At 46.7% G+C, this 288,358-nt stretch overlaps 2 protein-coding genes across 5 annotated transcripts; one reads left to right on the forward strand and one right to left on the reverse strand.

Moving 5' to 3' along the window:
* The first annotated feature begins 19,237 nt into the window (after positions 1-19,237).
* PSD2 (pleckstrin and Sec7 domain containing 2) lies at positions 19,238-106,227 on the forward strand. 3 transcript variants are annotated; one of them, XM_032197062.1, is made up of 15 exons: positions 19,238-19,307; positions 57,708-58,271; positions 64,873-65,361; positions 66,275-66,469; positions 71,997-72,077; positions 72,640-72,752; positions 75,620-75,680; positions 81,494-81,584; positions 82,645-82,688; positions 86,213-86,403; positions 87,590-87,660; positions 96,278-96,435; positions 98,066-98,210; positions 102,276-102,419; positions 105,229-106,227. In XM_032197062.1, exons 2-15 carry the CDS (start codon positions 57,772-57,774, stop codon positions 105,433-105,435), a joined length of 2,490 nt encoding a protein of 829 aa, XP_032052953.1. In that variant the 5' UTR covers positions 19,238-19,307; positions 57,708-57,771; the 3' UTR covers positions 105,436-106,227. The 3 variants fall into 3 exon arrangements, with proteins under 3 accessions (XP_032052953.1, XP_032052954.1, XP_032052955.1); XM_032197063.1 differs by lacking the exon at positions 19,238-19,307 and adding an exon at positions 39,620-39,836 and having other exon boundaries at positions 75,620-75,678; positions 81,495-81,584; XM_032197064.1 differs by lacking the exons at positions 19,238-19,307; positions 71,997-72,077 and adding an exon at positions 39,620-39,836.
* Positions 106,228-112,613: 6,386 nt separating this feature from the next.
* NRG2 (neuregulin 2) lies at positions 112,614-210,768 on the reverse strand. 2 transcript variants are annotated; one of them, XM_032196746.1, is made up of 11 exons: positions 210,633-210,768; positions 176,839-177,010; positions 163,983-164,101; positions 147,414-147,534; positions 137,088-137,146; positions 124,587-124,610; positions 120,111-120,213; positions 119,041-119,164; positions 117,182-117,309; positions 114,542-114,766; positions 112,614-113,348 (listed from the first exon to the last, which is right to left on the reverse strand). In XM_032196746.1, exons 1-11 carry the CDS (start codon positions 210,649-210,651, stop codon positions 112,691-112,693), a joined length of 1,752 nt encoding a protein of 583 aa, XP_032052637.1. In that variant the 5' UTR covers positions 210,652-210,768; the 3' UTR covers positions 112,614-112,690. The 2 variants fall into 2 exon arrangements, with proteins under 2 accessions (XP_032052637.1, XP_032052638.1); XM_032196747.1 differs by lacking the exon at positions 124,587-124,610.
* Between the last annotated feature and the right edge of the window lie 77,590 nt (positions 210,769-288,358).

A 288,358-nucleotide genomic window follows, 5' to 3' on the forward strand; every position in this document is an offset into this window, starting at 1 on the left:
AAGGTTTCAACTGGGTCTTACATGAGCATCGGGAAGCTATCAGAAGAAAAACCATACCAACAGCCTCACTTACCAGGTAGTCAAGAGTCATGCCATGACTGCAGAAATAAGATGTGCTCAAACACTGAACAAGGGAGGATACAACAGGCAGTGTTAAGCAGATTGTTCCTGGCAGATGTGACAGTAAGACAGGACCATTTGAGTCCTGTTCAGTTCACCTGTGTCTTGGAAGAATCTGCCAAAGCCAAGGGCAGCTGCTAAGCAAGATCTCCAAGCTACCCATGGCAGGGAGAATTTTAATGCTGCTCGTACTAAGGACAGAGGTTCTGCAAATGGCACTACCAAATATTTCAAGAGAGACCAACAGATAAAACTAACTGATTTTTGAAGTTGAGAGATGCAGATATTCCACTTCCTGGGACTGGAAATGACAAAACTCTTTCACTCAGAACACAGAGGAGAGAAGAGTGAGGTGCAGGAGAGGAATTTGCTGTCTGGGGCTGGGCATTCATGTGCAGATAGAAGAAGCAGCTACAGACATGCCCCATTTGCTTATAGTATCACACATCAAAATTTTACCTCCTGCTGGGCCTCCTTGCCCATGGCAAAAGCTGGCAAGGAACTTCTTTGTGCTGTATAATCGAAGCCATGTGCTTGTAGTCATTATTTGGAGATGGGGAAACTGATAAAATGCACATCCTTTCCTACTGATTAGCAGGCACAAGGTTATCTCTGTCCAGAGGTGCTGGTTTGAAGTGGGGGGTCTCCCAGTGATGTTCACAAGTTCAGCAGCTGGTCCAGATCAGCTTCTCTGAGTTGAAAAATTGTTTGAATGGTTCCCTCTGTTCACTCTGAAGTTGCAAAGGTTTCCCCGAAAGTTCAGAAAAGACTTTATTTGTCATTGTCTGCTTTTACTGCAACCTTCTTTAAAACTCTTCAAAATTTGTCATTGACCAAAACCAATCTGTTTCTGAGAAAAGTTAATACTAGTAATTCTGCAGAAAGTGGCAAATGTCAAATTGAAATCAAGCCGCTTCCAGTTTTATTAAAAAGTGTCAATCTTTCTATTGAAATAAGCTCTTAAAAAATATTTTGACCAGCTTCCCTAACTGTGGCTTCAGTTGTGATCTACTTATACCACTGGTGTCCATCAAATGAACAGAGGTGAGAATCAGAGCAGAAATTGCTTGCAAATGAAATCAAGGACAGTTAAGGAATTCCGTACACCCATGCTAAAAACCCTCCCACTGCTAAGGTAGGCTCATTGCTCACGCATTAAACACTGTAGTTTGTGTCTAATTTGGACACCACATTTCCCCTGCTGTGATGAAAAAGTGCCAGTCTTACTCCAGACAGAAAAAAAAAATGGTGCTCAGCAGAGCTGCCAGGCCCCCTCTCACCACAGGAGCAATGCCATGCTCTAGAGCAGTCATGGTCTCAGCAGCTGGTGTCATCTCGGGCTGAGATCCCAGCCGGCTCAGAAGCATAATGGTGAGCTAGACAGAGGCAGGAGGAGGCATTTCTTTATGTGCTGAGGAATCAGACTAGCTTTATTTCACCTTAAGGCAAGAAGTTATTTCCCTAGAGCACAGGCCAGTGTGATTAACCCACAAGGTCTGAATAGTGGCGGATGAGATAACGAGAGGCAATGGCTACAGGTAGAATATTCAGATCAGACATAAGAAAAAATTTCTTCCCCGGGGGGCAGTGCTGTCCTGGGACAGGTCACAGGGATGTGTGGTCACCACCCCTGGTGGTTTTCCCAAAGCCACATCTGACTGACAATTCTGCTATTCTAAGCCGGGGCTGGACCAGAGTCCTCCCAAGAGACCAGCTCTCTTGCAGGTTGTGCCTCAGGTCTCAGCCTGGCAGACTGTGCCATTATATGTTTCACTGAGCTCAGGAGTAGCATCCTTTGCTCAGGGCTCCTGTGAGCAGGCAGACCTTAGAAAAACACTGAGCTGTTTATGTGCAATGTTTTTTATTTGGAGGGGGGGCAGGAGGTGAATATATAGGAGGCTGGAAGAAATTCATAGCCTACAACCTCTGTCCTCATAAAAGTTTTGAGGAATACCTTTCTTCCCAGGTACACTGAGGTGACCAGAGCTGGATGAGCTATGAGAAGACAGCCCAGATCCCCCAGGCAGTTAAGCCTCCCTTGGCTCAGGGGAGCTCAGGGCCTAGGAGTGGAGCTGGACCCCTCGCCTCAGACCTCAGCCCCAGCTCAGGCTCCCACACCAGCTGATTGGATTGTGCTCTGCCTTCCAACAAGGACAAATGAGGTGAAATTCAGAGAAGACCAACAGGAATGATTATGGGGGTGGAAGTAATGGCTGAGGAGGAAAGATTTTGAAATTTAAAGATGGATGGCCAGGCTACAAGCCTACATATGCAGACATTATCATCAGTCATTAAGCAATACAATGCTTCAGAGCTGGGGCAGGCTCATGATTCAAGACAGCCTGCTCTCCAAGTGCTGTAGCCCACAGGAGCAGCACAGGGCCAGGCAGAAGGAGCCAGTTCATGCATGTGAGTATGAACATTTTTTTCCCCTCAATACGATTGTTCTTAAGGTGAAATTCTGCTGGGCACTAGGCAGAGCCACAGGGGCACCACAGAAAGGGAACCTCAGGCTCAGCATCAGAGACACCATCTAGAAGCTGGAATTGATTTAGCATGGCAACCATCAGGCCAGAGAAAGAGTCAGAGCCCCGTTGCTCAGGACACTGGAGTTAGACCGGACAAAGCACCAGTCAGCAGACAATGGTGAGTAATCCGTCACCGGCGGGCAGACGGACAGAATGCTGTGAGGAAGGCTTTCCCACTGCAGATTCGCAGGAGATGGGCCAGATTTGCCTCCAGTGTAACCATCAGCTCCCCAGTCTCTGCAAGAGGTGGTGTGCAAAGCCCTCCTCACACCTTCACCCAGGGAAGGGCCGGGCTTGGTTAGCAATGTGTTTGCACAAAGTTTGCAAACCATGAATGTCATGCAGCGAGACAGGGAGGGAGCAAGCGAGAGGAGAAAGGAGAGCAATTAATATGCAGCTGGTGCACGGGCTTGAGTGAAAGGAGCCGACGATGACCACCCGGAGCTGACGCTTAGAAACGTACAATAAAAGCTGAACGGATGGCTGAATGCAAGACCTAGCAAATCAAAACAGATGCAATAAGCTGAGGCCAGTGGAACCAGCAGCCAACAATGACAGCAGAGCCCATGGGCTGGGGGGCACGTGGTTGGCACAGAAAGGAGGGGGCCAGAAAGAAGCGCAGATGAGCGCTACCAAGGGAATCAAAAGCTTGCTGTTCTGAAAGACAGAACAAATGGCAAGTGTGCTCCCGCCACACATGGCATCAACAGCAGGAGCTGCATGGTCCTCCGTGTCCCTCCAGGAGCCACCCAGAGGCAGGCTGCTTCCAGGCATCCTCCTCCAGCCCTCCTGCCTTCTTCTGGGGCAGGGTGCTCTTGGGCACACTGTGCTGGAGTGAGCTCAGGGGCTGTGCTCTAGAAAGGGCTCTGCCCCCAAACTCCTCTGTCCCAGCTACCTCCAGCCAGCTGCCCAGCACCTGAGCCCTTCCCATCATGAGGGAGGGAGCTCATTCACCCCTTTCCCAGCACATCTTGTGTTTTGGTCACCTGGAGCAAGGGTTGCAGCTGACTGGAGGTAGCACAGCCTACATCAGCCACCAGCTTGTGGCTCCCACATCCGCTCTTCGGTATGGTGTGACTTGTGTGAAGACGTGGGAAGGAAGGGAAAGGGCTGCCCATGCCCCTAGAGCTGCTGGGGCATTGTGTTGTGGGCTAGCACAGCAGCTGATGCAATGAGCCAGGTGCACTGAAAATGCTTCTACCAAGAGGAGAGCTGATCTTGTAGCTGAGAGCCCAGATACCCAGGCTGGGAGCCTGTGTTAGTGACATGAATCTGTGTGGGACAAGTGTGCACATTAGAAATAGTGAGCGCTTGTGATTCCTATCAAATACCCAGGGTAGCAGGTGTACCTGGTGAAGAATGTCTGTGGTTTTAAATTTGCAGGGGGTGTAAATCAGCATGGGGCTCCTGCAGAACTGTGCTGTTTTGCAGAAGTGAGCATCTGACTCCTAGCCTTGTGCATGGAGGTGCAAAGTCCCCAAGTCATTGGCTTCCTTGTTGCGTGCAAAGGACAGCAAAGCAAAGGCTGTGCATATCTGCACCTACACAGTCTCCAGGAGCAGTAAACCTGCCTTGAACATCTCAGGCCGTTTAAAGAAAGGAAAAAAATAAACTACCTGAAAACTCCCTTTTGACTCCTGGCATCTCATCCATTTGTTTGTGGTCTCCCTTGTGAAAGACCATAAAAGAAATTTTTGCAAAGGGTAGGGTGGTTTTTTGAGATACTTCTTGCTGCTCCCAATACACAGCCCAATTTAGAGCAGTGTTGCTTCATCTCCCCAGCTCCTCACAGTTAACCTGTGGAGCAAGACAGACTCTGCAGTGCTGTAACAACCCATTAGACAGCCAGTCAATCACACAGCAATCACTATAATGGTATGTACACCAGCGGATGCTTCTGCACCAGAGTTGGGCACGGCAGTACACTAGCAGATACCCCCAATATCTAGCAAGGGTTCCTAGAATATGAAAGAGGTAAAAACCAAAATATTCAACCTTATCACTTCTCTGGCTGCCTCTTCTTCCCGCTGGTAGAGACACAGCATCTTGAGGTTGCCATGCCCATTTCAGTGTCCCTTCCAGGTGGTGTGTGGCTCACTGGGCACCCAGTGTCTAAAGCCCTTCACATCAGCTTACCAGGACCCTCTTCATACAAAGCCAAAATCAGACATTGGGAGGTGCTGGGGTGAGGAGAAGGCAGGATTTTCTCTCCCTGTCCTCAGCAGAAACTTTCTTAAACCCTGCTGCTGTTGAGATCCCATGCAGGGAAACCTGTACTGTACAAACTGCCCCTTCCTTTCTTACAGAACCATTCTGCTTCTCTTTCCTCTTCATTTCAGCTGTGTCCTGTCTTTAGCATGTGATGGATGCAGGGAATAACTCTAGCACTATCTCTGGGTTCCAGAGAAGATGCACTGTGTGGCCAATACCTCAAAATCTAGTTGTAAACAGCTTTAGAAAACTGCATTAGGAGACAGTTTTATAACATCTCCAGCCTGAAGCCCTCTGAAGAGGTGTGGCCCACAGGCTTAAGCTCTTCACAGCAAGTCTCAAACCAACTAAAATATAAACATATAAAAGCATACCTCACATACCCACTAAGCCTCCCAAATATTCAAGGTCTTGCACTAAATTAAGCCAAACCATCTCTTAATGCCTTAAGCAGAAGGCTTTACTGGAATGAAGACCTTAGCGTTATCCCTTTTCATGTTCCTGGACATTGTGCAGGGGTAACTGGATAAAGGTTTCTGGACTCTGCCACTCAAAATGATCTAATTGCTTCTTCTGGCCTTAAAACTCATATATCAAAAATACACTGACTCCATAATATGCCAGCAAAGCCTGTATGATAGATTTGGCAACAAGATGTCCAAATCTACAGAAGCTACAGACACCACTACAATGGATCTGTTGGAGAAAGCTTTAATAAAGGACAGGTACGTATATAACAAGGAATATGGTACATACATGCAGACTTCAGTAAGTGATAAATCAGTTGAGAACCCCTTAGTGTTTAGAGACAACCAAGCTACGTTCTAGTCAATCAATCTGTTGCTGAAAATATTATTAATGCCTGGCATATAGATTTATGATGAAGTCTAAATGGATGCAAAATAAATGTTTGCTAGTGGATTTTTTGTTGATTGTGCTAAAATACCATTCATTTGTAAAAAGAAAGCTAAATACAGTCATCATGGTTGTTTATCAGGGAACAGAATCTTCCTTATCTCTTTGTTGTCCACCTTAATGTGCAGAACAGCTGGATTCTCCTGCTTCTTCTTTTGCCTTGAATGCATGCAAATTAAAAACAGATAACAGTACATCCAGCACTGTGGTAGGATGTATGCCATCAACATATCATACCCAACACAATCAGAGATGATGGGCCTTTGTCTGTGTTTGGAATCCAGCATCACAAATTTATCATATAGAACACCACCTCAGTGAGATCACCCCCATGTCTCCATACAAGCATGGGCACATGAAGCCATAAAAAGGATTGTTTATATTCCAGAGCCTTTGTTAAGACCAGGGGATACAGAGTTCAAAAGAAATACAAGGCACTGTCTATCATGGAACATCTATAGAAGGTCAAGATGAAGAAACTCATACAGGCACAGACAATTCTGACATTGCTCATAAGTTTGTGGGTTGATGCTGTTGTGTTATTCTCTTCACAGAGGTGCAGTTCCTAACCTCTTCTCATCCCAGCTCTGCTGATCCTGTCTTCACTTTGCCACCACCAGCTCTTGCCTTCCCCAAGAAGATGTCTGAGCTACTGGTAGAGCCTGGTGTGGTCATCCCACCTCAGCAGTCAATAGAGAGGTCTCCATGTTGTGCAGAAGTCAATCTATGACTTGGGATCTTTGCCAGAAGTCCACAGGAGACTTGTGGGGTCCTACAGGACTCTGGCTCCAGCCTGCTCTGCACCTCCATGGACATATCCATAAGAAGGCATAGATAAAACAAGCACAAAATGATTTACTGGCTCCACAGCAGGAGAAGCTCATGATGGTTTCAAAAGGAAGGCATCTAAACCCTTCCTCCACCATCCAGGACAGACCAGCTCTAGGGCTATTGCTCCAGCACCAGGCTCAAGCTGAGCTGCCGCTCCTTTAGTCCCAAGCCCCACACTGCCTGGGCCAGCCCTCTGCCTGCTCAGCTTCCTTGCTTCCCTTTACAGTTGTTTTTGTTTTCTTTCCACAGCTCGTTTTCTCGGTCATCCATGTCTTTGTGCATCATATATCATGCCTATGTGTCCAGAGGAAAGAAAGATCCCCTCCAACCCAGCAGCCCTGTAACGGATGGACCTTCCCGATTCGCAGCTAGCTGACAGCTTGTGAGAACAACAGCTTGAATTACTGAAAGAACTTTTCCCACTGAGTTAATCTGCAATGGATGTAGGTGACCTTCTAAAGGCATCTATTAATCAAAAAACCCGTGCCCATTCACTGTGCTAGGCTGAGCCCTTTGGGGGAAGGGGGGTACTAATTTCCCTCTGAGATAAATCATAATTTGACAATAATCATCTGCCCTAATCACTCCGATTCTTCCCTTTAATTATTTGTACACACAGCTCTTCCTGCCTGGGAAACACAAAGAACAACATTAAACATGGCCAGAGAGGAGCAAGCGGAGGACAGAGGGGCTGTAAAGCCGTCCCTTGGTGCCACCCCAGCACGATGAAATCCCTGCACTGACCACCCCACGGCACCCCCCCAGCACACCCAAGAGCTAGAGGTAAATGTCCCGTTGGTACCCCTCATATACAGGGATGAAGGAGTGGGCTCTGAAAAGCCAGCAGAGTATGGGAAGGAGGAAGGATCGAGGGGGGCTGTTTTGGGCAGCCTTGCATTGATGTGTTAGGCTGGCCTGGGGCTGGTGAGGTGTCCCTGCCTGGCGATCCTGTGGCGAGGTGGCTCTGGTGAACCCAGTGTGACGAAGGCTCTGGTTCCCAGCATCTCTTTCCAAGCTGGCCATCAAGCTGCTGGGTCACAGAGCTGGGTCTCCTTACAGCCTCCAGCAGCTGGTCCCTTCGCTCAGCCGTGTCGCAGCCGTCACCATCCCCAAGGTACGTAGGCTTCTCTGACGCCCTGCTCCCCACCACAGGCAATGAAGCTGTGTCCTTGGACAGGGTCAAATGACCTTTTTGAAAGGGGACAAATGACCTTTTTGTCAAAATTTGCATCTGTGGTGTGTGAAGGTAAATACCAGTAGTCTGAGGATGTGCTCATGACCATGGCTGAACTGAGGGCAGATAGCTGGGTCTCCTCACAGGTATGTTGGTCCCCTGGGTGCATAATGGTCCTCTGAATGAAAACTGCTCAACAAAACTCCTTTTCATTGGAAAATCAACTTGGGATGAGATGAACAGTGTATGCTTTTTGGAAAATAGGGCTCTGCCTTTTCCTGCTTGGGAATGAATTCCCTGAAGACAAAACCAGCTAGGAAATGCAACACAGTGCCTCATGGGGAGTGAGATTTCTCACTGCACCCATGCCGTTTCCCACTGTGTACAGGCCGGCAAAGTGTGGGTGAACAATCTCTCACCACTAGCCCCTCGGGATACACAGCCTGGAAGGCAGCCAGGCTCCCAAGTGCATCAGCATTACCACAGAAACACGTTTAAGCCACATTTCAGTCTGTGCATAGTGGGGGTTGGGAGGCAGATCTTTATAGGATGTAAACATCTGCACGCTCGCCCCCCCCCAAAAAAAAAAATAAAGAAAAAAAATGGAGGGAGCCCCCACAAGCTTCCCCAGTGCTACCAGGCTGACTTCTAGTAATTCCTGTAGCCCAGGTCAGTAGGATGTCTCGCAAGCTATACCACGGACCTACAGCACCATACGCTGGCCTAGTTTAGCATCTACACAGCAGTGCAGCATGCTTTGCTTCGTCCCCGCTCCCTAAGAAGCAGTGCAGATCAGAGCTGGCCGCCTGGCCAGCTTGGGCAAGCTCCAAGTGGTTGTTGAGGCCACACAGTCGCTGCCTGGCAAGGCCAGAATGGGCATGGGAGCACAGCGGGGCCATGTCAGCACCGCTCGCGTGCAGGGCCCAGGCGAGCAGCGCCTTGGGATGGGACATGTGTGTGAGCACGGAGTATGACTGGGCAGGGCAGGCCTGAGCCCAGCTTGTGCTGCGGGTCTGAGCGGCCACGGTCTCCCTGTACAGCTCCACGTGCCGTTCAGAGGGACCTGCACAGGCTGGAGAGCTGGGCCAAGAGGAAACTGATGAAGTTCGACAAAAGGCAAGCGCAGGGCCCTGCATCTAGGGAGGAATAACCCCAAGCACCAGTACAGGCTGGGGGCTGACCTGCTGGAGAGCAGCTCTGGAGAGAGGGACATGGGGGTCCTGGTGGACAGCAGGCTGACCATGAGTCAGCAGTGTGCCCTTGTGGCCAAGAAGGACAACGGGGTCCTGGGGTACATTTGGAAGAGTGTTGCCAGCAGGTCAAAGGAGGTGATCCTCCCCCTCTACTCAGCCCTGGTGAGGCCACACCTGGAGTGTTGTGTCCAGTTCTGGGCTCCCCAGTACAAGAGGGACATAGAACTATTGCAGCAAGTCCAGAGGAGGGTCACAAAGATGATGAGAGGACTGGAGCACCTGTTGTATGAGGAGAGACTGCTTAGCTTGGAGAAGAGAAGGCTGAGAGGGAATCTGATCAATGCGTATAAATATCTGAAGGGAGGGTGTCAAGACAATAGGGCCATACAGGCACAAACTGAAACACAGAAAGTTCTGGCTGAACGTGAGGAAAAAATTATTTACTATGAGAGTGACAGAGCACTGGAACAGGTTGCCCAGGGAGGCTGTGGAATGTCCCCCGGAGATGCTCAAAACCTGCCTGAACTTGATCCTGTTCAAAGTGTGCTTGGTGACCCTGCTTGGCAGGGGGGTTGGACTAGGTGATCTCCACAGTGATCTTCCAACCTCAGCAATTCTGTGATTCTGTGTGTGAAAGCTCCACTCTGGTTTCAGCAGCCCAAGGGACCGAGGAACCCTGCAGCTGGGAGGCCAGTGGAGGCCAGCTCTGGATCCTGCCCTACCAGTTGTGTTCAGACCTGTTGGGCCCTTTTCCACTCAGCTTGTGATCCTCCCTCAGATGGAAGGGATAAGGTGACCCTGAGCAACTCTGAACATGGCCACATTAACACTGAGCTAGGGAGGAGGAGGATGTTTCCCGAAAATCTAGTCCTCAGGACTCCCTGCTGTGAGAGACTGGTGGTGAGAAGAGCCAAGGACACAGAAAAAAAAAAAAAAAAAAAAGACAATGCAGATGATACAAGCTAACTGCATCACTGAGGAAAATAAGCATAATGACTCACTTGCCTGGTACCTTTGTCTCCTATTTCTCATTATACAGGTCCCTGTAGACTGTCTAGCATTGCCCAGGGAAACACCATGTTTATCTCTGGGCAGTGAGGCATCACTGAGCAAGGGCTTCTTTTAAGAGGCACTGTGCACTGTTACGGTATTTTCTGAGCCATTGGGGATGGCCCAAAGATACTTCATAGTTCCTCTGGAACTACTCTTGTAGCAGGTCCTGGGTGTTTGGAATACCATGTGGTCTTGGCTTGTTTCTGAGTGGATTCTACCATGAGCACAAGGGATGGATGTTTCCTACTGGAAGGTCAAGCAGCTCTAAAGTATGTGCCCCTGTACAGTAATGGGTTCCAAACCAGAAACTACTGCATGCTAATCCAGACATCAGCTTAGATCCTTCCTGTCCCCAAAAGCTGTGGGAGCAGAGGTGGAATTGCAAAGGCCCACCCAGACTTTGCATGTCTGTATTATCATTCCACTACATGCTCCAGCTGCCTTTGCTTTGAGAAAAAGAAATGTCCTCCTATTCTGGATGAAACTCTCCTCCATGTGGGATGTGCCATAAGAGAGAAAATGTTTAATGTCCAGCAAACAGAGAGCTGACCTTGCAGTCTCGCAGCCCCTGCTGTGTCCCTGTACCTGTGGATCCAGTTGCCCACAGAGCTGTGGAGTCACAGCAGAGCATTTGGGGACAGATGTTCCCAAAGCCTGAGGATGGAAGACACCAAATAAAATGCAAGAGGTCAGCAAACACGACGCAAAAATTATCACAGGTGGGTATGAGGGGAGGAGAGACCAAGACAATGCAATTTACGGAGTTCAGGAGAGGGAATTCTCTAGAGGCACTGATCAAGCACTATAAATAACTCCAAGGTAATGACATAAATGAAGGGAGTGAATTATTCACCGCATCTGAAGATGGGAAGGCAAGAGGCAGTGATCTGGATCTAAGGAAGAGAAGTTTGGTCAGGGGAGTGCCTGGGCAGCAGGAACAGCCCAGTGTGGGATGTGCAGAGTCTGCCTATAATCTGTCCTTTGCCAGTCCCACCTCAGTTCTGCTGCTGGAAGGGCTACAGACAACCCATGGCCTGTGTGTTACTCCCTCCTGGGAGGATGTATGTGAAGTTTCCCCTGTGTGATAGCTCTGGCCCACATACTGAACCTGCTGCTTTCCCAGGGTTGCATCTGAGCAGACAAACAATGAAGGGTGGCTGCTTAACCCCACAGGTAAGAACAGAAGGAGATCAGTTTGGCATTTGCGAAAGCCGTCAAGCTGAGCAAGTGAACAGGAGGGATTTAGAAGAAGCTATGGCTTTGGCTTGAAAAGAACAACCAGGGTCTGAAGATGCAGCCCCCTGCAATATCACAGAATCACAGAATGGCTGATGTTGGAAAGGATCCATGGAGCTCGTCTGGTCCAACCCCTGCTCAAGCAGGTCCATCCAGAGATGGTTGCCCAGGATCATGTCTAGACAGCTTTTGGCTATTTCCAAGGAGGGAGACTCTACAACCTCTCTGGGCAATCTGTGCCAGTGCTCAGTCACCTGCACAGTAAAAAAGTGTTTTCATGATGTTAGAGGTTAGAGGGAACCTCCTGTGTTCCAGTTCGTGGTTGTTGCCTCTTGTCCTGGCACTGGGCACCACTGATGTGAGCCTGGTTCAATCCTTTTTGCACCCTCCCTGTAGATATTTGTAGATATTTGTCCTGAACCTTAAAGATAGAGGTTTTTGTGTTTTATGCATGCTGCTAGGGTTATTTTATTTGCTTGTTGACAGGTTTATCTCTGCTAAAGAGTAATGTCCCCTTTGAGATTATGCATATGAAGAGGCCTAGGAAAGTACTGTGCCTCTGCTGCTGATCTTGGCATGGGCTGGGGTTCAGGCCTGCTCCTGTTCCTGGGGGTCCCAGTGTGACCTTACCCTCCTCCCCTCCTCCCATCAGCCTCTAGGATCAAAAGGTGGCAGAGAAACACCGTGTGTGCAGACCTAGCCTTCTGCTTCTGCTCACCTTGTAAGACTCAAGCCTTCCTGCAGGCAAACACTGGCAAAACTCTTACACCCTGACTTACACAGACCTACTTTTTTTCTCACAGGGTGGACAAATAGGAAATAAATGCCCCCATGGATCATGGAGGTCTGTCTAGATCAGGATTGCCTGTCTGAGAGCAGCAGCCTTTCCCTAAGAACATGCAGGGAACTCAGATCTCTCTTCCTGTTTTAATTTTTAAAAATTTTTTAATTTTTAATTTTTATTTGTATTTTTTTAGCAAATGGGCTTGACATTCAAACAGCTGAAAAAGGAAGATATCAACCCCATCCCAGGCTGAAAGCAAAACATTACAGCAGGTACCATTTGGGCACTTCTGGTTCAGCAGACCGGTTGGTATGTTTGGGTATGAAGGGGACCCACTACATTTGCTAGGAGACCCACTTTGATCTCTGGAGCCCTTTCTATTTCACTACAGATGGGTTTGTCCTTATCTGCATCTCCCTTGGTGGGCTCTCTGAGTACCTTATTATATCCAGTGGGCCTGGGAAATATCTATGTGTCCCCCAGAACTGCTTGTGGGGTCAAGGTGGCACTGGGGTAGCCATCAGCCAACGCACTCCTGGCAGAGGCAGATGCTAGAAGGGAAGCAACCTGCTGGGAAACCATGCTCAGCTCTCCTGCCCAGTATGCAGAGCCATGTCATGAGTCAGGATCCGGGATGCCATGTGTACTGGTCTCAGCAACCCCACGCTGGGGAGACAGTCAGGGATACGGCTCCTGCATTGCTCATGAATCACAACCATGTGTGGGAGGTGGTGTGGGCTCGAATGTCTTTTGGAATGGAGAGCTTGCTGGCTCTGCACCCCGCAGAAACCACGGGGACTCATGTTCCCTCTTAGTGTGGACAGGTGCCCACATGTAGGGTGGTCAGCCTGACTGTTGGGAAAGAATAAGGAAAGTGAAATTCATGTGGGAAGAACATTACAGCACTGGCAGCCCCAGGCCATTTCCCCCACAGAAGTCCACATCTCCCATGCAGAAAGACTGGTAAACTCACAGTTGTTGGACACTGTAGTGGCACAGAGCTCTATCACAACAGCAGGAAAGCAATAATCCCTTAGGCTCTCATCAGTTCTGTCCTGCATGGGCAGAGATGCAGCATCTGTCCCAGGCACCAGAGCTGTGTGCAGAAAACAAAGGCGTGGGGCTGGTCCAGTGTGGGGCTTGCAGCCTTACAAGCCAGAGCAAGAGGAAGGGCAAAGGAAACTGACTCTGAAATGCCAAATGACTTGCAGCTGCCTCCAGACTCTCAAGACAAAGCTATAAATCTGCACAGCCCTGCTGTGAAGCGATGGGACACGGTGAAACCACCACACAGCATCACAATGTCCTTGATCTCTGTTTTCTCTTCCATTCCTTCCTTTCATCCTCCCCACCCCTGGAGGTGGATTCAGTCTCCTGGTAGCTATGGTTTCTCAGCCTGCTCAGACACTGTTCTGTCCTGTCTTGCTGTGTTTTATAGCAGACTGGGTCAAGTTGCAGTTGCTAACAGCAGTTGCTGGTGTGGAGGGAGAGCATCCCCAGCCAGAGGACCTGCTTTCTGGCAAGATGTGTTGCATCCAGCAGTGACAGGGGCATACACCACCGCTCCCTTCTGGTGTGTTGTAAGAGGCACCAGCACTATTGACCTGTGCAGGAAATGCAAACTGATGGGCAAAAAGCAAAAAGCCCCTGGGCTCATGATCGGTCATGCGGCCAGCAGAGCTCTGGCACATCCTTTCACGTGGTGGGGAGGGGGTCTGAGGCACTGCATAGCCCACGGCTGCAGTGGACACAGAGCTCTGCCCCGAGGCTGCCTGTGGGTCATAGGATCTGGAGCAGCAGCTCCTGACCCTCCTCTGTTTGCTGGGCTTGAATTCTCCTTGTAAGCTGGGATGAAAAGAGGAATTCTCTTGCTGGCCCAGGAAGGGGGAGCCACACTGACGCCACTTGCTGAAGCAGCCTTGACACCAAGACATCCCCAGGGACATGACCTAGCCCAGCTGCTTGGATGGTTGAAAGTGCCTCTCTTCTGAAGCCTCGGACTGCCCCCCCGCCCACAACAGCAAGCAAGAAGCCAGTCTTAAAGGCCGCCCAAACCACATCCAAGTAAGGCCATTTGCCTGTTCCCATTTGCCTGTGTCCTGGACATCATCTGGCAAAGAGGGAAGAAAACATAGAGAGCATAAAACCATCTTCTTGCTCTCTCCTGATTTAGATCTGCGGAGCATAGGCAAAATCAGCATGTGACCCACAAATAGAAATGCTTTGTGCCACATTTGTCTCCTTTGTGTCCCTGGGCTTGCTGGATTGGGAGCATCGGGAAGAGAAATGTGTTCAGACTGTAACAAATGCCACAGCCTACAAAATGAATCAATTCACCCCCAAACAATTTGCAATGCAAAGGGAGCAGCTCTCCTCATGGTTTACTCCTCCCCATGCACAGACATACACACTCTCATTCCCACATCCCTGCCTTGGGAGGAAAGCAGGTGAGTGCAGGCAGAAGCCTATCCTGCTGCCCCAAACAGCCCCAGCAGCTTTTTGCCTCCTTGCTGATTTAAATTTCTGGCCTGGACACAACCTTGTCAGCCGTGGTGAAGACTGGATACCAGGAAGGGGGTGACCCCAGCACATTGGTAGTACTGCCCAGATATAGCTCCAGTCTCTGTGTCTCCAAAGGTTTCTCTCTCAAGCGTGTTTGGCTAATTAGTAAATGGAGCCTAAACCTTTTGGTCTCCATCGATCTTATCTTTAAACCCTGCAGACAACAATTCCTCAATCGATACCTCATTTAATTGCTGCCACCAGGCTGACAGCTGGGGTTCTGGCTGTGCATGCCTGGCTGTCACATGGCGGGTTGCCAGTGCCACCTTCTAATCCCAGACTGATTTATCCTCATGCAGTTCCTCTCCCCCTGCAGACCCGATTCCCACCCCTTTTCCCCCCAGTGCAGACCTGATCTTGGTGACATCAGCTTTCAAGCAGCATTACATTCAAGCCCCACTGTGTAAAGCACAACGCAGAGATGTCCACTGCAGTCTGTGACTGCTGGTTCTTATTTGCATTTTCCTCTGAAGATCACTTGCTCCACTGTCCCTCTTGCTTCCTGCTGAACACGTCTTGGAAGAATTCACAGCCCAGTTGCAGCAAGCATGGCTGGTCTGACAGAAGTCTTTAAGTTACGTTCTGCAATGTCAAAAGAGTCAGTGCCCAGGGCAGAGTGATTAAGAGGCTGTAGCAGAAAGAAACTTTCAGATCTGCCATAGGAAGGGTCATGTATCCACTGAGTAACTCCAGTAACATTTTGAGCATCGCTTGTTCGTGCAGCTTATAGCTGCTCCACTCCTTGCTGAATCAGAGTCAGTCTTCTCAGTGCAAGAGGAATTGCAGACACATTAAATAAATCAAGGTAAAACCAGGCCCTCAATTGACATTAGCCAATATCCTCACTTTCCACTAAGTAACAAGGACAAGGACCTTGCTGTGCTGGGTGCTGCACAGAGGAGATGTGTCTGGTGGAACACATCTCTTCTCGTGGTCCAACAGAGACATGGAAATCTTCTCAGAGGTGATGATCCTGATATTGTTCAAAGTTTTCACAAATCATTAGGGAACTGGTGCACTAGGAAAGTCAGGGGAATATTCTAGCAGCTTAATGATGATGAATTCAGCTGTGGTGTCAATGGATGCTCTTTCTTTGGTTCTGCTGGACTAACTCAGAAGGCCCTTGGCTGCTGCAAGGTGCTGGTGTCTCCTCCAGCTGACAGAAGGTGGGATACACACATCCCCACACATCTACCCATTCAGTTTGCTCTTCTCCTGTAACAGCTACACAGAGTCTTTCAGTGTGGACAACATCTGACCCAAGGGTCTTAACACTGCGTTCAAACAGTTCCTGTGTAGGCAAAAATGTGCCTTGTCAGGGTGCAATGTTAGGAAAGAGTCTGCCCTGTTTGCAGCCTTGAAGGCCACAGTTTCCCAGTGAGAAAAGGAGGAAGGTGAATGCTTTATAGCTCCATCAGTGAAGTCACTGAAAGCTTCTTAACTCAGTGGGAGTGACGGGCTGAGTATTGTCAGCAACCAGAAATTGTTTCCACTGGCCTCTGTTGCCAGTAGTCCATTGCATTAAGGGCCATTACCTGCTGAAGCTTGCCTGTGCCAGGTCTGCTGTGAGGCTTTTGAGACAAGCTGAGTGTTGCAGGAGTGAAAGAGAGCTGGGACCTAGGGGGAGAGGTAACTGGTGGCAGAAGAGACCCCTGAGAGCAGGACAGGGGTTGGTACCTGTGCAAGCCATGACATGGGAGCACCAACCCTGTAGTCATCCTTTGCTTTGGTGTGAGAGGGTGCCTGACACATGCTCCTTGAAGATCAGCAGTTGGCCCTGAGCATGTCCCAGATGGTTTGATGCCAGGGTGTTTGCACACAGCTCTGCCATTTAATAGGGAGAGAACGCATAGCTGATCCCAGCTGAAGCCATACACTAAAACGCTGACAGACTGTTTGTCAAGACACAAACATTGGCAAATGGCCCTGTTTGCCATATACTTAGAGTCAAGACAGAGAGGGAGGGAACCCAAGAACACTGCTGTCTCTGGCAGCAATTGAGAGTCATCAAAGAGCGGTTCACTGTGTATTTCTAGGAAGGAGGAAGTAACCTTCTCAGAAGATTTGAAACACCTTTTTCCAAATGGGTGGTATTGGGATGGCTGGCTTCTTAAAATGAGGCTGGGGGTGGTGGGGCATCTGGGTACATTGTTCACACAGCACAGACTGAGGGGTGAAGCATACCACCTGTCCAGCCAGAATGGTACCTCTTTGGTCCCTTCAGCCTGGAAGAAGCTTAGGATCAGAATCATAGAATCATTTAGGTTGGAAAAGACATCTAAGATCAAGTCCAACCATTACCCTAGCACTGTTTACCACTAAACCACGTCCCTAAGCACCACATCTACACATCTCTTTTGAATACCTCCAGGGATGGTGACACAACTACTTCCCTGGGCAGCCTTGCTCCAATGCCTCACAACCCTTTCAGTAAAGAGTTTTTTCCTAATATCCAACCTAAACCTCCCCTCGTGCAGTGTGATGCCATTTCCTCGTCCTATCACTTGTTTGAGAGAAGTGACTGACCCCCATCCCACTACAACCTCCTTTGAACTAGCTGTAGAGAGTGACAAGGTCTCCCTTAAGCCTCCTTTTCTCCAGAATAAATAATTCCACTTCCCTCAGCCATCCTCATAAAACTTGAAAGTTTCTAGACCCTTCACCACCCTTGTTGCCCTTCTCTGGACATGCTCCAGCACCTCAATATCCTCCTTGTAGTGAGTGGCCCAAAACTGAACACAGTACTCGAGGTGCAGCCTCACCAGAACCAATTACAGAGAGAAAATCACTTCCCTAGTCCTGCTGGCCACATTGTTTCCGATACAAGTCAGGATGCTGTTGGCCTTCTTGACCTTCTTGGTTCACCTGTGACACACTTGGCTCACCTATGACATATTTGTGCCATAAATTTATGGTGGTGCTGGAAAGGGAAGAATTTCTCCTAAACAGCAGCCATGGCTTCTGGTCTATAGTGCATCCCACAGGGTACCTGGGTTTGCAGCTTTGAAAAGCCAGCTCCCAAGCAGTCCAGGAAGCAAGGCTAGCGAAAGGTTCCTGAAGGCAGAGTGAGAGCTGCTGTTCATAGCAATCAAAGCAAGAAAAATATAAGCATTGCCCCTATGCTGATCTAGAAACCTTCAGTTTGCAAGCAGGTGCGTTTTGTCTCTCATATGATCCCACTAATTTCAGAGAAACTTTTGAACCTAATTGCTAACCAAACTGGGACTCAATTCAACATGATTGACTTCTCCGAACAAGCAGCCCTGTGTTTTTGGCAGCTCTGCCTTGCCAGATGCTGAACACTTCTTAGGGCAATAGGGTGGGCGTGAGGGGTGCCCAGAGAAAGGAAAACAAAGCTCTTGTGGGTGGGGGGCACATAAGAAGAAGGGGCACAAGGAGGGAAGGATCACCGTGGAGTGGACAGTAAGGTAATTTTCATTTACATGGACATCACTCTGGGACAGCCTGATGTTAAAGGAGTTTGTATCTTTAAATTATCAGTCATTACCCCATCGAAATTATCAAAACAGGTGATGGACAGATGGACGGTTGACAATTAGTCCAGCTTGACTTGGGTTCAAGGTTCAACGAAGTGGGGGGGGGGGAACCTCCTTTTGGGGTTTGATCCTCTGCTTCGAGTGCGGGCGGCAAAGACGTTGTGGAGCATCCATCTCACCAAGAGCCGAGCAGGGAGGAAGAGGAGGACGGCTGGGCTGGGCTGGGCTGGGTTCGGCTTGGCTCGGCTCGGTCCCGGCTGGGCGCATCCCTCGGCCGCCCCTGCAGTACCGCCCCGCTCCGCACCGTGTCAGGCGCCCACGGCTGCGGCTCGGCGGCGGCACCCACCGGCACCCGGGCGGCAGCGGCACCCTGTAAAATATCCGTGCCTGTATCACGCAGGGTCTCCCAATTGCCACAGTTTGGTCTATGGAACATGCAGCCAGGTAACTTGTGCTGGGGAATGTCCTGGCAGCTGGGTCCTGCATCCTCGCCGGCCATCCTGCCCACCCACCATCCTCTGCACTGGGCTTCAGGACCCCCTTGACATCCTTGTCCTCATCGTATGGGGGAGGCAGAAGAGGCCGAGTGACTTTTTCCCAACCCAATGCAAACGCCCCAAGCAGCAACTCCAGCAGCAGCTTGGCCACAGCGGTGCTCAGGTCCCCGCACACTTATCCTGCCCTCAGCTTTCCCTGCCCACTTTGTCCCATCCACAGCTTGCAGGTGGCCCTGATGAGAAGAGCATAATGTCTCTGACCTGAACCCCCCCCAAAAAAACTTCTCTCTAGATTAAACTCGTCTCGCTGATGCTGAGCTCTTCCTCCCGGCCTCAGCCCCTTTCTCCCCACTTCACAGCTTTCCATCTCTCAGCAACGCTCCAGCCCAGCAGGAAGATGCTGCGCGCACGGCTCCATCCACCCGCGCGTGGGGCTGTGCCGGGCGGAGGGCAGGGGCTGCCTGGGGGGCCAGGGGCTGCCTGGGGGTTAGGGTCTTCCCCCCCACAGGGGGGTGCGCTGCCTCCTCGTTCCCCATCCCCGGTGCAGCGGGCGCGGTGAGGCCGCCAGGGGGAGGCAAAGGGCGCAGCGGCGGCAAAGTGGCGGCAGCGACCGGGACCGGTGCCGGTGCCGGTGCCGGGTGTCCCGGAGCGGCTCCCCATGGCCGCGCTCCGCCGGGACCCGGCGAGGCGGCGATGCGAAGGAAGGGTGAGTGCACACCCGGGGTGGGGGCGGCGGAGGGGGGTCGGCCCGGAGCCGGGGGGAACGGGGCTCAGCGGGGCTCAGCGGGGGGAGCCCCGGGAGCACCCGCAGGTGCCCCCTTGCCTCGCCCGCAGGTGCCCCGCGGCCCCCGGGGCTGCTCCACGGGACCACGGGAGCGTGGCCGCGGGTGGCGCGGGGTGCGGTGAGCCGTGGTGAGCACAAGGCGAGCTCCCCCTGGCCTGGAGAGCCGCCCAGGAACGAGCACCGGGGGGCGGGGTGTGGGGGGGAGAGCGCTTAGCCAGTGCTCAATCACGGCGTTGCTATCTCAAAGGGCTGCAGGGCTGCTCAGGAAGGACTTGGTGTGCTGGTTTTGGAGGGTTTGAGGCTTGGCAGAGGGCTTTTCAGAAAGGCTTTTTCTGCACGCGGTTTCCCAGCCAGCTGCTTCCTTGCGCCGTGCCTCTCCAACTTTGTTCTGTGTAGCAGAGGAGGCTCAACAGAAGCGTCGTTTCAACAATGATCCAGTGATGTGTAACTCATAACCCGAAGAAGCCAGGTTTCCTATACTTTAGCCAAGCCCACCTTTTTATAAAACAGGCATGGACATCCTGGTGATGTCGGGACAGTGCTCAGGTCTTTGCTGTGGCTCTCAGTCTTTCTCTCCATCCCTGAATAGGACAGAAGAAGTAGGCTTATCCTGCCTTCAGTACTTTCCCACAGAGCAGTGCCCTGCAAGTCAGCTCTGAACGGGACACAGTCTGGCTAATAAACACAAGACATGATTATGAGGGAGCTTGCACTAGGACTGTACTGCTGCTGCCTGGCTGTGCATGCAGCCATGAGCGCCAGAGCTCAGTTGTGCCTCCCTGCAGGGCTCTAAGCAGGATTCCTGTGCTTGGAAATGGGTAAGAGGCATTGAGCTTTTTTAATACCCCGATGTAGATGGAAGGCTAAGAAGCAGAATTAGAAGGATGTGAGCTGGATGACCCTATTCAAATTGATTTGCAGGTCACCTTGCTCCAATAGACAGAAAATGCACCGCGAGGGTTTTGGGCCTTACCAGGTACCTTTGCAAACAAAGTTGGCAAAGTTGCTAGCGTGGGATGCTGTCTCACTGGGACTAGAAGCTCTTGGTTTAAGGAGCTGTCTTCTCATGCTCTTAAATATCTTCAGCCTCCAGATTGTTGTCAGTCCCTTTGTGTTGCTCATTGGTGGAAAGCAGACCTTGCCTCAGGATTAGGCACTATTCGTTGGTTAGAATTTATCACGTCTCCTTTTACCTTTTTGTTGATGTACAGTGGAAGGGATGGAGGACAGGTTCAATGATACCAGAATATCCTATAAATTAGTTGGCTTTTCCAAAATATCTTATTAAAATAAAGTAAAATGTTTTGACATTGTAGAACTAAGTTCTTTCTTGTGGATTTCAGATCATTCTTAGCTAGAAATGCCTTTGCATGGGATGAAAAATGTTATGGAACAAGTAAAATAATGCCTCAAAGCAAGTACTTTTGGTTCTCACTGCCTGTAATGCCTCAAAGCAAGTAATTTTGGTTCTCACTGCCTGGCAAATATTGGCATTGATATGGCAGGAGAAGGGGAGAAATAGTTTCTGAGTCAAGCTTGGGGGAGGAGGCTGCTTTTTGGGGTGGCAGAAGTGACAGGCTGCTTTTTGGGGTGACCTTCAGCAGCCTGCTTGTGTCCAGCTGTGGCAATCTTCTGCATCACTGGGCCATTGCCTTAGCTTAGCTCTGAGCCAGCTGTAGCCTACACCCTGGTGCTGGCAAACTACCTTTCAGTGGCTTGAGGTGAAAGGTGCCTTCCTGTTACCATTGCTGGCCCCTTGACTAGGGCTCAGGCAGCCCTGGGCTGGAGATGGTGGTCTCTTCTGCCCCAGTGCTTCCTGTCATCCTCAGACTTTCACCACCCATCCCCAAAGCATCCTCCTCCTGGGCTGCTGGGAAGAGCAGGGCCTGCCCCTGGGGAGGGGAAGTGAGGATGCTCATAAAGCAGTCTCCATGGCTCAAGATGGACTCAGCCATCAGGTTAGGCCAGAAACACGCAGTTCAGAGTCTGCTGAGGGAAGAAGTCACCCCAGCGTAACCCCCAGGGATGAGACTGGTGAGGGTCTCTGTGGATGTGGACTGCTCAGTAAACAGTGCCAGCTGCTGCATTTGTTCTTGTGGGTCTTGGACTGAATGTTGAATAGCCCGGGGCTCTGTCTGGGTACTGCTGTGTTGTAACACACGGTCCCAGGGGGCCCAGCTGGTCATGCATCCCTGGCTGGACTGCAGGGGAGGCTGCTGCGGCCCACCCCTGGACGGCTGCCCCAGGCTGCTCTCAGATGGCCTGAGTTTAACAAAACAAACTGCACCTGGCAGGGAGAGCCCATTCTGAAGAGGCTCAAAGTTTTCTGTAAAGGAAGGTCCCCCACAGACCGAGGACCTGGATGGTTTCCTGCTGCGTCCTTTGAGAGCAGCAACAAACAGAGAACAGGATTTTGAACTCCATCCTGAGACCTGGTGCTCTGGGTTTCCGTTCCAGCACAGGGTCCTAAGCCAAGAAAACTGCCTGTCCTGCCAAGGGCTAACACAAAGCCCAGCCCGGGAGCAGTCAGCCAGCAGAGTGGCATTAACTCCTCTTTGCAAACAGCAGTGACACCCCTTTGGTGAGCATGCTATCTGTGGCATTCACTTTCTCATTTCTTCTTTAAAGAACCATCACACCTGACATAGCTGCAGCCTTCTGGCTGGCTGTTGGGTTGCAGAGCTCTTGAAGATGCTAACTGAAGCTCGGTGATGATCCTTAATTGCTTCTTTACCATGTCCTCTCTGAGCAGTGCTCTCCAAGTGGGCTGAAAACCTGGCTGGGGGAAGGGCACTGAGACGTGTGGAGCTGAGCAGAGGTAGGTGGGCTTGAGCCAGTGGAGAGAACAGCCTCTTAGCAAAGAGTCTCAAAGAATTAAGCCTGATCTAGCACTTCAGCTGTCAGACACATCGGGAATCTCCTTATGTTTTCTCTCTGGAAATGATGTGGGGATCAAGGAAGAAATTTGTGCAAAACCCTGGCTTTAGCAGATCGGGTAGAAGGGATCAGCTGTCACCACGTGCCAGGGACAGCATAACTGCTTGGAGGAAGTCCCAGACCTGAGGGGCAGCAGGTCAGGGTGGCTTCAGGTACTGTCTTGTTAAAGCTGGTCTTTGTGGTGGAGTCTTCCTCACGGCTTTTGTGTCTGACCTGGCACCAAAGCTGGCAACCAGGGGCAAAAGTCTCCACTTCAGACCTTCAGTACTTTTCTTTCAGGAAGCAAGATGCTTCGTGGGAAGATGTGCAAAGGAGGCTGTTACATTTGGGTGCGTGTATCCCACAAGTTCTTGTGGGCAGGATGCTGCTTCTGGTAGCAGGTGGACTGACTGTCAGCAGCAAGAATGATGGTTATCCCATAGAGAGGGAGAGCTGCTCTGCTTTGGCTGCTCATCCCAGCTGCATCCCAGAACATACTACATGTCCACTCCTTAGCTGTCTGCTGCCTGGTTATGTGTGTGTGGACAAGCTGTCTCCTCTTCATTTGCTTCTCTTGCTGTGGTGACCAGATGTCCTACTCTTTAGTGGTGTCGTCCTACTTTCAAGTAGGTTAATCTATTTTTGCCTAGCCCAGAGTGTTGGGCTGTCCTTTGTTGTGACTTTACTTTTCTACGCGTCCTGTGCCTGGCTTAGGTGGAAGATCTGCGGGTCACAGTCCCAAGCAGTTCATGTGTTTTTCCTTTGGTCTGTGTCCTGGGGGAACCACCTGCGACCTTGCACAGCAATCAGCCTTGTTTGCTGCTGTGGGAGGTGCCAGCACTGTGGGTGCAGGCTTGGGGCTGGTGCCAGATTTCAAGCCTGCCTTCTGAAATACGGCTCACCTTCTGAGGGTCAGGGTGTCCTGGCACTGGCTAGCAGTCGTGTGGCACTGGTTTTTCTTATTTGCATGTCTTATCTTCAAATGCCTGGACTCCTAGGGTCTGGAAGAGCCGTCAGAGCAGAGAAGGATAGGAGGACCTGTACAACCATGAGTGATCTGGGAACACAACTGGAGCTTTGCCCTGTACCTGAAAACTAAAGGCAGGCTAAAGCCTAGACACTGCAGAGAATGAAATTTCAGTTCACAAGCCTTCTTCTGACAAAATATTGTCTTTGGCTTGCCAGCCCCTAGTGTTACTGATCTCCCTGTTACTGTCTGTCTCTTCCTAACTACTTGTTTGTTTACCCTTTGACTTGAGCTAGCAATGACACAATGAGATACGCATTCCTGAAGGAGCTCTGAGCTACCCAAGGAGGACTTCACTGTCCTGGCATGGCTGAAAGGCTGCATTCATGGAAAAAGGCAAGGGAGCTGGGTTCCCCAGCAAGGCAGCTGTACCACTGCAGGGCTGGGAGGGCGAGGCAAGTATTTAGTGTGGAAGCTGAAGGCTGATGAGCTTTGAGTCAGGAATGCAGTTTATTTATGGCCTGCCAAGCAATCTCAGGCAGTCAGTGAGGGTTAAGGCATCTCCTGTCCTGGATTGACAGTAGAGATCCAATTAGCCATGAAAGCCTCTAATTATTTGTCCTGAATTGCTCTGGTTGTAACCAAGGCTCTGCTATCTCCTCTTTTTGTCTGTGTCCCAGCTGGAAATGCCCCAGTGTCCCCGCATCTAGAGCAGCAAGTGTGGTGTTTGAGCAGAGTCAGCACATCCTAATCAGAGCAGACAGGCCCCGTGAGTTAATGAGGGGATGGGCCTGCTTGGTTAACTTTGGGGTTTAACTTTAGTTCTCTAAGTCCTGTCCTGACAGACAAAGGACTGAGGTTATGTGTGGTGCAGATAAGACCCACGTGAGGAATTGCTGTAGTGGGAGAGCTGGGTAGAAGGGCTGCAGACCACGAGGCAGGAAGGGAATGAAAGGATTTGAAAACAGCATCTGTGCAAGGCAGGCATGTTCCTCACCAAGTGCAATGTCTGTGCCCAGACCAGGTCAATTGTTTCCATGTTTCCTTTCTCCTTTTGAGACTACTGCCAAGGAGAAGCCTCAGGGTCTGAAGGTAACAAGCGCTCCCCTCGCTCTCCTGTTCTCTGCTATCCTTTCTTCTGCCAGTTCTCCAGAAATTCACCGTATATCAGTGTGAATATCAAGAGCTTCTCAAACTGCAGTGCTTCAGCCCCCTAGTCCTTCTTGCCGCTTGTCTTTGCCCTGTTCATCAGTGTTGTAGCACAGAGTGAGCAGTTGGCTCTGCTGCTGAGTCTGCAGCCTGTCAAGCCAGCTGAGATGACTGTCTCAGGGAAGTGACCCCAGCTGCCTGGAGGCTGGCTCTCTAGAGCATTGTTTCAGGTTGGCAGCTGAAAGAGAAGTCCTGGGCACTGTGTGAGGTTACAGCACGATACCAGCAAGGCCTGGGGACTTCTTGTTTTCCAGAGGCACTGTATTGCTAGATATATGCATATATCTATATTCCCAGATATGCATGTTAAGATACAGCTGTGGGTTCTCAACTGCAAAACTATTTTAAGGTGAAAATAGTTTTGCAGGGCAGTTATCACATCCTCCTGCTCATTCTGGGGGCTCACTGTGCAAAATAGGAGTCTCAGTTGGCTGCAAGATAAAAATGTGTCATTTGTGCTCCTAGTAACCTTAACTCTGACCTAAAATGACAGCAAATATCTCTCAAACGATGCAGGGGGTCTAGCCTTGGTTTTGAAGCAACATTTTATACAAATAATATTCAACTCCTGTACAAGAAGTCAGATGAGTTCTTCTGCTATTTTTTCCAGGTCACAGGGTCCCACAAAATAGGTTTTATGTTGTTGCCTTGGAACACTGCCTGAAGGCACACTGCACCTTTTCTCACACTGTTTTCTGCGTGTACGGTTCCTGTTTGTGTAGGTGTATGAGGCTGTGTACTTCTCACATCCAGTCCTGAAGCCAGACCCTTATGGCTAGAGGGCAGAACACAGGGACAATCGGCAAGGGTGCCCACCTTGGGGAGAGCTGGACGCTGTCTGCAGGCACCCCTGGTGGCCGTGCTGATGAAATGCTGTGACCTGAGCCTAATACTTCTCTCCAACCTCCAACCAAGGGATGTTCAAGCAGAGACAGGCTCTGTCAGGGAAAGTGGCAGTCCAGCAAGGCTGGGAAGCAGCTGACACATCTTTCAAACCTCTTGGTGTCCTTCCACTGTGGGCCAGAAATGTGCGTGCCAAGACCAGAGAGCTTCCTCCATGCAAATGGGGACAAAAGGGGTGGTCTGTTACATACAAAAACTGTTTCTTTTCTGCTCACTTTGAAAGTGGAGCTATTGAATTTTAAACAGCAAAGACAAAAATCTGCTGAAGAAGCCTCTTCTGTGCTTGCTTGCTGAAATCACGGATCACAGTGGTGGTGGGTTCCAGTAAGATGCCAGAGTTAGCCTTATTAATGACTCTGTTGTTGTTCTGCTCTAGTTTGTTGGTCTTCACTCAGGGAGACTGTTTGTCAAAGTGGCAACTATTTTCCCCAGAGAAGCTTCCCTGTGAGCTCTCCCCATGATCAGCCTGTTCCTTGCTGCATGGCTGGAGTTCATAAAGGTAGCTCTTGTTCCAGCCTTAGGGCAGTGCTGGCCTAATGGACTGACCCAAAGTGCTGTGGGGACTGCCTCTATGGCCACAAAAGCCTGAACTTGCAGGATGGAGGGGGCACAGGCAGGAGGAGACAGAGGCTCTTTGTTTCACTGGAAGCTTGTCCTCTGGCTTTTAAGGGTGCCCAGCCTAGCAGCTTGATCCCTGTAGAGGGTCACCCACATCTCCCTTCACACCAGTTCCATCAAGGTCTCTGCTCTCTCCAGCAGGTCTGGTTTGGCTGGGCTGGGAACGCAGCAGCAGCCTGGCTCACGTTTTCTGCCCAGTACCTTGAGCATCCAGCAAAACAGCTCTGCAGTTGCTTTTTTGTGCATAACTCCTGTTTCTCTTCCCAAGCTCAGAGCATCAGGCCCTCTTGCCTGCATTTGTTCTCCTTGAACCACTTAGATTTAAAATAGAGCAATTATCTCCCTTCAGAAAGGAGCTTATTCTTTCCAATCTAGGGCAGTTTGACAGCACAGCAATCTGTGCAGCTCTCTTTGGGAGCATGATTGTGTTCCCAGTATGGTGTCCACATGGCTGTGCTCATAGGGCAGGGGGGTCACGCCTGTGGCTTAGGATGAGGCTTGGGTCAGGGGCTCAGAGTCCGCGAAGGAACATTTCTAGGGCTAGAAATGGGATGTGTCCAAGGCCAAGTTCTCTGTCCCAGTCTTTTCTTCATAACTGCACATATGCTGAGGGTACAGGCCGCTTGTTGCCAGCAAAGCCAAGACACAAATGATCCCAAGGCTACATTCTCCCAGGGCTTCATGGCCCTCCATGGCCAAGCCTGGCTCTGTGAGGGCTCTCTGCATGGGAAAGCTTAACTTGTGCCTAGACTTATGTGACAAGAAAGACCTTCCGATTATACTTATGCATATATCAACAAGTGATGTATCTGCTGGGCTGGCGGGAGCTTTGAGAAGATTCCACCCATGTGCCTGATGTTGGGACCAGTTTGTGCATAGGTCACTGTTCACAGAGGCTTCTCCAACCTGCTCCTAAAATCCCTGCCTGTGGTCCCTATCTCTTTCACAAGATTGGGAGTTCACTGTAATTTGGGGTATATAATATATCATGTATATATATGTATAATCAGAGAATCACAGAATGACTTGTGTTAGAAGAGACCTTAAAGATCATTTAATTCCAATCCCCCCTGCCATGGGCCTCCACTAGACCAGTTGCCCAGGGCCTCATCCAACCAGGTCTTGAACATCTCCAGGCATGGGGCATCCATCCACAACTTCTCTGGACAACCTGTTCCAGTGCCTCACCACCCTCTGAGAAAAGAATTTCTTCCTAACATCTAAACTAAATCTTTTCTCTTTTAGCTTTAAATCCCTCTTGTTCCATCCCTATCTGCCTGTGTAAAAAGTCTCTTTCCATGTTTTTATAAGCCCCCTTCAAGCACTGAATGGTTGCATTAAGTTGTCCCTAGGGTCTTCTCTTCTCCAGGCTCAACATCCCCAGCTTTCTCAGCCTTTCTTCCTAGGAGAGGTGTTCCAGTCCTCTGATCAAATTCATGGCCCTCTGGAACCACTCTGACAGCCCCACATCCTTCTTGTGCTGGGGGCTCCAGACCTGGATGCAGAACTCCAGGTGGGACTTCACAAGGGCAGAGTAGATGGGGACAATCACCTTCCTCAACCTGCTGGCCACTATGTTGATGCTGCCCAGAGTGCAGTTGCCCTTCTGGGCTGCAAGTGTGCACTGCTGGCTCATGTCAAGCTTTTGATCCGTCAGAACCCCCGGTCCTTCTCTGAAAGGCTGCTCTCCATGCGTTCTCCCAGTCTGTCCTCATGTGTGGGATTGCCCAAGCCCAGGTGCAGCACCTTGCACTTGGCCTTGTGGAACCTCATTATGTTCACATGGCTCCACTTCTCCAGCCAGTCCAGAATAAACAGAAAGGAATTCACAAGGAAAATGAAGCTGTTTTATTCTTTATGTGTCCTTGATGTTCTTCTGATGTCTTGTCTGAGGACAACACTTCTAAGCCTTGAATTTGAATATGTGACTTGTAAAGTCCATCATATTAACTGAGAACAAAGCCACAGAACAGTGAGTGTCCCAAGCAAGCAGACTGGCCATGATGTTAGAGAGGACTGATGCGTTTTTTCCTCTTTGTAATGCCCGGCAGTCTGTGATGTTCAGGTGTTGTGGCTGTGGTTCATGTTCAGCTTCATCTTTGGAGTGACTGCATACAATTTTGTGTACCTGTGCTAAGCCAGCCCATGGCAGTAACCATAGCCTGTGTAGTCCTGTGACATGGTTAGGATGATCAGGAGAACCAGAGAAAAATCTACATAATGTACCCAATGTCACATGGAAAGGGAACATTTATGATTATATCTAGTGTAGTAGAGAAGTTGAGGAAGAGCAAGTTGACTAGAATCATAGAATCATTAAGGCTGGAAAAGACCTCCAAGGTCATCTGATCTAACCATCACCCTACTACCAATGTCACCACAACCTTTCCTTAAACACCCCCAGGCACAGTGACTCTACCACCTCTCTGGGCAACCCATTCCAATGCTCTTTTCTAAGAAAGACTGCTCTTTCTGATAAGAAATGTCTCCTCATTTCCAACCTAAACGTCCCCTAGTGCAACTCAGGGCCTTTTCCTCTAGTCCTATCATTAATTACCTGTGAGAAGAGGCCAACCCCAAGCTCCCCACACCTTCCTTTCAGGTGGTTGCAGGAGCAATGAGGTCTGCTCTGAGCCTTCTCTTCTCCAGACTAAACAACCCCAGTTCCCTTAGCCACTCCTCAAAGGATTTGTGTTCCAGGCCCTTTACCAGCTTCGCAGGACATGTGTTAATAACTGAGAGTATTTAACCAGATACAAGAAGGGTTACTTATCTTTCGGCTGAGCTTTTTGTCCTTTCAATGAAGCTGGAGCTACATCCTACATCGTAGATGTTGGGGACCTACAGAAGAATCCCGATGAGCTCTGAGGTATCATAGAATGCGTCCATAAGGGTTTGACAAACCTTGAGATTGCAAAGCAATTAAAATCCTGGGGAGGAAATTGCAGGGGTCTCCATATTACTTGTGAATCACCAGAGCTTCCCCATCTAATGGATTTGGATGAGGCATGGAAGAAAAAATACTTGAAGTGCAAATTGTGCAATGTAAGAGGTTTTGAACTCCTCCCTTAAAGCATTGTAAAGCACTGTGTTGTTCAAGTCCAACACAACTGGCTATCTCAAGACAAGCTCTGGAGGTCTTCTGGGTTGGACACAAGGCTTCCATGGACACCCTCGCAGTGGATCAGCTTGGGCAGGGTTTAAGACATGGCCCAGCTAAGGAGGAATTTCCTGCAAGAGGCACACAGACCTGGAGGATGGGCTTTGGTTGCTTTGGACTTCCCCCACCCGGGTGACCTGCTTTCCTATCCAGATCATAAGACCCTCAGCTGCTTTCAGGGCACAGCCCGCTGGCTTTGTATACTGTAATTCTCCATTGCTACAGAGCAAATGCAGTGGTACAGATCCAGCCACAGCTTTGCCTGTAGTGCCTGGAGGCAGATTGCTGTTGGTCTCTTACTTGGTGTCTGCCATCTATGACATCTTTGACCAAGGCAAGGGAGTGTTCATAGATTAAACTCCACTGCACTCCTCCTGCACTGGGTAAACTCAGTGATATTATGTAATTGCCATGCAAGAAATTGAGATTTGCAGAGGTGAAGTGAGTTGGTGAAGATTTTTGAGGAAGTCAGAGCTGTGGGGAGGGAGAGGAGAAGAACCCAGAAGCTATGAAGCTGCCATTTTAATTTGCTGCGTTGTACCCTGAGAACATGAGCACTGCTGGGGCTCCCACCCCAGCTGCTGATCTGATGGAGGCTGATGGAGATTTGCAAGCAGAAGCGCTTTAAACAGGGCACAATGTGGATTGAACCTGACATCCCATAGGATTCTCCTTCTCTTGTGCCCTGGTCTACCAATGAGCACCTCTTCCTCTTTGCATATAACACAACCTATTATATAAATATTTAGATACCCTGTTGGGAACATTAATTATAAATAGAGATGAAGCTTTTGAAAGCTGCCTGTAGTTCTGGACACCCAATTTCCATTAATTTTAATGAGAACCAGACATCCAAATCCCATTTGTTGGCTTTGAGTATCTCAGGCAGGAAGCTTCATCTGAGAACCCCACCCACCTTCTCCACACTTTGGAATTTAAGAGTGAGATTTGCAAATACATTACAAATCCTGCAGATCCCTGAGTTGCCCTTGCGCTGTTCCATTGTTCTCTGCTGAGGTTGGTTGGCTGGTAACTTCAGAAGTATTTACAATAAGTTCATTTAATCCACCCTGTTAGTTCTTTTCCTCTGCACCCCCTGTTTTCTCCCAGTGCTTTGAAACGGTGATGCCTGAATGAACCCCCAGCCTGTGTCGTTTTTGACAGAGAAGCTTTGATGCTTGAAAATGACAGCTGTGCAGAGCAGGTCTGAAATGAATGATTGAATTATCTGACTGATTAAAAATGTGCTGTTGCTTGGAAGATCTGACGGCAAATATTCAGTTAGGCAGCTGACATGAAAGCAACAGCGCATGCACGTAGGGTGTTTGTGTGTGTGTGTGCACATTAAAAAAAGCAGCCAGTGAAATGTGACAAACACCCGGAGCTGCCTGCAATGGCAGCTTCTTAAGCTCATCATCCTTTCAAAAGCTCCAAATCTTCTGCATGATACTCAGCAAAAGCTAAAACTCAGTGTGGTTGTGGAGATAATGGTTATTTAGATAGACGTCAGCAGTGGTTTAGGAAATGGAAATTGAGTTAAAAGGTAGTGCAGGCTGGGGAACTACTTAACTGCATCTCAGTTCCATACAGGCTTGTGTCTGGGGAATGAGAAACTCTGCTGTTGAAAACACAGTTCCCATCCTCTGTGCTACAGTTGTCCTCATGGTGTGGAGTGGCCCTGGGGATGCCAGCTCAATGGGAACATTCCCTGTGACAGAGGTTTTTGAAAAACATGAGCTCCAGTGAGAATGTCTGTAAATGGCTGGAAGGATGGAGAAAAGAAGCTTGATCATTGCTGTGCGCCTGATGCCGTCAGTAATAGGAACAACAGATGTGTTGCTGCATGAAGGACAGCAATAGCCTTACCAGACCTATCTCAGCTTCCCAGTCCCATATAGTGAATTGTCCCTTCCTAACACCTCACAGAAATTCAGCTCTGATAGAACGTAAGCAAAATATCTAAAAGTGAAATGAACAACAACAAAAAATAATATGCTTCTTCACAAATGTAACATATTTTGCCAGCTCAACCAGTTGACAAATTCCTGTGAGTTTCACCCAGGGAAAAAATCAAGTTGTAGTTGTAGTTGTAGGTCTTTGTTGCAATGGCCTTGTTCTGATAGTTTACTGAAATAGATTTTTCCTGTTGTTTAACTGCTCTTCATCTTTTCACTTGCAAAAGATTACTATCTTCCTCTGATTCCAAATTTAAAAGAGATGAGACATTAGGCCATAATTAATTGATTGATCGGAAATAATTTAGATTTATTCTCTCAGTCTAGTCACAGTTCTTTGTCCCTTTCTGGTGCCATTAGCTGCAGTGATGTTAGCTGTCTGTAATTGCTTCAGCCATGTGTTTTCATGCTCTCTGTCCCAGTTCCACTGGTCATTTCAGCAAGATTAAGTGCTACAACTTCAGTAGTCCTAAGGGCACACATAGCTCATGTCATGTCATTCACTGGGGTCAGTGAGCCATCTCTCCGTCAGCATCACAAAATGTCCCTCCTATTGAATCCACTTTAGCAACCCAGGAGCACTTAGAGCAGAGAAGATGCTGGGATCCTCCTTGCAAAGGCTCGTGTCAGCAAAAGTACTTCTCATGACCTCCACCAGCTTCATGTCCAATCCTCAAACAAATGAAAGCTTTAAGCAAAACCCTGTTTGAATACGAGCCTCCATTCTGCACCCTGGGCTGCCAGCCCAGCAAGTGAGATGTCTCCAGAGGAGCGAGGGCTGGCTCACTGTGAAGGAAGCTGCAGCTGCTTCCCAGCACCATGTCATTTCCCTCCAGTGGCTTCCCTGCTCTGTAAGCTGAGATGATCCAGTCAGATTGCAGCTCTCCCTGAATGGGCTGCATGCTCAGTGGACTGCTACATCCACAAGGAAGGAAGGGGGGTCTGCCCTGAGGGTCTATGGGGATGTTCTGAAGGCAATTGCAGTGTCTGGGTCCCAGGGCTAGGAGGAGCACCTAGCAGACATGGGCCTGGTAAGTGCCTTCAGTTAAAGAAGTCAGATTGCTCCTCTGAACCATAAATCAGATTTGGCCGTAACAGCACATAAGCTCTGTATAATTGTATGAACAAAGTTTTTGGTAGCACCTTTGTAGGCCTCTGAGCTTGAAATGTGGAGAAGTGGGCAGAAAAGAGATTGTGCTGTCATCCCATACATCAATCATCATACATGCATACATAATTGATGATTAATTGATAATCATCAATTAATCATACATACAAACATCTTTATTATTATTATTATTTATTTATTTTTTATTTTTATTTCCAAAAATAAACTGTGTGTCCTTGGTGGTACTGAGCCACACTGACATGGGCCTGACCCCCCACAGTACCCTGGTCTCTCAGGGCTGATGGGACACAGAGCTGGAGGAGATAAGATGTTCACACGAATGCAAGAACCATGTGGTCTCAAGTACAGAGAGAAAGCCATGATCTCCCTGGCAAATCTCCCATCTGGCTGGTGGAGCCCATACTGCAGATTCCAGTGAGCTCGTGTAGTGCCGCTGTGCAGGGCTTGCTGGGGGTGCAGCAGAGCTTTGCCTCCCTGGCACGTCACTCAGGTGAAGCAGCATGTCAGGGGTACAGCCAGGTAGCAGCAGTGGACCTCACAGGCACCTCTGGTAGGTGCTTTCCGTTTCTTTCCAGATTTACTGACAGGCGTTTTCAGCACCACTAGCCTTTCCTGGGACAATGTCCACATGTCTACATAGTACACAACCAAGGACTGCTATTTCATTCAGTTTCAAGTCAATCTGCCTCAGCATAGGTGTAACCCTCTGGACTGCCACATCAAACTAGAGGGCTGGAGAAGTAGCTTCCCTAAACAGGTTCCTAAGAAAGTGAAAGGAAATCCATGTTTGCAGAACAGCTTTTCAGCTTCAGGGACAGAAGTTGTAGAACCTGAGCTACTGCTAATAGCACAGCCCCAGAGTTTCTATAAATTAGGAGTGATAATTTTCTGTTACCAAAAATATTGCAGTGAATTTGGTGTAACTCTGTATTAGACCTCAGTCCTACATATAAAGGTGAATTGATTACTGAACTTAAAATTAATATTTGCTTAAATGACCTAATTGCATTTGTTACAAGCAGAATGTAATCCTAAATTACAATTCAATTTTCCTAAGTTGAGAACAATTACAAGCAAGAAATGACTGGACAAAAAACTGAAACGGGATAATGTGTTATAAAGAAGGATTGTTAGGAAAAATGTAAAAGATGCTGTCTGCCTCACAGCATGCACTCAATTTTGCAGCTATCAAAGATACTTTTAGCTAAGAATCTTATCACTGTTAAGGAAGACAAAAGAAGCAATAATAATAGTAATAAAAAATAGAAAAAAGAAGGGATTTTGTAACAAAAGCTATGAATTAACTGTTATGCAATGCAGAGAACTAGAAGGCTAATTTAAACAAACACTCAATGAAAATGATGTTTACTAGCATTAAGGACTATAAGACAGTGTGCATGCATGTATATTTCACAGAATCAAAGGATCACAGAATCATCTAGATTGGAAGAGACCTCCAGGATCACCTAGTCCAACCTCTGACCTAACATGAACCAGTCCTCCACTAAACCATATCACTGAGCTCTACATCTAAACGTCTTATAAAGACCTCCAGGGATGGTGACTCAACCACTTCCCTGGGCAGCCCATCCCAATGCCTAACAACCCTTTAGGTAAAGAAGTTCTTTAGGTAAAGAAGTTCTTCCTAATATCCAGCCTAAACAACTGGTGCAACTTTAGCCCATTCCCCCTTGTTCTATTACCAGGTAGGTGGGAGAACAGACCAACCCCCACCTCGCTACAGCCTCATTTAAGGTAGTTATAGAGTATTTACATGTATATATGTCAAGAAGGAATAAATGCTCTGAGCTGTTATTAGATGAAGTGGTAAAACTCTCTGCTCTGATACTGAAAAATAAAGTGTCCAGCCAAAGATTCATAGCATTGGAGGGAAGCATCTGATGGGTTCATATCTTATAGAGGTGATAGAAAGCTTCTTACTTCAGCAGTAACCAGGGAGCATAATAAATGACAAATGGTAAGCTGAAATGTCTGTAGGTATCTAGAACGAGAAAAATTACATTCAGCAGTTTCATGTGGCTGAGAACTCCTTTTAGGGTGCTGAGACTTCATGTATATTTGTAGCCGGGGCTTTTAGGGGAGGTGTATGTGCAACTCAAGTTAGACAAAACAGGGTGACATTTGTTTAGGTGCCATGATGAATGGCAGGGGTGGAGACTCGTTGCACTGGAATGTGATAATAAAACATGGAAGAGATGCTGCAGACCCCCTGTAGACAGAAGAACAGCAGAATACCCAGAGTTTGCTCAGATCAGTAGCTGAGGATGAATTTTTCATACACTAAAGGATAGTGGAACAATAGACCAACATTAGAACAAGTCAGATGCTGAGAGTGGACTGGTCTGTGTGGAGCTGTGTATGCGAGTGAGGGGTTCTCAGGAAGACAAATGCAAATTCATACACCCAGGAACACCACAAGCAGAGGGTGGAGACTCACCTTAAAATTGACATGCAGGAAGGTATAGAGTGAACAGGGAAAGCAGTGTCAATCTTACCTTCAGCCATGGCCTGAAATACCAAGAGTGATGTCTCCCATAATCCAGGCTGGGATTTCCCAAGCAGAAATACCTGCACTGGACAGGGGATCAAAAACTTCCATAGCACACCAAGAATTCTTTTGCTTATGCAAGGGAGGTGACTAGTCCTCACACAGGAGATGCATACTGTGCACAGCATCTGCTCAGGGCTTCCAGAAGGTCACTGGAGAGAGCGTTGGCCATGCTGGGCACTGGGCAGTCTGGTACTCAAGTCTGAGTCCTGCTGTGGCACACGGGAAGTTATCAGGAAGCTCAAGGAACAAACCATGGTGTAGAAAACCAGATTCTGATGGAGAAACAAAAAAGTTTCACTTGAACACATATCCAGGAGGAGATTACAAGGGGAGTTTGTCACTGTCTATGAAGCGTCCTAGGGAAAATACTTGCAGGAGTTGGGTTCCAAGATCAAGTTGGGTTCCATGACCAAAATGTAAGAACTGTTAGTTGGAGGCTGACAGCAGACACTGTTTAGATACAAAGCCTGGGATTTGGACTGGAGTAATTTTCCCCATGAAGTAATTAACTGCTGGACAGTTTGACTCAGGGTGAAGTGGCTGGTGTCTTTCAGGGTTTGGCTGAAAGGGAAGACCTGTGACACTGTGGCTCAGACAACAGCCCACTTTAATGCAGAAATGCAGGATGCAAACTTTCTGACCACATTTTATCTCCAAGGACTCTGCTCCCTTCGTCATCCTCCTTCAGAAGTGGCTGTGGATGTGTGCCATGGCCTCTAATTCTGGCAGTACCTGCTGTAAGTAATAGCACCTGTAAGCCAGGAGGCTTTTTCCTCAAGTGAAGGTGTTTTTTTTCCTGTACATAAGTGGCAGCGTCTTTACTGGAGGACAAATTTTATCTGGGCTTTCCAAACCTCTCAGTCCAAAGAGTTTTCGTCTGGCTGTTAACACAAAGGTTCCTGTCAGTTCCCCCTTTAATTTGCAACCTGGACAAGGTTAACATCTCCCCTCCACCATCTCCTGACCCATCATGATGCCCTGGTCCCACAGTGGCTCTGTGACCCTACCCCCATACAAGATGTGGTGAAGCAGGAACCATTGCGACTGGTGAAGAGGATTTAGCTGTGTGTCATGTTCAACATCTAAAGCTTCAGCTTTGTTTATTTTTTATTTATTTATTTTTCAGCAAAATGTTGCCTGCCTCTGTGGGATCTCTCCAGGTGCACACACTCATGTGCAGTGATGCACATGTATACACACACATGCATACTTTGGGCCCTCTTCTGACAGACTCCTCTCCTGTTCCCTTTCTCCTTTCCATCTTCCTGGACATACAAACCAGTCAGCCCTCCTTCTGCCTCAGACTTCCAGAGGAGCTCTTTTCATGCAGCCTTTTTCTCTCAGTTGTTTTTAAAGCATCAATTCTGTCTGTCCTGCAGCCACCCAGGGTTGAGACTAACAGATCACTTCACTCCCAGCACAAATAGCCACAAACAGACGTTTCCCCACCAGCTCCGGTGCAGAAATGCTGAACCACCATTTCCACATCTCAGCAGGTCTTGCTTAAGCAGCTTCAGGATGGACTTTTCAGGATAGTCATTATCCATAGCAAAGGGTTGGTTTCGAGTGTCAAGAGAAATGCAGACAAGGTCTGGTCCTTCCTCTTCAGAGAACTGTTATTCCCCTCCACATCTCCCAACCTCAATACCTGCAAACAGCAAGGTCCTAGCAGAACTTTCTCCTGGGTCTGATTTCCATCGAAGTGACTTGTACTGAAATTTAATGAGTCCCAGCTGGGAATACAAAGGAATTTCTGAGAAAAACAGCAGTGAGAGGACATGGAAACAAAATCATTACTGGGCACATACAAGTATATTCTTGTTTCATAGAAAAAAGTTAAGGAGAAGGCTGAACAGCATCCATAAGTGTGCCACACTAAGTATCATGAGCTGGGTATTGCTGAAAAACTACTTGTTACAGGGCAGCAAGATTTCAAACTTGGGCGTGAAGCTGCAGTTAAAATGTTTTTTAAGTTGCTAGGTGAAGTCAGTAGACCCTATGGGGTGGTAGGGTAAGTAGACCTGACTTCTCCGCTCTGAGTGAAGGTGGAGCAGAGTCAGGGCTGCAGAGCACCCAGTCTTGCAGAGAGAGCTCAGGTTTATCAGTGGATCCCATAGAGATACAGTCTCAGGATCACAAACTCCCATCTTCTACCAGATGTCTGCTGTCCCATTAGCCTGGCTGGAGTGTTTTCATGATGTGTAGAGTGTTGCTAGTTCACATTCATGCCTGTTGTGTGGTCTGCAGTGTTTAGTTCTAGTACCTGCAGTTCCCTGCTGTCTGGAAGGCTCCCAGACATGTGCTCTCATTTGTCTTGGCCTTGAGGGTTTGCTCATCTGGTGTTGGCGTGGAAGGGAGGTAGCCTCTCCCAGAGGTTGCTTTCCCTTCCCCAAAGAACTCATGTCACAGGTGGCAAAGTGCATCTGCACAGTTCATGTGCACATCCAGGCAGTTAATCAGCATCTCCAAAATTTTTATGGTTTAGGAGTTTTCTTAATTCCAAAAAAAAATGTTATAATATATGCAAGGCATCTAACACAGATCTGCGGACAATCCAGGAAAAATACCAGTACTCTTTTACTGCTTGTAGTATCTAATAAATGATAAGGACAAGCACACTTCCCTGCTCACGGGATGAGAGGAGGTTTCTCCCTGAATCCAGCTGTTGATGTGCTCGTTGCCAGAAGCAGAGTGATTGATAACCCAGTTATTTGGAGCCCTGCTCGTGGATGTATTCTTAGAAACTAGAACCTCATTTTCTTGTGCTGTGGATGTTACTTCCTAGGACTGGCTGTGCAGAAATTGGATTTTGCTACTTGCCTTCAGACACGAACAGTACAGCAGACTGATGAATATTGATCATGCTTTTTTTTTTTTTTCCTTTTTTTCCCCCCCTCTGTTAAAGCACCCTAACCTGATAATTGGTAGATTACAAATACATTAGAATTGATCAGAGAGAGGAGTAGAACAGATTTTTGTAGTACTGTAAAGTGAATCGTGTCTCATACAAAGGAACCCCGAGGGAGGTTCACAGCCCCACACCTGGATTTGTCAGGCTAATGGCTGCCCTTCTCTGTGGCCACAAGATCCATTTCATGCGTCTCTCCAGCACAGTAACCTTCATTCACACTTGCATTTGTTGGACAACTCCTGAGTATAGCTGCAGGGTGGCTCATTACATGGTTCATTACCAATACTATCCCTGGCAAACAACCCCATGTGCTGTGCTGTGGGGTATCCCTTCTGGGAGAATATACAGCCGTGTTCTGCTAAGCTGCTCCAGGACATTATTTCATCTAATGGCTGTGCTTCGGTGTTTGGATGTATTGCCATAGATTGTAATGATATTTTAAATTCAGGATGTTGAGGATTTGTCTGCTTATTCATCTGTGTGCGTCCTCTGGAACAAGCTTTCCAGGTCTAGGGAGCGGTTTTCTTGAGGGAATCATGAAGCCATCAGTAATCTTGGAACGTGCCTTTGGGACTGACATCAAACCCTTCCTCCTTGGCTCAGAGGTCCAACCTGTGGCTGCCCTCTCTCCACACAGATGTGGGAGCCCTTGGTGAGCTGTTAGTGGAGAAGGTGGTGCATGTGCACAGCCATGAGCACTGTGAGGCACAGAGCTGAGGCCCAGCAGGCACTGCACATCTCTGTGAGGCAGGCAGGCAGATGGGGGAGCAAAATGGTTTTCATGGAGCACTAAAATGTGGATGGCCCCAGTGTGAAGGTGTAAACCAGCTCCAGGTCAAGGATCCCAATATCTGGCCACTGGCCCATAATCTCTCTTTGGCTCATGCTATAGCTGCAGGATGTGAGGCTGAGAAGAGGCCTGGCAGTGCAGCGTGCCTGCATGTGTTTATGTTGAGCTGAGAACCCGGCTGAGACCCAGAGACGACTGCCCATCTCTGATCTGAATGCCCATAGAAACCCTTCCTCTCACTGCAGCCATCAAGCAGCCAGGAGGCTTCGCTGGCCTTCATCTGGGTTTGCAAGTTAAGTGAGGGTCACTTACAGGAGGGGAAGCCTTGTGTCCCCATGCCTCTCCACCCCACGCTGCATCACCAGCTGTCATGGTGAGCCAGACACCTCTGCTAGCATATAGACAAAACCACACAAGGGCTGTCAGGAGGGAGACATGCCAACTTTGCCTAAGAAAGTCCCAGTGACTTTCCCGGTGACTTGTGGGCACTTGGTCTGACCCACTACAGGTGGCACTGGAGTGAGCTCAACTCACATGTTCAGCACCACTGCAAAAGTCCAATGGGATGGGATGGGATGGGATGGGATGGGATGGGATGGGATGGGATGGGATGGGATGGGATGGAGCTGCAGCCCAGGAGAGTGTCAGAGCACGGAGCAAGCTGACCTGCAGCATTGAGGTCCGCACCAAGGTGGGTCATCCAGGCATTTCCAGTGCTCTAAGTCTGTGCATGGAAGTACATCAGTTGTTAAAGACAGCACAAGTATTTGGCAGGGTTTCAAGCCCAAACTTCAAGCCTGCCTCAGCCAGAAGGGCAGTGATTTGCTGGCAGGAAACAGACCTGTCCCTCAGCACTTTGCAGGGTGCTTGTGGAGGAAAACCCCAACATGCCTGGGACATTGTTAGCAGCCCTGAGGGGTGAGCGGAGCCTCCCAGCTGGGCAGCAGGTCAGCTCCTGTGGCATGCTCCTCGGGGTCTTTGCCAGCGAGGGCTTTTCTTCCGTCCTTTCACTGGATCCATTCAGCATCACTCCCTGCCTCCTCCCCCTCTCCTGTCCCCTCCCACCCTGCCTGCTGGATCCCGAGCAGTCTCTTGACACCTTGAGGGAAGGCTGGGAGGTGTAACCATTGCCAGCAAGAGAGGAGAGCAGGAGGGAAAGGAGAAGGAAGCCAATAACAGAGAGGTCTAGCAAAGTGGTGGAGGGGGAGGGATGGGGCCACTCCTCCGTCCGTGGGGCTGCAGATTATTTTGCATGGATTGTTGAAGAGAAAAGAGATCTGCGTTTGTGAAGAGACCAAAAAATAAACAGCTCGTTGCTTGGGTAAGTAAGAACAAGAGCTCCCCTGCTCTCATTGTCTGTCATACAGTACATCGATCCCCCATCCTATTTTGCTTAGTTATACAGGTTTTGATTCTTATTAGTATTATTTGATGTATCAGCTGCGTGCTTTGGTTGCTAGAGATCAAATTGCCCTGATGTGTGTGTGTGTGTGTGTGTGCGTGTGCATGTGGAAAGACGCCCATTCTCTGAATATACGTTGACACATTTTTCCAGCTCTCAGTGTGGTATCTCATTTGAGATATTATACTACAGCATGCCGTACACACACACAAATCATGTTTGCTGGTACTGATTTTAAAATCAGTTCATCCACACAATTATTGAAACAGAAAGACTGTTCGGCAGCTGAAAATTAAAGGGGGGCTCTTTAATCACAGTCCTTACTGGTAGGGGGCTACTCTGATTTATCCTGAGCCTGACATGTTCAGTATTATGTTTTGTAACAAAGCTACATTTAAAGATCAATTCGGCAGTGGTTATTGCATCCAAATTACATGGTTGTCATGGAGATGGTACAGAGAAGCTGAAGTGATATGACTGCATCTGGACTGGAGTGGGGCTTCACTGTCGAGTGAGATCCTGCCTTACCTCCTGTGTCTTTTTGTCTGTGCTAGGTTACAATTTATTTTAATCTTGAATGAAACAGTACTATATTAGAGGATTTAGAGGTCGAGCCACTGTGAAGGGGGTGTGTTGGCCCCTTCCAGCTCTGTGTTACTATTGTAATTGTTATATTAGCATTTGTGTCTCCCTGATTTTTTTTCCTGCAAGTCTAGGGAGGAGGAAGACAGAAGGACAGATAGTTTTCAGAGCACAGCTAGGGCTGTGAGTACTTCCTAAAAAGATATCTGTCATTCCCACACCTCCCTGCTAGCTTCCACATCTTGGGGGAAAAAAGGGAAGGTATTCTCTGATTTTAGCCGCATTTATCTTCCATTTTCCTACTGTAACTTTGACAATACAAGGAGCCAATCACCTGCTCATCACTAAATTGGGGGAATGGAATTTGATTTATGTTATCATATTTGTTTCCTTTGCAGCTGATAATGTGAATGTTTTGGCAGTTGAGAAACAAAATCCATAATTTCTGAGACAGAAATTTTCCTGGCCAAGGCTAGCTAGAATACAAAGAGTATATCTGTGGGAAGGGCATGTTATATGTTACAGATGTGTATATCTCTAGTGGCTGGGAGTAAATCACGCTATTGTGCTCATCTTCATTATTTTGGGTGTTAGACTGGCTTTAGTCAATATTTAATCTGAGCTCATTGTGTGCTTGCACAATAAACGTGTAATTTGGAGCTTAACTTTACATCTATAAAATGCTTCGGGAATGCATGTGGCATTGTCTCCATAAATGCAATTTCACCCTTCTCTGTAAGGCCAAGCCTATTGTGGGGATGTAAATATAGTAAAAGACATTGGTGGAAACAAGCCCATCAGAATGGCAGTGTTTCTCTAATTGTATCACTAAACATAAGAGAGAATTAATTACTAGGATAAACAGAGCTGTGTAGCTGCTGGATCAGGGTAATATTTGCATGGAGTTCCAGGCCTGCATTATAGTAGCTACTATTACGGCTTAAATTTTCCCCATGACAGTAGATAATGTTTTTAGCCAGGAGCATAGCATATTATCATTAGATATTTTTGTCCTAAAAATATGCTAAATTCCCATGTCCTTGTCAAATTGTCCATTAAAAGTGCTCCAAAGTGTGTGGTTCAGCTAGGATTTCCCTTGATGTGATTTTTCCTGTACAAAGTCCAAGCAAACAATGGATAAAGTCTGAAAGTGGGCAGCTGAGCCCAGAGGGGATGTTGGAGAGATGGCTGATTCACAAAAGGGATGTTTCTCATTTTGTCTCTTCTATTCCCCCTAAAAGTTCAGTGCAACTGGAGATGTAGTGGGAGGGTTTCCCTGGAGATCTGTGAAGTTGGAAGCCAAGTAGTTCTGAATCAGTACTGAGTTTCCTCCTGTCTCAGCATGCTGTACCTCTTCAGTCCACGTCTTTATTATTCTCTGGGGAAACTGAGGGTTGGTGTGGTCAAAAGTGACTTTGCCAAGGTGACAGTGACAGCAGTGGGCAGAAAAAAGCTGTAGCTCTGCCCACAAGTCCCTTTCTATGAGCACCAGGCCAGATCCATGTCCAGGTGGTGCTGTCCTGTGTGTAGGTGTGGTGGGAAGGTGGCAGTGATGTGGAGCAGTACTAGTTCATGTAGTCTGGGTAGATAGAGTCAGGGTGCTCTTTGCTGAGGCTTCTCATTAGAGCTGCACAGTGGGTGGCAGGAGGGAGTCAAGCAGTTTTACACCAAATTCTGTGGTGTCCAAGACAAGGGCACACTTTTCTGACCTGATCTACAGTGTTACCAGCAAGAAGCCCCTTCTGGTGTCCCCCATTGTACAACTGCCTGCAATCCCATCACATGGATCTTCAAATGGAACTGAAGACAGTTCTTGGGAGGAGGTTTCCCCTTTATTTCTCATTGTGGTTATATCTAGCTCGGAGTGTGAAACCTTAACTGGTGTCTTATCTCTCCACTCTCCTCACTAGTGCTGCTTGCTGCTCATCTCCCACATTGTGATACCCTGTACTGCTCTTACTGCCATCAGCCTATGGCCCCATCCCATCTCTTCCCTCTGTACCATTCTCTGACACTTTTTGTCCCCTTCCTCCATGAATTTTCCCACTGAGGCAGATCCCTCCATCCAGTATTGCCACAGGCTTCAGCCCACGTCATTTTTTGAAGGTGCCATGCCTGCCACAAGGCACATAGCACTGAGTCTGTTAGGCCACCATCCTAAAAGCACAGAAAAGCTATGTCAGGAGTCTGTGAAGTCTGGACTGACTTCACCTGTGGAGTTGTGCTGTGTGGTGTAAGTGCAGTGGTTCTGCCCAAGTGTGGAGTTGCTGCTAGTTGCCAGAAGGAAGTGGGAAGGCCTGCTCCGCTCCGATATCTGTGTGTGGCCCTGAAGACTTGTACATGTTGATGACATTGACAAAAAGATGCTTTCTGGTCTGGGGGAACTATTGCTACTGCCACCAAAGTGCTGGATATGGGTAGAGTTGTTCTTGCTGAGGTAAAAGCCTGTTTGGAGGTTCTGTGTGAGCAGTCACCAAAATGGGTGTTCTGGTGCTGTAAATGGCCACGTCTCTGGAGGATCCACAGTGCTCTGCTGGTTGGAAAAGTCTGTGCTGTAGAGACGTTTCCTTGTTTGAGGAGATGTCTGACATAGCTTTGCCTTTCACCCTTTGCTAAGGGTGAAAATGTCCTCCTCACCTTTCTGGCAGGGAAATGCCTTTCCCGGGCATATGCTGGGACAGGGTCCATGTGAGGGACCTTGTCCAGGCTAGATAGGTTGAAAAGAGCCATATCTTCTGCATGTGAGGCTTATGATGCTCCTCCATAGCAGGTATGGTACAGGAATTAAAGATGAAAGGGATGGGCTCAGTTCTGCTCCCTCCCACATTTCCTCTGTGACCTTGGGGAGGTGGATGGCAGGCTGGGCTCACTGCGGGAGAGGCTTTTGTCAAGCCCGGACAGTCACCACCTCACCCTTCATCCTCACTGCTGTCCCTCCATCTTCCCGCAGGAGCTCCAGGAATTGAGTGGCTGAGATGCTCAGGGAGGTTCTTCTCTGCCATCCACAGTCTGGCTTTCCTGACCCTGCACAGTGCCTAGGTTTGCTTGAGCCCCAGGTAGGGACACTGGTGATTCCTTCTTTAGAGCAAATGCTGCTACTTTCTCTTTGGCCTGGTCACTTTGCATTCTGTGTGTTCCTGACCTGCTCCTTTTCTTCTGCTCTGGGGCTTCCTCTGCTCTTCTCTGCTCACCCCCTGTACTACTCCCTAGTAGAAATGGGACAAACTAGCACTGGAGCTCCCTCACTTGCACTGGACAAGGCCAGGGAACATAAGAAGGTGCAGATAGCCTGAGCAGTCTGGGCTTGAGCCTGGCACTGGGGCTCATGGTTTGGCATCTATCTCTTTACCACCATTGCTCACATTTTCCTTCTTCTTATTCTCATTGCCCCACATCCTTCCCTCATCATTTTTCAGCTCTGTGATATGTGAGCAGGTCTTGGTGGTCCTAGCTGGTGGCTGTGTAGGAGGCAGGACTACAAGAGGCTCAGGACATCTGCTTTAGAGTTGTTTAAAGGAACAGCTGATCTTCACATTCTAGGCAGGAGATGTGTTGGCACTGGGCCTAGGAAGGGAAAGCACACCTGAAAGCAGCTTCCCAGTGCAGTTCTGAGGGAATCCCTACAAACTGACCAGGTTGTCACCTCTGTGGTGCCACCAGCTCAGGAAGGCCTTTCTTCCTCTCCTTCTAAGTCCCCTTCTCTGAGACATCCCAAATGGCTCTGAACAAAGGTAATGTTAGTGGGATGCTTTGTCATGACCAGCTGCCTTGCAACACCTCAGGGAATGGGCAATGTCTCCTTTCAAACAGGATGAGGATGGGATTTGTCGCAATATTTTCTGCCTTCCTCTGCAGCATGGGATGTGGTTTGGTTCCTAGGATCATCACCCAGAGTCTGCTGTGGCAATGTCCACTGTATCTCCTGCTCTTCAGATGGGACAAAACATCACAGAGACCCCCCAGTCACTCCTGGAGCCTGGAACATGTTGTGAGTGACAAGGAGTGCACTGGAGATGGGAGTACTCTGTTACGGATGAAGAATCTTCTGGATTGAGGGGCTCAGCTGGATTTGGTGGCTTAGGTGGTCACTCCCTTCCAGCCATGCAGCTGAGCTCCTCATTTCTCTGTAGCCTTTCTCTGGCTCTGTGATAGAGACCCAAAACCCTCCTCCTCAGCAGACAAAACCTGCTGGTCTGCATTATGAGAATAAACCCCAGCTCTCTCTCTTTTGGGGGAGCTGAAGCATGTTCCTCTGAGCAATCCTGATCAGCGTCAAGCAGAAAAGCTTACAACAGGCTCAGGTGACTGGTACATTTGCAGTTTACCAACCATACTGAAAAGCCCAGAAAAAAAATAATGTGAGATCAACCACCTCTCTTCCTTCACACAATGCCTGCGTGATAGTTGTCTCTTCATTGTTGTATTGACATGAAAAAATACATTTGACCCAAATCTTTTTATTTTCTTTTTAAGTACTTAAAAATTGTAAGATAGTAGGGAAATGCTACAATACCAAAATAAACTGAAGGGGTTTAATTTCTGTTTTTAATGCAATATGTGCTTATATGCTCCAATGTCAAAGCACAAGACTCAGTTCTTGTGACCTTTTTATTTTTAGACCTTACAGATTTTTTAAATCCAGCTCTTCAGTGGTTTCAGCATAAATGCTTCACAAACGTTGGTAGAATGTATCTGACCTATAATTGCAGTTTTCTTCCAGTAAACAAATTTTCCCCCTCAAAAATCACATGATTCTGGGAAACAGCCTCACTGAGATGGAGAGGGAATCCCCAGAGCTACCTTTCTCCCTCCCTCTAGCACCCAAGTGGGTGCTGGATTGTCTGGGGGAAACATCTATGTGCTGCTCTGTACAAAGCAGGACCTGACAACTGTAGAATTCCCTGCTGCAAGGCCTGCTCCCGCAGAAGTGCAGAGATTCATCTCCACTCTGTGTGTGGCCAGTTCATCCTGGCTGGTGTTAGACACATGGAGACACAGAACAAGGGGATGACACTTCACCTGCAGCCTCTCCTTGTTGCATCCTGCAGCAGTGTTGTTTCCCCACTGTGCATCCCAGCAGGTGGATTATGCAGCCTTAGATGAAATCTGCGCTCCCAGTGTGAAGAGCTCACAAAGCACCTTTCCCAGTGCAGAACTGGTTTTGCTGGTGGGGCTCTGTTCTTGCCAGGCTCTGCTTGTACGCTTCAGGAATTTTCTCTGCATTTGATGGCACAGGCAGTGGAAGTGGATGGACCCCAGTATTTTGGGCACTTTCAAGGAACAAAAGCAACCAGGTGATGGACACAGTCTGTCCAGGCAGGACACAGGCTGACAGGGTTGCCACGGTGAAAACAGAGCTGCTTTCTGGACAGAAGGAGATGCATGGTGCAAGGGATTCTGTTAAATTAAAAATATATATTTGTCTTCACTGGTACAATGGAAGCTAGGGGAGCAGTCAAGAGGAAAGTGAAAAAGCTTTATTTAATTAGATTATAAGGCCCCAAAGGCTGAAGAGAGAGAGAGAGAGAGATTATTTTTGTAACTGAGGATGGGGTTTATGCCAGGCGTTGCTTTAATGAGTATTTAGATTTTATCTAATAAGTTAGCAACACCAGGCAAGGTGTTCAAGCCATCCCTTACCAGCCTTGAGCTTACCAAACCAGGAGATGCAGCTGGGAGTCAGCCTTCTTTCGAGAATATTTCATCCTTTGTCCTTTCAAGGTTTGGTATTCTCCTGATATTGTCTGACCAGTAAAGCTCTCTTTTTTACTCAGGTCCCAGGAGACAGCTTTCACCATTGTATAGGTGGGGAAACTGAGGCAGCAAATGTTCACAGGATTGCTTTTCTTCCCAGAAACAAAAAAAAAAATGAGTTTGCTGCAGCAGCTGAGCTGGGCTGAGGGTCCCAATCCTGAAGGCTTGTCTCTGCCCATCTCCTTTGCTGTCCACCCCACTGCTCAGCAGCACTGTGAGCACCTACCTGGATGTTCGCTCCTGGAGCCAGGGGGCTGGGGAATCATGCCACCTGCAGAAGAGCCATTGCTACTGGAAGGCTCTGGTAAGGTGGCCGTCTGAACCCAGAGGGAGCTGGCAAGGCCAGACCTGGCCAGCATAAAAATTCCTTGGAGCTCCTGGAAGGATATGCAACCACGGCCCCCCCACCTGGCCCCCTCATTGTGACCTCAGCAGTAGAAAAGAGAGTTCACAGATGCCTTTTGAAACAGAAAAAAGTCCCACTTGCCTGTTAGCTCTTTTTTTTTTTTTTTTTTTTTTTTTTGGCTCTATCTAATTAGAAGTTGTTAAGGCAGTCAATGAACTGTTTTAATGTGAGCTCATTAGAAGCTCCTGTGTTATGAGTGGTATTTCTGAGGTGCTCAGAAGCACCTGTCTGCAAGGTGTTGAAAGCCTCTACTAATCATATACTAACCCTCTCTAAACTATTTACAAACATGCCTTATCATAAAGCAGGACCCTTGAGCTTGCAGTCCTTCTCCCCTCCATGAAATGGTCTCTGCTGTTGGCCACTCCTGGGCAGCTGCCTCAGGTGGTCAGTGTCCATGGAATTGCAGAATGGTTTGGAGTGGAAGGGACCCTTAAAGCTGATCCAGTCCAGCCCCCTGCCATGTGCAGGGACACCTTCCACTAGATCAGGTTTTCAAAGTCCCATCCAACCAGGCCTTGACCTCTTCCAGAGTTCGGACATCCACAGTTTCTCTGGGCAACCTCATATTGTACTTCACCACCCTCATAGTGAAAAATTTCTTCCTCTTTTTCTGTTGAAAATCACTGTCCCTTGCTCTGTCCCTGCAGGACAGGTCTTTGATCCATGCACAGCTAGGACCTGCCTCTGGCATGGCACCTCACAGTGTGAGGCATGGATACCAGAGTGCACCTAACACCCCACTCCCAAATCATAAGATTTTCTTAAAAGAACAAAAGACTTTTAGCTCAAACTTTTGGGGCTGTACCCTGATGTGGCTTTGAGCTCTAGTAGTTTTCACGCTTCCTCTGCAGTCTTTTAATTTTTCTGTGCAAGAAGGTAGAGAGCTGGGTTTTCAGGTGTGACTTCAGGAAGCTTGGCTTTCCATTGTGCACCTGATGTGAGAGTTGTGATAACATCAAGACATGGCAGCTCTGGTGGGGGTGTTGGATCAGAGCTGCCTCAGGATGAGGTACAGAGTAACAGCCCTAGGTGAGACACAGGAGACTTGGATGTGCAATATCACAGCATAATCACAGCATGATAGCAACACCTAAAATGTAAATGTGTTACTATGACTGCCATCAGACCAACGGAGAAGGGAAGTGGCCAGAAAATTACAGCAGCTACTGGCGGATGTAGGGAATGATCCTGTAGCAGAAACCTGTGCTTTATCACCAAGGTGTTTTTGTAAGCAGAATCTGCTGCTTTCCAAGTAACAGCAAACTTTAAGGAAAGCACCTTAGTGACAGTTTCCCTTTAATTTTGCACACTATGAGAAACAGCTTCCCAGTCTCATATACACAATGTATAGCTTACACCATTGTCTTGGGCTGCACACTCCCACAGCAAGTCTAACTGCCACTTCTCTCATGCCACTATGTCATTGAATCATCTGATGAACCAGGCCAAGTGGTATCAATCTCCTGAACCTTTATTTCATCTTTACAATGTACTTACGTCTGACAGGCCCCTCTGGCCTCCCTGTGCATCAGTGAAGACGCAGTCCAGGATGTAATTCATCAGTTCCCTGATGATGTCCAAACACAATGATATCTAAGGAGCAGGATAAAAGTTCTGAGAACTCCATACTTTAAAAAAGCCCTCAAAGAGGCAAAATGGCCTACTGCAGCCTGGTATAGCAACTCTGCTGCAGCCTTGTCACACGATCTAGTGCAGGACATCTTGCACACTGGTAGACTGGAACAGTCCCTAGATCCAAGAGCAGGTAAAGCTTAAACAGCGCACCATCCTTATGCAGTTAGATCAGCCTGATGGTGCTTTTTGCTCTTATAATTCCCTTGTGGAGAAGAAATGGCCCTGTCTATATAATGCTGCTTTACGTCAGTGTAGGAGCATGCCTGTTGGAGCTATAGTCCTTCAGCACGAAAATCACATTCCTATTGACATGGTTATCCTACATGTCCACTAAGGGCAGGTCAAGTCTTTGCACAGGAGCTACAAAATGTCTCCACCAGGTTTTCAGTACTATTTTCTGAGCAACAACTCATTTTTTCAAAGCAAGTTTTTTTTCTTTTCTTTTTTTTTCTTTTTTTTCCATTCAGTTCAAGGCATCCATGTGTTGGCAAAGACAACAATGCAAACTGGTTCTGCTTTGAGCTGGCTGTAGGAAATAAAAAGAAGACTTGCAGGTTTCCAGGAAGTGGATTTCTTACTCATTGTCTGTTCTGAAAAAGCAGAAGCCTGTCTGAGGAAAGCTGTGAACAGGGGAAGTGTTTGCAGGCTAAATGTGGTAAGCAGTGCTGTGCAGGAGACTTGTCTTCTGAAAGTAGGTGTCTGCAACATAAACATCAGCAGCTGGGATTGTTGTCCCAGGCTGTGGAGATCTAACCAGAGAATGCCAGAGCATGATTTCCTCATTTTAACACAAACATTTAATGTAGATCAGATGCAGTCTTCTGACTCTGAAGAGGGTCTGGGGGCTGAGCTCATCTGGAAATGTCTACATTTGGGTGAGATGAATCCCCTCAAAGTGCATTCCCATGTGTTCAAGCAAGTTCTGGGATAGTCAAGTTCTGACTAGCATCTCCTGTTGCCATGTTAAAGATAATAATAACTTACCACATCCTAATGGAGCAGTGAAATTGTGCTTTACTTTTACTGGCTCCATCCCAGTCTGTAAGTACTAGAAACACATATGTTATTATCTTTTCAATCATTTCATTGACTTTGTGCAACCTGAAGACTGCAGCCTGGAAGACTGAGCTAGAGAGGCAGCAGATTACTGTACAGGTGTGATGGAGCAACCAAATTGTAGGTAGGTCACCAGATCTCCAAATGTTTTTTCCTGGGTGAAAGATCCTGGGAGAAATGAGGGAGGAAGGTCATGCTACCTGCAGAACCTTTGCCAGCTAACAGCACTAGCATAACTCCTCCAACATGGAGGAAAGATCAACTGTCAGTGCATCCTTGGTGCTTTATAGCCAGTAGAAATTTTTCAAAAATTTAGTAATCATCTTTTTTTTCTGTTTGTCTTTTTTTTTTGGGGGGGAGGGGTGGAGGATTTGCCTAACCTACACTTCCTTTGTACAAATGTTCCCTGCAATTTTGAAAGGGAAGGTGAAATTTTTGGTCTAAATGAAAGAGAAAACGGCCTGCTGTAGAAGAACAAGTGAGCTTACGGGTGGAGTACTCACTAGGTAGAGGGCTGAAGTTCATGTCCTAGTTTCAGAGGAGGTGTTTTTTCTAGAACACTGTCCTGTCTGTTCCCTTTTAGTGGCATACTCTCTCTAGTTTGCCTCTCAAATGTCCTGATTTGGCCTTGATGATGTATGAACATCCCTTCACATCAGATCTATTTTTTTTTTTTTTTTTTCCTCAGGCTGCTCTTTGCAAATCCTTTGGGTTAACAGCTTTGTGCCCAAGCTGATTTCAGTGGAAATGCCACATTTCATGCCCTGACTGCCCTACCTAATGCTAGGTAATGAAGTTCCAGCTCTGTTGGCTGTCAAGAAATCTTGGCTGAGTCTATGTTCTCCAGCCAAATGACTACATCTCAGCCTGACTGGGGCAGGAAAAGTGAGTGAAGTTGGTCTTCCTTTCCTTCACAGGCATGAAAGTAGAAAATTCTCACTGGTGTGAGAAGGCTGGGATGGCAATCTGGAGATGAAGGGGTGAGAGGTGACATGATTGAGGTCTTCAAAATCACATAAAAACAAATTGTCAGCCCATGGGAGAAAGAAATGAGGATTTTCACAATGATAATCGTAAAAGTTGTTTATTGTCAATAGTGTTGAAAGGGCAGAGGTCAAAGTACAGGCATAACAGAGGGGAGATGTATTTCAAAAAGAAAACAGAGGCAGAACCATGGCTGTGAACTCTTCATCTCTCTATGGATTTGCCTCCTCAGAGAAACCTTGGTGTATCCCTGCACATACCCTCCATCCAGGGTGATGTGTTGCACCTGTATTTTGTAAAATCGAGAGATGAGTTGGGTCAAAAAAGCACCAAAGGAGTGACCAACAGAATTTTAAGCTCTTATAAAACCCAAGCCAGATGCAAGGAAAACAAATGACCATTGGTATTTCCCTCTAAGAAAAGCAGAAGGGAACTGTAAGAGGCTGTCTATAAGTGAGACAGGGACAAGGCCCAGCTGTAGCTATGTATGTAGATGGTATCTGTGCATCTGCATGGCATGGTTTGCATCAAGGAAAAGGGCCAAGTGGGAAACATCTGCTGGTGCATCTTGCTGAATTCTGCTGAAGAGCTCTTCCCACCATGAAAGCTGCTGCCTAAAACTGGGTTTCACTCACAGAAAGAGGATAGAAGGTGTCTTTCTGAAACCAACATGTTGAGAAATCTGCAGCCACTTTGCAATGGCCTGGGATGGGGTGCCAGGGCACCAAGTGTGCCACAGAGATCTGCATTTCATGGTGGTCAGCAAACAAGGCATGAGGAGGGTGCCTCCTGCCTTTAGGCTGAAAATAATTTGGAAAGAGCTCAAAGAACAAGGCTAAGGGTTCCTCACCTGGCAGTCTGAGCATGTGGCACTGGGGAGGTCCCAAGGGCAGAGCTCCTGAGATGCTCCTTGTTGGTGTGTCTATGCTGTATTCACATGGCACTGACTGAACCCCATCCTGTGGGGTTTATCACAGGTTGAAGGAACTGTTCCCCAGCCTCTGCAGCACCATGAAGCAGAAATTGTTTTCAGGTGATATCTGGCCTGAGTCTGTTCAGGTCCAGGGACTGTTCTGCCTAGAGATGAGGAGGCTCATGGGCGATTTTATCAATGTGTCTAAATACCTGAAGGGAGGGTGCACAGAGGATAGAGCCAGGCTCTTCTCGGTGGTGCCCACTGCCAGGACAAGAGTCAATGGGCACAGAATGAAACAGGAGGTTCCATCTAAACACTGGGAAGCTCTGGCACAGGTTGCCCAGAGAGGTTGTGGAGTCTTCCTCCTTGGGAGGGAGCCAGCTGGACATGGTCTTGGGCACCCAGCTCTGGGTGTCCCTGCTTGAGCAGGGTTGGACCAGAGGACCTCCAGAGGTCCCTTCCGACCCTAACCATTCTGTGATTCTGTGATTTGGAATTGAAAATGGGAGATTGGCAAGGACATGCTGGGTCTTTCCAGGCTGTCAGGAAGCTCTCTGAGCCTTGCTCAGTTAGTTTTGTTCAAAGGCAGAAAGTTAAACCACCCAGGCTTCAGTGTAGCCTCTGAGACTGTGGTCAGGAAGAAACTTCTCCTGCTGCTCTGAGTGACAAAGATCCTGGAGGATCTTTGCCACCTACAAGTAAGAAATTTACATGAGGTATCAGCTGTTTCATGAGACCACATAGACATTTTCTCCTCATGTCTTTTTCTGTGTCCATGGCCCCAGCCATGTCCCAGGACTCTCCTGCTCCACACCTCATGGCACAGCAAAACTTAGAGCCAACCCACGGTCATCCCAGCTCAGCATCCTGCCTCTGGGTGGCGACCAGCAAAACCTTGGGAGGAGTAAAAAGGACTGCAGATAGAGAGCCTCGTGAAATTTAGCAAAGAAATTTAGCAAAGAGATTACTGGAGTAAACCCAGGCATTGTTATGGAGTGGGGGCTGACTGCTTTGGTAGCTGCTCTGCTGAAGACTGCCCTGAAGATCACCGTGTCAGTTGTGTGCCTTTGTGGCAGTGAAGGCCAAGTGCACATGGGGTTGTGTTAGCAGTGCAGCTGGTGGGCTAAGGGAAGAGAGTCTTCCCCTCTGCTCAGGGCTTATGGGACCAAACCTGGATGCCATGTCTGGTTTTGGATCTCCAAGCGCAAAAAAGACATTTACAAACCGAAGCTGGTCTTGGGGATTACATGTGCCTCCAGATGTCAGCTTTGGCGGTACCTGACTGGCAGCACAGACATCTCTTTCCCTTCATGGCAGCTCTCACCACAGTGCACCAGGAGAAAAAACGTGGGCCAGGGCCTAGCCTGCACAGTGTGCTCACAAAACTGACTCATCTCTGTCAGCACCAGGACCTTGGCAAAGGCTCCCTTCACCCCTTCCTGGTCCTGCCACCTCCTTAGGTCTGACAAGGCAATGATCTGGGTGAGGCTTTCTCCTCTAGTTTTGATCTGCCTCCTGCTCTCTCCCTGGACATCCTTGTGATGCCAGGGTGAGGACAAAGCCCTCATGATGGACCTGCTGCCCCATTTCTGCAAAGCCCAAGGAAGCAGGATCCTGAGCACTGAAGCAAACCAAGGGTGTAGCAGAGGGCAGCCCAGCTCAGTGTGAGGGGAAGCTCGTGCTTGAACAAGAAACAGGATTCTTCTTCAAGCCCTCCGTGTCACAGCAGCCAAGCAGTTACACAAACTGAAGCGGGAGCCTTTCCAGTTCCTAAAGCAGGGAGGAAAATTTAAAATAATCATTTCCCACCAGCCATTCAGCTTCAACAAAAGCTGGGAGACTTCCAGAGCCAGTCCCTGAAAGAGCCGCTGTGTGGTTTCCAACCCCTTACAGAATCAGGGCAAGCTTTGCTTCATCGCTGCCCAGCCTCTTTGGGACTGGCACTTTCCTGCAGCGGGTGCCAGCCTGGCTTTGCTGGTCCCATCGCCCCAAAGTAGGCTGAGTACAGATGTCCATCAGTGAGTGAAGACTTCAGCAGTGGGCAATTGCTTCCTGGGAGCCCCATCACACTCCCCACCCATGCAGTCAGGGGCAAACCTTGAAGTAGTGCTGATGGGGTATTTCTGCTGTCCTTTGCCCAACACCAGCCCTGCCCTGGTCTCCTTGTGGTCCAGGGGCCATGCAGGACCCTGAGGCAGAGTGGGCAAGTCGGTGGCTGTGCTGCAGAGCTGTTCTGTGGCACTGGGAACATTACACACACAGGCTGGTGTGGCCAGGAGCTTGATAAATGAAACTAGTAGCTCTCATAACTGCAGTTGTCTTGCTTGTAAATGGCCTACAAGAAAGGGCAGAGAGGCTCTCACCTCTCTCCCATCTTATGGTAGAAGCACTGAGCCCCAGCTCTGGGAAGGAGACAGGGAAGGACTATGTTTAGCACTAGATCATGGATCTCTTGGCTTCTCCTTGCCTTTCCTACAGCAATAATAGCCTCTTTCCAGTATGAATCCATGCCCTACTACTTATGTGGGCCTTAAGGAGCTAATCAGGTCCAAATCGTGGAATTGCATCTTAACAGCTGTTAAAGTGCATGCTTTCAGCAGAGCCACCATAGCCTTTGGAGAGAGCAGTCCCAGACAGAGCATATGCCAGTTCATTCTCTTTTCTTGCTCTTTCTTTTTATGCTAACCTTTGTTACTTTTGCTGGAGGCTGGGAGCAGTGGACACCCATGGGATGCCTGCTCTACCCATGGGACCTAGGAAAGCAGCAGTTACTTGAGGGAATGCCTGAGGCTGCAGAAAGGGGAAGGCTCAGTTGTGAAAATCCACCTGTGCAAGCTCAGATATTACCTTCTAGCCCTTACCTGTACAGCTCTTGACCAGAGCACTTTGCAATGCAGAAACGTGAAGAAACAAGCAGGGACAAGGGGAATGTGCAATAGAAACCATAGTCCAATTCAGTCTCCTGTCTGTCAGGCCATACTGCTTTGGGGAAATGGAAGGGAGACCCAGGGCAGCCCTCTGAGTCCCAGCCCCTGTAAGGTGCTGCAGTGTGTGGCGCTTTCTCAGGGCTGACAGAAAGGCTACCTTTGGTCTCTGTCTAGCACTGAGGGGCAGCTATTTGTTGGGGGCAGGTGTGGTCAGCTCTAACCAGCTCCTCCACTCTTGGTGGTCTTCTGAGTCCAACTGGTGGCATCACAGCATGTCTCCTCTTCCCTTTGCCCATGCACATACGTTACACAAGCAGGAAGGTAGTGGTTCACAGATAAGCCCTACCACATATGGTTGGCTGATGGGTTTGCAGAACAGGAGAGACCTTCTGCAGCTCGTGTGGGACACACTGGCCTGGCTGCGTGCGCAAGGGTGGAAGGAATCAGTAGGTAATTTCAGTACAAGGCATCACCACGGGCAGCTGGGTGAGTCACAGGCTCACATCCCAGCCATTCCTCTGGAGCTTCTGGGAAGCCTCAGCTACCCATAACCTGGGTGTGCTTCAAGTGATTGTCAGCACATACATTAATCTAGTAGCTAGTGAGTTGCTGAGTAATACATAGCTCGGCTTGCCCGCAGACCACAGCTGCACATGACAGCCTCCCTTCATGTGTGTGCAGTGGAGTATGGATCCACACAAGAGACATACCCATCTTGGAGGGGTCAGGAGGCTGTGAGAGGCACTGCTGGCTTTACTCAGACCAGTGTGCTGGAAGCTGCTGGTCTTCCTGTCTGAGCAACAGTCTCTGCATCCTCCCATGGCTTCCTTGGTGCTTCTTCTCCATCAGAAACTCAGGCCAAGGAAAAACATGCCTCAGTGTTTAGCTACTGACTCTTCAGCCCTTCTTCCAGGCTATAAATATCCCGCAGACTTCACAGAGGGTAAAAACAGTAAGCATAATGCAGCAGCTTATGTATAATAACATAAATGTTGATTTATTGATATTAAGAATTGGATCAAAGTTAGGAGGGTAGAATGCACCTCACATTTATAAACGTTTGCCAACATTTCTTCTTAGCTCTGTCTCCTAATCACACTTAGGTTCCTGTTTTCTACTTGCTTATAGCTGTGACAAGTTTTAATTACTAGACTGGAATTTATCTTGGGTGGTATCTAGTTCCTACTGAAGTTATTGGAGCAGTAGCAGGGAGGTGGTGAATTTCAGCCCAAACTCCCTGGTTAGTTTTAAAAATTAGAACTGAAAAAAAAAAAAAAAAAGCTATTCTTTCTATTCAGCTAAGCTGAAAAAAGCATTCTTCAGCTCACATCATGAAAAAGACCTGCAGAGCTTTTCTGGAAAGGTTTCCCCAAAGATTTGAATATTGGTCCTGTGTTGCATGTCTGTATTATACCCCCATTCTGGGAAAGTGCTGAAATTTGGATCATGTTAGGTTTCCAGCATTACTCAAGATTGCAGTGTGGTCATGCTCTGGAGAGTCTTGATAGTTTTGTAAGTAAATTCCTTGAAGATACTGCAATGGCTTGGCTCCACCGGCAGTGCACGTGAAGGAAGTCTGTAGGAAGAAAGAAGTCAGAAGCCCGTTCTAAGGATTACTCCTGCACTCAGCTGTTGCACTGCCATGGCTGAAAACCAGGGAATACCGGTGTGTGCAGAGGGAAGATCATGAGAAGTATTTTGCAAAGAATGAGTCATTCAGCCGTGGTATGGGTCTGGGAAGCAGCCCGATATGGAGCAGCAGCAGGGTGGCAGGAGATCAGTGGGGTTCTCTCTGGCCTGTGCTTCACTTTCTCTGGTCTGTTGGTACAGGCAGGGATCATGCATCTGTCGGAAGAGCCTGGCTGCACCTAGTGTGGTAGGTGGGGATGCTGTGCTCTCTCTGACAGCCGAAGGTGCACATGGATGCACGTGGAGAAGAGGTAAACCTGCCTACATTGCCTCAAAGAGGCACCTGCTCCGTCTCACATCTGTGGCATGTGCAACTCGAGGAGTGTTTTTCTACAAACCTGTCTGACACGGACCTCTGAACTCCGCAGCTCACCCCATCTCCTAGCAGCAGGGAACAGGACACGGGGGGGGGGGCAGATCCTGGGTCCTGCCTGGGACAGGAGGGATTGGGGTTCCCCTTGGGATCTGTCCCACTCAGCCAGCAGCTCAGCACATACCTGCACAGCTATGTCCATGTCCAGGACACATTAAGGTGTTTTGGTCCAAACCCAACACTTCTTTGCTCCTTGCCCAGGTGCAGAGGAACCAGCAGGAGCGGACAGGCTGCTGACACTGCACAGCCTCCACAGGCTGAGGAATGGTAAGGGCAGAGGCACCTCTTGTTACCAAGAACTAGTAGGGCTCTGTACTTGCAAATCAGTTACTGCTAATGAGAGCTGCAGGTCAGCAAGTCAGAGCACTCAGAGCCCATTTTCAATGTCTGAGCACCCTGACACAGCTGATGTGTTATCCCTGGTGTGCAGAGAGGGAAGCTGAGGCAGGGAGTTATGAAGATCTGCTAGAGACAAGAGCTAGGACCAGAACTAGGAGGAGAAGCCAGGATTCCCATCTGCTTGCTGTAACCAATTAGGTATGCTTCCTGATGAGTTGAAGACAGACATTGTTTTAAAACAAAATTGGCTGTTATCACTCCTCAGCCTGAACACCACATAGAAACACCTGCTTCCAGAAAGAGGTCATTTCTCCTGGCACTATGGTCACTGGATTTCAGGTGCAGGGCTTACAATACTTGCATAGCACTGTGGGGCTGTAGCCCATGGCTAAGATCTTATCGAAAAAGCCATTTATGTCACTTGGTGCAATATAGTGCCCTTCCCTTGCCCTACAGATAGAGCATCTCATGGGATATTCAGTAAGGATGCTTTTGCTGGAATTTTAACAGGCAACTGCTTCAGCAGTACCTGTGTGTCTGGAGAAGTGTTACTCTGGCAGGGAAGAAGACACTTAGAAATGAGAAGTCAGCAGGGAGAATCACACAGGTTGGCACATGATGGCTGCTTAAATGTGTTTAAAAAAAAAAATAAATCACACCTTTCTCCTATTTCTGCCAGGCCAAGAAACAGGCCCCAGCTTTTGGTGGGCAGAGAGTGCCGGGGAATAGGACCCCAGTCACCAGCCGGGGAAGAGCAGTAGGGCCACATTCCTGTCCCCAGCTCCTGTTTGGGCTGGGCTGTGTGGGGGCTATTGGGACCTCTGCTCTCTGGAAGGTGGAATGCCTGGCCCTGGTGGCTCAGGATCTCAAGAGCAGATTTTCTTCTCCAGTCTCACTGTGCTGGGTAACAAGCATTTGTCCTTGCAAGCAACACAACCTTCCCTGCATGACTCCTCCCCGCTTTTACACTGAGGGGTCAAAGCAGGGTGGGGGATGAATTTTCCTTCTCTACTCCTGCCACTGCAGATGTGGCACTGGCTGTCACCCTTCTGAGCTGCTATGGACAAGCCAGCATCGTTCAGACATCCCTTCAGGCATGTGTGACGCAGTGTCTTTTCTGTTGTAGGTAGTGCCGCGCCTGAGCTGACCGCGGGGAGAGAGCCTGCAAGCGCCGGGAGAACAAGCGGAATATGAGTGACTTCCCATTGTCTGTGGCATCCTCCAGTGAGCTGCATTCCTCGGGCTCGCAGCCTGCTGTGCAAGCCTGCAGCGATGGGGACGAACAGCTTGGCCAGCCTCCGGAGCCTGCTAGCAGGAAGGCCAGCCCCCTGGATGATGCCGAGCCCGGCCAAGGAGCAGATGGGGTGCGCCGGGGCTCTGGGGACAAACATCTGGCAGCCTCTGCAGGCGACGAGGAGCAGGGATCAGGGGCAGACACCCCGAGCGATAGCGAAGGCTGTGAGGGGCCAGCGCTGGACAACGGCGTGGACGAGGAGCTTGGTGCGGGTGGGGAGGCGGTGAGGCTGCAGCAGCAGGACAGCAGCGTGCCCAGCCCCAGCAGCGTGGATTCCGGGGAGAGGGGATCCCTGGCTCCAGAGGCACGGATCCAGGCCCTTGGCAAGTTGCACTTACATGGCTTCCTGGGCTCCTCAGAAATGCTGAGCAGCAATGAGGCGGAGGATCAGCTCGGGTGAGTGTGAAGCCATCGTAACACTAGCTTGGCATTGCTTCATGTGTGCCGTTTTCCAGATTTCGTTGGTTTGAGTTCCATTCCTTCCTGTGTAACTCACCAGTTAAAAGAGCTGCAGCTGCTCTCATAGCTAACTGTTTTCACTTTTTCTCTCTGGGCTCCTTTCCCTATTGCAAATGCAGAAAAAATGTAATTAGAGAGAGTGGCTGCCCCTGATGCACTAAGGTGAAGGAAAAGGCTTAGAGATCTCAAGTGTGCTGAGGGTGATGACTTTTGGGAGCATCCCGCTTATAAGTTACAGATTTAGCTGCAGCAGTTCAGGCAGAGTTTGCTGAGATAGTTTAGGTATCAAAGCAGGGTAAACGCAATAGCCTGGAGCTGATGGGGAGCCTGGTATGCCCTGAAAGTCCCTGTCAGAATCGCTTGCTCTGGCAGTCCATGGACTAACAGATTAAAACTTTGCATCCAAGGACCATGCTGTTAGTAAGAGAGGGCAAGGCACTGAGCTTTGGTCCCCACTGCACTTGTGGCTGGTGCTACCAGTGCCTGGGTGACACAAGGATAGTTTGATTTCTGCTTTGGCTCATGAGTGTGCAGCAAGGGGAAGGATTGTGCTGCTCCATCTGGGATGTGTGTGCTTTAGGATGCTGGGAGGTGAGCAGGGCAGTTGGGAAGTGCTGTGTATTGCTGTGACACAATGGAAGTGGCCATGTGGGCTCATTGTGTCTCAGCCCAGGTGGCCCCACTAATGCCTCAGAAGCTGCGTGTATGCTTGGAGCCACTGCACCAGGTCTGAATGTCCTGCTGGCTTAGGAGATGGAGCCACCAGCATACAGCATGTTCCCAGCTGCTGAAATGACCAGGCAGAGCAGTGGGGCCTGCTGAAGAGTCCCCTTTGCTTCTGCCTGGAGAAACATCACTGCATCAGCCCATCAGGATCTATTCCTCTCACCAAGGACCAGGCACTCATTGCTGGGGCTCAGCAATCCTCATGAGGTTTAGATACCTCTGGTCAAGGCAGTCTTCACCCATGCATCAGGCAAGGTGTAGAAGAGCTTACACTGACCTTTTTCAGATACACCCCAAATTTGAAGAATTGGCCATCTTCATGTCTGAAGGTCCATGGCAGGTGGTCCTCTCCCAGACGCCGTAGTCTGCGGCTGGACGGGTGGAAACTCAGCAGTGTGAGCCGAGAAATACACCTGTCAGCCTGTTCTCAGTGCCCGAGACAGACCAGCATGTGTCATACCTCCAGTCTGCGTCCTCCATACTGACAGCCTGATTTCATGGCAGAACTTTCCAGGCTGGGGGACACTGACCAGAGACATAACCTCATTGGGAGCCTCTGTAACTGCCTAAACCTCCTTGGGGCTCTTCAGGCTTGGGGACTGAGGGAAAATGACTGGTCACTGGGATGAGGTGAGCTTTTTTCCATGCCATTCCTGGGCAGGGATGCTTCCCTTTGTCACCACAGATCACCCAGCAGGCTGGATTGTAGCCACTCAGGGTTAATAGTCACTGTGAACCTTATGGCCTTGTCTACGTACCTCCTTCCCCAACATGAGAGAGATGCCATGAGCAGAGAAGAACAGCAGAGTAACATGGCCTTCTTTGATAGTCTAGGCTAGCAGTGATGATATTGCAGAGAGAAGGCTGAAGGCTATCAAACAGGACTTTAGAGGACTGGGACGATTAGTAGATGGAGCGGGAGTATAGGTTGTGCTTTCCTCCATCCCAACAGTGACAGGGAGGGCTACAGAGAGGACATGGAAAGCCCTCCTGATACACACGTGGCTCAGAGGCTGGTGCCAGCACAGATATTTTTTTTTTTTTTTTTTTTTTTTTTTTTTTTTGACCACAGGGTGCTTTACTCAGCACCTGGCCTGATAACTGCAGATGGGTTCCACCTGTCCCTAAGGGGAAAATGGATATTAGTGCAGGAGCTGGCAGAGCTCATTGAGAGGGCTTTAAACTAGGCAAGAAGAGGGTATGGGGAGGAAATAAGTCTCATTAGAGATGTCCCAGGGGAACAATGTCAGGGCTTGGGAAACAGGCAATGCCCCAGCTGAAGTGCATCTATACCAATGCATGCAGCATGGGCAACAAACAGGAGGAGCTGGAAGTCATCGTGCAGCAGGCAGGCTATGACTTGGTTGCCATCACTGAAATGTGGTGCGACTGTTTCCATGACTGGCGTGCTGCAATGTCTGCCTATAGGCTCTTCGGAAGGGACAGGCAGCACAGAAGGGGTGGTGGCGTGGCTCTCTATATTAGAGAGTGTTCTGATGTTGTGGAACTTGAGGCTGGGTATGGTAAGGTTGAGTCCCTATGGGTTAGGATCGGTGAGAAGGCCAACAAGGGAAGCATCCTGGCAGGGGGTTGTTGCACACTGCCAAACCAGGATGAGGAGACAGATGAGGAGTTCTACAGGCAGCTGGCAGAAGTTGTGCAATCGTCAGCACTTGGTCTCGTGGGGGACTTCAATTTCCCAGACATATCCTGGAAGCACAACACAGCCCAGAGAAAGCAGTCTAGGAGGTTTATGGAGAGTATGGAAAATAGTTTCCTGACGCAGCTGGTTAGTGAGCATACCGGGAAGGTGCCCTGCCAGACCTTCTCTTCACAAACAGAGAAGGACTGGTGGCAGATACGGTGGTCAGGAGCTGTCTTGGGCAGAGTGACCATGAAACGGTAGCGTTCTCTATTCTTGGGAAAGTCAGGAGGGGGATCAGTAAGACTGCTACCTTGGACTTCTGAAGGACAGACTTTGAGCTGTTCAGGATGCTGGTTGGCAGAGTCCCTTGGGAGGCAGTTCTGAAGGGCAGAGGAGTCCAGGAATTCTGGGCACTCCTCGAGAAGGAAATCTTAATGACTCAGGATCAGACCATCCCCACTTGCCCAAAGACGAGCTGGTGTGGAAGAAGACCAGCCTGGCTGAACAGAGAGTTGTGGCTTGAGCTTAGGAAAAAAAAAAAAAAAAAGGTTTATGATCTTGGAAAAGAGAGTGGGCCAGTCAGGGGGACTTAGAGAATGTTGTAAGGCTGTGCAGGGACAAAATTAGAAAGGTTGAAGCTCATCTGGCACTCAATCTGGCTACTGCTTTTAAAGATAACAGAAAATGTCTTTAAAAGATGTGTAGATGTAGAGCTTAGTGATGTGGTTTAGTGGAGGACTTGTTAGTGTTAGGTCAGAGGTTGGACTAGGTGATCTTGGAGGTCTCTTCCAACCTAGGTGATTCTGTGATTCTTAAGAGGAGGTGTGACAGGGATGGGATGGCCAAAAGGGGCATTTGAATCACCTCCTGGTCTTAGCCTGGTGTAGGCTTCAGGCTGAGCCGTTTGTTGGGAGCACTGTCTGGAGCATGGCCAGGAGTGTCAGCAGTGCTAGGAAGCTATACAGCATGTGGGCTGACGACAGGCATCCCTAATCCATTGCGTCTGCAGTGTCGAGCAGGCTGCTCAGTAAAAAGCTGGTTGTTTTACCCAAGGCCCCCAGCATGAAGCAGAAGCACTGTTTCAAGAGGCACAATCGAAGATATTGAAGAGGAAGAAGTCTGGGGCAGGATGCTACTGCCTGATGATGTCCAGAGAGCCTGGGGAATCCACCTTCACACAGGATCCACAAGCCCTGTAAGCTACCCTGTCAAGTCTTGGATGTCTGCAAGTCTCTCTGCTGCAAGGGAATCATATTTGCTTGGTCTGTGGTTCCCTGGCAGAGACTGTGAATTCAAGACAAAGCCGTAAGTGGTCAGTGAATGCTGCTGCAGTCACTGGAACTGCAATTATTTTAAGGTACTGGGGCATGAATTGGGAGAAGTGGCAGGCTAAGGATTTGGGCCTGATGCAACCTGACTGCACTCTGCATGCACTGACCATGATCTTATGTTGTGAACATATTGACTTGGATAGAAAATAAGTATTCTGGGAAGCTGAATGTGCAGGGGACAAAACACACTATACCTGGATGCAGAAGGCCATCTGGAAAGCCTCAGGGACACAGATGAAATCTGGGAAACCACATATTCTCTGGGATCAGGTTAGCTTGCTGTGTTCAGGCTCCTTCGTACTTTGACCACCTATCCATAGTATGAGTGGCAGAAACACGTGGCTAGGCCAAACTCAGCATGGTCTTTCCTTGCTATAGCTAACTGCCTGCTGCACTGGTGTTCATCAATAAGTGTGGGTCATGAGAAACAAAGCTGACAGACATACCAGAGCACTGGGAAATTCACTGTCGTCCTCCATTGTCTCTGAATTTCCCCAGTCAAGAAGATAAAGCCAAAGCTTTAGTACTTCTACTGCAGTTTGCACTCACTGAATCTTTTTTCCTCCCTTTCTCATTTATCCCATACCATCCCCTGGATGACAATATACCATATGTCGAAGTCTCATTTTCTTTCACCTTCTCAGGATCCCCCAGTATGGGGCTGATCTCAGGGCACTGCTGATCTCAGGGGATTTGCAGCTCTGCAGTCAAACTGAGAGCTTCACTGGTGGTTGATTTTCTCTGATTTCAGCCCCATAAAGTCATGCAAAAAGTCAAACTGATAAATCTAGGAATCCCCGCGTTTGGCTTGTAAGCTGTGCTTAGTACCTGTGGGTTTGTGACTGCTGCCTTTGCACAGACATTTCCTCCCATGTTAATATACAGTCAACAAGCATTTCAAATTTCATTAAACAAAGTTTCAGAAGAACTTTGCAGAAGGCCTGCAGTACACAGGCAAGAAAGTCCTAAGTGCCATCATGTTCTGTGATTGGCCTCCCTACTCCACCAACACAGCAAACTAGGTTCTACTTTATTACAACTAATTAGCCAGTGAGAATTGAAATGTAAACAACTCAGTGCATAAAAATCCAGCACAGTTCAGTTGCAATAATAACCAAGTGCATTGCTCTGCATGCCTTGCCATAAGCAATAAAACAGCATTTCAGAGATGACTGGGAAAAGCAGCACAGGCAATTAGGTACAATGTTACTTCAATAGACAGAAGCTTGTGATTACAATGCAAATAAATATATGGCTCCTTATTTAAGTAAAGCAATTGCCTTCCCCACTGTGTAATACACAACAGTTCCCTGTGGGAGGCTATGTCGTGTTCATTCATACAAGTGAGGTCGTACCTTGTATCCCACCCTAGCCCAGCTTTGTTGACTTAAATGCAGGCACTGCTTCTGGGCTGGTCTAAGCTGTGGGAAGCCTGTCTTCACTTGGGGAGGGTCTTCTCTGGGACCATTCAGGGAGAGATGTGGTGTGTGGAACTTGTGTCTGTTGGTGCTGGCAGGCTCGTCAGCATCCACTGATGCATCCTCTGCCACAGCACCTGCCCTGGTCTCTACCCTTTGTCCTGCACAAGAGACTTCGCTGGGGCATTTGTAGGGACACAGGTCTTCTGACTTTGTTGCTTCCTATAGGAGTTTGGACTGGAAAATAAAAGGGGGTAGTTCCAAGAAGTTGGGCAGTGGGTCAAGCTGCCAAGATAGGTCTGTAATTCCCACCACTGGCTGCAATTAAGCCTGTAAAATCCTTCTTGTTACAGGGGGGTAGAGTTTCTAAAGTTCCTCCTGCTTTGTGGAGGGAGGAGACCGGTTCTGTACACAAAATCATGTCCAGGCTTTGCAGTTCAGCCTTCAGGGATAAATGGATTTGCAAAGGCAAGCAGATCTGAGGATGAGGAGACCCCAGGCTGCAGTAGTCTGAGGAGCTGATGCTGTCTGTGTCATTTCTGCTTATGTCTGGTTTGTTGTGTGGCCAGCTCTGGTGATCTGGGTGACAGTGTTTTTAAAGCCCTGAGCTCCTGGAATGAAGAGATTATTTGGCTCTACGTATTCAAGTAATATTTTAGGCCATACAGTCGTAGAGTTAGGTTTGTGAACAGCAGCTCTAAAAGCTCAGACATCAGAAATGACTTTTCAAAGGGTGCAAGAACTTGTTTGTCAAAGCCTCACTGGCCTCACGCACGGAGTGTAGGCTGTGCATCGTCTCCCTCCTTGCACTGCCCTTCAGGTGGGCCTGCCCTGCTCCCTGGTGTGCCAGCACTGCCTGTTCCTGCCACAGATCACCAGGCAGCTGACCTGGCACCCAGAATCGCAGAGGACGAAGGACAGGAAGGAGTATCCACTTCACAAGAACCTGAGCTTCTTGGCTTTCCTGATCACAGGTGCATCAGTGAGAATGGAGAGATGTGCCCACACACAGGCAGCACAGGGCAGCCCTTCAGCAAACAGCAGGACTTTCGTGGTTTTGGGGTTGCCAGGATCAGAGCACTTGAAGGGAAAGAGAACCTGCAGATTAAATCCATTCTGGCAGTTGGCCCAGTCACAGGTGTCAGGCACCACTGTAACCAGTTCAGAGCTCTGGCTTTTTACTGGGGCTTGACCATGGTTGCCCAGGTCCCTGGGATTGCTCATTGTAAAGCTCGACCTTCCTCAGCTCTGGAAACTTGTAATAAAACTGGGATCAAAGCAGGTTATACCACAGAAAACTCCTAAGGGCCTATAATCACAGAATCTATTTTTGCCTCTTCTCCTGTCCCTTAGCTCCAAGATGAACAGTGCAAGCAATTACTTTGACAGTATTTTCCACATCTTTCCTTTTGGTACAGGTTTGCTGCTGGAAATGCCAAGCTGAGCTGTAGTGAGGACGACAAGGAACATTTTCAATTCAAAGACATCAGGGATGGATTCAGCTCAACCTTTGAGAAGATTGTTGAGTCTGACCTAATGAAGGGCACATACTACAGCAGCTTGGACTCTCTGGATGTCCTCTCTCTCACAGACGAGACAGACAGCTGTGTCAGTTTTGAGGCCCCACTCACACCATTGATCCAGCAACGAGTCAAGGAAAGCCCAGAGCTCTTGGAGCAGAAACTGGTGGCCCAGCAGAGAGAAGCCCTTCACCACATGGCTGCTGATAAGCAAGAGCAGGCAGCGGTAAAACCAGTGGAAGGGGATTTTGGGAGCCCTCTCAGGCACTCAATTACTAGCAGCAGGTCAGAGAATGTGCTGAGCCGTTTGTCTTTGAAGAATATCCCAAATGGGTTCCATGTGGAAGGTTCAGAGGAAGAAGCGACCAAGATCATTAACTCCATCAGGTACGGCAGGCCTTGAATTCCTTGGGCAAAGGGAATTATCCTTATCTTACAGGGTCCCAGCCCAGGAGCAAGCCTCAGAGAATGTAATAGAGGTGGAGATGCCTTTTTTTTTCCTGCTTCCCCCCCCCCCCCCCCCCCCTTGTGCCTCCTCACATGTGCTGTCATGGTGGAGAGGCCAAACACCCCCAGGACAAACTTTCATCTAGCTGCTCAAAAATCCCATCTGCTCTAAAGGCAGGCAAAGCTGGAGCTGTTCTAGGCAGACCACTGAAATCTGCAAAAGATTACCTTCATGACAGGTAAGAGTTAATCAGACACACTCCCAAACGTGCTCAAGGTTTCACTTAAGTGACCCTATAGAGGCTTCCCCAGGAGCTCTTCTGCAGACAGTGAGGAGATCAATGGAGATGTCATCCTCTGAGCCAGCAAATAATAAACCCAATCCTCAGCAAATAATCTAACCCTAAAAGCATATCATCTGTTCCTTAAGTTTCCTGAATGTCAGCAGCTCCAAAAAAGCTTGGTATCCCTTAGACATCAACCAGATGGATCTATATTTTTGTCAGTCTCTGTATCCATTCAGGACAACTTTCCATATCAGTGGCAAGAGAGGAACTTTAAAATGGTATTGGGTCTCCCTGTTTTGAATGGATGTGACATCATTTTTTAGTGAGGAGTCAGTTTCTCTTTCATCTCTTTCCTAAAAGTTTGAAATGAATCTGTACTGTTTTGAATGCATCAAAAATGCATTTCTTTTGACCTGAAATGAAAGAGGTTTTGTCCAATGTCCTGTTCACAAGTGTGTTTTCATACTTTTTGTTTGGGACAAGAAGAAATCAAAATGTGGTATTTTCCACAGGTTTCATCAAATCATGTTGCTGCTCCTTGAATCTTGTTTCTTGTTTCTGTGTAGCGATGCCAGCTTGAAAGATGCCCTGTCAGACTCTGACTCCGACATGGGCAGCACAGAGCAGCTCGACCAGGGAAGCACAGACACCTTGGCAAATGGCTGCAGGGCAGACAGCGAGGCTGCAAAGAGGCTGGCCAAGCGCCTCTACAACCTTGAAGGGTTCAAGCGCTGTGATGTGGCACGCCAGCTTGGGAAGAAGTAAGTGGGGCTTTGGAGTGCAGCCAGCCTGGCCAAGCAGTTGACAGAGGTGGCAGCATGATTCGGGCTATCAGAAACACACCTGTGGTGGGGAGGGTCCATGGGAGCATGGTGAACAGGACAAACACAGAAAGGGACAAACCTACTGTTACAAGGCCTTGCTGGTTCATGTCAGGGCTACCTGTCATCTTCCCAGTTGAAACTGGTCCAAGACCAATGCCATTGCAATTTGAATCCTACAAGTTTTTTGCATGTATTGGGCATTAATTGCCACAAGCTGCAGTTGCTGCCTGCCAGAACAAAGAGCTTCCTGCATTTGAAAGAGGCCCAGCAGGACACCTAAAGCAATCCCCAGGCTGAAGAGTTTTGGATCTTGACCTTCCTGTGTTTAACTGGAGCTCCTGGGAGTGTAGTGGCAATGAGAGTCTGTCTCAGTGGGACAAGACAGAAGCCCTGTAACATCTTTGCTCTGCCATTCCCCAGGGTATTCATGTCTGCACCCCAAAATCTTCTTGCTGCAGTGCCTCCTGAACCAGTCTGTATAGACAGCGTGAGCCCACAAGGGTTTGATGGAGAGACAGTTGCACAACAGAGGTCCAGGCCCTTCAGCTGGTAGACTGGCATGGGGAAGGCAAAAGGGAAATAGAAGAGTTTATTCAAATGCCAGAGAGGTACAGTGGTTTGTAAAAGATGGGGAAATAGTAATAAGCATAACAGTAACATATGACTTTAGGATGCCAGTGGGTATGAGGACACCAATCCCCAGAGCATTTCTCCTGGATAAAATACAACGTGTTTCTGTTTCTTTGTATGTTGTTGAAATGGCCTGCTGTCTAGATCAGTGGGAAACAATTGTCCCTCTGCAAATACCCAAGCTTCCAATACTGAGAATGGTCTGTAGCTCAGCTTGGTCCTGGGGAGGAAGGAGCCCATGAGTGATCTCCAAGGGAAACTTTTTATATCACTTGACAGCATTTTCATTTGCCTCTTTTGCTCTTGTAGCAGGTACATATCAGATTTCTGCTGCCTCAGGCCTGGCATCTGTCTTTCTTGCAAATCTGCCACACCAGCTCAGCTGTCTGAGTGGGGCAGTTTCAATGAGTCTCTGGGGTGCATCTGAGTGTGCCTCTTCGCTTATTTCTGCAGTCCTCCCTCTACCTATCATCCTCACCTTGGGAAGCTGTTTGGTGATCCACATCTGGGACTTGACACAGCCTTTAAAAGGAAACAACTTGTGTTTTGATCAGCTGAGTTTTTGACACCTGGAACATTTCCTAGCACAAAACCTGGATAGATCTGCAGGCTCTTGGACCAAGCAGGTGGCTTTGTGGAGTAGGAAAGGAAGAAGGATGGGAATAGGTATATTTTAAGCTGGTCTTGCTCACTTTCGTAAGACAAAGTAGGACCAACCTACGTCTGTGGGAACAGGGTCTAAGTGATGCTCAGGAGGGTTGTTTGTAAAGTAAAAATTTCATTTTTAGGCTTTTCAGCTCCTCTTGACCTCCCCCCCCCCCTTTTTTTTTTTCTTTGTGAGTATTGGCAATTTTCTCAAAAACAAAACCCCCCAAAATTCGTCATTGTCAAGCAAGTAGACAAGGCTTGATGAACAAGGAAATAGAGGTTGGGTATCTCCAAATAGTTTATTTCCAGCTGACATGATTATATGATGTTAACTCTAAATCCAGAAGTTATCTCAGTGTCAAGAGCATGCATTTCAGTGACTGAGCTCTACACGGAAAATCCTTGTTGCTGAATTTGTCTGTGTCATCATCTCAGCTCTACTACTACCCCCAGTCACATATCTCTTGCTGGACAGAGGTTGACCTGTTTCAGGTGCCAGACCACAAGGATGGCAGCACCAAGCACTTACTTGCGAGGTTTCCCAACAGATTGCTGCGCTTGAAAACCCATGCAGGCAGCAAAGGAGCAGGCAGCAGTGTGCAGAGCTGCAGCATTGCAGCACATGGAGAACCAGGGCTCTGTCAGAGTCCCATTAGCCACACAGCCTGGCCACACAGCCTGCTTCCCTCCTGGAGATTAGGTGAATTTTACTGATCCATACTTTTTATGGATACTCTTGTTTTTCTGATCCAGGTGGCTGTGGCACTATAAGGATCTTAGAAAACAGAGGTGTAGCTCTTGTAGGACAGTGTGATTCAGTGCAGTAAAACAGCACATGATGCATCCATGTGCAGCCATGCAGGAATGAAACTGGAAGAAAAGGCCAGGACTCCTGTGTCACCCTGGAGGTGGCTTGTGACCCAGACAGGTCAGTAATCACTCTTGGTGCCTGGACCTTCCCAAACCAGGGAGAGGGAGGAAGCATCAGACAGGGTTCTAAGATGAGTGGTCTGTAGAAGGTGTATGTGCCGTGCAGCCACTAAGCACAGGATGACAGACCTGTCTCCATGGGAAACCTCTTGCTGTTCTTGCAGTGATGTTTCTGACATATCTGAGCAGCACTGGTGGAAGTGTCACCCATTCCCATGGGAGAAGCTGGGACAGCACAGAGAGAGGAAAGACAAATTATTGAACAAAGAAACTGGAGCAGGCATCTAAGCCCACCTTAGAGGAGGCCATGGGCTTGCCCTGGCCAGTATTAGAGCTTTGTGTCACAGACATGCCTAGGGCATGTTGACTTGGTCTGGAGCTCAGGGAAGAGGGGCCCATGGCTAGACAGAGGAGTTTATTGCTTCTGGGGGCTGGTTACCTTCAGACAGCCCTGAAACACCATCTGGTTCCCTTGGCCAAGTCAGCAGTCTCTTCCTGGGGCTTTTCAAAGGAGAAGGAGCAGGTGAGGCACATGGAAAGGTGTGATGGGCTGGGGAGCTGCTGACACTACAGAAGCTGTCATAGATCACTGTTTGCTGGGCTGTCTGGGTCCTGAGGGTCGTGAGTCCTGGCCATCAGCAAGACCTGGTGAACTGAAGGTTAGGCAGTGAGCCTGCCTGCCCTCCTGGTCTGCCCTGGTGGAAGAGTGAGGTGAAGGGGAGCTCCCTCCCACCTTCATCCTGCCTGACTACAGATCTAGTTAGGAATCCAGGGTAGGCCACGAAGACACCTCACGAGCAACTCAGTCCACCCAAGATTTGTGCAGGGCTGTAGATGTGCTGTTGTCTTTTGATTTTAGGGAGCATTGGTCCTTCAAGTTCAGCTTGAGGTTAAGTGGGAGAATTCCTTGTTCTCCCCTGTTGATTGTTCCTGTGCAGCAGTGTGTGACAGTCTGCTGTATGCACAGTGCCCGGAGTGCCCAAGCAGATCCCCAGAAGATCTGGCAAAGGGTGTCCAGGCAGAAGGAATCAGAGCTTTTCTTCCATGAGACTGTAGGATCACACTTGTGAGGTGGGAGCTGACCTGTGGAAGGGAGGGCACTGGCTATTTCACAGCACTGGCACAGCCAATGTATGAGGTCTTCTTCAGGTTTAGAGCTGAGAGGATCCCAGAGGAGGACTGGGGCTCGCTTGGCTCTGTTGGTTCTTTGGCATAAGTGAAGATGTTGTGACATCTCCTTTTGCACGCATATGGTCATTTTTGGCTTCTCAAATCACCCTGTTGTGAAGTTCCAGGGGAAGCGCAGAAGTTTCCACAGGAAGCTAGCAGGAATCCACACACTGATTATTGCAGTACTGCTTCAGACAGACTTACCTGGGCTGGCCATGAGGCCATTTTCTTTCTCAGAGATAGCAATCCCAAATGGTAAGATTGTTTTATGTTCATGAGGCCCTGTGTCTTCAGACAACAATGAAATTGTGGCCTGCACATACTTCAGCACTGATACTTATATCCTGCCTCTTGAAACTCGATTTTCATTTTGTGGGGAGAAGGAAAATGAATTATATATGGGCAAGAGTGATCATATTGAATCGTAGAATCATAGAATGGTTTGGGTTGGAAGGGACCTTAGAGATCATCTAGTTCCAAACTCCTTGCTATGGTCAGGGACACCTTCCACTAGATGAGGTTGCTCAAAGCCCCATCCAACCTGGCCTTGAACACTTCCAGGGATGGAGCATACACAACTTCTCTGGGCAGCCTGTGCCAGTGCCTCATCACCCTTCTAGTAAACAGTTTCTTCCTCATATCTAATCTGTATAAATCTTTTTTTTTTTTTTTTAGTTTAAAGCCATTAATTCTTGTACACTCCCTGACAAAGAATCCTTCCTTGGCTTTCCTGTAGGTAATGGAAGGCCTTTCTAAGTTCTCCCCAGACCCTTCTCTTCTCCAGGCTGAACAACCCCAACCCCTTCAGCCTGCCTTCGTAGGAGAGGTACTCCAGCCCTTTGATCATCTTCATAGCCCTTCTGTTGACTCATTCTAATACATCCATGTCTTTCTTGTGCTGGGGGACCCAGAGCTGAATGTAGTACTGCAGGTTGGATCCCGTGAGAGCAGAGCAGAGAGCGAGAATCACCTCCGTCGCCCTGTTCTCCACACTTTTGATGCAGCCCAAGGTGCAGTTGGCTCTGTGGGCTGCAAGCCCACACTGCTGGCTCGTGTTGAGCTTATTGTCAACCAATACCCCCAGGTCCTTCTCCTCAGGGCTGTGCTCAATCCATTCTCTGCCCAGCCTGTATTTGTGCTTGGGATTGCCCCGGCCCAGGTGCAGGACCTTGCACCTGTTTTTGTCAAACTCCATGAGGTTTGCACAGTCCCACCTCTCAAGCCTGTCCAAGGTCCCTCTGGATGACATCCCTTCCCTCCAGTGTGTCAACCTCACCACACAGCTTGGTGTCATCCACCAACATCGACCAATCCCACTGAATTGAGATCATCTACCATTTTGTGCCAGCATTCACTGATCATCCTTGCTCTTCTGCTACCTGAGTTGTGCAGATAGACGAATTTAATATCACCCATTCTGGCTTTAAAAGCAAGAAGTCTCCAAGCATCCTTCAAAATCTCCAAGCATCCTCCTTTACCCCTGGAGAAGCACTTAGGGGCTAGTGGGGCCAGAATCTCCACTGAGCTCTCCTGCACCCTGGCTGCTCCAGTACCCCAGGAGCATCCATCTGACATGCAGGCTGGTGTGTCTGAGGGTGGGATTGCAAAGAGGTGCAAAGCAAGGTGCTGTGGTGAGAGAGTGAGATGGGAGCCAATGTGGGGTGGAGACCAGGAATTTTGTAGTGGGAGTAGGGGACACATCCAGCAATGGGAGAGGACAAGGTAAGAGAGAAGGCACTAGGCATCTTTATGGCCTCCTCCTCAGGCTGTGTATCCCTGGCTGGTTTGGGTGGAGGAGGCTCTGGCTGGCCAGAAGCATGGCGGAGGGGTGCACTGAGGGCAGGTACCCCTCATTCTCAGGTGTCTAAGGCTGGCAGCTGCAGTGCTAGACTGTGGGCATTTCAGGGCCTTTTGGAGGTCTTCCAGCAGCCTTTCAATCTGGGAGAAAGTCCTCCTGGGTCTGGGATCATGTCTGCAGTGTCATACTGGGAGTTTGGGCTGGCCAGGAGGCAGCAATCTGCTGTTCTCTTGTAGACAGTGTCTTCTTCCCTGATGAAAGGGCTGACTACTCCCTCTTTAATTACAGTAACGAATTTAGCAAGTTGGTAGCAGAGGAGTATCTCAGCTTCTTTGACTTCACTGGCCTGACCCTTGACAAAGCACTCAGGTGAGCTGGTCTCTTGGCACTCCCGCGTCCGGGCTGGCCAGAGCAGAGTACTGTGGTGGGTTTCTCCTCTGGGCTTCCCAGCTCCACAGAGGCTGTCTGTGCAACAGGAGCAGGGACTGGGGGGAGCTCTAGGTTGTCATTTAATTTTTACTTTGGTGTCACGTTTGGCACAACATATTGCCACCAAAAGTGGTATTTAACAGGAGGGCCCACAACCTGCTTCCCCATGGTGGAGAGCAGCTTTCCCAGGAATCCTGTTTTGTACAAACTCAGAGCAAGTGGGATCAACTTCTGCCCTTTGGAATGGACAACCCATCCTGTTGCCATTGGGCCAGAGGTGGGTCAGATCTCAGCTGAGAGCATGTTTCCCTGCACAGGTCAGAGCTGGTTCCATAGAAACCCTTTGCATTGCACCTGCAGGGGCCAAGGGGTGCACAGACTGGGGGGAGGACAAAGGCATTCCTAGCTGCTCTGAGGATCCCCTTTCCACCTCTCTCCTTAGCGTGGTTGCTTCCCAGTAGATTGATCCATGACATCTTTAAGTATCATTTTCTCTTTGCAGGACATTCTTGAAAGCATTCCCACTGATGGGAGAGACGCAGGAGCGGGAGCGGGTGCTGATTCACTTCTCCCGGCGATACTGCCAGTGCAACCCAGAGGAGAGCACTTCTGAAGGTACCACTTTCCTTCCCAAGCTCTGCTGTGGCACTGCTGCACACTCACAGTGCACCTGTGTCACAGAGCCTGCACATAAAATTAACCATCCACCTCCTGAGTAGCAACCACTGGCCAGACCAGGCTGCAGCTTATTCTTCCTCCGGGGTGCTGCCCTGCTGACCAGCCCTGCCCTGGGAGGCACTGGGGACACCAGGCACTGTACAGACCTCCTTGCGAGAGTCCTGTGTGTCCCCTCAGGGCCTGATGGCCTGAGTGTGGGCTCCCAGTAACAGGGACACACAAGTGCAGGTGAGCTGTGATGAAGGTAAGCTCCTCAGCTGTGACCTGGCTTAGTGGCTGCCCTTTGCCCAGCACCAGGGGAGGGAGGGAGTAATTCTCAGGGGTAGTGAGTTACTGCAGCTGTGGCTTGCAAAGTGGTATTGGCTCAGCCCAAGATCTTGTCCACTGAAAGAGGTACAGCTGAATGGAAGACATTTCCATACAGATTGATAAAGACCATTGGCTTGCTATGCACAGGGGTTGCATTCTTTGCTCTCTACAAGTGCAGCAGGGGAAAGCAGAGATGGATAAAATCCTGGGCTCACTGGAACTGTGTATTTTGTTAGCCACTTTCAGAGACCTTCTCCATTTATATTGGCTGCATGAGAAATTATCTGCTAATACAAAAAAAGGGTGAACCCAGAAAGTTAAACTCTTCAACAGTGACATGGCAATCAGTGGAGATGTCCCTGCTGCTGGCAGGAACTGCTTTGAAAATATTACAATCCTGAACAGTACAAAACTATTAAGACTAATGAAAAGTGGAACTGAAACACATCACTGATGCCACTGTCATGACTCATTCATAAACAGTGCTACAGCATTAGCTGTGATGGTGGCAGCACATTTCACAAGGCTGGGAAGGACCACACTGCAGACCAAATGCAAACTGGATGAGTCCCAAGCAAGACAGATCTGTGCTTAGTGCTGAAAGTGAAAGGGGCTTAAAAATACAATTGTAATCCAATCTAATAAATATGTACAAGGCCTGGAGGGAAGCAAAGTAGCTCTTGCAGTTCACACCTTTTGCAGACACTGGATGTGCAGTGATTGAGGAAACTATTGCAAGCTGATGGTATTCCTTCAGAATGTAGTTCCTTCTACTTGTGTCTAGACGAAACTGGCACAGGGTCTTCCACCAAAATGAAATTTGAGCCACTACATGTTACTTAGATGTCTAAAGAAACATGTGTGTCTGTGGTAGTCTGTCAACGTAGAAACGTGATAAAGCCAAAGTAATTTGGTCTGGAGATGGTCTCGTGGCTGTGAAGATCTTACAGCCCTACCCTTTCAGGGCATTTCTATGTGCTGATTCAATTACTCTTCCACTGTTGGAGACACAACTGTTGCAACACCAAGGGTTGCTTCAGCCTGCATGACAGGATGCTGCAAACACGGGAGGCAGAAGCTCTGACTTGCTGACCTCTGAGTGGGGTTGTAGGCCTTTCTTCCAGAGAGTTGTGGCTTGGACACAATGTGGGTGTTCTCCTTTATTGAAAAGGGCCAGATGTCGAAGAGTTATATGTATGTGCTATGGCACTGTTCTAGCAGAGAAAATGAATGTGGCTGAGCCAAGCAACAGCAAGTGAATAGCATGTTTTGGGACATCAGCTCCACCTGGAGGCCACGGAGGGCATGGTCTATCTAACCCAAGCAATGCCGTAAAGCAAAGTGAAAATGTCAGCCCCAAACCTCCCTTAGAGAATCCAAAGTACACAGTAGGAAGGTATTTTTTTCCAAGCTTAAAGCTGCTTCCTGTGGAAGTGAGGAAGCATCTTTCTTAAGAGATGATTCTCTCTTGAATGTCAGTGACAGCAAGTCCCTGCAATTGTCAGTTCTCAAACAGAAGTATGTGATGTTCCCACAAGAAACCCTTCCTTTCTCAGAGACTGTGGTTATTACTAGAGAGAAACTACCGTGCTCAGTTACCTTCATCCTAGGCTTGCATGTCTTTGGTTGCCTTTAATTATCAGTGTTTAGAGCTTGGCCGTGAGCATGAGGTGCTCAGGGTCTGGTCCGTGAAGCAGCACACCAAGTCATGAGAAGAGCAGGTTCAGAGGCCAAGGCTATAGTATTTTGGCACTCTGGCCTCTCCTTGGAGTGTGAGGCATCTCCCTGCCGTGAGGTGGTGCATGGAGACAGACAAGACTCTTGACCTTAAGCAGCTTAAGGACTCAGCATGGTTTTGAAATAACTAAAGCCACCAGCCCAGCTGGCACAGAACAGGGTGCTGTACTGTCTCAAATGGAAGGAAAAACTGTATTTGTTTATTGTCAGAAAGACAAAAATTCTGCACTCTCTTTTAGTAATAATTTTGTTGGAGGACTGAAGAGCTTGCAGACTGCACAGGAACAAAGGCTAAAAACCTCAGGACAAACCTGTGTGGTGACTGTCATCAGCTGGAGGAAACTTGATTAAAGTACTCTGTTTCCCAGAGTCTCTGCTACATTCTGCACTGGTGATGGCACAAAGTGGACATGGGGGAAATAGAGATGGGGTCAGCAAAAAGTCTGATCTTTATAAAGCCATTGAGAAAATTGCTTTCAAGCCAATTCCCTGGTGATCATTTCAGGAAAGGGTAAAGTTTGAGAGGAAAAAATGTATCTTTTTTATCTTTTTTTTTTTTTTTTGTATCTTTTTGTTTGTTTGTTTGTTTTGTTTTGTTTTTTAAACTACCATGCACAGTTGAAAGAAACGAGCATTCTTTAAGGTCCAAAGGCATAGCAACTAATCTTACTTTTGCAATGGGTGGGCTGCCAAAACAGGGCAAACACTGAAACTCTGTGGAAAGGAGAATAATAATAGCTGTCTGACTTGTGTTTCAGATGGGATTCATACACTCACCTGTGCCCTGATGCTGCTAAACACAGATCTTCATGGCCATGTAAGTAGTACTTGGAGATGCGTCCTTCCTTCTTTCCCATCTATTGTAGAGGTCTTTGCCCTTAAGCAGTATGCATTTCTGGAAAATCAAGATAGGGTGGCAGAGGGTACTCTGAACAGATCCAGGGGAAATTGTGGGTGCTGGGACCAGTTCTGGGGACAGACCTTCTATTACTGTCACTGCACACTCAAGCCAAAGTCACATCTGATGTCAGTTATCTCATATAGGCACAGGCAATGCAGCTTTCTTCCCAGGACCTACTGCATACATCAGCCATGCCACAGAAGCTCTCATGGAGAAGTCATCACCACCAGTTTTTGTGGAGTGGCAAACAGCAGCTCCAATTGTGCTGCTTTTTCTGGTGGTTCAGACATGTGACACTCACCTCATCTGCAAAACTGCAATGGAATCATTAGTTTCTTACGGGACCAGATCTGATCATTCATTCCCAGAACATGAAGCAAATCCCAGCTGTTCCTTTTCCCCAAGACATTACAGAAAACTACTGGAGAGCATCACATCAGAGAGGCCTTTGGATAAAGAGCTGGCTGAGCAGAGCTCACTGCCCAAAGGTGTGGCTGGATGGAAAACAGCAGAGGCTATGCATAAGTTGGATTTATTCCTGAAACATCAACTAGATTGTTCCCAGTGTATAGAGAGGAGAGCAGAGTAGGAGGAAGAGTCACTGCAGAGAGAGATGGGACTGGGCATAAGGGACACACTGGGACGCTGTGTTCCCTTGGAGAGCCCTGCCGTAATGTTCAGCTGGGAGTATGCACGGACTGTGCCCTGCTCACTGCTGTGGGAAGATGTAGGCGCTGTTTATACAGATCTCCTTCCTGCTCTCCAGCCTTGTGGTGCAGACATAGAGCACGGCTGTGAGCCTCAGAGGACTGTGCACAGGGCTAGAGGAACTCTTCTAATCTCAGGTCACTGAAGCACCTTCTTTCCTAACACCTCTGAAATCTTAGACCTGGAGCCACAGACTCCCCATGGCTTCTGTGAAGCTGGGAGGTGGGAGGGTGTGGGTGTGGGTGCGTGGATGTGTGTAAGGCTTGTTACAGCAGCCTGCATGTATGAAACCCGCACTAGTTTTAGTCCCTTTTTCTGCCCCACAGTCCCATGATTTCCAAGCTGTATTATCAGAGTCCTCTTCTGCCTCCGGCTGGTAACAAGTAGTTGTGCATCTGCAGAGACTTGCCCTGATTTATCTTTATGAGCCTTTTAATGAGATGGCAGTAGGCCACAACCTCACTTTTTGTATACTGGTTTATAATCACCTTTGAGAAGAGCCTGTTTCTGTAAGAGTAAGAAGATAGCACTGCATGAGTGCTCTTCACCTATGATGGCAAAGATGCAAAGGCCGCCAGCTTCACCGGTACCATCCTGACAGTCCAGCTGGGAGACCCTCCCCATCATTACACACCGTGGCAAAGTTTGAACGCAGCAGTTGGTGGAGGGAATTACTAATCTCAGCAAGAGCATCCTTTCCAGATATGCACTGTGGCCTACACCAGGCTGGCTACAGCTGCCACAGCTTCATCCTCTTGGGAATAGGTAGCCTGTGACCAGTATCACACTGTCTCACTCCCACATGGCTGCCAGTAACATATCTAGGAAAGTGTCTTTGCATGTGGTGGGACAGCACTGGGCCCAGCTTCCGGGAGGGTCTGACATAACATTCATCCTTCAACAGGAAAGTTTGGAGCCAAGGAAATACTTTTATCAAGGCATTTACTGCAACAGCAAAAGCAGACAATAGCAGAAGACAAAATGCACCTTCACTCAAAAGGAAAATAATTTTGTCTGATTGTTTTAATTAAAAAAAAATCCAAAAAGTGTCTGGGAAGGTGGAAATTATTGAAAAGGAAAAATAAAAACAAACAGAAAAACAATCCTCCCCCCCCCCAAAAAAAAAAAAAAAAAAGCCTCCAAAACCTTATCATTTCAATTTTTCATTGACAAGCTGCCTAGTAGACCTGGTGAGAAGAAATTATCTCATGCTATCTAGGCAAGGAAAAATGCATCTTTCTTTTGACCAGGTGTAGAAATGCCTGAACTTTTCTTTGAAAAATCTTTTCTTTATTTTTCCATGTGTAACATTAATTTCTTCTTCTCCTTCTCCTCCTTTTTTTATTCCTCCTTCTGCTTCTGGAACCTCTCTTTCTGCTCTTTAATCCTTTACCAGGTGGTAAGTGCAGTCATTCTAGTGTTTTACTTTAAAGCACTAGCATTTGACTTGGGTTTTTTTGTTTGTTCATTTTGGTTCTTTTTTTTTTCTGTGTTAAAAATTAAAAAAAAAAAAAAAAGGAAAAAAAAAAAAAGAGAGAGATTTTGTTTGTCTGGATTCCTAAGTTGTTGTGCAGTGAGTGTCCTTCACTACTTGGTAGCCCATTAGCAACTGATATGAGTCACATAAAATCCTCCTTGTGCAGAGAAATTGCAGGATACCTGGAACTGTGTGGCTTGATCTCTCACTCCTTGTTTTGTTAAATATGCTGTTGGTATATTATATATCACTTTTATTTTTTTTTCTTTTTAAATTTCTTATTTTAATATTGTGTGTGTGTTTCAGTGTTTTCCTGTACATTGCCACGGAATGGGACATCCCTTTGGTTAGGAGAGGGGGGAGTTGATGTTTCTCATTAAATGGCAAATTGTCTACAGTAGTGTCTCCACAGTGGGCTAGTTCACCATCCCAGTACTGATGATCACATATGCTGAGTTCAGGACTAAAAGTGATGAGACTGGCTTTAAAACATGAGATTTGCACACGGACACACCATAGTTCTACTTTAGTACTGTTGATTTTCTACTGCAGGTACATTCAGACCCTGTTTTGAAATGGTCCTGCAAACATACTATTTTTAAAATGAGGTGCTCCATTTTCATAGAATCACATGATTTCTGGAGTTGCTGTTAAAAGCCAACAGTTATCAGCAAATGTTGCAAGCTTTTTAATATAAACCAGGTTGTTCCAGCACTGCACAATGCTCTGCTGGTGCTGTTTGAGCTCCAGGAGATGTTATGACAAAGTACTCCTGTGCTCTATCTTTGACCCTCAGAGACAAAGCTTGGAGATGTTTCCTTTTCAACGCATATCTTTCTTCCTCCTTGTTCAGAACTGCTTGCCATGGAAGGACAGTGACAAATCAACACCTCTTCATCACCAGCACTCTCAATTACATTTTGCCCTCAGAGTACCAAGTACTTTGCTGAAACCCAGCTCGTATGCTCACACTGTAATGCAATGAGCTTAAGCATTCATTTGAAAAAGCAAACCAGCAGCTCTCATGGCCATTGGACAGAGCATAAAAATGGGACCCGTGGCAGCTCCTAACACCACATGCATCACTATTTGTCTTAAAAACACTATGATATCGTCCTTTGAGACAAGCTTGTGACTTCTCATTAGCTATGTGTGTTAGTAGCACTCGGAAAGCTGAAGTGCTCTGACAAACAGCCACTGGAGACACCTGCAGAGTGACACCAGTCTGCCCACAGTAGCTTTGTGTGGTCTAGGGGTCATTGTCATCCAAAGTCTGCAGGATCATTCCCTGCAGCATGTTGATTTTGATTCTGCGGCCTAAAATAAATCCACTACCAGATCCCTTTGTCCAGTCAGACCAGCAACCCTCACCCTCATGATGCAGCATATGTAGTTTGTGTTGTTGTTTTTTTTTGTTTGTTTGTTTTCCCCAGGAGATAAGTATTTGAGGAAGGTCAAGAAAGCCTGAGTAAAAGCAGGGTCTGCCAGGGGCAGGATGCTTATGCTGGGAAGCTCATTGTGGATGCACTCCACTCACCACTTTGTACCTATGTTTGATGCCTGGTGCCTCCAGCCAGAAACTCAAACACCTTACAGAGGGAGGGCTGGGGAGAGACCCCAGATAGCCACCCTTTATGACCTCTGGCCACCAGAAGCCTGCTTCTTCTCCTGGGACTTTCACATGGCACTTCTTTTCCCACTGAGCACCCAGTGTTCCCTCATCCATACATACCTGCACAGCCTCCTGATGCTGGGACTTGGAAACAGCCAAGAAATACCAGGCTACACCTGAGTATCTTCCAAAGCCCCTTTTTAAAAATGTGTTCTCTCACCCTCCTTCCTTTCTCCACCCCCATGCCTGTTGTGATCCTGGCTGGTTTGTTTGTTTGTTTGTTTGTTTTGCTGTAATTCACCAACCAGCCAGTACACAAACCTCCCCTCCCTCTGCTGAAGAAACATAGCTTAAGAATGAAGAAACATTGCAGGCTTCCCAGCAGGTTCCCCGTGCCTGGTTCAGCCACTGAGCACTGTCTGGCAGGAGCATTTAGCTACGGGGTCCAGTTATGGGCAGCAGCTGTGGGGCTTTCCTGTGAGAAAGCAAAGATAGTCAAGCCTCATGCTGTGCTGTACTGTGCCAACTGCAGTGTCCCGAGGCACTGCAGATTCATAACAGTGCTTTTTCTCTCTTTTCCCTGACCTCTCATGGAGGAGACAGGAGGCATCATCAAGAATTTCAGACAGAAATGCTCAAAGCTGCTCAAAGGCAGCATCAGCTCCATGCATCAGCTCCATGCCAAGATGTGTGTCTGCATACATAGATGGCAGGTGGGGGGGGGCTGTTGTGGGGTAATCCCAGGGCCTCACTCTTTGCTGATGCTTTCCTCAGGGAAGAAACCCCAGGGGGTTCTGGCATCAGTCTCTCTCAAGACATTATTTTCTTGCACAGAAAACACACCTTACTGTGCGGGGCACCTCTTAGATCATCTGTTGCAACTTCATCCCCTTCCAGTGAGGGCCTTCCTTTTCTTCCTCATTGAGTCCCTAAGTGGGGCCCTTGCTCAACCTTAGGACCAGTGGTGATACCTCGTCTCTCCTGCTCTCCTCTCACTACCTCCATTGTCCACTCCATGTGATATCACCACAAGAGCTGTTCCTGGGGACTTTGCTTGAGGGTGTGGAGGCTGCGATATGGCATGACACTGGAGACATGTATCTTTCCTTTGTGATATCAGAATCCTTTTTCTGAACCCTACAGTTCTCACTGACCCCCTCCACACCTCTGTTCCAGTCCTTTGGAAAGGTACGATTGCAGGAGGAGTCAAGGAAAAAGGCTGTCTGCCTCCAGCCCCTCAACCCCTGCAGGCTGAGAAAGTGACCTGGATATGGTGAGGGGTAAAAGGTTTGGGAAGACAGATGTCACAGACTAATATCACAAACTCCAGATGACCTGGCAGTAGCGGCACCAAATTTATCTTGGCATTAGCTGGTGATGACTGAGCTTGTCTGTGCACTGCCCTCACACAGCCCAGCACCTTAGTTCACACACCAGTAGATGGATTGTCTCTCCTTGTAACAACAATGAAAATAACAGTTTTCATCAATCATTGTCCAGTGCTGGTTGTCTTCAGGTGCTGACACTGCATGCTCATACAATTTCCCATATTGTAAGCTTGGAGGCCCATCCCAGTTCCAATATTCAAAGATGGTTTGGGTGCTTGTCTTGAGTTTCGAAGCACAGACCTCGTACCAGGGCCAACCTGGAGGCCAGAGGTGAAATCAATGAGAAAGTTTGGAGCGAGACTTGGAGGTTGCTTTCAGGTGTTTTATCTATACAATTAGAAGAGGTCATTTTAAGTGTTTTGTTGCTGGCATGAGCAAATAAATCAAAGATCCCAATAGAAAATAAGAGCAGAAGATGTGCATCTAGCTTTGAGTTTCTGAGGCAAACCCAGGCCTTGCTACTACATATAAAATTGTTCTTTAAAAAACAGTCTCATTAAAGTCAAAACTTTCCAGAAGTTTAATGTGCTGCTTCTTTGCCTTGCAGAATATTGGCAAAAAGATGTCATGTCAACAGTTCATAGCAAACCTGGATGGGCTGAATGATGGGAAGGACTTTGCAAAGGATTTGCTGAAGGTAATATGGCACACATAGACAGTGGGATGCTGTCGTTATTATGGCAGTGTAACTGAGTCCTACCATGACACTCAGAACCCTTGAGTCAGCATTTTCTATCACACATTTATTTCATTAGAATTGTAATCCAGGTTATTCCTGGATTTATCTGCCCTCAGAGCATGCCGGGGGTCCCATCCCACCATGGTAGTTCTGTGATATACCAGATAATGTACATTAAAAAAAAGTACCAGAAATACGTCTGTCTGGCACGGATACTTTTCTCTGCCTTCAGTTCCATGTAATTATAAGTAGTACTCCAAGATAACTAGCTCAGTAACATGGAAGATTGGTTAGAGAAAGTATTTTCTCCTTCCATGTGATTTAGCACCACCACCATTTTCTCCACCTGCCACAGGTACATCAGCCTACTCTGTTTTTTGCTGTATGGAAGGAAGTAGAAAGGGCTAGCCTCACATCAGGGATGTCATGACAAGCTTTAGACATAAACTTCCCCACCAACAGACCTCACCCTATGCCATTCCTCAGTATGGTGAGGGCTACCTGTGTGTTCTGCTTTTCTCGCCCATTCTTTCCCTCCTAGTGCCTCAGAGGAGTCATTGGGAGTTTTCCCAGGAGAAACTGGAAAAGCTGAACCACAAAGTTATTCATCCCTCTCCTGCTTCTCAGGGCAGTGTTCAAGCCTCCACTGTCCCTTTCCCCTAGTTAAGACATAGAAGGTGTTTTGGTATATACCAGACATTTCTATCAAATTTGTGTAGGCCAGAGTTCACTCAGGACTAGGCTCAGCACCCAGAATTTAGCAAAAATATCATGAATGGGCTCTTCAGCAAGGCTGGCTGCCAAACACCTATACTCCTGACATGTTCAGTCCAAACTATAGATAACAAAGGGTTTGGGAGGACAGCAGTTGTATTGCTCACTAGCGAATACTTCTCCAGGACATTTTAGAAGTGAAGGTATCTCTCTGAGAACACAGACAGGGTGTAGAAGAAATGATCTCCACAAACCAGACATGTCTACTATTAGAGACACAGCTAATACCATGTTCTTGTTGCAGACACTGTATAACTCCATCAAGAATGAGAAGCTGGAATGGGCCATGTAAGTATATGTTAAGCATTTTAGAAAGAGACTATCTTTCAAAGTAGCTGACAAGTCTTGAACCCTGCTTTTAGCTCCAGAAGTTTTCAGAACATCTCCTGCCAAGCTCTTAAGTACTGAAATCCCTCCTGTAGGCAAACTGGGTTTATTTATGGTTTAGACACAAAAGCAGACAGAGAGATTGGTGGCAGTCTGTGGGTGCAGGTTCCATAGAATCATAGAATAGAATCAGAATCATTCAGGTTGGCACAATCTAAATGGCACAATCTAAATGAAGGGAAAGTCCCCTTTATTTTCTATTATGCCCAGAAAGTGCCAGTCCCTCTTCAGGTGCTTCAGAGCATGGTCTTTGCTCGAGAAACTCAAGATCTGGGGTTACTTTGGTCACCAAGACCTCCCTTCTCTTCCACACAGTTCCTTCTGGAATCACTATGGGAGAATTGTTATGTCTGGAAGGGACCTCATGAGGTCTCAAGCCCAGCTTCCTCTCAAAGTGTTGACAAATGTTGAATTCAGACCAGATGCTCAGGGCTATGTTCAGCTGCATCTTGAAAACCTCCAAGGGTTTTCTGGCCTTTCCAAGGCCCCTCTGGGTCTATGCACCAGTGTTTAATTATCCCGGTAGTAGCATTTTTTTCTCACCCAGTTGAAACCTCTGGTTCAATTCACAGCCACTGTCTCTTGTCCTCCAGTGAAGAGCTTGTCTCTGTTTACTGGATAACCTCCTCATAGATATTGGAAAGCTACTATGAGGTCCCCCAAAGACATACCTTTTCTAGGTTGAACAAGTCCAGTTCTTAGTCACTTCTCACAGGGCAAGTACTTCAGCCTCTGAGCATCTTGATGGCCTCTGCTGAACTCTCTCCAGCTTGTTGATGTCTTCCCTGTATTTGAGGCTCAACAAAATTGCCGTATGTAGATATGATGTAAAGAGCAGAGGAGAATGATCAGTTCTCTTAGCCTCCTCAGCGTGCTGCTGTTCATACAGCCCAGAATGCTCTTGGCCTTTCTTTCTGTCAGGACACACTGCTGGCTCTTGTTCACCCTGCTGTTTGGCAGGAACCCAAGGGCCTTTTCAGCAGAGCTGCTCCCCAGCCTGTCAGTCCCAGCATATCCTTCTGCAGGACCACACCACACCAGTGGAATACTTTGCATTTGTCCATTCTGCATTTAGTGAGGTTCCTGGTCTTCTGCATGGTGGCCCTGCCCTCACAAATATCAGTTTCACAACCCAGTTTTATGCAATCCACAAACTCAAATGCAGTCTGTCTCTTCCTGCAGATCACTAATAAATGAAAATAAATCTGTTCCACTTCAGCTTTACACAGACACCTGACTCACCTACTGTTACCCCGAAACAAGGTGACAAGTCTGGGAACAGCTAGTGTGGTGGCCTCCATGATGTTTTCACACAGCACTTTCCTCAGCCCTTCTTCCCCTTCTCTGCTGACCACCGTCTGCCTACAGCACAGGCCAGGACCCTCAGCGAGGAGATGGGAGATGTTTGCTCCCTAGCACCATTACAACCCCACTCTTACCTCTGCCTTATAAAAGCCCATGACAGACTCAGGGCCTTAAGGTAACACAGTGAACACCTCTTCTCTTCTCCCACTTGGTCTCAGACCTGTTTTGTCTCCAGAGAATTGTGAGACTGAGCAGGACCTTTTGGGCCATTAGCTCCATCATCTGATGTTCACCGTACCCTGTCCTTGCCAGAAAAGTGTCTGGACATGGCTTGCTTCCACCTCCATCCCCAGCTACCTGGGCTGAGCTTGCAGACATAAGAAGTCTCCTGACTGGTTTCAAAAACAATCTTATGTCGAATCTGTGAGAAAAGCACCAGGGCGAGCGCTGCAGTGGAGATGTAGCCCTGGAGGGCTGGTCGGTGGGTGGACGTGGTCACCAGAGGGAGCTCTCTGGTTCCACAACGGGTGCCCGCAGGGTGCTTTATGTAAGGAGTTCAGCAGGAGTGCATGTGCTGGGTGGCTGCGGGCGGCGTTTACACAACTGCGAGCTCACGCTGCCCTGCTTGGGCACGTCGGAGGGATAGCCACCCCCAGGGCACAAATAGAGCCAGCCAGCAGCATCCAGCCCTTCTCCTGCCCCTGCCACCCTGCCCGTGTGATTTCCTGCACCACCTTGCTTGCTGCACTCAGGCCTGCGACCTGCCTTGCTTGCTGCAGGGTGTCCTGCGTTATCACAGGCTGTAACATGAGGACCCCTCTCAGATCCCCTGATGCAAAATAGATGCTCCCTGACGCGGGGTACCAGACCCTCTGCCTTCTCCCAGTGTCCATCCAGCATGTCAATGCACTTGCCCATGAAGCCCAGCCAGATAGGCAGACACACGGCCAGCACCCCAGCAGCAGGCAAGAGTTCAGGGGGGTCTCTCTGGTGCAGTTCTGAGAATGGGTCCCCACTAACTCCCCAGCCAAGTGTGGTGTCTGGGCACTGCCTAAGCCCCAGGACTCCTGTGGGTGTCAAAAGCTGAGAAATCATCCTTCTCTTCCAAGAGCTGTCTGATGCTTTCATCATGTACTAGCTGTAGGTGGGAAAGTGTGGTATTTTCTTGCTTATATCCCATCTAACCCATCTAATGGTTTAAACTCTGGTTCAGTCCTCATCTGAGGTTTGTTCCCAATCTAATCTAATCTGATCTAATCTGGGGTGACCACGTCATTTAGACACAAACATGTATCATGACAGGCAGAAATTCCATGTTAGCTGTCCTCCTTAATGTCCAGAAACCCTGGGAAAATACCACTTCCCATGTAGGTTCTAGTTTCTATGTGCCAAATTAGATTTCACTTCAAACAGGAAGAGGTAGGTTTGGAGGAATCATTGGACATTTTCTGGAGCTGCTCAGCCCCTGCTGTCCAGAGTCCACGACCAGGAGATCTGTGAGAAGTTTGTATGGAAATCACCAGCATTTCTTGCTCTCTCCTGGCCTTCCTTGAGGACACAAATGGGGAGAGATGCATAACCTATTCCAGAGTCTGTTGTTTGATCAAAGTGGCCCATCTCCCTAATGTCTTCAGAGCTTTGGTGCCTCAGAGATACTGAGGACATTCATAAAGCTTCTTCAGTATCTAGGAGACACCAGTTGTGGCCTCAGGAAAGGTTGAGAATCCCTTGTGATACCTGGCTCTCAGCCAAAGACCACTTTAAATTTCTGAATGTGATGCACAGGGTTGGGGACTTTCCCTGTGGAATGAATGTAGTCCTCAGCAGTGCTGTGTCTGAAGATCCCTGGTGTTCAGACAAGCACCTAACCCTTTCTTGCTTTCAGTGACCTTACAATGAGGCCACTGGGACAGTTAACCTGCCACCCATGCTCCTTTCTGCTGTATGTAGATCACCACCATTGGCACACTTGGTGTGTTACAGTCTCTGGGTCTCGTTTCCTTTTCTTTCTTGACTAGTCTTGTAAAAAATAACTCCTTTTTAAACCAAAACAAATAGGGCACACTGTGACCCCACCCACATGTCCTCCACTCAATCTCTTCTTTGAATTTGTTTCCAAGTGATGAGGACGAGTTGAGGAAATCACTCTCGGAGCTGGTAGACGACAAATTTGGAGCCAGTGCAAAGAAAGTGACAAGGATTGTTGACAGCAGCAACCCCTTCCTGGACATCCCCCAAGCGCTGAATGCAGTCACCTACAAGCACGGTGTCCTCACGCGCAAAACCCATGCAGACATGGATGGGAAGAGAAGTACGTGTTAATGGGACAGAAGATGTGCCCCAGGAAGTAAAAAGCCCTGCCCAAGCCTTCTCCCTGGCTCTCCTGCTGGAGTGGCATTTCCTCACTGTACCCCAGGAAACACAAAAGAGAACCCCCCCCAGATCCATGAGCACCAGCACACAGGGAAAGGAGGGTTTTTTGAGACATTCACAGATATGGATGGTTTCAGGAGACCTCAGTCTTCTGTTATCACTGGCAAAGAACCTAACAGTGCCTGTCCCACACAGATAGACCTGGTCTTCCATTGTGTTCATGGGCATAACCCTGACTCCTACGTTATGAGCAATAGGTCAAGGCTAGTTGCACGGGAATTGTCCACCTGAACACTGACCTTGGGGACAGTCTGGTCGTCAAAGCTTTGGCCCTGTCAATATTCTGCCATGTGCAGGGTGCTGGTGAACAGGTTGTCTCATAGCTCTGCTGTCAGTATATGGTATTACACAAAAGTCAAATGGAAATACATTTGGGAACTGTTAATGAGCAGTGCTTAATGAAACCTTGGATGACCTCTTTTGCTAATTGATATTGATGGCCCAGTCACTGCAGCCAATTAAAAGTCTTGAGTAGAGAAGATTACCACCAAAGGCCTCCTGCTTCCAGCACTTTCTTAATAGCCCATGCCTTGGAGGACCAGCTCTCTTGTGGTGGTGTAGACAGGCTCCCCTCACCTCCCACCCCTCTCCAGCTTCCAGCAAGCTCTCTTTCCCCAGGTCCATCAAGACGGTGGGTGGTAATGCTCCCCCCTCAGTGGAACTGAAGCTTCCATAGCCAGGGTATGTCTGACGAATTCATCCAAACCAGAGGAGTTCAGGGAATGTCTCTGTTCCTCAAGCATTTAGTTCACAGAATACAAACCCATGTCTGGAGGAACAGAGAGACTTCCTGTATGTGTCCACTGGTAGGTCTGTACCTGCTCATCTCTGGTTTTGACCTGTTTGTGTTCTCATGGGGAGGCTGCATCTCCCAGCCCATTTCTGTCAACTGACATGTCCCTGATGACAAGCCACTCATAAGCAGTAGCTTGGAGGTGTGTGAGGTCCGGGCATCAGTACATGCCTATGGTGGGTCAGGAAAGGGTTGGTTTTGCCAGAAATGTGAAGGTCAAGTACTAACGACAGAAGCAGGTGTGTATAATTAGTTGTTCTTCCTTTTTTAGCTCCCAGAGGAAGAAGAGGTTGGAAGAAATTTTATGCTGTGCTTAAAGGGACCATCCTTTATTTACAAAAGGTAACTGTGGTGGACTGTCCCATTTGCTGTTTCATGCTGTGTCCAAAGCAGTCCTGCTGTCCTAAGTAGGAAACCCATACATGCATGCAGAGGAGAATCACTGTCCTAGTGCATGTGTGGATGTATACAGAGCTCCTCCAGAGACCAGTATACAGAGCTGGAGATTGCCGTTATTGATGATGGTGTTCATGCTAAGGGCACAGTCTCAAAAGAAGGTCACACAGGAAGAAATATGAAAGAGGAAATGTAGAGGCAAGACTTCTGCAGAAGTGTAAGCAAGAAGTATAAACAAATAAGGGATACTGGGGAGCATGACTGAACAGATATGGAGAAGGTGAATTAGGATGTTGGTGGGACATGCCTTAGGAAGTGGAGGGGGCAGACCATCAGACCAGTCTTGTCCTGGCTATTGTTTTATTAGTTGGCATAGATCTGAGCATGAGTACCTCCTGTGAGGCTGGTATGGAATTCCCCATGCTTAAAGGTCTTTGTCTCCTTTCACCTTGCCAATTTGGGTCCTTCCATGGGATCCCAAGAGACGTTTTCTGCCTCTCTTCATATCCGTTCCATAGCTTTCTCCAGCTCCCCTGTTCCACAGCCATCTTTGAGTCAACATGAGTATAAATCCCAGGTTCCCATGGGAGGCAAAGTTACCATGGAAGACCTTACATGCATGCTATGGCATTCACCTCTCTGCCTTTGAAAACCCTTGGATGCTAGGAAGATTTCCATGGATAGTCTTTTCTGTGGAAATATTAAGGAGCCTGAATAGGACATCACTTGAATGTTAGTAAGAGCCAACCAGGGGTGCCAAATGTCTACTCATCATGAAGCAGCATAACCCACTGAACTAGGTCTGAACTACTTTAGTAGCACATGCTGTTCAGTAACCCATTGAACTCACCTTGCTGAAACAGCATTCCCTATGGGTAGATGTTCCTATGTATTGCAGTATTATCTCCAAAGCAATGAGAGTAAACAAACTTTGGATTATATAAGAAAGGCAGAAAGATCCTCAGGGCAGTATGGAATTATGACTCATTGTTCCTAGCACAACCCAACACTTCTCATGTTGTGCCAGATCCTATGGCACAGGTCACAAAGCTAACAGAAATCTGGTAGCAGCTAATTGTAATTTACCATGTGGATTGCTCTTAGCCAAGTGGTATTTTAACAGCCTCGCTACTCTTTCCTGCAGCTGAGGGAAGCTGCAGTGTACAGGAGAGCCCAGATCATCTCTAGCACTCTTAAGTCTGGCCATCATGAAATCACTGGTCACTGACACTCTTTTTGCATCCCAGCTTCTTTTCTCAACACAAATCTCCATGTGGAGCTCAATGAAGAGGTCCCCATGCTGACCATGGATGATGCATGAAGATTTAACTAGCACCTTTTTTTGGGTCGTTTTTTTCTGTGGAAAAAAAAAAAAAAAAGAAAAAAAAAAAAAGAAAAGAAAAGAAGTTCATCAAAATCACAGGAAGCCGGTAGATTTAAATGAGTTTTTCACCAAGCACTTTTAGGTCTAGGTATGAGTCTGTTGAGGGGGATATATTTGGAATGAAATACACATTCGGGATAGAATTTTCTTGCCATGCTGGACCAACATCCAGTTTACTGAAGGTTTTCCTGACTGCTTTGACAGTGTTAGAAGGAGCAGTGAGACCAAGACAGAGTTTCATTGCTGCTGAAGAGGGTGGAGGGGTTGGGCTTTGGCATTGTTATACAAGGCTAGCTACAGTATCTGTCCTGGCTGTTTTATTAACATAGGTTGCTATGCTAGTATTAGGAGTTTAGAATTTAAAAACAGAGTGGGGATGAGATTGGCAGAGACAAATAGCTGTTAGAAAATCAGTGTTCTTATCTAGATGACCTTCAGGAGAAAATGGTTAAAAGACTGAGTGCTTTCTTTACCAGGAGGGACTAAAGAAGCAACACACCTAAAAACACTACGTTACAAAGGTGTCTGAAAAATAACAGCCATTACTGATGTGTCAGTCATACAGGAGGTACGGGAGTTGCTGAGGGTGCCTCAAGGAAATAGGAATGTAAGAACATAACATCGTGCATTAAGAACAACAAAAAATAACCTGAGAAACATTTGGGCCAAAGATTTGGGTAAAGAGTGGTTTCTTAGTTATGAGTCCCTGGCAGACTGTATATGGTCCTCCTCAAAGTACTCCTTCGGCTGGATTAGGCTGTAGACAAAATATTGATTGGGCTTTGCAGATACAGGACAAATGGCTGAGGTCACAAAAAAAAAAAAAAAAAAAAAAAAAAAAAAAGGCTGCCACTTTCAAGCATTCCCAGCATTCACAACAGAGAGTGGGTAAACAGCCTTATTCTTAGTGCAATTTCTTGCCTATGGGATGGTTTGCAGAGCTAAAAAGTTGCACAGTACAGGAAGAAAGCCGTGTGCAAGGCTCCCAAGCTCTCAGCGGAAGATGCCTGCACATAAATATAAGATAGAACCTGGCTTGAGTACAAGTCACTGGGAAGAGATTTTTGTACACGAAGATAGAGGAGAAAGTACCTGCTTCCAGACACACCAGACACCATGGAGTACAGGTTCAGCCTCATCCATTTTTCTCTCAGATCAAACCAAGGATCTAGTCTTTAACAGGAAAATTTCAGAAAGCAATGCAGATAAGTCCAGGGGAGCAAGTTGACTGGAAATGAGAGACAGAGAAAAAGGGGGAGGGAGAGAAGGAGGGAGGGAGGGAGGGTCTGGGGAGACAGATGAAGGAATGGCCAGATGCAAAGAGAGGTAAGAATAGGATAAGACAGGCAGAAAAGTGGGTGGGTGTGTGGTTGACTGGCTGGACGAGAAGAAAGCAGTCTGGTAGAAGCAATTCAGGCAGCATCCATAAACTCACTGATGTAAAGATGTCACATATCATTGACTTGCCAGTGTTAATTTCTGGATTAGCATGTTCTAGCACAGTCTGCTGAAGCAATTGCTTGATCCCCTAAAGGGATGCAGCACAGTCTTGACGAAGAAATGCATGCTTGGGAGCAGGGCACACCTCTCCTGCACTCTAATCCACACTGATCACTGATTCACTCCATGGCCTTTGGCAACTTACTTCACCTCTGTGAAATGGGGATAATAACCCTTAATCATCACACATAGAGGGGTGTTGAGAGGAATGATGGAGGGCTATAAAGCACAAGATGCTTTTGTATGGAAGTAGTGGAAAGGGTGCAGGTCTCAGCATTTCCCCCAAGGCTGCCCTTCCAGCCCCCACCCATGGAAGAGTTCCAGCACTGCCCTGAGCCAGGGACATGTCCTGTGAAGGCAGGCTTTACCATAGTAGTGCTACTTGGAGTGCCACCTTAATGGCCAGACTGAAGAGAAGTGGTTTGTTTTCCTCATTGAATATTTTTTTAGGCTAGTGTGTATGAGCTGAAGAAAATGAGGAAAAACCCCTCACAAGCTGCAGCATGACAAATCTCTGTAGCTCCATGCCTATATTCATAGAGTCATAGGATCATTTGATTTGACTGGACAAGAGCTCTAAGATCATAAGGTCTAAACACTGCCAAGTCTACCACTAAACCTTGTCCCTAAGTACCACATCTGCATGTCTTTGGAATGCTTCCAGGGATTGTGACTCAACTACTTCCCTGGGCGGCCTGTTCCACAACCCTTTCAGTGAAAATGATTTTCCTAATATCCAACCTAAACCTCCTCTGGCTAACTTCAGGCCATTTCCTCTTTTCTGTCACTTATTGCTTGGGAGAAGAGACTGACGCCCCCACTCTGCTACAACCTCCTTTGAAGTAGTTGTAGAGAATGATAAGGTCTCCCCTGAGCCCCCTTTTCTCTAGGATAAACAACCCCCTTTTTGGACGCACTCCAGCAGCTCAATGTCCTCCTTGTAGTGAGGGGCCCAAAACTGAACACAGTATTTGAGGTGTGGCCTCACCAGAGCTGAGCACGGAGTCATTTCCTTAGTCCTGCTGGCCACTTTATTTCTGACACAAGCCAGGATGCTGTTTGCTTTCTTGGCCGCCCAAGTACACTTCTGGCTTACATTCAGCCAGCTATCGACCAATATTCCCAGGTCCCTTTCTGCTGGGCAGCTTTCCAGCCACTCTTCCCCAGCCTGCACTGTTGCATGGGGTGGTTTTGCCCCAAGTGCAGGACCCAGCACTTGGTCTTGTTGAACTTCATACAGTTGGCCTCAATGCATCAGTCCAGCCTATGCAGCCTATCCCTTTGCAGAGCCTTCCTACCCTCAAGCAGCTCAACATTACCTCCCAATTTAGTGTCATCTGCAAACGTACAGAGGGTGCACTCAATCCCCTTGTCATTGATAAAGATGTTGAAGAGAACACTGAGCCCTGGAGAACATCTCTGCTGACCAGCCTCCATCTGGATTTAACTATGCCACCTGGTCATTTTTTTACCCAGTGAAGGGTACACCTGTCCAAGCCATGAGCAGCGAGTTTCTCCAGAAGAGTGCTGTGAAAAATACTCGTTTCATTGCTGTCTGGAGGAGAGGACAGCAGAATCAATGTGCTGGACTCTCACCCCATCCAGGTGTCATACAAAAGCAGGCACAAGAGAAAGAGATTTTTTCTTGAAAAGCAAAGCAAAACAAAACAAAACAAAACAACAACACACTTTGAGCTGAAGAGCTCGTATTAGTTGTGGCCACTCCACCCCTTGCACATTGGAGTGGACAGTAGCAGAGAGTTGCCTCAGAAGACTAAACCAAAGACATCATGGAGCACTGTCATGGCAGAAAGGAAGCCCAGTCAAGGGGGTGGTGGTACATGTTTGAGCAGATCCTTTGCTTAGGCAGAAGAGACAGATAAATGGGGACTCTGTCATCAACATTAAACGAAAAGTAAATTAAATGAATTTGGAGGGATGCCAAAACACAGCATCCACACATGGCCTCAGTTCCTGCAGAAAACATCCCCAAAACGTACCCTTTAAATGGCTGATACCCTTCAGCCAGAGAAGAAATAAAAAAATAAACACCATCATCATTCAAGGGCTGGGGGCTTTGGGTAACTGAAGCAACGTAGCACATCATACCTTGCCCATTTCCCAGTGACAAGTGTTTATGTGAACAATGTAGGACATAAAAGGCAAAAATTCAACAATGCTGTGATACCAAATTTGCCAGCAAATATATAGCAGCGTAGCACCACAACTGGAAAAGGTGAGACTAATATTAGCATATGATAGCACGTAGAAAACATTGCCTGCATTTCCTCTAGATATGGCAAGACACTATTAATGCTTTAGTATAAATCATTTTTCTTTGAGATTTAAGACAGAATCCCTTCACTGAAAACATCTACATGTATGTTACTATTATGCCTTTGGATATGTTTCTTCCCCAGCAGCTTAAGCACGTGCTTAAACTTCTACTAAAGCTCAGAAAGGTATTGAGGCAAAACATAGAGAAGATGCTGTAGGCTGTGAAGCAAAGCTGGCATGCTTTGCTGAAAGGCAAGGAATTATTCTCCAAGGGAAGGCTACACACCAGTATAAGTGCTGGGCACTGTGAAGGCTCCCATTCCATGTGTGTCGCATTATAGAATTACTAAGGTTGGAAAAGACCTCCAAGATCATTTGGCCCAACTGTCCCCCTACAGCCAATATCATCCACTAAACCATGTGCCTAAGCACCATGATAAAGCATCATGTAACTTTAGAGCCATTTGTGGAGGCTTCACACAAAGATTTCCCTGCCTCAGCAGCAGTACGTATAGAGTCATAGAACTGTAGAATGGTTTGGGTTGGAAGTCATAGAATCATAGAATGGTTTGGGTTGGAAGGGAACCCAAAGATCATCTAGTTCAACCCCCCCCTGTCATGGGCAGGGACACCTCCCACTAGATTAGGTTGCTCAAAGCCCCATCCAATCTGGCCTTGAATACTTCTAGGGATGGGGCATTCACAACCTCTCTGGGCAACCTGTTCCAATGCCTCACCACCCTCTGAGTGCAAAATTTCTTCCTTATATTTAATCTAAATCTATGCTCTTTCAGTTTAAAACCATTAAGCCTTGTCCTGTCACTATATTCCCTGACAAAGAGTCCCTCCCCAGGTTTTTTGTGGGTGCCCTTTGGGTACTGGAGGTCTCCTATTAGGTCTCCTTGGAGACTTCTCTTCTCCAGGCTGAACAACCCCAACTCCCTCAGCCTGTCTTCATGCCTCCTGCAGCACAGGCATTAAAATGAGCTTCCTGGCACAGCTGGTACATGCAGAAGTGATCCTGCAGTACCATGTGCTCCTGCAAACCTGGCCACCAGAAAAGGGGCACAAGGCAGAGAGAACCTGCTTGATTCAACCTTACCCTGATTGACTGGGCCCAGGTTTAAAAAAAATAAATAAATCTGGGTTTTCCTACATCTACATTAAGTCCTGTAAGCCTGATATCAGCAGAGACAGTAAATGATGGTACCATTCAACATGAAGATCTGCATTTGTCAAACCAGTTTTCATCTGTGGAAGTTTCTTGTCGCATGCCATTAAGCCTAACTATTCGCACCGTATTTTTAGAAAGCCTACATGTATCTTGAAATAAGGGATCATGGGTTTCCTGGTCATTTTATTCAGATCCCAAGAGATCCTTTGGAAAAACATCCAGAATTGGATGTGTGTCTACAATATAGGAGGCTTGAGCAGCAAAGTCTTCCTCAAACACGTATTTGCTGCCAGGTGGAGTAACATATCAGTAATACACATGTATTCATATGTCAAAGCATTCAGTTTTCTTTCTTAAAAGGCTCACAGTGCATCCCTCTGGCTACTGAAACACACAGTGTGACTCCTGCAGACATCTCCGCTGCGCGTAGACATTTAGCTATGGTTTGAATTTCTGAGGAGCTCCAAACCACTTAACCGTGCAGGAGAGCACTGCAGAAAGGTTGTGTATACTGCCATGCAATGCACCCATACTGAACACAGGGTGCCTGCAGCACCCACCTCTTCTTGTGCTGGAAAGCCAGGGCTTTTCTTTGTGGTTCACATTCAAAAGGCAGTTGCATGTGACAGGATCTCATGCCAGACATTTCTGGAACCTGGGCCTGGGGCCCCATGACATTTCTTTGCACAAAGCCAAGCATCACATACAGTGCAGCAGTCACTCTCCTGGTTGGGATGATTGTTTTAGAAAAGAAGAGAAAGAAAGACTTCAGAAGCCTATTTCCCATCAAGAGCAGGGCTCTGGATGGGCTGGGTTATGCTGGACCTTTGTGCTCTGGGAGGCAGCACAGGGGAGACTTTTGTGACCTGACACCAGAGAACAACCAGAAGACTGTAGCCTGTAACAAAACATAAGACAGACTTAGTCCTGTAGGTTTGCACAGTAATCAGCAGGAATGGCAGGCCCTTGCAGGGATACCCTGGCCTGACCTGGCCTCTGACATGGTCATTTCACAGCAGCTGAAGATGCCATCAGACAGTGTTACTACCCAAAAAGGCAATTCTTTCCACCAGTCCTGGTCTCCACCAGGTTGCAGCACAACCACACAGCTCCATCACAGGGCTGCACCAGCATGTGTCTCCATGTGACTAGGCAGGGCCCTGCAACACAGCACCTGCAGTTTCTCACCAACCAGAGGCAGGTACTTGGGGGGCAGGTTGATGGTTTGTTTTAGCCAGGGACAGGTTTTTTCACATCCATCCATCCATCCATCCATCCATCCATCCATCCATCCATCCATCCATCCATCCATCATCTCACCCCCCAGCTGGACAAGCTGTTGAGCTGATGAGAGGGTAGGGAGGGAGGGTATTGCTCTAAGTGTCCATCAGCTTAGTTTCTGGGAAAGCAAATGGTATTTGGGATTGACTTGATTGGGATTAAAAATGAGATTCACTGAACTCTTTATTTTTCCTAAAAAGTGCTATGCCCAGATTTTTGGAATACCATGTTTGTATTTTCTGTTTATAATATTTATTTATATAGTTATTTCTATACTCCCTAGTTTTGTGAAATTATCCTTCAATGAAGAAAGTGCATCAGGAATACAGGAAATACTGCTGCAATTTGCAAGTGTCTGACTAACAAATTACATGAAAGACCATTCCAAAGACTCACACATACTAAGGAGATACCAAGCATGATTCAGGTGGACCATACACAGTGGCTAGTGTCCAGAAAACCCCACACCTGCACAGAGGTGTATTGGCTCTAGGAATAGTTGTTCCAGGGCTGCCAAAGACAGTCAAAACCCTTCACCACGTGGAGTGATGCAGCTGCAGGATGGGAATTCATTTGCTGATACCTGCCAACAGCCAGAGTCTGCATCTCAGCATGAGCTGTGCACTGTGGGTGAAGCTCTGCAGAAACCTAGCCATCTTGTGTCATCCCCCAAAAGCCTCAGGCGTGTGCCGTGTTAGAGAGAACTATTGATAATTATGTTTAAAACTTTCATCTCCTTCTTCACATCTTCACAGTGAATTTAATGATGGAAGAAGTTGCCAGATGTTAATTATTATCATTATCAACTCCTAGCATTTACTGTACAAAGTAGTGCTTTTCTTGGTCTCAGTAATCTGTGATTACAGCACAGAGAAAAAGGCAGGTTCATTAAAGTAGCCCGCAAATGTTAGCATAGTCATTATCCAATTAACGTTCCTTCTTCACAGGATGAATATAAACCTGACAAAGACCTCTCTGAAGTGGATCTGAAAAATGCCATCCGTGTGCACCACGCCTTAGCCACAAAAGCCTCTGACTACAGCAAGAAGTCCAATGTGCTCAAACTGAAGACAGCTGACTGGAGAGTCTTTCTCTTCCAAGCCCCGTAAGTACCAGCTCTCCCTGCAGGGTCTGGACCAGCAGCCTGACTTCCAGCCACAAACAGAGCCTCTTCTGCCCAGCCAGACCAGCACACACATCAGGGACAACTCTGGGGGAAAAAAGACTTCTGAGGAGGAAGGTGCTAAGCAGGAGAGATTAGGGTGAGGTCTGTCAGACTGTGCAAGGGACTTCATCTGGGGGCCACAGTTCCCACTTGCCATGCTTGTCAACTGTGTGCCAGTCCTGGAGCCTTTCTCGTCTGTCACCAAGTAGGGCTGAGCAGGATGAGATGGGAGGTGAAGGTCTGAGGAGGAAGGTGGCTTCTCTTTTCATTCCCCTCATGCATTAACACCTGAAGCACTGCAGTCCTTCACAGACTACCTTTGCCCTAAAGCCTGCTTCCACAGTTGCTCTGGCAAAATCCTGTAGACTTCAGCTAAGGTTGTGCTGCCAAAGGACTAAAGGGAAGCTGGCAAAGCAGAATGGTTCCAAAGCATGGTTTGACTTGCATTGTAGGAGAAGATCTCTGGGGCTGGACTTATAAATGTGTTTGCCTGACAGACTATGGAGTTCCCATTCCCCTTCAAAAGCAGGATGGGAACATTTGGATACACTCATACTTAACTGTACAACTGGTATAAAATTTGTTTAGAGAGTTAAAAAATTACATCCCAGTGCTAACTGCCTTTTGTGGGGTGGCCACATAGAACTGACCTTGCCAAAATTTGTGCAAGCAGCTGGGATTGCAGTAGCCAACCAGCCCAAAACACATCACTGTGCCACTAAATAATGTCCCACTATCTCCAGTTTGTGCGTGTCCTCTCTGCAGGCTCTCCCCTTACTAACTTCTGTTGTCAGTCTGCAGAAAAAAATCTACATGTATATGGTGCTTTGAACTAAGGAGCTGACAGTTCCTCTCATCAGCCTTTGATGGGTAAGGTGACTAAAGCTCATTAAAGAGCTCACCAGTCAGACCATATCTTCTTCTTTCCTTAGTCCATTGCAGAGGAAAATCGCTTTGCTAGAAAGTGTCAAGTGTGATTGAGCCATCTCCTGTTCAATGTTTTCTTTGTCACCTGCTGTGAGAAATGATTTTGTCTTGAAGTTGGGATGGGTACTAACATCAGGCTAAATCTTGGCATCTGAATTTCTGCAGTGAAAACCTTCTTGCAGGGAAATCCCACCTGAGCAGTGCTCAGATCTGATTAGGGACCCCGGGCAGAGTTCCATGAACATCTGAAGAGTTCATCCTTGTCCATGGAGCCCCATGGACAAGGATGTGTCTCCCACTCCCCAAAGAGTATGGTACTCTTGGCACTTGCCACCTTGCTACCTCTCATCTTCAGGGATTACCTCAGATCTTCAGGGACTACAACTGGAGGTATTAAGGAAGGCAGAATTCCCAGGGCTTCATGTAGGCAGACAACAGGCCTGAAATTATTGGAACAATGTAGAGGAGCCAGTTAGCCAATGTTTTCCTTCTCACTACTCAGGATGGCACAGAAATGGCTTCAAAGAAAAGCCACCAATAGCCCTCGGGAAAGCAGGTGGCTCCAGGGCTGTCTTGAGCTGGCTGGTCCTGGGTTAGGAACCTTTATAGACACTCCTATCTCTCCTCCCATCCTCTGTAACAGAAGTAAAGAAGAAATGCTGTCCTGGATCCTGCGAATCAACCTCGTTGCTGCCATTTTCTCTGCCCCAGCCTTTCCAGCTGCAATCTGCTCAATGAAGAAGTTCTGCCGCCCACTCCTGCCTTCATCCATGACCAAGTTGTGCCAGGTAAAGTGTGACAGAAGGAGCAATGGAGGGGTGCCCAGTGCTCAGCCAACCCATCAGCATGCAGCTCACACTGAGCTCATCTGCAGCTCCCCCAGCTCTGCCTAGCAGACACATTCAGGTGTTCAAGGCTGCACCCGCTCAAGTGCACACTGTGTAAGGGCAGGAGAAGGGGTGTAGAGTGGGAGATTTGGACAGACCACAGCAAACTCTGGTGTCTGCATGATGCTTCTATTGCAATGAATATAAAGCAACCCTATGTACACACACACACACCTCAATGGGTGTTGATTCTGTCTTGTTTATTGTTTGTTTGTTTGTTTTTAATGACATGGCACCCAGAGGTGACACCTTATTTTTTTTTTAGTCTGGAAAGCTTCAGAGCCTCAGAGGAGAAGGTTTACTGGAAGCAGGGAATGCAGTGCACCAAAGCATGGCTGCCTAAGGCTCTGTTAGCAAAGAGCAATAGGTAGCTGCCATCTGAAAAAGCCACTCGTGTTTGCAGTGTCTAGGGAATGCCAAACATGACTTATCACCTCCAGACAATGGGGACATTCTGCCACTGGCCCTCAGCAAAGGGGAAGGGAGAGGACAGCCTGAGCCTGAAATGATTAGAACGGAGATACAGCTCTATCTGCTGAGCAGATGTCAGAGCCCAGACAGGGAGGATACTTTATCTCCAGAGAGAGCAGATGCACAAGCTCTTGAGACACAGCTAGTTCTGCCTGGCTATTAAAAGATGCAGAGATTTCGTGTTCATGATGCTATAAAAGCCCAGGTGCCAGAGAAATCCAATCCTGGCACTTGTGATGCATGAGTTTTGATCTTCCTCAAATACCTGTGTTTCAGCTGCTCCTTATCAGATGAATTTTCAAATGTGCTGCACACCTTTGGCCCCAGCACAGGGTACGCACCCCTTTCCCGTAGCAAGGCTTACGTCCTTGCATAGACAAATCCCTGGCCTGATGGCCGCAGACGGGTCCCTATCTTTTAGGGGAAAAAGGATCCTGGGCCAGGAACTGGCAGGGCTCATTGAGAGGGCTTTAAACTAGGTAGGAAGGGGGATGGGGCTGAGGCTAGGATTGTTGGGGCTGTGCCAGGGGGAACAATGGCAAGGCCGGAGGATAAGGCAATGGCCCAGCTGAAGTGCATCTACACCAATGCACGCAGCATGGGTAACAAACAGGAGGAGCTGGAAGCCATCGTGCGGCAGGCAGGCTACGACTTGGTTGCCATCACGGAGACGTGGTGGGACCAGTCTCATGACTGGAGTGCTGCAATGCCTGGCTATAAGCTCTATAGAAGGGACAGGCAGCATAGAAGGGGTGGTGGTGTGGCTCTCTATATTAGAGAGTCTTTCGAGGTTGTAGAACTCGAGGTTGGGAATGACAAGGTCGAGTCCCTTTGGGTTAGGATCGGCAGGGACAACAAGGCTAGTGTCCTGGTCGGGGTCTGCTATAGACCGCCGAACCAGGATGAGGAGACAGATGAGGAATTCTACAGGCAGCTGACAGAGGTTGCAAAATCATCAGCTCTTGTACTCGTGGGGGACTTCAACTTCCCTGACATATCCTGGAAGCACAACACAGCCCTGAGAAAGCAGTCTAGGAGGTTTCTGGAGAGCGTGGAAGATAGCTTCCTGACACAGCTGGTTAGTGAGCCTACCAGGGGAGGTGCCCCGCTAGACCTTCTCTTCACAAACAGAGAAGGACTGGTGGAGGACGTGATCGTCGGGAGCTGTCTCGGGCAGAGTGATCACGCAATGGTGGAGTTCACTATTCTTGGCGAGGCCAGGAAGGGGACCAGTAAAACCGCTGTATTGGACTTTCGGAGGGCTGACTTTGAACTGCTCAGGACACTGGTTGGTGGAGTCCCTTGGGAGGCGGTTCTGAAGGGCAGAGGGGTCCAGGAAGGCTGGGCGATCTTCAAGAGGGAAGTCTTCATGGCGCAGGAACGGTATGTACCCACGTGCCCAAAGACGAGCTGGCGGGGAAGAAGACCGGCCTGGCTCAACAGAGAATTGTGGCTTGATCTTAGGAGGAAAAAGAGGGTTTATAAGCTTTGGAAAAGTGGGCAGGCCACTAAGGAGGACTTTAAAGAAGTAGCGAGGCTGTGCAGGGACAAAATTAGGAAGGCCAAAGCTCATCTGGAGCTCAATCTGGCTACTGCCGTTAAAGATAACAAAAAATGTTTCTATAAATACATCAACACAAAAAGGAGGACTAAGGAGAATCTCCATCCTTTACTGGATGCGGGGGGAAACTTAGTTACAAGAGATGAGGAAAAGGCGGAGGTGCTCAATGCCTTCTTTGCCTCAGTCTTTAGCGGCAATACCGGATGTTCTCTGGATACCCAGTACCCTGAGCTGGTGGAAGGGGATGGGGAACAGGATGTGGCCCTCATTATCCATGAAGAACTGGTTGGTGACCTGCTACGGCACTTAGATGTGCACAAGTCGATGGGGCCGGATGGGATCCACCCAAGGGTACTGAGGGAACTGGCAGAGGAGCTGGCCAAGTCACTGTCCATCATTTATCAACAGTCCTGGCTATCGGGGGAGGTCCCAATCGACTGACGGCTAGCAAATGTGACGCCCATCTACAAGAAGGGCCGGAGGACAGACCCAGGAAACTACAGGCCTGTCAGTTTGACCTCAGTGCCAGGAAAGCTCATGGAGCAGATCCTCCTGAGAGTCATCATGCAGCACTTGAAGGGGAAGCAGGCGATCAGGCCCAGTCAGCATGGCTTTATGAAAGGCAGGTCATGCCTGACGAACCTGATCTCCTTCTATGACAGAGTGACGCGCTGGGTGGATGAGGGAAAGGCTGTGGATGTGGTCTACCTTGACTTCAGCAAGGCTTTTGACACTGTTTCCCACAGCATTCTCCTCAAGAAACTGGCTGCTCTTGGCTTGGACTGGCGCACGCTTCGTTGGGTTAGAAACTGGCTGGATAGCCGGGCCCAAAGAGTCGTGGTGAATGGAGCCAAGTCCAGTTGGAGGCCAGTCACTAGTGGCGTCCCCCAGGGCTCGGTGCTGGGGCCGGTCCTCTTTAATATCTTCATCGATGATCTGGGCGAGGGCATCGAGTGCACCCTCAGTAAGTTCGCAGATGACACCAAGTTAGGTGCGTGTGTCGATCTGCTTGAGGGTAGGAAAGCTCTGCAGGAGGATCTGGATAGGCTGCACCGATGGGCTGAGGTCAACTGCATGAAGTTTAACAAGGCCAAGTGCCGGGTCCTGCACCTGGGGCGCAATAACCCCAAGCAGAGCTACAGACTGGGAGAGGAATGGTTGGAAAGCTGCCAGGCAGAGAAGGACCTGGGAGTGATGGTTGACAGTCGGCTGAATATGAGCCAGCAGTGTGCTCAGGTGGCCAAGAAGGCCAACGGCATCCTGGCTTGTATTAGGAACAGCGTGACCAGCAGGGCTAGGGAGGTGATCGTCCCCCTGTACTCAGCTCTGGTGAGGCCGCACCTCGAGTACTGTGTTCAGTTTTGGGCCCCTCGCTACAAGAAGGACATCGAGGTGCTTGAGCGGGTGCAGAGATGGGCGACGAAGCTGGTGAGGGGCCTGGAGAACAAGTCCTACGAGGAGCGGCTGAGGGAGCTGGGCTTGTTCAGCCTGGAGAAGAGGAGGCTCAGGGGTGACCTTATCGCTCTTTTTAGGTACCTCAAGGGAGGCTGTAGCGAGGTGGGGGTTGGCCTGTTCTCCCACGTGCCTGGTGACAGGACGAGGGGGAATGGGCTTAAGTTGAGCCAGGGGAGTTTTAGGTTAGATGTTAGGAAGAACTTCTTCACTGAAAGGGTTGTGAGGCACTGGAACAGGCTGCCCAGGGAAGTGGTGGAGTCACCATCCCTGGAAGTCTTCAAAAGATGTTTAGATGTAGAGCTTAGGGATATGGTTTAGTGGAGGGCTGTTAGCGTTAGGTTGGAGGTTGGACTCGATGACCTTGAGGTCTCTTCCAACCTAGGAAATTCTGTGATTCTGTGATCCCATGTCAACAGGCTGGCGGTGCACTTGGGTGTTACACTCCTACGTTTTAATACCTGACACAATTCTCTCGGCAGGAGGAACAGCTGAGATCTCATGAAAATAAAATGAAGCAGATTGCAGACGAATTAGCAGAGCATAAATCACATCCTGTAGAGAAGAGCCTCAAGTCGAAAGAGGCTGAGGAGTACAGGCTCAAAGAACATTACCTAATTTTTGAGGTAAAGGAACTTTCATTTTTTCTGTGATAAATGATATCTTGGCTGATTGAGGAGAATTGAGAACTGCAGAGTGGATGCTGTGAGCCTGGGAGTGGGGGAGGGGAGGGGAGGAGAGGGGAGGGGAGGGGAGGGGAGGGGAGGGGAGGGGAGGGGAGGGAAGGGAAGGGAAGGGAAGGGAAGGGAAGGGAAGGGAAGGGAAGGGAAGGGAAGGGAAGGGAAGGGAAGGAAGGGAAGGGAAGGGAAGGGAAGGGAAGGGAAGGGAAGGGAAGGGAAGGGAAGGGAAGGGAAGGGAAGGGAAGGGAAGGGAAGGGAAGGGAAGGGAAGGGAAGGGAAGGGAAGGGAAGGGAAGGGAAGGGAAGGGAAGGGAAGGGAAGGGAAGGGAAGGGAAGGGAAGGGAAGGGAAGGGAAGGGAAGGGAAGGGCTTATATGCTAGATGTGTGTTATGTGGCAGTGATAAGCCTCACTGTTTTCCATTGAATCTATAAAAAGAAATGACATTTCCTCCCCTCTGTGATTTCTAACACAAGGCTTGGAAAAGTGATGAGAGAAATAAAGTCTTCCTTTACTGTTCTGGAACTTGAAATTTCCTCAGGTCCCAAATAAGGAAGGGATTCTGTTCTCAGTGCACATCAGTCTTTTCCAGAAACATTCAGAAAAAGCTAAAGGAAACCGTGGGAGTATTAATCTTGTTTTGCTGTAACTGTTACTGTAAATAGAGCCAAAACCAGCATTGCAGGTGCTTGCAGACTTTTTGAGGATGCACGTAGCTAAGTTTAAATGCTCTGCAAAGTCTCAGTAGCATTTAATTGAAGAAATGGGATATTTTGTTCCAGAGAAAGTTGAGCACAAGGCAGAAATCCTGCCACAGAGGTGGCAATGGGGTGGGACTGCTGGAGGGTCTGTTCCTGCTTTCAGCAGGAGCTTAGATTATTCCCAGTTTTAGCCTGGGCTGAGTGTGGCATTTTCTTGCCATCCCTGGAAACGGATGGAAATCTCCCATCTCCCACAATCCAGGGCTCCACCACCCGCTTAGGGAAAGAACACCATGTAATGTCCAGCCTGAATCACCAGAGCCATAGTTTGTGGCTGCTGGTTCCCTTGTGTTTGTGCCAACCTTTCAAATAGTTGCATGCTGCTGCCTCCTGTTTTCCAGACATCTTGTTTTTGATATCTGCAGAGGAGTAGTCTCCATCCAAGCTTTTTCTCTAGGCTCCCTTTTCAGTCTGCAAGAAGAAGCTGGCAGTTCCAGAGCATGACTCATCTAATCTATTTTATGAGAAATACTCTAGAAATGCTTGTTTCTCTGTGCTGACAAAGAAGTGAGTATAGGCTTCCTCTGAGATGTTAGAGGAAAGGACTGGGGTTTTACATAAGTCCATAAAAAGAGGTCCCATCTAGTCTTGAAATGATGCCAGGCAGAGAAGAGATAGCCTCCATTTAAGGGTCCCTTCCAACTCAGGATATTCTATATTCTATTCTATTCTATGATTTTTTTTTTTTTTTGCTGTCCTCTGTGAAGAGCAATGGGGGCACAGCTTAATGGTCACAGTGAATTACTGGATGAAAACAATGCAAGCAGAAATATTTATATCGACCGAGAGGAACTTTCCATGTGCTAAACAGGGACATCCTCACAGCGTTGTTCTCAGACAGGCAGGCAGGAGTGTGGGCACTCTGAATGTCTTAAGTCAGGAAGAAGCAGATCTGCACTTCGGCCACAATAACCCCATGCAACACTATAGGCTTGGGGCAGGGTGCCCAGAAGACTGTAAAGAGGAAAGGGACCTGGAACTGTTGATCAATGCTTGGCTGAACACGAGCCGGCAGTGTGTTCAGGTGGCCTAGAAGGCCAGCAGCACCCTGTCCTGTATTAGAAATAGTGTAGCCAGCAGGAGCAGGGAGCTGGTTGTCCTGTACTCTTCTCTGGTGAGGCTGCACCTCAAGTGCTGTGTTCAGTTTTGGGCCCCTCACTATAGGAAGGACATTGAGGCCCATCGAGGCATCTGGGGCGTGTCCAGAGAGGGCAACAAAACTGGTGAGGGGTCTGGAACACAAGTCTTATGGGGAGCAGCTGAAGGAGCTGGGGTTGTTTAGTCTGGAGGAGAGAAGGCTCAGGGCAGATCTCACTGCACTCTACAACTTCCTCAAGGGAGGTTGTGGTGAGGAGACGGTGAGCCTCTCTCTCAAATAACTAATGATAGGACTCAAGGAAGTGGCCACAAGTTGCACCTGGGGAGATTTAGATTAGAATTCAGGAAAAGCTTTTTCTCTCAGAGTGGTCAGGTGCTGGAATGGCATGCCCAGGGAGGTGGTCGAGTGGTCAAGTGGTCGAGGCAGTCCCTGGTGGTGTTCAAGAAGCGCCTGGACAAGGTGCTACAGGATATGATTTAGCAGCTTAGTGGGCAGCATTGGTGATAGGAGGACGATTGGACTAGATGATCTTGTAGGTCCTTTCCAAACTTGTATTTCTATGATTCTATGATTCTATTCTATGTTGGTCTTTTGTTGCCTCCAGTACCCACCTTAAACAATCAGAGTGACAGTCAAGACCTGTAAAAGCAAGAGTCTTGCACAACCATTCACTTTTTCCTCAACCCTTTGAACTGCAAGTTAATAAGTCTTTGAAGGCTTTGGTTAGACCAGACATTGTGCTGTCATTAAATAGCTCTTGCAGAGTGTGAACAGTGGGATCCTGATAATATAGTATGTGTTTTCCTGCAGTAGCAGATGGCATCGCCTCTGCTTTCCACACATGCCGTGGCCTGTCCCTGTTCCCAAGCTTTTTTCTCTGTTTTGTCTTTCCCTGCAGAAGAGCCGCTACGAGACATACATCAATCTGCTGTGCATGAAAATAAAAGTTGGGACAGATGACCTGGAGAGAATTGAAACCAGTTTCTTTAAGGTGGAAGCTGATGACATTGCTTTGCGGAAGACACATTCAAGCCCTTCCTTGAGCCAAGGGCATGTGTCTGTCACCTGTAAGGTGGAAAAGGACATAATAGAGCAGAACACTTAACAAGGAACGTGTGCATGGGTGAAATGAACTGGTGATGCTTTGCGCTCCTGGACTAGATCAATGAGCACAATTTTACCTAGGAAATTATACAAACAAAACCGTAGACGTGTATGACACGGTGACTGCTCTAGTGAAAGAAGTCAAAGAAGCTTTAGTTGACACTCCTTGGCAATGCTCTGGCATTTCAGCATCATGGACACTCCATCTCTTCTTTTCCCCAACAGCACCAGTGGCTTTTCTTTCCCTTCTACTGCAGCCTGCACAATAAAGGGATACGCTCATTCTCCAGGTGCCGGGTTGCTCTCTTCCACCAGCCCTATCTTCTCCTCCTCCTTCCTCCTTCTCTCCCTGGAGTTTCCACTTGTTCACATCCACAGTTCCCAGCAGGGCAAGAAACTCAGCCGGGACAATGGTGTCTGCGTCACCACCAGCACTCTCAGAGAAAGGCACAGAGCAGCAGGGAGCACATCCCTCGCACAAGAGGAGTGCTGTCTGGCACGTCACAATAGGACAGGTTTTGTGAGCTAGCCACCAACTGAGTGAGAGGCGTCTTCAGCACAGTGTGTGGGACTGTCATCTGCCCATGGCAGTAGAGGCCTGAAGTGCCCTCTGTCACCCTATCCTTTTTATATATATATAAATATATATACATATGAATATATATAAATAAATATATATATATAAGGAAAACTTAATATGGGATTTTAACCTCAGTGTGCAAGAGAAGGTAAGCTGCCTGGAGAAGACACTAGGGACCATGGAGGGTCTGAACAGGACATTTTCAAAAATGCAGTAGCCTATGTTTCTTTTTTTTTTTCTTTTTTTTTTTTTTTTTCCCTTTTTGTACTTGAATGGAAAGCCCACCTGGCTTTGCTGTGAAACATCGCACTCCTGTTCCTGTTTGTTGAGACAAACTAGCCAAAAGGCTGTTTATTTAGCATCCATGGCATCTGCCACTTTGGGTTCAAGCACAGTTGGAAATGTGCTTCAGATCCAGCTGAACCTTTGTGTGCAGGAGCAATTTTAACTGCCCATCAGTGTTGTAGTTCCTCCATTTTGCGATTCGTATGCTGTACTCTTTTAAAGAGGGAATTGTGTTTCCGTTCCTTTCTGCTGTCTGTGGTCCAATGATTTACTGTTGTACTAGAAGCGATTCCACTGCATTTCAATGCCACAACTGTTCTCCCGCACTTTATTTATTTATTTTGCTATTTGGTTTGGTTCCTTATCCCAAATTGCCTTTCTTTCCTTTAGGTGCATTCATAGTAATCAAGTTCCAGTTTTGAGGGATCTTGTAGCTGCTAACTACAGTCATTTATTGTTTATATTTTGCAGCATTTTTTAAACAAAGAAGATTTATTTGGACCTTCAAAGTCTGAGAGACTATTGACTACTGTTTTCCACGATGGTTCATACTACTAAAAACCTCCATCCTATTTTGTCACCTCTTCTTTTATCTCTGTTTCTTTGTACAGTTTGATAGCTTATTTGAAATGATGCACTAAGAATCATGTAAAAAAGAATAATAATAAAGCTGAATCTGTTGGTAAAGAGAATTGGTCTGAAATGTGGTTCCACTGTGTGCTGGATTGGTCGCAGACTTCACAGCCCTGCATGACCATGTTCACACAGACCTCTATCAGCTCCTGCAAAGAGAAAGCCAGGACTCTCTGGCCAGCACGAGAAAGTATCAATGCTTTTCCATGAGTAGGGTGCCAGCACACCTATCCTACTGAAAGCACTTGCCTGCCTAATCTTTGGATGGATGGCTTGCCGGTAAAGCAGGTGAGACAGATGGGCTGCTTTATTGACACGTTCAGGTAACATTTCCTTTCATCTGGTGCATCTTAGGTCTGTCAGTCCATGTAGGTTTATGGGAGGAGAAAGATGTCAACATCTGCACTGGTGGTTGGAGATGTTCTGGGAACTGTTCTCGAAGGAGCATTTGCCTTCATTGGGTGTTGTAGCTGTTTCTCAAATGTGCCATGTTCTTTGCAGTGTCAGGTGTAGGTACAGGCATCCCTTACACTGGGGTCCTTCAGGATACTCCTACTCACATGAAGTATCTGGTTCTGGGGATGCCCACTCACTCACTCATTCACTCACTCACTCACTCACAGTGGAAGCCTAGATGAAAGTCAGGCCCAACTTTTGCTGTCCAAAATCCCAGGTAATATCTTGTGCCTCAGCCTGTCCTTTCTGACTAACCCTTACCTCAGGCAGTAGAATCTCTAAGCTCTAATTTGTCCAAGAAATCCAAAAAGAGTGTCTTTTTCCCCCATGTTGAAGGTGCCACTCTGTCATCCTTGGACAGGACTAAGTTGCAGGAAAGAGCGGGATCTTGTGAAGTCTTCTTTGTGCACCAGGCCTCAGAGTCATGAGGGTCTCCACCCAGTGGATGTGGCAGCATGGATTAAAGAGCCCTTGGCAAGATAACCAAGGGAGTTAAACCTGCACTTGGTGACAACCAACACAGTTTGTCCTGGTACACGAGGGCTCATCTGGGTGCATATGCCTTTGCAGATGTGGTGCCCTCTTACCTACAAGGGAGCACTAAGAATACCCCAAAACATCTTGTTGGACCAACCTTCCACCTCAGTGTATGACCAGGCAAAAAGTGCTTTTTGTTTGTTTGTTGTTTTGTTTTTGTTTTTATTTGTTTTCTCCCTCTTTCCCTGCCTGGAGGAGAAGGACTCAGCTGCTGCTATGAGAGGGCAGCAGCTTAGAGGAATTAAACAGACAGATCTTTTTCTCCTCCTATAGGCACCCAAATGCACTTTCTTCCAGAACATGCAGCCAGGACATGAAACCTTCCCCCTTCACCATGCATCCTGTGAGGAGGAGCAGCGGCAGAGAGCATGTGACATGGCCAGGAGCTCCCCTATGCCCCTGGCAGGATCAGGGCCAACGCCGCACTGTAGATGTGAGCACTCAGATGCAGGCAGTGCCTATTTGACAGGCAATGGGACAAAACTGCTGACAGCTTTGTCAGGAGGTTTTACAATCCCAAAGCCAGGGTCTGACATTCCTCTCCTGTTTGCACCTCACCATTTGTGTCCACAAAGTGATTCTAGCCCCTCTGGGAAGGGTGGCATCATCGTACTTGCCGAGCAGAGATGGCATTAAGGTGTCAGTGGCTCTCCTCACCTGTGAAAATTGCTCTAAAATATTAATGGCTAAATCCTAACAATACACATAGTTGGAGATGAGGGCTTTAAAAATAGACCAGATGGGGAAAAAATGAGATAGATACAAGCTTCCTTCAGAGGCAATTTGAGAGAAAAGTAGTGTAACTGCCACCAAATGCAGAACAAAATTATGGGAAACCAGGGGCACATGAAACAAGAAATCACCACAAGAAATCACGAGGCAGCTACAGCTCAGAGTTAGTGATGTCTCTATCTGTAGAGTGTCACAAGTCCCGAAAACCACGGAGCAGTAGAACATCTCCCTGCATGGGACTGAGCAGATGGTGATGCCCTGATGTGGAACAGCTGCCCTGAGTACCCCCCCATGGTTCAGCCACACCACTGTGCTGCACAGCGGCCCAAAGTGCAGCTGTAGGAGGCCCCAGAGCTGCAGCCTTCCTGTAATGCAGATGTTGCTGAGGGGACAACTTTATTACAGCATCAGGTGGACTTCTCCAGGGGCAGAGCTCACCAGCTCACAGACACAGGGGAGAGCCAGTCAGAGAAGCAGGGTGGCTCTGGGAACCCAAAGGCCCCTCATCTCTGCCATCTTTAAGCTTGGTTTCCCCAGGGATCCTCACCCTGGGTGAGCTCCCACACCCAGGGAGGTGCTCTCTGCCTATTCCTGTCAATCTTGCTGTGCTCCAGGAGCTGCTGGAGGAGGTAAGTCAGGAGATCAAGGTCAATGGTCAGCCACAGCCTGTCCCAGGAACAAACAGGAGCATGCATAGCTGCATGGCCAAGCACAGCTATGGTTCTGCAGACAATGAAAGCAGCTCAGCACCTGGCAAAGCTCCTTTCATCCAGAAAGGCATGGGGCTGCACAAAAGTGGGACAAGATGTGTCCGGAGACTACATGACAAAGGTCATCCAAACCAGGACTTGACCCTACCACCTTTATCTCCAGTCCTAGACATCTAGTACCTCCTTTGCACACTGCTGTTGGGTAGACACTACATTGAACACATAGCAGGAGGGCAAGATCCTTTCACTTTCAATCTTTGGGAAATCAGTGTTAAGATGCTTTTATTCAGGGTGCAGTGCTGAGCCCTCTGGTCTGGCTGGAATCCCCACAGTACATGTGATGGATGTCAGGGGAGGTCTGTGACCCAGAAAGGTCATCTCCAAGACAATGAACATCCTGATGCTGGAGCAGAAGAAGCCCAGACTGAGGCTGTGCAGCAGTTTAACCTGGCCTTCATCCCAGACTGAGGGACTGGGGATTTCTCTCATAGCTCTGTGTGTTTCTATGAGGTCAACTCTGAAAAGTCTTCACATGTAGGGACCAGAGTTTAAGAGTTCCCTTTCCTACTAGATGGCATCAGCTGGGACTTTTTGACATCTGTCATATCACTGAGCAGGAACTAGGCAGCTGGGCTGAGCCATGGAACACGATGATATAATCTCAGAAACTGCTTCCTGTGAATAAACCATAATGTTAGAGATCCCCCTACATGTGAACTAGCCAGAGTCAGAGATTTGCCATGCAAGAGCTGAAGAAGGGACCTTTTTTGCAGGTGGGCAGCACAGCACTTGCAGAATTGGACCCAATGCATCTCCAGTCCACTGCAGAAGTCACGGGAATCAGTGCCAGCATGCAAAGTACACGGCATGCATCTTGGCCTTTCTTGTCAGAACAAAAAGCTTCCACCAGTGGGCTGATGGGGTGAACCTCCCAGCCTGGAGGTAGAGAACGAGTGGCATCCTCTCAGATGTGTGGGGTAGCACCCATTCACCTCAGTAAGCCTCCACTCCTGAGCCCAGTGGTGAAGGTGAAACGTCCAGTCAGGTAGAAAAACACCCACCTCTGGGACTTCAGGGGCATAGACACTTAAGGGACTGGAGTATCAGTCTTAGGTGGAGATGCTGAGAGAGCTGGGACTGTTCAGCCTGGAGAAGTAAGGGCTCAAGGGGGCCTTATTCATGTATATTAATATATTATGGGATGGGATGGACTGGCAGACAAGACTTTTCTCAGTAGGGTTTGGTGACGGGATGGGAGGAAGTGAGTGGACACAAATTAAAAAAAAATAATATTAAGAAATGGAGTTTGAACACAAGAAGATGCTTTTTTTTTTTTTTTTTTTTTTTTTTTTTTACTCTGAGGATGACCAAGCACTGGCTCGGGTTGCCCAGAGAGGTTGTGGCATCTCCCTCCTTGGAGATCTTCAAAACCCATCTGCATCTGGTCCTGGGCACTCAGCTCTGGGTGTCCCTGCTTGAGCAGGCAGTTGGACCAGCTGACATCCAGAGGTCCCTGCCAACCTAAACCATTTTGTGATTCTGTGTATTGTACTTGTCACAGCCTACCCATTGCCCCCCAAATTGCCTTAGATCAATGCTGCCCACAGTTTGTTATTTCTTATTTTATTTATAATATAAAAAATGTTCAAGTGTTAAACAGTCGAGAGTTCTGACATTCAGACAATCCAGAGCAAACTTTGACAATCATCTTATGACAAATTAGCAGAGTTTTCTATCTGACCCCATCACGGGTGAGGAATAGAGGGTTTAGTTACTTTATTGCTAAAAGTTAAATGAAATACACTGTCAATTGTTGTATTATCTTCTCAGTCACAGCTTCACCATGCATCCAATCTACAGTATCTGAAATGCAAAGGACATGCAGAAGTAAAAATATAAAAAGAAAAAAGTCAGGCTACAATGTAAACAGGTTTGCTGCAGAGAACTGAGGCGAGAGGGGCACTTCCACCAGGATGCTCTGCTGCCTGGAAACGCAGGACTGTCTCTTTGCGCCACAGAGCCAATGGCCAGAGCTGCTCCGGGTTTGGAAACACGATGTCTGTCATCGGTGGCAAGACATTACAGTAACAACTGTCTTTACAACAAAGGGCACGGCGGGACAGAGGAATCCGCTCGTTGGGCTGCCCCGTGTGGTGCCCGCGGTGCTTCCCAGCCAACGCAAGGGGCTATGCGCGGGGCCGGAGCACTCAGACACCAGGGCAGCACAGCCAGCGGCTGTCTGGCACAGCACCTGGGGCAGCAGTGGCCATGCTGTGCCCTCTGGGCGTCCTCGGTGGCAAGAATGGTGCGCAGGACACTGTAGCCCACACAGCACCATAGCAAATGCCACACCATGGCCACTGCGTGCTTGGTCAAGGGGATGCCACAGCCAGCATGGCACCAGGTCCAGTGCGGCTCTGCCCTGCCAGGACCACTGTGCAGTACCACCAGCCTGTCAGGGCTGGCTTCAGTGACGGTATTGAACCATATGTAACAGGGTTTTATTTCACCACATTCCTACAAATGTCTTACGTATTGGACTACAAACCTCTGCCAACCCAATTTCACACTCACATGTGAAACGGCCAAAAGTTCAGAGCTATATTGTAAGGGCTGCTGCTGCATTTCATTTTCTCTTCCTACCTGTGTGGCAAAAGAAACATTATTTCTGCATTTCGGTATGGTGCTGCTCAGTTTCTTTTTCTCCTGATTTAAGCAAAAATACAAGTATTTTATGGGGCAAGACAGACCCCCATTAGACATGATAATGGAAATGCTCCCAATCATGTCCTTGATGTGTGTTAAAATGATAGAACAAGATCATTAATAGCAGGGTATAGGGCAAAGTGGTGAGGCTGTTTTCTTCTGATGGAAGAGTGCCCTTGTGACAGGTTGTCTCCCAAATAAAAATCTGTGATCTTAAAAATGCTACTGAAACAGAATCCTCGGCATGAATCCCAGCACTAGCATACAGCAAAAGGCACCACGATAGGTTTATTTTCTATTTTTAAGTAGTCAAAAATTGGCCCACCTTTTTTTTTTTTTTTTACTTTATTGTTTGTTTCCATTTCTTCTTTTTTTTTATTATTTTTTATTTTTTTTTCTTGGAAGCTGAAAATCAAGACATTACATATAAATAGAGATTCCCTATAAAAAAGTCATTGCTGTTAGCTATTATAAGACAACTTTGCTAAAATGAAAATAAAACATTTTATTTGTTATATTTTTTCCTCTTTTATATAAAATAAAAATATTTATTTTTGTCTCATTTTTGTTTTGCCTCCCTCCTCCGCCTCCTCCATGCGGGTATGTCTGCGAGGCGCCTAGAGAGGATCGGGGTCTTGTTTGGGCGTTGTGTGTGCCAGGCTGCTGCGCCCGCTCTCCCCGTGAGCGCTGTGCCTGCTGTAGGAATGGTAAGTCCGGCTGTCACCTGGCCGGTGGAGCGGAGGCGATTCTGTGTTCATCGCCTCATTGTTCTGAGTGCTTAGGAAGGGGGTGCTCTCAGCCACCAGCTCCTCGTCAGACTCGCTGTAAGAGGCGCTGCTCAAGGAGAAGGAGTCCCGGACCGCTCTGGCTCTGTGGGGTACGTGCCCGTTCAGTTTGGACTTTTTCCAACGCTTGTTGCTGCTGGCTGTTTTCTTTGGCTGTTCTAGTGCTGTGACATACTCCTGTGTTGTCTCATACTCGTCATCCTCCGTGATGCGGAAGGGGCTGGAGGGCAGGCTCCCCATGCTGTCATTTAGGTAGGTCTTCCTTTGGTAGTAGCTGTCGTACCTCTGCGTGTCCTGGAAGGGAAGCTGGTACCGCCGCAGGAGGGGTTGCTGTTCCTCCACACGGAAGCTGATGGGAGCTGCTGGGGGCAGGGAGACAGCGTGTGCGGAGTTGGGGGAGGTGATCTCAAAGGTGGGCACCTGCGTGGCCATCGAGTAGTGGAAATCCACGGGCGACAGGCGTGCTGGTGTGGTCAGGGCTGACACGTACCTGGAAGAAACAACACCTCTGTTTGGACAGGGAGCATCCCAAACCCTGCCAGCTGCAGCTGCACTCTGCTGAACACCCGGCACTGATATGGGGGACCCCTGATGTGCCTGGTTCTGGAGCACTGCATCTCCTGGGGAAGGGGGTGGAGGGACCTTGTACTGCAGTGTCTGAGGGAGGATGAGCTGCCGGCTTTGGTGGGTGTTTGGGCACCAAAGCATGGTGGTCCCCAAGACCAGATTTCGTGAGGGAGTTGCTCAGTCTGCACCCTTGCTCCTCCACCATGTGAGGAGCTCACCACAGAGCCCAGCACTTGGCAGCTGAGATGTGGCTCCCAGGGAGCCTTCATGCCAGCTGAGCTGGATGTGCTTCCCTTGCTGCAGGATAAGGCTCAGGACCAGTCCTGCATGACTGTTGGGACTGAACTTTATCTGGGACAGGGCAATTCTCACCCTGCAACACTGCAAATCTTGCAGCACCTCCCAGCAGCCTGTCTGAATGGACTGGGATCAGAAACAAGTGAGCAACTTGCCTTCTTTGGACAAGTCCCGTTGCCCTGACGGGTAAATGCCCGAAAGAGGTTGGGTGGCCACCTGTGTCATCCATGGTGACTCATGGAGGGCTGCAGCAAGTGTGGAGATGTGCTTCAGCACCATGAGGAACCAGACACAGGAAGAGGACAACTCTCTGTCACTAGCTGGTGATTTCCCATCTCTGCAGTCATCTTCCCCAGAGAGCTGGGTCTTACAGAGCCCCATCCCAAGGCTGTGCCCACATGCAGCACGTCTGCTCTCCATGCCACCCAAAGGTACACTGAGGACTTATCCAAGTACCTGGAAGCCAGCCCCTGCTTGAGCTGCTGCCCCACAAATCTGCCCTCCTTCTCTGCAGGGAGGACTTCATCAGTTGCTGATTGCAGCCAGATATTTTCAGCTGCTCTCAAACTTGCGCTCCAAACCTGTGTTGCCCCCAGGTGAGCAAGGAACAACTGACAAGGTGCAATGCTTGTTGCTGCTACCAGAGTGACCTCTTGGGGACATGGATTCCTCCAGTCAGGACCAGAGCTGGAGCTTCTTCTGGATTACCACGGGACTGCTACTCTAGGCCAGGGTGGACATGAATGGATTTCCATCCAGCAGAGAGGGGCATGTCTGGCCTCTGTCATGCCCAGGCAGCACAAAGCAGGGGAGTCTGACCTCTCACTATGCGGCGAGTCCCGCAGCGAATCCACTGAGTCGCGATACTGCATCATGGGCCGCCGCGAGTCCTCAATGCAGAAGGCAGCCCCGCGGCGGGCCCGCGCCTCCACACATGCAGGGCTGTTGCATTTACTGGTTCCCACCGAAGACAGCATTATCCCAGACTGGGAATCTGAAGTCAGGCTCTCCGTCCGCTCCAGGCTCCAGGTGTGGCTTTCATGTCTGTGGATCAAAGTCCATATGGACAATGAGCAAGGAACCCCTGCTAACGTCTTCTCAAAAATGCCACATGCAGCCACAGATCACACTCTGCTCTGCACTGATATCCCTTTTCTGTCTCTCATGGAAATACATCTGGCCAGGAAGGCCCAGTTTTGATTTGTTTCACTGTTTCTTGGAGGTCTGATTTTAGAGAATAAAGAAGGGCATTGCAGTGCACACTGGGTATTTAACTCACCAACTCCTGATGGTGGGAATAGGATGGGACAGCCTCTGCAGGGAGGCCTGGGAAATTCTGCTTTGTAATCGCAAAGTGTTTTGGTGCAGAGCAATGCACTGGCTGTGCCAAGGCAAGTCTGCAAAGGATCTTCACACATTGCCAAGAAGCAGCCCCTTCACAAATGCTACCAGAACAGAGTCAGAAAAAGACTCAGAATTACTTCATGACCAACAGAGAAAAGCACTCCTACTAATTAAAAAAAAAAAAAAAAAAAGGTTTTGGCAGCAAAATACATTCGAGGAGCTAGACTGAAGCTACCAGCTATGATGGATAGTCCTTGGTCAGCCTGGAACTCCCCCTGCCCTTGGCTTGGTGCAGAGATGACATCCCACAAGCACGCACCAGTGAAGCATGGGGTCCTGCACACACCGAGGGTCCACCCACACCGGGCTGACTGCTCTCCATGGCACAAATCCATGTGGATTGGAGCAAGAGCTCTGAGCTCCCAAACTGCACCAGATGGAGCTGTGGTGGCAGAGTATTTTGGGTGGGGGTTTACAGAGGCCTCATTAAGACTTCCAAAGAAGTTGTTAATTATTAATAGCTCCAGGCACATGTTCAGTTGCAACCAAAGCATTGATTTATAACTTCAAACAGCATCCTCATTAGAGGTGCTGATAAAGTAAAATGGAACCATATTATGCTAGCAGTTTGCCTCTGGCATGACTTCAAGAGACACCTGCTCACTGCACTTGACTCAGGAAAATTATATGGCAGGTAGCCAGGACCAGAGGCTATGCAAGTAGGTATCTCCCCACACCTGTCATATATTAATGCTGCCCTCCAGACACAACTTTGCTTCTTCAGGAGGTACTCAGAGATGGCCCTGGGATCCAAGGACTTTGAAGTGAGCCTTGAAGGCCAGCAAGGTGCAGCTCTGCAGGCACAGGAGTCTCTGTGCACCTTGCTCAAGCCTGCTCAAAGCTAGCCAGAATTCAGCTGCAGCATAAAATTTCAAAAAATCTGGAAAACACCCCATCTGCTCACTGAGGGGGGGACTTCCCTGGTTAAAGTAGTCATTTCCAGCCCAGCAAATCTTTCTTGTCTCCCTCTTTACTTACTGGAAGTTGAACCAATGGACTCTGGGGAGGAATTTTCCTGAAAACCTATGTATGATATCTGAAGCTGATGCATTGTACACTGAGTTCTCCTCCCTAACGAATGCCTGAACCCTGAAGAAATCTGCCAGAATGCATCTTCAAGCTTTACCTGAAAGGATTCACTGCTTCCTGGACAAATGGATACAAACACACCAGTCTAATGAAGTAAATAAGCCAGGATAACTTTTGCTTATGAAGTCAAAGCATGTGATCTACGTGTCATTGACAGAAGGTAAATATGGATCCCCCGCACCCTAGTTACTTTTCAAAGGCATGCATTCTCACAGGGAAGCACTGTCACTTACTGGAAGAACACAATGAGATTTCATCATATAAGATGGAAGACCTGAATGCCCAAACTCAGAATAGTGCAGGACTTTCTCTAGAGCATTTGAATGACTTTTCTGGACACCATAGTAATGGAAAAGCTCCATCTGCAATATAAATGTTCTTAAGACCAGCAAGAAATTCAACTGAGTCATGCTGGTCTTCCCCCTTGATGGCTATTTTGAAATGTGAAAACCTATGTTCTTCTGACAAAAAAACTTGATTCCCAAAATTAAACCCTAACTTTGCAGACTAGGCAAAATATTTTGTGATGTTTGTCATAGCTTACCTTACAAAAGGCAAATATATCAAGCATGAAATAACCATTGGATGCTTAATGAATTAATGCAGGTGTGCTGTGCGGTTGCAAGAACAACTTGGAAAAGCTTCCCTAGGTGCATGCTCCAGTTTGAGTCTGTTCAAGGCATGAAAGTACAACTTCATATCCTGACTTCCACCTCTGTCAGTGCAGTAGGTTCCTTTTGGGTCCTTGTTGCAGTTGACCTGCAGCATCACACCTTTCCACACCTCTCACTAACCAGCTGTGCTAGCAAAGATCTGCAAGTGTTGGCAATGGCCTGTATGGCACTGTAATGCCAAACATCAACTTAAAACAGAAAGAGAGATGAAAGGAGAATCTTTTACTGGCTTTGTATCTCACAGAATCCTAAGGCAAGCAGTAAGAGTTCAGGGGGAAATGGTATACATCACCTCTGGCTGGACGTTGGAGTGGCTGTGGAGCAGTGATGTGATGGGGAGCAGGAGTGACTTCCCGAAAAGGTTGTCTCTGTTTCCCTACGGATCACATGTTCGGTGGCAGAAACATTCTTAGAAATATACTGTAAAATACAAAGAATCACACAGATCAGCCAATAGCTTGTCAGCACTGCTGCAGCCAAATTCTGCTGGCTGCATTATTTCTGGTGAAACCACTTGAGGATTGAGCGAGTACCGCAGCTCCCTAGCCCACAGAAGGAAAAAAGGAAGCTGGAAAATGCCATGCAGTGGCCCCTCTCTGCCTCTGCACTTTGAATGCTGGAAAAGAGCCCTGGCACAGGGATTACAGAGGAGTACGAAGATCCAAGGGGTTCCCCAGACAGCTGTGGCAGCACTTTATATTTGATGCTACTGAGCAGAAATGCATCTCTTCTTGCAGGAGGTTATGCATCAGACAGAGTACCAAAAACAAAGCAACCATATGAGATCTGTCAGAAGCATAACCCTATTGAAACACTAGGTGTAATCCTAATATTTATACTGAAACATTCCTTCATCTAAAAGTAAGCAGGGTCAGCCGTGCTCTTCACGGGGAGAAAGCTCTCTGGGGGAGTCAGCATTTCAGGCTCAGATGGCTGATTCTTTAAAATTTTCTTTACCTCCTCTTTCAGTGCTGGCTTTACACCTAGTTAAATTTTAGCATCCCAAAGGTAACCCAGCAGAGCTTGTAACTGACTCAGAGTACTCCTTGTACAAGGGCATGTAGTGATAGGACAATGCTTAATAATTTTAAACTGAAAGCACGTAGATTCAGATTAGATATGAGGAAGAAATTCTTTACTCTGAGGGTGTGAGGCACTGTAACAGGTTGCCCAGAGAGGTTGCGGATGCCCCATCCCTGGAGGTATTCAGGATTAGGCTGGATGGGGTTTTGAGCAACCTGATCTAGTGGAAGGTGCCCCTTCCTGTGGCAAAGGGGTTCGAACTAGCTGGTCTTTAAGGTCCCTTCCAACCCAAACCACTCTCTGATTCCGTGATTCCCATCAGGGATCAGTGCACATGAACATTTGCACACAGCAGATGTTAAGCTGCAGCAGAGGTTAAGGGAAGGCAAAAGGAAATTTCCAAAGCAAAATTTTTGGAATATGAGAAACTGAAAATTCTCTGGCCCAGGGGAGTACTTTTGTTTTGGATCTGCCTCCCCTCTCCCTTTTTCTGATCCCTTTCAATGGCTTAGTTCAGCAGGGCATTTAAGCATGTTGACAGTGAGAACACACAGCTCAATGGGATTCTTCTATGACTGATGTTAGAAGAGTGGCCGAGCTGCTTTTCTGGATCTGGCCCTAAATTCTTAGAAGGTTGTCACTAAAGTGACACACTGGGACCCCACCAGGTTGTGTCACCTTGCACAGGAAGCAACTAGTGTGGGCAGGCAGACATACGTGGTGCTGACCCATGATGTGCAACACAGCCACTGTGGTTGCTCCAACCCGCACTGTGCTGTTCCCATTTGTCATGCTGCAAAATGAGGCTCACTTGGACAGCTTAATAAATGGGAAACATTGGGAACATCTCACAGAGAAGAAAACAGGATCGCACTTGATTCATCACAACAAGCCTGTCCTGAGTGCCCTAATCGCATCTTTGATGCTTCAAAGTAAATTCACGTTTCCCTCCAGATTTTGTTTTGGGAAATGTTTCTGTGCAGAACCTCATCTTCTCATTCAATTTTCTTAGTATTTTCTCTTCTTGCAAAGGCACACAGGAGTGTAAGCGTACAAATCCACCTCAAACCCCTGACAGAACACGTGTCCACTCAGTAACATACAGGGAGAATGAGACAAAGGTCTTACATCAGCCATTTGGATTTCCTCAGGATCCAAACGTGGATGGCTTGGCCCATTTGCAAGGCTCCTGTTCTGATGGGCAGGGCACATATTCTGTCGTAAATGATTATGCATCTGTTTTCTTTGTTTCCTTTAAAAAGGAAAGGAAAAAATCTATTAGGTTTATCTCATGGGGTCCTCTGCCTCCAGGTTTTTCTGGAGGAAGCAGATGATAAAGGAGGCAACAACCAGGTATTGATTCACCTCTTGACACACTTGATATTTCAGTGGTATTTATGGAAAGCTGCAAATATTCAAAATTAGTCACCTTAGCTGCTTTTTCAAAGAAATGTGAATGTTTGCTACTATGGCTGCTTCAGAGAACGGGGTCCACAGTCTCCTTGTTGCAAAACAAGGCCCAGCACAATGCAGTGGAGGCAGAGGAAGCATGGGACTAGGAGCAGAAGAGAAAAGTGGGGAGAAGGGAAAGGGGAAGCCGGTCCTGGCTTGGTCTTGGTGGCGAGGCACTTGCACTGTCCTGCATTAAGCATGATGTGGGACAGCCTCCCCATGTCTCTGGGAGGACATTCACTTCACAAGTCTCCCTGTCTCCTGGGGGAATAGAAAGTGAACCCAAACCCACTCAAGGTCCAGGTGGGGAAACAGGTGCTGTCCAGGCAGGGAAGGCTGACCGTAGAAGAGGTTCCCAAGTCTTTCGCTCAATCTTTATTGCCTTAAAAGTCCCTGATATGTAAACAACTGAGACCACAGCTCCTGGGCCACAGCCCAGCTTTCTTCATCTGTCAGGTGATAAGCTGTTGGCTCAGGGAACAACTTCTCCCAGTCACACACCATCACCTGGCTTCACAATGTGATGCTGAACCAGGGGACAAGGAAGAGGTCCCAGGAAAACGTCCTGCCTGGGCACAGAATGATAGATGGCTTTATTGGCCTTCTTCACAAGACCTCACTGGGAATGCCACAGCACAGCACCACTTTAAAAATAGCATTGGGTGAACAGCACGAAAGTGTGAAGCACCGACTCGACTGCTCAGTAACCTCTCACCACTTTTTGTCTGTTAACCACGCATACTCACTTGGTTTTACAGTAAGCTACCACACAGACGATGCCCACAACAAGCAAGGCAACACAGATTCCCGTGATGGTTAAAACTCTCTTCTGATAGAGCTCTTCTGCTTCTGCAAATGGAGAGAAAGAAACCAGTTATAAACAGGCTCCAGCATCACGGATGCATCTGGCTGCACAGGAACCAGCACTGCGTGAGGGCAAGATGGAGAGCAGGGCTCAGTCAGATCTCCTATCAGTCCACTGCCCATCTCTGATAGCTGCCCGAAGCTGAGACAGGCTGGCCCAATCTTACTCACCCCTCAAGAGATCTTCAGTCCTTTTGTCTCTCTGTACCTTCGCCCTCTCTTGCTCAGTAGCTCACCCCTTCTGCACTCAAGCACGCTTCTTGCTTTCTCTTCTTTTCCCGCAGAATAACTTGGTGACTAATCTCAAAAAGCCCCATGAATCTACTTTCCCTTCCAGCAGATCCCCCCTTCTTGGCAACTTAATAGTCTAACAAGGATGACCCCAAGCATCCCCCACTCACCACGTACACACATAGCCCTGTGATGTTCTCATCACAGGCCCTCTGCTCTGATGGACTCAGAATGCCTTTTCCTTGCAGCGGCTGCATGCCCTGGAGCTCAGCAATGCATTAGAAACCACCAAGCAACAGGCCCCAAAGCATGTAGGTGCTGGAAGGGACATCCTAAAACACTCAAAAAGCAGAATGAAGATGGAAAAGTGATAGTGCATTAGACAAAGGAAAGGGAGTGGGGTAATTAAAATACAGTAACCAATTACAGTTATGGCTTTTTAATGAGACCTAAGAAGTGATTAATTCCATTGCACCAGGTAACTCAGATGCACACACAAAAGTCAAGGCTGCTGCCTCTCCCAAGTATTACCATTTGTCATGGACTGCCATTCAAACCAGAAAAATCAGTCACTTGCATCAAAACCCAGACCATGCTGGAAGTCAGGTAGTTCATTCAAATAAGTCAAAGCTCCAAGAAAATGGTAGGGTGTCACCTGCAGTGCTACTGAACTACACCTAGGCAGCAATTGTATATCAAGGACCCCTCTCCCTCTGTACCTATACCAGGGCAGATGCTCTTCTCAGCAACATCCACCTATCTCCACTGAGATCAGAAAAGGCCATTTGGTTCTCCATCTGAATGACTGAGAAGGATTCAGTCCACAGCTGCCATGAGACTTGTATTTCAGCATCTATGACCAATGTGCTTGTGATCCCATACTGTGAGTTAATTGTAAAGCCATTGGGGTTTGTCTTCTTTAATATTAATTGAAATATTTTTTAATATAGATCAGGCAATAAACCTCATGCCATGGTTGCTATGCTCAGTGTGTTTCACCAGGCTACACTAATTACTTTCAATGGACTATAAAATATTCCCAGTGCTACCAAACCAATGAAATACATGACCAGAAGAGAAATGTGTCTGATTTTAGGTACCAGCATTGACTCTCAGGAATAGACTCCAACAAAAAGAAAAAAGGTGGAAGTAACAAAACATTGTAGATAACATAATATTTAGATTACTATCAGCTTGCCTTTTTAGAAAGGAAAATTATTTTTGGAAGAAAAAAGTGCAGGGAGAAATGTTTCTCTCTGTCTAGCTCTTAACTTGTGAATGACAAATTGCTAAACTAGAGGCAGTGAATAACCATCCTGACATGAAGATGCAAAACATCATCATTAGTGCTTGCTTCATGTCTCTGTTGCAAAGCTGCAGTTTGAAGAAGTAAATTTCCATCCCTCTCATTTGTGCCCTGGCCTTTGGCTTCAGGAGGCTCTCAGAGCACTCACCGGTGGAGTTGCTGAAAAAGCAAAGTCCCACCAAGCACAAGAGAAGCAGGCAGCTGAGATTCTCCCAGACTCCAGCTCCATAGCCACTGTAAGACAGGAACAGCAGGTCAGGTGTCTGACTGAAAGTTATCGAGCTGTATCTGTTTTACCAGCCAGCTGCACCTCTTCAGAGCCAGAGCCTGTATGGCCTGGGACCTGCTCATGCACAGGAGCTTGGGTGTTGGCTGACCTGGTGTTCCTTGCTTCTTACTACAAGGAGCCAGGTGGAGCTGGCTAGGGGAAGGAATTCACCGTGGGGTGAAATATTTGCTTCAGCTATGTATTTCCACTGCAGGTGTCCTATTCCAGGCATCAGCAACCATGGCAGACAAGTTTTCTTGCTCTTGTACAGCTTTGGGATCTGGATTCCAGCTGTACAGCTATTTCCTTCCATCAGGAAATTCAGACATTTTATCAGAATCAAGTAGGATCATGTCCTGATTATAGACAGCACTGGGCAAAAATTTTGCTGCTACCCAGCTGTATTTCTTTATGATTTACCAAAAAAAGGGTGGGAAGGAGGCCTTTTTTCACCATAGACCCATCCATGAAGCCAATTGTTTTCAAGGATTCTTCATAAGCTACTGTTTTTGCTACAAACTGCATTTTATTTATTTATTTATTTTAAAGTATGAATTTCCTTTGAATCACGGAAGGAGAGGAAGAAAGACAGCAAAACCATCAAAATTATTATTTTTTTTTTTACCCCATTAGCTATATGACCAAATTTTTCACTCAAGGCCCAAATCCCAGCCTCTGTTGAGGTAATCATGATAAGTATGGAACCCTGTCTCTGGCACTTCCACCTGAATTACAGGGGGAATGGTTCAGTTCATCAGAAATGCAGAATCACGTGCTCAGTCTTGAACTGACAGTTCTGCTCTGCTATGTGAAACACTGAAGTCAGAGTCTGTGCATCAGTCACTACTGTAAAACTAAAAATTAAACAACCTGCTTATAGTAATTTATCTTGGCTCCTAACACCTTATTAATGTTGATGCTTGGTAACAGAGTATCTTCATGCTGCATAAAATCATTTTGCCAGAAACAGAAAGAAAACAGGAGGAAGCATTCTACACTTCTGTGTTTGAGAAGTTAAGATCCTGGAGCAGGACTTGTCCATTTGTGTCTGTACGCTCTACAAACACCATGTCTTCATCAGTAGCATTGTCACTCTACAGCAGCAAACACTGTGAACAAACCATGTTGTGCCACATAGTGCTGACAGAATCACAGTCCAGCCACGGGTGTCACAGCAACACATGAAAGTGAAAGACGAATGACAGAGAAGAGACGACTGCAGACTGGGAACAGGATGTGTGGCGGTTCTGTGATGACATTGAGAATGGATGAGGAAAAGGACAAAAGTCAACAAAAAAGGGATGTCAAAAATCCTTAATTTTAAAGTTTATTTAAGTGTATTGGTATTAGCAGCACCGCTTTCTCTGAAACACTTGACCATGAAATGCACTCATTTTCAACAGCAGGAACAAGCTGCTGGGGATACATACCAAACCCAGTGGGTAAGGCATGCAAAAACCAGCAGAGACAGATTTCTCCAGATTCAGTTAGTGCATGTCTCTCCACCTCAGGAACCCAATAAGATAATTTAACATCCACAAGTGAAAGACTGGTGTCCCCATACATGTTTCAAATCGAATTGAAGTTATCTTCATGTGAAGATCTGCTCTGGATGGCATTGCTGGGCCAGTGTTTTTAAATTGAGCAATAAAGACAAATCTGTCTGTTCTCACCTGACCAACCCCTTCTGCACTCAGCTTGTGCACTCAAGGGAAACCTAGCCCCAAGGATTTGATTTCTCAGGTGCTTACTCTATAGATATCTGATACATTTCTGAAAACAGACTAAGGAGAAAGGAGGAAAAATATGATTATAAGCAACTGGGCAGGAGCAGGCAGTTGCCCAAAGGGGATATTTTTAAGAGCTTGCAAGTTACTGCAGTGTTTTTCCACACTTGAGCTTGCCACCATGAAGCTCAGCATTACACCCTCTCCTCTCATGGGAGACTGCTGATTTCCCAGGCTTATTGTCTTTAAAATAACTCAGCTCATGTCACCTTCCAAGGGACAATTTCCTCCCAGTCAAGCACAGAAAGAAGCAGCCTTTGGGAGCAGGAATGGCAAAACCATCCTGATGCTTCCTAGGATCCAGTGGACCATAGCACATTGAGAATGACAATGCAATAAAAGTCCTTATCTTCCTAAAACTTGCCTTCCCATTCCTGGAACACCTGTTCATTCCCAAGCGGTGCCTGCTGGCAACCGTTACGATTGTCATGAACTCCTGCCTTTCGGTTAAATATACAAAAGCATGTAGAATGAGGAGACATATGGCAATTGTAACATCCCAGTCACGCCACACACACCAGGCTGCTGCTTGAAACAAAGAAAAAAGTGCTGCTAAAAATACACGTGCATTTTTATAGTTTTACATTTAGACTTTGAGCTTTACTTTTTTTTTTTTTTTTTTTTTTTTTTTTTAATCCAAACATCTATCTTGGCGCCAGGGAAACGAACAGAACAGCTGATTTTTTAATCATCCCATTAAAGCCATAAATATAATATGGGCAGCTCTTAATGGCTTCTGATTAATAAATGAATGGTTGTTCCATACCCTTTAATTCAAATCCAAGATGCTCTGCCAATGCAGAAAGAAGACAAGGAAGAGAAAGAGAAAAAGAAAAACAGGTCTGTCAGAGATCTCTAATATACATACACACACACTGTGCAGTTACAGCAGGTTAGTTTTTCTGTAGGCTCAGCAGCGGTTACACAGAACACAGTGTATGCTTCAGAGCATTTTAATTTCCCACCAGAGCTTATATCTTATGTAAAGAAAGACCCAAACAAATTGCAGTGGAAGTTAATTATGAATTCTTTTAGTTAATTATGAATTCTTTTGAGATGAGCCATGTTTGTTAGTACCTGATATGGAATTTACAGTTTAGGCAGGAAAAAAAAAAAAAAAAAAAAAAAAAAAAAAAGTACACTTGTTCTGAAACAACTCCTGACTCCAGACAGGCCAAAACACATAACGACTGCATGAACCTGGTAAAACCATTCATTTGCTTTCTACAGGCAGAATGTGCCCTGCACAGTTTCACGTGCCCCTCTGCCTGGGGGCTTGTGCACCAAAGAAGCGTGTGTGGCAGACAGATGTGTAGGCACTTGCACAGGGCCCTCAGGCCTGCAAGCACAATTCTTCTGCCCATGACCTCAAGTCTGGTCTCGGATGCACAATGTCATCTGGCAGCATTGCCTGTAAAATCTCCTGGTATCACATAAATTGTGTGAGTACTGTTCTTTGCAGTACAGATTTGCAGTTGTACCACTGATACTGCAAGTGATTAGTTGCCTGGGCAAAGGTAATGAATCCCTTGCAGATCTAAAAGTGCAAATTGCACTGGAAGTTTCCCTCAAGTCTGTGATCTTTCAAATTTCATTTTTGCTGTGGTTCTGCATTTTTAGAAACAGCAAGCATGCCAAAAAAAATAAAAATTAAAAAAAAAAAAAAAAAGAGCACAAACTGGAGTATCTGCTTTCAGATTCAAATTCATTACAAATAAGATTACAGTTTATCTTGAAGAGATAATGCTAAGCAAAGTTGAGTTTGCCTAATGAATCAACAATGTTGTTGTCCAACACAGGCAACAGTTTTGCTGAAAAAGTCCTTTTCAGTTCTGAATTGCAAAACTTTTCCCAGTACTGGCCTCACCTAAAGACAGTTTTTTCCCACATAAATATTAAAAATCTTCATTCATACTTATCATTGTACATTAAAGTGTGTTCTCCTGTTCCAACTCATCATATGAACAAGATTATTTTCAACTTGGAGATGTCCAAATTGATTTGCTATATTTTCCAAAAGAACTTTTTGCTGCACAGAAATACTGGTTTCCTTTTGCAATGCTGTTCAAAATCTGTGTGTGTAGGGGAAATTAGCACTAACAGTTGTGGAACATGTAAACACTTTCCAACTAAAGCAGGTTCTTCTCTTCAAATCAATGCTAATGTTGGGTTCTTTTTTTTTTTGGGGTGGGGGTGGGGGTGGGGGAAGATTCTTAATTTTATGTAATTTAAAGGCCACAAAACCCGGATGCTCTCTGCTTCACATCTCACATTTGTGCAAAAGGAATGGCAAACTCTACCATGCATATCACAGTGAGTTTGTACAAGTTCCAGGAATATGTACACAATGTGGTGGGCAGCAGAGAACTGGACACATTACATTTGTCATAAACCTTCTGGTTATCACATTGAAACTTGACCTTTTCCTAAAGCACGCTACCATTATGAAAGCTGTTTTCACCTGACACTGTGACAAATGCATGTAGAGATGCATTACACTTCATCCATATATCTACACTATTGATCTGTTTGATGGCAACACACAGCCTATACTGACACATTTTCTCCCTGATCTAGGATTTGCTGTAACATTTACAGCTACAAATGGATGCAATTCAGACCATTCTCATGGTTTTTTTTTTTTTTTTTGTTTTGTTTTGTTTTTGTTTTTTTTTTTTTTTCAAACTCGGAAATGTCTATGCAAACAGAGTTGGTAGGCAAGACCTGAAGAAATTTAGCCTTCCCATTGTCTTCCCTCACCTTAGAACTGTAAGTTCTTTTTGCTCCCCAGCCCCTGGAGCAGATACAGACTGCTGGCTTGTTGGATCTTAGCCACAAGTTTCCTAATCAGCAAAGAAACCATGCAACTATACAGCAGCTAAAATGCATGTGCCTGACTCTGCCTGCAAACCCACCAGTGGCTTTGCACGTACAGGAAGCCATACCCCAACGTGTACTCCTGCATCTGAAGTCCATAGCTACTCAACACTTTACCATCATTTCAAGCTTTTTCATAATCTCGTCTATTGATTCTTTCCCTCCTGAGTGTCACTTTGACAACACAGTTCAGGCATACAGTGGAATTGTAAAAACTCAGCCTCTCTTTTGATATGCAAATTGACAAGGCTGCACACTGACTTCCAGCAGAAAATTCCTTTTGATGACAAGTCAACTTGCTTCATAAAGCAGAGGAATTACTGGAGGCATACTAGTATCTCCTGACATTCTCATATCATTTTTTTCCTAAGTTGCTTCTCTATTATCACTAATGACCATAATAGCAAAATAGTTGTTTGACGGTATGCAGAAAAATTGTTCCAGCACAATAAGCATCCAAGGTGATGTGCCAGCCAGTTGTAGATATAGGCATTGCTTCTGTTTCACCCACAACTGAATATATCCAAAAGGAAGCCTTCTCTCCTTTCCCTGCTCAGGAGCTCCTCCCAGCCTGGGCATTAAGCAGGTATTGCCTTCTGGGCTGGGACAATGAAGGAGGAAACACTTTAATAGTATTCTGGGTTTTGGAAGGTTTGCCTGTTCTTTAAAGAAGAGACTATTCAAAATTATTCAACATGTTACAATCCAGAGGCTAACACGATGACCCCAGCTCCAGAAAAAAACATTGCTTCAAAGTGTAATTTTCTGCATTCAGCAGAGGGGTATCATCTTCATGAACATGGCATACCATACAGTGCATGCCTATTGTATATTAACAATATTCCACTTGGGAACAAACATGTTTGAGAAAACATTTCTCCTAGAGACACAAATTTATTTTGGTCTGGAGCAAAACTATTTCTGATGGCATTCCATGTCTGAAGGAGGCCTCCTTTGCTTTTTAAGAGGTTGATTAGGAAAAGTAATACATCTTCAAAAGCTTTGAGTCCTATTTGCTGATAATGGAGAAGGTGTTCTGTGTGATGTGCTACACCTGTACTGTGTCCTGCAACAATTCAATTAATCTGCATCTCATGCAGCCTGTCAGTAACAGAGTGGCTGTCTGGCACACTTGGCTGCTGGGGATTCCCAGAAACTATCAGATGACAGTCCCTTCTGCAGACATTAGCTGTACATAGGGAAGCATGAGGTCTAGGCTAGTCTAGCAGCTCCTCCAGAAGGCAAGTCACTCCATCCTAACAGGAGTTGTTGCAATAGGGAAGTGTATTGCATTCCAGCTTTGTGGCAGAGGGAATCAATATAGGCAGAGGCTAGCATGCAAATCACAGTAAGACAGTTCTGAGATGGTTGCTCTAGGCTGAGGAAATGGGCATACTATTTTTCTCATATCATTTATCTTTGTCTGTACTCAAACATGTTCCTTGATCATGGCAAGTAGCTAGGACTGAGCACCTCAAACCACAGTGAGATTTCCCAAAATATCTGAATATTCCCAAAATATCTGAACTGGGGGCAATTTTTTGGAAAATCTTGTTCCAGTTGTACCTGCCGAACCTTTCTGGAAATATTGGTCTTAAGATAGAACTCATTCTTCCTTAAGCAGCTGTTAGTGTTAAGGAAACAGTATCTACTATCCACTTAGATGCATTACTTTGCAGTATTTATATTATTCCTTGTATATAAAAGCTAAGCTGGGCTCTTCTGTGTTGATCCCAAAAGAGACCAAACTAGTAGTCTGTAAATGTTCAAATACCAAACTACTGTACATATAAAAGTGTCTGTCCAACAGAGAAAGTTGGCAAGCATGGGAGAGCTGGAGAAGGGAAAATATATGAGAGATGACAAAAATGCTTCATTTCATGCTCTTTGTCTCATCTGAAATGTATGTGTGTGTAATTCAGGTTGGATCCAATCATCCAGATTGGTGCTACTCAGCTGTTCTAAGTAGAGCTTGCTGAGGCAGCAGGTGATGCATGGACCTTGCACTGGTTTCTCCCAAGGGAAAAAATTCAGCTGAAGTGGATTGAAAGAAAAACCCAGTTGGATTTAGGTGCTACAAATAGCGCATGTACTCTGTTGACCCACTGCCTATTGTTAAGTCACAAATTCTGTGCTGGATTTTTTTCTCATTGTTGGACAGAAGAGCTATACCGACTTGATGCGTCGTGACTTTGGGACTACATTATGTTCTAAAGTTTCACCTCCTTTAAAAGATGAACAGACAAAACAACATAAACTAAAATATCTTTATGGAAGTAACAATTCAAGACAAGATAAGTCTCACTGTGTTGAAGATTTCTAAGATGAATAAGAAGGATAAGGGCTTTGCAAATGGCTGTGAAAACTGGGCCTGTGCTAACATGGACTTCAAGTAGCCTAAGAATGCTATTAAGATGTTTAGCTATTGTGTACATTATGCCCCCCAAAACATGCCTGGGTCCCCAGAGGACTATGTGAGTCACATTGCATGCTCCAAGGTGTGAAACAAAGTGGAGAAATAACATCTGAGGACCACAAAGAGACTATCAATAATAAATTGTACTGATGAGCAATACTTGGACTGCACCATGACCTAGGCTTTCTCCAGGGGACATGAGGGAGCAATGTCCCATGACACTGGGGACAAAGGACACTGTGTGTGAGTTAAGGACTGGGCATTGAGTGAGCTCTCTGAGTAGTCTGTGAGCTTTCCATAAACCGCACAACCTTTTTGCTTGTCCAGTACTGTATGAATAAAAATAAATGGGTAGGCCTCAGGAGTCCAGAAATGTAACAACAGTGAATTGGCGAGCTTCTGTGGATTAGCTCGTAATTAACTTTAGGAGGTCCCCAGGGATAACCTGCACTGCAGTCCAGGAGAGAGAAATAACCCTGTTATGATAAACCACAAATGCCCTGTAATTACCCAGCCAAACCACAGCATAGTCATTACATTAATTAAATGGTCAGCAGCTATTGTGTTATTAAAGGGAAGCTGCACAATGTCTGTGGAATTTAAAATGCTGCTAAATATTGTTTTAGGGCTCAGATGAGTAAGAGAATGAGCAGGAAACAGAAAGGTAGGTTACAAAAAAAAAAAAAAAAAAGTATTTTTCTATTTATCATTCTCATATTGCAATCAGCAGGTAGGAAATTACTCATGAATGAATGAACAGAGGAGCTGAAATTCAGATTTAGACCTTCTATTAGAAGCTCTATTCTATTAGATCCTAGAAGAGCCTGAAGTGGTATGTTCATCCACCTACTCAAGGGGACATTTCACCTCTGTATGGGGAGGCAATGAGAGAAGAAAATGTCCAAACAGCTCCTGTCAAAAGGATCGCTCATATATTTGTGTGATCACCAACACTCCTCCAGCTGCAGCTTGGTGACTTCAGAGCAAGTTAAACTATACCTAAGAAAAGAAGCCTCCCACCCAATAGATACACTGCTCTGATTCAACACCAGCTTAGCTGGCAGCTTTGGAACCAATTTGTGTGCTGCTGTATGAACATGTGATTCTGTTCCCAGGCCAGATGCTGTAGCTTGCACTTCAGGTCAGTGGCCTGAAGCTGAGAAATGTACAAAGGGGACAATGGGGATGAGACAGCCTGGTACAGACACAGCAAGTAGTAACAGTTCACAGTTTTCTGGCTGGAAGCGCTCTATGAAAGTAACTTCCTTAGAGAAGAATGACTGATGGGAAGAGTCAGATGTCTGATTTACAGGAAATGTTTTATGGCAGCTCAGAAATTATGCTGCTGAAGTCATTACACAAATCACACCTAGTGCAGTGGATGGTTAAGAACACATAGTGGTTCTCATTCAGGAAATTCCCATTTTTGTCATCTATTCCTGGAAGGAATCTGTAATACCTATACAAGGGAAATGTCCTGCCACAAAGCAAACTGATCAGGAGCTAGACCCACCCAAAAAAGCTTTTGATGGCTTCAACAAGGGATCCCTGGGGGACATATAAATCTGGGAACTCAGGATACACCTTCATATCAGCAGTCACTGAAAGCAGAAATGACAAGATAGTCTGTGACTGCAAGACACTGTTTTTTCAGATCAAGCTTTTCTCTTCCATGTTTTCAGCTGACTACACTGAGTACCATGCAACAAGTGTAGCTGTCTTCCTCCTCTTAGGAAGCCTGCTCTCAGCGGACAGCAGAAAATGCTGATCTTCCCTTCCAAAGCAGACTAGTGGGAAGATTCCAACCATGAATTAAAATTAATTTTGTAAAGAAACAAAGAATGAAATACAGGGTAAAAATGGAGAACATGTTAAATTACATCAGCTGCTGGCTCTGTTCTAGGATGTTTACTGGCAGACTACAGACTTCAGCTTTTATTTGAAAAAAATGGAAAATAGAAAATGAAAACATTTGAATGGGATGACATTTTTCCTCTAGATCAGTGACAATGACTTTGGGAGATGAATAAATAGCAACATTAAGATGTAATTTCAGATTTCACAGACACTGAACTGTATCCCAAATTTCTAATTTTTTTCCCACAAATCTCAGGCAGAAATAATTCAAATGTGCAGACTTAGGAAAGGTGTAAATGTTACTGTTGGAGATTATGGTGTTTAACTTTCAGTATATCAGCTCCTTCTGGAATGAAATAGCTGCTGATGTGTTTTTTGAAACCTTTACATCTAGCCAGCACAAAGCCTGGAAATTTACTAGTCCAGCAGTGTTTCACAAAGACCTGAGAAACTTCTTGAGAAAATATAGGGCTAGGCTAGGTCTTGGTTTCATGTATAACAGGCAGCTATGAAATTCAGGTGCCAGCACGGTTTTTAAAAAAGGCATGTTTCTTGAAAGAAAGGGTGATTTTGGAAAAGCTACAAGTTCTGGAAAGAGCTGCAGTACACAGTTGTGTATGAAGCTGGCCCAGGAGATCTTTATTAGAAAGACTTACTGACTTGTGTGTGATACTGCTGAAATTCACCCACATGTGCAAGGAGAGATGGAAATCTGACTGCAAAGGCAAAGATCACAACCCCAGGAGGTTCTCTGAGAGGTGATACTACAAAGGAAGAAAAAATGAAAAAGAGAATATCTAAGCAGATCAAAAGGTTTTATTAAGTAAGTGTAGTGTAAGTGTGAGGACTCTCAAAGATTGTTCAAGATTGTTTTTGAGGGAAGCTGTATACTGAACAGCACCAACAAGAAAGAAATGGAAAAAGATATGTTCCTAGTTCCCTTAAAAATTGAAACAGGCTGGTACCACAGGCAGCATTTTGCCACTGGCTGAGGCAGTTTCAAGGTCCTCTGAATTAAAAGTAAGGCCAGAGAAGAGCATATTTATGCACTTCAGTAGACTTCAGAGCCACTTTTAAGGATGTTCCAATGCAGGAAAATCACCATGCAAATCCAGCTACTGTCCAAGAAAAGAGTCTTCTTGCACTGAATGTTCAATCACTTCAGGAATTGCTCTGTTGCCAGCAGAAGCTGGACAATCACATCAGAAAGCAGAACTTTGGTCCCAAGTTCAGAGCTGTCAATTTTAGAGTAGATTTCACAATCAATCGGCTTGCAAAATGGTCACTGGGAGCTAATACTATGGACTCAATAAAACTGTGGTTCAACAGTATGACGTGTTAAATTCTAGTTCTCACTAGTGCAAGGACAGCTAGACAGAGACACACGTGACTGTGAACATACTATACAGAGACTGTGGTAGAGACATCTGACAGCTAAATTAATGAGTTTGTGCTCATCACCCTCAGCACCTCTGAAGGATTAGACGTCTCAGCCTGATGCCAGCACTAGTGTTAGGTTAGCTTAATTCTCATACTTGGGTGCCAAACACTCGATAGTGACTAGGAAGGTAGCCTGGAGCACAAATTTGGATTCAAACCTCCAGCAAAGATGTCTAAAAGCTCCCTCAAGAAATAATGAGGGTCTGGCTGCACTATTGTTGCAAAGAAGGGAGCAGTGAGAACAGTGGGTCTGACGAAGGGTCCATTATGTGAACTCAGGTTGCCAGCATGGCTGGTTACTCCTTGACTGTACATTGCATTCCCAGTGGCAAAAGTCAAGGAGGATTTCTGGTTTTGTACATTCTGTAGTAACAGGCTCCCAGCCCTCTGGCTTTATCAAAGATACATCACAAGCACAAGATCTAACTCCTGAAACTAGCATATGATATGACTTTACCTTCTCATCACTGTATGTACATATACACCTTATGTACAGTGCAGGATATCTATTAATTATATCTGCAACTATGATTGTATGCAGACACAGAAATATGCAGAGTTTGATATGAAAAATATTTTAGTAAGATGATTTAATAACTCACAGCCCATGGAAATAATTCTTTGTGTTCTCATCTACCAGGGTATTCCTCTCTTTTATACTGTAATTGCATACAGCCACTGTCCATTTTGTTCACTGCCATTAATTCTCTTTCAATCTAAAATAAAATTGCTTAAATATTTCCTTAATGTTCCTCAGTTATGTTTTATAGCCTCTAAAAGGCTTTCCTCCAACAGGTTATTTAAAGCCTAAACAACATCATTTTCCAACACTGTCCTGTCAGCCAATTCATTATGTGTGGATGGAGGAGTGTGCACAGGGATCCAGTGAGATCAGTGGAATTTCATACAGACATAACGGATCTAACCAGACTTCAGGCAGCATCAGAGCATTTATTTTTTCTTCTCAGGTATGTACCTTTCACTTTTTTTAATCTCAGTGAATGTGCAATTCTTTTCTCTGACATCTCTCCTTCCTTGTTTCTTCTGGTGGATTTTCTGTTTTTATCAACGTGACAAAGCCATCTGCCATACTGTCGTAGAACTGACCTATGATAAACAGGATAAAGCTTTTGAGTTTCCCCATTAGACTTTGCCCATACTTACTGGATGTGTGATTACTATGTGTCAGTGTCTGAAAAGCCTGTATTTGTGCTGCTGTAGCTTAGCAGGTTACTGCCCATCCACAGCTGATGGTAACCAACTGCCTATGCATACTTAGCCACTGCTGTGCAAAATAAATGTGTTGGCTTAGACCTCCTTAGGGTATGATTCTTGCTGGAAAACAGACCATCAGGGAGGCTGAAATTAATGCAGGCTTAGTACAAAGGCAGGCTGAGATAGCTGACACAGTGAGGTACCACAGCTCTGCTCAGAAGTGGTACCTTGCTTGGCCAGAGCAATGTTTTCTGTTTGCATGATGCATCCATTTTGTTAGTTAAGTAGCTGCTCTATCATGCTTATCTCTCTTTTTTCTTTTTTTTTTTTCTCTTTTCTGCAGTGTCTCAATACGTTTCCCATTACATCTGCATGACAGTGCAAGCAAAATAAAATGCAAACTCCTTACAAGCAGATAGTAACCAACAACAGAGATTCTTGCCTGAATTCTGGTGTTGCAAATTTCTACAAAAGGCAAACGTTATTCATCCAAATAAGGGCTGAGTCAGGACAGACTGGGATGTCCCCAAGCTAGCCCAATAATACAATTCCTAGTGAGTTCCTCTGTACCAATCTGTTAGAAAATAGTAACAGTGTGAGCATGACATAAAAAAAAAAAAAAAAAAGTGCCATTTTTAACAACTTCAAGCACTGGGTATATACCCAGCATATGTCTGACAGTAGATATTTGGTCATATGATTGTAACAGCAACTTAGAGAATATCACTTGCAAGAAAAACAATCTAAATATATCTTTCATCTTCATAATTACAGTACTCTAGTAGGTATTTCTGATAGTCAAAGAAACCTCCAAAGCAACCTGCCAAACAGACAATGAGAGCCTGAGCCCCTGCTGAACATAGGGAATTATTCCTGAGCAAAACCTGAGTAGTGGTTCAAACTGGAGAGATAGGAAGGTGCTCCCAAAAGGAAGATGCACAACATCTGTGATGCTGGGAAGAAGGCAACCATCTCTACTTCTGGCCCAAATTCAGAAAACTATCTGCTGCATCCTTTCAGAACCTGCATCCTTCAATTTAGTTTACTTTGCAGAGGTTCTCCCTCAGACCTGGGATATACCTGCTGACAATTATAGTGTAATAATTATATTAAAGAGCCAGAAGCCTCCCATCTAGGCCTGAAAACCTAAAACATCCCAAATACATTTATTACAACACCAGGGTAGGTGTCATTATTTACTGTTTAAGTATCTGTCAAGTGCTGGCAATGTTCTCAAAATAATAATCAGGTCAGAGCTCTTTTATTTCCAGTGGAAATGACTGAAACTCATTTAAAGTATTTCAGCTGTTGACCTGTCAGAACCCATACATGATGAAGTACAGAGTGAATTATAGAGCAACAGCAACTTCCAATGTGACCTAATTATCATTTAAAGTAGAAAAGTAAGCATTCATGCAATCCAGACTCGAGTGAAATGTGTTTTCTATTTGAAAGAATGGCAAGTTCAGTGCATTCTTTGCTGCAGTGTAGCTGCTACATATATTACCCAACTGTGACCTGAAAGTGAAAACAGCTATAAACACATATGAATCATCTTAGATTATTTTTATCCTAGTTCAGATAAGTGACCTGGATTGTTAAACTGTTTTTACCTTACTATTCCATGGTTAGACCAGAACTGAGATAAGGAAATGTGTCAGTTGGCATTGTTCATTCAACACATGAATAAAATTTAAAGAAATCTCATTCCCATAAATTCTGAGGGCTGAGGAAAAAAATCATGCTGTTTACTTTTGCCATTGCAGTTCATTAAAAAAGCACTTTTCCAAAATAAAACTAATTTTCACCCATTTTTGTTTTGCAGCATGATAGCAATAGCGTCTGAACATGTTGGATGCCACATCATGAGACACCCTACAAACCAACTTCATGGGTGAGCATCCCACTGCTGTCTGCAGCAGGAGTCCCTGACACTGTGGGATCCAAAATAGAAGAGAAACCTTTTTGCATCAGGTTAAAGATCAAAACAGAACATTATCTTTAGACATTTTAAAAAGATCTACTTTGATGTTTTAGTCTGAAAAAAATAAATCAATTGAGGTTTCAACTTTGGAAGACAATTTGGAACAAAAGGCAATGTAAAAACACCAAGCTGTCCCAAGGGCCTCAAAGCCCATCTGCATCTTGTCTCTATACTCTGCAGAAGAGAGTTTAATGCAAGCCTTTGCCAGCTATTAGCATGTGCTAATGAGACTCTTGCTATTGCCAGTTCAGGACAAGGACTGAAGGATTTCTTAAAGAGTGGTAAGAGAGGGGACACTGGCAATCAAGGAGGTATCATGGAGAGGCCTTTCTCCTCTGGTTCCCAGTACTTGGAGCCTCTTCTGTGGCTCCTTTTAAAAACTCTCTTTTAAAAAACACCATTTGTGGTGGTCCAAATGGTCAGCATGGAGGCGGGGTGTACACAGATAGTCACTGTGTTGTAACTGCAGGCTAAGTGCTGCACTTTCTTTCAGGTCAGACCTTATCCACACAAGGATCCCACTGGTGCTAGGACACAGTCTGAACAGAGACCTAGCAAAAGTTAGCTGCCTTGAACAAAATAAGCAAATGACACTTGTAAGTGAGGCATCTCTGGAGACCCACAGTACATGGGAACTGAGAACTAGACACTGGGAAGCACTAAGTTCAGGAGTTGTAGGGTACTTACATCCACTGCATACAAGGTCAAGGGATCAGTCACTGCAGTTAACACAACCCCATATGCAAGGCTGTCTGACCTACTAGGAGATATGGGAACATCTCTGTCTCCAGGATGGATACAGTCAGAGATGCCTAGTCAGCAGATTTTGTTTGCATGCTGTGTTGCACTGCAGGGAGGGGAGCCCTGAGACCATGGCAGGCTCCAGCATGACCTCTGGCTCCAGGCATGAACCATGGGCTCTACCCAGACCTCTGGGCATGCTCCAGGCCAGCCTCTGACAATCTCACCTGAACAGCAATTGATGCTTGGTTTAGCTTCAAGTAACAAAACCACAACCTCAGTGCAAGGGAAATTTCAGAACAGCCTTCACTGTGTTTTCCTCAGTTGGTACAGAGAGACTCACACACCCAACTTGCAAGAGTCACAGGAAAAATACAGATCTCTTGCACCGCACCACATAGTCCATGGTGAGACAGCAATGCTAGCAGATACAGCTTATTGCAGACTGTTCTCACACAGCACACCACGTAACCTTGTGCCGTATTTGTATTTTGCACGAAAAGAGCAAGCAACATTAAATTCAATCAGAAATGAAAGCAGATCCCATTCTAATGAATGGGGAGATAGCAAGAGCCCTGATTCTCCTCTTGGCGACAATCGCAGCTCCTCTTAAGGCCAAGCAGAGCTGGGAGTGCACAAGACAGGAAGAGGGCTCTTGGAGAACAGAAGAACCTGCTTTAAGGACATGACACAGAGCTACAATAACAAGGGAGAGAGAGAAGTAGAAAGAGACATACTGGAGAAGCTGACCATTGCGAAATGCTGACACCGGTCTCCTGTGAATTCGATCGGACACCTACCGGAAGAAAGAAAACCAGAAAGAAAGAAACAAGATAGCAAAATGACACCCAAACAGAGTGAACCGAGGCCCCTCCTGATCCCTTTCACAACTCCTATCTGTCTGCTTTCAGCCTGCACCCTTACCTGCATCCCTAAGCCCTAGCCCAAAGCTGACACCAAGAGCCATCCCTGACTAGACCACTCTACATCCACCGCTGTGCCCAGGAGGTTTTAAGTAGTGTGGTGCATTTTTTGTCTTCAAACATACTTTGCTTAGGATCTGGCATGTACAATCGCAAAGGCAGTTTCTCCAAACATCTCTGTCCGAAGAATCCATTTGGACATCTGGAGGGGAAAAGGGGAGAAATCACAGAACATGTCTGGCACCATTCTTGAGGCTAAGGTCAGAAATAAAAAGTGCATTGTGATGAATGGAAAAAATAAATGCTTCACACGCATATTTACTCTCTGCTTTGCTTTAACCTCTAACATTAGCATTGCAGCTTTATCTTAGGCCTGGGTCATCAAGCCGCCAGCTAAACCCCTCCTTTCCTCCTCTGCCTGCCTCCTTCCTTCTCGCCTGCTAGAAGCACCAGCTGGCCAGAAGACTGAGATGGGCTGCACCCTATTTTCAGAGATTCTCCTTGAAGCCACTATCTAGACAAGACTGGCAAGCAGCATCACAGAGCGGTGAGCAGCTGCTCAGGCGACAGCAAGCATGGTGTATGGCAAGCATCTTCATATTATTACCCCCAGAAGTACTCACAGGATGTTCCAGGGAGAATGGCTATGTTGCGGTTAGAGAGGAAGCATGTGCAGAATCTCTGTGTTAACAGAGAGAAAGGGACAGAGAAGAAAGCTGAGCTGGAACAGGTCTCATGCGCTGCCCAGCTGTGCTGCCCATGCTCTTGCAGGCCAGGCTATCCCATTCATAGAATCATAAAATCATAGAGTCATTAAGGTTGGAAAAGACCTCCAAGATCATCTGGTCCAACCATCCATGATGGATGGGCCAGGATGTGCTAGCTCAGGGGGCACCAGTTGTATGACCCTGATGCTGTAGTGCCCTGGGGACAAGGGCCACAGGGCAGGTGCACAGGTCACAAGTGAGGTCCCTGCAGCAGCTCCAAGTCAAGTGGGACTCAGGGGGTGTGGGAGCATGGGCAGGGTGTGGTGGGAGCTGCTGAGCTATGCACAGGTGCAGCAACACCCACGTGCTCTGCATCCTGACCTGCCACAGCTGCGAGTGAACCGGGAAGCATTGGGAACTCATTAGTGGGTGGTCAAACATTTCTTCCCCTGGTGCTGATCTCTCTCCCTTACCTCACTGCTTTTATCATGACCTTCTTGGATAGTTCATCAAAGTTATGCTTATCTTTCTTCAAGTCTCATCTCTACCCACCTGTACTGAAACTCCCTCCCTCTCTCCTGACCAAACTCTCCCTCCCCTGAGCTTAATAGGGTTTTATCATTAATAGCTAGAGTTTTAACATGTTTTCCAACTTCCTGGAATAAGCTGTGTTGCAGGTCCTGTATCCTGTACGTGTCAGACCTTCCTCGCTCTCAGCTACCACCCACAAGAGTGCTCTGTCCCTGTCCCTCATCTAGGCCTCAGTGCTTGACAGGCACCAGCTGGTTGATAAAGAAGAGACCAAAAGACACTTCAGCAGAAAAGATGAGGTCCAGAGGCCTCAACTTGAGTCCGATGGCTTAGCTGCCTGCCAATCCACTGTGAAGGATAGCAAACAGCCAGAGCAGCCTTGGCGCTGCGCCAGATGATTGATCCCAACCTGCACATACAGATGGATGGAGCAAGGAAAGCCCAGGTCCACATGAAGGTCCTGGCCTGACCCAGGAGATCTGACCTAATCCTGTCTCCCAAATGGACACTGATGCCTGCTCCCACTCTGTGACACAGCAAAGGAGAGGAGGAAGCGACGTTTTGAATTCTATGGTGTTTGATATGATCAAAGCTTTGTAGTTCAAAAGCATGTTGGCAGATTAGTTCTGTGTTGTTGCTTAAGGGCTGTGGTAGCATTTGTTCTTGCCAGATTTATGTTTAGATGGCACATTACGGATATGCAACGTCAATGGCAGTAAAAAAAAGCCAAGAGAGTTGAATTTCTGCTTCTCTCTACTTAAGTGAACACGGGCAGGGTTTTTAAGCAGCTGTGTAGTTCCCTTGTGGAACGGAGGTAGAAATCAGAAAAGTCTTCCTCACTGATTATGTCCAGAAAACTTTCATTTTTAATAGTTCTCCCTCATCATGAACATACACTGATCTGGGCTAAAAGGTAGGAATCACAACATGTGAGGGAGTGCTAAGGGCTCTCAGCACCCACATCAGCTTTACAGACCAAGGGTACACAAGCAGAGGCAACAGGTGGCTGGCCACAAGGCAGGCCAGAGCATGAAGATCTCTTGGCTCCAACAAACGTCGTGACTGGCACCATTCCCCCAGTGCACAGAGGTCTATTCCCTGCCTGGAGACTTGGACACTTCTTGGGAAAGCCTGAGGCATCTGCTGATACACTGATACATCACTGTCACAGGCTCCTAGAGGAGGTCATCCTTCTGCTGACAACCTGCTGGTACTCCAGAGGTAGCTTGAGCTCAGGCTGAATGATGGATGCCTGCAAGGGACCTACAGATACACACCTGAATCTAGCACGATCCAAGGAGCAGAAGCAATAGCTAATAAAATGCTGTATGATCTTCCCATCCAATCTACTGTCCTTTTCCACTTCTTCACATCCACCACTCTAACGTATCTTTCCTCTAAAGAATAAATTTCCCAGTTCTAAAATGCAGAATGTCCCATGTCCATGGGAGATTTCACTGGCTATCCCTCTCACAGAAGAAAGCTTTAAAAGGGTCTGCATGACTGAAGTGTTTTTGGCACATGATTTCTTGCTGGTTCTGACTGCAATTTTGGTACATCTGCACTAAGTAAATCTGGTGCACCCTCTATTTATAACTAGCTTTGTTTTCTGTGCTACTCTACGCTTGGTTCTTAAGAACTGTGCTAACACTTCCATGTGGGAGTGTGCTGGCCTATTTGCATATCCCAACCTGCTCAAGGGAAACTTAAGGGCATGGTTCTGCATGAGGATTCATTGCAGTCCCTTGCTGTACACAAGTTCCTCAGTGTCCAAGCCATTCTTGAAACTGGAAATTTGACTCCCTGGTCAGGCAAGTATCTTTGAAAAAAAAATCACCTTTTTTTCTCATGGTCATCTTGGAGTATAGGAAATAGAAACATACCAGTAATATCATTTCAATGCCAGGGTACCCAGACAGCTCCCAAGAAAAGGGGGCCCAAAGGTTACCATCAAACATGAGGCCTCTTGACCTTTCTTGTAATGAAGAAGAGGAAGCTGGTGCTGGAAGTAGAGTGAAGAAGCCCTGTTGGCAATCAAAGATGCAGCTGGATGATGCACTCACAAGGACAGCCCTGGTGAATCATGACTTTAAAAGCTTTTAAAAGCTTGCATGGAGTTTGAACAAAGCACCCAAAACAGATGGTGTCTTCTGAATCCTTTTTTAAGTTTATTCACCATCATGGACAGTCATGAACTTATTGAGTCTTCAAGGACATCCAGTTTAACTTACAACGTTCTACCCATTTGTCTGGGATCTGAGGCTTCAGCTCAGGTGTATGTTGTGAGCACCCCCAAATGGCTTCCAGGGTACTGATGAATGAGGCAAATGCCCTACGCACCTAAGAAAATGGACACGTTGTCTGAAAGGACCTAAAACTGTCCCAGGCACAGATCTGCAAGATGTCAGTCATGTCTGGAACTTGAATGTGACTGAAGCTGCACACCATTAAGGGAAGACTCAAAATCATGTGAAAACTGATGGAGGGAAATAAAACCAAGGAAAAGAGATTGGTAAGAAGTGAAAAAGCAAAACGGAAACGTGTCAAAGTGGCTTTGATGCTGTGACAGCTACCATATAACAAATCCTTAGATCTCTGCTGTCAGCCTAGCGTGGGAGGGAGAACTTTCTAGATGGAAGACAGTAGATAAGAGTCTTCTCCCTGTCTAGTACAGCTCAGGCTTTACATCTTTAGTTGTTAGTGAATCAGCACTGGAAAAAGTGATAGAAAAGAAGCCCTGAACATGAGCACCTTTTGTCACCTCCCAGGCTGTCAAGACACTGTGCTTCTCAAGCAATCACATGCAGAAGGTGTGCTTTGTGAGACTGCTCAGAAGCCACAAGTGCTGTTTTCTCTTCCCTGGGTCCTGATTCCTCAGAAGCATGGATGCTGGCAGCAACGGTTACCAGGAAAACTTTGAAAGTATGCACTGCCCATGGAACCATTTTGTCTCATACTCCTAGACTGGTAAAGATGAAGATTTGTTCTTTATTACTATGTCTCCATCTGTGACTTCTAGGAATTTCTGACATGAATGGCACATGACTCTCCTCTTCTGGACAGGAAGAGGAAATGGAAGAAACTTCTGCATGCAGAACCTGCTGCCTGTATCACAGGCCTGTGAGCAGCTCTTCTTCAGCAGCTAAGCATATGACCTGACAGTTAAGGCTTCCTAAGGCCAAGAGTCATGAGATGGTCTTTCATCGCGGCATCCTTTTTCCTGCACATCTGACCCTAGCCAAGTGATTTTGCCTGTCTATCCCAGCAGAATGGATGTTAAATTGTTCCTCCAAATGTTACCTTTGGATTCCCTGGTCTGCTCACTGGCCTCAGAGGCCCAACGTGTCTCTCCTCAAAGGCTACAGAAAGTGGACAAAGCTGTATTCATAGCAACAGCCTTGGGGAAGTGCAAGGCTGCACGAACCTTTCAAAGACAGCAACTTGCCCCTCACCAATGTGGACAATACCCAAGACTGCCCTTGCTTGACTCCACCCCTCTGTGCCTAACTAATTGCATGAGATTTAAAAACAAATACAATTTTCCACTTGCCATATACAAAAATTTTCTACTTGCAAATCTATCAACAAAACTGGTCAGAGATTTTTCTATTTAGCTTCTGTTGTTCCTGAAAAACGTCCAATGAACTTAGTCAGTTTTGACCAGTTCCTTGAAATTTATTTTTTTTCCCCCACATTTCAAAAATATTCCTAAAGTTCTGCTCTTGGGCTCTGGATGAATTTCAGTTAAATATTTACACTGTAAAAGAAATGTAACGAGATGATCAGCCAAATAAAGCATCTTGAAAACTACAAACCAAAATTGTTTAAATGATCCATTGCTATGTTTTTTGCAGAGCAAACTTATTTATGAAAATTGAAAAACGTTGACGTTTTACCTTGAATCAGGGCAGAGAAATAATTATTGTTATTTTTTAAATTATTTATTAATACTATTATTATAATAATATTCCTGATGGAAGCAAAACAATTTCTGCCCAGCTGTTGACCTAAATCTTGCAAATGTTGGCCCACTTCCTCCAGATCTTAAAGTATGCCAAAATCAGTAGCTTTCATAATGCAATCCATGCTACAGAAGAATGTAAACAAGCAGGTGCTTCAAAATAACAAGATAAGGAAAAGCTGCAGCAGAAGAACACAATGCACTGGTAAAAGGAAATGGAGAAATGTTTCAAGCATGTTGCTTATTTGTGCAAAGGGCTGAAAAAGAAGACAGTTCTGTCATTGTCCCCTGACCAGTCCCAGATGATCAGGCTCTTGGAGAGCCACAAAAGGCTGGACTCCACAAAACCACTAATGATAAGTAAAGAAAGAAACCAGCATAAATGTAGAGTCCTTATCCAGAGCAGCTAATCAAGGCATGTTTGCTCTATAGTAGAGTCCAAATCACAAGGACATCCACTTCTAGCCTCAGTGAAGACAACAGCCCAGCTCCAACTGAGCTGTGGGAACAAAGTGGGATCTGCACTGTTGTCTTCACTGAGTCTCACTGTTACAGGATCAGCTTCCACACTCAGATGATTCTCCAGGGTTTGCTACATGTGCATTAAAAGGGATTGAACTGGATGCATAGAAGGACCACTTGAACACAAAAAAGGTAACTCATCTCGAAACTCTATCACAGCATGTGAAACCCGATGACTAGTCCTGGCTGGTTCAGAAGATTTGGAATAGGAGATAGAGATTTTCACCCCTAGCTCAACACTGTGAGCTCTTCATTTAACATGTGATTTTGTTAAATATAGACAATCTAAACCCAGAAAGTCAGCATCTGTAAACACTACAGCCTGACTCTTGTGAGCACAACTTGTACTACCAGATGGGAGAGGGTTGCTCTATAAAGCTTTCAGTCTTCTGATCCCATGCAATTTAGGAAGATCCTGGCCCAGAGTATCAGCCACTTCAACTACATCAAACACACAAAAGAGCCATGAAGCACCCTGAAGCACCTCTAAGTAAGCAGAGGAGGGCTGTGCAGCAGTGATCCTTGGCTTTGTTTCTTTGTTTGGCTGAGAAGACCCCAACTGCAGATGACCTGTGCCAAGACCTAACTAGGAAGAGTTTTTAATTTCTTCTGTAATATACACTCTAGCACAACCCAATGGGGCCTGGCACCCAGTGACAAAAGATTAGAGCAGACTCAAACTGCTCTAAGTTTTATGAAGAACGCAATGGGTTCCAGGATGGAGCAGGCCCAAGTTCAGAGGCTGCTAACCTTCCCAAGCACTAAGTTCAGCTGGACACAACAAATCAGTCATCTCTATTTTATGTTCCAGCCCAGTTCAAGGCCTTGAGACTTGCCTGTGTGCATTCCTTCTGCAGGCACTGGAATCTTCCCTGCTCTGTTTTATGCAGTTTCCTTACTGTTATGGTAAGAAACCAGTCCAACTTCTAAAGCATCTCTGAGCAATATGGTCTGGAGAAAGGTTAGGAAAGTTTTACTGACAGCAAGAGCCTGGGTTCTTTAATTTTCTAGGGCTGTTGAGTCAATTCTGTATGTGTGTGACTCAGTAGTTTTCTGGGTTAACAGTGAAAGTTTGTAGAATATCTGAGGCAGATCAGACTTCTCCCATTTAACCTCCAGGTGGTCTGTTTGCAGAGTAAGGATAACAGCACAGATTGTATCATATTCAGTTTTCCTTTGACTCTAGCATGTATAGAACTTACTTCAAATTAAGGACTAATTTATGCAAGCACGCAATCCAAAACAGACATACTTTTTGGAACAGCTCCAGATCTGTTCTGGGCTGTTCCCTAGTTAAGAAACTGCATCCTCCAAGGTCTAGATGAAGTATATTGAAAAGGGAGAGAGGAGGTGAGTTTGCAGGAAAAAGCTGAGCTGCTGTTTGCTCTCCAGAACTTACAAGACTGAGAGGAATATATTTCTGGGAAGCCCATTAAAAACAATACTAAAAGGCTGGCTGCCAATTTAGGCAATATCTATAACAACACAAGTACGAGCCACTTCAGGAAATGAAAATATTTGAAAATCCAGCTGCTCTTTTTGCTCCAGAGTGCCAGACATAACATAGAAAGGATCTCCTATGCTCATGGACAGTTGCAAACAATGAAATCCACTTCTGATTACAGGATGATGGAGTTAACAAGAACTCTTTAAAATTTTGTCTTCTGATACCTGGTACTTAAAAGGTGTTGAAAAGGCTGGCAGCACAATGCTGGTGCCAGGCATGCTGGAATCTCCTTAGAACTTGGTCAAGGAAGACTGCAAGGGGGCACACAGTGCCAGAAGACCCCCAAGGTACTGCTGACTCTAATCAGAATAGCAAAGCAGGAACAGTGTCCAGATAGAGCTCAGGATGCTCATGTGGCTGTTGTTTGATCTCTCACTCCAAGGCATTTGAAGAGGTTGTGTGCAGAAGGATCTCCTCCATGCCTATATCTCAGAGGGATGATGTGGCTGGATCCCATGTTACAGATTTGAGAAATGCAAGACAAAGCCTTCATCTTTGCCTCCTTCTCTAGTTTCTCATCTGAACTGATATTATCGAATCTTTCATATACCACAGCAGCTGATCTTCTGCCTTAGTGCAATGAGGAAGCTGTGAAACATTTCATCACTTTGCTAGCTGATGGGCAGGCAGGTCTGAAGTCAGTATATCCATCATCAGCCTTCACCAAGAATCCTCCAAGATATTGGGAAAGTCATGTTTCTGGAGCCCCAGAAACTCTATATAATAGCACCTCAAAATCCAGCAATTCTTATCTTCAGTCAATGATTTGATAACAAATATATATATATATATATAAAAATCAAAGGAGAATGAGCAGATATCTCCTCGTAAAGTAGGATCAGAAGTGATTGCATTGTGTGGAAGTCACTTGGATCTCCTTGGTTCCTGTTAATGCAGAACTTTGTTTTCTAGCAGACCTTCCAACATCTCCTTTGAGTTAGCACTTTGATGCTCTTCCATGCACACCAATTCAATCCCATCTGGTTTTAGCAACTGGTACCTTGGGACTCATCAAAACCAGAAATCATTTCCCATTTTCAAGTAAATGGCTTTCAAATTATATGAAATAATTATGTCTGTTTTGCATGGCACATAAAATCTCGATGGAATTCGTCATTGAGCTTCCCCTCTGTTCATCAGCTATGATAGCAGCCTGTTTTGAAGGTAGACTGTTTCTTTGCAGGGCTGAAATTACTTGGGTTAAACCAGTCTGTCTGCTGATGACACTTGATAACTGTCGCGTCTATCCTCCTTTAAGAATAATGGAACCTAAACATTATATCTGCATATGTCAGGGGTTCAGGTAACTCTTGCTACAATTAGTAATTGGTCAGATCTGAAAGTCTTGATCTGGATTCAAGGTTTTCCCAAAAGAAATAGTGTTGAGGTCTATTTTTCTGGCACCAGCACATTGCTTAGAGATAGACATAGAACCACGTGCTCTTCCAGGCTCAATCATGGAAAGACTGGAACTGTTGGGGCTTCACAGGGCTGCACTTACACCACAATAGTGGCTGTGTCTTCCTCCACGTTTCTTGTGGAGAACACTGTCAAGATGATGCTGTTATCCCATGTCTTTCCCACCACATCTGATCCTGCTCTGGAAAGTGAGAGCATAAGAGCTCAGCTGAATGTTTCCACATGGCTGCTTCTACTCCTGCTAAAAAAATGGAGTACTGGGAGAAGGAAGGAGTAGTGCTAAGCATAAACCAGCACACAGCCCTTCCAAGAGGGATGAGGGTTTTGCTCAGAATCATCCTTCAAGGTCTGAGGAGGCAAGGAGGGCATCACACTGTGCAATGGCAGTGAGACTAGGCTGAGATCCACAGATATAAACATCTTTGGCAGACCCTCTCTACACAGAGGTGTCTGGTCCACACAGGGTGAAAACAGCTCTGGGCTTCTCCAACCTGGGCACAGTGATGCCTGGTGAGCTCCAATACTGACTACATCTGTTCAGCAAAGCTCCTGAGCTCACTAGCCAGACCGGGCACTAACTCACCCAGATTCACTGGTTGGGCACAAGCCATCAGTTCTACTCCCAGGGTACTGGTTCATGCTCACTCTGCAGAAGTCCAGGAGTGAGTAGAGGCTTGCCTTTGCTTGGTATATCTGTCTCCAGCACTGACAACCAGACTGCACTCTCTTGGTCCACATCAGGCTTGGAAGGTGAGCCATGAGAGGCTATTGGGCTTTTTAATTGGAATAGGTTTGAACCAGAGGTGAAAAGCTCTCACATCCTATTCCATATTCCTCACTCTATACAGCTGCACTTCAACCCCTCCAAGAAATTTCCTTTTAAGGATAACTTAGTATATCTCCCCACTCTTTTTTGTAGGTTCTAATATTTGAAGGGGAGCAATAAACAGCCCACAGCCTGTCACACAGGCAGAAACAGAGTGGTGAAGAGCTGTGTGCTAAACCTGCTTCAGTGTCCATGAGAACCAGACAGGAAAAGTAAGAGGCAGGTATCTGCAAGAGACCCCCTCTGGTGGCTGTGCACTGGGGAAGACCCCCTGCTCAGAGGAAAGAACATGTCAGCTGAAGGCTAGGAACACAGCTCAGGGAGAGCAAGAGGGACACAACCTTCCCTGAAGCTGCAGAAGAGAAAGGGAAGAAAGGAAAGAAAATGGCCAGGACAAAAGTGTTCTAAGAAGAGAAATAAATTAAAAAAAAAAAAAAAAAAAAAAAAAAGAAAAGTCAGGAAAAGCAAACCGTGGCACTCACACAAAAAAGAAAATATGAATCCTCTTCCCCTGCCCCCGCCCCTCTAGACTCCCTTTCTTAACCTGCATGGCTCAAACTGTAATTGCCAGAATTTCAGAACTACCCATCCTCCTGCAGTTGCACAGAGGTCTCCTCTCCCCCAAACAAGTAATTTGCATGTTGACACAAGAACTACACTCACTTACTTGCAAGACAGCTGATTAATCCCTTCGATGTAGTAGCATACCCCACCATTGACACAATAGGACTTGGCTGTTTCGTTGCATTTTCTAGCATGCCCAGACCAGGAGGAGAGAGTTGTGGTTACTGCAGGGGAAAAAAAAACACACACACACACACAGACACACACAAAAAGGATATACTGTTATTTCCTTTGTTGGGCAATTCTGTTTTCTTAGATGATTTTCAGTTAGTTCACTTGCCAAAGTAAAAACCCCAGAGCTACAAACCTCAGCCTGTGCCTTTAGACTCATATTCACCTCTCCAGGTGCTGGGGCTGCTGCGACTTGACTTCTCCTTTCCCAGCAAAAGTGGCAAAGTGAGTGTGAAGTTGAGGACTCACCCTTCTCCAAGTTGCTAGCATGTCAGGACAAGATCATCCTTTCAGCAAGCTCTATGGAGAAGTGCTCCTCTCCCAGCTCTCCTTGTGCTCCCCTTACACATGCATGCAATCCTGCACCAGCAGGAAGGCAGGAGGTCAGGAAGCCCAGAACACATGCTCAGAGTCACAGAGTCATGGTGGCATGCTGCTGAGGCATGATTTGTACTAGGATACTGGACCAAGATCCAGAGATTCTGTAAGGGGACATTTCAATTTTAGGAGGATGCTGCAATTGCACCACATCTCTTAGATGATACAAGTTTTCACAGCCAGAAGCAAATGCCCTCATGGTCCCCAGAGCAGGTCCAGTGCAAGGAAGAACAACCCCATTTCTCCTTCCCCAATTTCTGAGCATTTCTTTGTCATGTCCCAATGGCTCTGCTTCTAGAGACCAAGGAGAAATTTGTTATGAGAGGTCAGTCAGCCCTGGCTTGTGCTAAGAAGAAGGAAGTCATATCATGACTCAAATTTCCTGGGATACAGATACTTTTCCAAAAACAATGTGTTTTATGTTGTTGTTGTTTTTGTGGTTTGTTGTTGTAGTTGTTTCCTAGGGAAAGGCGTTCCAGCCATGTAAGGTAGAAACAAAACTATGTTTTAGGATAGATGATTTCACCAAGCCTCCAAAGAAGTTATTGCAAAAAACCCTTAAATATGAAAACTCCCAGACTTCTGTAGGGAATTTCAATTTTCCCTTCCAATTAATCTTGATGGGAACTAGAAACCAAAACTATCACAATAACCTTGTAATGAGTTTGTATAATTTATTCCTCTCTGAGATAGCACTGCATCTAAAACCAGTGGAGAGCTGTCCATTCAGGAGCAAGAAGCTCTAATGGATATCACCCAAAGATTCTTTACAAGGCCTCTCCTTTAGCTATTGCTTGATCCAGCCACTTAAACCAAGTCTTAATATCAAATACCATTTTAAAACTGAGCATGGAAATAAAATCTAGACTGGCAGCATGCAGTTGCATCCCCTAATGCAGTCAGATCCAGGCTGTGCATAGGCTTCTGGAAAAAGAAAGCTGCTGTGCTTTCTTTGCTGTGCAGCTTTCTTTGGGATGCTTGGGCCAGTTTTCTGGAGGCAGAAGCAGTGGCAGAGCAAGCAAGAGCCTGCTGGGGAAGTGTGAAAATTGTAGGGCAGCAGGTACATAGAGTGACAGCAACTGGCCATTTGAACAGTCCCTGAGTGCTTCTAGGCCAGCATACAGCACGCGAGCTGCTGAAAGTCACTGGCAGGGTGACCTTTGGTTTGTGGTGCTTGCTGGTGTTTAATGAAGTATATGAAAACTGCATGAGCTCTGTTAAAGCTGCAAGTGTGCCATCAGATCAGAGAGCACCAAAACTTCATGAATCAAAACACTGATGCAAATGGAAAAGAACACGGATGAAGAACAAGCACAGCCTGAATGAAGCCATGACCCCTGCAACCATAAAACTTATCAACTGCTAGTAAGCAAAGTGATCCATGGCACCCATCTGGCTGGAAGTCTCACTTCATAAATACTACAGGATAGGACCATGTTCTAGAGTGAACCTTCCACAGCAAAGCAGGAGGGCAAAGGACAGAGAGGGATAAATAAAAAAGAGCCTAGAAACCACCCAGTAGGAAACACTTCAGATAAAAAGGTATACTTTGCACCAGAAAAGATGGACAGGAGGATGCAGTGCTGTGTGATGTTCCAGTAACAGAATGGATTACAGTCCTGACAAACTAGATTCATCCGATTGGGATTATAATGGCATTTTTATCCAGATGAAAAAAAATAAATAAATAAAATAAAAATAAAAAAAGTCTTGCTCAAAAAATGTAACAATCTGTTTATCAGTGTGGCCCCCTTTGTCATACTTTGAAGTATGAGAGGCCAAGGGGGATTTCAGTGGGTTTCTACCACACTAGCAGGATATACCACAGACTCACAAGCAATGCAGGCACTTAGGAACTTCATGTGTAGCTGTATTCTGTTGTTCTGTGCTGTTGCTTACCAGCCTGAGCAACTGGAAATATCTTTACAAATATCTACCTGTTCCTCAGTCATCTGCAGTTCAATGGCTGATGTCAGTAAAGTGAGCCTCATGTGCAGTTTATTTGCAGTCATGAATATTCATTCACCTCCACTCCAAACACCCAAAGCTAGGTTTTATTGTTGCTGTTATTTATCCAGCCAATGAAGACAGTGTTGAAAATACACATGAGAGATTCAGAGTACTGTAGTCTTTCAAAGCATCTATTTTCTACCACACATCTAGCTTATTCAGCACTGATAGGGCAGCAGAAAGGAAAACCATGTGCACTGACATTGCCATATGGACTGTCCTTCACATAATAAAACAATCATCACAGAATCACAAAATCATTTAGGTTGGAAGAGACCTCCAAGATCACCCAGTCCAACCTATGACCTAACACTAACCAGTCTTCCACTAAACCGTATCACTGAGCTCTACATTGAAACATCTTTTAAAGACCTCCAGGGATGGTGACTCCACCACTTCCCTGGGCAGCCCATTCCAGTGCCTCACAACCCTTTCAGTAAAGAAGTTCTTCCCAATATTCAACCTAAACTTCCCCTGGTGCAACATTAGCCCTTTCTCCCTCATCCTGTCCCCAGGCACATGGGAAAACAGACCAACCCCCACCTCGCTACAGTCTCCTTTAACGTACCTGTTGAGAGCAACAAGGTCACCCCTGAGCCTCCTCTCCTCTAGGCTAAACAACCCCATCTCCCTCAGCCACTCCTGTGAGGGCCACATTCTGCTCCCTGTCCCCTTTCACCAGCTCAGGGGGCTGCATACCCATAGAACAACTGGTCTTGCTGCTAAAGACTGAGGCAAAGGAGACATTGAGCACCTCAGTCTTTTCCTCATCTCTTGTCACTAAGTTTCCCCCTGCATCCAGCAAAAGATGGAGATTCCCCTTAGTCCTCCTTTTCGAGTTTATGTATTTATAAAAACATTTTTTGTTATCTTTAATAGCAGTAGCCAGACTGAACACCAGATGAGCTTTGGCCTTTCTACTTTTGTCCCTGCACAGCCTCGCAACATCCTTATAGTCCTCCTGAGTGGCCTGCCCTCTTTTCCAAAGGTCATAAACCCTCTTTTTCTTCCTGAGCTCTAGCCACAACTCTCTGTTCAGCCAGGCCAGTCTTATTCCATGCTGGCTCAGGGGGCACATGGGGATGGTCTGATCCTGAGCCTTTAAGATTTCCTTTCTGGAGAGTGCCCAGCCTTCCTGGACTCCTCTGCCCTTCAGAACTGCCTCCCAAGGGACTCTGCCAACCAGTGTCCTGAACAGCTCGAAGTCTGCCCTTCAGAAATCCAAGACAGCAGTTTTACTGATCCCCCTCCTGACTTCGCCAAGAACAGAGAACTCTACCATTTCATGGTCACTCTGCCCAACACAGCTCCTGACCACCACATCTCCCACCAGTCCTTCTCTGTTTGTGAACAGCAGGTCTAGCGGGGCACATCTCCTTGTAGGCTCACTGAGCAGCTGTGTCAGGAGGCTGTCTTCCATGCTCTCCAGGAACCTCCATGATTGCTTCCTCTGGGCTGTATTGCATTTCCAGCAGATATCTATGAAGCTAAAGTCCCACACAATTACAAGTGCTGGTGATTGCATGACTTCTGCCAGCTGCTTGTAGAACGTCTCATCCATTTGGTTTGGTGGTCTATAATAGACCCCCACCAGAATGACTGCCTGGCATAAATTATAAATATTGGTAAAATATATAGTATAGGTATATATATATGTATATAAATTATAGGTATAAATTATCAGGCATAATCAACACTGGTTCATGAAAAGAAAGTCCTGTCTTAGTAATTGGATCTCCTATGGTAAGGTTACCCATTTGGTGAATGAAGGGAAGGCAATGAATGTAATCTTACTGGATTTTAGTAAGTTATCAAAAGATACTGTGTCTCATGGTATCTGTGAACACTGGGGGTGTTCAAGGAAAGGTTGGACCTGGTGCTTAGGGACATGGTTTAGTGGGTGACATTGGTGGAGGGATGATGATTGGACCAGATGATCTTGGAGGGCTTTTCCAACCTTAATGATTCTATGATTCTACTTATTCCAACCTTTAACCTAGTACTGACAAGTCCATCATTAAACCATGCTACTAAGTTCTACAACTACAGGTTTCTTGAAGACCTCCAGGGATGGTGACTCAACCACTTCCCTGGGCAGACTATTCCAAGGCCACACAATCCTCTCAGTATAGAAATTTCTCCTAATATCCAACCTAAACATCCCCTGGTGTAACCTGAGGACTTTTCCCCTCATCTAACCACTTGGAGCAGTGTGTCCTGTCAATCAAGAGGGCAAAACGCATTTTGGGGTGCATTAAACACAGCATAACCAGCCAGTCAAAAGTGAGGATTATCTTACTATATTTAGTACTGGTGTGGCCTCACCTTGAATATTGTGTGTAGTTCTGGGCTCCACAATATGCAAAGAATACTTGAATGCATCCAGAGGAGGGCAACAAACTTGGTTAGAGGGAAAGCATGTCCTATGAGGAGAAGCTGAGGACACTTGGCTTGTCTAGTTTGGAGAAAAGGAGGCTAAGAAGCAACCTCATTGCTCCCTACAACTTCCTGAGGAGGGGAAACGGAGAGGGAGGTGCCGATGTCTTTTCCATGGTAACCAGTGATAGGATGCATGTGAATGGCACATAGCTGTGCCAAGGGAGGTTCAGACTGGGTATTAGGAAAAATGTCTTTCCAATGAAGGTGGTCAAACACTGGAAGAGCAAGATGTTTGATTCCCCATGCCTGTCAGTGTTCAAGAGGCATTTGGATAAAGTTCTTAACAATATACTTTAACTTTTGGTTAGCCCTTCCAACCGAACTATTCTATTCTATTCTGTTCTTTTCTAGCCTAGCCTAGCCTAGCCTAGCCTATTCTACTCTAACTATGCAGAAAGACCATCAGTGATTACGCAGGGAATCTTATACCATGCATGTTATTTAACCTTCTCAGGCAGACCACTAGCCCTGTTCTCCGGAATCTAGTGAAAAACTCTGCTTGCAGTCTCCAGAGAGTTAATTAATGCAGCTTGGACTATAAATTTAAGTTAATTTTTCACAAGCTACAGCTAATGTCAAGAAAGCAAGGAGACAGGGATAGTTTTTCTCTCTCTCTCTTTTTTTTTTTTTTTTAATAAAGTTGACTGGTGGGTTCATAGAGTACAGACACTTTATTCTCTCAATATTTAGACATTCAGTTAGACAGATGAACTCAGCTGGTCAGAGAGTGTATACAAATTGCCTGCTCTGTATATGCCTCATGTACTTACTGATAAAACACAGAATTGCTGAGGTTCCTCTCAAGCCAGTTCATCCAACTCCTTGTCAGAAAAACATGGCTGAGAAGGTGTCTGGCCATTCTATTGCTTAGTTGTAGCAGGGTAATCCTGGTGTGAGCCACACTAAATCCATGATTTACACTGATTAATACACTGCAGGACTGTTGATCCTAACCATTCTCTCTGAGGCAGGTTTCTGTACATCTGGTACAACACTCCCTTCCCTTAATAAAAACTGAATGGAGGCTAGATGCTCACTTCTGCTATCTGTACATAAAATTGAAAAGATTTGTGCAGACTGGGGCTCACCAGGCAATGGATCAGTGACTCTAGAGCTCATAAAAATTCTGCTCCTGTGTGTTTATTACTTTGGAAATGTTCCAATATTTACTCCTGCATTTTATTAAAATAGATCCTGCTGGAATTACCTTCCCAGTTCCTGAGGAGATCATGAGGATCAATATCTGCAGACTAGAAGCTCACCCAAAAATACAAATGTCAGACTGCAGGACACTCATCTGAGAGCAGCAGATACTGCTGATCAAAACCACACAAGAAGCACTCCCCATATCATCCATCTGTACTATTCTGGTGTTTCATTAAGGAACAAGTTTAAAGACTGAAAAGCACCAGGAGACTACTTGTTTCTGTGGGACAGGTAGCTATTGAAGGGACAAAGTCCTGTGTTACCATAAAGCCTCTAGTTGCTCCTGAAGGCTGATCTCTCCAGTTTTATGCAGTTGTTCTTCCCATGTTTTTCTCTACCACCAGCCTCCCAGAATGCTTGTGTTAGCATTGCAGTATTTTATTTTCCCAAATCCCCATCATGAATTGTAATAGCAGCAACATGATATTTCAATGAGGGGATTTGTTCAACAACTTAAAAAGCAGGGCTAGTGCCAGCAGGAATGCTTTGCAGGTGGGATAGCTTAAGCACAAGAAGTGAAGCAACATGCCAGGATCACACGATGGAGTCAGACCAACAGTGCAGATCTCCTGGTACACAGCCTCCTGCTCAGAAGGCTGGGCTTACTGCCTTCTCCAAAGGGATGTCAGCTTCCAACCCACACTTTATTCCACACTCCCCATCTTTGACTTCAGAGTTGTAGAGACCTGTCTTTACATCACACCTTGAGTATCATATCAGATGGGATGGTTGCTTCAAAAATACACAGTGAGCAAAATAAGCAATCAACATCACCTAACACCACAAGGGCACAACACAGCGATCTCTGCAGACCAACAGCAAGATCTCCAACACGTCCACCTCAAGGCATCATGCCTGCATGTGTGCAGGCTTCACTCAATTATCAACCACACCTCCGGTTCTGGATCCTAAATTTATGGTTTTAAATTATCTGAGTAAAGGTCATGCCAGGACTTATTTTTAGTCTAATATTGAAAACTGGTCTGTCCTCATAACCCTTGGCAGGCCAACTTCCATCTGCTCTAGCTGTGCCCTGTGCTGGCTGGACACCCTTCAGCTCCAAACCAACTGCACCATGCTCATGTTTTTACCACCATTAGCTCTAGGAGGGTACAATGCCTTCAGACTGGACTGACCTGGAGTGAACCGAGATTGAACCGAACCTATCAATTAATGCGTAGATCTGCCAAGGCTATCCAGTAAAGGCCATGCAAGACTGGACTTGAGGAAAGGTGGGTGGAATTGGCTGAATTTGCTCAGCACATCGTTTAACCATGGTTAAAAGTTGTTGAAGTTTTGGTTCAACTAGATGTGATCAAACATGACTTAGAAACCATATCATAGAAAAGATACCACTGAGCCATTATAATCATGGCAGTCCTCCAGGCTTATCTCACTTGAGAGAGAGGAAGTAAGGAAAGAATTCCCATCACCAGCCATGCTAAACATGGCAGTAAATGGGAGAGGGAGAGCCTGAATGAGTCCAACCCAATAAGTCCAATTACATCACTATGATGACAGCTATGAAATCTGTGTGCCCACACCGGTGCACTGCGGGATGGACTTAATCAGAGAAAGAAGGGTTATTTCACCTAAACTTCCATGGGGATCTTTAAAGGGACTTCAGGTAGCACTTATGATCCCCAGCGGTTGAAGTAAAAGCCCCAGAAATCAATCCAGAGCTCAGTTTTCATCGAAGTGCCTCACGTTATCTCCCAACCCTCATGTTCCCAGCACAATTCAGCTCTGCTTCTCTTGCTCTGTCTGTCTTCCACCTTCTAATATGATCCCAAACCTCACTATGCTGCAGAGCACACATAGGGTGAAATTAGGTGGCCCAGCAAACACTGCCCAACCTACACAGGCTGGTGAAGTAAAGGCACTCAACCAGATTAGCTAGACAGTGTCCCAGACAAAGGAGATGAAGCAGAGTCCAGATGAGCAGCTGCAATGATCCACATGTTGTTTCAGAGCACCTGCCCATCATTGTCAGATCCTCTTGTATTCTGACAGCATCCAAACTGTACTTCGTTTACACAGAGAGAATAGACTATATTCTCTTTTTACCCTTAAGAGTTCAACTGTTGGTCCAAATAGAGCAAAGGAAGTAGAGGAGAACTCAACAGCAGAAAATGAGCAAAAGAGGTTACTTGACCTTTTCAGATTTCAAACATTACCTTACCTTTTAAAAATGAATCTTTGATAACATTTTAGTATCTTTGTCCTGCATAGACCTTCCATCTCAGAATGCTCTACAGACTGCTCTACAGATTGCTCTGAAATTCATTCCATTTTTTTCTCCATCAAAATGTTTCTGAACTTTGAGAATGACTCCTACTCTGTTTACCAAGAAGGTCTGTAGCCAGACTCCTGAACCTTTGTCTATCTGCTTCAAGCTGCACCGTGACAGGATCACATTACCATTTTGAGTACTCTGGATGTTGAAATGAGTATAAAGGACCTTTCTCTCCATATCAAGGCACGCAATCAAGTTACCCTACCCCTGCAAGTTCCTGCATGTGAGCTGAGCCATTGTAGCCATCCAGTGCAAACTCCTAGCCTTTGATAAACGTAAGATGACACGTCTTATTTAACACTTTTTCACTATGGACAAGGCTACTGCACCTATCTTACACTTCCTAGACTCAATAGGAAGACTCCGTTATAAGAGCAGTAGGCTTATCTTCTCTTCTAAGCTGCAGTGCTTTTTTAAGAAAGCATATCTATGGCTTCTCTAGTCCAACAATTCTCAGAATCAAACATATATTCAGAGAAGGTGTAAGACAGCCATATCATGTTAAAATATGCAGCAACACAGAAGGACTTTCTCAGACACTGGAGATTCTCTTTCAGAATCTGGCCTTCAGAATCTGGCTTGACCGTGCATACAAAAGATCAACACTACACCTGTAAGACCAGGACAGCTCTCAACATACTCCATGGCACAGCTTGTTACATCTGCTACATGGCACTGAATCTCATCTGAAGGTGTTCACACCACTGAATGAGTGGTGCCCCACGCACATACCCTGTAGCGGGGGCACCAGGAAACGCGTCTTTTTGCCTGGCAAGGTTCCAGTACTCTGAGTATAGCATTGTACCCATATGGACTGGACCAGGATGCAAGGCAGATTTGAATCCAGAACTTCTGAGTTTGCTGTCTTTAGTCCCTGGTCCAGACTAGCATCAGGGTTGTCTCTACAGCAGAAGAACCATGAGATCCCTGGGTTTCTACATATTGTTATAAGATTTGTGAAGCCCATATCAACCAGTACCCTGTCAAAGAGAACCAGAGGACCTGCTGCAGCCAGCTTAAAGGCAACGGGTACAGTAGCTGGGAAAGAGATCCCATGCACACTATCATAATGACACAAATATTTCTGAGAACTTATGGTGCAAGCTTGCCCCCCTGCACTCTGTAGCTTTGTGTCAAGTGCCAGTTAGGCATGGGAAGATGTTGAGCTGGAAAACAGTAGGACAAAACATATGCTTCTAGAGAAAAAAAAAATAAAATTACCCAAGAACAGAGACAGAACACCTTGAAGACCTGGGTTATGTTTTGAGTGCTGTCTGGTGTTTAAACCTGCCTCGTGTCAAGTGTGCAGAAATGCCTAGGGGTCTGTGGCCACTATTGAAGAGGAAGAAGGTAGGGGTGACTCAGGATGTGGAAGGATTTGCTAGTAGCTACATTTATGAGGTCGTAAGTATTAAACAATACTTAACAGTACTCCAAGGGGGAAATACGTGATTCCTGTTCCAGATGCAGTAGTAGAAAGGAAGGCCAGACCACCCAGGAAGAACCTGGGACCTTACAGAAAAATACTAGTTAAAAACATATACAACAGGAGCAGCAGGGAGATAGGGGGTGAGGCACATGGGGCTACACAGAGTGATTGGATTTTACCCTCTTACCCATAGGGACCGTCTGAGCCACATAGAAGACATGGTGATCTTCTGGAGTTATTGGGTCTAACACCTGTACCCAGCCTGCCTGGTAACATGCCCACCTTGCACCAGGGTCCAAACAGAAATGTAAAGATGTGACCAAGCTGCCTGCACAAGGTGCTCTCCTTTCCCAGGGAACTGCAGCTATCACCAAGCTCCAGCTTCCATGGTGCTTTCTCAAGATGGTGTTTACAATCCAGTGGATCATTTACAACCTTTAAGTGAAACAACGAAAGGTGGGACAACCTATGTTGCCAGACAAGCTTATGAATATAAATATTTAAAAGAATTACAAGAATTTTAAAACAATGAGACACTTGTCATCCTTCCAGATCATCACACCTCACAACATTTTCATTACTTCCCCATAAATTAGAAACGTGCAATTCTGTGATAGACCAGTAGCAATCATGTATGAAAATCAGGGGGGACTATGATTAGATAACAGCAGAGAGCAATCATAAAAAAGGAATGTAAAGGAAAAAGTTGATTACAGTTTTAACTACGGAGACTTTACCATTTCTTTATACCATTAAGAAAAAAAGCAGACGGCCAAGGGTGACATTTCTATGTTGAGAAAGCAGAGGATAAGATTTTTCAATAGAAGAAACTTCTGTGGAGGCCACATGGTGATTTTGTATGTTTCCTTTCTATTGCTGAAACTTTGCTTTCAGTGAAATTAGCATATATTGGACTGTGAACTTAAGCACATGGTCTGAACTTTTGGGTAGACCTGTGCGGTGTCAAGAGTTGGACTTGATGATCCTTAAGGGTCCCTTCCAACTCAGGATATTCTATGATTCTATGATTCTATGATATATCTAATGTGATGCAAATATGTTGCATGGACCTATGCTGATGAGCCCAAAGGAAAAATCCTGAGGAAGGACAGTACAGTACATGCTGCTACATCTCAGTATTATGTCACTGTTGCAGTGGAAGGCTAAGAACAATGAAGGAGCAAATTTTAAGTGGAATCTTCTAATCAGAAAAGCTTTTAAAGGATACCTGACTAGTCCCGGCTGTGCATAGAATCAGATTTCTTTTAAAATAATAAAAGATTGAATTTTCCAAACAAAAAACATTCTCACGAAATCTGCTAAGTGGAATTGTCAATACAGAGGCACAGCCAGCTGTGTTGTCAGTTCAGGGTGTGAGCAGCTGGAATAAAAATATAGCACAGATCTTGAAACAACTTCTTGGTCCTCAGCTCTCTGGTGCCTTTTCATCTGGATTGGATCCCAGTGGGTTATCCAGCATGCTGACAATCTCTGTGTGCCGCAGTGTCCATGAGCAGGGAGAGACTTTCCATCGTAGAAATAATGCCCTCCATTAGAAAGAGCTGAACCAACAGCCAGGCTTCTAGATTTCCACTTGTATACATTGCTCCATGTTTTGATTTTTATTTGTGTGCCTATTTTTTACAGCACTCATGACAACTGAATAGAAAGGAATGCTAAAAAGCACTTCCACCAAATCAAATCAAATTAAACATTTGGGAAAATCTTTTATTGCTTTGTAGAGATTCAAGAAATAATGTGCCAGCAGGGTTCAGCTGTATTTTCTGCCTTTTTCTTTTGATTTATTCTTAGAAGACTTGTGTCTCCTTTCCTGTGTTTCCTGTAGCCTTTTTTTTTTTTCTTACCTAGACTCATAAAAATAAAATCCCTAAACCCCAGGTTGTAACAATGACATCTTACAAGTGTCAAAAAAACCCATACATTGAAAGAGCTGCAAACGTTTAAAATCCATCTCCAATTTTAAGTAGCATGTTCTTCAGGTTACCATCATAATAGTTATTGACCTTTTTCCTCTCTAAGATGGACACCAGCAATATAAATTGTATTTTGAAAGATTTAGTGAAAGATCAGAGCTTTGGGAGAAATCAAAGAGAAGTAGCAATTAAAGAAGATTCCAGGAGGAAATAAAGCATTTATGTAAATTGTCTCATAAAAACAAAACAAATAAGGGGAAAGAAACTATATGGGGGGTGGGGAGAGAAGTACTTACACTCTTCTTCCATAACAACTATTTTAGTTTCTGAGGCTGGTAAAACTTGTGGTGCTTTCGTTGTTCCTGGGAAAATTAAGGTAAGAAAGTAGTGAACAAAATATCTATTTTGAGCTGAGAAGATTGGGCTTAGCTACTACAGGGAGGAGGACAAGAGCAGGTGCTGCTGGGTGGCACAGGCTGGGGAGACTATCGATATGTTAGTAGTGGTTAGAGGACGCTCAGATGGGTAACTGTGTGAAAGAGACAGATAAATGAGTGCCTCTGCGGGGTATAGCACAGGGCATGTCAGTCCCCTTGCTGTAAAGGGACATCATGATAAAAAGACAGAAATGGCTCAGGAGTCACCAGGCACATGACGAGTGAAACTGCAGAAGGTTTTCTTAGCCCTGATGGCCACAAGAGTGCAAAGACGAGATCACAGACACAGGGAGAAAAACATGGAGCATAGGAAAAGGTGAGATGGTCAGATGAGCTTCCACCCTATAACTATTTGCAGTTCTGCAGCACGAAGTAATTCTCTTACAAGAGATGGAAGAATTGTAAACAGATGAAGGCCAAGACCCGAGGCAATATGGAAGCCCAGTACACATAGCTATTTCCTCCTTACAAAGCAGGATATTGGGAAGTCCATCGCCCATAGTCACCAGCTCTGATCAAGCCAGCTGGCAGCAAAAGCCCCCTCTTGGTCAAAGCCCCTCATGACCCTCAAGATGTGCAAAGGAGAAAGTATCAGGAGCCTCTGCTGTGTGCACAGCACCCTTTTAGAGACAGATGGTAAGACCACTGGGAAAAGGTAAATTAAAAGGAAAGCAAAACCACTTTTCGGATAAGTTTAATTTTTCCTGTGATGTTTAGCAAGGGGGGTGGTGGGATATGAGTTTAGGAGTTGTCTAGAAATTTTCTGAGGAAAAAAAAAAAGAGTCTAAAACTGCCACATCTCAGCTGTTCTCTCATTCCTACTTGTGATGCCAATATTGGACTATTCAATAAAGAGGACTGGGAAATGGGACATTTTTCTAAGAATGCAGCTAATTTACCTCAAAGTAATAAAAATCAGAAAATAGCACCAAATCACAATATGTTTTTGCTAAAACCCAGAAGCATTTCCTCAGAAACTGATACCCTTCCAAAACTTTTCAATGGGAAAGCTTTTATTTCTGAGCTGGGCATTCTGTGGAAATACCATAACTGCAGAGAAGAGATGAGCTACTGGGTTTGGCTGATGGGCATTTTCTAGGTGACAAGGGGTCATGACATTACCATAGAATAATAGAATGGTTTGGGTTGGAAGGGACCTTAAAGACCACCTAGTCCCAACCCTCCTCCCTCCTCCCCTGCCATGGTCAGGGACACTTCCCACTAGATAAGGCTGCTCAAAGCCCCATCCAACCTAGCCTTGAACTCTTCCAGGGTTGGGACATCCACAGCTTCTCTGGGCAAACTATTCCAGTGCCTCACCACCCCCAGAGTAAAGAATTTCCTCCTTATATATAATTTAAACCTAACCTCTTTAATTTAAAGCCATTACCCCTTGTTCTATCACTACACTCTGTGACAAAGAGTCCCTCTCCAGCTTTCCTGTAGCCCCCTTTAGGTACTGGAAGGCTGCAATAAGGTCTCCCCAGAACCTGCTCTTCTCCAGACTGAACAACTCCAGCTCCCTCAGCCTGTCTTTGTGGAACAGGCGTTCCAGCCCCTTGATCACCTTTGTGTCCCTCCTCTGGACTTGTTCTAATACATCCATGTCTTTCTGGTGCTGAGGGTCCCAGAGCTGAACACAGCACTGCAGGTGGGGTCTCACAAGAACAGAGCAGAGGGAGAGAATCACCTCCCTCACCCTGCTGGCCATGCTTCTTTTGATGCAGCCCAAGGTACAGTTGGCTTTGTGCAGGTGCACATTCCTGTTTCACGTCAAGCTTCTTGTCAACCAACACTCCCAGGTCCTTCTCCTCTGGGCTGCTTTTGATCCATTCTCCACCCAGCCTGTATCTGTGCTTGGGATTGCCCCGGCCCAGGTGCAGGACCTTGCACTTGGCCTTGTTGAATTTCATGAGGTTTGCACAGGCCCACCTCTCAAGCCTGTCCAGGTCCCTCTGGATGGCATCCCTTCCCTCCAGTGTGTCAACCTCACCACACAGCTTGGTGTTATTGGCAAACGTGCTGCAGGTGCACTCAATCTCACTGTCCATGTCACCAACAAAGATGTTAAACAGTGTTGGTCCCAATACTGACCCCTGAGGAATACCACTCATTACTGATCTCCGCATTGTGGCCACTCTTTTTCTAAAGAAAATCTCTTTTCATTGTGGCATTTTTGATGATTTGCAACAGATTTGCATGACTGAAATGATCCCTTGTGCAACTGATATCTGGACTGAGCTTGAGGGAAAGAGGGGAAGGCTCCAAGGAGAGGCCAGCTCACACAGTTCTGATTAATTGCTGTAGACTCCCTAGAGTTTTCACAGAGCAGTGTTGAGATGTAGCCACAACACAACGAGTGCTAAGGAACCCAAAGAACAATGCAGGTTGGGACAGAAGAGTGCACACACATGGATTCAGAGGCAATCAGATGCCTTGGGGAGTTTTCTACTGAAAGAAATCATGGAGGAAGGGAGTGTGCAGATGTGAGGTGAGGAAAGCTGTCCAAGTCCCAGGAAAGCCCAGCAGTAGGGACAACAGGGAATGAAAGAAGGAGACTCCATGAGCGAGAAGTGCACAGGCACAGCTGAAGGCTGCTCTGCTCTGGGTAGCTCCAGGGAGCAGCAACAGAAGAGTGCAAAGAGGGTGTCAGAAGGGCAAAAGTCTACAGTGATCTTCATCATCATCTTGTCTAACTTTGCAAAGGATGCAACTAGCATTTAATTGCAAATACCCGCTACTCTGCCAGGTGACCTTCAAACAGCAGCAGTGAGGTATGCATGCAGCTGAGTGTTGAAAGCCAAAGGCAGATTTTCAAGGCTCCTTAGAAAATGGATTAATTAAGACACCACCACAAGCTGGGCTATCTTTTGTCTACTAGACCTGCAGGACCTTGCAGCCTGCAGCTCCCACTACGCAAAGGTACAGGGCAGATCTTTTGGTGTCTTTGGTTGCTTTTCTACTCTTAACACATTTCTAAGCAACTCAGGTGTGTCCTCACACTCCCTGCAACATGAATGAGAAAGCCACCTGCTCCTGCCCTTGCCAGACACATTGCCTTCCTGAGAAGGAAGAGTTGCACCCTGCTAGATGCAGCCGTTACCAACACACACAGGAAGAGTCAGCTGGTAGTTGTATGGCCAGATGTGCCATAAGCAGTGTGCAGGCTCAGGGCCTTGCTGTGATGGGCACTATTCAATCAGTCTTCCTCTTTTGCAAGCGGATTGCTAGTGGCTGGAAAGAAGGAGCCGAATTGGCGCACAGGGCTCTGGTGGCAGGCACTCACTGCCCGTGCATGCAGCTGGAACTGTTTGCATTGCAATGGGACAGACAGAGTGTGAGTCAGAAAAAAGGAGTGGCACTGCTTCAGTTAGCTTACTCTGGACACCTTTCCTGTCATGGCTGGAAAGGAAGCAAAGCTAACTTCACAAGCAGAAGGTCTGAGCATGGGTTGTCTTCCCCAGGTTTTGCAAGCACTGGCTTTTTACAGGCAGAGCAACTGAGGAGGAGGCTATGTGATTTTCCAGCCTCACAAAATAAAGACTCATGACTGCAAGCACTGCTGAGGCAGAGGTTAATAGAGAAAAACAATGCCAGAAAGCAGTGGGAGAAAAATACCTTCCTTCACATATGACCAGTGCTAATAAAGCACAACAGCAGAGAAAAAGTATCGCACCAACAGGCTGCATCGCAGAGAGCCTAGGCTCCCACAGTGGCTGTTGTGAACGGAGGAGGAAGAGCTTAGGCAACAGAGCTTGTACAGAGTCATCCCTCCCTTGGTCACACCCGTCCAGCTTCTGGCAACCACTGTGGGGACTTTCTGAGCTGGAGGGTGCATCCAAACCATCATGTTAAGCAATATAATTATTATAACCAAGATAATAATAAAACCACCTAACCTCAGACTCCATCCGCTGAGCTCTAAGAGATGGAGCACACATTCTAGGATGAAAACCAGAAGCAACTTCATTCATCACAAAGCTATGGTTTAATTACTTGTGTTCTGGTGAGTTTTGCTTCTCAGAAATTCTTAAAAAAAAATAAAACATCAAGCTCACCATTTTTCTTTCCTCCTTGCCCCTTTTAAAAAATACATAGACTGTAAGTTTATTTAAAATGTAAATTTACCACATTGCTAGTGACAGATAACAAAGATAAACATTTATGCTAAGCTGCAATTTTTCTTATCTCCCAAGATTGTTTTACTCGATACTCTGAAAGCATGAAACAAAATCATAGATCACGTGCAGAACCTCCCACTTTCTGCTTGAATGACAGATGGCTCAAGACATTTGCTGGCTTCTTCACTTACCACTTCTCACATTCAGGCTGCCTTTTGCGGTGTCTTTCCCTAAAACGTTCTCCGCTTCACAGCTGTACTCCCCAGCATCTTCCAGCTTCACCTTGTTGAACTGCAGTCTGGAAATCTTTCTGTTGAAAAGTACAGCAGACATTTCTTATTCAGTTGCTAACCATCTTCATAAATTGATAACCATTCCTGGCCCTACTACACTGCCTAGTAAGTCACCCCTTCTGGAAGAGATGGGCTGCCCAGTCTCAAGAGCTGAATAGACCAGGTCAGGATTCAAATGAGACCCTTCCCAGGAATCACAGCCATCATGATTTCCTAAATGAACATCTCCTCTGATCCCATTGCTCTTAGCCTGATGCCACGGTTTGGTCTGGCATCTGCTCTCATTTTCAGAAAGGCCACATATGGACAGTCAAGAAGTCTCACAAGGGGTTGAATGCAAGAGCCCCAGCTTCCCAGCAAACAGACTTCCTGTACCGGAGAAAAGCCACTTTAATGAAAGACAGCAAGATCTGCCTGCAAAAGGAGATGGGGAGATGAGCAGCACATTCTGCACCTTCCTCAGCAAAGAAGCAGCTCAACTTTTGTGGCATGCCCCCCTGCCCATCTCCAGCAGTGCCACACACTCTATCTCAAACATGCACACTATGGTTATAGGGTAGTGCACCCATGTATTCCATCCTGCAAACCACAGCTCTGTGGTTTGACCTAGCAAATAGCTTGTAGCTTTATCCAGGCAAGCAAACGGGACAAGTACTTCGTCTCCCCCAAATACACATACTCCAATGCACTACAAACATGTGAGGCTGAACCTCACATGATCATCTTATTGCCAGAAGCACCTAGAAAGAGCAGAAGACACCGTATGTGATGACTTCCCATGTGACCCAACAACCTGTGCTCCATGTCTCATGGGAGTGGGAGCAGCTCTGTGGTGGTACAGGGAAAAAGAGCATCACCTTTCCCACCACCTGTGACTGATGTCTCATTCTCCAGAATGCCTCTCACTAAAAGGCAAAACCCTTTGTTAAATAGTTCAACAGAGATCTTTAGCGGCCTTCAACACAAACCAAAGGCTGATTGAGACTCACTCCCTCATCAGGCTTTCTGTTTTACTAGATTTCCTTCTGGCTTAGACAGTTTATCAAAAAACATCCTGTGTTCTCTTCTGGTGGGAATATCTCTCCCTGCTTTCTACCCTTTTGTCTACAAGCTTTTTTCTCAGGTCCGTGTCATACAGCAACTAGACTGAGAAGTTTGTAAGCACTGACAGCTTTAAAAAGAGGTCCCACTGGCCTGGCCTACATTTCTGAAGGCAAATAAAATTCTTCTTATGTGGAGAATAATCATTAACTTTGGAAATATTTGCAAAGTTACATATGTCATCTAAGAAAGACTTTTTTTCAGACTGTTGAAAAGATATTCCATGCAAATTCCTTCACAGAAGCACACTGACATCTCTTTTAACACCCTGACATATTGTTCTACTAGAGCCAGGGCACAAGGACACAGTATGAACATCTCACTGGTTATATTAGTAAATTAAAAGCACTTGGAGATGACTTGGTACAGCTCCCAGGATACAGGTGCTGCCTCATTTTGCAGGATGCAGTCAAGTGTCCAATTGCATGAGTTTGGGCCCCAGGTGGAGGAATTTTTAAATGAATGTGTGCCTCCTGAATCCCTCTAATCCGAGGTCTCCCCTAATCCACAGTACAAAGACATTTATTTGGGCCAACACATTCAAACAAGGGGACCTAAACTAGCAGGCTGATTCCGTGTGGTGCAAAACTTTCTTGGATCCCAGTGTGGGATACTTCCCTGAAATCTCTCAGGTCTCCAAGGGTAATCTGCAATAAATAGTCCTGGGCATTATGGCCTTCACTGTGATGCCTCAGGAGTTAACATGCACCCAGGAGACACAAAGCATTTCAGGGCCACCAGGGCCTGTTGCTGCCCATTGACAGTTGGGTGCTGCTTCTTACTGGGGAGGTGTGATGGGCACCTGAGGAAGGAGGCTGTTGGCACTGCAGGGCTGTAGTGCCCAGTGCAGGACCACGTTCCCCTCTCCCTCAACAGAGATGGGTATAGTAAAAACAAAGGGTCAAGGTGGGCTCCCAGTAGTACTGCACAGATTCCCAGCAAGACTGCCCTCAGCACAGCCATTACTTTCTCTCAGTTGTCTCAACCTTCACTGACAGAACACACCATCTGTTCATAAACCACCCCTAGCCAGGCTTGCAGCTACTGCTGCAACACAAAAAGAAAAGCAGCACGTGTTGAAAGCAGCAAGACAGTGGTGCTTACACAGCTTTGAAGAGCTTTAACCTAGTAGCCTGTAGAGAACACCAGCCTTGCACACCAGCATGTTGAGGATATCTGGTGCATAGCTGAAAGCATTAATGAACATGCCGCCTTCAGCTGCCGGAGGACAGATATTCTAATGATTATTGGCCACACCATGATCTCACATGCACAGCACGTTTCGCTGCATGCAGTAACTGGAAAAATCCATTACAGCATTAGAATATCACCTAGGTATGCGATCATTTCCAGATAAAGGTTTTTAAGTCCCAAAGATACAAATTAGTAAGTAATTTAGTGACACAAAAAGCTAATGAAAGGGGTCATACTTGACAGATTCATCTCCAAGAACATGATGAGAGACATGTGGTCTTTTACCTGGAACTGGAGGAGAATGTGATCAGAATAAAAAGTAATGCTGGTATTTATAGAACCTCAGCATCAAGGTGAAACGAAAGAGGATTATTTTGTTTTAATGCTCAAGATTGTTGTACTGCCAAAAGAGCTTATTTTTATTTTCTATCACAGTTGTCGAATTTATCCTGGATTGCAAGATTCCCTTGAAAAATCATGAGTTTTTCTTGCTTTTTAAGCCCAGACCCATGGTCTGAGGAGTATGGTGTATAATGTCAAGTAACAGACTTCAGGGAAAGAGATGAAAGGTACAGAAGCAGATGAGATTTAATGTAGAACATAGATACAGTAAAGAGAATTTCCCTATTCCAGTAAGCACATAAACAGTCAGAGAAATATCTTGTTTCACAGCATTAGTCATGCACCTTTTAATTCACATGGATAATACTTTCGCACTAGATGAACTTAACTGAGAATGTAAAACAGGTTAGACTTTACCTGACCTATGTGTGGCAAAGAGAAAGATGACCAGTCCAACTCTGTTCTATTTTACTATCTTCAGGTGCTTCTGAAATACCTCAAAACTGCCTAAGAAATTAGTTTTGCAAGTTTGTGTTCTTCTTCCTGTTGCCCCCGAGGGTAGACATTTTGTTTATTTGACAGCTGAGGTGTGTTTTTAAATAAATACCAAATATTAGCACTAAGAGGAATTAAATTGCTCACAAGAGTTTTGTATCAAGTCCCATTCTGCTCTTCTGGGCAAAGTGTTTCCTGGGGACACTAGCCCCTGGAAAACCCTGTCGTGTGCTTTCAGGAGGGTGCCTGGCTGCCAGACGATGCCATTCTTCTGGAGGAAGGCACTGCCCTGGGCTGTTTGTTCAGTGAAAGGGCCAGGGTCCCTGACAGATGCCATCATTTCACTGTAGTGCAACTCTGTTGACATTTCTTTACTCCAGGGGAAAATCTGCCTCATTGTATTTTCTGACCCTCAGCACATATGACTTAGCCACGCACTAATTATCTCCTGTAGTGCCAGTGGAGGAGTAAGCCATGGGGAATATGTTGTCTGCAAGCTCTGGGGGATAGAATTCACAAGGAGACCTTCAGCCTGGCCAGAACAGGATCCCCCAAAATACCTTTTCAGCCAAAAGAAAGAGTCCCCCAGAGGGCAGTTTGGAGTGCCAATCTCCAGATTACAATGGGAAACATGGAGATCTGCCCTTGGCCATGGCCTACACAAAGATCCTGGCAAATTCTGGCCATGAAGGGTGGCCTCATTGCTGTAAGCTCATCATCTCAGAGTTAGACATCTAAATATGAGCTTGGGCCCTGAGGCCTCCTGTCCAGTTAGAGGAAAAGAAACAGGCACTTCATCTCATCTAGAGAGGAACTTTTCATGACAGAAGTCATGCTCCCACTAGCACTTTGGTTAGCTTGAATCATTTTTCTCCTCTTCCCTGTTGCCAAGGGAAAATGGGACCTTTTTCCCAGTCAGCTTCTTACAAAGCTATTCAACTCAAAGCCTACAGCAGCAGCCACAAGCTACCTTAGAGACATCTACATTTCACTGAAGATTCAGTGATCCCTATGTGAGTTCACCTGCTTCTGCATCATGCAGGACAAAAATAGCTCTAGGATTACAACTATTATAGTATTTTATTAGTCTTCTAAAAATAGGGTAGCTAACACATAAGTAATAAAAAAGGCAAGGAATTAGTTTTGAGGGGAATTGGAAGACTATGCATTATTTGGACTCTAAATTGTCAACGAACACTGTCCATAGCAAACATACATGAGATCCTAGCAATAAAAAATTTGACCATCAGATTTGACCATCATAAAGGACACACTGAATAGACTGCTGTGGTTATCTATTAACTCCCTTCCTCTCTGAACAGACAGCTGGTGGCAGGAAGCATAGCAATACTGCAGAGAGCAGAAAGGCCAGTACTGTGGTATGTGTGCTGCTTACCCACCAAAGATTTAATTGGTGCCTTGTCCTGGCACTCTGCACAATGATGAAATTGCCCTGAGAGAGTAGGTTTATGACTGGCAAGAAGATTCAGAATATCCAATTCTTCCTCTTACTGTCTAGAAGCATTATCCAGCGACCACCAAATATCCGCTGGCTGGAGCAGGGGCTCTCGGTGTCCCCACTTTAGAGAACACATTCATCTTCCCCAAGAAGCAGTGAGATAAAGTCAGGCAGAAGATCATTGGTATGTGAAGCAGAATGGGGATGGCCTTGGCAAAGCACCTCTGTTAGACAGGGCAGAAATGGCAGCCAGGAGCATCCTTTTCCCTGCACAACCAGATAGAAACCACCCCAGTCTCTTCCCTGCCTTCAGTTACAGAGCAGCACAACAGAGCTGGGCAAGCCAACTGTGCAATGCAGTGCTTGAGAACAACAAATAGCTACTGTGTTGGCTGCTATGAACTCTAGGGCATGACCTGGCTAGCTCAGGATCAGCTTTAAGAACAGCAAATGGGAAAGGGGGGAAGAAAGCAACCCTCAAGCAAATCAATCAAATGAGAGGGGTAAGAAAAGGAAGGTTCAGACTTTTCAACTCAGCTACCATCCCTTCTGCCATGGGCAAAGTCCTCCTTCCTCCTCCCCTCACCATCACCTGCCCGACTCAGTGTTTGACCTGCTGGGACTGTGGGAATCGCAGGCATGGGAGACAGTTAATGTACTTGTGGGTGCCCAGGATAGAACCGACCACCCCCAGACCCCCTTTACCTGTTCTCTCCTACCCCTGTTCCCCCACATTAAAGTGCTGTTCTAACCTGAAAAGCAGATTTGCCCCTTCTGTGCTCAGCAGTGCTGTTCTCTCTCTGTTCTCAGGCTTGGGACCGGCTGATTTTAAAAGATAGACTCGACCAGTCCTCAGTCTGCAGATCTGACACTGACACTGGTCTGAGAGCAAGAGCTGGAGTCCCTTCTGGGTCATGCATTGTCAACAAAAGGGGAAAAGATCAATAAGTACGCTCCAAAGAGCAGGGTCACTTGTGCAACCATCCTCAAATTCAGCCTCGGGCTGCATCTCTGAATTGCCATGAATGTCCAGGCAACAAGAAAAGGTGTACGGCAGCAGAGGCAGTGTAATCCAACCACACACCCATTCCCAGAGTGGACTTTGTAGCTGCTGTGTTGATGTGTAGCTGCTCTTGTGCTGGCAAGTCTGTGGCAGCTGCCGGAGCGTGAAATCAACACACACATAAAAGCTGAGTTTAGGGCTACAGCTGAGGCATGGACCTGATGTCAGAATGGGTTCCCTTGTATTTCTTATCCTGGAATTCAAGGCAATTGATCCATCCCAAGAATATTTAGAATTTCCCTCAAACCCCAATGCCAAGATTTGAATTCATTTGGGAGAATGTAGATCCTGGAGCAATATTATGAGGCCAGATCAGAGCAGGTTCTTTTCCTGTTTATCTCACATGCACAAGAACCAGGGACTTCACACTACCAAATGCAGAACAGATATATCCTTGTTCCAAAGAGCAAATAACCTACACAGAGAGACAAGAAACCCCATGTAGGTATGCAATTAGGACAATATGCAGAGACCTCACTATCTCAGCAATGAAACCACAACTAATTCTGTAAGCTGGGAGGAGAACAAAAGGTTGGTGCAGGTGGGGAGAAGGCATATTGGTCCTCGTTTAGAAGTTTATCACATATTAGATGGAGACTGATAGGATGGGCAACTCAGAGGTAGGACCAAAACTTCAGGGACTGCCAGACAGAAAAGGAAGACCAGAGGGAGCTTGTAGAGCAAAACCAAACTGTTTTGAAGAATCAGGGGAGGTAGAGAGGGAGATGCAGTACTAAAAGCAGCAGTCTTTGTGGGAGACGTGCAGAGCACAGGAATGCAGACATGCAAAGCCAGACTGAAATAATCAGATCAGGGAAAAGCATGTCTATCAGGAACAGAGACATAAGGTCATGGAAAAGCAGCATGGGATGACACCTTCAGGTAGATGGTGTCATCCCTCCAAAACCTCTGCAAAATGCATCACCATAATATTACATGGGGTTGTGCAAGAGATTCAGTTAGTCTTGAGGCTCCTTTCTGAGTTCGAAGTTTTGGAGATATTAATTTCTTCCTAAGTCTCTTTTCTGCAAATGATGTGTGTCACGGATACTTGCCAGTGCCTGATTCATGAAGCATAATGGGGACTGGGCTAACTCATGACTGCGGGTATAAAATGTGCTATCCCAGATGAACTGCCTACAGCTTCAGTCAGCACCCCAGCCCTCCTTCCCCAAGTGCCAGGTAAAGCATTAAACTGGATGAATGGGATTTCAATTCATGTCTCAAAGAGGGTGCTTCAGCATAAGTTGTGACATTTTGCAGCTGCAGTGGGTAAGATCTATAGGGAAAAGATGTATATATATATATATATAAACCAGACAATATAATCAGAAAAAATATACAAAACTTCAGGCATATAAACCTTGTTCCATAGCTAAGTTTGCACACACCATCAGTTGAAGCAGCCTAGCAAGCCTAGCATCTGGCTATAACTTGGTAGCCATTATAAGTCAATTGTTGTTGATCAAATAACCATTCCCTGAATCTCTAAGGAGCCCCAGCTTGCAGGCTTTGTGGATTGTTCTCGCTCAAGACCCAACCACTTCTCCTTTCAGTTCTCAAGTTCCCTGGTTCAGTCCCAGGTGCATTGGCCAAAATGATGTCCATCATCATCTCTTTTAAAACAACAAACAGTCAAACAAAGGAGATGCTCTTTTTCAAACCCCCCTCCAATAAACTGCCTTCAGCAGCTAAACCAAATCCCAAATATCGGAGACTTATAATGACATCGTGAGAGTTAGCAAGACAGAAGCTTCCCTGGTGACTGTAACAACACCGGTGCTTGAGAAGAGTCTTAGCTTCAAGGCATCTGGAATTGCTCTTGCAAGATCCATTGTCAAGTGAGCTTTTTCCTTTGTTTAAAAATGTCAGCCTGAAGACCCCTGCCAGAGTGGTGGTATAGCCTGCTTGGGTTCACTCTGGCTCCCACAAGGCTTCAACAGTTCTCTTTGCCCCTCCTTGTCTCCAGGCTTAATTAGGAAATCATTTATCTTTATTGGCACTCTCCTTCCCCTGCTGCTTTGGCATTACTATTATTTTTTGCCTTCATTCCAAAGCAATGAGCTGTACAGGGAAGACCACAGCCCCATTCATTGTGGGTGGGGAATAATCTACTGCAGGGAACTATACAAGGAAGACCCCAGCAATGAATCTGCCCCAGCTAGCTTTGCCTGAGGGACTACTGTACAGAAACAGGAGAGGAGGGTATCCCTTGGCTCCACTTACAGGCTAACAATAGGGATTCCTGGTGATACTGAAAGTAGGACACTACTCCCAAGGGATGTCATATGGTCAGCCTGTCCCAAACTGAACTGCCAACCTTCTCCAATCTAACGATACGCCTACTTCATCAGCCCAGCAATCTCCCTTGGTAAAAGAGCACACAAAGAGAAGAAGAAGAGGCTGTAAGGACAGCCACAGAGAGCAGAATACCAGGCTCTTGGACACCCCACCCACCGTCAGTGGACAATCGGCATGTCTCAGAGTCCTGAGTGAGCCTGAAGTGGGGTAGATTCCCTGCACCTCAGCAAACAGAAACTACCACTAGAAGGGTGGCTGCACACTGGAACAGGCTCCCCAGGGACGTAGTCACTGCACCAAGCCTCTCTGAATTTAAAAAGCGTTTGGACCGTGCACTTAGTCACATGGTCTAAACTTTGGGGCAGACCTGCGTGGTGCCAGGAGTTAAGACTTGATGATCCTTATGGGTACTTTCCAACTCAGGATATTCTATGATTTCTATGATTCTATGAGTCTACCTTCACTTTCTCCACAGTTGTCATTTGACCTTTTGCCAGGAGAGTTAGAAAGTCAAGCCTCAACCTTAACTTCTTGGGACCCAGTGGCCTTGAACCGTATCAGGTGCACTCAGCAGCAAAAGGTATCTCTGGCAGATTAGAAGGGGTGGACCAGTCACTATGCTTTACTTTCACTACAGTATGCAATTCTTTCTGGGTAAATTCTCTAGATTCCATCAACTGTGTTTTTTTCTTCCACCTTAAAGAGAAGTTTCCTCTCCATACAAGCCAGGCTTGCCCCAGCCTGTTACTAATTACAGATGGAACACACAGTTCAAAAAGAAGGAATCAGAATTGTTCTCCTCCCTCCAGCAAATATCTATTGGAATAAAATAAAATAAAATAAAATAAAATAAAATAAAATAAAATAAAATAAAATAAAATAAAATAAAATAAAATAAAATAAAATAAAATAAAATAAAATAAAATAAAATAAAATAAAATAAAATAAAATAAAATAAAATAAAATAAAATAAAATAAAATACACCTTTGCCTGAAGGCACCAGAAATGTTGCCGGTAAGTTTAAAAAACAAGAGGAAAGGTGATTGGAAAAGCTGAAGAGCTGACATGGTTACCTGCTCCTCTCCTCCTGATAACATATATTTCTCTAAGAAGGCCAGTGGGAGCAGATAAAAGCTTGATCACATCTGAGTAAAAGAGGGCTTCAGTTTATCTTTCTAGCTAAAGATTTTAAGGCTCGTTAAACACACAGGGCAATATCCATTCTGCAGGGAGGAAAGTCAGGGACAAAGCGGTTAAGAGTAGTGATGCAGGGTAATTATGTTCTTCTTTCCCATCCTAAACCTCTGCACATAGTCTAAGGACCACAGAGGCTACAGTTACGGTCAGACCCAAAGCTGTGCCCAGCTCTGCAGAGGACTCATATGGCCAAGGGACATAGTATGGATGACACCTCCATCACCTGGCAGGGCTCGTTTTGTCTAGCTGCAGCATACAACTCTATCAGATCTTTGGATCAAACTCTTAAATAAATGATAACGTGCACCTGGGCAGAAGCTGCATGGTCTGAAGATTTTTGCCTTTTGTGCTTTCCCTGTGGAAGTACCTCTACAATGTTCAATTTCAGTTTTAGTCCTTTCAAACCCCACTCTACTCTTAACTGTAAGAAAGAGCGAACGATTATCTTGAGACCAATGTTATCTCTAATTGGAGCCACATGTAAATCCCATTCTTCTTGAATTAATCATCATCTAGTAAGCCTTCCTTTCTCAGCTTTACAGTTTAGGATACTTCTGCTAACAGGCAGGAATTAATGACATGCACCCATCTCCCATGCCCAGTTTTGGTTCCCTCTGCTACTCATCCCCATTAGCTACTTAATGATGACACATGGAGTCATAACCTTGTTCAACCTGCATCAGCACAGAGCAATTTTTAATGTACTTTTTTGCATGCAGCCAAGTCCAGAAGGAAGCAGGTCCAATGCCAGTGATCACTTTGCCCTCAATTTTCAAGTACTGAGACCTAGCAAATGCCACGGAGAAAACAGCCTGAAAGCTGAACGTGGCAGACTGGGTACACACTGGTTATCCTCCCAGAACTACTTGGAGAAGTGTTCCTGCACTGTTGTCTGCTCAATAAGGGGCAAGGAGTTATCTTCTCTGAGCCATCTCAGCTCAATACTACTAGATTCTAGACTCTGTGTTGCCTGGTCTACCAGTCCAGGATGTAAACAATACTGGATGGCAGATGAGCACAGACTCATAGCTTTACTGCTGAGGGAGCCTCAGCTATTGGAGGAGGCAGGTGCTCAGCTTTCTTTAAAATGTCTATCCTTGGGCTTATTTTGCCAGCAGGAAGCACTTCTAACACGCACATGTTTTTGGCTTGTCACTGGTAGGCTGTGAGCCAACATGTTGCCATGGAAACTAGAAAATGCAAAGTTGTGACTTGACAGCAGCATTGTGAAAAAAGAGTATCAATCTTCTTCCATATGTTCATACCCCTGACCAGGGACAGTGTGCCCCTGTGCCACAGTGGGTGGGATGCCAGCCTGTCACAGCTTTACACTGGACACAAGTGCATGGGAGGCATGGAAGGACAGTGATCTCTGGGAGAACAGCAGGGAAATGCTGCAGAGGAACTGCAGATCCCCCCCATTGCCAGATCCCTCTGCGGAGAGGTCTGCTGGGTGTCTGGGCTGGGGCAAACCCTCTCTGGTTCTGGGGAACAGCTCCTCAGCAGCCTGAGAAATCAGCATCAATGAACTCAGGACCCACAAGCTGCCCACCCACAGGGACATGGCATCCACAGAGGTGGAACTGTGAGGTACAGACCTTCCTTCTGGTCATTCCACCTCCAGACTCCCATCGGCAAACAGGGAATGGCATGACTCGGGCCATGAGGCTGATAAAGGCCATGGAAACAGTGACAGCAGCTGAGCAAAGACAGCTCTTCCTGAACAGAGCACATCCACCAGTCATCCTGGTTCTGCTGATGTTTCTGGCCTAAGCTTTCCACTGACCATCCTTCTGCCTTGTGTCAAAACATCCATGAGTCCTGCAGTTATTTAGACAGAGGCCAACCATTTTTAGTGTGACTTTGAAATTAACCAACAGGATAGAAATTAAATTAGAGCAACTGACAATGACCCACTTGAGCACCTAAAGAAGAGTTTCTAACTGATTTTTAGTGGCTTCTAATTTTTAAAATGAATACTCTATCAGCTCCATATATAAAGAGATGAACTATTTTTCACATACTGAGACATAACATATGCTGGCAAAGAATTAGTTTTAAGATTTCCAAGGGATTAGACAGTTGCAAGCTGACTTTGTTGCTGGCTAAGTCAGGATATATGAATGTAAGCATAGTCACATTTACAGGATAATTTTAGGATATATCATATATAAATATTTGGCCCTGAAAAGATACCAACATGGATCAATTTAAATGAATTTCTACTGAGAGCCCCTCTGTACTGGTTCCTGCCCCTGGTCAGATCTCTGCAGCTGTTTCCCCTTCCTTGGCTACCTGTTTGATTTTGCAGTATTACCCAAGAAGAAACCCTCTAGAAAAATAATGCACCTTGAATACTTTCATTTGCTTGACATCTAAGGTGAGTGGCCACTTCCAGTTATAGCCTGCAGTGAAGCCTTGCTACAGGACTTCCCTGAATAAGCACCAGTTTACTGATACAAACAGCTTTCTCAGCCCGTTTCTATCCTGACAGTCCATCGAATTGCACAGCCCTGCCATGTCTGGCCATCTGACTCACCTCCCTCTGCTCCCAGGCACTGGGCTTGCGTTCCCAGCTCTGCCATGCACCACTCTGGTCTGTGCATGGCAGGAAGGGCATCAGGAGAGTTGCTTATCTACTCTCGCAGGAATGGGATGGAACAGTTCCAAAAAGCCTTGAAGATACCTCTGTAGAAGGCACTACCCAAGGCATGTATGGATGGAAGAGCACTCCTGCGTCCTCCATCAGGAAGACTACAGCTAAGCTATGTGTTCTCAAATACCGTTTCAACCAACAGATCTGAACTTAGCTCACTCACTGAGGCCTGTTTCACCCAGTGTTTTGGCATTGCCTGAATGAGGTGCCATGGCCCATGGCCATTGGATGACACACACCAAGAGCACTGCCCAAAAGCTTTGCTGTGTGGGGAGTTTGGGGCAGATGAGACTTGCTGTGAATGCAGTGATGCAAGCTCTTATGTGCTAGCCGACAGGCAAAACCTTGGCAGGTGGCTACAGGCCCTAGTCAGGCTGAGTATCGCGGGGTGTCCTTGCATCTTTGGGACTGTCTGAGATGCTTCTGAGTCTACCTAAATTGAGGAGACAAGAGAGCGATTCCTCCCACATGTTTGCAGGCCCTATGTAGGCTTGTGGGGCAAAAGCTGAGTTCTGAGTAGCTTCTGCATTCGCAAAGCAGGTTCCACCCCAGGGCACCTGAGCTGCCCACAACCAGCCTACAGTCAGCAGGGAAGGAGTAGTCTCCTCAGGTCACTGGACGCCCATCTCAGATATATAATGACAAAGTTCCCCAAGAAGAGCCCCATCTAAAAATTATGTGTTTCTTCTGTGTGTGCCTCATTCCTCTCTTTCTGCTCACTGTGGAGGAAAATGGGACTAGCAGTGCTTGAGAGATGGCACCTGAACCTTTCTCACTCTCCCAGGCACAGCAAACAGCCTGTACATGGTCCTGTGACTCTGAGGAAGCATCTCTGAAGAGGTCGGCACCACTTGTAGCAAGTTGGGAATTTTGCAAGGGTGCTCACCAGGACCCAGACTCTCAGTGTTTGTTAGCAGAGGCAGAGCAGCCCCATAGCATACTTACTTCCCATTCCCATATTTGATCCGGATGTCTTTGCTCTTCTTCAGCTCTTTGCCATCTTTAAACCATTTGTAGGATGGCTGAGGGTTGCCAGCAGTCGCCTCACATTTCAGTGAGATCTTTTCACCAACATGAACGTTTGGACTTTTCAGTTTCTTCAGCTTGGGAGGGACAGCTACAAAAAGAGAAACCAGACAATGTGAAACCTGCCTCTTTCAGGCGCTGCACACACATGATGCGATCCCACCAAGTCCCCATCTGAAACCTGTGTGCTATCTCCACTGCTGCATAATGAGGGGTGAGGGAATGCACGCCAGCTCCACACCCCAGATTTCACTAGCACCCGGCACGGAGGCAGCACTGAGTCAGAAACAACTGACTGGTGATGGAGGCACCCCAGGGTTGGCTCCCTCTTTTCTCATCACCACATGGCCAGACCTGATGGCTCTATGGCTCCCCTTACTCAGGCCGGCTCCATGCATCTCCTTCTAGAGCAGGTGCTTGCCCTGCTGTCCTGCCAGGCCTCTTTGGAGACTTTTCCTCTGCATCCTGCCCTTGCTGTTAATGATTACCAACACCTCCATGACCTCTGCCACTGCATCAGACATGCTGCCAATCCTACAGCTCCACCAACCCCACCTGGAGCATTTCATTGCAGAAAGAACAGAGGTGGGCCACAGGGACCCATGCCTCTTTCCACCTGCTTGTGCACAACAGATGTTCCCACTCCTCTCTGTGTGGTCCAACATCTGAACCACCCCCACGGAGGGACGGCTGCTAAAATGGACAATCTTTAGCATGACAGCATCACCAGCAAAGCAACAGCCACTGAGAGGGGCTAAAATGAAAGCCTACACATGTAAAGGACAAGAAAGGAGTGACAGCAATTCTTCAGGTCACAGTTAGAATGGTGAAAGAATAAAGCTGTTTAAAAGTGTCTTAGGGCCTGTAATGTCAGGCTGGCCAACTTGAAGCTGGGCTCTGCATGTGAGCTTTTCTGAGTGTCTCAGAAAGGGGATTTTGCCATGCACCTGGAACACCAGGCAGAGGAGAGACAGACACTTCTTATCAATCTCTGCCAGGCATTATATTACACCTGACATGCAAGGGTTAGCAGGCTTGCAATTTTTCTTTCACCTCTGCACTCCTCCAGCTCCCCTTTTCATTTTCAGACCTAACCGTAAAAAAGAAAATAACAAGTTCCTAGTTTTGCCTTAAGAATATTGGTAACAAAGGTTTCCACTTGTCTAAGATGTTAAGAGATAAAGTATTTCCTCTGACATATCCACGAGCTTTCTTTTAACTGCCTAGCACATTCTGATCTTGTGATAAGGGGCAGAAATAAAAGGAGGAGGGATTGGATGGGTTTCATTAGACAAATCACTATTTTGTGATTTGTATGTATTCTCCTTTCACTCTCCTTGCCAAGCTAAATTATCATAGATTGGTTTTATTTAAAGACTGATTTCACTGAAGGTGATCCTATATGAAAGAAATAAAAAACACCGCAATCATCAGGCATATGTTCACTTGGCAGGAAGCTCTGAGGACTCTTTTATTCCTTGGTTTTACATGTGAGGCCATTGGAAACTAAATTGTCTTTAATCAAAAAGATACAAGCTTTTACAGAAACAACAGATCAGACTAACCGGAATTGTCTGGGCCAAGCTAACCATGAGTGAAAGATAGTCACAAAAGACGTCTGCAACTGTGAGAGGAGAGGTGGCTGTTATGAGTGGGCATAGCAGCAGGTCTGGTCCCAGGCACACCAGACTTTCAGCTGGCTCTGAATAGCACAGTTCAGCTACTGTGGCTCCACAGCACATAAGCAGTCCTAAGAACCAGGAGTGCAAAGGAAGCATGTTTAGCACACCAAGGGAAAAGGAATGAACTGCACTGAATACTTTTCCCTCCTGTTATTTCTGCACACCCAAGCCTGCTACAGGCTCCCTAGAAATCTGTGCCACAGGCAACAGGACGGGGAGGGCTGCACGTGTTAATGCAGCAGAAACAGTAATAAAAATAGTTTGGACAGCTACGGGCATTTCCTTTAGGCAGAACACAAGTCTTGCACTGCCTCCCAGGTCACTGTGCTTTGGTACAGAGAAAGAGACTTCTAAACAAAAATGATCTCAACTTTCCCCAAATTTCAGAAGTTCTGTGAAACTCAAAGGTGCCCTGGGTTTTGCAAAGCCAATATCCCTGGTCCTTGCCTGGAAATGGGTAATCCAAAAGAGCAGGAAAGCAATGAATGGGGAAGAGAACTCGTCTCTTCTCAGAACACTCTGCACAGCGAGTCAGAAAGGTAAACAGGACCTTGTTTTCACAGGGGTCATTTTGGGGAATAGAGAAATAGATTGTCAAATATTTATTTTGTCTGAATGTGTGTGTCAGTTGGCTGCTATTGTATGCTGAGGTCACTGTGTACCATGCCAACATTATACATATGCCTTGAATACTGGTAAGGTCCTGACCTTGGCAGTCGTGCATGTGCTTCATACTAGTTCCAGGCTGGATGTCTGCAGCATTATGAAGTAGGCAGCATGGCCTGGGAGAAAGATATGCCGATACCAACCCTCTCTACAGAAAATGCTGACAATAGCAGTGCAAAGCCCAGAAACCCAGAGATCATTGAACAACAGGACAAAAGATGAACATGAAATCTTCCAAGATCTCTATTCCCCAGTTCCTTCTCTCCAATGTGAAATACATCTCAGCCAAACCGACACAGGAGTCTATTGTCCCTTGTGCTCCAGGCCACCAACGATAACGTGCTTGACATTCCCCAACAGGCAGGTAAAGAGATGGAGCCCACATCACGCAAGACAGGGGCTCCACCTGCATCACACTCCTCTAGCAGAGTCTGGCCCAGAAAAAGGGAGAACGTATTTCTGGCCCAGACTGCATGCCTTTGGCTGTCTTACTACAGGAGATAAAGGGACTGTGCATTCAGTGCACAAGTCACAATTTGCAGACTGTAATTTGCCTGTTAAATCAGACAGGTCAGTTAAAGGGAAAATAGTTTGGACTGTGTCTGGGAACAGTACTATGCACAAAGACACAGAGCTGAGTTCACTGATGTCCAGCACATCTGTGTGCCTTAGTGCAACAGTGTGGCTTGTGCTTGGGAAGAGCAGGCAGAGAGCATGCAGATGCAGCATCCAGAACCATGCACAGGCTGCTCTGTCTGAATGGGAAGCAGCGCAGCCAATGTGGAAGCCCAGACCTTGTCTCCTATAAAGGCTGCTCTGATCTGGAAATGCTCTCTTCATAACTCCTGCTTCTTGTAGAAAAACACAGAAATCCTCATGTAAGGCCATTAACTGATGACGAGCCTGCTGCATGCCAGCCAAAGACTTTCCACTGCTTTTTGTTCTTATTGTTTAAACTGCTGCCCTTCTTCCTAAACTGAATTTCTTTAACTTTGGCTTGCAGCCAACAGATCTTTCTGCCTTTCTCTGGTAAATTTGAATCCCATCTAACAACCAGAAACCTCTTCCCTTTTTAGGTACTTGTAAACTATGAATGAATCACCTTTCAAACTTGTCTACTGTTAAACTAAAGTAGCCTGAGAGACTAAAGCAGCACACTTAGCTAATACTGGAGCATGTCAAAGAATGTTTTAAATTTTGGTTCACTTCCAGCTTTACCATCTACCCATTTCCTAACTCTGCCCCATCCAAATCACAAAGTTGAAGCTCAGAAAGTTGTAAGCTAGGTTCAAACAAATGTGAGGATTTTAGGTGTCCTGTTTTCTTAGTGTTGCGCACATTTTGGTTCATTTTACCTTTTCAAATACATCGGAAAAAGCGAGTCAAGACAACATGCTATACCTGGCAAACAGTCTCAGCAGTATACCAAGGGAGGTCCAAGCCCAATTTCCCTACTTTTCCACCAGCTGCCTGCTTCTCAGCCTCGTCTTCGCAGGTTAGTGCTGCTCTGACGCAGGCACCACAAATTTTGGCAGACTTAAAACTCTAAACCAGGCCCACCCAAATCACCTCATCCATGTGGCACTGGAGACCCGAAGTTGCCTTTTCAGCACCTCATCATCTGAATGTTATGATTACGGTTTGCTAGTTCATGGTCTCCTCCACACCTAGGTGAGCAACACACATCACACATCACCACCACCACTGGGTTCATGAAAATGAGGAGAGTGTTTGTGTCTGTACTTGTTCAACTGTAGCTATAGGTAGCTTCAGGTAAACGTTTAGGACCCATACCTCTGGTCACCCTGTAATCCAGCCAAGCACTCCTCTACCCAAATTCAGGTCTTCTCTCTGTGGAGGTAAAGACCCATAAGCCTCACAAAGTCCAGGGTGTTGGACAGAAGAAGCAGCTGCACCCCAGGAAATTTTATGAACACACGACAATGTCAAGGATATAGCATGCTGCAGAAAGGAAGGTTTAACCATGACAGAGCTGAGACAAACAATAAATATATATTTTCTTTGGGTTTTTCTCACTCCAAAGTCAGATTAAACCCAAGTAACCATTGGATCTCAGCCTATGCTACTTGTGTAGGCTGTAAACACTAAAGTAATCATAAAAGGTGCCAGGACCCAGATCAAGAAATGCACACAATTCCTTAGTCTGTTTCAAGAGTCATGTTCCACAAAGAGGCCTTTGCAGGAGAGGTTTGCCTGCTGACAGCAGTCCTGAAGCCTACTGCTAAGTTACCACCTTCTTATGGAGAGAAGATTACAAATGTCTAAAAAGTGATCCCAAAATTGCACCATATGAGCTGCTTGAACATCCACCTTACAAGGGCTTATATGTATGCCCTGCTTTAATTAATTCACTTCTGATTAAATTTGATATTACACTGAGATACTTTGATGATAACAGCACCTCCTTTACTTCTGGTACCTAGAGTATGCCTGAAAGCACCTTAGAGCCAGAAGTCAAAATATAATTAACCATAAATGGGCAGAGTGCCCATACAGAGTCCAACAATGAAACAGCAACAAAAACACCTCCCACCCACAAAATGTCTATATAAACAACCCTTCAGAAGCATAAAGCAGATGCAAGTACCCCTGGAAAGGTGCTCAGTGAACTTTTTAAGAGCCAACAACCCTAGCCACAACCACTGCTTCAAGAGTTGCATCTTGCTCACTATGAGAGATCCTAAAAAACAGACAACCTACAAATACATCTGGGATCTCCAGGCAATACACATCGTTAATAGACATGACTTATCGTCCTGTCCTCCTCCATGTAGTGGCAACTACTGGAGGCTCTTCTGCACTGCCAGGAACACAGGAGGTGGTAAAATGTTTTGGTAGCTGAATCGGGGAGGACAGGACCTTCCGTGTCTCTCTCAGCAGCTGAGGAAGAAGGTAAATTAGCTTGAATTCCCATGGCCGCAACAATGAGAGGCTAGAAGTTCTTTCTCACAGGAATAAGGGGAGATGCAAAGAGAATTAGGACCTACAAAGTCACAGGTGATGCCTTGACAAGCCTTCATTAGAGCAATGGCTCTAACTTCAGAGTGTGCACTCCTGCCAACACCGCCCCTGACTGTAATCCTCAGGTGAGGACACCCCTCCTCTGCCAGAAGCAGAGGGAAGCTGCACAGTGAGCTGCACAGTGACATGCAAAACTGAGACCCTTCTCAAGCCAACAGTTTTGTCCCTAGGAACTACAGTCTCCTAAGGTTTGTGTTGGAAACAGGACATTTCCCACAAGATGTTGGCCCCAGGATAGCCCTTCGACATAGGTGCCAGGACTTCTAGCTTCTGGTCTACTGTGCTGGGGTAGAGATGCTGCAGATTCATTAATTTCTCCAAGGGTCTCAATACTCCCAGTTCTCAACAGGGAAATCTTGATACCCAAATCTTGAGCCTATATAGGCACAGTCCTATAGGTTTTCACATTCCTTGCCATTGAGGTACAAGATCTGAAGGCATGACACAAGTCCAAGCTCTGTCTCAGAGGTTGTTCTCTGAGGTCATTTTGGAGATCCCCCACTACTTTGTGGTTCTAAGTCCCACTTTTCCCATAGGCCTTCACTTTAATGTAGGGCACCTTGTATGGGAGAGTTCCAATGTTCTCCCAGATGGAAAATTTTAGTATTCATCTTCCCATGGAAATATTTTTTATCCTAGACTTGCTCCAAATTCAAATACAGAAACTTTTGCAAAGATGGCATTTCTTACGAAAAGAAAATGTTCTGTTCCTATTATCTCTATTACAAGGTGTGCCCCTGGCACAATGTTTCACCACACAGGTCTGAAGACTAGAATTGTGTTTGGTGCATAATCTGCACTGGGCTAATATATCTTACTTCCTTACTAAGGCAGCCCTACTGCTTCTGTCATATTGCTGTCTCTACTATTTTTATCAGAGGTGGTGCTCCTTCGGCTTGTTTCTGCTTTGGCCTAAACCTGACAAGGAGAAGAGAAAAGAAAATAAATAAATAAATAAATAAATAAATTCAGTAGCAGCAGCTCCTTCCCACCTTGACTCTTTGACTGTTCCAATACTCACTGCAAACACTACTTGTCAAACAGGGACTCATTCTGAAGAAAGCTCTCTCCAGCCAGAACACGAAGTCCACTTGGGAAAGACAGAAACAAATAAACAAACAAACAAAAACCCTTGATTAATGCAGCTATGGCTGTCCATCTAAACAGGCTGTGGCTTCTGTAGCTGGAAATCTGAATAGAATTTTATTCCTTGTTGTTCTGTGGTGGCAAAGTCAGAAGAACTGCTCTGAGTCTATGACCCTCCAGGGCCACTGAAAGTAACAGGGCTGTTATTTAACTAAATCATAGAATCATAGAATCGTTTGGGTTGGAAGGGACCCTAAAGATCACTGAGTTACACCCCCAAACCTCCAATCCCAAACCTTATCAAAAACATGGGAGGCAGCAAAAAACCCTGGCAGATACAACCTCCACAAGTCACCTAACAGTCTAGAGCCTGTACAAGAGGACCACCGGGTGTAACTGACACATTGCCTCATCCCACTCTCTGCTGCAACCTACCAGTGTGTAGTTACAGGCTCCAAATTGAGAATATAAAATATAATAGTGTCCATTATATGTCTTTTGCTTTACGCAAGTTATGTTTCCAGATTATGCAAAAAGGATGGTCAGAGCTTCTCACAGCTGTTAATGTGAGTGTCTTTGCATACTGCAGCAGCACACTTACATTTCTGCAGTCCTGGGCAGTGGTATGCACCACGGAAACCAAAATGGTATGTTTCCCTTTTACATGATCTGTGACAGCTGGGGCTCCACTGTGGCACACAGTGATGTTGCCCAGTTTGCTGTCCACCTTGCCTTCACTGTCCATGGGTTTACCTGTGCAGTAACTGCAAAGGTAGAGCCTTCACGTGAAGTTAATAACTGAAAGCTCTCCAAGGACCCAAGAGACATACTCTGTTCCTAGCATGCACTATGCTACTGTGCCCTTCCCACAGAGGTATAACAACAGCAGCTTGAGACACACCTTTGTGTTCCTGGGAAGAGTCCTGGAGAGGACTCAAATAACCGGAAGCGTGAACATGCTGAAATGACTGAGCTCTGCAGAGCTGGTGTTGGAATGAAGCTTGGAAACCTCGCTGGAGCCAGAACATTATTGCTCCCTGCATGTCCCATTGCATCCCTCCCATATAAGTTTCTTCCCTTAACTAGGTTTCTCTAGTGCTTTCTGTCTCAGGGAAAACTGACTACAATGCCAATCTGTAGCACTACATATTTTTCAAACTTTGAGTTACAACAATCAGTATTTCCGTGACCATTTTTATCAGCCAGAGAAAATTGACTGAAAAGTTGCAAGAGGGTTTGCTGACTTAGGTTCATTCTCTATAGGATACCTCTTGCAGCTCAAACCACAGGAAAATGTGCCACTAAGCCAGCAATTTCACTTTCTTCTTACAAATTCTGGTTCCACTTACATAAGCAAGCAACTGATAAATTCCTCTTCCTCCACATTTCTCTTTCCCACACTTAGTAGTTAGTTATTCTTCTTCCAAGTGAAAGTTTTTAAATTGCTATATGATTTGGTCCAAAGCCCTAAGCTGAAATCTCAGCTCCATTGAAATCAATGAGCATTTGGCCACTGGGCAAGGGTGTATTCCCAATACACAGACTTTTCACCCAAATTGTTCAGACAGCTAGGGTATGCTTATACCGTGGAGTGGTCAGAAGTGATGGAGGCAGACATGCACATGGCCACTCAAATGCTTACCTGAATAGCACAACAGCTACAAAGAATGCACGTACAAATATCCAATACTAAAATCCAGAGTTGAAGTGGTTGGATTTGCCAAGCCTAGTACTCTATGAACACTAGCTGGTTTGCAAACAACGTAATTGGAGTAGAATTGCTATTGTGTTTGTTTGTTTTGAATATTTTTGGCCAGGAAGTTGTCCTGGAGGTATAGTTGAGCATAAGTGGTCTGATGGAAAAATGTCATTCATTCTGTTCCTATTAAAACCAAAAACAATAGCCACACAGAGACAGCAGTGACAATTTCTGCTCTTCATGCCTCTAACAATGTGTTTTCAACCCTAAAGGCAACATCTTGTTTGTACCCAATTGATTCTGGGATCATATTTTATATAATCAAATATATCTTTAAACAAAGATACATTTTATGAACTGCTCAATTTCCAGATGACCTTGGAAACTGCAGTTCATAAAATATAGTTTTATCTCTATCTTCAAAATCGGTTTGAAAAATGGCCCACCCATACTCAATAGACCACCAGTCAAGACCCATCCAAAAAACAAATTATCCAAAGCATCCAAAACTTTAAAATACATTAATTCTTTGTTTCAACCACTGAATAATAAGCACAAACTCTTTGCCCTATCACCATTGTAAGGACCTGGGTGGCATCCATCATCTTTCAATCACCAAAGGAAAGTATAATCTTCACCCCAGGAGACAAAATGATCCAAGAAAAAAAGAAATAAAAAATGAAATCTGTACATGAAACCATATATAGATCCCTTGCAGTCATGACAAAGCTGAAGGCTGTTTCAGGTTACAAGGGTGGATTTGCTAATGTAAAATGCCCATTAGAGGAATGTCATCAATATTACAAGGATGAAAAAACACTATTTGGTGTTTTACGCTGCTATTAACCATGGAAGTGTTTCTTTAAAACACTGGAAAGACAAAAAAAAAAAAAAAAAAAAAAAGACCCTCAGTCAAAGTGAAGTGAAGTGAAACCCTTTTAAAAGAAACTGTCTGCATCACCTGGCCTCTACCAATGACAAGAGGACAGAAAATATATCATCATGGACCATTACAAGTAAACTTGCAAAAGTAAGAGTCACCACGGGTAGAGAACACCCCCAAATGCTAGATACCTATTCCTTCAATTAAACCAGCAAGAAGTGCCACTACAAACAGATAAATGTATCTGAGCCTCTGAATGAGGCACAAGGTTTACCAAGTAACTGCATGTTCACATTATCTTCTGCTCTTTCTTTCTGCCTAATGCAGCCTCATGCCTATCAAATTTAGGTGTAAAAGTAAAGGACCAAGGATGCACTTTTAGCTTTAGATAGCACAGCACAACTGGACATCTTTTTCCTTCCCTCTCAGTATATTGTACTAAACGGGAATGAAGGTCCCAGAAGTGTTAAATTACTAAGACGTGAAGTCTGAGGTCAGGTAAACCATAAGGCATGCAGCTCTATCTGCAACACCTCACTGCAGAGAAACCCTTCAAGTCTATCCCAAATCAGCAAAATCCCAGCAGAGAATCTGCCTATTGCTCTGCCCATGAAGACTTGCAGTCAGTTTTAACACGCATTTTCAAACATGCTTAATATGTGCAAATATGGTAGATCCCAAAGCTTGGGACTAATTACGGTGATGTTAATAGAGGTCAAGCAGAGGTGGAGAGGTCAGATGGGGCAGCCCAGCTTGCAATATTTTTGGGGTATTTCAACCTCCTCTGGAAGACCTGGGCCAGGGAACATCCCAGCATTTCATACAAGACCAGGTGGAAAGACTGCACATAACAGGCATTCAAAAAACAAAATAAGTACTTTGATGTCTGACAAGTTAAATTCGATTAGCAGTTTATAACATTGGGGTGGGGGAAATTTTTAACTTTTAACCTATAAAATCATATTCACTACCATTCCATGACAAAAGCCAACCACTTGCTGTCTTTATTAAAAATATTTTTTCCACGTCTCCACTTACTTTGAAAGTTCACCATTGTCTCTAGTAGGGTTTTAACAAATCCACCAGAGGGTATTTCCAAAACAGAAAGCTGTGTTTTTATCGGGATCTCCCCACAAGAGACCCAGGGGCTTGCATTAAAGACTTGTTTGTTCTCTGTAATGCTATATTAGAAAGATTAAAAGTTTTTCTATTAGTTTAAGAAATACTTTAAAGCACTGGTACCAAAAGAACCTCAAACAGTAACCACAGGTCTGTTTTTCATCCAAACACAGGAGAAGGAAAGAAAATAAAGATCATCCCTGAGACAGCATTTCCAATGCAGACAGATACATGCACGTCCAAATCCCACCAAATGTGGATGGAATTACCACCCTATACTATAAAACTCTCCCAGTACCCACGACGCCCTGGGTCTCTGCCATTGCTGGAGCAACGGCCTGTGTCAGGCCAAATTCTTCTCTCTTCCCACACATTGACCTCTCTGTTGAAGTCAGCGGGACCATTTGCACAAAAGAACCTGATCCGCAGAGAGGGGCTGGCTCCAGTCCGTGCCTGCAGCACCCGTGTGCTCGCTGAGCTGGGGGAGCGACTGAGCCCTGCAGAGAAGAGGCCACCCTCCTCTGTGGGCTGCAGGGAAGCAGCTAGTTGTAAATTCCATTTGGGACTCTGGGCACTGCCCAGTGGAGACACTAACACAGCATGTCTCCTGTCTTGTCCAGAGTGTGGCTTCCCAGCATTGTTCTGAATAACTCTGGACCCCCACTGAAGCACAGCGATGGGTGGCTTACACTGAAATGTCCCCCAACCAGGCTGATTTATGGCTGCCAGGAGTCTCAAGGATGTCAGCTCTTCCTGATTAATTTTTTTATCCTTATTTTCCCTCTTTTTATATTTGAATATTGCTTACTGCAATATTCTTCAGAACTATTCTCTGGAAAGCCATGCTGGCTAATTTTTGGCTTGTAAATTGCTCATGAGCAGTTTGTGGCTTGTGTTTAAAAAAAAAATCAAGCAACTTTGGCTCATTTTGGTTGTATAAAGAGATTTTGTGGCCTCCATCAATTCTAGTCCTTGACAGCAGTGACAGAGCTCATATTATCACAAACATACAGTTGCAATTTTAAAATTTGCTTCCTGTGACTCTTTGTTACAATTTAATCAACAGTTTCTGCTTCCACAAACATTTCCGGCAGAAAGTCTATTTCATAGAACATTCATGGGCAATAAATAAGAATGAAGGTAAAGCAAATTTGAGGCTTCAACGTGAGCAAACCATTGCTGGTTGTCAACTTCTCACTGAAGAACATGAAGAAAAGTAGCAAAGAGTGGGGTGATAAAGGTCATTTTCTAATAGATGTTGCAGAGTGCAAGCAAACAAAACCAAGACAAATCGTGCAGTGGTGAAACAAGGGTGAACAGAAAACAAAAGGTAACATAATGGCGGCCTTAGTAGAAGGAGCCTTTGGAGTTCAACATGGATAGGGAATTATTGGACTCACTTTACATTGAGCTGCAGATCACAAGGTGGGAGCTTTCACCAAACTTGCAAACAGATCCTGCACAACACAAACAACTTAAGGTGAAAACCAGAGTTCTGAACAAAGATGGTTGTTGAGCAAGAAGTTATTAATAGTGCTGGGTTTTATCCCAGAAATATTGCGTAAAGTAGGACAATTCACATCCCTTCTCTGTGCTTCCATTTCCTCTCTCAAAGATCCCATTTAATATATTTGAGGCAGGGACTGTGTCTTGTTATGACTCTGTGCTGTGAATAGCACAAGGGGAACAATGCTGCAATCAAGACCTCTGGATGCCACCACAAGCACCAATTATAAGCAGCAGTGACAACAAGCAGAAGGAGTTTGGGATCCAAGGAAGACCTGAGAAAAGACAAGACATAATGTGGGATTCATTGTGTATTATAACCATGGATGGTTCTCATCTCCATAAAGAGTGACAGGGAAAATCAAGGAAGTAGCTGAGCTAGACAACAGAGAAGACTCTACGCAGACACCCCAGCTTAAGCAAAACTCCTCCAGAGCCATTCCTTCCATTCTTCTGTCTGACTGCTACTCCCCTTCACCATCTCCCCAAGCTATCCTTGAATAGCTCCTTTAACAGCCAAGGAATGCAAACACCTAGAAGTGCACAAAGGTGATGTTCAGGGGGCTGAGAAACAGTTCAAAGAAACTGAAGAAAAGAGTAAGGTATCCTCTGCTGGGGAAAATTCTTGTACAAAATGGACAATCTAAATACACTGTGCAAGTGAGTTTCTGATAAACATGTAAGAGGTGCAGCATTGCTGATGAACTCTCCTGGAAAGGCCTGGATGGACCCTTACCACCTTCAGCACCCACAGAACCAATCTGGAAAGGCCCAAAGACAGGGTTTAGGTGGATAAGAAATCACAGGATTGCAAGAATGAGATTGGAGGAAAACTACAGAAGTTGAGCAGACCACATCCCTGCCCTGAGGTGGGATCAGCCCTGTAGCATCCATCCAACTCACTACAATCCAGACACAAACAATCTGCCATTACATGTCTACACTGCATCCCACAGAGTACCCTGGGACCTGGATGACCTCAAGGATTCCACAACCTCTCCAACAGGCAACGCAAGATCCCCTCCAGGAAAAGGCCTACAGTCCCTAAAAGAAATGCTGTCAGCACAAGGGCATACTAGTTGGCAGTTGACAGGGAATCCTGCCACATTATCAGTTGTGACCAGTCAGGGAATTTTGGCCCCCAACATGCAAAAGAGATGTTCCACCACTTCCCAGAGATGTAGCTCAACTCTTTTTGTCTTTCAATACTTTAAACTGCCACTCCTTTCTGTTTTCTTGTCCATGCCAGCTGCTACCAACCACAGGTAAAACCAGAATCACTCATTTTTGCCCTTCCAATCTCAACTCACGCTGGCTGCGAGATGCATTATTGTTTTTCTTTTCTTTGCAAAATCAGTGACCTTGAAAGCTCTGAACAGCGCTCTTAGGACCCAGTCTCACCCTCCTTTCATTTCTGCAAATGTTGAACACCTCTCATATCTCACTGATGTGCTCCAGGCAGTCCTATCCTCGTTAAACTGAGAGTCTGGATCATCTTCTCAGACAAGGACCTGAATATTGGTGCTTCTTTTCTGGTTTTCTGCCAGTTTGGAATGGTGCAACAAGAGCTCCACTATCACACAGAGATCAGAAATACTTCAGTGCTGCTTTGAGACTGTGTTGCTCTCTGGTCACACTCTCCCTGGGACTGGAGAATGTAGAAGATGTGCTTCCTCTCATACTCACACTTCATGAAAAATGACTGCACTTCACCCTCATGTCCTGTCTGTCCCTGCAGTGGCAGCTCCTCCATCTGATCATTAGGCCTGAAAGACCGAGGGAAGAAAGCCTTTCTGCTCAACTAGGTTCTGCTGTTTGCATTTACAGGACACCTGTGCACATGCAGAGGAAGGCTGATAGTCTTCACAACCCCACATGCCCTTACCCACCCTTTTTCAACAGACAGGCTCATGGCTGATGGCCATATGATGGCTCCATGATGGCCATATCTGTGCTGTGTTGAGCCTGACACAAAGGATACTTCTGCAGCTGCACAGGCAGAGGAAGAGTTGGTGACCCTGGCTCTGTTTCAACACTTTCCACCTGGCCTGACTGAAAACCACATTTGATCTAATCTCTTGAGAGTAAGCAAAGGCCAAGAGAAGGGAGCATGGCTGGTAGAGACTGTTACTGGCTGTAGAGGAATAAGGAACTAAGGAAGAAGTTGTATGGAGTAGTAGGACCCAGAGGAAAGTGGGAGTTTGCTGCTCTATTTTTCCCTTTGCCATATCTACTTATGGTGGTCCCTTCAGCCTCACTGACCCATGTAATGGAGGACATTCCTAGCCCTGTGCACCTGGCATGAGCACAGCACATTTCATGAGTGCAGTCAAGGGCCACTGACTCCCTTTTGGTATTTTGCCTAGAGCCCATATGCCTCCATAGACAGGAATGACAACAAACTGACACCCATTCCATTCTGTCTCTCCCACAAAATCCAGGCCCAGAAGGGAACCATGACCTTGGGGATAAGCAGGACCCTATTGCACAACTGCATCTTAATGTGCCACATGGCAAGCAAGAGTGCAGGCAACAGGACAGGAGCATCAGGCCTGTGCCACATGGTACAAGATATGTGTTTTACTAGGTTGTGCTCTTCTTTGAAAAGCCTCATAGACTTCATATGGCTACAACCAGCCAAAGTTACTACAAATGTGTGCATAATTCTCCTCTGACCATCAAGAATCTCAAGAAATTTATCATGGTTGCTAACACTCAACCCATTGGACTATATTCCTCTACTATTACTGTACACTAAATCCCCTAACTAACTATACTGTGACTCCCCTAAATTGTGTTTAGAGCCCCATGGAAATGCAGAGGAGGTTAACTATGCACAGTTCACCATGAAGGGCAGCAATTGGCAAGACTAGCTCCCAACACTGTGCTCTCCTTCGCTCCCCTGACAATTTGACACACTGCTGTTTATTCTAATCCATTGTTCATGGTCCTCCACCCAGTTTTCAGCCCATGTGATGCTCTCCTGTCCCTACCAACTGGAATTAATTTGGGGTGACAGGATTTTATGAAGTGCTCTGTATCTGAAAACTTTACTTCAATCTAAGTACTGGCAAAGTATTACCTGCTTTCATACAGATATTTTGGCATTTTAACAGACACACAGAGTAAACAAGCAAGCCATCACGTTTTTCTGGGGCAGTTGGCTTGTAATTCCTGGCTCTCTCAGTGATCCTATGAATAACCAGATGACCTTGAGAAGGAGATATTGGTCTGCAAGGACTGTTTATCAACATAAACATTATTCACACATAATTCCCTTCCACTTCTAAATTTTCTTGTAAAGCTGATGCTGCTAAAAAGCTTAGCTGAACTTAGGTCAAGAAAAGATGGCTTTTGAAAGACTTCCAGTGGTTCATTTGCAATGAGGAATAAATCATTTCAGTTGTGATGAGTCCTTAAGCAGCCAGCTCTATTACCAGAGAGAGCTTTGGACAACTCCAGCAGTGAAGAAGGACAAGGCTTTAGTGATACATGAGGACTCGTGACAGACAAAAAATGCAGCCAGGAAAGACCGCCACGCTGCAGAGGGGCTGCCATGTTGGGTGAGACAACGCTCCTTGCTAGACCTCCATTTCATGGCAGCAAGTATCACTTACTCCTCTTGAACAACTTCTCAGTAGGGAAGTCTTCTGCATTCTCTCAAGGACAGAGCTGTTGTTTCTGCCCTGATGCCCAAAGGCTTATAACCCCCCATACAGTTTTATCCTAGCTAATCCAGCTAACAGCATGCCTATGCTTCATACAAAAGTCTTGCCCTTTCTGCCAGTCCCACTATGCCTCATTTACGTGACTTTCTGTGTCCCTTTGTCTTTCAGAGACCTCAAGTTTCAACCCTGTGTGGGGCACAAGTTGTTTCCAGGGTCCCTTCCAGAACTCTCAAATGCAGAGGCCCTTCCACATCCACACACTGTTCTTGCAAGAGCCTCAGTAATGCTCTACATGTAAAACACCAGCAGTCTTTTAACTGTGTCACTGAGGGCACAAGACCTCTGTCCACCGCCAGAAGCAGTGCTGGGGACCACCACCATGCTTCCAGCTCAAACTGGCACAGTCCACCTGTGCTCTGTAGTCAGGTCCCCTGAGGACCATCTGCCTCCAGCCTCTCTGAGACCTGATGTGGTGGGGCTGAGACAGTATTTGAGGGGTGGATTTGAAGAGAAGGCTTTAGGGAACAGTTGGGATATGAATCGTAATGCTCTGGCACATGAGGGTCACAGATGACAGCTAGGATGGCCAGTCTGATAAGCTCATGGTAAGGAATGTATTTGTGGTCTACAAACCAAAATACCACACGTACACACAACTCCCACAGCATACCACCCCAGTCATTCAGCCAGCTCACGTGGACCATGAGTGTAGCACAGAAGGGCTGTTGACTTGGGGTAATTCATCAAATTCAGTCCCAGGCTGCTCTAACAGGTTTGGACTCGAGCAGCTAATCCAAGCCCAAACCTGAGGAAGGGGGACTCCCAACTCAGGCTGTTCTGCAGAGGCTCTGTGTTCAGGGTGGCTTCTCCAGAAGGTACCAACAAACCATAATTAAGGCTCTGCTTTCAACTGGTCTCCCTTTTTCTGGGTAAACAGGAAGCCTGAGTGCACCAGCCTCCTCCCTTCTACCCCCTTGCCTCCCCCTGGTCAGGGTCATTGCCATGCATCATTGACAACCCAGGGCCAGCTTGGAACGGAGCTGCCATCAAAGCTCTTGGCTCCTCGGGTTAGTGCAGCTGCTTAACCGAGTCTACTTGATAACACAAGAGAGGTACTGGCCCACTTTTCTGCAGAATACGAGGGTTTGGGGCAGGAATCTGGTACAGAATAGTTCTTTCCCTTTAAATTCACACCCTATGCCCAGCATGTTTTGCAAGAGCCTCCCTGTGCAGACAAGCCCCGAGGCTTGAGTGCAGAAAAACACCCCTGCTAGGGGAAGCACCCAAGCCATTTTGAGGCCAGGGCTCCTGAGTACTACAATGAGGCACATGCTAAGCTTGCACGTGGCAGAAGAGAAGGAAAAGGCTCAGAGACATGTGGTTCTCCATGAGGGTGAGAAAAGAATTTGTACCAGAGACAATCAGAGTCTCTTCTGACCTGCAGAGAAGACCACAAAGGAAAGCAGGGGAAAGGAGGAGTGGACAGACAGATGAACAAACTCAGCCCAGCTGAGTTGGAAATAATAAATTATGCCTCTCTTTCTCAAAAATGATGATACTGGATTAAATACAATAAGCCGTCCATCCAGAGATGTGTTTGAGGTTTGTTATTACCTGTTGATATTTTGAATATTTAGGCCCCAGAAAGGGTGCATTGTCTTGCTTTGCTGTGATAACAAAGGATAAGAGAAATTGGAGATTCCCAGAAAATAAAGCAAGTACAGCACCTGGGGCTTTACGGGAAATACCAGATTATCACATTTCTGGCAATAACACCAAAACTGTTGGCAGTGCTTCAGATTGCTACTGCTTTTTCTTTTTTTTTTTTTTTTCCTAACCCCCCAAAATGAACAAGACATGTACCTAACCCTGTCATAAAACCAGAGTTGTGACTCATGTCATCTCTCTCAAACACTATGTGACTCAAAACTTTAGTAACACAAAATGTTACAACACGTGAAGTGAGCAATGGTCCTGCTAACACTAGACTTGTTCTTAAAATTGCACGTCCTGCCCACATTTTCTAAGTATAGGGTAGAAAAGGAAACCTCTCCAGAAGCACTAGTAATTGAAACAAACAACTAAATACATGCTATGGAGATAGAGGTGGTTTTGAAATATGTTATTAACATATTTCCATCACACAACATTTCTTTGTCACCTCTTGCTTCACCTTCAGCCCATCAGCAGCTAGAAGCTGCTGGAGCTCTGGATAAGCTCAACCAGAGAAAGAAACAATTCCCTGAAATGCAGGTTAGAAAAGATCTAAACAACAACAGTACTGCAGCTGTTGTCTGCATTATCAGGAAGACACTCGTACACCTTGAAGTTTGCCAGCAGTAGAACTAGAGGTATTATTTAAAAAATTAAAGCCTGGGAAGTCTGTACAGGCTGAGGTGACATGCCCTAGGAAGCATCTGCAGCACCTACACTGTCACTGGCAGCACAGATCAGCATCCCTGAGTCTGCCTTGACAAATGAGCTGAGAGGATCGCTGAAGAGGTAGAAGCATGCACTGTAATCAACGCATATGGGGCTATACACAGCCCAAACTTGTAGCCTGCCTTTACTGCTGCTTCACCTCCTAAGGTATCTAAGCAAATGACAAAAAAGATTGCTCAGGATGTCTTTATGTAGACATATTCTTATGTATGCTCATAAGAGTATACTTACTTACACCAACTCATCCTGTATGCTCAGGATGTCTTCATGTAGCAAGACTCTTCCCTAACTGCAGTAGAGACATCATGCTGACTGGATGAGGACTGTTTGCCCATGGCAACCCTTTTCACTTGACAGCTCTTCTTTGCTTATCAACAAATCTTTATCCTCATGCCTAAAGTGCAGAACCGTCAATCAGGAAAGCTGAATCAGATCCTCAGCCTTGTTAAGGAAAGGGCTGTTGCAGCACGGGTGCCTACACACCACCACTGCAGTACAGGATGGGCACTGTCCTTCACCACCTGCCTTCTGCAGGAAACTCAAGTGTTTATTTAACCTTCGCCCACAAACTTTCCTCCAGATTTTGACAATTTCTTCACCCAGCTACCATTATTACTTGCCACAATGTCTTCCTGAAATCCACCTACAGGATATCCCAAACCAAGATACACAGGAGTTTATCAGTTCTCTTCCTTGATCCTAATGTATCCCCTTCAGACTGCAGAAAAGTCTCCTTATTCCTAATTAGTCTTACTAGCTCTGCTGGCCAGAAAGCAGATGCCCGGGGCTCAGCAGGGTGGGCTGTGGGGAAGACATCCAGAAATAGGCATCCCATCTTCTTGAGATTAACTTCTTAGTTAATCTCAGGATTAACTAAATCAGATTTTGGACAAAGACTTTTCACACCTGGAGGGTGTGAACATTTCCATATGCAAAAGAACATTTCCCAAGACTGTGGGAAATGTTCTTTTGCATAAAGCAAAAGTATGGACATTATTATACATACACTACTTTTGTATGTATAATAATATGTTAATATATAATATGTTAATATTATAATAATAAATGTTCTACAAAAGAACATTTCCCAAGACTGTGGGAAATGTTCTTTTGCATAAAGCAAAAGTATGGACATTATTATACATACACTACTTTTGGTACTGAGTCATCATTTCATGTATTATCCAGGATAATTTCGGTTTTGGACTGAATCTCTTTCTCAACATCATATAACTGGCATCTCTGCAATGCTAGGACCTCTTTTGCGATGCATGCTTTAGCTGTTTGTTACCCAACAACTATCCAGAGATTTCATTATAGCATTCATTAAAGGACCCTCTCACGCAGACACACAGCACAAATACAGATACCTAAATTCATTTATTGACAAATATTAAGCAAAATATACTTCAGCGCCAAAGTTAAGTTCATCGCATTCCTTGTCCTCACCCTCCAGGCAAAAGCCTGAATGAGCAGATGAGATGCGCATGATCTCTGGAAGGGAAACAAACTGCTTCTTGGGTAGCAGCAATCAGGCCTGCCCTGCTCCAGCACCGTAACCTATTGATCCAGGACCTGTTAGCAGGACTTTCTGGATCTGCATCACATTAGCACCTCCATCATTTTTAGGCAGCCAGATTTCACAAGACAAGATAAGCAATTTTCTCTGCTCACAGTAGAAGTCAGCCAGCCTAGCACTGTGATAGTGTGTGATGTAGAAATGACACTGCTATACAAGCTGCTGTGCCCATCAATGAACACATCATGGAGCAGGCATAGCAGCAGTACAGACTGGCTCTGAAAATTTTCTAGCCATGAAAGCCCTGCTTTGCATTGCTGACTGTCTAGCCAAAAGGGAGTGATGTGCCAGCATCCAGCAGTAGCCACTGTATCATATACAAAGCCTCTCCCACCATCAGTATTCCTCTCACTTGCAAATCATGCAATGGAAGTCAGGCATGTGATTTTCTGTTTGTTTTACTTCATAGTGGGTCTGAGGAGGCTTCTCTCCTGCAGAGAGCAGCAAGTTAGCATGTGCATGGCTGAAGCTGGGCACCTCACCAAGCAGAAGAGCTGTGATGGTGTCCAGGTAGAAACAGAGAGCTCTGTCGGTTTCAGAGGGTAACAGCCAACATTGCTACCAGCAGGAAGGTGCTGTCTTCAGTTCAGTCAAAGGTACGCCTTGGATTTTGCACCATGTGCTTTTATGAGGTTTCCCACAGGCAGAAGGCACTTTTTTTCTTTTCTTTTTTTTTCACTGTCATTCTTCTTTTTTGCTTGATAGAGTATCTGCTTTGTGCTTGGTAAATGCAGTGTGTGTCACAGAATCAGAGACTATATTCAAAGAATTGTTAAGATTGGAAAAGACCTTCAAGATCATCTGGTCCAACCACCCCCTTACTACCAATGTCACCCACTAAACCATGCCCCTAAGCACCATGTCCAACCTTTCCTTGAACAACCCCAGGGACAGTGACTCCACCACCTCCCTGGGCAACCCATTCCAATGCCTGGCTGCTCTTTCTGAGAAGAAATGTCTCCTAATTTCCAACCTAAACCTCCCCTGGTGCAACTTGGGGCCATTCCCTCTACTCCTATATCTGTGAGAAGAGGCTGACCCCAGCCCCCCACACCTTCCTTTCAGGTGGTTGTAGAGAGCAATGAGGTCTGCCCTGAGCCTCCTCTTCTCCAGACACAAGGACCCTGGTTCCCTCAGCCACTCCTTGTAGGACTTCTGTTCCAGGCCCTTCACCAGCTTTGTAGCCCTTCTCTGGACATGTTCCAGGGCCTCAATGTCCTTCCTGTAGTGAGGGGCCCAAAGCTGAACACAGCACTTGAGGTGCGGCCTCACCAGAGCAGAGCACAAGGGGACGATCACCTCCCTGGCCCTGCTGGCTACACTACTCCTGACACAAGCCAGGAAGCCGTTGGCCTTCTTGGCTACCTGGGCACACTGCTGGCTCGTGTTCAGGTGAGCATCAACCAGCACCCCCAGATCCTTTTCCTCTGCACAGCTTTCAAGCTACTCTGCCCCAAGCCTGTAGCGCTGCATGGGGTTATTGTGACCAAAGTGCAGGACCCAGCACTTGGCCATGTTGAACCTCATCCCATTGCCCTCTTCCCATTGACCCAACCTGTCCAGGTCCCTCTGCAGGGCCTTCCTACCCTCCAGCAGATCGACACTTCCCCCCAACTTGTCATCTGCAAACTTACTGAGGGTGCACTGAGTTCCCTCATCCAAATCATTAATAAAGATATTAATGAGGATGGGTCCCAACCCCAGTCCCTGGGGAACACCTCTCGTGACTGGTCACCACCTGGATTTCACTCCATTCACCAACATTCTCTGGGCCCGGCCATCCAGCCAGTTTTTAACCCAGCAAAGAGTGTACCTGTCCAAGCCATGGGCTGCCAGCTTCTCCAGGAGAGCACTGTGGGAGACCGTGTCAAAGGCCCTGCCGAATTCTAGGCAGACTATGTCAACAATCTTTCCCTCATCCACCAGGTGGTTCACCTCGTCATAGAAGGAGATGAGGTTGATCAGGCAGGACTCGCCTTTCATGAACGCATGCTGACTGGACCTGATCCTCAGATTGTTGTGCACATGCTGTGTGATTGCACTCAAGATGACCTGTTCCATCACTTTTCCTGGCACCGAGGTCAGGCTGACAGGCCTGTAGTTAGTTCCCTGGGTCCTCCTTACAACCCTTCTTATAGATGGGAGTTATATTAGCAAGTCTGCAGTCATCCAGGACCTCTCCAGATGATAGATGATGGAAAGCAGCCCAGCAATCACATCCACCTACTCCCTCAGCACCCTTGGGTGGATCTCATCTGGCCCCATGCACCTGTGACAGTCCAGGTGGAGTAGCAGGTCTCTAACTGTTTCCACCTGAATCATGGGGGGGTTTCTTCTGCTCCCCATTCCTGACTTCCAGATCAGAAGACTGACTACTCCAAGGATAAGTGGTCGGTCACAACAAGCAGAGATGGCTGTGTGAACACCACACACAGCAGCACACATCAGGGCTGCAGCCCAGCACCAGCTGAGGCAGTAATGAAAAGATCCCCAGTGGGAGAGAGATTCAGCAGGCTGGAAGAGAGAGCACTGGTGAGTCAGTGATACCAAGCAGCTGCTGTTGCTGGCTGGGAGCATCACTGTACTCCAGGTAATCTCTGCACTCGAGGCACAAAAGCTTCGAGCAGATTGCCTGGGGGAGTCCAGTAGCAAAGGGAAAGGAACTCCCCATCCCTTGGACCTTACTCCAGGAGTGCTCAGGTTAAGCCAAGGGGTGGGAAACATCTTGAACATGAAGGGTTATTTTGGTGTGTTTTGAACCAGAGACAAAACTGCTGAGTGGGGGGGCTTTGTCAGTGGTTTCACTGGAGGAAGAGGTGTGCAAGAGGTATACAAGGAGCAACAGAATTGGTACAGGCTTTGCTGGAGTAATCTGCTAGCCAAAACTGAATATCCCCCACACCTCCACAAGGGCTGGAGCACATCAGGAACCAGGGGACTCTTGCAAAGTGCCATGGACTTCAAAGTGGAATGAAAAATTCATGTGAGCACAAACACATGTACACATATACAGTTTTGTAGCTGAAATAAAGTCCCAGCCTTCCAATCAAAAAGCTGTTGAAAGCAAGAGGGTTGGATGCTCAGCTGGTACACATCCTACACAGACTAACAAAGCCAGAAGACTTAGGCCAGAGAAACATCTGTTGAGAACCTGGCTGATAGATTTTAACCTGATTTTACCCTCAAATTAAGCAAATGTGCAAATTCTGACACCAAAAAGAGGTTTCTCTGAAGGGCTTCCAAACGTCAGTGAACAATGTAGGAAATCTGCTTTGAATTTATGGGCGCTCAGTTTTAGCATGGGTTTAAGATAATTTAAATGTTCACTGCTTCCCTGAAGAACACCTTTCTGTCCAACTCATACTTTTGTGTCCGTCTTTCTTTTTCTGAGCTGCCAGCCAGAAGTCTCAGATTTGGAGAGCAAATGCAGTTCCCTTCCCCTCTCACTCACCACCATGCAAAAGAAATCAGCAAGATAATCTGGGCTTTGACTTGCATATGTAGTCAAAAACCTAAGGGCATTGTAAGGGTGAGACAAGCTGTCAAAGAGCTCCAGGACCACTGGCTCCTCGTTAGTGTGATCATCACCATTACTGCATGGAGACAAGCCTTGTGTGTCTTACAGCTCTTCTCTGCAAAGCTTCTCTCCCTCATATTGACAAGTTCTCACCTTCCAGACATGCCTGAACTAAAATTCTTCATAGGGCTGCTGACTGAGTGTGCCAAACCTAATTACCTGAGTTATTAATTACCTAAATGTTTAATTCATCCTGTGATTACATGTATTTGTTGTTACAATTTGGCACACCTCAAAAATGCAGTACCATAACGCTGCCCTTGTCAGAGGGGGACAATCACAGGTCATCTCAGTTCAAAATACAGCTTTCTACCTGGAGTACAACATGGTTTCCAGGATGAGTGTCCATGCAAGTCTTTCACTGCTCAGCATGTTCTCTGGAGATGGTTAAGGACCTTGCAGTTTTGCTCCAATTGGGTCCTTGTGGGTCTAGTGACAGGTTCCCTCATGGACACACATTTCCTAATCATGTGTTTCGTTATTCTGCCCCAGACAAGAGGTCATGCAACACATGACACATGTCTGAACTACAGGTCTTTGCCATCTGAAAATACCTCTACTGCCAGCACATCTTCCACATCCCTGGTGTTGGTGGAGTGTGACCTGCCTCTAGGATTACAGAAGCTAGGGTAACTAGCTTGACACAGCACCAAAGAAACTGTGACAATCAGGAGCTGGGGGGTGCTTTTGCCTGGCTTTCCATTCACCTCCAGCCTCATCCTTAGTGATGATGAGCTGGAGCTATCCCAAAGAATAGCATCAGGTTATCTCACTGATTCCTGGCCTCTGCCCTGAACACAGTCTCCAGCACAGAGCGGACAGCCAGCCCTTGCTGGGAATTCACAGACCAGCAATTTCTTAGCCAAAGGAACCAGCCGTTATTTTTGGTCCTAATCATGAACTGCAAGCTCAGCTGCTCTCAGACTTATGGTCTTCAAGTTCTCTTCAAGAAACACTTTATTTTTCATTGAGCTTTACTTCCAGAAGAGAAGAAGCACATCCAAGCAAGAGCCATATGTGACCCATAGCTCCACATCCTCCCTACAGCCACATTGCTTACTGCAAGAGCACGGCCCTTCTGTAGCAAAGTGTCCAGGCACTGAAAAAGGCACAGGATCATATGATCTCCACACTGAACTCGCCCTTACATACTTGAAAGCATTCATTGAAGTCCCAGGGGAAATGAGGATGAGTTAGAGAAAGAAAAGGCTCTTTTCCCTTCCTCTCGCTGCCCCTGGAGTTATACAGCAGAAATGGGATGCAGGTCCACACACTTACCCTGCCCTGGTGTCCTCCCACCTTCTCCAGTCAGTTTTGAGCTCAAGTATGTGCTTCAGTCCCACTAGAGCCCAGTGCTGAGATGAGACTGGAGATTAGGATAGCACTCTGAGCACAAGGCTAGCAGTCCAGTTGCAGAAAAAAGGATCATGGCAACACAGCTTTCACTTAGCTGCTTTGCAGCTGGAACCTGTCACATTAACAAAGGCAGGAGAATGAGCTGAGGGCATGACCCCAAAGGTCAGCAGCCAGGCTATGCTCAGCCCTTCTCCAGATGTTCCTCTTCTCACCAGGGACTGGCTTTCATGGGTTACTTACATCCACCTCCAAAAAGGGATTGGAAATGATGTGCCCAGGACTCTGACTTGTAAGGTTTTGGATCTACAGTGGGATTTTTTACTAATGGACCACTCTGCTCCATCCTGCTCCCCAGCTAGGAGATCCCAGCCCTGTAGTCTGCCTGAAAGGAGAGAAGGATCATTCCTCAGCCCTGCTGTGTCTCTCTCCTATAACCCTTCTGTTTGTATTAACACATGACACCGTGAGCCACAGGCAGTGGAGGAATAGAGCCACTTGCTCATTTATCAATCCATTCTGCAGGGCTAGCTAACTCCAGCAAAAAGGACCAGAAAGCAGCTGGAAGCAAAAACCTTTTCCTTTACCCCAGCATGAATCACTGGAGCTTGTGACTCAGAACCCCTCCATTCCCAAAGCTCAGCAAGTTACTGCACGTTGCTCTCAGCCACATGGCAATGGCAACAACAGTCCATTAGTTTAGACAGTGGAAATGCTCTAGCGAAAATATGCGTGTGGACAGATCCTGGAGTACAGCTGACAGCTGGTACCTTGTATGTCTGGGTGTTTATAGAAAACAAAACTGCTACTGTAGGATATCCGCTGTGGGTTATCCCTCTTATAAACAAACCTTTTGGTTAATCTTTCTATGAGCTCCTTGGAACTGGTATATTTCCTACAAACAGAAGACTAAGAACAACTCAAGAGCATGTTCACCCTGTGATGTAGATGGAACTCATTCAGAAGTACCCTAACCAGCAGTGAAGTAGCTATGTTGGTTGCAGTACTGTTGAGTAACTCCAACAGCATGAACTTCCACCATGAAGCCTGCACCTGGTATCTGCAAGGAACCTTCAAATCCCTCACTGAGCTCTGTATTAACATGGCAGCACTCTAAAGCACCCCATGCTGGTAGACCTGGCTAACATACACCTGCTTGTGCTTCAATACAACAACTGCCTCATGCTCAGGAGTGCTCTTCCTCCCTAAGACCCCTGGAATTTCAATCACAATGCCTTTCTACATAACCCTTCTATCAAATCCTGACTCATCTGAGAACTGAGGTCAAGCTGGTTCCTACTGAAAAATGAGACACTCTCTGCAGAGACTCCACCTGCTCTCCAAACAGTTTTCTAGTATGAACCTTTGCCATGGGCAGCTCAAGAAAACAGCACCATTCCTGTACCGCTGGCCTTATTAGCACTGACAAACAACAAAAGCTCAGTGCACACGCAATGTTTTCCTCACCCCCAAGTAAAAATAAGAGAGAATGTCTGGAATTGCTGGAGAATTTAACCAGCCGAATGCTTTACATTTCTCTGGTCTTTTCTCCCCAAGCAACCTCACAGAAGTACAGACGAAGCTCAGACTGTCCAGTCTCACAGCCCTTCCCTTTACAATTTGCCACTTGCCTACCTTGCTACCAAGACTTCCTTCCTTTTGTTGCTACTCTTGCCTGTCTCCCCAGGAAGGCTGGTGCACTGGCCTCCACCTCCACTGCCAAAGCCGTGGTGTTTGCTCCTCCCCATTCTATTCTAACTTTTGCATTCTCACTGGTCATTTTGGCCCAGTTCTCCAAAGTCTACCACAGAACTTCCAGAGCGAGAGATGGCACCTTCTTTTCCATCCCCCAGTCTTGCTTTAGTATCATGTCTTTGACTGCCCCTAGCCATCCACATCTGATAAAGTTCCATCATCTCTTGCAGTGAGGAAACTTTCTTACAGACATGAACTTTGCCAGCACTACAGGAACACTATACATTTATTTGTCAGTCAGTTGCTACATTCTGCAGCTCACATCGCCCCTGCAGGGTGTGCCTGCCACATGTGCACAGTGGGACACAGTCTGTCTATCTTTCAGTGTATGTTACATACATCTAAAAGAGGGATCCTGATGGTGCTTCTTCATAGGTGGACATCATCTCCCTCTGGAGGCCTCCAAAGGTTGTTCCACTGGCTAAATCTGGAGCCAAGGCACTCACTTTAGGACAGTTTTGTGACTAGAGGCATACAAATGTGAATTTAGGTTAAAGGTAGCCCTTGTACTCAAAACAAAGCTATAGCACTTCACATGAGATCAGCTAGCTTCTTGTCCACATTCACATAAGCCACAAAATCATGTTAAAAGCTGCAGTGGAAGAACCTTCTCCTTGCCTAAGTTTGAGAGTCCTCAGGGGAAGCATAGCACCTTATTATACATCAGTGCTCTTTCCTGAAACTACTGTTTCAGCTCTCTTGATCAATAAGAATTTTTTGTTGTTGTTGCTTTAATTTCCTGGCAGTGACTAGCTCTATACACTGGGCAGTTGCCTTAAACCACCCGGAACTGTCCTGGGGATCTCTACAGAGCATGCCACGAAGGGCTGACTAGGGGAAACTTCTTATGCAGAGATCTATGAGCACAAAAGTTAGATCAAGACTATCAGAATGCTACAGGTAATAAAGTTTGGCCCTCAGCAACCATAAATGGGTAAAGAATACAGCATGAAGAAAGAAAGCTTTTCTTCTATAATAATCTCCTGAGTCTCCTCTACACTGGCAAACTGAAATGCATGTTCCTGTCACCTGAGAGTCTGTTTAAGCCTTATTGTAGGTTCCTCTTCTGCCATTTGGTTTCAGAGGGGTCAGCACACTCCATTTACATGGAAATATTACAACCTGGGAAAAAATAGAGAACACAAATTGCAGTGGCCTTCCAGTTCCTTGTTTTGTGCCAGGCCTAAGCTTTTACATCAGCCTGAGCATGCTGGAAAGGCAGTCAGAGGTCCAGACACAAGATGAAAAAGTAGAGTCCATGGGATACTCAGCTACCTGGAGTGAAAGTCTACGTACCAGGACTGTGGCATCTGTTCAGAAGAGCATTGGGGGAGGAATTCTTCCCTTCTAAAAGTCCTTTTGGGAAGTCACCACTGTAGTACCCTTTAGACTATGCAGGAAAAGAGACCTACACTAGGAGAAGGTGTTCACAAATTCCACCTGTCCCAGCCAACCCAAATCAAAGTGGGATTTCATTGAGAAACACCACAGGCAACCAACCAACCGTCTTCTTCTGATGGCCATACAGAGCAAACAGTGGGCAACCTCTGCAGCAATATAAAACAAAGGAATGATCTGTGTCTAAGTAATCTACTAACAGATGTAATAAAAGGAATCTGTTCATGCTGCATAAGTATAACCCTGAACCTTTGTTTTCTTTGGCTACACAGGAAGTACAGGAAGGATCAATGCAATCATTCCCCATTCCACTCTGCAGCCATTGCTAGAGTAAAGGTGTTTTGCACTCTGGTCAAACTGACTTGTTGTGGGATATATATATATATGTGATAAAACACCCTCACAATGCACTTCAGCAGAGGACTAGATTGTCAGCACATGTAACTCCACAGGTGAAAGTTCTCTTTACCTATCTCCTCTGGAGCAGGGAGCTACTGCAGAGCTTTGATGCAGCACTAGAAAACAGAATGGTCTAACCCCTCAGCTCATGCCTGGTCCTTTCCCCTACATGCAGCCCCACAGCCCTGCCATGGTCCAGGAGGTTCAAGGCAGGTGGTTGTTCTCTTGGCAGTCTCAGTGCACATCATTCCCCAGCTGTGCCCAATCTTCTCAATCCCCCCAGCCCCTCCATCTTGCTCACAATAGAGGAGATGCCCGTGATACAGGCACTGTATCATCCTATCTGTGCACTTAAGGGGAAGGATTGTCCCTGCCAATGGCTGTGAGACAGCCCTCACTCCCTGCATGTTGCAGAACCCCTTAGGCAAATCCAGTCATCTTCAAGCAGCTGCTTCCTCTGCTTGGTGCTTCTGAGCTCTCCATCCCAAAGCTATCCCAAAAGTCTCCTCCCAGATCCCACAGTAGCAGCTAAGTTCTGATGTCACAAGTAGGAGACCATGCTTGAGGTCAGACCACCACTGCATGAGCACCCACTGCCATCCTGGCAGTTCTGGGGCAGAGCCCACAAAAGACCCTATGCCCAGGGCACAACTGGGTGGTGAACAGAGCTGGCTGGCTGTGCTCCGAGGAAAGGCATGAAAAAGACTAGGAGCAAATAAATCCTGATACCAGTGTGAAGACAAAGCAAGCCTGTTCAGGTCAAGAGTATTCTCAAGCACCATGGTAGTACGACCAAGAGCAGAACGGCATCCAGACAAGTGAAGAGCTACACTGTCTGACAGATTCCTCCAGGAACTGGTCCAGCTTGTAACTTCTCAATGCTGATAAAACATGAAGTCCTGACAGAGCTGCTGCTCTGTCCAAATACATTGCCAGATAAACTACAGATAAGAAACAGCCAGGGATAATCCCTCCCTGATACCATGACAGAGAATGAAATAACACTGTGCTGCTTTACCATCAAATCTTCTGTCTCTCTCCAAGACAGTTCTCACATTTCCCCAGTTTCTACTCCCCATTTACTCAGGAATCAAACCTTATCAGTTAAAGGCAATCTAGACATTTTATACCAGCAACATCTTAAGTATTGCCTTGCTCATTCAGCAAGAACAGTCAGATCTTCTCTAAAGAATAGCCCAGTTTCTCTAATAAGCGTATCAGCAGAGTGAAGTTTTGTTATCCACATCTTTATCTGCAACCCAATGCAGTTACCACAAAAAGTGAGGCTTTAACTTAAATCTGAAAGAGTTGGTCTATCTCAAGGAAAAGTTCCTATGATCCTCCAAAATAGTAGCTTTTGATATTTACCTCAAGAAGAAGCAAGAAAACAACCAAACAACAAAGCACAACACACCAGAACCCCCAGAGAATTAGCACAACGCCCCTCAATTACCATATCACTGTGACAGGAGCTGAATGCTGCTGTTTTTAAACAGTACATTGCCCTGTACTCTTGGGCTTTGGATATTAAAAAAGAAGAAAAGTTCAAGAAGGAAGCAGACCTGTAACAGCATGTAATATGAATGAGATGCAGAGATTTCCACACTTGCCTGACAAATGCTCCCTATCATTTGCACCAATTCAGGCAACCCACAAGTACCTTCCTGCTGGCTTTCTTGCTTCTGTCTTCTTCCTTTAAGTAAAATTTGTTAAAAAAGGGAAGTACCTTTTCCTGGGTCAGGTTCTCTTTCCCCTTTTTTCCCTTCTTTGTTCTTTTTGCTCTTTCCTTTCCCTTTTTTCTTGTTCTCGGACATTCTGCACAACTGTTTACAGTCTCAGGAAAAGACAGTCCACACCAGATCTATATGCCCCACAACTGCTACTCCAAATGTTACTTGCCAGCTGCAACTTCCGACTGTTCTTATATTGTTTCTGACACTGACAACACCCACCACTGGGTGGAGAAGCAAAACTTTAACTATTTGCTCACTGCTCCCAGTTATCTGAAAAGATGCACTGGGTTACAGTGGGAGGACCAAGGGAGTAGTGCTACAGTGTGAGAGCAGCTCTTCTGAGAGTGTCTTGGACACATTAAGTCCAGAGATGTTTTTCTGTTGCTGACTGTCTCTGGCTACAAATAAGTTCTGAACAGCTTCTGGAGCATTGTGGAAGTAAGTGCTTGGGGCAACTCCTGAGGTCCAAACTTCAGTGATAAGTGAGAAGCAGTGAGGTCTAAGAAAAAGAGTAGAGGGTTGCAACCCATTCTCATTCTGTTTCTACCCAGCAAAGGGATTACGCTTGCCTTTCTCCTCATATTGCTGCTCCCACCATAAACAGCAATTTCACCTGGTCTTGCACCCAGATCTTTGTTGTCCCAGAAGGTCTTTCTAAAAGGAAGCAATAGCTGGAGAGAGCCTTACCTGCATTTCTCGTATCTGTCTTCACTCTCTGGGAGCTCAAGGTGGCTGATAAAGCCCATGTCTCATCTGCTTAGGGGTTAACAAAGCCCTTTTCCACAAGTCCAACATGTGATGAGTGACTCAGCCCAATCCCCTTCAGTAGGACAGGCCATGCTGACATTGCCTCAAAAGTCCATCAGGATCCCCAGCTGGAAAGCTCCAGAGTATAGTCAGATCATTCCCAGATGCAGCTATGGGCTTCAAAGGCCCAAAGAGCCATAAGCCATAAGGCACTGGGTAACATAGTAAATCCAGTTATCCATGAATCAAATCCAGTTCTAAGCATGTGAGTAAAACATATCTTACGGAGAAGCACTCCTGCCTGGTGCATGGACATCAAGAAATGAAGGAGCTATCATCCCCCTTGGGATTTTCTCCCAGCGGTTAATCACCCTCATTGTTAAAAATGTCCGCCTGCTTTGAAGTAGAGTATCTGGCTTCACTGTCTGGCTATTGTTTTTTCTCTGTTTTCTCCTCTATATTAAAAAGCCCTTCAGCAACTGGTATTTTCTCCCATGGAAGTACTTTACACACTGTAATCAAGTTATCCCTCAATCTTATTTTTGATAAGCTAAACAGATGAAGCTTTTTTCCATTGCTTGCTGTAATGGCATTTTCTCCAGCTCAGGGATCGTATTCACGGCTATCCCATTTTGCAATCCTAATTAAGCTAAGAACACAAAAAAACAGGCACTATTCCATTCTCTTGTGTACAGAGGCAAAAACAGAGGCAAAATCCCTGTTGCCACCCCTTCCTGGCCATTTTAACATCCAAGAGTCACATTCAGGCACCACGCTGCACAAGGAAAATCTGTTCTCTTATGTTTCTACTGCTGCTCCTACCAAGTCCTGGCTCTGAAGGATGCAGTTCTCCTGCTCTCTAACTAGGATGAATTTCTTGCTCTTTCATAGCACTCCTCTCTGTGGTAAAGCTTCATTTTGTTTGAAATCAGCCAGTATGCTAGCCATTCAGATCACCCTCTCCTGCTTCTTTCTTCCCATTGCTGCTTGAAACTCCAACAGTCTCTGTGTCAGCTTGCTCATTTTTCCACCAGTGATCTCATGTTCACCTCCAAGTTGCTAGTGACAATGATCTCACTAGAAACACTTCACAGAACAATGAACTGCCTGACAGCAACAACTTTTTGGTATATGCTAGTTGGTTGCTTCTTTGCCTGTAAGTGAGATACAGTTGAAAACTTAAAACACTTATTTTCTATTATTTTGCAATTTGAATGTAGGACATCACCAGACTGAGTACATTGTATACAGCATGAAGAGAAGCTAACAGGTATACACTGGCAAGTACCTACGCAAACTTGCTTTGAACGCTTAGGTAAGAGCTACCAAGCCTGTTCATTGGGAGTTTGAGTCTGATAGACGTTGTTTAACATCCTCTGTGGATTTTTGGTCACAGGACAGTAGCCCATCATATTGTTTCTTTTCTGAATACAGAATAATGGTGATTACTGACTACTTTGCATTTTCTAAGTCATTACAAATGAAATTTCCATATGTTTATTTCATTATTTAACTCATAACTATACTCCATATTACTAATATGTTTCTAGGGTCCCTTAATTCTGTAGCTGTATCTGATAGACAGTTTCCCTCTAGATGTTTTTAGCTTGTCCTCTATATACCATATCTCCAGATGCATGTGGATTGCTACCTATTTTTCTCTTTTCAAAATTTGTTCATATTTATTGGCTCCAGTTGCTGCTTTCATTGCTAACAAGCTCAGATGACTATTAGCTAAACTTTGTCCTCCTTCTTGACTCAGAAATCTCAACTTTTTTGGCCTCTGCTCAAAGAGCTTCCAGTTCTTACATACATTTTCCTGTGGATGTTTCAATACTCAATCAATTTTGCTCAATTTTCCTCAGCCTTGGGAAACTGGTTTCTTTGAATCCTCAAGAGTGTCTTACATGTATTTATGTTTAGGACTCTCCTCTGCTAGCCCATATGAATGAAAATCCATCATGGTCACTTGCCCAATGTAAACCACCAGTGATTAATTCAGCCATCAAAATGAATAAGCCAGCATTTATCAGACATAATGAGGCCCAGACACAGTTTCCTTTCCTCAGCGTGATAACCTAGTGTTAGATCTGCAGAGTTTTGAGAGACTTTGATGTTTCAGCAATAGGTTTCTTGCAAGCATATCTCCTGAATGGAGACATCTCTCATAAAAGAAAAAATAAAAATAAATAAACAGAAAACCCAACATATTTACCCCCTCCTTTTTTATCTTCTACAATTTTATTTTCATCTTGAACTATCTTCTACCACAGGTTCCTTCACATGAAGATTGCAGTTTTTTTGCTTCCCTCCCATCCCCATCATTCCTCAAGATAAACTATAGCTCTTCCACCACTTGGGCAAATACATACCTTCATTTCAGTTAAAGACTCAAAGTTTCTTGTGTTTGGATCAGGTTTGTTAAAGTTAACAACTGCAGTAAAGATACCCTACTTTTTTTTTTCCCCCTCTATTTCAAAGTAATGAATAATCAAGGATTTTCTTTCATTGAACAGTGTTCAAAGGGTGACACTATGCACAGAAACAGACAGTACAGCCTCAGAGTCAGAAGATAAAAGTGACAAAGTCTAAGAAGCAAAAGTGGAAGTATCTGGCCTGGCACCACTATCCTAAACAGCCTAGAGCATGTGAAAGGAAGAAACATCAGCAACAACACCCCAAATGTGTATTTTTGTACCTTGGCAGTGATCACAGACCCACCTGTGACAGACAAGGAATATTATATGCAAATCAATTTTAGTCTTGGCAGGTGTGCATCTTGTATATCTTATCCAAGTGGCTGGCCCCTGTCCCAGGGTGGGGACCCACCCCTCTAGATCTAGCTTTAGCATCACAAACATATGGAATATACTCTCTCCTGAACAATCCTGACACACGAACATATGGGCTAAATCCAGCAAGCACTTCAGTCCTCATGTGAATATTCTGATATAATAAAACCTATGGGAAAGGTATTTCAGTCCCACATGTCTCATCTGACAGTCTGCATATACCTTATGCTATTACCTAATAGCATTTAGTGCATATTTATTTAAACAGTCTTATGGAGAGTTACAACCTGAAACACAATCAACAAGCATTTTTTTCTAGTCTTTACAATTCCTGTACAACTTTAAGCTTAACAAACAGGAGGCATATAATTACACAAAAGATTGAGCCATAACATAAGTGCAGCTGATTCTCGTATGAAATACAGCATACTGATTTTACAACACACTGTGAGCAGCAGAGTGAGTTTACCAGGCAGAATGTCCTTATCCTCATTATAATTTGCCTATATGCCAGCCTAATAAATTTAGGCTCCTTAATAATCCCCAGGAAGTCAGAACCAAGACCACGTGAAAGAGAACCTCCCTACCTCTTCCCACACACAGCATCCATTGCAGTCAGCAGCTGTTAAATGAATTCTTCAAACAAAAATCCCAGATCGGCTCGGTGGAGAACGGAGTCCGCAGCTAAGAGTCACGCTGCTGCATTGCATACTGGCTTCTTTTCTGGGAGGATATAAGGCACCACTCCCATGCAGAACAGCAGTGTGCACTCCAGGGGAAAACAGCGTAGCTTGCAATAGCAAGGTCTGTGTCTGGAAAAAAAATATTAATACAGTATCCCCTGGCCTGATGGAGACATAAAAAAGAAAAGAAAAAAAAAAAAGAATAAAAAGCAAAAAAAGACCTGACCCATCAGTGCTACTTGATATTTGCTGAAACCCAGTCAGCAAGCCCACTCCAGTTCCTCTGGTCTCCAAATTTCAGAAGCAAAGGCAGGCGTGCACACTCCACAAGCTTCTGAGACTGTATTTATGGCAGCAATCTTGGGAGCACAATGACCCATTTTAAATCGTAGCATTTTCAAAAGCTCTTGGTATTGGCTTAACTCTGCTCTCACTGGTATCACCAGGAGGTGGCCGTCAACTTCAGGGGAACCTCTGTGTAACATTACATGGTCCATACCTTGAACTGTCATCACCCATTTAACAGTGGAGTCAACACAAAATTGATGTTAGCCAGAAATACTTATACGTTATTTCTAGAGAAGTAGAATAAAGGAAGATACAATGAGACTGTACCTGTCAGCATCCTTTTGCTTTATCAAGGCAATCAGCTGGATACCATTTCTCCATGGCCCTGTTCCTACAAAACACTGCAGCCTTTGCAGAAAGACTATGACATCATGAGAGCAGCAAAGCTCAGGCTCCTGACCCAGCTTGATCTGGAGGGACAGCAAATTGGAGATACACAAAATCCTATCAGCAGGGTCTTTGAAGCAAAGCTATTTGGAAGTAGTACAGCCTCCCTGTCATCGAGGCACAGACAGCACCTCCAGGAGCAGGGTCAGAAAAAAGATCCTGGGGTTATCTACTCAAAACAAGCATCTTGTTCCAGAAGGAATGACATTGGCACTGGCTGGATCATCAGTTCAATAAAAGTTGTGCTACAGCTTTGTCTGCTGGAACGTATTTTTCATGGAAAATATCATCCTTTTTTTTACACCTCTTGCTGCCACATCTTTTGTTGCCATTCAGGTTAAAGGAAAATCAAACAGCAAAACCTTATTTGTTCAATAAGGGCACAAATAAATTCCATCTGAACATCACTTGATGTCTCTCTTTCACAAAAGGCATTTTGCCACACTCATGTTTCACATCTGCACACTCCTTAGTCCAGCCTTACCCCCTACTGTGCATGCAAACACAGCGCTATAACAGCACAGGCCTTGTGGATGATCCCACTCAGCCAGCCTGAGTGGGATATTTTGCATTGCATCTTCTTTTCCTTTTCATGCTTACGGAACAAAATCCTCATCTTGACATGATTTATCATGTCACAGTTATGTCTGATAACCATACACATTTTTGCTCACAGAAGTAAGCATATGTTATCAACTCAATAAAACCTGGTTGTGTTTTCCTCTGTAAGCAGAGAGGATGAAAGGAAAGCCAGTGCTGACTCATCTCCCGAGGATGGCTTTTCCCCAATCCCAACATGTTCAGCAAGCCTGTCTCTTGGACATTAATGACAGAAGAGTCACTGCCAGCTTAGACAAACCACAGCCTCTGCAGCTGCTCCGCGAGGCTGTACAATGCTCCTCTCCTGGAGGAAATGGGTGCTGTGAGTACCTCTTTGGGGTGCCTCACACCACCAACCTTCGATGTCTGGCTGCCCTCACACAGCAGCAGTCAGTTCAGTCGCTGTGACACTCCTTATGACAATAGGTGCTCACGGCCCACCATGGCCATGACAAGCAATCTGCACTGAGCTTGGACACGGGCTTCATCTTTGCTTTGGAAGCAGCAGCACCAAGGGCTTGTATGTTACCAGTGATGGCACTGACTCTCCAACCAGTCTGGGACAGCCTAAGTTCAGTAGTTCAGTTACCATACCTGCGCTCTCCCTGCCACATTGAAAGCAGAAGTCAACTCCTTACCTAGCTGCCCCCAGCCCTCAGTCTCTCTGAAATCCTCCCAGACACTTTTCATCCCAGCTAGAGATGTCTGCCATTTCCTTCAAACAAAAAAATAAAAAATAATAAAAAAAAAAATCTTTTTCCTTGTGATGTCTCTGCAATCAACAGCAATTTTCATGCGCAATCAATGAACAGGGCCTCCTCCAGTCATGCTTCAGTCCTAAGCCTTTTAAGTATGTCTGGTGAGAAAAGGTCAGGAGGTTTTGGGGAAAATTCCATGAATTCTTATGTTCTCTTTTTCTCTGGGTGCAATTCTGCTGAAGTGCTGAAGGCCCCAGCAGGTTATGGCCTCCTACAAAGAAATCAGAAAGTTGCTTTTAGGAATGTTTATATTTAAGTGATAGCATGAAGCTTTCCCACCCCCCCTCAGCCCTCTGCCTGCTCACCGGGTCAGTCTTGCACCACAGGAATGGAAGCAGATGCAGAGCCCTTGCATGTGTGAACCCTGCAGCAATAGGCGTTGGGACACCTCCATCTCTTATCTGAGTGGATCTGCGTGATCCACTGCTACACATCGTGCCAGGTCCACGCATGACCTAGAGAAATCTGTAGGAGGTGCTGCTTACTTGCAATCCACTAACTTGTGCATTCCCTGATCCATCGTTTCCCCTCTCTGTCCATTAGACCCTCAGACTTACAATCTAAAGGCTGCTGCCCAAAGCTAGAGAATGCTCTGCAAAGGTGAATTGCATCCAAATCCATAGCCACAGGGCTAAGAGAGAAAAAGCACATTTGATACGTTCATTCCCCCATTCAGGCACAAGTTGGGCAGAAGAAAGGTTGGGCAGGAGAGTCTGAGACCACAAGGAACAAGAATAATTAAAAGCTGTTCTTGAAGCTTCTAGAGACCTGATCTTAGGTCAGAAACTATATGCAGGTCATGTCAGATGTGAAAATGTCCACAAGGCTCCATGAAACGAAGAGATTCCCAGCCTCTTCTCAACATGGGTTCCACTTTATTCTGGTCTTGTGCCAAGACCAGAAAGTGCCTATGAAAAGTCCTGCCAATGCCATACCCACCAAATCATGCTACTTGGAAAGGCTCCGCAAGGACATCTACTGTAACACCTAAACTCTGCTTTACAGAATATTGTTTAGCAATTAGAGATTACCTCTCTATCTAAATGAAATGGTTCTTCCCCAGAAACATCTTCTGGAAGCTCAAAAGCCTAAGAAAAGTAGATACAGCATCACTGACTGCAGTACTGTGGGTAGAGAGCATGATCAGATAGATGAGTAAATTATGCAGAGCAGGTGTTGTTCTGTGTCATATTTGCCCAGTTAAAATGTGACTTAAGGAAGAGAACAATTGGATCTACTGCATTTGATTGAATGGAGGAGAAAAGAAAACATCACAGACGCTGCTTCATCACAGAGTCCATTTAGAGAAAGCAGTGCTGTTCACATCACAGTCCCATGTCTGGTCAATGCTAGGGAATGTTAATCTGTGCCCTGCTCTGGGCTGCCTTAGGTTCAGGTCTATGAAGAGAGCATTTTTTTTACGTAACTTCTCTAACCCACAGACAGAAGTGCCTGGGGAATGGCTTGCAAGTCCACAGCGAAAACAGAAGTGGCAGCAAATCCCTGTTATAATTTTTCTCCTCAACAGGCTGCCTCTTGGACAGATGTGAGGGCACAAAGCACAAGAGCAGCCATCTCCAGACTTTGATTCACTTTCTCTTCTCTCAGCCACTCCATATATTTGGCTCCTCCAGGCCAAAGGGAGGCCTCCTGCCTTTCACCAGCCAGCCCATTCTCCTCTACCTTGGGTCACTGCCAATTCACCTCTGCCTTGTTCATGAATGCACAGTCAAGGCGACAGCTGGCCCAAGGAGATTCCACCTACTACCACCTTCACCAGTAGATACCTGGGAGCACAGAGCTCAGGACCACTTCATGTTACAGTCTGCTGTTGAACTATTATCTTCTCATACAGCCACGGCTCTCTCAGAATTACTGCTTTCCAAACAGCTCCTCCTCATTACATAATTTGGCCTAGAATTGCTCTTGCCCAAAAGCAATAGCTGTGTTTCTTGCAGATTTAAAACTGAGATTATCCTTTTATGCTCACTGTCAAAACTCTCCATCTCACTTTTTTATTCTCTTCTCTCCCAGGTATTTGCAATATCCCTTTTGAGAACCCAACGTGGGACTTTTTCCACAACATTCCCTCCATGTTGCTACCAGAACGATGTGCAGTAAGCACGGAGGCCGTTTGCCCAGGCAGCATCTCCCCTTTTCTCCTTGACAGACGAGTGCTTGGCATGGTCGCTTCTCCCTCCATCAATCCTTTTCTCATATGGCAAGCTATGCCAGCTAATTAGTGCTCCAGTCTCCAAAAAGGTCTATGCCACACCACAGCACACTGTGAAGGGTTATCCGCTGTCTTCCCCAGTCCACTAATTGTGTAATTATGCAGAAATGGCCTGTCTGGTACAATCTATTTCTCATACTCCCCTGTGGTGCCTGTTGCTTACAATGCTCATTATTCCTCTAAGTATTTGCAGACCTTCACCCTCCATCATATTTCCACAAATTGCAGTTCTATTAACAAGGGAACAATTCCTGAAGTCCTTGCAAACATTGTTTTCATTTTCTCTACAGCTCCCTCCTTTCTGGTCGAGAGCAGATCTAGCACTGTCTCCAGGCTGGCTCACACTCCCCTGCTGTCTCCCTTCAGCAAAGGTGCCGATGCTCTGGAGCCTCTCCCATGCAATTTGTTCATCTGCCAGACTCATGAGGTTAGGCTGCCCAGGGCCTCAGCATGTGGAGCAGAAGATGTGCTGTCCCATGCTGGCTGCCTGCAGGGTCTGCGCACCTCACTCTCTGCTCTGGGTACGTACTGCTGGCTCTTTGCAACTCAGTCCAGCCCACAAGACCAGCAGGCTCTTTGCTTCATACACAATTTCTGCCTGGTGCCAGACTCATCTGCCTGTGCAATTAAACGCCAACCAAGGTCTGTTCTTCAGACTCAACTTCCTACCACAAGCACGCACTAGGTCCAGAGCTTGGAGCACCCCCACTGGAGAGATGGAGCCTTCTTACATTAGGATGCAAACACTATGCCCTGCTTTCCTCTGGCTACTGTGGACTGGCAGGACAAGCTGCAGCATGCCTGGAAGAGTGCAGAACCAGGCTTTGCCCAACCGGACCTTCTGAGCGACCGCAAGGCTAGTGGCCAGGCATCTGGATGGTGATCCTGGTATGCTCCTAGATGGCACATCAAGGACAAGTAGCAGATGTGAACCTGCTTTCTGGGGACAGAGCAGGGGAACCAAGCAGGGGAGCTCCCTGGTACTGGAGCTCCTCCAGGGCAGGGTTGTCAGTGGGTAATGGCTGCAGGAGACTAGGCTAGGCTGGTGTAAGTCAGCACTTGAGGCCTTGAGGGTGACCCAAAGTGGGTTACAAAGGTTGGCCGATAGCCCAAGACCCAACATGTCAGGAAACCTCCAGGCCTCAATAAGTGGGATTTCAGAGAATTTCCCTCCCAACAGACATGATGAATCAGATGAACACTGGGCAAGCCACCAAACGACTTCTTAAACATTAGAAACCTCACCTTGCACCAACACCACCACAGGCAGGAGTGGGAGCCTCAGACCTACCAGATGTCTTCTGGGTGAAAATCAGACACAGCACTGTCAAGAGTAGAGGTACTATGTGTGTCAGCATGTCCCTCAGGTGAGACCTCTTTCCTCAAATGAAGCCTCAAGTGAGGACATATGAGATCACCAGGGTGAAGGGTCTTGTAAGTCTTCACTAACACAGTGGCACTTGGCATCCTTTTGGGCAGGTACACCAACAGAATTACTTTCCCAACAGCAAATATTGCCAAAAGAAACTAGCTCTCTTTTGCTGTAGCAGATACAAATACAAATCCTCAGGGTCAGCTGAGAACTGAGGAAGCATTTAGGATGGGCAAGAGGGTTTCTTAAGCTAACTATTCTTAGGTTTGGTGGTAATAGCTAGTTGAGTTGATCTTTCGTTTTGGTCTGTTGACTCAGCTTCCCAAAATTTCCTGGTTTATCCTTGCCCGTGGTTACCCTCTCTGCCCTTTCCCAGCATCAGTTTCTCAGTTTCTCTTCAATTTGCTTCTGCTTCTCCCCAGGTTTTTCCTTTCCAGCTCCAAACAGCCAGTGCTGTGACATCCATGTCCCAAGCATGCACCAGGGCTAAAGGGCACGGCGCTGTTCATGTGACTGACCCATCCGTGCAGTTAGGAACTGAAACATCCTTTTAGAATAGGACTAGACAAGGTAGGGCCAACACATGCCAGCCAGAAGTACACCCACATCCAGGAGTACAAAAGTTGCCCCAGCACTGCCTCATTTACCTCGGGGCACCTGAGGTCCCCACAGTTCCTTGGCAAGCCACATCCAGAACAAGCCTAGTGCGATGCCCCAACACATAGTGTTGAAATATTGCATACAAACAAAGGGCAAACCTGCAGCATCAGCCGTGCAGCAGCTCTATTCACGTAGATCATTTCATGTCCCCCATCCATCATGCCCCACCTGCTTCTACTCCTGCACCAAACACAATCTCCTTAACTTGGAGGATCCCTGGCAGCAGCCCTACAGCACAGTCATTACAACTTGTACATCACACCGCACAAGAGAATTAGCACTGTTCACCAAAGCAGGGATGGTCATGCAATGGAAAGGATCTAACCATCCTGGGTGGTCAGACAGCACATAGTACTTCAAAATATTCCACTCTGCCAGCCATGGTGTATATGTAAGCTGGACTTATCACTCACCCCAGGGCTATGCGGCAGCCCATGGGGATGAGAACTTGTGACAATAGTCCCAAGTTGATCACCTGCCCTTATAAGAAATAACCTGGGAAGGGGGCTCAGAAAGGACCTTTCTGCAAGAATAAATTGGACTTCGCTGCAGAACTGGATGCTCTGGGCAGTCTGGCTGTCGGTGATATTCAGAGGAAACTTACGTCAGGCTTAATTTTTATTTTGAATTTTCAGTACAGCGTTTGATTTATTTGTCTACTGACACAGACACAGGGCAATAAGAAAGGAACTGTTACAACTGTTGATCATAATAGGCCAAGTTGTTGGTCTAAGCCTCGCACAGGGATATCTCTGGTGTAGTATTCCACAACAGAATTTAAATGTTCCTATAAAACTTAATTCTAACCATCTTTCTCTTGGATATTTCTGAAAGGGAGTTTCCCATGAGAGGCCTGGTACTCTCTATTTTCATTAGGTCTAGACATTTCATAAAGCAATTTCTCCTTTTGCTGGCTTCTTCATTGCAAGCCAAGAGTTGATAAGACTTCTCAAAAGGAGAAGAGGAGAATATAGTGGGGAAAAAAAAGCACAGACACTTTGACACCATTTGGTCAGCTCAGCTGTAGATCTCAGCAGAGAGTTAATGGAGGAGAATGAACACACTGCTCAGTCAGACAGGACTCCTCCATCCTCCTTTAATGACAGACCAACTGCTTTTGTAACTACCCCCTGCGGACATTAAGGCTGAGAAAAATCCTTCTCATAGTAAACCACAAAGAGCAGAGTGGTGTGTGTTTTTTGTTGTTTTTCTTTTTTTTTTTTTTTTTTTTTCTTTCTGGAATGCCATGTCAACTAACAGGACGAGCTTCTTGAAACTTGTCTGAAGGCAGCCATATCTTAGGCTTCTCAAGCTAGGAGTCAATTCAGAGATACACCTGGATGAATTATACATTGCAAATAAATTCTCTGAAGATCTAGACATTTCTTCCTGTTTGTAAAATGTTTCTTAGCTGATCTTAACAGCTAAAGATTACAAATACATTTATAAACATCTGCTGAATAGTTTATATGAAGAAATGTCAGGCTCTGACGCAGGTCATGTGTTACGATCTGCATTATGTCCACGTGGCAATCAAAGATACAGTTGTTGCAAACACGCACAAACCCTGTGAGCTTTTCTATGACCATCACAGGTAAGCACATTAGCTAAGAGAGAACTCAGGCCAAGCTAGAAACCCAACTACATAAAATATATCTGCTTTTGCACTCTGTGCCAGAGACTCACATCAACTCTCCTGAAGCTATCGTTTCCATATATATGCACTTGCACTTTGGAATCTCACAGGTTCATGGTGCCCATGTGCTTGGCAAATCAGGGTCATGAGGCCCAGCAGCTCCCCCAGCCACCAAGCACAGCCACATTAACCATTACCTACAACCCTGGTAGGCATAAAGCTTGAGAAATTGGAGGAGGTACGCAAGAGCCCAGCCTGCCTCATTCAGTCTTTGCCAACAGGCTGTCTCAGACCAAGCTTTTCACAGAACTGCAGAAAAACAAGCTGACAAGCCTACCTGATCTCTCATGGTCTGACTCAGGCCCAGTGGCATTCTGATGACAGAGGCGCTGTGCAATACACCTCCCTGAGTGCAACTAACTTTGAAGCAAGCAGAAGGGAGCTATAAGGAGAGGACCAGAGCCTCATGTGGAAGCCTCTAATTCAGGCTTGATTCAAGTGATCAAACGGTACACGAGTCATGGATAAGGACTAGAGGGGACCTTACACAGGCGCACTGGAGACTGAGGGGGCACCGGGCAGTGCTTGCACCATCCCTTTCTATGGTGCTAAATGTGTCCTTTGTCTGCTTCAGAGACTTCTGTTAAATCAAATCAGTGTAGACTGTCGGCAGGTTGGATGGGGCTTTGAGCAACTTGATCTAGTGGGAGGTGACCCTGCCCATGAGATGATCTTTATGGTCCCTTCCAACCGAAGCCATTCTATGATTCTGTGATTCTATGATTCTAAACATAAATCTTTGTCTATAAAGCATGCAAGCAGACATAGCAGAATTTCTGGCAAAATAAATTCTAGATCCCATACATTCCCCCCCCAACTCGTAGTGGGAAGCTCCTTTTCTTTCCACCATCCCCATTCAGAGCCTTTGCTTTAGGACCCCATCTGCAATTCTTTGGTCTAACGTAATGAAGTGTTTTTTCTGCTTTCTGTGCCATAATGAAATGATAATGACCTTCCCTGGCAATCATTCGACCCTGAATAATTTGATCCATAAGCAATGGAAATGTCTGTCTCATCTGCCTCTGTTTAGAGCATGGCCAAGATGTTCTGCTTCTCTTCTTAGCTAAGGCTTAAAACTTAATGTGACCTCACTACTCAGTCCTGTCCTTTCAGTTTCCCAAAGGTAAGCTGGTAATTTTAAAGGCAAATTCAGTGCAGATTACTAAATTAGTAATGCCCTGTCCTACCCTGAGATATCACACATCACACAGGAAGGAGCAGAGTCCTGTGTGTTAACTCAGTGTCCCAAACCATGCTGTGAGTTTCACACAGCTCAGAAGCATAGGGTGACAGGGGACAGCTCAGAGCAGTCTCTCCCTTTGGGCTCTTTCAGTTGCATGCACCATTGTACAGCTGATGGAGCCAGACAGACCAACCCCCACATCCCCTTTGGCATTCCCTACTACCACTCTTGCATTAAGAAATGTCTGACAAGCACTCTTTCTCCCATTTGCTATGGTCTTGGAGACATCACCTGCCCTTCCTTCCTGCCATGTTCTGTGCCCCAGCATTTGCCTTTACTTCTTCTGCAACAAGGTGGTTGGGCACAGAGCCCAGCCCTCAGAGCCCCTCACAAGGTCCACTATATCCAGGAATTGTGCTTCACAACTGAACTTTGCTCACAGGAGGTCTTGTTTAAGAGTGTTTGGCACTGTCACCTCTACATCTTGAATCATGGTAGTCTTTGTCATGTAAAGCCATATGACAGCTGGAAACCACCAAGGAAGTCAAAGGATGATGAGTCTCCTAAGGTTATGTGAGCTAAGTGTTACCCCAGCTGGTAAAAGTGGTGAGCACAGTCACTGCGATGTCCATATTGGCCACTTCTGAGGATACGTCAACCCACTTCAGATCCACGTCATCCTCCAGAAACATTTGTCTCACTTGTCTGTAGGAAGGACTTAAGACACAACCTTCTTAGCTGACATAGCAAAACAATGTGCCTGACTATTGCTGCTGTGGCAGAGTTAGGGTTAGAGGAAGATTTCTGCACTCATGACAATGTGCAAACAATGCCTGCTTGCACCTCTATGTCCAGCTGGACAGTTAGTCCAGCTTACAGTCCAGAGAAGTGGAGTGATACCAGAAGAAAATCATGAATGTGACATCCTCCCACACAAAGTTCATCAGATGAAGGGCAAGCAGGGCCAGGCATCCTTCTTGGCAGGCATGAAGAACATGAGTCTGCTAGCATTCACGTTCACTGGCTCAGACAGAGCAGCTGGAAGTGACAGAAGGAGCAGTAGGGACTTCTGGACTGGGAAAAACTCAAGGAGTTGTGTGGAAGTCAGCTGGGAAGGGATTAAAACCATGAACATGTTGGCCTGAATGGAGGATTTATGCATGACACAGATATTTCTGATTATGCCTATGGTCCAGTTACAATATTTTCAAAAGTGGAAACCAGCTCTGGGTGCTCACACCCAGGCACCTGGTCTCCTTCACAGGGCTGTGACTCACGTGTGGAACTCCTTCTACCACTGCTCTGTTTTACTACTCACCCCAATGATCATCACATCTGAAGCTCTATAGGGTAATCATGAAGGATGAATGGGCTTGGGTTTAAAAGATTCTCTGCCTGTTACACTTCTCCAACTCCCAGAAGGAAAAGTCCTTAGAAAAAAAAGAAAAAAAAAGAAAAAAAAAAAAAAGGCATGTATATATATATATTTTTTTTTTTTTTATGCTTCTTTGGGAAACAGCAGACTCTTACCCATCTAGAAACACTAGCCTCTTGTCAGCTCTGTGCAAGCTGCATGATGGTCCCCTTCTATACAATATGCTGGACAGCGCAACCTATAGAGGTTTTTGTTTGTTTGTTCTAGCTGCTTGGACAGAAGCAGTTTTTGAACAGCTCACCTCTGCTGAAGACCTGGTACTGACTTCCACACATGCCCTGGCTCCAAAGGGTAAACATAAATCAATGACTAAGTTCCAGGCTGCATTATTCTTCTAGTTGATTGCTGAGGAATTATCTATGTTTGATTTCTGAACTGTTGCAGATAGCCCAGAAAGCCAGACTTAATGGCTGAACAGCTAAGCCAGAAAAGGAGCCTACAGTCCTACTGGGAAAAAAATGCTTAGAGCTCTGCAATTGAAAACCACTTCTCTCAGGCTCTTATTCTGCTAACAGCACTTTCTACCCCATATGTCAAGTTGTCACAATTCACACTTGTCAGCAGATGCTTGGGCACAGGAGTAAAGACCCTGCTTGGGTGGCAGAAGTAAAGCAGAAAAAGCCAACTGTTTAAAGGAACAGAGATGTTCTTGGCAGAGACAAGGGAAGAAGAGGACTGGCAGCCTTCAAGCTAGAGAGAGCTGTGTGCTGCACTAAGGTCCCAGCTGTGTTCTGTAGACCTTCCCAGAAGGACTACTAAACTCATGCCCTAGAGGAGCTCTGGCAGAGACCATGATCTAACTCTTTATCCACACAGCTCACCAGTAAGGGGTGGCTCAGCTTTACCCAGGCAACCAGTGTCAGTCAGGATGGACGCCAGCTGTGGCACCAGGTGACTCATTATGCCAATTTGATATCCCCTGCTCAAGGACATTTCCATGGAGAGCACAGACCCTCAACACTCCCAGCACTGGCCCTGCATGGAAAGCTACTGACAAGCTTGCTAGGCACGTCTGTGTGCGTGTGTGTTCCTCCCTGGTCCAAGTGGTAAAGCAAGAGAAGAAACCTTGGCACTGGCCCAGAGACATCTGAGCTTAGCAGCAGCATTTGACGACAGATGTGTGTCTTGCAACATCGCTACTGAAGTGTCTTTTCCTTTCAAAGTAGGAATCATTTTCCTTCACGTAATAGTCCAGGCAAATATAATCCTATTAACAGAGCTATTAAACTAAACAATACTTGGCACGCCATGACCTAAAGAAACAATCCACCAACACCGGCAGCTTGTAAACAGTCCTGTCCCTAAGGCGAAATGGGCATTTCCTATGTCCAAGTGCCCTCCAAACCAACACCCTCCCACCCTGCTGCTGCACCAAGCTCTGTGGGGCATCTAGTCCTTAAATGTGTGGGAAGGCAATTAGGTAAGAAGCTGGTATTTTCATCAAAACTTCCTTTCCTGAGACAACTGGGCCCCTTTCCATCCTGTTCTCCCACCCTCTAAATCAACTTTACTCCCTAGCCGAATAAACATTCACTCAAGTTTACACCAACACAAAGCCTGAATCTTTGTGGACATCTCTGTAATGTTTCTAGTCTCGTGGTTTTGCTCCTTTGCTCTTACTTATACCAGTGTTCCCAATCCATCCATGCCAGACCTTGAGAGCTGGGGCTCACATCTCCTGTTTGTATACTACCAATAAAATTTGCTCCAAAGTAACCACCATGATCTGGTCTCTCCATCGATGGAATCCTGATTCTCCCTTCTGTCCCTTAAGGATGCAGCTGTTCATTCTCTGCCCATGTTTGCCGCTGCAACAGGGAATGAGTTCTCGAGAGCACTACCCTGGGAGCTAAGGAATGCTGGGATGCTCAGGTACTCCATGTGCAGCCCCAAGCTCACCACTACAAGGCTGAAAATAGTTATCTTCTCCTTGGTTCTGCAGCAAGGAGAAGAGTTTGGGCTGAGGAGCCATTTCATAAATGCATAAATGCTTTTAGCAGCATGAAATGTACCTGCTCACAGATGGCATATCCACCCCATGATGCACTAAACTGTGATCAAAGGAGTAACCCACAGAGACTAAACCCCAATGTTGATGGCTGAATACTGCTCCTCATTGCTCCTCAGTTACCCACACTATAGGACCTCAACAGATCTACATGTTGTGTAAACCACTCGTCTCCGGCTTCCCAGCAGTGCTGAGCTCCCCAGGCTGTTCCAAGGAGAACAGATACACCTGTCTACCAAAGAAGTATTGGTTTCCAGCAGCTGCAGTAAGATGGAACAATCACCATTCTCTGCCCACACTTCACCCCCTGCATCTGTCTCCACAGATATGCCAGGAGTATTGCTGCCCTGAGTGTGAGAAGACATTATCTCATCTATACTTTCCAGCAAAATTCCTCCTTTGACCCCTTTGCTAACCAGCTGTTCTTTACATGGGCTGAGCTCATTTGCAGGTGATTCATTAGCAGAGATCATTTACCAGACAGGTGAAGGATGTTTTATCATCATTCCCAGCACTTCTGCCAGTTCCATGAAGAGAAGCAGGACTGTTCATTCAAATTACATCCTTCTATTATGTGTTAGGACTGGGGTTTTCAAAGAGATGCACCACCCTACCACTCCTCTTTGGAAGGTGATCTGCTCCAGCCCCCACCACCTTATGAAAAACAGTTTCCCTTGAAGCTGGGGAATGACAACCCTAAATCATTAGTGATTTCTCAGTTCCTTTGCTACTGTATGCATACAACCTTAGAAGCTTTTGCAAAATAAGCAATGCAAACAAATCCAGGCCAGTATTCACTGAACTGCACGGATGTCCACAGAATCCCAGACAGAAAATCTGAAGTAGAGAAAATGACACATGAAGCAGTATGGTTAAAATTGCTCATTGTCACTTGACTCTTGCACAGTCCAGATACTTCATATTTTCTCCCAGCCAATTTGGCTTTCCTTGTTGATTCACTTTTTGATGAATGTTTTGATTATTGAAGCTTAACATCTCCCTCATCTGCTTTTATGGGGAAAATGTACTGGAATCTCCTCCTCTCAGAAAACTCCTACAGAAACTGAAGCAATGACAAATGGGCCTTAAAGCATTTCTTTATCATCTGTTTTATCAAGGCTCTGATCTGGGCATGGTCTGCAATAAGGCTAAGATTTGTCATCCAGCACTAAAACACTTGAAGGGATCTGATAGGATGAAGACCTACAAATCTGCCCCTATCAGAAAGTAAAATCAAATTACAGGAATTCATTCAGGTAAACAAACAATTCCAAAACATGTCCAGATATGCACAGGCTGATTCAGTCCAATGACAAATAGACCAGACAGGACTCCAGCCACTTAAACTGACCACAGCACTTTTCACCCCCCCTCTCTCAAATTCCCGGAATAACAGACATTCTGTGTTGTTCAAACGAACAATATTTATTTTATTCTTACGTAAAATTGTACAGGTTCTGCAGATATAAACATAAGTAAACATTACCTCCTTTCACCAGTGCTGTAACACACAACATTAGCACACACAAAGAAGGAGGTCCATGGTGCCTGCATTCATCTCCCAGTTCTGTAAGACCTTCCCAAACGACTCTACAGAAGTCAAGCATCTTGGGTTTTGGTCTCCATCAGACCAAGCACCTAAAGCCAACTCTACTTCACTTTAAAACATACCAACACAACCCAGTTTTCAGAGGTGCTGAACTACAGTGATTGTAACCAGCATTTTCAGTATTTGACAGCCAGGCCACTTCAATTTATGTAGCTAAATATTTTGAAATATTGACAACAAACATTCTCTTTTTAGTCATCAAATTGTCTTAATTTTCCTAGCCAAAAGGTTGAATTAAATACTTGGTGACAATGAACAGAGGACAAAAAGGAAGCACAGAGGATTACAAAATGATGAGCAGCAAGGGCATATGCTAGATTCAGGAGGTTGATTTATTTCCATTTTAGCTAACGCATTCAGAAACTTACATCTTTGTCTCTTCACAGATGGTGCTAAACCAACTTGCCCTACTGGAACCATTATTGACAGCATAACTGAGTCATGTCCATTAATCCCCATGAGGAGGCGTGGGTAATTCTGGAAAGCTAGTGCTAGGCAGACATAATTTAGTACTTTCCAAACAATTTGGAAAGCTGAGTTCACACTGTGGGGCCACAAAGCCAAAGATCAGCTCTAGCAAAGGTTATGAAAAAGCCCTACCTAGTTCTCTGTCAGGAAATTTCATGCAACCTTCTTGACATTTGGGACAGCACTCTGGGAATCGCTGAGATTCACTGGGGATGAGGATTAACACCCATCCTTCTACAAACTCATCAACTCCAGGAGCAGGGGAAAAAAACACATGAGAAAAAAATGATACTTACAAATCATACCACAATTCTTTGCAGCAACAACAGACTTAGGATGCAAAAAGAACGAGATCAAAAAACATATCAGGAAAGGTCATTAAATAAAAAAAAAAAAAAAAAGAGCACACCTAATTGCTCCCTAGTGCAAACCAACCCTAAAAGAAAGTGATCTCTTCCAAACCATCTTCCTAGAGGTTATGCTTTTGTGTATTAGTCTCTGAGCATGAAGTTACTTGTGCAAAGGGTGGGAAGCACATGAGAAGAACATTACTATATTAAGTCTCTACTAAAAAGAATAGTCTTTCTGCCATCCTCACACCATGCTGCATGAAGCCAAAGGCTTTAAAGTCGATGCAGCACTCAGCAACCACTGAAGGAATGTTTGAAGTGGTGATTTTCAACCGGCACTGTGAATTTTCCCTGCTCCCTAAGGTCCTTCCCCAGTCTTGCAGGGTCTGCAGCTCTCTGAAAGCATTGGGAATCAAGGGCCCTATTATGCCTTTCAGGCATTAAGAATTTTGTTTCAACTGAAGCACCTTGCTTCCAAAGTGTAAATTTCATTACCCAAAAAGATAAGATTTCCTAATCAATTTCAGATGCAACCAGCCATCATAAAGATCCATCTCACCAACCCTTGTGTAATGGGGTAACCTAATTGTGAATGATAATTTTAACAGCATATTCTGGAAGAGACAATTGTGTTATACATACAAAACTATGAAGAAATTATAGCAAGAAGCTCCTGGTGTGCTTTTTTTCTATCACATTTCTCTGTGACAAAGAACAGTAAAAGCAGTAATTGCAAGGTGAAATATTGCCACATGGGATCAAATTTTGAGGGCTGCATCCACTCACAGCAAGAGTCAGAAACACCCTTTCATCTGCCCTTGGCCTACGTTCACATTGTGCTTAAGGGCCTGCTTAAATCTTAGAGCATCACACGTGCCTAACTAGCCCAGGGAGAAGGTGGCTCTCCGGAACCTCCATGTTACCACAGCACAAGACGACTCAGAAACCTGGACTTAATAAAAACACTTAAACTCACAGTTGATCATTGGCATTGGTGATACACCTGCTGGAAAGAACTTGAGCACAGAACAATAATTATTGTTGTCAGGATACTGATTTGTTCTGGGAACATCTAAGAGTTCCAAAGGAGCTCCGGTTTAAGGTGGGGCTGCATGAATCCAATGTGCTTACAGCACAGACAAGGAAGACAAAATGACACAACCTGTGCTTTGGAGGGGGGGAATGGAAGCAGAGTGTGCATAGTCCCAGATCATCAGTGGTTTTTCAGCGTGGGATGTGGATGCCTGAGTCCCACCAGGTCTTCAGGACTGACAATGCAAGTACTTTGTAGACGTGGTGGGACTCCACATCCCACACTGACAGTACATGACTGGGGAATGCAGAGAGTGTGCAAGGGCAGTCAAAGGACGAGTTAGAAAGTCTGTCTGAGAGAGACTATGTTTAGCACACAAGGGAAGCAACAAACCATTTTCAGTCCCCAGTAGCTACAGAGCCAACCTGAAACTTTTTGTAAATCAAATCAAACTTGATTTAAGAAAGTGCTGCCAGCAGATCCAGCCCAGCACCCTCTCTCTGTAGGAGAGCCTATGAGCACCAAACAGAAGTCCGGTCAACTCAGGGATGTAACCACTAACAAACTGTGAGGGCAGACAGCCAGTCAAATCCTGACTAACTAGAAACAGCAGTGGATGCCCACAACAGCAGACACAGGAAGTTTCAGCCCCAGCTCTACACTGCGTAAGGCGCATTACCTTGGCAGTTATGGCATAGTCATTGCCTTTCTCTAAATGGAAAAGTTAATGGCTTTTCCGCTTATGTATTGGACTGAGTAGGCAATGCTGACTCAGGAGGTCCTGCAGGCTCAGTTCTCTAGAGTCTGAAAGGACTTGGAGTTCTATTTGAAGCACTCTTATTCATGCAGTGAGTTGGAGGTACAGCCATCAGGTATGTTTGGGGGGTTGCTATAAATTGCTTCTCCAGGTTGTGACCTTATATCTCAAGGCAAATAAATGGGAGCCGGTAAGTGATGCAGAGCAAGGAGAGACTGGAGACAGTTTGGTGGTCAGACCTCTTCCAGAATCCTCACTCGTCCTCTTCACAAGTTATGACCTCTTTGCAGTTCATATGAATGAGAATAAAACCCCATCTTGGTCACTCAAAGTAGATCACAAATTTTCTGTGTGAGTGGGAATTGCTGGATACCACAGCAAGAGACTCAGGTGACCAGTATAGACAATAGGGTGGGCAGGCTGGACGGCCCAAGTAGGTACATTGCAAGCTGTGAACAGACCCTGAGGCTATGACCTTTCACTTAATGAAGTGAAGGCACTTCCTTGTTCAAATAAGAACTTCCTAGAGCTAGCAAAGCTCCCATCTGCCCTCACATCAGATTTTGAAGCTCCCAATCAGTTTAGCAGACAACCAGGAGAGCTTCCCCTCTCCCTGCTGTAGGGGATCACTGCTTGGTTGCCCTCTCCTCATCTGGGCCATGTTTGAGCTTGGGCTTGAATTGCTGGATATTCCCTGCTCCTGAGAGGCTCCCTGATATCTTATCCAAATAGATGACGTTCACCATGTGCAAAGGGAAAGGCCAGGACTAATTCACTCTCCTCCCACATCCCTTCCTCAGCGTTACCACAACATTCTGCATTTCTTTCCACTTTTCACACAGGTTTGCTGCACTCACAATTTCTATTTCTCTCTTGGGCTCTCCTTCTCCTCTGTTCCTATACCAGTCAAGCTGTGCTTACATACACATGATGATTTATTCAGCTCTAGAAATTACAGCTGACAATCATCCTTCTTCAGGAGGAATTATTTTTAAAATAAATACTTCACTGGACCTTGTCTCATGGCTGTATTCCATGAGTTCAGATGCCAATCACCTTCATGCTGGGAACAGAACAGTATCAGAGCTGTGCTTCAGACAGAAACCAGAGATCCTTCCCACCACTGTCCAAGGCCAGTGCTTGGGGCAAATGAGATCTCCTTCTGTGTCTTAATTTCCCTTTCCACCTTTTTTGCATGGCCAAATCCTCTGTGAAGTCAAGGCCCTTAACACTTACCTTCCCGAGCCAGAGTTGAGCTATCCCCAAATCCTTTGCCCATGCTAACCCTAGGTGCACTTGTCTTCATACTTCTTAACAGCTTTCACACAGGAAAATATAAAGATAGGGTTACTTTTTAAAAAATAAAAATAAAAAATAGGCAAAACCAAAAACTGTTCTCCACCAGTGGAGGGAACAGGGGTGAGGTGAGAGAGGAAGGGCTCTTTCTGTATGTCAATAAGAAAGAACCAACAGAAAATGGCTTCATTAAATAGCTGCTTTAGTAAAAAAAGAATTAAAGGAAATACTAACTGTGAGAAAATCTTATGCCTTTTGTGATTCTGGAAGACCTGCATCTGAGCACCATCGACAGACCCTATATGGATTTTGCTGTGTCTGCACAGATCCCCATGTGTGGAAAAAAAGTTCCTTCTTTTGGTCATTTGAGCTACTATATGATTTGCTTGCAAGAAAGCAACTCTATTCATCATTTGTAGTGTCCAGCTGAAAAGATGCTTGAGGGAATTTTTTGCTGCGCTGTCAGATAAAGGCAAGGCCACACAGGTGGCGTGATAACTGGTACCAAGTGGGAGCTGCCCACAGGCTCCTTTATTGCAGCGAGCTCTGAGTCTGCCCTGCAGCCAAGGGGCTGTGAGCGCAGCACAGCCTGAAGGCCACACTGGAGGTGCAGCAGAACTGGCACACGCAGGCTCACTGTGATCACCAACTGACTCCTCCACATACAGTGGCCCCTAGTCAGCATCACTGCATTCACCACTTGATTCACACAAAATTTACATTTCCAAAGGTATGCTAAGTTACAGATGATGTTCATACTGTAAGGGCTTCTCAAGCCCTACGTACGAGGCCCAGTAGAACAGACGTGGTGTGTTCAAGTTCACTGACTCCTCCAATAGCACGTCTTCCACAAGGCTCCCAACACAAAATGTTAGCATAACCAGCCGTGCAACAGCAGGGTTCATGGCATTTCTGTCAAGTGCTGCTGAGCTTGTTTTATGAGGATCATGCTGCAATTTATACATTCTTGTGGAATTTCATTCGTCTTTGGTTGATCTTTTCCATCTGCCTAAACATGCCCAGCGGGAGCTGAAGATGCCCACACAATCCTTGTAGTGTTACACCTGAGTGACAGACCCACAGCTCTGCCCAGCTTGCCTCCCATCCTGCTCCTCCGTGGCTGGCAGCAGATGATAAGCTTTCCCCTGTGCTCCAGGTTTGTGTGGGCACACACTCCCGCTTCTTCCTGTGTTTGATAAGGACACAGCTCATAACATCAGGCCCTGTTCTTCTCCAGTGGTTATCACTTCTACAGCTTCCCCCAGCACAGCCCCATGATACAAAGCTCAGCTGCAACCATCAGCAAAGCCTGCTAAACAATGAGGTCTCTTCTCCACAGATGAAAGCAGGCACCCCTCTTATGGTGTGGTACACAGAGTCAGACACCCAGGTTTTGATTTCATTTACATCAATCCAGGCATAACAGCCATGGGAGCAGCTTTGCAAGCACAGAACTCCCAGCAGAGCTTGCAGAGCAGCTCAGGAACCTCTCCATGCTGGGAGTGGTCTGCCTCTCCAACCCAGAGACAACAGTTGCACCACTCTTTTTACAAAACCTTTTCTTGCTGGAGGATGCCAGTGCTGGTCTGTGATAAACAACCCATGGATCCTAAGAGCATGTACACAGAAAGTCTTTTCCAGTAAGAAGGACAAAAATGTAGTAGGGTTGTGTGCTTGTACGGCTCACAAATGGGTAACAGCATTAAAGTCCTGGTACATTTTAACACCAATCCTCAAAAAGGAAAAAAAAAAAAAAAAAAAAAAAAAAAAAAAAAGAAGAAAGGGAAAAAAAAGGAAAAAGAAAGGGGGAGGGGGGACTTTTAACTGAGCATTCAGATTTAACTGAGTCATCTTCTTCTTTACATGAAAATCACTTCTAATCCTGACATCAGCACAGCCCGGGCAGAGCTCCCTGATTCACACACAGCCCTTCTGCAGTCACTGAAGCTCTGAGCACAGCAATTCGTTAGCTCCAATCTTGCTAAAAAGCCAGACTATGTTTAGCTTGCATTTCAACTTCTCCTTCTTCTCCCCACATGAAATCCCCAGAAGGGAAGCTGAGCTGCTGCATACACCAACAGGCAGAAATCACCTTGAGTAATCTGTGCTACAATCGGCCACCAGGACACTGTGCTCAGTTGACCAAGGACCATCAAAGCAGAGAAGGCAAACCATTTTCTCATCACAAAACCTAGGTATCCAGTTGTGGAATATGACTGATGCTCAAAGTGCATTGATGCTCATCTCAGTTCCTGTTCCTCAACAGAGTGAGCCATGAAAAGGCCATGTGCACGCATACACACACACACACACACACCAGTGACCTGCTCTCAGGTGAGCCACTTGTGAATCAATGGGACATTCCAGAGAATGTCTTCTGCTTCCTAATGGAGCAGGTCCCTTTTCTTTCATTCACAGAAAGTTAACAGTCCTCTGGGCATGCCTTACCTGGAAAATGTGCCATTGGGAAGGCACAGACAATTTTCTGCTGCTTTTTAAAGAAACTAAGCAACTGGAAGCAAGAAGAAGTCAGCACCGGTGAGCAGACAAGTATCTGAGAATCACCATTTTTAACTAAATTAGTAAACAGAGACTGTGATGTTATTCCCCATGTTCCAGCCAAGTAGAATCTAAATGTTTCCGAGCACAATGAACACAAAAGCACCACAGGCCCAAAACCACACCATCACAGAGACCACAGGCTTGTAGCAAAGTATTAGAGGATGGGGCTTGGCAGGCAGGCGCAATGCAGTTATTTTGGAGTTAATGCGGTTGCTTTTGGTGCCACCACCAAGAAAGCAGCATGAGCGAGTCCAAAAACATCACTGAGCACTGTGGCTGTTAGACACTCCCAAAAGATGTAGCAGCTTGCTAGAAAAATCCGCTCCTCTCCCAAACAGAGTGACAAAGGAAACAGGTTTTTCCCAGATGCAAGGTTGTCAGACTTCACTACCATAACCCCAAGGTCTCTGTTGCAGTGGCCTCCTGGACAGAGAGCACTTCAGCTCAAAGCTTTTCTGCTGGCTTGAAAGGATGACCTTGTTGCATCCAGGGAGATGTCATGCGTATGTGCTGTTGGAACCACTCCTGCTAGCGAATGGAAATCTTTCCGTGTGGCTGCTGAGCCCGGTGCTGCAGCCGTCACTCGCTCCATGCCAGACTGAGTCATTCTAAGTAACAACTACTGATGTAAAAATGGTCCCTGGGAATCAGTTCAGCTATGCACAACACAAGGATATGCTTACTTTGAGTCACGGTGGGTTGGAGCTGTACTGGCTGACCTACAGGTAGCCCCACAAATGGGATTGCTAGGAAGTGGAAGCTGAAGGCACTTTTTGTTTTATGCTGATGGATGTCACTCACCTAAAGAATTAGCAAATAAGACAGGCATAGGGCCAAACAGTCTCAGAGCCCATTTCTCCTCTTTTGTTACAGTTATTCAATATGTGTAAGGTTTTATGGGAATAAAGGGACAATTCCAAATCAGCCAGGTGAGAGAAGCATCAGCACCTTTAGGTTGTTGACACCCAGATATTGCAAAGGTGGAAGTCTTCACTGCACACAGTCAGGGCACCACATGGATCCAGTGCACTTCAGCCTGCAGCCTTGACCCTTTCCAGCAGCACACAATGCTGCATAGAGCTGATGTGCCACGGCAGTCCTTCCCTGCCCATGGTGCCAGGCCAGCCCGTTCTCTAGCGTGCATCAGGCTGTCTCACCCTGTGCGGCAGGCGCAGCTGCATGTGTTTAGTTTACTCAGAGTGGCACTGGAGGCGGAACAGTGACCTTTCTCATGAAACCGTAGAGGAAACGAAATTCCCTCTTTCAAAACTTTGTCATGTCTCAACTAGCTTCTCTGCAAGTAATTTTTACAAAAGGAGGAGGGAGCTGTCAGCTGAGACCTGTCAGTGACCAAGAGCACAAATCACACTACCTCCCCAAGCCATGGAGACAAAAGCAAAGCACTTGGCAAGGCAACTGCTAACCCCACTGCCTTGGTGCCAAGCTACCCAGGCTGCCTTCTCCAGCAGGCTCCTCAGAGCAACACAGACTGGGGAGAGCTGGCAGCCCCTGCGTCAGGCAGCAGGGGAGGGCTGGGAAATCAAAGAAGGGCCATTTCCACACAGAGAAACATTCCCGTGCCTTGAAGCAAGCAGGAGCTTGTGCCTAGAAGCACATGTCCCATCCAGCCTGCCTTGCTAATGTAGCAGAGTGCCTTGTTGCTCTTACATACACAACCATGGCAACACGAGCAGAGGCAGTGTTGCTGGATCAACTGCATCTCCTGTCCTGTGGAGTGAAGCCACCCAAAATCTAGACCTGGGGGAGATCTGACTCCTTCCTCCCTACAGCCAGAGCAACAAGTCTTGGAATGTCTTTTGTCTCCATTTGTCAGGACCCCAGTCACAGAATTTGTATCTTTGTAAGAGAAAAGCTGATGGCTTGCAAGCAGCACCATTAAGAGACACTGGAAAACAGAAGACTTGGCACATGAGATTAAAAAAATAAAGGAGAAGAGGCTATTACCAGCACTAAAGAAGGAGAGCTATTCCCAAAAGCATCATGCTCAGCTTCCTTGTTTCAAAAGCATGTGTTGACCAGGGTAAAAAATGCATCTCTGCAGCCACATAAATATGTGTAGGGAAAAATCACCACCTCCAGCTTCATCTGAGCTCTGGGCAGCTGCTCATGGCATGCTGACGTCTCATAGCTTGTAGAAATCTGTCACTTCAAAGTCATGCTGACATACGAGGAGTGAAAAGCAAGAGCAGTCTCACATTTGCATGCTACCGCTAAATAAAGCAAGTTGCCAAGATACGTTACTGCTCTCAAAGTATGTTGCTGAACACGATCCAGGTCTGCGTAGGCATTAGACACAACCATTCATCCCTTATTAGCACTATGGTCCATTGGTCATTCACATACACAGACCTCACTTGCCTTTGCCAGGTTCCCACCGAATTTTGTATCGCGATTTCTATCCAAGTTACCTGCATGCAGGGTACTGTAACAAGATTAATTTCCTACTTCTTACAGGTCTTAGGACTGGATTTTCCCAGTCTTCCAGTAAAATACAGCCTCTTGCTCACTTTAGATCAATGTATTTGCGTACAGAGGATGAGCAGCTTTTCTTACACATTAAGACACTTTTGCAAAGCTCTAGAAACTCTGTGCCAGACTTTTAGAGGTTGATGGCACAAAATTCTCAAGGGGAGAACATGTCCTTTCAGCTGGATCTGCCTATTTTTTAACAAATCTGTTCATCAGCATTAATTACATGTTTGCAGCCTTTTCCCTTTTTTTAGTGGGCTCTTTTGGGAGAGGATTATGAATAAAAGGAATTCCTAAGGAGTTAGAAACCCTCTTTAACACATGCCTCAAAACTCTGTCAGTGCTAGCTGAGGGCAGACAGAAGTACCAGCAAAACACTTTTCTTTAGGTCAACAGCAGTTCTGACAAAATGCTGCTCCTGCAGAGAGGGTGGCAGGATTAACCCCTTACATCTTACGGCACTGTGACATTAAGGTTTGTGTGATGCCCTGGACACATACTGAGTCAGTGCTGTTCTGCATCAGATCTCAGCTCTGCTTGGTACACTGATATCCTATGAGGTAGGCCCAGAAATCTGTCTTCAGTATCTCTGTTTGAGTCCCAGAGCCTCAAGCTGTGGATTAGATCTGCGGAGAAAAAAGACTACACAGGCTTCATTTCTGACCACTGACGCCTAATGGAACAAAGCACCTTGGCACCACTGAACCACACGTCATGGGGGTCACAGTGTCAGCACCATGACAGTCAGGTCCTCTGCAGCCCAGGAAGGGAACTCTTGCAACTAAGGCAGCAAAACAGGTCCCTCCATAAGAGGGATCATCCAAAGGTGAATCTCTATTAATGACTACGACTAAAATGATTCAAGCTGGCAATAAAATCGCATGTGGTCCCTTATCAGAGTCATTAGCACTCTGCAGGTATGAATAAAGGTTTACCACACAGTGCTCAGAGCAGATTTCAGGTCACTGGGAACAGAGGGTGAAGACATTCTAGCCCCAGTTGGGATTCTCCAGGAGATCTGGGAAGAGAGTTTTCCAGCTTGTGGTAAGGAAGGAAGATCTGATGAAAGTGGCACAGACACTGATGCTCGGCAAAACTGATGAAAGATTACCCAAGGCTTGAACATGTAATATGGAAAATTTTAAATTTAAATTTGAAAAAAATAGAAAGTTTGGAATTATAAACTTGGGAAACAAGCTTAAGATTTCCCCAAAACCTTGGATTCCTCCACAGCACAGTTCACCATGGCAAGTTTCTTTCCCTACTCCTAAAAGGTTCCTTCCCAGGCTCCTTCTCAGCCCAGGACTTTGCTTTCTCTGCATCCTGTGAAGTCAAGCTCTAAGCTTGCCCCCTTCAGTTCACTCCATTTACTGTCCAAATAAACAGAGAAAAGTGCAGCACAGACAAAGAATCATAGAATCATTAAGGTTGGAAAAGACCATCAAGATCATCTGGTCCAACCATCACTCTACCACCAACGACACCCACTAAACCATGTCCCTACACACCAGGTCCAACATTCCTTGAACAACCCCAGGGACGGTGACTCCACCACTTCCCTGGGCAACCTGTTCCAATGCCTGACTGCTCTTCCTGAGAAGAAGCATCTCCTAATTGTTTTAATTATTGCAGAGCAGTGCTTACAGTAAGTCAAGGGCTTACCTTCTCACATTGTCCTGCAAGCAGGCAGGCTGGGGGTGCAGGAGGAGCTGGGAGGGGACAGAGCCAGGACAGCTGACCCAAACTGGCCAAAAGGGTATTCCATACCATCTGGCATCATGCTGAACAATTAATATCGGGGGGCTGGCCAGGGTGGGGGGACCAGCTGCTTGGGGACAGGCTGGGTATCAGTCAGTGGGTGGTGAGCAATTGCTTTGTGCATCACTTGTTTGTACACACTACTAGTAGTAGTACTATTATCATTATTATTATTTTCCTTTCTTTTCTGTCCTAATAAATTGTGTCTACCTCAACCCCCAGGCTTCCATCTTTTTCCTGATTCTCTCCCCCATTCCAGAGAGGGAGGGGAGGGGATGGGCTGCGTGGAGCTTGGCTGCTGGCCAAGCTAAACTACAACAGCCTTTTTGACACCCAACGTGGGGCTTGGAGTGGCTGCTGGGGTTGGAGTGGCCACTGGGCCTGTCACAGGGCTTGGAGTGACCACAGGGTCTGTTACCGGGGTTACAGTGGCATCAACTGCAGCTCCGTAAGCATAGGCCAAGCCCCAGCATGTTGCAGTGATATGTGTCTCTCTGGAATTGCCAGGGTGATGACACACCTTTTTCAAGCATTCTGCCAACTTTTAAAGAATTTTGCACTTGTTCAGGGGTGAATTTCCAAAGCACTGGAGGTGCCCACTGCTCTAGATGCCTGTCCACATCCTCTCACACTCCCTGCCACTCATAACTATCCTGCCTCAGAACAGATCTCTGGATGACATTCCTAAGTAGTTGTTTAACCTTGAACAAAACCTGAAGCACGTTCAGGAGACATAACAACAAGAACATGCTGGTCTGAACATCCCAAGGATGTTCAAAGTCCTGAAGAGCTATCATAACTAGCCTGGAGGAGAAGAGGAGAGGTAAAGGAGAAAGGGAGAGTAAACAAGCAGGAAAAAAAACATCTCCCCCTGTCCCCTCCATAGGTTGGCTCCCTGAAGAAAAAAGGTCCATGAAATATCCTCTCCTGAGATAAGTCTATCCTCTCCTTAGATAATCTATGCCAAGGATGCACTGAGGATCTGGGCCAGTCACAATAGGGTGCTTTTGTTACTCATTCCCAGTTAGGTTCATGTTGGTATACACCTCAGGTAGTTATTGATGCTCTTATGATATCTTACTCTTGGTCTTCCTGTTTCTCTGATGGCCCATCCACTTCGGAGTAGCCTATCTCATCTTCTTCTTCCTTCCCAGTTTTAGTAGGAGTTCTTCTGTTTTCTAAACAACCTGACTTTCTCATCCCTTTTTAAAAAGGGGCATGATGTTTCCCTTTTTCCACTCACTGGGGACTTCACCCGACTGCCAGGACTTTTCAGCTAGGATGGAGAGAGGCTTGACAACTCCATCAGCTAGTTCCCTCAGGGCCCTGGGATGCACGTCATCTTGTCCCATAGAGCTGTACCTGGTTAGATTCATCAGATGGTCTCAAACCTGCTCTTCACTTACAGTGGGCGGGAATTTGTTCCCCCAGCTTCCATCTATGGATTCAGGGAAATGAAAGATTTGGGAAGCCTGTCTGTCAATGAAGACGGAGGCGAAGAAGTTGTTGAGTACCTCAGCCTTCTCCGTGCCTGTCATTACCAATGCCTCTGCCCCACCTGCTATTCACGAACAGAGAAGGACTGGTGGGAGATGTGGTGGTCGGGAGCTGTCTTGGGCTGAGTGACCATGACATGGAAGAGTTCTCTATTGTTGGTGAAGTCAGGAGGGTCATCAGTAAACCTGCTACCTTGGAGTTCCAGAGGGCAGACTTTGAATCATTCAGGACACTGGTAGGGAGGGTCCCTTGGGAGTCAGTCCTGAAGGACAGAGGGGTCCAGGAAGGCTGGATGCTCCTCCAGAAGGAAGTCCTAAAGGCTGAGGAGCAGGCTGTCTCCACGTGCCATAAAATGAGCAAGCAGGGAAGAAGACCAGCGAGGCTGAACAGGGAACTTTTGCTGTGTATTCAGGAGAAAAAGAGAGTTTATGTCCAGTGGAGGAAGGGGCAGGCAACTCAGGAAAAGTACAAGGAAGTTGCCAGGATATGAAGAGAAAAAATCAGGAAGGCCAAAGCACAGCATGAGCTCAACCTGGCCACTAAGGTCAACGATAACAAAATATGTTTTTATAAATACATTAATGGAAAGAGGAGGGTCAAAGAGAATCCCCATTTTTTTACCGGACACAGGGAGGGACATGACTACAAGGCATAAAAAAAAAAAAAAAAAAAGGCAGAGGTTCTTAATGTCTTCTTTGCCTCTGTCTTTACTAGCCAGATCACTTATTCTTGGGCATAGGAAGTCAGGGACAAGGAGCAGGAGAAACCCCCCCCACAGTCCAGGTGGAAACAGTTAGAGACCTCTTAGAGACCTGCTGCTCTACCTGAACTGAACTGCCACAGGTGCATGGGTCCAGGTGGGATTCACCCAAGGGTGCTGAGGGAGTTTGTGGATGTGATTGCTGAGCTGCTTCCCATCACCTATCAGCAGTCATGGTCATCCGGAGAGGTCCCAGATGACTGGAGACTTGTTAATGTGACACCCATCTATAAGGAGGGTTGTAAGGAGGAACTGGGGAACTATCAGTAAGGGATGATAATCGGAGGGGTGAACCAGTACAGGAATTTCCCTGGAAATGTCCCTGACCTGGGCCCCAGGGAGGCAGCAGACTTCCCTACGGGTAGGCTCTGGCTGACATATGGGGCCCTCTGTTCCCCTCAGAAGGGAGTCACCTACGACAATTACCCTTCTTTCCTTCTTGGTGGGGGGAGTCTTGAGGCATGGAGCCAACTGCCTATCCCTAGACAGCCTTCCACCACATCCTCACCCACCCATACCTCAAGCTCCAGAACCTCAAACCTGCATAAGGGCACCTGGGAACGCAAGGTGAGGAGGGAGGGGGCTTGCCTGTGATGCCGAGCAGGGACCTGCTTCCATTCCTCCCCATCTCTTAGGTCCCCTCCATCTGCCCAACAGCGACAGGGCAGATGGTCCACTCCTATTTGGGGTGTATCACCCTGGTGCCTTTCTCGCAGGCATGGCAGGGAGCTGCTCCACCAGCCTAACTCCTGTTTACACTCCCTGATGCTCCTTAATCTCTCCACCTCCTCCTTGAGCTCTGCCACCAGGCTGATCAGATCACCCACCTGCTCACACCTCATGCAGGCGCTATCTCTGCTACCCTCTATTAACAGCAGGCTCAGGCACTCCCTGCAGCCAGAGACCTGAGCAGACGCATTTTGGGGCAGGCAGGCAGGCAGTCTGGATTGCCACTGTCTTTGTGGCAAGAGCTTTCTGCCTCGTGGAGACCACGGCTGGATTTGCTGTCTGGGAGGCAGCCGGGAGGTGAGCTGGTCTCCTGGGCAGGAAGGGATCCTCCACCCTCCCTGCTCACCTCACCACACCATGCTGTGACTGCCCGCTCTGTTCACTGTGCTCCTGCAATGAACCAAAACCTTCTTCTGGTCTGAGCAAAAGATTCCCAAACTGAGATAATGCTTCCTATAAATCATTTATCCAGCTCTCAGGAACACAGATTCCCATTACTGTAATGCACCAGGAGTTCTTGGAGCTACTTGTGCCCTTCAGGCTGGCCTGAATGGACGCATCCTTTCATATTGCTTATCATTTTCCCCCTCTAAACTGTGTACGCATGTGCTACATGGCAGACACATCTCAGTGAGCAGCAGCATCTGAGACAACTGATGTATCTCCCAGCTCAGCAGAACATGCATACTGTTTCCTTTCTAGCTTCATTCCTACCAATGCACTGAGACTCATTTCTCTGCATAGGTCTCCTGTTGACTGCCTAGAAAGCCTGGTGAAAAGAGGCCAATTTAACACCATGGTCTGCCAGCGTAGGCCCCAGGAGAGGCCACCAGTAGCTCAGAGAGTTCTTGACAATGAACAAGGCTAATCAGGCACTGACAGAACACGATGCCTGAGCCTGTCAACATTGCCGGCAGGAGGAATCCAAGATCACCTGGAGACAATACACCTAGCAAGCAGATTTGAGCTCTCCTCCAAGTTGCTGGATCCAGGATGTGGGGAGAAGCCAGAAACAAAGAAGAAGAGCTGGAAGAGCTGTGAAGTGCTTGATGCTGGTCCTGCCATTTTCCCTTCATGACAACCACATCCTTCTTCAGTCCCCACAGTTAATGTTCTTCCTCATAGAGAGTCACGGGCCCCAGAGCCCCTCCTCACATCCTCACACACACAGTGTGCCCCAGTGTACCAGAGCATGTTGTGCTGGGGAAGCTCACTAGAGGGAATTAAACCAAATACTCAGAGTGCAGTGACAACCAGCTTGTAGATCAACTCATCTGTGGGACTGGCACAGGATGTCTAGCTAAACGTCCAAAAAATCATATCTGTAAGGCTTCATGCAACTCTGTTTTGCTTAATGGAATAAACAGCAATGGTAAAGTTTGTCATTCTTGGGAGAAAAGAGGTCCCTACCCACCTCAACAGCTCCAAAATAACCTTTTGTTGGTTCAGATGAGTCTGGATATCTGAGCAATTCTGTCCACATCTCCTTCTGCCCCTAGTCAGTCTGAAATATCTTTTCTACATGAGACTTTATGACACTGTTATATTTTTTCCTTGCACGATATATATACAGTAGAAATAACAGTGGCTTAATCTGTTCTTCCCAGTCCTATTGTTCTCTAATAACCTTCTGTAATTATCCAAAATGAAGAGCAGAGCAAAGCATCATTACTCAAATAGCTCAGTCTGTTTCCAGTTGGTTACTGACCCTATCTAGAAGAATCTGTTTCTGGTGAAGTGCCTGAGGAGTCAATGATTCTCTCAATAGGGCAAGTACAGCAGCTCTGTTCTGAGATGGACACAGTTTGACCACTATTGTACCAGCAACAGAGAGCAAGCTCTCCCAAGCGCTACACACCCCAAAACAGAAAGAAACAAAAATGCCATCTACAGTGACAAAGGGAAAAAAATAAAAATACTTTTCTAGTGCCCTATTACAGACAAGCACATTTGCGTTCAGACAGGAAGCTTCATTAGCAACCTGTTAACTTTGGTGAGGTTGTGTGTTTTGTTTTGCTGGGTTTGTTTTAATAAGACATATTGCCTCTTTCCAGACTGGTTTGTTTTGGCTTCCTGTGCCAGTGAGACAGGGGAAAAAATATATCAAAAATATGAAGTTTTTTCCTCTAGCTTTCTTTCTTAAAGCTGCTGAAATGACACAGACCAACAGCAATCACCACCCTGTTCTTAATCCCTGGTTTGAATATGAGAAGTGAAATCGAAGTCCCTGAGAGCACACAGTTCAGTAAATTGAGCCACGTGTGCACTGGTCTTTTGAAAGCCAAGAGATCTGAAGGAGGTTGATCCTCCAAACATGTGTTTATTCAGGGACCAAGAGAGTCCATTTCAGTAGAGAAGGTTGTTACAACTGCTCTTTTAATTTCAGATTCCTCACCATTGCTGTGGCTTTGTTGTACTTCCAGAGCTCACTACCCAGATTCCAGCACAAGTTGCAGTAACTTGACAAGTAGCATGGTATAGCTAAAGATTAAGGCTTAAGAGTCCAGAAAGCTGCTAAAGCAGATGGGAAGTCAAAGGGAAAAAAAGATGGGGGAATTTTATTGTGAATATGTATGAACACTGGGAGAAAGCAAAAGCAGGAGGGGGCAGGATGGAAATCTAATAACTGAACACTTTCTTTTGCAAAAGAAATGTAGTACTCTGGAAGTGCTAGTTGGAAGGCTCATTGAAGGATAGTATTCCTTCCTCAAGTGCAAGATTGGACCATCACAAACTATAGATATGATCACCTTTGTCTGGCTCCGTCTAGGAAAACTCCAAAAATGGAGATCCCCCAACTCTGGAAATCCCCACTGGCCCACACTCAGGCTACCTCACCTGGGGTAAGAGCTACCACAGACATACAGAACTTTCAGGCTGACAGGACACATCTCCCAGTGTATGCCACCAGTGCTGAATGGCACTCGGGGCAGCAAAGGGACTAATAACCCTCATGCTTATTTCTGGACTACCCTTCACCATATAACCATAGCCTACCCTGCTCCCCAGAAAAGCAGCTACAGTCTCTTCTGCCATTTGATCCTGCAGGCTCTGGCATCCTGCCAAACTTTTGCATTGATGGAGGAAAAATAAGCATGCTGTAGTGTTTATAGAGATGGAGAGGATTAAAACCTTTAGTGAGCAGCTAGTAACCCAAACCAGAGGTGCAGGGCAGAGATTGTATGTAATGGCAGCCAGAGTACAGAGTGGGATATTAAAAGCAGATTAGGATAATTTCACGTGCCAGACACCAGGAGAGATCTTGCAGTCCAAACATGCTTGAACTTGCTGATAAACCTGTTGCCTTCACTGGATAACCACCAAAGCAGGCTAAAAAGCTTGGGCTGCAAAGCAAACACCAGGCCTGATAACAGGCATTTAATATTTATTAGTCCTGGGTTATGAGCCCCTCTCTCTATACTTCTACCTTTGCTAACAGCATCAGCTCTTCTGTAATCCCACCAGGAGAGAGGCCTTTCCCTGGTCAAATGGTTTGTGTCAGGCTGACACCAGACGCCTCTGTGTCTCACTGAAAGGAGCAGTTTTATGGCCAACTGCCAAAATTAGTTTATAACCTGTGACTGGTACCAGCAATCACTATGTCTGACTGAAGGGAAGGTGCCCTGATCTCAGGTCTATGATTATATATGTCAGGAGAAGAGCTAGCTGTATTATCAGGCATACTAATTTGGGATAGCTCACATTGTCATATTAACCCCTCAAACTCAGGACACACTGCAAAGAGCATATATTCTGTAGTGTACAGTGGGGAGAGCTACAGACACACTGCAAAGTGCCTGTCCTATTGTTATCCCAGCCTCAGCTGTACAGGCAGACCATGGTCTGTTTTCATCAGAAATAGTCTCCTCTATATCTACATCCTTCTCTTTGGACCTGAGCAGTTATTTCTGTAGACTCTTATGGCTTTTGGAAGAACAGTGTTTTACATCTCCTAGTAGACAGCCTTAAGTGCTAAACAAGTCTTCATTGTTTACACTAACACTAAAGTACTAGCCCTATTTTATACATCTGTTGTCATCATTAAGTGGTCTCATATCCAGGAAGTTAGTGACAGTATACAGCCAAAGTGGCACTGAAGGTAACTGCATCCTGGAGAGGAAGAGCAAGTAATAAAAGGACAAAAATTCTTGTTATACCCCTTTTAGATCCTCGATATACCCAAGTTAGATCAAGGTCAGATTCACCAGCCCATGGCCTATGGATCTAGAGAACTGCATTTGCTAGCACTTAGCACCTTTACAGAGAACAGGATGCCACACAAAGATGAAACAAGTGAAGGACTGAAAACTGCAATGAGTTCAGAAACTATCAATATAAGCGTGAAGACTCAAGGAAAAGGGCCAGGGGAAAATGTGCCAACAGAATAAGAGAGAATCTATTGCATTCAATAATCATAGCAAGCAAAATGGGCATACTTCAAAATTCACTTGGAGTATTGTAAAAGAGAATGCTGTTGAGTAATCATGAAATAAGAGGAAACTCACAGCAAGCAGACAAGGTCTGCAGAAGAACCTTTAGAGAAGTAAAGCCTTCTGGCAAAAGCAAGGCTGTGGCAGGAAGTTGGACATCCTCAGGACAGTCAGCTCCTTCTTCTCTTTGTCCATTGCTATACTAATGGAGATTGGACTTCCAAGACAAGTTGCTGGCCCAGAAGATCTGCACATAGCAGCACCCTGCAATGCTAAGCAGTGCAGCATAATGGTCTCCACCACTGTTTCAGCTTCTATTTCAATCTACCCAAGATGTAAACTGCTAGATGCCCCAGCATGACTGGATATCCTGTTGTAGTGCACCCTGGCCTGTCCCAGGCACCCACCACAAAACTTTCAAAGAAAACTTCACAGACAGGAAAGAAGAGAAGGATTTTGTCCAGCCTTTCAATACAAGATTATCTCTATCCATTCCACATGCTATAAAGCAGTCTTTCTGATACACTAATACAAGCAGAGTAGCTAGTATCTTTACTAATCCCACAGAGTTGCCCCACCATTTCATTCCAGCCTGATATCCACTACATTACCTGAAAAATAAGAATGTCAATGTAGGGGAGAAAAAAAAAAAGGGGAAAGGGAAAAAAGAAAAAAAGAAAAAGAAGGGAAAAAAAAAAAAAGACTTTGCTTTAGAAGGGTATCTTGTTCAAAAGGTTCCAACACGGCCTTTCTACACCAGCCAGGGGTAATTGTTACTTGTATGTCAACATCCTTGGGCAATAGAAAGATGTATAAGAAAAGCCCACATATCCTGCAGGTTGTGTGCTCAACACAGTGGAAGGACCGTACATTGTTGAATTTGACTGTTTCTCTAGAAGATGTAGCAATACCACAATAATAAACATTTGCAAGGTCATGTTTTGCTCTGTGATTTGTATCAATTACATAGCTAACCATTATACAGCACAGGGTAAACAAGGAAGGAGAAAAATGTTATGCACTCCATGTTTAAGTGATAATAAGAGACAATAAAACACTTGAAGAGCCTTTTTTTTCCAAAGACCAGCCTGCTCACTTTGCAGGGGTGGCTATAGCAGAAGGGCAATAAAAGTACAACAGGTCCAGACAATGGTATCCAGGAAGAGGCTAACAGAGGAGTCACAGTAGCCCCAGGAGGAGCAAAAAGATCCTTGCATAAGTTTGCCCAATGCCCTGGAGATACTAACTTAGAATAAACAGGAAGACTTTCTAAATGACCAGAATTATGATTTACTAGGTGCAACAAATTTGCTAGGAGAACCTAAAGCGAACCCAGGAAGGTAGCAGCCTGTTCTGGAAGACAAGTTTGTGTACTTCAGGGACATGGGCATGGGCTGCAAGGTTCAGGGAGAGTGGAAAAATCAGATCTACAGAAAGTCTCAGCAATGCAGAGAAGCAGTTTTGGGGACACAAGGGCAAACTGGAACATATTGAGAACAATTTACCATGACAGGAATAGTGTAGGTGACGGGTAGGCTTACTCTCAGGAGTGCCTCAATGTGGAGGACTGGGGAGAACACAGACATAGGAAGTGACATGGATGAGGGTGACTGACCCCAGAGGGAAAGCAGAAATGCCAATTTCTGAAAGGTAAGCTACGAGGTGTGAATGCCACTTGGAAGGCTGAAATACAGGGAGAAAAAAAAAAAAAAGAAAAAAAAGAAAGAAAGAGCAATAACAGGTCTATCCATATGTTCAAGAAGCAGGCCTTAAGCAAGCTCCCTTGCTGCAGAGGAAAAAGCAATAGGAACAGGAAAGAAGCAGTGCAGCTGAATTATAAGATATTGGTGGAGTTCAGAAGGAAGCACTGACACTTGGTTAGATTACAACAGACAAGAGTTAACATCCACCTCACAAATACAAAGCTGAAAAGCCAAGACACTTAGATTTGGAGAAATACTTGCAGCAAGAAACTAAGGTTCTAAGCCCATAAGTTGTGAGAAAGAGATGGCATGTCCACTGCTCAGAGTTCCAATACACTATCAGCTGTCCTGGTTACATGTTGAAGGTCACAAAGACCAGTGTGAGAAAAAAAGCAGTAGCTGATGGAGCACAACTATTATCAACTACAAGAGGACAAGATTTAAACCTCAGATAAGGCAAGAGCAGAGTAAGCAGTTCTTTTGTATGTGAAAGGTTTCCAATGAGATGTGCTTGATAAGCCTTATCTCAGGGCATGGATACAGGTTGCTTGGTTTGCCAGAGGCAACCAAATAGCCTTAGAAGGCCACAAGGAGAGCAAATGAAGTGCTGCTTTACAAAATGGAAGAAAAGAAAATCTGGGGAATTACAGACCCATTCACTTAGTTTTCATTAACACAGACACTAGAGTCAAGAAAGGAAGGCTGCGGTAACTAGCTCCTCAGACCAGCTCAGCTTCCCTAGACTGCCAAGGGAAAGGACTTTATAGATAAGGAAATGCAGTAGTTATCACTTCTTCATGTTAATGAGACCTTTGCTGTTTGTTTAGTGATAGTCTCCTAAATAAACTAAGGGAGAACATCTAGAAAACACATTCAGTGAGTAGTCATACTTACTGTCTTACAAAGACACATCAAATGAGGATTCACAGAGATGGTTTCTTGGTTCACCCTAATTAGCCCTTTTACTGACTACCCGATAACAGAAAGGAAGCAAGTTTACTGTTCACACAGATGATGCCAGCACAGAAGAGGCTGCCAGTATATCACGGGACAGGCTTTGGATTCAAACCAATCTCAAGAATTTGGGAGATTAAGTCAGAAAATAAATAAGAAACAATTGAGTCAGTGTGAATCCACCACACGAGATCCCAGCAGGGCAGTTAGTCCCACAAACAGGGAAGGGACAGAGAAGGATCGAGAAGGTATTGTAAAATGCAGCCTGCACATGGGGACCCCACAATGGAATGCACAGGTACAGACAAGGGAGTGGGATGGTAACTTCACTCTTCCACCTTGTACTAGCACAGGCTTTGTCACAGTACCAGGTTCAGTTCTGGAGATGATACTTAAAGAAAATCATAAAGATGCCTTCTACTTCCGTAAGCCCACAACCTGCCCATAATTTCAGTCAGGTAGGTAAATTGAAAAGCCCTAGATCATTTACACCTTGTAGCAGAGGTGCCCAGTTCTGGTTGTTAAAAGTGAACAAGCCCAGCTCCCTCAGCCACTCCTCATAAGACTTGTTCTCCAGACTCCTCACCAGCTTTGTTGCCCTTCTCTGGACACCCTGATGTCCTTCTTGTAGTGAGGGGCCCAAAACTGAACACAGTACTCGAGGTGTGGCTGAACAGTCCCAGCTCTCTCAGCCTCTCTTCATATGAAAGATGATCCACATTCTTTAGCAGTTGTGGATCTAGTTTGCTTGGGGACTTCCTAACTTGCTCCAGACTCTTCCCTGTTCTCAGTGATCTGGGATTGATGAAAGATGGTCTTAATGGTAAAGGCTGAAACAACAAAGGCACTGGGTACCTCAACCTTTTCCATGTTACTTGTCAACAGGACCCCAGCACCATTCAGCAGCTCTTCCACATTTTCCCTAGTCTTCTTTTTGCTGTGTATGTACTTGCATCATTCTCATCACTCATCACATTCCTTACCAGATTCAACTCCAGATCATCCTTGCCTTTTCAAATCCTACCCCTGCAAGATCAAACAGCAACTCTATACTCCTCCTGGACCACCTGCCCCTGCTTCCACTGCTTGTACACCTCGTTTGTATGTCTGAGTTTAGTTAGGAGGTCCTTAATCATCTATGCAAGTCTCCTGTTGCCTTTGATTCTTTAATCTCAGTTCTATCCCTTCCACTTTGGTTTAGGTGGCCACGAAGTACAACTGCATCTGGGCCAGGGCAATCCCAAGCACAAATACAGGCTGGGTGGAGAATAGATCGAGAGCAGCACTGAGGAGAAGGACCTGGGGTTTTGTTGATGAGAAGCTTGACGTGATCTGGCAACGTGCACTTGCAGCCCAGAAACTCAACCATATACTGGGCTGCATCAAAAGAAACATGACCAGCAAGGGAGGTGATTCTCCTGCTCTGCTCTGTTCTTGGAGACCCTACCTGAAGTACTGTGTTCAACTCTGGGAACCCCAGAATAAGAAGGACGTAGACATATTAGAATGAGTCCAGAGGAGGTCCACAAAGATGATTAAGGGACTGGAGCACCTCTCCTATAAAAAGAGGCTGACAGAATTGGAGTTGTTCATCCTGGAGAAGAGAAGGCTTCAGGGATACCTCATTGCAGCTTTCCAGTACTTAAAGGGGGCCTACAAGAAAGCTGGAGAGGACTTTTTATGAGGTCATATAGTGATAGGACAAGAGGAAATGGTTTTAAACTAAAAGAGGGGAAATTTAGGTTTGATATTAGGAAGAAATACTTCACTACGAGGGCAGTGAGGCAGTGGAACAGGTTGCCCAGAGAAGCTGTGGATGCCCCATGCCTGGAGGTGTTCAAGGCAAGGTTAGATGAGGCCCTGGGCAACCTGGTCTACTGAGTGGCACCCCTGCCCATGGCTGGGGGGTTGAACTAGATGATCTTTAAGGACCCTTCCAACCCAGAACATTCTATGATACAATGATTCTATGTATAAACATTTGCTTCTTCTTCATGTCTGCAATTAGGTCTCTTTATGGGTATAGCTTCACTACTGCAAGCCACATTGTCTAATGCCAATGTCCAGCCCACCCGCTAGATTTATCTGATGTCCTGTTGAGCTCTCTAACACAACAGATCTTCTTCAATCAACCAGTGATGGCATTTGCCCGTATTCATTATGTAAGCAGAGCAGATGGAAAAATCACAAAGGAAGTAGTGGTAGCTAAGGCTCCCCTCTTACCCTATTCACCCATTTAAAGCCTTGCTGCACAACATGATACGTTTCAACACCTGCAGTGATAAATAGTAGCACAAACCAGGAACAAACACTTGGTCATGTTTATCCTCAAGTGTTCCTTGGTCGCACTGCAACCCACAATAGCGTTCGTTAACAAGTGTTAGACATAGTTACAAATTGCAGCAAACACAAATGCTCCGTCAGTGTTATTGCAGATTTCATTAATGATGATCCTTCGCATTTCAGCAACAGCCATTCAAGGATCTGAAAACATTTATATGACTCTGTGAGCCAAGTGTCACACTCCATGTGTGAGCCAGATGTTCACAACATCATTTTACAAACAAGGGAACGAAGTTCACAGGACTGACTCCAGACCCCTTTCCTCCTGCTGAGTAATCCACTGCCCACCAACTAGTCATAGGGGAATTATCCAATTCATGACAAGGCAGGATACCATTACAGTCTCTTTGTTTCCTTGCATTGTCTCTATTCCCTTGTTCCTCATCTTGTGTTTAGATTCTAGGCCTGGAGGGATACCTCTGAATGTGTCCATTGCAGCACAGCATGGCACATAGATGCAACTTAGCATTACTCGGTACAGCAATGTAAGTCGAAAGGACACCATAATCTGGTTAACAGAGAGGCCTTCAATATCTCTATCATATCTATATGTATGTCAAACCAGGCTCCTCACAAACAGAGCAAGCTTGGTTAATTTGCAGTAGCAGCAAAGCCAACATTGCTCTCCACCAGAGCATACGGTGCCCATACTTGGCAGAGCCCTGGCTCCTTTCAAAACTGCAATTTCAAAACCCAAAAGAAAACAATTCCCACTTAGCAAACTGAACTTTTAAAAGTTCTTAGCACCTCCCTCTCCTCCCAGACTTTCCTGGCTGAGCTGGATGAGAGATTTCATTTCATCTAGAGAAACATCTATGTTTACAAAGCTGAAAAGACTGCAACATTTCTCCTATATCCCACCTGCCAAACCACTCTACCAGCTGTGTCACGGCATCATGTTTTTACAAGATTAGAGAAAAATCACGTCCTGCTCCCTCTAGTGCCAAGCTGAGCACATTTAAGCAGTCTGGCCCCAACTCACAGCACCACTGCAACTCTTGTTTTTAGGATCAACAGACAAGATTTTACACAGGACCCAATGAAACTCGTTCTTTTCTATCTAGTCTCTCTCTCTCACATCATCAGTAAACCCAAACCTACCTTACTGTTCTCTCTGAAGTTGCTGTTCTGCAAGGACAGGTCCCATCGAGATCAAGAGGCTGATAACACGATTTGAAGAGCTCCACCAGTCCTCAGTTCAAATCTAGTCTGAACTGAGAGTGACCTCAGCATAAAAGCGCTGGGCAGCCTTGGTCACCTGAGCAGGGTCATCACATGTCCACTCTGCAACTGGCACGAACTGACCAGATAAAAGCAAGTACAGGAACCAAAAGCAGCTATGTAGCAGAGAACAGCTATAACTCAACCAGGCATTCCAGCTCCCACATTCATTCCACGGACAGCAGAAGGTTGTTAGACCCCAGGTCTAGTCACTATAAGCTAAAAACAAAAACGGATATTGCAGCTTCATGGATAAAAGCAAATTGTGCTGTGCAAAGAAAACAAATCAGGGGAGGTTGAAGTTAACATAACCATTCCCTTTTTTCTTATTCTAGACTATTAAGTAGCACAGATGGAGATCCAGTGTCCCAGGTGGACAGGCAAACCATGTACCAAGATATTGGGATCATCTCACTTCTGTACACCCTGATGCAGACAGCATAACAGCTCTGCACAAGTCTTTTATATTCGTTTTCAAATCAAGAAAATATAGATGAATAGCTGAAGAGGAAGGGGTCATTTCTTTCTATAACTTTTCCAGTTTCACGGTTTATCCATCTCTCCTATTATTGTAAGCAAATAACCTGCAGCTGTACCAAAGTCTTCTGGCTCAGGAATATAGCAATGTGTGGAGCAATAAAGCCTGACAGCCTTTTTCAGGACTGGCTGGTGCACACACATACACCTAACTACCTGCATGTCTCAACAGTCCCTTTCACCAGCTCTAGGTTTTGTCCTGCAAACACTCACCTGAAGCATGCAATTGACTTTCCCTTTCTTGGGAAAATGTTTGCCCTCTGACCCCACCTATACAAGAGCCCAGGCCAGTGCTGACTCTTGAAGAAAGGAGGGTACAGGCACTGGGACACCGATCATGCAGCAGCTCACTTGCAAGACAAGATGCAGGCAGGCAGGCATGGTGCTGGCTCTCCCTAGACAAATGAACAGCTGCAGGTAAGGGCCTAACCCTGCATGACTCTGAGCTCCAGGACTGGCGTCTCAGTCCCTGCACATGCCTGTATGGCATATACTCATCCTTGGACTTTATTAGAGAGGCTTACCAGGAGCCTTTGCAGGTACTGTGGTCCCCTCTTCCATGCACCTCGTCACACAGCTAAAACCATCTTCAGTGAAGCCACAAACACCAGCAAAACAAAAATGAGTTTTATCCCCTTCAGTTACAGGAAGTCTATATAGGGCCTGAAAGCACTGTCACCTCAGCCTGAATTTGCAAGAAGCCTGAAAAAGCTGTTCTGAAAGGGAAAAGCCATATTGATGGTGCTCAAAACACCATCCTACCCACACCATGATTTCTCGGGGCAGGGGAGGATGGATGTATAACGTAACTACTGCCAGCCCTCACCACTTCTGCAATGCTCTGCAATGCTAGCTTCTTCAATTCACTTCACCTGCCTTATAACAAAGAAGCCCCTGCATAAACTCCCCCTCAGACCTGACAGCAGCCTTCCCCCAGCAACTCTCTCTGCAATGCCATTCATGCGATGGCTGCCTCATTCCCGTGTCCACTAGAAAAACATCATCAGCCACTGTGGTGTGGAGGAACAGGCAGGGAAATTAGAAAGGCACCAAGTAACAGAGGACACAGGGAAGAGAAGATCTAGATGTACAGTGAACAGGCATTGAGATGTGGAGGTTCCCCAAGGGACACAGGCCACAGCAATGGGGAGGTGGCAATGGAAATTGGAAGGAAGGCCCCAAAGCTCAAGGGAAACCATGTAACCTGTGGAGATGCAAGAGAAGGGCAGAGCATCTGGATGTCTTGCATTGGGACTGTGCACACATGGGGAGGTAGCAACTATCACAAAACCCCACTTAGCACTGCAAGCAATAGTGTATGAAGAGGGTCTGTCCCAATGAGGCCATTCATCCTTTGTGCATGGCCAAGGCCCTTGTTTCACTCCCCATCACCAGAGCCACAGCCAGTCACCCTCTGGAGTGACAACACAGAAAGTGGATGCTTCAAGTCCAAGATTCAATCCAGTGTGCCACAGGCCTCACTGTCCCCACAGCCTCTGCAGGACAGGGTTCTGGGTTCATACATGTAAGTGGGAGGCAAAGAGGACCACTGTCAGCTGGGGAAGCTCCAACTTCCACCGGATGAAGCAGGCAGGACCGAGCCAGCAAAGCTGTCAGGACAGTTCCTAGAGGACAGGGAATGGTGGGTGGGAGAGACTGCCAGAGGCAAGGATGGAAAGAAATCATCTGCTGCTGTTCCTGGGAGCAGCTGCAGAGGATGGGGATGCTGGGTGTGCTTGTTTAACATCACTTATTTCTCAGCCCTAGAGATATTTAAAATAATAATAATAAAAATTAAAACAATCACAGTACCACAGCATCTCCGTGTTCTCTGCAGACAGGAAGAGCAAGCTGTGGCCAGGTGTCCTTGGGAGCAGGAGAATATTTCTGCTGGGCTGGGTAACAACAACAGGAGAGCAAACTGGGAGAATAGGCTGCTGCACAACAGACTGTCACCGAGATGAAGGGACACAGTGTGTAATGTGCTGTCTCCAGGACCAGCACGTCACATGCTGACTCCCAGTGAGGCAGAGTAGGAAAGGAATATGCAGAGCCCTTACACACATGTGATACACCACCTCCCAGTAGGATACCAGAGTTCTGCCAAGAGGAAGAGTCTGCATGCACTGCACTTACTTCTGGCAGCGCAGGGCTACAGGGTGACACACAGACTAATGGGACATGTGGGACACATCCCCCAGCAGGACACATGTAACATCTGAATCCAGGCAGACAAGGCTAAGGTGTGATCCACCAGCTCCCAGATGATACAGATGGCCAGCAGGATACACTGATGAGCTGACTCCCAGCAGCACGCTTGTGATGCACTGCCTCCTCGTGGACCAGAGCCCTACAAGATGCAACAACTCCCAGTAGGACACAGGACTCACTGATTCGCAGCAATACCATAACATGACACACCAACTCCCAGCAGGACATGAGCAACACAACTCCTAGCAGGGCAGGACCAGTGTGCAAGGCACTAGCTAACACAAAGGTATGAGCAAAACACACTGAATCCCAGCAGGGCACATCTAATGCACCAACTCCCAGCAGGACACCTGTGAAGCACTAACTCCCAGCAGGAAGTGTGCAGTGCAGTAACTCCCAGTGGGACGTACCTGATGTGCTAACTGCCAGCAGGACAAGCGCAATGCAGTGACATCCAGCAGGACACGTGTTGCACTGGCTCCCACCGGGACACCTACAGTGCACCAGCTCCCAGTGAGACACATGCAATGCAATGACTCCTAGCATTGCAGGGTCAGGGGTGCCACAGATTTCTGGCACAACTTGTAGGAAGCACCAGTTGCTAGGAGGACAGGTGCCACGTGTGCCACACCAGCTTCCAGTGGAAAGCACTTGTGAGCACTTGGAGAGCACTTGTGCCGTGCTCTCCATCCAGAACTGTGGGGACTGTCTTGGCAGAGATAGAGTGCGGGGACAGGACAGGCTGTGTGGCTGTGGGACAGGGACACCATAGCAGGGCTTCAAGTGCCACCTAGTGGGGGACAGAAGATGCTCAAGGGCCACCCGTCCCTGAGACCTGGGTGCTGTGGGGCACAGCAGACCTGCCCCAGACAGGCCAGCCTCTCTTGTCCTCACCCTGCCAGACCTACCCCAGACCTACCTGCCTTCAGCAGCTATCCCAGAACCACGCTGGGTCAGCTGGCCCTGCCAGCCTGCCTCCCACACTGGTTCATTCTGGAGGTTGTATAAAGCAGCTCCATGGGAGGGACAGAGGAATTTACTCCAGGTGCAGTTTGTTAATCACATCAAGTGCAGTCCTGTCAAGTCCTTGGGTTTCTCTCCAGCAGTGTGAGCACGGAAACACCTGCTCAGTTCTCCATAGCGCCTGTTCATGAGCTGCAGCACACAGAAAGCATTAAAGCCACTGTAATAAGAGGATGTTTCAAGAAAGCAGCCCAAATTATTCCGTCTTTGGAGGCACATTCTGCTTGATGCATTTTTTATCTGCACAGTTACCTGCAAATTTTCCCTCATCTGTATACATTAACTCTGACACTTAAAGTCATGCATATTCAAGAATGTACCGCAGACACATGAGCCAAAGAAAACACTGGCATGGCAAACAGCTCATTTGACTGCATACGTTTTATTTTTATAGGATTTCTTCCCCCCACAAAAGAAAAACAGACCAGAGACTCTGGGAGGTAGAATTGCAACCAGGGCTATAAAGGTGCAGTACAGAGCTCTGTGAAAGTTTACACATGGGAAGTCTCAAAAGAAGTAACAAATGCAATTGAAAATATGCAGGCAGAGGGGTGGGATTTGCAATCCTGATGCAGGTGAATGCAATTTTTCTTTCCATCTCTCTATCCAGCAGGCGACAGTCAATCTCTTAAGCTGCATCTGCATTCTTGTACAGCTGTTTAATCACTTGACATTTTCTTCTGTTCCATCTGTATTATCAGTCTCTTCTTTCCTCACATGTCTCAGCCTGAAAATAATCCCTAGGATATTAAAGAGAAAACCATGACACCTTGTGGAAAAGATGAAGCCTTCTCCGGATAAAGGCATCTTCATGAATACCAGTGTCTCACCCACGAGGTCTGGCCAGTGTAGTGCTGCCCAGGCAGTTAAAACAAACTAAAGAAAGCCTAAAAAAATCCCTCTAAATTCCCAGTAGACAACCCAGGTTCATCTACTGATCAAACACAGCCCCTCTTCACTCAGAGGATCAGCTACCAGATTTTTGTTGGCCTTAATCATGATTAAGCTGAGTATCTCTCCAGGGAGTTTTTCCAGAGAACTCAAATCCCTGCAAAAATTAAATCATCTGCAAGATGCTCTATTTTCCTCATGATCCACCCTGAGATCAAGGCAAGGGGTGGGACTAGAAAATCAAGCCCATAATACTGATGGTCTTGGCTAAGCTGAATCCCAAACAGATCTGCAGTGATACATGGGACAAGTTGAGGAATTGGGACACAGGAGATACATTCTAAGAAGACGGCCACTGAGTTTGAGACAACTAAAAAAAGTCCTGTCAATCATTAAAAAGGCTATCAGTAAAATTCAGGGCCTAGACTAACTAATGGGTTGGGCACTTCTCTCCAGACAGGAACCCGTATAGAGTTAGAGTCAGGACACCAGATGAGGCTCAGTTATGCCCAGAAAGGCAAATCACATCCCACTGGGCCACACACTCCCAAGCCCTTGTTCCCTAGGACAGTCCCTTCTCACCTACATCAAAAATCATTCAAGATCCCAATTAAACCCCAGCTGGTCCCCAAGCACTGAAACTGAAAGCTGTTCTCTTCCCATGAACTCACCTCCTCAGCTCTCACAAGTGCCAGCTGCCAGCCTACTGCCTATGTTAAAAGCAGAAGAATTTGGGATTGGAGAAGTCAAGTGGGCTGTGGTGATCCAACAGGCTTTCTCAGGACTAGTGTCCTCCAAGAGCTGCCCTTTCTTCTGGGAGCAGCAAGGCCTGAAAAAAAGGAAAAAAGATGAGGCCAAACATCAGTCTCAAAGTTGAACTTCTCCAGCCACTTAGGATCAGATAATTATTTTAAGAGCACTTACATGAGAGAAAGAATAGCTTGGGAACTGCTAAGGAGAAACTTGTCTAGATCCCCTTCAGGTCACTGAGCATGTGCAGGACAGCAGAAGCATCTTCGGGCTCTTGGCTCTGTCAAATTTTGGTGGCAAAACTGAAAAATGTGGTAGAAGACATTTTCATTTTGCAAATTTTGCCGGCCTGTCAGGACACGCTGGTGGTGATGAGCTGCAGAGAGACTGGGGCAGGAAGCAAGGGAAGCTGGGCTGAGTGCAGGTGGGGATGGCCAGTACGTGATGGGAAAGAAAGGAGGAGGCTGAAAGAGACATGAACATAGTAGAGCTAACACTGTTACTAGGAGAGGGGAGAAGAGGACTAGAAAAAGGTGTTGTTGGGATGGGAGGATTATCAGCTCCCAGAAGGGCCCAGGGAGAGTCAGACCCATCTGAGAGCAGCAGCAATCAAGTCCTTGATAGTTCATGGCCTTTCTCCAGGACAAAGAAAATAATGTGAAATATATGAGGCCAGCTGGTCTTCTGCGTTGCACAGACAGGCAAGCCCTGCTTTCCTCAGCAAAAATATCCAAAGGCTGACACTACCATGCTTCAATGTGACAGATGGCATCTGCATAGGCCAGGGTCCCTCATCGTGACAGTCATCATCTAAATCCCAAGGAAGTCATTAACATCTGCCATATGGCTCTAGAGAGGGTTTAAGGGGAATGAAACAGGTATCCCAAACATGACCCAGGAGAAGAGGGAGTTTCCCTCCTGACAGATGGTGGCTCTTCTTCGTGGATATCATCTAGGTCAGTCTAAATCTTAGGCCCTACATCAAAATAAGTTTCAGGTCTCAAAATGGACCCCTCCAAGGAAACTGAGGTCTCCTCAGACTTACTTGCCCAAGCAGTCTGGGCCAGTGCCTATCAGGGAGGCAATAGGAATATCTGGGATGTACAGGAAGGAGGGCTCCAAACATGTCTGGAGGGTACTGGGGCACTGCTGTGCTCCCTCTAGGTATGCTTACACCATCTCAAGGATTTGATTCCTGTCTTGCTCCCTGGTCCCAGTTCCTCACTATCCTTCCACATCACAGGTACATCTTTCTGTACATGGGCTTTTGTTCAGAGGAGATAATTTCAGCCTCTTCTACTTGGTACCACTGTACATGGGTCAGATCATGCTTGGGCTCCCATACCTCTTTGAGATCATAGGAATCTGGGACTGTTCAAACTCCAGAAATTACCCATGTCTCAGAGCCAGTGAGCACTACATGGGGATCAGAGGAGACCTAGGCCAAAGGTTACACAGTGTGGAAGTGCTCATCCCCATGCATAGTGAACTTCATTATGCAGCATGGGAATCAGAGACAGCTCATAGGAAAAAAGTGCCCTTGGAGATACTGAAGCTCCAGTCCCAGCCCTGGAGGAAGCTCAAGCATCCTGACCTACCATAAAAGTTGTACTGGGTCAGACAGTCTGCCAAGACTGGTGCTCTTCCTCAGCAGTGGTAGGTAAGTTGGTACAATGTGAGCAGAGAGTGATCCCACCCCTGACAGTGCCTTCCCAGCTGTCTGCAAACTGCTCCTCAGCGCACCTCCCGTGCTGGTGGCTGGTGCCTTGCAATGCCTAACAGCTCTGCTCAAGAGGTTACAACTCATTTAGACTCCTGCCTTTCAATAGAAAGTGAGAAATCCCAACATAACTCATCTGTAAAGATGTCAGGGTATGTTTAAAAGCTTTTCAGTGAGAGGTTGCATATAAATATCTCCAGGTTTAATGTTGCTTCTAACCAGTGTTGAAATTAAGCAGTGTGCAAGGCCATCCCACCTTTCTCTGTGCAGCACTGGGACCCTGCAGACAAAGAGCAGACCACCTCCTGATGAGCAGCAGAGTAGCAAAACCTGAGGCTGATGTCCTCCAAATCAACATGACACAAACCCCACTTGTCTCCAGAGGATTCCAGCAGACAGCTCTTAATTTATGTCTTCTACATAGTGACCACCAGTCAAAATGGATTGACACTAGCCTTTATCCTACCTCAATACCTCATTGCTCCACAAACTAGAGAAGGACTTATGTCTGTTTGTATATCAGCACAAACACACAATCTCAGGCAACCTGTCATTGACAATATTTTATTCTTGCATGTTGAATACTGAGGACCTGCTACTAAGGTAGGCACCAGATCACTGCTTTCTGAGAACAAAGGGAAAAATATATGAAGAAAACAGCTCAGTTTGAACTGTATTCTTCTGAGCATTTGCCATTCCCTATAATTAATTATATCCCTAAAATACACAAGAAACTAAGAGAAACAACAGCCACAAGCTAAGATGACTGTACTGATTCCAAAAAGCTTTCATCTCTTTGCAATGAATAAATAACTCTGACGTAACTACTTACAACAATTTTTCATCAGATGTCTGAGCATTAAACTCCTTTTCCAGACCTGCTGTGATACAGCTCTCAGCAAATGCACTGATGGAAAACCACTGGTACCATTCACAAATGTGTCTAAAACCCACCACAAAAATCCAAGAAAAAAAACATTCCAAGGATCTACCCACTTCTTTCTATAGCAATGCCACCTTGCAAGTCTCAGCATCTCTGTGTGCAGTCCATGGGTATGTTAGCCTACATTTCAACACAGAAAACACAAATACTGCTTTTTCAAGGACAGACAGGAGGTCAAAAGCTGGGTGCATATTCCCAAAATCCCTCAGACATCCTGAGTTTGAAAAGAAACCCAGAGCATTCAAATTCACCTTTCCCAGATGCACGGCAGACTCAGTTTGTAACTAACCTGATGCTGCTGGCTAATGGACACTATCTCCAGATATCTGCTCAAACGGAGTCAGAATCTGGTGATTTCATGTGTTACTAGCCGCTAGCTGCAGGAAAATGGAAACAATTAAACAGGCCATCTCTGCACTAACAATCAGCCCTTTTCAGAGAAGGAAGCTGTTTCTTTTGTATTGGGCAGCCCATATTGCCATCACTTAATCAGGCTGAGATTTAAGGAAGCCCGCTGTGAGATGACACAGATTGCTTCCTCCCTTGGGAGCTGGCAAACACCATGGTCAGTGTGTAACTGGCAACCTCCACAAAATGTGGCCCCATTACACACAACAGCTGAATCCTGCTCTTCGTTCCTTGCTTGCACTTGGTCTCTGCAGACCTGGACTGGGATCAAGGGCCACCCCACATGTTGACCCCTCTCTTTACATTTCAGAAGTCTTACCTGGCCACAGCATATCAGCAGAGGTGATGACAGAGGGAATGTATAGCTGTTCATGCATCTCTTTTGCCTCCCACGTCAGCCCAGTAGATAGAGCCTTGTCTAGGTGTGGATGAAACCATCTGCTCAGTGTCTGGCAGCTTCGGACAGGCAAAGGGAAGACTGCCACTTCCAGTTGCCCAATTGTGCCGAGCAGCAGAGCTGGAAGTCAGGGAGCTCTGGCAGAGGGGGACTGTGAACATGGAGGGAAAAGGACAAGAGTTCATTCCCCAAGACAGTACCGGTACAGAGTACCAGGATCAGGTCAAATAGTTCCAGACAGCTGGGACCTTTTGATCCCCCTCCTTCCAGCCCTCTGTAAAAGCAGCAGATGCCCTACAAGAAGCCTTGGTGTGGCACTGTGTCTCCAGACTGTACAAGTTTACTAGTGCCCTGGATTTAAACTCATTTCAGGTGTTTAGCTATCTAGCTGGAGCTAAACAGCATGTCTCATTGCCAAACTCAGGAAGCGTGGCTTAGATGAATGGGCGGTGAGGTGGATTGGTAATTGGCTGGATGGCAGAGCTCAGAGGGTTGTGCTCAGAGATGCGGAGTCTAGTTGGATGCCTTTAGCTAGCAGTGGCCCCCAGGGGTCAGTACCAGGTCCAGTTTTGTTCAACTTATTTATCAATGACCTGGACGACGGAACAGAGTGCACCCTCAGCAGGTTTGTGGATGATACAAAGCTGGGAGGGGTGGTTGATACCCCAGGGGGCTGTGCTGCCATTCAGAGAGCTGGAGAGCCACGCAGAGAGGAACCTGATGAACTTCAACAAAGGCAAGTGCAGGGCCCTGCACCTAGGGAGGAATAACCCCAAGCACCAGTACAGGCAGGGGGCTGACCTGCTGGAGAGCAGCTCTGGAGAGGGACATGGGGGTCCTGGTGGACAGCAGGCTGATCATGAGACAGCAGTGTGCCCTTGTGGCCAAGAAGGCCAACGGGATCCTGGGGTACATTTGAAAGAGTGTTGCCAGCAGGTCACAGGAGGTGATCCTACCCCTCTATGTGAGGCCACACCTGGAGCATTGTGTCCAGTTCTGGGCTCCTCAGTACAAGAGGGACATGAAGCTACTGGAGCAAGTCCAGAGGAGGGCTACTCAGACAATTAGAGGACTGGAGCACCTGTCATATGAGGACAGGCTGGGAGAAGTGGGCCTGTTTAGGCTAGAAAAGAGAAAACTGAGGGAAGACCTCATCAATGTATATAATTACCTGAAAGGAGGGTGTCAAGAGGATGGAGCCAGTCTCTTTTCAGTTGTGCCCAGCAGCAGAACAAGAGGCAACGGGCAAAAACTGAAGCACAGGAGGTTCTGGCTGAGTGTGAGGGGGCACTTCTCTACTGGGAGGGTGACAGAGCACTGGAACAGGTTGTCCAGAGAGGTGGAGTCTCCTTCTCTGGAGATATTCAAAACCCGCCTGGATGCCATCCTGTGCAGTGTGCTCCAGGTGATCCTGCTCAGCAGGGGGGTTGGACCAGATGATCTTCAGAGGTCCCTTCCAACCTCGGCCATTCTGTGATTCTGTCTTCTCATGTGGACCTAGCAGGGGTTCAGCAGCCTTACTCCAGTTTGGGTAAAGCTGTTGTTAAGATGCAGAAATTAGGCACACAGAACCCCCAGTCACATATACCTCCAAACCATCTCCCATCCTAATAGAGGAGACAGGATGTCCCAGGCTACAGACTTATTAGCCCCATCACCCCACACCTCAGTGCACTTCCAGACTGCCTGGCAGCTTCTGCCTTTGAGTCCCAATCCCAAAGCTTACCTTGGAAAACACTTTGCCCAGCTCAGAACCTGCCATTACTACATGCCCAAAGTCTCTGCTGCTTTAACAGACTGGCTCCTCAAGTTGTACATATGACTTTGCACAAACACTGCAACTATTGCAATCAATGAGAATGTCTTCATTAGCCTCCCTAGGCCTGGACCTGCTCCAAGATACAGAGTTACACAGGATGCCGAAATGCTGCACCTTGCATCAGGCAACTCTTAGTCGGAACTTAGGCTACAGCCCTCCAGATGCCCTTCCACACCTATTTTGCATACTAATCACCCCCCGAACAAGAATTTAGAGAGGAATCCCCTACCTAGAGGGAGGTCTTGAACAACATGCAAAATCTCCCAGTACCTCTCACACAGATGTTTCTGGGGAGGTCTGAGGCAGTCCCTTATAAGATGTGCTACCTTTCCAGGAGCCTCCAGACCTGTCTCCCTGCATAGCCATATCCCAGCACACAGCTCATTACTTCTCCTAGATGGCTGTTCTGAATCCTCCATGACCTCTTGCAATTCCCATCACTTATGTTCATTTAAGAGGATATAGCTAGCTTTTAACAGGGTTCCTCACCTTTTAGCAGCTTAAAGCATAAGGAGACTTCATAAATATGGGTGAAAGTGGGAATCAGAAGGCCTTTAGGACTGGTCTGCAAACCATGAAATGGAAATTATGGTGCTGTGGCAGAGCCCTTGCAAGTCTCCAGGTCTGTGTCCAGATCCACTGCTGTTACAACTTATTTGAGCACTGGCTATTCTTGAGCCACTCATCAGCATCCCTGAATAGCTTGTCTCTGCAACCTTGCAATCAAGACAAGCAAAAAATACTTTGTATAGTGCAAGGAATCAACTGGAAGTTGCATCAAACCCTTGATAACATTGCCCAGTGAGAGATGTCCTTCATTGGCTTCCCTTCCCCCGGAAAACGAGCCCATGGGATATTCTTTGAAGTCACCCAAGGAGCAGGAAACCATTTTCTAAGGGAAAATTTCATCAGCTTTCCCTGAAGACATTGCTTATTATAATTAAAAAGTATACGTTTACATGGCAGCTGCACAGGCATGACCATGAAGAGCAGAGAGCTGTGTGTTCAGCCACTTCCTGTGACAAACATAAGAAAATTGCTTTATTGGTGTCAGTTCTGCCAAAGTAGAGGGAATTCCCATAGAGGGAATGAGAAAGCTCTGACAGGGAGATCCAGCTACACAGGAGACAGGAAGAAGCAAGAAACTAACAGGGCACCACTACAACTAACAGCTTCTCTCACCTCCCACAAGCTGGGGATATGAGGGAGTAACACAGGGTGGAATAAAAACAAGGACAAGTGCATCCGATTTCTGAACATCCCCTGACTTCACCAACTTCACCTTATCAGTTGTACTACTAGAAATAGATGCAATGGAATGCATTACTACTACCAGATAAAACTTTGATCGGAGAATTCTTTTCAACACAAAGCTGAGCATCTCATCTCAGGTACATTTCTCCACACCACTGTGGCATGAGGAGCTTCACCCTGAGCAGTTAGAGCTGATGTGGATCGTTTCTGAAGAGCATCATGGCCATCATCAATGACAGGTGATGCCCTTAAGCCACAGGTGAAAATAATCACTTAATGAGTCCTCAATTATGACCTGAGAAATTGTTAGGCATAGAAAAAAGCCATTTGTCTGAGCTTGAGACACCAGCCCTCATCTTCTCTACCTTGATTTCCCCTTCACAGTTTTCCAAGCACCTGCGAAAAAGCCATGCCAGGCTCACATCAGCAACAGCATGGGAGCTGACAGACCTCGTCATTTCCTCCCCATCTGCACTGATACCACGTCTGAGCTGTCACCAGGTCTCTCCTGTCCCACTTTTCTGTGACTGGATATGACTACACAGGAGCGAGGGCCTCAGAGACTCTGAGACTAATACACAGTTTTCTAGGACAGCATGCTCCAATTGTGAACTCCAAAAAGCATGCTGAATGTAATGGAGAGCCAGCTCCTGCCCAGGGAAAGTTTGTAGCACCACCCAAGTCAGCTTTAGGACCCTGCTCTGTCCAACAGCAAACCACCCCTTCTGCAGGGCCTATTAGCAGAATTTGGTCCCTCCTGGGAATGCTCTCCTTCCTCCAGACCTTCAGGAATGAAAGAGCTATGAAGGTCTCACCATGCAGAAGTCATCACATGAAAACCTTTCCATGAACCTTGACCTGTCATCACTTCCAGCAGCCATGAAGGGGAACTGCTTATCTGAGCAGACCAAAGCTGAGGTTTCCTCAATTTTCTCACACCTCTTCCAGGAAGCCTTGTGCTAGGAGAGGAAGGGATATCACTCTCTTCAGCCTCTCTAGAGCACTTTGGAAGGCAAGTTTGTGTTTCATTTTAGATAGATCCTTCCCAATACCCATAATCTTTTATGATGGGACTATAAGAAGGGCACAATTTGATAAATGCTTCTTTTGAGACACCATCCCACCACTCCTGCTTTTCTGAGAAAAAAAAAAATACCTTTGGGTTTGGGGTTTGTTTTTTTTCCTGGGTTACAAGCACCACAGCACTGTAAAGGGTGGCCACTAAAAAATATTCACCAGTCCCTAAGGCTCAGTATTTGCATCACTGAGTACCACAGGCATCTTTTTTCTATTAGCTATGATCTCTTGAAAGACGTACACTAAGATACAGTGATACCAGTAAATTAAACTGCACGAGGGTCATGTGTGGCTGCTCTCTCAAGCTGTTGCAGACCCCCCAATATTGTTTTACCCAGGATGAAATAACTCCTGGTCTTGGTTCAAAAATAGGCATGATTAAGAGTCCTCTGTACATAACCACCCTGTTTCAATTATGTTCAGTAGCACAGACATGGGCTGCACATTGGTATCTGTGCCAGAGAACAGCCTAGTAGCAATGCAGCTGAGGGACTTTGAGAGGAGCCATGGCAGGAGATGTCTAGCACCCAGAGGGACAGGAGAGACAGCTTTCCCCCATTGTTCCCCAGTACTGCACACCGCATGCTACAGATACTCAACAGAGCTATTTGTGTGAGAGAAACAAGAACTGCTTATCTGAGCAGCCCAATTCCTGCTTCGGTTTGTTTCATCTCCATGAAACAAAGCATTAAAAGATTAAGAAGCTCCAATAAAATGCAGGTCAGTCCATCCTTCACCCTCTCCCCCAGCAGCAGGAAAACAACATCCAGCTAGAGCTAGCAGTTAAATGGGCAACTTAATACACGTTGCAGCCTAAAATCCATACTCAGTGGAATGAGGCATCAGCATCTGACAAGGCCACTGACAAATTGCTGTTTCACCTTGGAGCATTGTCAGAGGCTGTCTGTGCTGGACACAAGTCTTCAGCAGAGCCTACATGGAGAAGCAACAGTCCCTTTGCACTGGTTTTGGAAAAAAGATGCCCAGAAGCACATTAGAGCAGCACTGGCTTCAGCCATTCCTTCAAGGAAGCCTTTGCTTCATGACCTTGAGGCAAGCCACTCTAGGACTCAGACTGCCTGGCAGACAATTCTGTGGCATCAAGGGGAAGGGAAATCATTATCACAACTGAAATAATAAAAAGGGAAAAAAAAAAAAAAAAAAGTACCTCTGTGCATCTCTCCATCCCTAAGATCTCTCACATGCCTTGTCCATGAGCATGCAGGTATGGGAACACGTCTCATTGGATACCCCAGGTGGAGATGTGTCACTACTTTATAGGCCTCATACATCTCCTGTCTCAGGCTAAGGAGAGCCCTAAGGACTACAAAGATTGTGAAGGGCCTAGAGGGGAAGACATATGAGGAGCAGCTGAGGGCACTGGGCCTGTTCAGCCTGGAAAAGAGGAGGCTGAGGAGAGACCTCATTGCAGTCTACAGCTTCCTCACGAGGGGGAGTGGAGGGGTAGGTGCTGATCTGTTCTCTGAAGTCACCAGTGATAGGACCTGAAGGAATGGTGTCAAGCTGAGGCAGGGGAGGTTTAGGCTGGACATCAGGAAGAGGTTCTTCTCTGAGAGGGTGGTCGCACACTGAAACAGGCTCCCCAGGGATGTAGTCACTGCACCAAGCCTGTGGGAGTTTAAAAAGCATTTGGACTGTGCACTTAGTCACATGGTCTGAAATTTTGGGTAGACCTGTGTGGGGCCAGGAGATGGACTCGATGATCCTTATGGGTCCCTTCCAACTTGGGATATTCTATGATTCTTTCTGGACCTCCTCCCCCAAGAATGCTCTCCCTCCCTGCCCCAGGTTCCTGTGAGGAACCTGTAACGTGAGGAGCTTCCCAAGAGCCCTGCAGCTGAAGTACTGCAGCAGCAAGCGGCACTGGAAGCACCGACAGGCCCCTAGCAGGCAGTGCCTTGCACATCTGTGCACATACATGGGTGAAGAGCTCATATGCAGCCACCAACCACCAGACACTCAGCTCATCCTCGTGCCAGCTCACTCCAAGAACTGCTCAGCTAACTCCTCAGTTAGTCCTTGACCATGATCATTTGGGGACTCACATTTGTTCCCCCATGATATCTCTATCTTCTGTCCTACACCACTCCGGCTGCTGCAGCTTCACATGTGCTGCTACTGTCCTCCTCCCTCTGGTCTTGCAGTCTCCTCACATGGATGCTATCCAAATAGCTGCTGGAAGCAGAGCAAAAATACTGCCAGCTCTAAGAGCAGAGCACAGGACCAGCTCCAGACAAAGCTCCAGCAAGCACCTTGCTGAGCTTTCTCTGCAGATGCCCCTGGGGACAGCAGCAATGAGACATTTTCCACCTGACCACAGGTTCCTGGCCTCTCCCACTCCGTTTTTGTGCATGAGGGAAACTATGCTACTACACCACTGCTCAGCAGCTGGGATACGCAACACCCACCCCACTGCTTCTGCCCATACATTACACAACTGGAGTTAAAGCTCCCCCGTAAAGCTGCATCCTAAATCCCAGCCTGCCAACACCAGCAAGCCCAGTGATTTCTGAAGAGGCGAGTCCTGCCAGACACCAGAGGGAGCACACAAACATCTCATTGACATGCTGGGAGATACTTCCTCCTCAAAAGTGAAAGTGGGATCTTTGTAGCAGGCTGAGGACAGCTGGAGAAGCTGTCAGCCTCCCACCCACCCACCCACCGGGTTTCGGGCCCCTGTGGAGAAGTCTACCTGTGTTTTTGCCAGACACCACCACATTCTGGCGTCCTCAGGGCTGTGAGATGAAATTGTTCCAACAGCTCACCCCAGGTAATGACAGCCAATGTCCTGCCCGAGCTGGCAGGATGTCCTCCATAACCACTAGCAACCAAAGCAGTCCAGGTCAGCACCAATTTCATCCACCAGCCTTCACCTCTTGCCCAGACAAGTCAAGAGGAACAGATGATGTCTGACATCCCAGAGGTGCACAGCACAGTGGATTGAAGCCTGCTCATCTTGCATGCAGCTTCAGTACACTCAGGCAGCACTGAGGAGCCAACTGACCAGCCAGGAGAGATGATGCTGCACAACGAAGTCTTGGGACAACAGACTCTGAGCTACCAATGCAAGATGCTGGTCTCCAAAGCAGCCATACACTGGTCTAAAAACTGGAAGCAAGCTTTAACTGGGAAACACCCTGGGGCAGACCTGCAAACATGGAAATTCTTTGGATTCTCCTTGCTACTAACCCAGAATAGCGCTGAAACTGGGAGCTGGACACACCCAAGCTGGGGGAGGATTCCAAGCAAACAGGAAAGATATTGAATAAGTGCTGGAATATGTTTATTCGCATCCCAGTGGAATGAGCTTTGCTGGTTCATATTCCCAAGCTTGTCTCAGTTACTACAAACCTTTTACAAGGAAACTAAGATTTCTGTGCAGTCTCACAGCTCTGGGAAGTGAGGCTTTAAAAGAAACCCTTGAGAGTAGCCCTACTGCCATTGCAGTGAGTCCTCAGGTGTCTGCCCAGGAGGCAAGCCCCTCTGTACAGCCCAGTGTCCCTGACCCAGGCCAGGCCAGCCACGCTTACTGTGATTTCCTTCAACACCATAAATCTCTTCTAATTCCCTCTAAACCGTTCCTTGTCTCCATCAAAGTACAGCGCCCTCCCTGCTTTGCCCAGTGGGGATTAGCTCAGCTCTGTGGAGCGGGGACTGCAGGCAGAACAAGACAGAGCTAGGCTGGCCCTGCCTGCATACAGGCTTTGTTCTCCATCCCTGGGTCCCTGCCCTGATCTCGTGGGTAACCTGAGCCCCTCATGAGCTGAGAGTGGGGCCACCATAGAGGCTGCTGTAGCCTCAGCCTCCCTGCTCTCCTCAACAGCATCAGCTCTTTTCCCCTCCTCTTGCTCAACTCCCTCCCTATCCTAGCCTCCATGCTGGCCTGCTTTGGGAATCATAAGCTATGCCTCTTGACACCTTCTAGACCAAGGCACCAGCACCCACCACTTCCCAGTCCTCCGGTGTGTCTCCGACAGGAGGCTGAATGCAACACAGCAGCCCTGGGGCTTTCACACACTGGTTCCATCCCACAGTGTAGCACCTGTATGCAGGTCTGGGGGCTCATCGCTTCCCCTGGGGGAAGGAGCAGGCAGCAAGGCAGGCTGCTCCACCCAGGATCCCTGGTATTGTTTATATGGGAGGCAATGAGAGATTACTCCAGCTCCCTATGCTCTAAGCATTCGTAAGTAACCATTTCCTTACACAATAAATCCCAACCTCTTGCCCATCTCCAAATCACTCCCTTTTCCAGGCTGCTGCTATAGCCTCCTCCCTCGCTGTCTCTGGTAGGATCTTCTCTACTGATGGGAGAACAGCAAAGAGTGTTCTTAAATGCACAGTGGTACTTGTGGACATCCCATGCAGTCACAGAATCATACAAGTTAGAAAAGACCACTAAGATCATCTAGTCCAATCTTTAACCCAGTACTGACAAGTCTACCACTAAACTATGCTACCAGGTTCTACCTACATCTACATGTCTCTTGAAGGGATGGTGACTCAACCACTTCCCTGGGCAGCCTATTCCAATGCCGCACAATCCTTTCAGTAAAGAAATTTCTCCTAATATCCAACCTAAACCTCCCCTGGTGCAACTTGATGCCATTTCCTCTTGTCTTATCCCTGGTGCTTGGTAGAAGAGCCTGATCCTCACCTTTCTACAACTTTCTTTAAGGTAATTGTAAAGTACAATACAGTCTCAGAGTCTTCTTTCCTTCAGGCTAAACAAACCCAGCTCCCTCAGCTGCTCCTCATACTCATTACTCTCATTACTCCAGGAGTTGGGTCTTGAAGAGATACTGCTAAATTCACAGACACAACCCAAGTTTTGGTGACAGCAAAATCATAGAAACATAGAATGGTTTGGATTGAAAGGGACCAATCCAAACTCCCCTGCCATGGATCAGGTTACCCAAAGCCCCGTCTAACCTGGCCTCAAACACTTCCAGTTATGAGGCATCCATAGCTTCCCTGGGCAACCAGTTCCAGGATATCACCACCCTCATCATGGAAAATTTATTCCTTATGTCTAATATAAATCTAAATCATTTTGATGAGAACAAAAAAGAAGCAGGAAGATGCTAAACTAGCTCTCTTTCTCACTCCCTTGCATATGAAAGTTTGGTATCTCAGGAGCTGTGCTGGAAGCAGAGTACAGGACCCACAAGGATCATTGAGTCCAACTCCTGCCTCCACACAGGACCACTCAAAAATCAGACCAGCTCCGCTCTGGGCTGAACAGATCAAGAGACCTCAGCCATTTCTCATGAGTCTTCCCCTCTAGATCCTTCACCTTCTTCGTAGCCCTCCTTTGGATGCTCTGTAATAGTTTTATATCCTTTGTACATTGTGGTGCCCAAAACTGCATGGCGTGCTTGAGGTGAGGCCACACCAGCACAGAGCAGACTGGGACAACCACTCCCCTCCACCAGCTAGCAATGTTGTGCTTGAAGCACTCCAGGACACGGTTGGCCCTTTTGGTTGCTGGAGCACTCTGCTGGCTCATGTTCAACACGCTGTCAAGCTGAATGCCCAGATCTCTTTCCACAGGGCTGCTCTGCACAGCCTCTTGTCCCCCAGTCTGTACACATAGCCAGGGGTGCCCTATCCCAGGTGCAGAATCTGGGCTTGAGGGCCAAGTGCACATACCAGGCTTGAGGCCAGGATAAGCCTGAGCTATATGGAGAGCTCAGATTTGGTGATGGGCACAAAAAGTATCACACTGGGCTGGAGCCTGGAGCACCCAACTACTCCAAAAGGGTGACCAGTGATATTTAGAGGAAAGCACCCTACATTTCAGGAGTGGTTCAGCAGTGAGAGGGTATTGATTCTGACCACACTACATCAAGAACTGTTAGTGATGCATCCATGACCTGAGTACACCCATGCCTGCACTGTTCTGCACTGTGCCAGAGCCTGTGATGTGCTGCACAAACCCTGTGGCTGCAGGACAGACTCAGCATCTCATTGTAACAGAGAAGCCTGTAGGCAGGTCCCACTCAGTACTGGTGATCACGCCACCTGCAGAGCTGTGTGTTTGTTTATCTAACAGTGCAGGAAAGTTCTCATGAGAACATCCTTTAGGAACAGAGTTGTGTTATTGAAAGAAAATTGCATAACTGCTCAAACAACCAGAAGTGAAAGCTTCCTTCCAGGGATGGGATTTGATCTACACCATGGGAGAAATACATCCAGGGTCTGTCTGATTCTGAGCAAATGTGGATTGCCCAGCATCTGAAGGGACTTAAGATTTACTCACTATCTGTATTTCTTTTCTTATTCTGTCTTATTAGAACAGCTACCTTATCGATCCAGTTGTTGTGTTGCAGGACCTTTCTTATAGAGATCCGGAAAAGGCCCTGCACTGGCTCACTCTCACCTCAGCCATGCCCAGAGCAAACAGAGAGGCGGAGAGGACACACAGCTTCCCCAGCAAGAACTGGGGTCTGGCATACACAGGATTAGTGGGTAGAGGCACTTTAGGTACAAAGGGGCCAAAAAGACAGCAGGACAGTGAATGGTTAGAGTAACAAGAAATTAAGGGATGCACACTAGAGAGACCAGGACAATCCTGGGGGCTGAGCCAAACCTATACAGCTCAGCCTCAGGCAGCCAGGACTTGCCACTGCATGTGAAATGCTCATTCCCCTGCACTGCTCTCGCTCGTGTTGGTGTGTCTGCTCCAGACATGGGCACAAGCCCAGCTGCCAGCCCCAGCTGGGATGTCTCAGCCCATGCCTGGACCACTCTTTTCTCATTTGCCAGCCCTGTGCTTAGCAACGACCAACCCCAAGAGCTCATTTGCTGCCTACTGGGTGCAGATATGCTGGGATTTCTTTCTTCCCCCAATCTCCAGCATTGATAATTTCTGGCTTTAAAGGAAGCCTTTAGCACAAACACACAGGCACACACACTTAGTTCCCCAAGGCCCCTGCTAGGGGAGATTCCAGAGGAGCATCCCAGGGTCCCCGCATCATTGATGCCACAGCATCCACTACAGTGTGATATATCCTCAGGGCAGGTCCTAGATGAGAATAGAGTTAGAGTTACAGGGGATCAGAGAAGAGAAAAATATCTGCATTCACCTACAGCTCCCCCATAAAGATTCGAGATTGTTAAATTTTGCCCGTGGGCTGTAGCTGGGTTATAGCATTAAGGATGCTCACTGGTAGCACTAGCCAGGGCTTTCCCTGCTGCAGAAAATACAGCCCCAATGGGCTTCAGAATGACCCCTCCCTTCCCATTCAAGAGTAAAGGAAAACAAAGAAACTGCACACCATTGCCCCCAAAAGCTAAACAACCAAGCCTTTCTCTATCAGGCTTTTGGACGGAAACTACAGAAATAGGGTCCAGTGGAAATCCACAGCACAGAGGAAATAACCTCAGACTCCTCACTTCATGAGGCCAATGCTGCACCATCAGTCGTGATTGTGACTGAGACCTGAACATCACTGAACAATCTGAGATCTAAATGACTTTAAAATCTTGTGTGCTACTTGGTAAGGGGTTAACATGAGTGCACAGGGGCTGAATTTGTGCACAAGGTGAGGCAGGCCAGCAGGAGATCCAGGGATGAACTGGCTCTCTTTCAAACCCCAGCTAACCTCCAATCCCTTTTCAACTCTGGAAAAAGTTGCAGTTCATTAAAAACCAACAAGGATTCTGCCTGGAGCTGGTGAGCAGGGCCTGATCCCTCCCTTAGCCTGGCCATCAGCACGTACCCCCCTTTTGAGTGGCAGTCCCAGCTCCAAGGGAAGTGACAAGGCAGGGCAGGGCATGAGTGGGACTTACTGGCAGACTACCAGCGGCCTTCATTGCCAGTGGAGAACACCCTGGAAAAGTGCATAGAGAGCTGCTTCTTCAGAAATAAAGAGCATATCTCAAAAAGCATCCAATATAAATTGGATGTTATCTCATGGCAAACAGATAAAAGTGGCAGGAGATCAGGAAGCAGTTTGACAAGGCAGTGAGTACATCCCTCGTGGCCTGTCAGTCTGGCATACAAACAAAAAATGGCTTCAGCACAGTCACACAAAGGGGACACATTGGGGTTTGTCCCACTGCTGGGCTCCAGAGCAGAGCCACTGTCCCTATGTCTGTGTGGTAGGCATCACTGCAGAGCAGCGGAGTGAGCAAGTCACCAGGTAATGCTGCTGCTGACGAGCTGACTTCTTGCTGGGGCACAGAAATGAGTCAGCTCCAGCCTAGACCCTCAAAGCCAACGTATGCATGATGAGCTCAGGCTTGTGGGCCTTCTGCCCTGCTGTACCCACAGCACTGGGCAGCATACTGCCACAAAATCCCCAGCAGTATGCTGGGCTCTGCTCTCATTCAGGTGACCACACTGAGCAGTGGAGCAAAAGCTAAGGTCAGAGTGACAAAGAAATCATGCTTTCCTTGGCCTGGCCACCAAAGCCAGGTTTCCCTAGTCAGGCTCTCACATGCACATATACTGCTGGAAGGAAACAGCCACTCCAATGTAGCTGTCAGACACTCTCAGGTTTGGGTTGAAGATTCCCTGAGATGAACCAGGATGTGGGGAAATACACTGGAGTGAATGGCAGCAGGTTGGTAAGAAATGAGCAGCGTTACAGAGAACCTCAAACCAGCTTGGCCTCTTGGCAGACTGTCAGAGGGGAAGGTGTTTTGCAGTTTTGCAGACCTCAACTGATGCTCCAACTCCTTCCTTTTCTCACCATGCAAGCACGGGACTAGGGATCTCACTGGGGCGATTGCTGTAACGAGTCCAGATCTGGCAGTTAAAGTTAGACCTCACCTTGGCCATCTGTCTAATTCTTCTGCAATTTAGTCCGACAGCTCATGGGAAGTTGTAACAACCTTATGCATGAGCATGTTGCTGCTCTCAGATCTCAGCAGCCATGACCACTCTGCTGACAAGCATCCCAGGCTCCCTGAAGCGTCTGTTGCCTTATTAGCAGGGCCTCCACTTGGGATTTATTTTCCATCCAGAATTTAAGCAGAATTTATGTATTAACTAAAGACTATTAGTGCCAAAAATAAGTGGAATGCCACTTGCTCAGCAACACAGGCCTTTACAAGAGACCACGTGGCACAGGCAGCCCACCCAATTGCAACACCAGAGAAGCTTTTTATAGACACACACATCTGATGGAGTGCAAGTGATGCTTGGCTTGCTACAAGCTTTGCAAGTATCTGATTGAAGGGGGAGGGAGAGGGAAATATCCCCACATCCACAGGCAGGAGGCACAGATCCCTCCTCTCCTCTGCTGACTGGGTAAGGAGCCAGGTGGAATTGGTTTAGGAAGAGGTAGTGGCAGAGCTACTCCATTTCTCTGCCATAAACACACACATGCAGCTTCTGACAGACAGCACACACACTGCTGAGTATCTCAGTGCAATACCTCAACATCAAGACTATTCCATTTGCCTCTGAACAAGGCTGCTGGAGCATCAATAAAGGTGACCCAACCCTGTTCTGCTTTAGCTGCTGGTGCCTTCTCTCTTTCGCACATTCTCCCCATGGCATTTGAGCACATCCCCTGCACTGAGCTGGCTCAGCTACCAGCAGTGATGCTGATGTGACTCTGAAGGCTTCTCCAAGGACTCTGACCAATCTTGGCTGCGAGGGATACAAAGCCACAGCAGCAGCACTGCTGTTGCCAGCAGCCTCTGGAAGCCTGTGTTGCACAAGCCAATGCACAGTCAGTGCAGGAAACCAAGGCACACAGGTGAAGAGAAGCTCTCACATACCAAAACAACAATAGCTGCCTGTCTGGAATGGCCTGTCCCCTTCCATTGCTCCCATTCATACTCTGAACCCACCATTTGGCACCCTCGGCAAAACCAGACCCAGCTGCTGAGCATGGGACAGGCAGCAAACAGCATGGGTTGGCTGCTGCCTGTCCAGCAGACCAGAGGGAACACGGGTCACAGGATCACAGCAGAGGTCAGAAGGGCCAGGACAGTCACAGCCCATCTGCACAAACTGTTCTGGTCCCACATCTATTTGCAGAGGTTTCAACAGCAGCTAGAGGCCACCAGCTGGACCAGAAGCCCCAGGCATGCCACTCAACTCCGCTCACCTGCTTGCTCTAGAACAAGCATCACGGTCCCTTGCCACAGGCAGGATGTTTGCTCTCACCTGGATACTTTCTCCCAAGGCTGCAGGGCAGAAAGGCAAAATGTCCACCCTGCAACCTTCCTGGCAGCCGTTCTCTGCTGCCTCTGTCCTCACCCTGTCATTTCTGCATCACTGACCTGCACAGGAAGGCAGAGCAGGGAGCAGGTGGTGGTGGCTGAGAAGCAGGGAACAGGCAGGACTGCCAACACCACCAAGCCCAGCACTGGGCGTCTCTTTACAAAGGAAAAGTGAAATACACTCCAGTTTGAAGACAGCAAAGAGCTGCTCCTCACACTATCCCAGCCCCCCTTTTGCCCAAGAGACAGACTGGAGAGAGTTCAGTCCATGCTGCTACATCCCTAGGAGGGCACTGGGGGTGACAGGAGGACACGAGAGTGTTCAAAGGGCTCTTAGCCTCCTACCTGTCATAGTTGCCTCATACGGACAAGTAGGGCCTCAGCAGGAATGGATAAGACCTATGGGGAGTGGGAGAAGGGAAAGCAAGCAGTGAGCATATTACAGACCTGGTCCAAAGCAGCGTGGGTGATGGACTCTCAGGACTCAGTTGCATGGCTGCACAAGAACTCATATGTGTATTCTTGTGCATCATTTTGCATCTGACAGCACTGGAGTGACCTCTGTCCCATGAAGCCAAATGGGAGAGATGCTACCCCTTCACAGCTCTCGCTCAGAAAGGATGAGGAGTGTAGAGCCAGCATACAAGGCCAGAGGAGCCAGGTGAGTGCACGGGTACAGCCCTGGCTCTGCACTCTACAGGCAGATACAAGGCTCCTTGACTCCAGTGCTCCTTTTTTATGTGGAAACCTCCACTAAACTCACTAGCAGGGAGCATGGAGACCAGAGTGCTGGCCCCAGCTGCCGGCTTCACCAAGGGTTTCTGGTACCCTATAGCAAAAACACTAACATACAAACCCAAACCCCTGAACAAACCAGGGGGATCCACATATCCAGTAAGTCTCCAGCAGTCGATAACAGGCAAGTGAGAACCATGTGGGCAAGAGGTCCTGAGCTGATCACAGTCATGGACTTCTTCAGGTTGGATCAAATCTTTGGAGGTCATCTGGTCTAACCCCTTGCTCAAGCAGAGACATCTAGAGCAGGGTGTACAGGACTGTGTCCAGATGGCTTTTAAATATCTCCAAAGAGGGTGATGCCACAACATCTCTGGGCAACTTGTGCCAGTACTTGGTCACCCACACAGTAAAAAAGTGTTTCCTGATGCTCAGAGGGAACCTCCTGTGCTTCAGTTTGTGCCCATTGCCTCTTGTCCTGGCACTGGGCACCACTGAGAAGAGCCCGGCTCTGTCCTCTCTGAACACTCCCTTTGGCTATTTACAGGCATCAACAAGATTCCCTGTGAGCCTTCTCTTCTCCAGGCTGAACAGTCCCAGCTCCCTCAGCCTCTCCTAATAGCAGCGATGCTCCAGTCCCTTCATCCCCTTCATGGCCCTTGGTTGGCCTCTCTCCAGTAGCTCCATGTCCCTTGTGTCCTGGGGAGCCCAGAACTGGACCCAGCACTCCAGGAGTGCTCTCCCAGTGAGTGCTCCAGCACTCCACTGCTCTCCCATCATTTACCAGGCCTGTTATTTCATCACAGGTTATTAGGTAGGGCACAAGGGTCTGCTCTAGGCAGACTTCTGTGATTTTTCACCTCAAAAATCACCTTACTTCCTACAAAAAAAATGCCTGTGTCTCACCAGCAACCTCCTGCAACAGGGACATCTAGAAGGGATGCTGAGAGTCCTCTCTAGCAGGCAGGTACAATCTGAGTGTTCTGCACATTTAATGACACTGGACAACTTCATATTCCCATTTATCATATTAAAAGTGAATTTTAAGGAAATTTCCTCAAGTCTAAACAAAAAGACTCACTGAAACAAATTCATATTTTCTAACAGGGTGCAGCCTCAGAGAACACTGCAGAAAAAGAAACCAAAGCCATCATTAAAAACATGTTAGGGTTTTCTGAGCTCATCTGCAATTACTGCTCTGAAAGCAGAGGATGCATGATAGAGAATAGTGGGTGTGGGAGGGAGAAGAGGAGAAGGGGGAAAGGAGAAAGACAACAGCAGCACAGGAGGAAATTCAGCACTGCCAAGAGAAAGCCAGTGATGGGCAGAATTTATGTCCTTGTAGAAGGGTTTCCCATATCATTGGTCACACAGAGAAGGAGAAAACGCATTATTTTGAAGAACATTGGCCTGGTCATAAAACTAAGACTTCTAGGAGGGGGGTTTCCTTCAGACGCTGCAGCCATATTACCCTCATGTGTGCCATTCCACCACCCTCCTGCAAAAGATGAATTTAGACCAGTATAGATCTGTTCCACACAAAATCTTGTTATTAGCCCAACTTACTGGAAGGTGTTTGTCTGCTACAGGCCTCCAAGCCTCACTGCTGGGCAGGTTTCTGTCCTAGGGACATGGATATGTTTTCCACAGGCTCCACACTCACCCCTTCCCACTGACATGATAACTCCTGGGAACTCCTGGCTAGTGGCTGACCTTGGTTTTCAACAGGAGGAGCCCAAACACACAGGCCCTCGCACAAGCACTGCCTCTCACTACAACCACTCTTCCTTTCTCAAGGCCAGCAGGAGGTGTGGAGTGGCAACCTGTGCAGCAGCTGGGGCTGCCACAGTATGAACCATTGCCAGTGACATGTCCCTTGGCCCATCCTCTCTTCTGGGGCCCTCCTTCAACAGCGTTGGCACCTGAGCTGCCCTGCACCAGGCAGGAGATAGGCAGCCAGGAGAGAAGGGGAGTGCCTGGATTCTCCCTCCCTGCAGCACCCACCTGATACCACAGTTAAAGATCTTTATTCCCACCCTCCCCATTCACAGGGATGTCTCAGGCCACACGAAAAGTCCTAGCCAGTTCTACCCCTGCCCTGAGAGGAAGCAAGCACAGATCCTCCCCAGGGCCATCTGCCCTACTGAGGCATCACTGACCCTGCTCCTTACACCCTCAGACCAAAGGAGAGGGAGGAAGCTGCTTTGCCTTCAGCTTTGCACCACTGTCATCTCTGAAGTGGCCCCCAGACAAGCCCACCTAATAAATACCCGAGTATGAACCCTGCAGCCTCTTGGGGACAGAGTCAGAGACTCTGCAAAGATCTATGTGCTGCATTTCAGCACCTCACAGGCTCAGGAGGTGAAGTGCCAGGGACTTCAGGAAACTAGGATGGCTGAGCAAGGACCTGCTGGTCAAAATGAGCGTAGGAAGGAAATGCACAGGCAGTGGAAGCAAGGGGATGTGGCCTGGGAAGAGTAAAGAGATACTGTCCAGATGTGCAGGGATGGGATTGGGAAAGCCAAGGCACAGATGGAATTAAACTTGTCAAGGAATGCAAAGAATAACAAGAAGGGATTCTATAAGGACATTGCTCAGAAAAGAAAGGCCAAGAAGAGTGTACCCCTTCTGGTAAACAAGGAGGGAAAACTGGTAACAACAGACATGGAGAAGGCTGAGGGACTTCTGTAAGGCCTTTGACACGGTCTCACACAACATCCTTATCTCTAAATTGAAGAGATATAGATTTGAAGGGTGGACCATTCATTGGATAAGGAATTGGCTTGAAGGCCACACCCGGAGAGTGGTGGTCAACGGGCCTATGCCCAGGTGGAGGCCAGTGAGACATGGTGCCTCTCAGGGGTCCATCCTGGGACCAGTACTCTTTAATATCTTTGTCAATGACATAGACAATAGGATCGAGTGCACTGTCAGCAAGTTTGCTGATGACACCAAGCTAGGTGGTGCAGTTGATACAACAGGACGGGATGCCATTCAAAGGAACCCAGAATCATAGAAACATAGAATCATAGAATATCCCAAGTTGTCCCCAACCTGGACAATCTTAAGAATTGCACCCAAGTGAACCTAAAGAGGTTCAACAAAGCCAAGTGCAAGGGGCTGCACCTGGGTCAGGGCAACCCCAGACATGAGGACAGACTGGGAGAACGCATGGAGAGCAGCCCAGCAGGGAAGGCCATGGGGGTTCTGGTGAGTGAAAAGCTTGACATGAGCCAGCAGTGCACACTTGCAGACCAGAAGGCCAACTGCACCCCGGGCTGCATCAACAGAGGAGTGGCCAGCAGGTGGAGGGAGGTGATGGTCCCCATCTGCTCTGCTCTTGTGAGGCCCCATCTGCAGTGCTGCATCCAGCAGCACCTTGATGGCAAAATCCCAAAGCTCAGCACCAGCACTTGCAGCCATGCAGCTGGCACCCAGCACAGGCAGCTGCAATCCTGCAGCCACCCAGGGCTGCCTTGGCACCAGCCACTGCAGGGAAACCATAGCCCCTCTCCTGGCAGGTAAGTTTGAGAAGGTCAGTTTCCTATCAGAACCATCACATGTGTGCCTATCTGCCATTCTGAAGCCAGAAACCACTTAATGCATCTCTGATTTAGCAGTCACCAGACCCTTTTCTGGATGTTTTAACATCAAAATCCGAGGTTTGGCCAATGACCTAATGAGAGCAGCAATTTCAAAGCTCACCATGGAGTTCTCTCCTCTCGAGAGATGGAGAACCATCTGGAACCTTATTCCTGCAATGGCCATAGTTCACAGCTACCAGTCTGATTACAGAGACAGCATGCACTTTCTTGGCAAATTCAGCTGTTTTCTCCACAGGCGTGTCAATCCCATGGGCCAGATTTCCTCTGCTTTCTTGCACCTGTGCTGTCCTGACATGACTGCTCTGGTCTCTGTGCTTTTGCTCTGATGACATGGAGAAGGCACTTCAGCTCACACTGCCTTCTTGGGAAGGAAAGAGAGGCCAGAGATCACCTGCAACCTGAGGCAGGAGGGCTCTGGATAAGCTCTCTCAGCACAGGTGTTGAGCACCTTCCTCTCACCAGGAAGTCTGCAGAAGTCAACCTGCACACACAGCCCTGCCTCCCAGTAACATTTACTGCCACGTAGCATCCCAGAGGGCTGCAAAGTGGGCCTTGATGGCAACTTTCAGAGTCATTTCAACACACAAGACAACCTAAATTGCTCAGACCCACACAGCAGCTACAGATTTGCAGAATTTCACAAGCATCAAACAGACCAGCTGCTCAGGCCCCATTACCCAAGCATCCTCCATCACAACAGGCACCACAAAGTTGCTCCAACAGCTTGGGAAATCGTCTCTCCACACCACCATGCAGAATCAAGTGCCCTCGGGGAACAGTGCTCGCTGCCAGCACTCCCAGCTAGTTCTGAGAATGAGAAAAACAGCCTAGATGCCAAGAGCCTGCATGTCACCACGCGATGGACTGACAGATCATCTCTTGACACGTCACAGCTCCCCCACACAGACAGAGCGTGCCGCTGCAGATCAGAGACAGGTCTGGGGACCACAGGTTTATGTCTTTGCAGATGTAGCACCTCTGCTGTGAGCTGAGCTCGGCTGGGAAAGCTAGATGGCCACCCATGGAGAGTCGACAAGCTGCTGGCTGGCAGCAGGCAGGTCCCTTGCAGACCTGCTCTGGGAACAAGCCAGGGCTCCTCCGCTCCTAGCCACCCACTCAGATCCTCCCAGCTGCGTGAAGTACCACCACAGGATCTGTCCTATTTTGAGCAGGGTCTGCTGTCTCCAAGGAGGAGCGGTCAGCTGCTGACACAGCCCTGCACCCAGGGGGATGAATGCCAGTTACTCTGAGATCCATCAGCAGCAGGTGCTGGAGCAAGGACAGACTTTCATTGCTATTTCTGCTGATTTCCAGTGCTGATATACTGATACATAATCCAGTGCATGACCAGTTTCCGCCAGCTCCTTAGCAGAGCACGCAAAGCAGCATCCTGCCAGGCAGGGAATCACAGCATGGGGATGCTAAGAAGCTTTCCTACTGTCAGTGGCACAGATGGGAAGTGAACCCAAATCTCCATGCACAGCCCCCTTGCCTGCACCCATTTCCTCCAGAGCATGAAGAGGCACAAACACAACTCCACGCCATGTGTGCAATGGCACAGCCACCCACATACAGGGCTGGGACAAACCCACACAACAGCAGCTGGCTTTCTGTGCTGCAGCCTCCAGGTTGACTGACCATCAGGTAGAAATAAGGCAGATGCTCCACAAAGCTCCTTCTCTGGAGCTTAGCCCAGGTGAGGGAGATCAGGCTTCACGAAATAATTACTCTTCATTAAAAGGAGAAACATGCCACTGCCTTACTGCACCGCACAGCCTTCCTGGGGCTGCAATCACAACACCCATGTTGTGCCCCTCCCCTGGCACCCCACCGCTTCTGGCAGTGATGCATCTGGGGAAATCCAGAATCAGTGGCTGCACCCCAACTATCCCATACACATAGACACAACCCCTGGGAGCCTGCATAATGCTTCTTCACATTGGCCTCAGCAGCACAGCAAAATAAAAAGAACATTCTTTGGGTGACCCTATGCCTGTTGCTTCTCATCACCCTAGTTCTTGTGGGTAGAGAAGAATAAATCCCTGTTTTCTACCCAGATTAAGCTATATCTCCTTGTACGTCCAACTCAGTGCCCCAAAACCTCAGGGTCCTTCCCAGCATCTTACCCTGCATCTCATCATCCCAAAGCCACCAGGCCACCTCACCCTCCTCTAGGTTTCCCTTTGGGCTATGAGCCCACCTGGACTCCAGGGCATGCTCAGGCCTCAGACTCTTACTACGTTTGCCAAGCCCTGCAGTCACTGTTGTGCCTGAACATCCAAGAAAGGACAGCACAGAGAATCAGCCTGCAGACCCAGCCTCTCCTGTTCACCATACTAGGGAAGACCAGCTTAAATCACCAACCTCAGAAGAAAAAGTGCCCGAAGAGCAATCCCGCTTTATAGCAAACCTCCACTCCAGCTGCATCCCCACTTTCTGACACCAAGGCATCTTTCTGAGAGTGCTCAGGATCAGGGCAGCACTGGGATGGTGGGATGCACATTTGATGTCTGCCCCATTTGCTTGGGGCCAGCAGTGCTGCTGGAGAAGCAGGGTTGGGTGTGCAGACACTGAAACAGGCACTAGCTCCTCCTGCCACGCACATGGAGTGCACCAAACCAAGCCAGGAGCTGCAGGAAGGTCCAGAACAAGAATCCCTGCCTTGTTCCAGTGCAGGACATAACCGTGCAGCTGCCCAGGAAGATCGTGAGCACATCCCCAGTGCCAGGGAACCACAAGAAGACCCCTAGGTCACACCAGCCTCACCAGACAACTCCTCACAGAGCTCAGGGCCAGGATGAGGAAACAGATCCTGGCAGACAGTGCAATACTGGAGGATGCTGCAAGTGCCCAGCATCCCTACAGTGCTGGTATCGCAGGCTGAGGCAGCCTCCTTGCACAGGGCGCAGGGACCAGGGCAGCCCAGCTCTGCCTTCGTGGATACAGAGAGAAGGCTGAGACCCCACAAGCTGGTGATATTCCCAGGGATGCTGACTGGTGGGGCTGGGCTCCCACCAGCAATCGTCAGCTTGGCTCAAGACAAAAAGCCTAGGGGAGACTCAGCCACTCCTCCGCACTGAGGCGCACAGGGCAGCCAAGGAAGGCTGGTGGGGAGGAGATAGGAAGGATGGAGCACCCAGAGCAGTGAGCCCAGGCAGTGGCTGGAGACACCTCTTCCCATCACTGAGGTTACTGCCACCCCACAGACCCAGGGGAAGACCCAAGCCCCAAGGAAGACATCTCAAAGCCCACTCATACCCCTTGCCAAGTCCCCAAGGCAAAGAGACATGTTGCTGATTGTCACACTCAGTGCACTTTACATTGGGTAGAGGCTTACAGCACAGGCCATGCCCGATCCTGACCTTACCTTGGCTTGCCCCAAGCCCACCAAACAGTGTCAGCAGATGGCACAGCAGCAGGGAACCCAGGTCTGAAGGGGCCAGGCTCCTCTGAGTGCAGCAGCCAGGGATGGTGCTTCACTTCCAGCTTTGAGACAGCCCAGAAAGTACAGCTGATTCCAATCCCCACCCTCCCACCAGCAGATTCCACCAGCTCATTTCCAGCACCTGAGCCCATCAGAAGGGTCCCCAGAGCCCTCAGCTTCATCAAGAGGTCAAAGAACGGTCTCCTCCCAGCCAGGAAGGGTGAGATGGGATGAAAAGGGTGGGAGCTGGGGGCTCTCTCATGACCACAACACATCCCCACCCATTGAGCATGTGTGTCCCACCCCAGAGGGATGCTGAGCCTGGATATCACAGCAGCCACCCTGCCACCAACCACTCCTGTGAAATCAGGACACAGCAGACAACTCATCCGCCTTCCACAGGGCAGCAGACAATAAGAGATGGGAGTATAGCAAAGCCTGGCACTGTCCTGCTGTGGCCAACAGGGCGTGGGGCAGGTGGGGGGACCAGTAAGAATCACTGAAGCCACACAGCCCAGGCAAGAGATTTTAAAGGACTGTCCTGGCCAGGGACAAGTTGTGAGCTGAAGTACCTTGTCCCCAGGTTACAACAGAGTGGGACTGGACCTGAGCAGTTCTCTAATCCCTATTTCTGCCTGCAAGGAGGTCAGCCATGCCAGGGTAATTACTGATGGTTGCCCACTCAACCTGCTGTCAAAATGCTCTGCTGACAGCTCTCGCACAGATCCACACCAGGCTACCATTGACAAGGGGACAGATACCTCTTGTTTGCAGTTCCCCCAGCCCTGTCAAGGCTGTTGCCGTCTTCTAGCCTCTTTTTATGCACACAGCTTCTTCTCATCAGCCCACCCAGCTCCATCCTCAAGGTGCCACACCAGCTGGGGCCACTGGTGGCTGAGCCCATACCAACACCATGAGGCCAAGATGACTTTCAACCCCTGATTCATCCTGAGCAGCGTTTCTAGGAGGTCATGCTTTGGTCATGGTTGGGATTGCAGAGATACCTTAAGGGACCAATTGCTCGCCTTTACTACCTCAGGGCAGTAAAGGCCAAAAAAACAGAGAGGATTCCCTGAAACAGAGAGCTGGCTAATCCCAACACACAAAGAGGCAAGAAACCCCTGCTCAGCTGATCACCAGTGCCCTGGGTCTCCAAGGTGGCATCTTCTGTCTCTCACCAGCCCACTGAGTATCTTTTCCTGTTTCCTTTTTCTCCCCCTAATATGACCTCTCCCCCTCCCTGTAACATCTTCAGTACTGTCTGCTGTGGCATTCATACAAAACTTCTCTTCAAATCATCTGAGCACAGAGGTGATCTCCTCCAACCTGATCACATCCCATGTTTGCCCGTCTGTAGCTGCACACATTTTGATTCAAGTTGCAAATCATCTGGTCCCCTCTGGTACTCCTCTGGTACCCCATGTTCTGGTGAGCCTCACATTTTGCCTCCTCCACATTGGTCACCCTCTTATCCAGGACAGAGCTGGCCCACAGGAATTAAGTGAAAGTAGTTTTTACTGACCCTTCTGGCCAAGCTTTGCAGCACACGGCCCAGCATCTGAGACCACAGCAGCCGAGCACTGGAAGCACGGTCATTCAGTAGAAGAGCAGCACAGTGATTCATCTTCCTTTTGATCTTTAGCCCAGCTTTGCCAGCTCCATACGCTGTCCCCAAAATTTCAGGCAATTGGCAGACCTCTCCACATCCTCCCAGACCTGAGAAGAAAGCACCGAGAGGTGCTCGCACCCGCTGGGGGGGTGTGAGTGCTGCATATCCAATTCAGTAAGCAAGCAGATGCCTGGCTACCAAAGTTGCTAGGGAGATGAGCTTATTCTGGAGCCTCCCCTGGCTGCACACAATCTCCGAGCTTCCACTGAGGACCTGAGTCCTCCACCATCTGCACTGGACAGAGCATGGCACAGCACAGAGAATGGCTCCCCAGGGATCCTTCTCCTTTAAACAGTACCACTGAGACATCAAAGTGCTCCAGCAGCTTTGGAGGATGTGTGCTCACATCTTGGCAGCCTGCTCTGGTCAGCAGTGAGAGCACGGGGAGAGGCAGAATTACTGACATCTCTCATGGCCCTTTGCTACAGCCAGCCCAGCTCCCCGCCAGCATGACCAGCACCAAGCAAGCTGCTGTATCCAGCACAGGCCCCAGCAGAGTGACAGGAGCTGCGAGCCAGCCACGGTGCACCCTGGTTCAGTGGACACACTTTATCCCTTCCTGTCACTTTATCATTTAGGTTTCTCCACAGAGAGAATTCCTCAGGCAGCCAGAGTAACCCACAGGCTCACAGACTTGCAAGCCCTTTGGAAACCTGCTGCCCACCACTGAACAACTTCACACCTCTCCCCTGTGCCCTTCTCACTGCACCTGCACTCTTGCCTGTCAAAGGCAGGCACAGATCCCTGGGGAATCCTGCACACTTGTTCCAGGACAGCAGAGCTCTCTTCTACACTCAGCAGTGCCACACAATGACTCAGGATGGGAGACAGAGACAAGGTGCACTCCAGCACCAGCATTCAGTGTCCCAAACCCAGCAGAGCAGCAGCCATTCTCCACAGGACCCAGGCCATGCTGCCCAGGGAACTGGCAGCCCTGCCTGATCCGGCTGGGAGAGGCTCCCTTGCTCCAAAATTTAGGGTGTGCTGCCTTTGCTGCAAAGCCCATATACCTTAAGGGACTTTACAGCAGATTTTGAGGCATGCCAGATGCTTTAAGGCCCCAGATCCTGGTGATCATGGTGCATTTTACTTTTTCCAGCCCAAACCCAAGTGGGGAGATCAGCTGCAGTAGAACATGGCTCCCTTTCTGCCTAGTGATGGAGTTTATTGCCTCTGTGCTCCCAAGCATGCACCAGTTTCTGATCCAGATCCAAACCCAAGACAAGGTGTTGCCTGTGATTTAGAAAGGCCGTTATGCTTCAGGGCCCATATCTAAGGGTTATTAGCCAGCAGGGCACAAAGACAGCCACTGGGCAGCAGCTGGTGTCCAGGGGCTGTGTACGGGGAGACCCTCAATACAGAAACCAGAACTCCTGGGATCGTTCAAGAGCCTCCTGTTACTTATAGAGATCCTTGGGGAGATACATCGTTTGAAGTGTTTCTGAAATGGGGACTGAGAACCTAGCCAGGTTTTGCTGTATGCACAGCATGTGTCCAGGTGGGTATATCCTCAGGTCTTCCAGGTACAGCTGGACCTGCAGCACCAGCTGAGCAAAGCTTCAGTTGCCAGTTTCCCTCACGGCTGACTCAGCTGGGAGACAAGGAGGTGAACTGGCCATGGGGACACAGCCATCCCATGCCCATGCCCAGGCAGAACCCCTTGTGCCACCAAACCAGGAGCAGAGAGCAAGGAGAAGGGTGCCACCCTTGGAAGGGATAAAAGCTTTCTGCAGCTCAGTGACCACTCCCCATCTGCAGAAGTTCAAAGAAAGAAGGAAACAAGTTTTCACTCCTCTGTGAGCCTAAGAAAGTGTGATTTTTCCGAAGGTGGTGAGAAAAAAAAAAAAAAAAAAAAAAAAAAATCAGACAACTCTAATGAGCAAGGTGGCACATGAGAAAATCCAACTTTTTCGCTCCCTGCTCCACAGCTGTCCTGGGATACAAGGAGAGCCCTGGCTGGAGCCTGCATCCTTCCCCTCCACCCGTAGAGCAAGTGAGATGATTTGCAGGATAGAAGAGAGGGATGTTTTTGCATGAGCTTCTTGTCCAAAGTTGTCGGTGCTATTTCAGGCAGCAACACCTACACTACAATCCAGAGGGCTGTATTTTCCCGCGGGCCCTTCAAAATCAGTCCTCCCTACTCTCCTCAAAGGCCGGCTAAAACCACCCTGGCTCTGAGAATCCACAGATAAAGCTGCCAGCAATGTGTGGTCCCCAAACCCAATGACACAGCCACAGCATGTTTCTGATTCCCATTGAGTTCAAGGTACCTTCTGACCAGGAAAATAAAAGGGAGGGTGAGGAGGGAGGGTGTTGATCAGGAACCTCATCTTATACAAAGTACCTGCTGCAACAACAGGTCCTGTGCCTGCAAATCCTCCCAGGGATCTGCCACCACCAGATTACCCGTTCAGACTAAGCTAACTAATCCTACAGGCTAGTCGTGTACTTTGTCCTGGAAATCTGCAGCATTTTCAGTGAAGTGCTCCAAGAGATGTACAAGATCTAATTAAATCTACTTTGCAATTTCCTGCATATGGAGGCAGAAAGATATTTGTTCCTCTGTAGGAGCAGAAATCGGTGCCCAAAGAGGTTAAATCCCAACCATTCATTCAAGATCCCCCCAGTATATAAAATACCTACTGGTACATCTTTTGCACAAGAAACATCAGTTCATGTAGAGTGGAAAGCAAATTATGATACAAGAGAGCCTTGAGGACGAGGAGTATCCAGAACACATCCCCCTTTCTGGACTCAAATCAGAAGTGGTCCAAGCAGGGATGTTATGCCACACAGACACACCACTTGTGAAAGCCAGTGCTGGGTTTTGCACCTATTCCTTCCTCCTGATCTGTGCATTTAGGCACAGAGGAAATAAGAGACCATCCAAAATTAAGGAGCTAAAGGATGTAAAGAAAAGAGACAGGAGGAGAAGCAGTAACAGGAAGCATTATATAACTGCATGAAAAAACAATACTGCCGGTGCAGAAGAGGTTTTAAGATGGCCAAGTGAGTGGTGAGACCCATACAATCCTGGGACCACGGACCAGCAGTACTTTGCAGGTTGCTCCCTGTGTGCCAGGGGAACACAAACACTCGCTCACTTCACCCATGGCTGTGCAGCAGAGATGCAAAGGCTGCAAACCTCTGGATTTTGCAAGCAGGAAAGTCCCAGCCTCCCGAGTCTGCCCAGCAGTGAGACTGTCCAAAATGAGAATCCCCATTTCTGGACCTCAGCGTGGGGAAGACAGACACGAAGCAGTCCAGCTGAGGCCCGCAACAGATTCCCAAAGTTCACAGGCTTCCTGAAGCTCTGCACATACCAGCTGCACAGACTGATTTTCCCGTTTTGCCTCCCACACCCCATGCTGTCCTTCCGTCTCCTTCAGCCTTCCCAATGCTGCCCAGCAAGGGTCTGGACCCCTGAAGAGCCTCACCATCTACCTTCTCTTCTCCAAGCAAGCTGTGCAGGCAACAGCAGAGATTGGAGAGAGACAGAGGTACTCCAATCGCAGTCCTGGTCCTGCAACGCATCCTGGACCTCAGCAAGCAGTGAGAGCAGGGGACACAGCATCTTAGCCTGTGGGAAGGGTATGAATCACTAGAAAACACCCAGGCACAGAGCCAGAGCAGGGAGAAGACGGTCCTGCAAGGCCTCCATCTTTGGAAGTGGAGGGATAGCGATCAGAGCCGTGAGGTCCCTCTCCACTCGTTCAGCAGTGGCCCCAGCACCTCTCCCCCTTGCTCCGTAATATCATATGCAGCATGGCTGCAGCCTGGCTATCCCTCAGAGATCACTTTTTGTCCAGACACTTCACCTTCTGTTAATTTTAGAGTTGTCCACTGCCCCCATCTGCAGCGAGAATGAGAAATAGACGGGTGTCTCTTCAGATTTCCTCTCCCAGCTGAAACCAAGGAGCAAGAAAACAGACCATGGCCTGGTTTCCCAGTCCATGCACCTTTCCAGCAGCTCAGATGCTACAAATCAGAAGATCCTGCCAGGAATGTCACCTTCAGAACCAACCTCCTGGTGCCCCAGCCGAAACAAGAGCATGCATTGCTTGGGGAACTACAAGTGCAGCATGCTGAGGCTCCCATTTAAACTTCGTCACTTGACAAAACCACAGTTATGACAGTTCCCAACCACCAGCTTTTTTTCCTTTTGCATCTGCTGTATAGCTCTGCTGAGATGATGTTCTCGACAACCTGCAGAGTCCCTTAGCCAGGGAGCCTATTCAGACTATCAAAAACACAAAAACAAAAGCATCAGCTCCAAGAAGGTGTCACAGCGGAATGACATCCTTTAACTTGTTGTTACATCAGCCTACATGATAACAATTTGGGCCTGATCCAGAAAGCAACGGAGCAGCCTCCATTCCTCTTAAAGCCATACCCTGCTGCTCACAGATACACAAGTTTGCAATCCTTCCTGCTTAAAAAAAAAAAAAAAGCCATGTACCTTTTGTCGTGCTTTCACCTGACTGTGAGACCACAAACCTGAGAAGTTCCCCGTTTATCTTTCTTTTAACTTCACAATAGCTATTTCACTAAATCCTCTATGTCCATGATGGCCCACATACAGATGTACATGAAATTAGTGCCTTCCAAATTAGTTTTCTCATATGCCGTCCTAGCCCATTTTCCTCAACAACATATTATGATGTGCAAGGTTCCACCTTTCTCCCAGGAAATGCAATCTTCTAAATTTATCTTTTGGGTAGCTAAAAATAGAGACAGGTCTGGCCTTCAAAATCTGGGGTCAGCAGCCCAGAATGGCAAAGTATTTGCTCCAGAAACACCTATCTGATAACACAACAACAAAGCCCACATATGTTCATTACGGAGCCAAGAATTACCAGTGTAGCACCTTGCCTCTAATGAGGCAAACGGCCAATTAACCCGATGGGCAAGTGCAGCATTCTGTCATTGAGTGGAGAACCAGAATTCCCTGCAGACAGGCCCTGTATATCCTTGCAAGCCACCAAACACGAGAGACTCAAATTTGTTTCTAACGACACAGTACAGCTCTTGGAGCTCCATTTCACGCTGGCCCCGTTGGGGCTTTATGACACAGGATCTGAGCGCTAAAGCTGGACTAAGGGCCAGCCTTGCATTTTTGTAAGCTCAGATCCTAACCCTGGGAAAATGCAGTCATTGTCTCCTCCTGGTCCCCCGCCCCCAGCCCATCGCAGGTATTCACCCTGCCGGAGGACAGCAGAGAAAATCGGGCACAACACGAGTAACGCTGTGGCAGGCACTCCCCTGTCGAAGTAATTTCATAACCACATTTAGAAAGGCAACGAAGGAGCAGTACACAGCACACAGAGAGAACCGAGCAGGTACGTCAAAGGCAGAAATCTAAACGCACCAAACAAAGAAGAAAAAAAAATAAAATCCAATACAAACAAGTTCAGAAAATGAGAACGTTATTTTGAAGGAGGCAAAACTTCCCGGCGCTCACAGCACACCTGGGGAGCCAGCATCTGCTCCAGGCCCCTCGCCCAGCCCGGGGAAAGGCCCGTCTCTGCATTAGTAAACACGTCTGGGGAGAGGAATGCACCAGGCAGCACCAGTGCGCACAGAGTTAACGGAGCCACCACCGCATGCCGGTAACGGCGCTCCCAGCCGGGGGCTGGCCGCGATTACCGAGGAAAACCGGGGAAAGCAGCACCCGACGGGGTGGTCGGGGAGGGGGGGGCGGAAGGCTTCAGCGCCTCGAAGCCGCCGGTAAGGGCCGAGAGGAGCCGGGCCACGGGCCCATCCTCCGCGCCCCGCACCGGGGCTCGGGGCTGCGCTGCTGGCGCGGCGCCCGGGGACCGGGGCAGCGGGGGCAAGACCGGGACCTCGAGCCGGGGAGGGGAGCGGGGTCGCCGTAACCCGCACCAAGACCCCGGGGCCGTGCCCGGGGGGAGCGCTGCCGGGCCCGCTGCCAGGCACAGCCCCGGTATCGGCCGGCACGGGGGGGTGCGGGCGATGGTGGAGCGGCCCCCAGCCCGGGCGGGGCACGGTGCCGCCGGTGGTACCCGCCGGGCACCCGCTGCCCCGGCGCCGCCCCGCTGCCGTCCCCCGGCCGCCCGGGCCCGGCGCCCCCCGCCGCCCCCCGCCGCCCCCGCCGGGGCCCGTACCGCAGTCCGCGCAGAGGATCCGCGCCACGTCCCGCTTGAGGTTCTTGCCGCTGGTGTCGAGCGGGGCGAAGGCGGTGCGGAAGACGAGCGGCTCCTCCGTGGGCTCGAGGAAGAAGATGTAGCGGTGGTTGCGCTTCACTTTGAAGCAGGGCGCCTTGGAGCCCACGCTGATGAGCTGCTCCCGCTGCAGCCCGCCGCTGTT

Source organism: Aythya fuligula, chromosome 14 (assembly GCF_009819795.1).
Source record: "Aythya fuligula isolate bAytFul2 chromosome 14, bAytFul2.pri, whole genome shotgun sequence".
Lineage (NCBI taxonomy): Eukaryota > Metazoa > Chordata > Aves > Anseriformes > Anatidae > Aythya > Aythya fuligula.

What these genes read in the sequence shown, in the direction of transcription:
- PSD2 (XM_032197062.1), top strand. Translation starts at nt 57,772, where the DNA reads ATGAGTGACTTCCCATTGTCTGTGGCATCCTCCAGTGAGCTGCATTCC. An exon ending in ACAGATCTTCATGGCCATGT is followed by an intron (nt 75,681 to 81,493) that starts AAGTAGTACTTG and finishes CTTTGCCTTGCA; the next exon opens with GAATATTGGCAAAAAGATGT. An exon ending in CCATGACCAAGTTGTGCCAG is followed by an intron (nt 98,211 to 102,275) that starts GTAAAGTGTGAC and finishes TTCTCTCGGCAG; the next exon opens with GAGGAACAGCTGAGATCTCA.
- NRG2 (XM_032196746.1), bottom strand. An exon ending in CGCAATGGTCAGCTTCTCCA is followed by an intron (nt 124,611 to 137,087) that starts GTATGTCTCTTT and finishes CTGCATTGGCAG; the next exon opens with AGCATCTTGGATTTGAATTA. An exon ending in GTAGCTTACTGTAAAACCAA is followed by an intron (nt 119,165 to 120,110) that starts GTGAGTATGCGT and finishes TCCTTTTTAAAG; the next exon opens with GAAACAAAGAAAACAGATGC.